General features: G+C 41.9%; 8 protein-coding genes across 21 annotated transcripts; 4 read left to right on the top strand and 4 right to left on the bottom strand.

Annotated features, from left to right (window-relative positions):
• Positions 1-2,873: 2,873 nt before the first annotated feature.
• On the bottom strand, positions 2,874-43,767 carry TRIM67 (tripartite motif containing 67). 3 transcript variants are annotated; one of them, XM_075748646.1, is made up of 10 exons: positions 42,535-43,767; positions 35,774-35,869; positions 31,754-31,876; positions 30,322-30,432; positions 27,980-28,133; positions 21,003-21,148; positions 17,925-18,063; positions 16,560-16,863; positions 10,350-10,512; positions 2,874-8,851 (listed from the first exon to the last, which is right to left on the bottom strand). In XM_075748646.1, exons 1-10 carry the CDS (start codon positions 43,444-43,446, stop codon positions 8,786-8,788), a joined length of 2,214 nt encoding a protein of 737 aa, XP_075604761.1. In that variant the 5' UTR covers positions 43,447-43,767; the 3' UTR covers positions 2,874-8,785. The 3 variants fall into 3 exon arrangements, with proteins under 3 accessions (XP_075604761.1, XP_075604760.1, XP_075604759.1); XM_075748645.1 differs by having other exon boundaries at positions 21,003-21,160; XM_075748644.1 differs by having other exon boundaries at positions 21,003-21,160; positions 27,974-28,133.
• Positions 43,768-70,005: 26,238 nt separating this feature from the next.
• On the top strand, positions 70,006-76,403 carry FAM89A (family with sequence similarity 89 member A). Its single transcript, XM_075748647.1, has 2 exons — positions 70,006-70,341; positions 74,371-76,403. The coding sequence occupies exons 1-2, from the start codon at positions 70,090-70,092 to the stop codon at positions 74,527-74,529; spliced, it is 411 nt and encodes a 136-aa protein (XP_075604762.1). The 5' UTR covers positions 70,006-70,089; the 3' UTR covers positions 74,530-76,403.
• Positions 76,404-86,382: 9,979 nt separating this feature from the next.
• Positions 86,383-103,970, bottom strand: ARV1 (ARV1 fatty acid homeostasis modulator). Its single transcript, XM_075748665.1, is given in 6 exon segments — positions 86,383-90,774; positions 91,254-91,478; positions 92,707-92,860; positions 94,749-94,868; positions 103,616-103,925; positions 103,927-103,970. Coding segments are annotated over 6 exon segments (960 nt in total). The 3' UTR covers positions 86,383-90,667.
• Positions 103,944-146,530, top strand: TTC13 (tetratricopeptide repeat domain 13). 5 transcript variants are annotated; one of them, XM_075748660.1, is made up of 23 exons: positions 103,944-104,188; positions 107,714-107,808; positions 110,679-110,754; positions 113,582-113,652; positions 115,830-115,895; positions 117,263-117,355; positions 118,573-118,689; positions 119,510-119,620; positions 122,647-122,729; positions 125,444-125,585; positions 126,947-127,121; positions 127,643-127,799; positions 128,923-129,053; positions 129,390-129,522; positions 130,011-130,103; positions 134,274-134,357; positions 135,835-135,919; positions 138,212-138,321; positions 139,714-139,849; positions 140,583-140,662; positions 141,818-141,896; positions 143,765-143,844; positions 146,351-146,530. In XM_075748660.1, the coding sequence occupies exons 1-23, from the start codon at positions 103,963-103,965 to the stop codon at positions 146,472-146,474; spliced, it is 2,547 nt and encodes an 848-aa protein (XP_075604775.1). In that variant the 5' UTR covers positions 103,944-103,962; the 3' UTR covers positions 146,475-146,530. The 5 variants fall into 5 exon arrangements, with proteins under 5 accessions (XP_075604775.1, XP_075604776.1, XP_075604779.1 ...); XM_075748661.1 differs by having other exon boundaries at positions 138,215-138,321; XM_075748664.1 differs by lacking the exon at positions 119,510-119,620.
• A 6,138-nt stretch (positions 146,531-152,668) lies between these two features.
• C3H1orf198 (chromosome 3 C1orf198 homolog) lies at positions 152,669-176,080 on the top strand. 2 transcript variants are annotated; one of them, XM_075748648.1, is made up of 4 exons: positions 152,669-153,146; positions 161,053-161,103; positions 171,144-171,695; positions 173,617-176,080. In XM_075748648.1, the coding sequence occupies exons 1-4, from the start codon at positions 152,799-152,801 to the stop codon at positions 173,671-173,673; spliced, it is 1,008 nt and encodes a 335-aa protein (XP_075604763.1). In that variant the 5' UTR covers positions 152,669-152,798; the 3' UTR covers positions 173,674-176,080. The 2 variants fall into 2 exon arrangements, with proteins under 2 accessions (XP_075604763.1, XP_075604764.1); XM_075748649.1 differs by lacking the exon at positions 161,053-161,103.
• Positions 176,081-191,752: 15,672 nt separating this feature from the next.
• On the bottom strand, positions 191,753-221,230 carry CAPN9 (calpain 9). 3 transcript variants are annotated; one of them, XM_010298761.2, is made up of 21 exons: positions 221,091-221,230; positions 220,773-220,998; positions 216,049-216,118; positions 215,476-215,594; positions 214,734-214,867; positions 213,967-214,135; positions 212,308-212,391; positions 211,967-212,052; positions 210,079-210,156; positions 205,577-205,737; positions 204,724-204,881; positions 203,896-204,104; positions 203,182-203,218; positions 201,605-201,685; positions 201,039-201,096; positions 200,416-200,480; positions 197,988-198,056; positions 196,517-196,595; positions 195,725-195,841; positions 194,660-194,718; positions 191,753-193,823 (listed from the first exon to the last, which is right to left on the bottom strand). In XM_010298761.2, the coding sequence occupies exons 2-21, from the start codon at positions 220,983-220,985 to the stop codon at positions 193,797-193,799; spliced, it is 2,073 nt and encodes a 690-aa protein (XP_010297063.2). In that variant the 5' UTR covers positions 220,986-220,998; positions 221,091-221,230; the 3' UTR covers positions 191,753-193,796. The 3 variants fall into 3 exon arrangements, with proteins under 3 accessions (XP_010297063.2, XP_075604766.1, XP_075604767.1); XM_075748651.1 differs by having other exon boundaries at positions 220,773-221,001; XM_075748652.1 differs by lacking the exons at positions 213,967-214,135; positions 214,734-214,867 and having other exon boundaries at positions 220,773-221,001.
• Positions 221,231-232,037: 10,807 nt separating this feature from the next.
• AGT (angiotensinogen) lies at positions 232,038-246,742 on the top strand. Of its 4 annotated transcripts, none has more exons than XM_075748655.1 (5): positions 232,038-232,120; positions 237,702-238,521; positions 243,327-243,591; positions 244,073-244,217; positions 245,054-246,742. In XM_075748655.1, exons 2-5 carry the CDS (start codon positions 237,729-237,731, stop codon positions 245,243-245,245), a joined length of 1,395 nt encoding a protein of 464 aa, XP_075604770.1. In that variant the 5' UTR covers positions 232,038-232,120; positions 237,702-237,728; the 3' UTR covers positions 245,246-246,742. The 4 variants fall into 4 exon arrangements, with proteins under 4 accessions (XP_075604770.1, XP_075604771.1, XP_075604773.1 ...); XM_075748656.1 differs by having other exon boundaries at positions 237,705-238,521; XM_075748658.1 differs by lacking the exon at positions 232,038-232,120 and adding an exon at positions 235,254-235,357.
• A 3,512-nt stretch (positions 246,743-250,254) lies between these two features.
• COG2 (component of oligomeric golgi complex 2) lies at positions 250,255-283,101 on the bottom strand. Of its 2 annotated transcripts, none has more exons than XM_075748653.1 (18): positions 282,902-283,101; positions 281,912-282,073; positions 281,061-281,126; positions 280,071-280,151; positions 279,302-279,405; positions 277,905-278,013; positions 275,939-276,118; positions 273,262-273,386; positions 271,829-271,955; positions 267,095-267,234; positions 263,293-263,354; positions 261,891-262,042; positions 260,252-260,452; positions 259,421-259,493; positions 258,131-258,273; positions 255,724-255,863; positions 252,320-252,500; positions 250,255-250,686 (listed from the first exon to the last, which is right to left on the bottom strand). In XM_075748653.1, the coding sequence occupies exons 1-18, from the start codon at positions 282,971-282,973 to the stop codon at positions 250,585-250,587; spliced, it is 2,220 nt and encodes a 739-aa protein (XP_075604768.1). In that variant the 5' UTR covers positions 282,974-283,101; the 3' UTR covers positions 250,255-250,584. The 2 variants fall into 2 exon arrangements, with proteins under 2 accessions (XP_075604768.1, XP_075604769.1); XM_075748654.1 differs by having other exon boundaries at positions 273,262-273,398; positions 282,902-283,098.
• Between the last annotated feature and the right edge of the window lie 5,257 nt (positions 283,102-288,358).

Genomic DNA, 288,358 nt, shown 5'->3' on the forward strand with positions numbered 1-288,358 from the left:
AAACAACAAACCTCATAACACTTGAGACCTGTGCCAAATGAGGCATAAGACACCCAACAGCTACTGGTTGTTCATGGTTAAGTTGTGTTTGTTTTGATCAGTGTTCCCATGCCCTCTATGAAATCTTTATCAAAACTGAAGTTTTAGTGCTATTTGGATTTCAGCAGGTTGGTGTTTCTGAAAGAAGTTTTGTCCTTGGTAGTTAATTTTTTATTTTTTTTTAAGTTTGTGTTTCCATTAGAAACAGCAATTGTTAGCAAATTTCCAAAATGCCATCTCTGTTCTACCTCAAGCTAAAGGAACTTGAATATTTTAGGAGGAGGCAAAAGAAAGGTTAACTGTTAAACAACAGAGGAAAAAGTTCATGCCATGGTGCTTATACGTAAGGTCATCTGGAGCTTGTTTGAGCAGCTCTGGCAGTGAAGCAGATGTATACGAGAAGGAAAATAGCTTTTACTGGAGTAACTTCTTTTAGGTGTATTGGTGACATTCAGCGTAGCCCTGCGGGCTGGGGAAGCCCGCTTCCTGGCTGCCACCTGGGAGCCTGAAGGAGGGGACCCTGCGCGAGCGGTGAGGTCTGAGTCGGCTCACAGCTAGCACAAGGACAGCAGCATTGGGGGCTGCCCCCTTATCCCCCCCAAGATAAGTACATGCTCTGGGGTAGGGACAGCCACACCGCAGAAAGGGATGCTTTCTCACGCACTCCCTCCCCCATGCCTTCCACCTTATTTTCAGGTCCTGGAGAAGTGCCCTGTCAGCTCAGGGAGGACTAGGAGAGAGCCTCGGAGGAGGGAAACGAAAGGGAGTGGAAGGGAGCCATGTGGGAAGAGTTGGGTTGCTAAATACTGTTATCACATTTCATAATTGCGTAATTTGATTTCTTCTTATTCAGTATTGGTTGCAGATTCAAACCGGAGTTAACAATCCTATCTGGTTACCAAATACATAGACTTAGAGAAATGTCAAATCATGGTTGCATGTGAAGGTGTGATCACTAAGCAGGATTGAATACAGAGCGTCAAGACTTGTTGGGACAGCAGATGGGCTTTGGATGTTGTGGGATAACCTGTACTTTTTAATTCCTGGTTAATCCTTGAGCTTGGTTTTTCAGTGCTTGCTTCCAGATAAAGTTTTGTTCAGCTGGCTTTGGGTATAATGTGTTGTGGGAGTTTATGTCGTCAATCAGCTTTGGTAATTTAAAAGGTTCATTTTCTACCTCCACAGCTCCCAAAACCTATTAAGGAGTGAAACTTGGTCAGAATGGAGTGTCTAACTTTTGCAGTCCTGGTCTCAAGCTTGTAAGCTCTGTTAAAGAAAAAGTTGAAAAAAATTCAGTTCCTAAAAAGTTGAAAACTAAAATGCCAAGCTGACAATGGAACATGAAAGCTTGGGGAAAAACACTAAAATAAAAGCTTATTCAAAATTTTGTATTTTCTCACTTGTTTAACATTGGTGTGTATGCATTATGAAAGGTTTCTGTTATATGGTGATAGGTTGCTTTTTTATAACAAATCCCCAAGGTGATTTGAGCTGGCCATGCTATATCCTTGCAGGATGCCGTTCTCAGTTAAACGTGGTACCTTCGGTCCTATTTTGTTACTAGATGAATTAACAAATGTGGTAACAACCAACCGACATTTGGCAAGCAAAACTGTTGTGAACCTGTTACGCACCTAGTGTTTCTGTGGAGGGGTGTGTTATTAATTAACAGAGTACATAAGTGTATGTTCAGGCAGCAAGCTGTGATGCTTTTGGAGCATGTGCTCATATACAAAAGCCGGTGTTCACTGAATAACTGATTGATTATGGGCAAGGGAGAGCAGGGACCATCTTATTTTGCCCTCTACCTGCAGTCAAATAGAGGAACGAGGGATAAAGCAAGAATGCAAGGATTTCTCCCCATCTGTACTCTTTCGCATGCCTTTTCCTGTGACTGTTAGCTTTACTTCCATTTCCCCATGTGCTAAAACATTGTGATTATCCTTCCTCCCAGTCAAACCCTTTGCAGTGAAGGAGCTGGCCTCAAGTTCTTGTCTCTTGCAGGAGAAAAAAAAAGAAAAAGGCCATGACGGACAATGTCTCCACACTCTTGTCTGTACTTCTGATTGTTTTCGCCGGCTGTCTGTTTCTTACCCCGGCACTGCTGTTCATGCGTCGCCATGGTTTATTCTGCTTTATTAACAGGCATTTAGGAAGGTCACATAGCTTCGATGAGTGCCTTCCTGCCGGGGCTGAGTGTGCTGCCTCTGTAGCGTTGCTTGGTCCCTCACAAGGCATCTGCTTGATAGAGGCGTGCCACTCTGAGATGGGATGTCATCTTAAAGCATCTCACAAAGTTTTGTCTTTCCTGCCCGGGCAAGCTTACTGGACAAGTCTGACTTACGCTTACCTGAAGGTCTCTCCAGTGGGATCCTACTGGTGTCAGTTATTTCCAGGCTCTGCTTATGCCAGTGTAAAAACCTTCTGGAGATTGTGAAATCACCCCAAGTGTCTAAGGGGGGTTGGAGCTAAGTCACACATCCCCAGGTACTCTATAACCAACGTAAGCCAGAGCTAACGGAGTGGTGCTGAGAAAGAGAGGTCTTTTGTGCCACTGAATCCAGGGTATGTCTGAAGTTGAGGCAGGGATGGTTGCTCTGAGGTAGGACTCTTGGCTTTCTCCAGCTACCGCATTATTCTTGACTGTGGTAACAAAGCAGGTATCAACAGTTCGAGTCAGGCATGCACCCTGTGCAAGTGCCTCATCTACATTATGACATAATATTTTTTTATAATAATTTGTAATAATAAATAGGGTGCTGATGCTGAATTTGTTGGCAATGTTTTAAGAATTTATTTAGAAACTGTAAAACAGCATAAACTCATATGTCAGGTTTTCCAAAAGGGTAATAGTAGTAATAATAATAATTATACACAAAGTTTTAGTCGGACCAAAAGACAAAAAGCAGTTTGTTTCCAATTCAAAAAATACAAACATTTGCTACAGGTACAAAATTATAAAAAGTTTGTATTTTCCTCTTGATCTGGTGACAGACACATACAGCAGAGATGTATATTTCACCAGCTCCAAATTCATATTAGCTATGGGAAATGGCAATAAAGAAAAAAATGTCCTGGTTAAGAAGAAAACACAAAAACAGCTTCTCATCTTTCATTTAACCAGAAGTGAACACTGTTATCTTATTCCTTTGCACTTTTTGGGTTGCCAACATTTAAATTAATGTTATTCATGCTTCATATAACAATCAGAAATAACAGCAGGTTTACCTCATGCATTTATTTTTAATATTCATCACATAATGTCTTCTTATCATGCTACCTAGAAAGGTTAGTGTTTTTATTGACAACATTTAAGGGAGGTGGAGGATGAAGGAATGCAGTTGGGATCCAGGAAAATTTCTATCTACTGCTTCACAAGAAAATGTTAGAAACCCAATTAGCATAAAAAATAATTTTTTAATTAATTCTGCTTGGATCTGTTTGCAATAACAAATGTAACAAAAGGTCGCTTAACAGAAGGGGAAAATGCTGCCGAGTGCCTCTGTCAAGTAAAACGCACGTCTATCTCCTGTATTGTGCAAAGATGCAGGAGCCCCACACATCTCGTCTCTGTGGCTTGCATATGGGCTTCTGCGTGTAAGAAGACCAAGTGCGTCTTATTTGTGATGGATTTGTGCTTCAGGCTGCCACTCCAGATGGTTCTCTGTGTGTGCAGCGTTCACTAGTGCTGGGCAGAGGAACTGTCAAAAATGTTGTCAGTAAAAACTAGAAGCAGCTCACTTTTTTTTTTTAATAGATTATTTAGGGAAAAAAAAGACTCTCCATCTTTGTTTGGTAATTTTCAGTGACAAGTGCCCTTTACAATGTGGTTGATTTGTTACCATAACCTGTTGAAGGACCTGAAGCCGTAATCTCCCTTCCAAAGTTGATCTAGCCAAGATGCTTGGGGTTTTCATGTTATCTTGCCTGGTTCAAAGTTGAATTCTTGACTTTGCTTTTTAAGCAGAATGCTGCAAAGCTGGTAAAGCCTGAGATTAGGTCTAACAACTCTCCTTCCTCATCTTTCTGTTTGTGAGCTAAGGATGTACTAGATGGCACCAGAAAGCTGCTGCTACCAGGTTGTTGGTACTTTGCATCCCTTCTCACAGGAGCGGGTAATCTGAATTGTGGTTGGCAGTCGCACACAGGGTTTTCATATGGTGGTAGTGGCAGCTTAGCCTTGATCTCATCTCTCCTTCACCTTGTTTAAGAAATATTCTTATGTAAGAAAGAAAGAAAAAAAATCTGCATCTCACATTTCTTCTTGCTCTAGAACAACTCGGAAACTAGAGTATTGGGTGCTCTCTGCCATCTTTACTAACTACACTTTGAGGAAAAAAACAAAAAAACAAATAAAAATAAACCCTTACACAGCACTGCGACAGAGCTCTATCACCAGCCAAGAACAAACTACAGTAATACACTATCATGGTGTTATTTACAACACAATTTAACATTATTCATATATTAAATTACATTTAATACTTTTCCTCTTAAACTCTGATATATGTGAACTCATGCTTTTTTGTGTGTGTTTTATTTACTTTGTTCAGTCCAATATATTTTCCTCCATGCGTCTTAACTGTATAGACAAGCATGGGAGGTTACAATGCTGTTTGCCTGTCTTTTCTATGTTTTTAGAAGCCAAATTGCTTTCCAAATGCATGATACGTCACAGTATGCTACTATCCTCACTGACACTTATTTTGTAGTTGATACCTTTCCACAGCAGAAGTAGTAAGGGATTGTCAACTAGATCTGTGCTCATATTGATACTAAGTCTTAGTAAGAGGTCTTCTTGTGAGCTCTTTTTGAGCTGATGAGAGGAAAGAAGGGAGTGGAAACTGTGTAGTATTGCACGCCTCGGGAAGTCTGACAGTGCTCCTGATGGCACGCTGCTTCTGTTTGGTCCCACTAAGTTTAACAGGGAAATTTGGAGAGAAAAGAGCCAGGAAGAAGGTTCACAAAGGATAAGGTTTGGGTTCAAGAGTCCTTCTTTGCTCTGCAGGACAAAGTTTGCCTGCTGTATTTATTTAGCAGCTGTGCAGCAGATGTTTCAAATTAGCATATGCAGAAGTCGAGCTTTGTTATGCTTATTAGAGGAGGGCTTGGGTTTGGGTTTTTTCCCCAAACATTAAGTCAATTTATAGCTACCTTGTGCGGACTCTGCACCATACTGGATGAGATTAATCCCAGTGCAAAAGGCTCTGCTCTCCTGCTTCCAAGGAACGGCCTGGCCTCGAGGAGCAGCAGAGTCCCGTGAAAGGCACCTCTGTGCAGGTCCGGGTGCCGGAGGAGCTTGGAGTCCCAGAGAGCTGCACCAATACCCCAAGGAATGAAAAGGAAGCAAGAGACATCCAAAGTGGTCCCCTTGGGTATTTATGCTGCTCCTCAGCTCCCTGGGTTCTCCCTGGGCAGTCAGCAACACAGTTTCTGTGAGGATTAAACTACTAAAGGCTGGCTCCTTCCAAAAGAAGGGATTTGGAGGAAGCAAAAACTTGCATAGGAGATGCTGTAGATGAAGAACATGGGAACTGCTGGGTTTATAATGAGATGGACCTCGGGCGAGTTACCTGCAGAGAAATAAACTACCTCCAGCCCCAAGCAGAGAGGTGGAAGTGCCCCACTTCTCCCCACCTGATGCTGTTCTGCAAAAGGAAAGTTCTGCTCTGCCTACATTCAGGTGGGTACTGCTGTCTGGATGCTCTGCATAAATATTCATGTATGGAATAATTAGTTTCCTAGCATAATTCTAACTACTTAAGCATTATTTCTGTTAATCAAACTACCACACTCTAGTGGGGTAATTTGGTTTATTGCTATGGTCCATGCCAAGTCCAAGTCCTTGAACTTGTACACAACTAACATATACACCCACTTGGTTTTGGTTTAGACCTAGGCTAAATTAGTCTTACTAATGCAGGATACCTACTTCTAACTGTAGTCCTTTAATTTGTTTGCATTTCTGCTAGGTTATTAGGAGACTGTAATGGTAGCTAGTCTGTATCCTACTTTTATGAATGTTAGAGGATAACAACAAGCTTCTCTACAGCTCTGAAACATGTTGCTACCTACTGTCCGTATTTCCATTAGAAATTAGTAACTTGTATCGCTCAATGCCTTCTCCCCAAGGTATAACACACCGAGAACCCATACCAAAGCAACTATGAAAACCAAAGCAACTATGAAAACCAAAACCGAGTACCACAAACCATTCAGAATTAATTTTAAACATCTGGCAATGGTTGAAGATTGGAAAGATGTAAATTCATTTGAGTTTCCTTCACAGAAGTTGGGAGTAAAGACAAAGGTTCAGTCCCAAAACAAGCAACGCCCTTTTGTTTTTAATAGGAAAAGTGAAATTGGAGTGCCTTCTGTATTAAAATTACCACAGGATGTTGCCCAATATAAAAAACTATGTGCAACTTATGTACAGTATTCCCATACGCTGCTCTGACAGGCAATACTCAAAGCCAATGCTATGATTACAACTGTTAGGTTCGTAGAACACAACTTTACAACGAGCACACTCAAGGGGAAATTTGGGGTCTGGTAGCATTCTAGCTGAGGTAGGTTAAAACAGACCCACTAATTAGAAAATCCTGCACGAGTTCATATGGCATTAAACATAATGAAAAACTATAACACAGTTGGTCTCTGCTATTCTTTAAGAAATCAAAATGAGCATAGCACAGTTATTCCAATGTCTACAAGTTTACTAATACAATCCATTCCAGACTTTGCAGAAAGTACCGTTGTTTTCCCACTTAAAAGTTTATGTTATTTTTTCCCGTCAAGGTGCACGACTGTTCTGCAGGAGAGGTGGGCTACAGGATGCTTGGCTGGTTACGGGCAGCGTGATGGCAGACTGCTTTTTGTCTGTGCAGTAGCCCGGGACTGTTTCGTTCTGGGCTGCCTCCCGCTCCCCACAACGGCTGCAAGGTGGGATGAGCCCAGGGAGGATCCCGGCCGGTCTGTCACAGGGAAGCCCTGCTATCACTCAGCACTACCTGAGCGATGTGCTCTGGGCAGAGACCAGAAGTGGACCTGCACCAGGATGCTCGGGGGCCGGCAGGCTGCCCGAAGGCAGGCCTGGGCTGTTTGTCCTGTGGCTGTGGTTTAATGCAAGGCAGTAAGCTGGATTTTGGTTAGAGTATTTGTTTTTAGGTTTAATAATTACATGTCGGGTAACAATACGCGCGTGCGTATACGTATGCTTGGAGAGGAAAATGTGTATAAGCAGCAGGATGCAAAAAAAGGAAACGGTACGTGGGCGGGATGTAAGAGTTTATGCTTTTCTTGTTTGATAGCACTGCACTTGCATAGGATTAGAGTGACAGAGTCCAAGATGTGACGGGCTCACACAGTCTGCTGCATCTTGTTCTTACGCATCGCTGCTATACACACACACACACTTGCATACGTTAGCTGGGTTCAGAGGAAAAGCAGCGCACACACGAATCAATGTGTTTTCTGATAACAGCACGCAGGTGACAGCGCCATGGCTGGGGGAAGCCCCCCGTCAGTCAGGCTCCAGTTGTCATGGACAGGACCTGATACGGCTGCTTGTTTTCATGGGAGGTGCAAGACACAGATAAGTCTCACAAAAGATTTATGTCCCAATCCAGAAAAATTCTTAGGGACAGATTTCACATGAATGCTATGTGAATCTCTCTCGCTCGAGTGTTTCATTAGGATCAAGACATTAGTTAGCTCATACTAACCTAATAATAGAAAATTAAGGCTTCTGATCTCAAAGTTACATTGGAACTTCAGCTGCCCAGGACTTATCAGGATCAAGGCTGGAAAGCAGCATTTCTCTACATGGGACACTTTGCATGTGCCATATTTAAATAAATCTCTTATCAATTCCATTCAAAGGGATCTCCCCTGCACTGTTTTTCAAGAGTTGTGCTGATAATTGCAATCATATCTGTATGTGATGACCTCCACAATCACACCTAAATAAGAAACACTAAAATGTAGCAAGGATATTTTTCTCTCTTCTTTTCATATCTGAGTTCTGTATTTATCATGGTGCTAGCTAAAATGAACACAATTATTGCATGGCAGTGTTTGGAAACCAATCCAATTCTCATTGAAGATAACAAGGTAAGTTCTGCCACTGAATTCTAGGGGAATGTTATCCCATAGCTTACCACAGTGTAGAGCCAGAAGGAATAATTAATGGTCGTTTGAGCCCCTAAATGTAATGGCCAACCAGGAATATTTTAACTGAACACACAGCCTCCACTTCAGCTGTCAAAACATATGCTGTCTCGATTTAAGGACTTCAGGTGGCAAAGGAATCCGGTTCACCTTCTGGTGAATTGGTCCAACAGCTGTTGTTCCCCAGTCTTAGTCTCACCCATTTTTTTCCTGCATCCCTAATTTCCTTTAAGCACACATCCAGCCATGAGAGAGAGAAAATACACTCATCTAACTTTTGCTTTATAAATATACGTGTGTGCGTGCGTGCACGTGTGTGTACAGACTTATGCAATGCGGTGTAGATATGTTCGGGTACCCATCTGCAATCGAGTGCCAGTTCAGTGGGTATGCCTGCTATGGCTGTTAAATTAAAAGTGGAGGGGTGTAGCTGTAACCAGTGAGTTACTCGGTGAGCAACACGCTGTACAATGCCTTAAGTCAGGGAAGAGAATGTTTTTTTACTGACTTACTGAGAAGTGCCAAATCACACCGAGAAAGCTTACAGAATCCAGCACAGGGGCAGGCAAGGGCTTCCTTAGTTGTTGGGCAACTTGGGCTGTTTCACACATTGTGGCACCTCCAGTCCCGTGTGGAGGGTCACCTGCACAAAGAAGAAACAACATGGAGTCAAAACTGGGACATCCTCAGCAGAAAGCATTCATGAAGGCCAAGAGCAAGTAAATGGTAGGGGAAGGGCCATGGGACTTCAGGTCCAGGTTTAAGTCATCAAGAATATTAATGGAGATGACACTGAGCCCTGGAAATGAACAGGTGTCCTTCCCCCTTCCCTCCTGAATATCTTGGGGTCTAGAAACCAGGTGTCCACATCTCTTCCCAAATCCACCCACCAGCTGTAGGTGTCCAACAGTGCTGCTTGCCAGATGCAAGGTGGATGGCACCTTTGTGTGAGAGACGCCACGTAGTTCAGGAAAGGGATCACACAGTGGAGTCCATGTAATAAATACAAGAAAATCTTTTTGTCTTTGCTGTTCTGGCGGGACAGAGCACAGGACATTTTAGTGCTCCTTCTATAACCTGACATTTCTACAAGGTCAGAGTCCCCGCACAGAGGTACTAGGGCACCATTCAACAGCAAACACAAGCTTAAACTCAGAGTTTCTCCCTGCCCCCTTGTTGGCAATGGGGCAAAATGTTGGCCTTAAGAAATGTAAGCTGGGTACTTAAAGGATATAGGTAGCTAAAACTGAAGGTAGGTTGTGAGTGAAAACCTGTGTTGAATATAGCACTGAGGTGCCGAGAGAAGTGCCTGTGTCTTCCACATTGGTGCATCAAAGACAATAAAGCTATGAAACCCTCTTGAAAGGTTTGGATGCCACCAGTAACTAATGTTAAGTGTTCATGTACTAATAAGGCCTTGTGAGATTTCTGGTTTCAGTTTGGGTGTTTTAAATGATGAATGTTCCATCCTGGCTGCATTGGTCCTGCCTGACTTAAGCTGACCTCCTTCAGTCCTCAGGCTCCTGGGTGTTTCCATAGGTTCTCCCTTACACTACATCCTGTTTCTAGCCATATGCAGTGGTCTTGAAGTAAAAATGCATTATATTTAAAAAGAGTTCCTCCAAGAGGAGATCCTCTTGAGAACAGAGAGCCATCTCCAAAATTCAGAAAGAGCAGGAATGATGTACTGACTGGGTCTTCTCTGTTGCACTAATTCTCTCACCTATCTTGTCTTTGCTCTACTTAGCACTGTGCTGCTCACATTTCTGTCTCTTGCCAATGTAAATAATATCCAAACGTAAGATCTAAGAGGAGTTATGATACTCATGTTTTTCAGTCAAACTGGCAGAGGAAGCCTTAGCACTGCTGTTTTCCATGTGGAGCGTTGCAGCAAAGTGTAGGAATTAGTGTGTGCAGGTACTTGTACTTGCTTTTACAGCATTACCATAAAGGCAAAGCAGAAGGTCAAATGCAGTTTTCCAAAAAGTGTTAGTAGCCTAGGTGTCAGTCTGAGAAGGAAAGAGCCCCTATCCAGACTGGCTATCTAGAGATGACGTTGGCAGCCCCAGCAGCCATGGTCGGTAGCACACGTTCTCCTTTAGATGAGCAGGGTAAGTGGGACTGAACTGCAGAAGACTTACCTGGACATTTCGATTGAGGCTCAAGGCAGGCATGAAGACACCCTCGATATTTTCAAATGCTGGAGGCCCTTGCTGCTGCCCATTTATGTAAAAGGTCAGGTTGTGCTTGTTCAGATCCAGGAGAACACCAACGGTGGCACCTTTAGAAACTCCTCCTTCAGTCCTAAGGTACAAAGGGACCACACTGTTGGTGAAGGCAGAGCGCTACACTGCCGCTGCTCTCTCTAGGGCAAGGCAGTCTTACTAAGGAAAGGGAGAATGGAGCAGCACAGTGAAATGATTATCCTGCGGCATTTGGCAATGACTGATCCACATCTTTATCTGAAGCATATATACCACGTTCATTGGAGCTTGATGGGGGGATCCTAAAGAGAAATTAGATCCATCTCTCCTCCAGTTGCAATCCAGGAGCTGAAAACAGGGTCCAGAGCTAACAGGTCCCCTCAGCTGACAAGAGATGGGGAGGTGAGCAGGTCAGGTCAGTACTGAGTGTGCGGGACCGGAGTGCTGGAGACACGGCTCCTCAGAGCATCCCTGCTATAGTGAAGCGATGCACAGCGGGGAATGAAAAAGCAGAAACCTGGTCTCCTAGGCATTAATTTCTAAATATTATGCCTGCTAACAGCTTGAGACTCAGACTTCCAGTTCAAGTACTCACCTTGGCATCCCCTAAGGGGACCCAGCATTCCAGAGATCAGGGAGCCAGCAGAGGCACAACAGATACTGCTTTTGGGGAGGAAGAGAAGGTGGGGCTGGTTAGGGTCAAGAGTAGCTCCCTGACTTACAAGGTGCTCAGCTATAGGACTGGGAGCTGTTTCAAGTGTGCAGGCACGGTTATTAATACCGGCGATAATTGGTTGTGTCAGGAGCAGCTGCTGAGAGCTACTGTGGTATCAGAGCTTGCCAGGACAGCCTCAGCCAGCCATTACATGCTTGAGTGATTTGACATTAATGCACTTTGATTTGGAGGTTAGTCAAATACAGTATTACTTTAAAGAGCGCGGAGCAAAAAAAACCCTACTAGATATGCAGATTGGCCACAGGCACTGCTACTCTGCTAATATCATGGGGGATCTGCAATGGATTTACAGCCTGACACAATTTGTTCAGGCTAAATCAGGTTTCAAATAATTTGCAGTAGGAAAGGAAGCAGCTGTCTTTTGTCCCACGCACTCCCCTCGGGCACACAACATTCACAAGATTAATGCAATTTTAACATAAAATTTATCACAATAGGTAAGCAAAACATCAAAAAAGGTGGGGGGAGGGATCAAAATATGGTTAGAAAGAATATAGTCCAGGGTAAGAAATTTTCATTTTGTCCACTAGGTGTCAGAAACTGATTTCTTTAGACTAAATGTGGCACAAGGCATTTCCTCTGAAGGTAGAGGGAGATTTATCCGTGGCATAATAGTATAGAATACTATTCCGACTTCTCCATTTAAAGCTCTTCATACAATAACAGTATAGCTGAGAATCACGAACCGGGCTCACAGATGTGTTACATTTCAAACTATACAGTTCTGAGGTTCCTTTTACCCGGCTTCTGGTCGTATAAGCATTGCTAGGTTTCTCTTTGAGCTCTTCTCCAAAGCCATAAAGTAAATTCTTTTCCAACAATAGTTAAGATACTTACTTATCCTCTGTATCTCAGTATCTAGACTGTTTTTATTAAAATCACTCAATGATAAAACTCATGATGACATTGTGGGAAGCTACAGTACTCTGATCTAGAGCTAGTTACAGATAGATTACATTACTTTTTCTCTGTTTAGGACCAGCTTTGATTGCAGGGCACCACATTTTATATCCTGCGGCATTTTAAAATAGATTTTATGACATCCTTTTAAATGACATTGATTCTCGTGGGGAAACAGAAACAGCAACTTTGCCTTTTTGAGATTATTCTGCTCTTCCCTATATGATAAGCTAATTTGCTTCTTGTGGGCTAATTAGCTGTGTGCTGCACAGTGACATTGAGTGACTCCTCCGCAGCCCCCGGGGACAGCCCCGCTGCAGAGGAGGTGGATGGTGCCTGCAGAGCCCAGCCGAGGCGGGTGCAGGACCCGGCAAGGCCCCTCCAGGAGCCACGGGGGCACGGGGGCAGAGCAGAGGGATGGGGACTCTCTCCCCTCCTCGCTGCCACAAGTCTTGCAGGACTTCAGCAGGTAGATTGCCCCGTTCCTCCGCTGCCACCTCCTCAGAGCGAGCAACCAGCTCCAGCAGGACAAAGCCAGGGCAAGGGCAAGCGGCGGACATTGGCTGTGCTGCGACCACAGAGGCTGGACTTCTTCTGAGGCCAAACAGCTGCTCTTCCCCAGCATCCCATGATTTCCTTGGGAACAGTACGTTGAGGACTCCAGTGCTTTTTGGATTACTGTCATGGTCACTTCCTTTAGGAGAACTGGGAGAGTCAAAGTTTCATGAGCAAACTAATGCAAGGCATTTCCTCACTCTTCTGTAGATCATTTAGACAGCACTACAGCACATTTTTTCTAATAAAAGCCTTAGTTGCAATAAAAGAAGCCAGCTGGCTCAAGAGACTCAAACTGATGTTGCTCTCTCCTGGTACACTTCTGTGGCAGCATGTGAAAAAGATGCTGCTTTACTGTAATGCATTTTTTAAACTACTTAATGAGAGTTATACCATAGACCCCTAGTAATCTGCAGGCCATGTAAAAGGAAAATACAACTGTTTGTTACAATACTTCTTCAATAAATACTTAACATTCATTAAATGATAATCCAGTTTTGAAGACATGCACTACTCTTACATTATTTCAAGTAAATCCCACTTCTCACACTTCTTTTCTCACAGTCCTGCACATTTTTAATGATGTGCAATGATAAGTCCTGAGTGTGTAAGTGCTGTGCAGAAGCCTGGAAGGTCTGAGTACAGATAGGGAAATCTGGCTACCATGAAAAACGCCATTGCCTGTGGCAGTGGAGGCTGCTATTCTAAGACGCTTTCAACAGGAGCTTGGACAATGTGCAGGATAAGACTGCATGGATTGGCTTGAGGAATTAGGAATAGTAATAAGTTTAACTATTATTGGAAAATAAAGTTTAACAATTTATGAACACTTTAATAAACTGAAGAATTAGTTTAACTTACCATTATCAGTATTTTAATCATGAGCTTCACAGTAACTTTACCATGTCTGTTGTCAAGGACAGTATTTTTCAGTCAATTAAAACATTTTTGTGTGATGAAAACCTGGTCTTGTGATCTCTGAAGTCAGTGAGGGGACTCTCCTGATCACAGGGGGATTTAAGACTACATTCCAAACTCTCTGGATTTTGACTTCCCGCTGTCTTTCAATATAAAACATGTCGGTGCGATTTCCGTCTTTCTTTACACAACCATGGAGCGGCTGGAGTATCACCTATAGCATCAGGTACTCCTGCTCTCGGGAACTTTGCCAAGGAACGCATCTATTGCAATGAATGTCAGAACCTCTTAGCAAAGGACATACAACACCTCTGGTGTGAACTGATTATTTCCAGGAACAACGAGGCTGAAAGGTACCTCACAAAGCTATATCCCTGCCCTAAAGTATTTTCTTAACTAGTTTGCTCAACCTAATCTCAAAGGTGCTCTCTGTTTTTGATAGCATTAGCCTCTTCTGTTCATGCATCTTCTTCCAGTATTACAGAAGTCTTGATAGTTTTTAAGGATGTAGACAGGTCCAATTTTGTGTGCTGTGAGTGAAAGGAACAGGAAAGTACTCTAAATGTGACAGGTCCCATGAATGGGTCTTTCAAGCTCCACCTCAGCTTACCCTTGAAGCTAGTAATTTATTTATTGCCCTAATTTAATCTCATGAAGATTAGGAAGCATGAAATGATTACCAAGATGTAACCTCCATCACAATAACATCCAAGAGGCTAGAAGCTGACAATAAATTTCCTTTGGACTGTGATACTGTGCTGTCGTGCACTTGTCTCCAGTGGGGAAAAACAACTAGGCAACAATAACTGTTTCCACAAGACTATTACAGCTAATGAGTTACAAAACTGACCTACTTGACTTTCATAGTCAAAAATATACTGCCTAGACCTAATTTCATTGAAGCGCATGTGATTTCATAAGACTCCGTGCCCTTTGCGAGCGTACTTCCCTTGAACAGATATTCCATGGCTCTATCCATGCCTTGGATGTGCCTGCAAAGCCTTTGTGTTTTACCTAGTAAATACTGGGTAACTATCATCAACAGAAAGCACTTTGTTCTCCTGTTTAAGCAGAATGATTGGAAATCCAAAGTGATTCCATTGTTTGTGCTTCTCAGTAGAAAAATCTTTCGCTTAGCTCGTGTGTTGCTTGCCAGGAGGAGCGTCCCGAGGACCAAATCCATAAAATAGGTTTCTGGGACAGTAGTACGCAGAACAGTTGCCAGCTTTTTTCCAGAAAACATAAGCTGTTTCACAGACCATTAAAATGAATACAGCTTAACATTACTTCTGCCCTAAATCGAATCGAGATGTTAAAGGGACAGAGCACCTTTTGATGTATTTTATTATACTGATGTTATTTTACTCTAAGGTCTTTGGACCCATGGAAAATATTCCAGTTGACTTCAGATAGCTTTTGATCCAGCAACAAGGTTCTTCCACCTGTCTGTAATGAACTGCAAAATCAAACTATGCTTCAAATAAAATTTCCCAGCAATTGCAGTATACTTAGTTAAAATACAAGTATGCTTTAGAGTATAAATGACTATTCAACAGGAGACTTTACAACCAGCTTTAGGATACAGTGAATGTTGGCATGAACTTATCTCTTTAAGGAGAGAATATCTGCATTTGAGCATTTTAAAAATCACTGCAAGCCTTTCTTTTAATCATTTGGTATAACAGAAACAACACCTGAGCTAGTGAGTGTGGAAGACCTGCTGGGACAGTCAGTAGAAAACTAAATCAAAATTGATTCCCGCTCTGCCACAGACCTGCTACATATCCTTGGCCGGTCACTTTATTCGTACATCTATCTCCCATTGTGACAGAGTAGGAATACATTTTCCAAAATAAGCAAGGGTGACCAAGCACTGGAACAGGCTGCCCAAGGAGGCTGTGGAATCTCCTTCTCTGGAGATATTCAAAACCCGCCTGGACGCAATCCTGTGCAACCTGCTCTAGGTGATCCTGCCTTAGCAGGTCCCTTCCAACCCTTACCCTTCTGTGATTCTGTGAAGGGACTTAGCATCCTGAATCACACTCTTCAGTGGAGATCTTCTCAAGGGTCTCAGTTCCGGTAATCCTCAGCTGACCCTCAGCTAGGGCTGACCCTCTCATGGGACAGAGAGAGAGAGAGCACTGCACTTCTGCTCTGGTAATACCTCAGGGACCTTCAAGTGGAGCTGACCATGTCTACTCTAGACAGTCCAGCATCACGTCAAAAAGAAACACAGCCAGCACTAAGCAGAGGTAACTATCGTGAAGGCTGAAAGCCATGCAACCGTGTCAGCACAACACTGGATCTGTGCTGATACACGTTGTCTCTGTGTGATCCATCCCTGGAGGCAGCTTCAGTTAGAAGATGTCTCCCCACCGCTCTGTTTCATAGAGTACATAGAGCCTCTAAGTGGTGGGAGAAAGAGGGGTTTGGTGACAATGGCTAGGGGCATCCTGAAATCCTCCTTTGTGCAAGGTGGTTGTACTGGTTGAGACACTTTGCAAAGCTCAGTTGGATGGAAGCTGTCACTTAACAGTCGCTTGTATCCAAATCACCCCAGGTGTGACCTACAGCATTACCTTCAGTCAGCTTTCAGGACTGGCAACAAACACCTGCCTTTTGGACAGGTGATCACCAGTGCTTTGCCTAATTGTTGTGCAACCCTGCAGCCAAGATTTCTCCTGAGGAAGAAAATCAATCACCTTTCTCCTTACGCTCCTCCAGCAATGAGAGAGAAATCCTGCATCCCCGTGCGCTGTGCTCCTGTCTGCTGACGTCGTGGGTGGGACATGCAATAATGGGCTTAAATCACAGCAGGGGGGATTTAGGCTAGATCTCAGGAAAAAACTGCTAACAGTGAGGATAACAAACACCAACAGATTGCTACGGTGCAATTGCTGTCACCAGTGATTTTTAAGAAGGAATAAAATAACTACAATTACAGGGAGATGGATTAGATGGATGGCTGAATCTCCTTCCTCTGATGCAAAGCAGAAAAAAAACATCAGCAATGAGAAAAGCACACAGGTGGCGCTTACCGATTGGTGTGAGAATTGCAATGCATGAACCAGCTCCGGTTGTTGTCAACGTACATGGCCCATGCCTTGTCGTCCTTGCCTAGCATCATGTCCTTGATGACGTTAATCCTGGCAATGCCAAAGGCTGGATCCGGGTGGTTGTCATACCGGTCCACATGCAGTTCCCAGTAATGCACGCCCTTGGAGAAGGCTGCTGTACCAAGAACAACCCGGTCATCGTAACTGTTGCAGGTGGCAGTCTGGTTGTCATTCGACAGGACTATGTCTCTGTGAGCTGAGGAGGGGTCGAAGGTGAACCACGCCACTGTGGAAGGGGAAAGAAAAGGCAGGATTATGGCAGAACGGGCCGTGTTCAAGTGTCATCTGCTTTACTTCAGTTAGGAGAATGAGATTCTGCCTTCCTAAAGACCCCACTGTGCTTTCAGGTAATAAAGAAAGACAATCTTTCCTTGTTACTGTAGGCAGCTACACAAGATTGCTTTGAGCCGGTGCCCTGCTGTTTTTCAGCTCAGAAGTGCCTTATATTATCTGTGCTTGTTCCTTTGAACACAAGCTGCTAAGGGCAGAGACTTTCTGTTCTCACACAGTGACAAGAAAGTCATTGAGGAGACAAAGGCTTCCCATGATATGGAAGCTGCTCACATAGGTGAATAGGTTCAGGATGGTCTTTAATGGAAATGGAGTTCCACTGTGTCCGTGCTGGTTAGGACTGACTTCACTAGTTTATCAAAGGAGGGGAAAAAAAGAAAAGAAAAAAACAAAACAAAACAAAACAGAAAAAGCTCTTAAAGTATAAATATTTTATACTGCCCTATTTTGGCAACACAGCATAAAAGTGGAAGGGATAATAGCATGCACTTCTCAATTCATTACAATATCATTAACAAAGATGAACTTCTTCTAATGCCTGTATGGATGTCAAGTATAATTACAGAGCAACAAGCATGAATTCCCATCTCTGTATTATCAAACCTTGCTGTGAAATTGAAGCAGTAGTGAAGAAAAAGGCAAATTCCAAAGATATATGAAGAAGTGGAGACAGAGTGGCACAAAAATATGCAGTGTGTTGCATAACTGCTTCTGTATGCTAAAGCAAATAAGAATCTGTTAGACCCCAATCTTCTACAGCCAAATGAAATTGCATTATTTAAAACCTGAAGTGTTACTGATAATGGAAAATCCCCAAAAGCGCTAGGAGGACAGCTCAGTCCCTGTGCACGCTCAGTTCCTGGCCTCTCCACTCAGATGATCCCAAATCTCCATGCTGGTAAGTGCCAAAGATATGAGTGGGTATAAAGGGATGAAAGCGTCCTGCCACCAAGACCTGCAGTTTTTCACTTGGAAACTGGCAAAAATGCAACTCACCATCCGATGTCTGTAAAATAACTGTCTTGCTGTAAGGACCAACTCCTGATGAATTGAAAGCTTTGACTCTTGCATTATAGGTACTGTTGAAATGAAGGCCGTCGATGGTGCAGAGAGTCTCCTTGCCAACATATACTTCCTAAACATTCAAAAAAAAGAGAGGTAAAGAGGGACATAGTTCAACTATTTCTCTGTGCCTTTGATCACATGTTAAGACTTCTAAATATAAACCACAAGTGAATTGTTTCCCAAGATGTAGAAGTTATGCTGTTATAACACAGACAGCCACAGCAGTGGAGACATCAAGGATGATTAGCAGTGGAGACACTAAGGTGAAGATGAAGTTGGAGGGTACAGCAATAGAGGGCAACACAGAAAGTTCTTAATTTTTATCCTCTTTTCCCAAATATCTACTCCAAAACACTATTTTGGACAGTAGTCCAGTGTCTGACCTACCATGGCCATGCTTATATTTATGTAGGACCAAAGAAGGGGAGCATGGAAGAATAAAAAAAAAAAACCCAAGTAAGCAGTTTTATTCTGTTGGAAAGGTGGTCTCACATCTGCATTAAAATACAACTTTGAAACCTGCAGACACAGAGCCAGAAGAAATTGATCTCCTAAAGATTAGGATCACATGCCTCACATGATGAAACAGCAACTAGACAAAAGAGACATCATAAAAGTCTGCAAAGATTTATTAAACAGCAAGCACTTGTGTAATGTGAAATATTTCAAGAGGAAAAACACCTAGGCAGACTAATGAAGAGGATCAGTCATATTCTACAGTCTATGATGAACTGGAAGAAGTCTAGAAACCTCATGTTTTTTGGAAAACTGAACAAAGCAACAGAAAATGACAGAAAATGAAAAAATCCTGTCTTGGTAGTGGGTTGAAAACCACAATTCCTTTCACCTCCAATTTCTCTGATTCGGTGAAATCCATAGATTTTTGGTAGCAAAGGTCCTAAAGACCTTAAGGCTGCGACTAAGCAGACCACTCAGGCCCCAGTTCAGTTAAGACACTTAAGTATATGCCTAAGAGTAGTCCTGTTGATTAAGGCTCTTTGATATGAAGCTGAAGTGAATTAAGTATGTGATGAATAAGAAAGGGATTACTTAAGTTTACAGCAGGCCACATGTTTGTCCACTTTGCTACCATGGTGGCTGCTACAAATAATAAAATCTGTTGGGTCCTGAGCTAGCTGATGATCTTTCATGAAGAGAAAGAAGAGTTTTAATAGAATATCTTAATCTATCTCCATGTTATAACATATGCTGTCTGTGCAAAAAGTTGTATTTGTAGGACAACTCTCACATTATCTAATCCATTTCATATTTTCACCACTGTTCACTGCTTGTGTTTATTCAGATTGATACTCTCTGCTATGATGGGAGACAAAAACCATTCTTTAAATCCACCCATGGAATACTGATAAAATGCAATCAGTGTTATTGCTTTCAGATATATAATCCTTCATGAAAAGGGTCAGCAAACTCTTATTGAAATGGCACTGCTGAGAAGCCTGCAGTTTATCTTTCAAAGGCTAAAACTGAGGGTGTTTCTACCACAGCAAGCAAAGTGTTCCCCTGAGAAGCTGTCACCCTAGATTTTTAAGGATTGAGATGTTTTCTATCTTTTTCAATCCAAAATCTTGATGTGGCAGCGCTGGCAGTCCTAAAACCTTTGCCAGTTACAAAACCCCCCACACAAATGGGCTTAGATGTGCACCAGCCTGAAATCTTGTTTATTCACCAATATTTATTTAGATGTGAATAGCACTTGAAAGGGTTTATCCAAGACACTGGAATTTATAACACCTTGCTCCTAACTCTTCATTCATTATGCACTGGTAACACTCTTACCTACTAGTATTAACTACATTGGCAGCTCCCAGCAGCCGTTCACAAAGGTACCTTTTCACACGTTCAGTAGTGGAGACCAGCCTCTTCTAACCCATGTGAAAAGATACTTGGGCCAAGGAACTGAGGAGACCTTCCAGAAACACAGTGCCCTCTTGAAAATGCCCTGCCAATATCGCTGTCTCTTATAATGAGGGGTGTCCAAATCAGATGCCTTTGCTGGCTATGGGTGTAGCTGTTTGGCACAGGGAAGCAGTTCCTTAGGTGGACGTGTGCCAGGCTGTTTTAAGCTTGAGAAACTTCCAGGTTTCCAGTGAGAAGCCAGTTTGAAGCTCCCAAAGAAATGCCATTGCATGTTTTTGGCAAAATTTCCCATTTGTGAAGAGAGCAGCTGTACGCCACAATGATCTCCAGATGCTTTCAAGGCTCCTGACCCTAGCGAATGCACTGGGCCAGCCTGGTCCTGGAGCAACAGGAGCATGAAGCCTGTCTGAGGATAAAGCTCCACAGCTTCCAGCAGGACTTAGCTGGCAGAAAGCTGATTCAATTAATTCTGTAGTTTGTTTATCAGGACGTGGTGAGAAGGGACAGGAGCCTATAAGTACCCTTCACCCGCAAGCAGGAGCAAGCAGTTGTGGCATCACCCCGAGCGTCTGGAAGGACAGCACTCGGGATGCCTTCCCATACTTACCAACCTCATCGCAGCCTATCTGCAGAAAGCTTCCACCAGTCTGGTCTTATCCACTCCCAGATAAAAGATTTAGATACCCTGTATTTTTATGCAGGATCCCATTTTTACTCAGAAAACCAGGAAAAATTCAGTTGCATTTCCGGACCAAGAATCTCAGCTGTTGAAATGGGGTGCTATGGACAGACGAGAGTAGGGGCTTCAAAGAAGTCTCGGTTTTGTGGAATGAACCACTTTCGGCTCCTGTAGGCTAGTATGAGATTTTCTGCTCTGCTCTGACAACTCCAGGGGACCTCCAGGCCTTCTTCGCCAGAGCCTTGAGGACAACCTCAACCAAACTTCCTACCCAAGTTGGGGGTCCTTCCAATAAGCAGCATCTGCACTGCTTTCTACATCTGCACGACAGGAGCAGGGATGTATCCGTATCTTCCCTATGCCCTCTCCTCACTCTCGGACAGACACAAACCCATATCCTGAGGAAACTCACATACAAAGAAACACAAATAAATGCTGAATGAAATTCTCACTCGGAATTGGCCACCATCTCCATCATCAAGTTCCAAGATATAACCCTCCACTGGGTTGTGGCTCAAAGGTGGCATCCTCCAGGCCAATGTCACGCTGTTGTTTCTGGTGCAACACTTCTCCAGCTGCAGCAATGGGACGGGTGGCACTGTAACAGAAACTGGGTACAGATTAGTGTAACTCTGCCCTACCCTGCTAGTCTGCGCCGCAAGCAACCTTGACGACCGCTCACCTCCCTCCATTCCCTTCCTTGAAACAAAAGGCGGTAAAAATGATGTAATAATATGTTGTTACTCAACTAGACAAATCATTTGGCTGAAATATACAAACAGAAACATATCTGGACATGCTTCTGGTGCCTCATAAGAACTACCTCTGGGACCGCAGCATGGTGGCAAGGTAGAGCCTGAACTCCATCAACAGCAGGAAAACAATTCTTCATAATATTATTTTTTTTTAAATCTAATCTAACACCCCTCCCTCCCTTTTTTCATCAAAAGCACTGTGGATATGTTGTCTTTTTGGCAGCCATACTTAAAAGAAACCATTGAAGGAAATTGTTCCATTTGCAAATGTTATCTAAATCCCTTGGTTCAGATAGCAAAAGGAACTTCTGCACCACGGGAAACTGCTTGTGGCTCTGTCCTCTCAGAAATTACAGGTGCAAAGTTATCTACCAACATGCCTTTTTAGTGACTTGCTCAGGAGAAACACCAAGAGACTGTTGACCAGACCAGCATCTTAAAAACAAAAATAAACAGAACAAAACATTCAGCCATGCCTCTTTGGGAAAGAGGCCTCCACCACAACTTCTCTGCTAAACACAACTAAACTCTTACCTTTCACCCTTTGCTGGAAATTATAAAGTGAAAATTTGGTCTTCTGGAGAGATCTGTCACATATCTTATGCTCCACTGAAATGGCACAGGTTAAGTGGGATGTGAGCGATGCATAGACCCTGCCTGGTGTTCTGCCCAAGGCTGAATTTCACCATTCAGGATCATTTCTGCAGAGCTCAACCGTGTCTTACAAGGAGCTGAGTTCTCTGAGCGTTCATTGACTTAGCTCTGAACAATGTCAGTTTGCTCTTCTTTTATCTGCTCCGCTTTGAGCCTCTAGTTTATTTTCCTCCCTCTGTCTGCGTGAGAGCTAAGCCCTTGAGCTGTTCCTTTCATCCTATTTTACCTCTCCAGATAAAAGAGGACTGTTCACGTTTTGTGTATCAAGCAGTCTGTGGGAAAGTGGACGCTACTGTGTGACGGGGCTAAGGCTTTACCCCTATTTTGGAAGTGTCACGAAAGTCAACGTCACACTTGTGATAAACAGTGCAGAAGCCACCATGGCTTTCCGCTGGCATTATCCATCACCACAGTGAACACGGATGGTTGGTAGCCCAGAAGAATGACTGTGGTCTGAAACAAAAGAGCTTTATAAATTAGCTCTTGAAAGTTTTTCTGTGAAAAGAGAAAAAAAAAGCCTTGTTCCTATTCCTTGATATTTAAGGATGATTCAAAGGGTGTCATAAATAAAAACCTGCTTGTTTTTTCACATGGAAAGTTCAGAATTTTCTCTAGGAGACATTGTGTCTGGAGAAGGAACAGAAATGTGACATTACAAGAGTAAAAAACCTGAAAATGAGGACTTCAGAGGTAACAGGATTTTTTAAGTGAACAATTTTAAGTTTGGGGTTTTGTTTGTGTTTGTTGGCCTGTGTATTTCCAGGGTTGATGGGCCTGGGAGACGACAGGGCTGTATCAGCCATCCGCACTCCTACCACTTCAGCTAACCGTTTGACCCTCTCAGGAGGCGTTCGCTGGGTCCTCCCCACTTCTGAGACTCCCTCTGGCAAAACTGGATGACAACCTAATTCCTGACGTTCATAAAGTGCAAAATAAACAATACCCCCTCACCTCTGAATAAACCATTAACCTCTCCAATCCCCTGCAAAAACGTCCTAGGAACACTGATGGGAGGGTTTCAGGGACTGTTGACATTATGCACAACGCTGGAAAAAAAAGAGCAGAATTTTTGGAGGAAGCTAAGTGTGTTACGAGTGTTTCCCTTTTAATTATGGAAACAAGAATGCCATCTAGGATTAGACTATGTTTTCATATGGTAAAGTGCTGCTGTTCCCATTTCCCAGGGGCAGTGTGAATTCTGGCCATACATGTGAGAAGAATGGGGAAGTGCCTGGGCTTCTTTACTGTTTCACTGGACATCTAGGTTTTTGTGAGAAATCCTTACCAGCCTCCTACTCCCTCTGGGACAGCCTGTGACCTGAACTGCACAACCTACAGTAGCTGAAGGAGAGGTCAGAAGCTCCCACCGAGCTGTGCAGCTTTGCTGGATGTCACTCGCTGCGCCTGCCCTCCTCCCTCCTCCCCTGGATGCGGATGGGCAGACATTTGCCTTGATCTCAGATTCCCTCTGGGAGGAGAAAAGGTGAACACTTGTTGTAAAATCAGAGGAAAGTGAGAAACAAGTTGAATAATCGGGACACTGGGATATACTTCATATAGTGAAGAGCAATGGGACAGGACTAAGAAAAGAAAAATATAGGCTAACTTAAAAAAAAAGAAAAATAGAAGACTCAGATGTTAAATTACAGTGCTGTCCCACTTCTTGTGCAACTTAGAGTCCTCTAGAGAGTTTTTGAAGGAAAAGATTAAAAATATAAAGGGAGAAATGATACTGCATTGTCACAGGAAGACCTATTAATGAACCTGAATGATGTCCTGCTATTTTAAAAGTGCTTCATGCAGGTCACACTCAGCTAAAAAAATGTGATACTGATGTCTCATGTCAACTCAGCAGTTTCAAAACCACATTGCTCAATGGATCTCACAGCTGATCTCCTCTCAGGGTAAAGTAGGGCTGCTCCAGGATGTTGTCTGTTATTTGCCCTCTTGACAAGCAAATTGTGCAATGATGCCCTTCACCTTCCCAGATTAATTTTTAAAGGACTAAATGCAGTGAAAGAACAGGGCCCTCAGAAACATGAAAGCTTTGACCTCCTCCAAAACTGTAGCACAGCCCTGTAATAGCCTGAGTCACTGCTGTAGCAAGCGCCCTACAAACAGCGTTGTCGAGAGAGGAGAGACCTGGGTCCATGACGCAGAGCAAACAGAACCAGGGATAAAGCCTATGATGAAACTCTTTCATTATCAGGGCTGTGCAGCTCACGGCTGGAGAAGCAGAGAAGATTTGCAGCAGGAGATATGTGTAGGGTATCTTCATGGACTGGTTTGCAGAAGAGGGAAGGAGTCACTCCTGACAAGGAGAAGGGGCATATGAGTGAGTATTCGGAGATGGTACAGAAAAGTAGAGAGCAGCGATATTTTTTCCTATTTTGTACCTAGTCTCCATTTTACAACAAACCAAGATTGCATGGCAGTTCTGGCTGTTTGAACAAACCAAACCTGGAACACATATCTGCCTGTGCCCATAGCTTGAACTGAAGCAATGTGACGTACATATTGTGCCAGTCATCAAAGAGGACAGGAATTTTGTGCCAAGGCACTTAGAAAAAGTCACAGAGAGAAGAAAACGTGAACAGAGGAAAGGGATCTGGGAAAGCTCAAAATGCCAGCAACTACTAGAGCTGTGCACGTGTCTCAGCAGGCCAGCTAGCCTGGGGAGTGGGGACTCTTGCCAAAGGGCTGTCAGTGAGACCCTTTGGTCCACGTGACTGCTTAAGCATTACTTATGCACCTATCATATTTCTGCACATTTAATTTGTTACCGAATTGCTTTTTCTTTCTGTAAAAAGAAAAAAACCCACCCCCAATCTTTATTTACTGATATTAGCTTTAGATATGGGCTTATACAGAGTCCACCAGTAAGGTACATGAACAAGTCATGAAAGCAAATGTAATGTGATTTGTTCTCATTTTCCTTCTTCTTTGTCTAACACAGTGAATCAATGTTTACTTACAAGCAAGCTTTCACTCTAAATGACCCATGCAAGCTCACTGAGGTTGAATGAGGCCAGAGTTTGAAAAAAAAAAAAATTAGAAATTCAGTCATGCACTAAACATCGATAACAATAGCACAGACCTTACGTTGCAAAGCTTTTGGAATGAAACAACTTGCTGGAAAAGCCACGCTGGCCCTATGCTTCTAGGTTTCCCCAAAACTCCCTTTACAGATCATCTCTGACGTCTTTAATGCATCTATTCATCAGTATAGTTAATTAGTAATGTTCCCCTCAACACCAACATTTGGCAAAGGTTGATGACCTGTCGGTGCACTAGGGTAGGTAGGACTGGAGAAAGGAGCAGGTGTGAAGAGACGCCTAGATTTTTCTTCGTGAAACTGGAGGCTCAGAAATATACAAGTCCTGATGGTGATAAATAGCAAAATATCACCCTGCAACACCAGCATCTCCTCACAGTCAGCAAAGTGATGTTCCCAGTAAGTCTGGGTGCTCGCTGCTGAATTACTGAGTTGCTTACTCAGTGTTACCTATTCTGGGAAAATAACAGAAGAATGGCGAGGAGGACTGTAAACACGCCCAAGTGACTTGCAGCTGGGATGTAGAAAACCACATATATCGTACTAATCATTGTTTGGTCTTGTGTGCTTGACAAGTAGAACATCTGTGTTTAGATAACACAGGCCTGGGATAGACTCAGAGGCACCCTATCAAACGTGCCTGAGATTCCTGCCCTGCTGTGGGAAGTTCAAAACACGGTGGCAAGTTACACCTGCGTGAATCTCTGATATACAGGTGAAAACAGCAGGTTTGGCGAGCTTCTAGCAAGGACCGAGCTCTGCGGTGCCTGCGTTCCTGATTGTGTGCCTCTGCCCGGGCACTGCTTCGGAGACCCCCCAGTTTGTGAGATAATGAAAATAAATTTACTCTTTGCATCTAATCCATGGTTCTGTGGTTGTGTGGGGTCACACACCTATATTTCTAGATGCAAGACCACTGTGCATGACAAGATAATGCAGAGCTGGTTGAGGACACAAAGGTGAATTTCAGAAAAAGAAATGCCAAAGTGTCAGGCTGAGCAGCTCAAATGCAAATAGATTTGGTGTCATAAACTGAAAAATATAAATACACCTCTATATACTAAACAAACCTCCACATCTACGAACATTAGCTCGGGACCAGTCGGTGGCTTGTACTGCTTGGACACAGAGAGGTGTGAGGAGCAATAACGCAGTCCCTTACGAAGGAATGGTGGCCAGGGTAAATGGCATTTCCACCATTCTTTGCATGGCATGTACATGGTCACGCCAGGTGTGCTGACCAACCTGATGGGACATGCAGCAGGTAGTCCCTGATCAAGGCCAAAACAGCTCACAGAAAAGCCCTTCCTGAGGGGTATCTGCTACGGTGCCTCTGGGGAGCAAAGCCCAAGGGTGTTCATAAGCTCTGCACAGCTTTGGGCAGCAGCAGCCCTGACCTCTTCTTTGCACCTCAGACCGTGTTTAACTCAGTACCATAGCTTCGCTGCAATCATACAATAAATGAGAGCATCAGCAGACAACACTATCTTCCATAAAGCTCCAGTGAATCTGGCTCAATTAAAGTCTCTAAGTCTTCAAGCTTTAAGCCAGATGAATGCCCAAAAGCCAAATACCTAAGCTGCTCTCACCCCAAGTGACCTGGGGTTAATTAGCAATCTAAGTGGATAGTTTAACTAAATTCTTCATATCTTTGGATATAAGGACAGTAATGGTAGATTAGTATTAAATATATTTAACAATAAGTATGGCTAGCATTAAATATAAATTGATTTAAACAGACAAGTGCAGACAGTATTTGGGGAAGTTTTACCAGTGATACTCTTTCTCTCTTGACTCTGCTTTCCTGGCTGTTAACATTTCAAAGGAGCAGTTCACAGGTGTTTTTTGAGGAACTTTAATGTAGCCCATTTATGCCAAGACGCAAACCATTCTTGGTGAACAGACTTTGGCCTTTAACTGCTTATCCACTAAATTATTTTGCTAAATTATCCACCCTAATTATTTAATCTTGGGTCTCTTGGGTTCAGAATTAGGCCCAGAAAGAACAGATAAACTGAACAGAAATCTTTATGCTTGCTTGGAGTTAAAAAAAAGCACATTCGGCATCACGACACGATTATCCTTAACTCATTCATTGACTTCTGGCAGCCTCTACCCTGTCACCCACGTGTATAATTAAGGCTTGAATCACCACTGAGGGAAGCTAATGGCACCATTCCCAGGGACCACAATGGCCTTCAAATCTAGCCAGTCTGTGGATCTATCTAATTCTGATGCAGTTCTCATCCTGCACCATATAAACCAAGCTCATTACAAGCACATGATGTTAACCTATTTTTTGCCAATGGAATTTCTGTTCATCAGCTTCCTCTTTTAAATAATTTTTAAGCTCCTTTCCCTTTAGTGAAAGGGAATGATCCTTTTCCCAGGATCATTCAGATACCTGGAATCAAGGAAGGGTATAGCCATGGAGCTCCTTTCCCCTCGTGAACCTCTGCTTCACAATTTTATTTTAAGCTGGGCGCTGTTTGTAGCATAGTCCAGACAGAAGTCAAAGGGGTTTTTTTTTCCCTATTCAAGCCTATGTGTGTGTGGAGGAATATTTATTTACTACTTCAGCTGTTCCTGACAAGCTAGGGGTAATTGGTATTTTGAATGAACCATGTTAAATCTGGGGATGCTGTAAAATGGCATAAAGTCTCATGCAGCTAATGTCTTTTTAATCTTCAAAGCTGACAGATAGCCCTACTCTGAAGAATTTATCTATTCAAATCTTCAACTGCACCTGATATCTCTGTTTGAGCTTGTTCAGGTCCCCGCACGTGAGGTGAGCACACCTTTCTAGGAAACACCCAGTAACCTGAATTTCCTTGAAGACCTTTAAAACTCCCCAGCAATTTCAAGTCATTCCTCTTTCCTCCCTCCATGTCCCCCTTCTTCCCAGCACTGTTTCAACACATGCACAAAAATCAGAAAAAAGAAAATCACGAAAGCTCACCCCTACATTTCATCTGAATAAAATCCAGCTGGTGAATCGACTGCAGTAAAGGTTCGCTATCCAGAGTCAAGTCAAACTCAGCAGACACTTTTGGCTCCAAGGCTCCTTTGACCCACTGTTCCTGAGATACCTGAACGCGCTTGATTAAAGCATCCGAAATCTGAAAGAGAGTATTAGGGCTTATAATGAAACATCAGATGCACACATTAGAAGTGACAGAATGCCTGTGAGATACAGCACAATGAAAGCAGGAATACGACAGCACAACGGCTGAGACAGGATCTGGTCATTTTAGGGTGAGTTCCATTTATGTGGCAGCCTTTCATCTCGTCTTTTCAAAACAAGTCTTATTGTAGGGTAGGAAAGTAAAAATTGCATTTATAAAGCCTGTTAAGATTATGTTACGTATCATGTCTCTGAATGCCACATATACTTCTGCACTCTGTTCTCTGGTCTGCACAGTCTAGTTTTGCTCTCCTCTTCAAAAAGCAGTTGCACAGAGAGAGACTTAAATGTTAGAGGGTCTCTCCATTGAGCAGAGATGATTCAGTGGATGAAAGCTGAAAGGAATAAAAAAAAACAAATGGGAAGAAGGGTGTATATTTCTCACAGTGATGGTGATAAGTTGTCAGATTTTCAAAGAATATGACGGATTTTCTATCATTACATCAAAAGTGAATTTCATTTTTAAAGCTTTGCTCTGGTTCAGCCCACAGACAATTAGGCCAAAAGTCAGACTAAGATGACCGCAACGGACCCTTCTGGAAGTGAAATCCTGGCTCTGCAAAATCAATGAACTCAACTGTCCTTGAGTTCAGCAAAGCTGCCATTTGGATATCTGGAGTCTCTCCCAGTGAGCTCCCTGTAAGTCACAGGGAGCAGAATTTTCTTCTGGATAGGTCAGAGTGAGTTTTTCTTTATTGAAGGAATTCAGATACCCTTCCTCATTACACTTACTGGAGGACACTTCTGTCCAAGCCCCGGCATCAACGGCTCCTAATCTGTCTGGGCAATGAGTGGAGGAGCATCTTACAGCCTTCCTACAACCTTGCAGTCACTTGCTGGGATGCTGGATCCCTTGGCTGTGTTTCAATATCCTGGCTGCCCAAGTAGTTGCTCTAAGTAATGCAGTGCCTCAGCGTTTGCTGGTTGCCTTGAAAGCATCATTAGATAAACCAGGAAAAGGTAAAAACGAGTGTTTTTTTTAAAAAAGGTGACTGCAAAGAATGAAGCCGCAAAGGTTACAGGAAAAACAAGCTGAAATGAAAACGAAGCGTGTATCTAGCTAGCACGTAGATAAGACCTAAAGGTTTCATTTGTCCAGCAGTATTCAACTGACAGTCTGCTAAAATCTGTGTAGTCTTGAGATTAATACACACCACACATTTCCCACTCTTGCTTGAGACCAGACGTGACAGTAACAATCAATCTGGAGTGCTAATAGGTTTAAGTTGGCTAATTCTCATCCTGTTTTTTAGGGATGCTGTGACAGCCCCCTGACACTCATGCATCCATGTGTGCAGCGTGCCCTGTTCAGCTGACAGCCACGTGCAGATCATTTTGTCTGATGTGCCTTTCTTCTTAGGCAATTAATAAGGCAACAGAACTAATAGGGCAAAATAAAAGAATTACTAAAAATAATATAATTAATTAGGCAAAATAATTAATTGGATAATAAACCAGTTATGTTTTATCATCTCATCAACATTTTCACTGCTTGCACCTAAGAAACAATATCCTGCAAATTAAGGCAATTTTTGCTAGGCCAAATTTTGCAAAGAGGGGGTACCTGGATCCTCCAGCTACAAGACAGGTCTCGTAGCTCTGTGAGGTGCAACAACCCCAGTGAAGCAAAGCTACCCGCAAGCCCATAAGGCTGGATTTCCTCACAGGGGAGATGTGGAGAGAACTCTTTCACATGGGAAAGAGTAAAGCAAAGGGGAGAAGCAAAGCGGAGAAGTACTACTCTGCTGGGTCATAGACCAGGGAGCTCTGTGAGGCCCTGTGCTGGATTTCCCAGGTGAGAATAAAACAGGAGGTTAGTATTAGCTGCACAGCATCTCTCTTTTGGCCCAGAAGGAAGGGCTGGCAAGAGGGAAAACGTCAGCAGTCAGGAAGTGGTGTGACCGCTTACTCCGCACCTCGGTCAGAGTGCAGCTGTTCGAAGGCATCCCTTCGCTGGGACACTCGTGCAATCACCAGGCTGTCTGAGCTTTTCGACAGGACTAACAGGAGTTAAGGTGAACCTGCCTCGGGGGTGGAAGAGGCTAATTAGCAAAGCAGTCCATTTTTAGATTTAGCTTTAAATTGTATTCATTTTTCCACCAGAACATTGGAAAGGAAAATACCTGTAAAAACCCAGAGGGATCATTTTCTTTGATAACTTCTAGGCAGTACTCCATAAGCCCCGTTGACTGGCGTAGCTTCAGTGTACAGTGATTTATCTGGTCCCAAACAACCTGGAAAACAAGCATCAGTACAGTTCTGATGACTGCCTCAGCTTACAGTGAACTGTATAAGATTATTGCAGAAGAGACGACGAATGGAAGAGTGTGTTAAAGCTATGCTTAATTTAGCTGCCATATGGCCATTGCCATATCTCCATCAGCTACACTCACTTGCTCTGTATTGTAAATACCGATAATTAGCTTGGCAAAATGTTGTGCGCAGGGAATCTCAATTTTTCAGAGCAGATTAATTGCTCAAAGATCAGGCTTGCTGAGGGCAGAAAAAGCACAGAACGTGTTTCTGCATTTGCAGTATTCACATTTACAATCACACTTCCATTAAAATCTGAGCTTTTAAAAAATCCTTGACTTAAAAGGCAAATATTATAGAGGAAAACTGCAGGAGTAATTTCTTGCAGATTATACTCTACCATTCTCTTCACAATTCACCATTGATCCTGGTCTGCTTAAGAACACTTTGCTAAGATTAAGAAATAAAAAAGCTGCATCTCATTTCTCCAGAATTTGGACATATTCTGCTGCCACACGGCTGTACACTAGGCCTAATAGCACTGTGTTCGATAGCACAACTCCTGAGGTACAACAGCCTAACAGGAATAAACTGCAGGATTAGCTGTGCTGTTAGTAGTATGCCCTAAGTGCTGATTCTTGTTAAGTATAGGGAGGTTTAAATGCTGATCTCAGGTAGATTTTATTTGTTGTTTGCCATGTTAGATTTTTCACTTTGATTTTTCCTTCTGTCTTAGATACTATTAATGTTACGGGCACTATAATACCTCAAAATCACATATGCAGTTCAACGTTTCAAGAAATAGTCTATTATTTAAACATTTCTTGACTGCCACTTTGCTCAACCATTTATGGCTTTCTTCTCCCTCCGCCCTGTTTACTACATTTCTTTAATATCTTTTGAGTAAGCACATGGATCTCTGGAAGCGTCTTGCCTTAATTTCAAAGGTTTCAAGAGACACCAAAATCCCAAAATCTTACTTGGGCAAAATGGCTTTCTTGCATTTGGAAGGTTCAAGAATCCAAACCACACACAGGTTTCACTGACAAGCACCTCTCAAAAGACAGCCCAAAACCATCAGATAAATAAAGACTGATGGCCTGAGTTAACCAATTGCTGAAGTATATGCCTCATGTTAAGCGTATAAGCACAGTTCCATCAAACTGCTGAACTGGAATGTGCTGAAGGACTTTAGGAATTTGTCACTAAGAATTTTCACGGTGCAAAGGGCTGGGGACTTGCAAAATGCACAGTAACACCAGGTATCAACAGCCGTGCTCAGCTGATGAGAGTTGTGCTCACCTTCAGCTTGTGCTCACGTTCTTTGGTCACCTTTGTGAGCAGTTTTGCCTTTTGTCGCGTTAACGCATCAACCAAGGCATCGCACTGAGCGACAAGACAGGCTTCATAATCCAACCCGTTCTCCTAGAAGAAGGTGAGAGTCATACTCATCAAAGAAAGCATATCGTACATCTTAAGCTATTGTTCATTCTTACCTGGGTTTCCATTCAGAAAAGATTTCCTTTCAAGACTTCGGCATCTCTGTTGCCTTTCTGATTTCATTATAGCTGTACTGGTAATGGCTGCATGCTATAAAATGAAACAGTAAGGTGCTACGCTACAAAATGGGCTTATTTGAAACCCTGATTTACTGGCATTTTCTGGACAACAGATGGAGTACAACATAATGTAAAATCTAAACTTAACAAACATAGTGCATAGATGTACATAAGACAATTCTGTCCCCCCTCTCCCTTTTAATTATCTCACTTTAACAACTTTGAAATCACTGGCTCTACACCATGACAATTAGAAGAGAATTATTGACCAGAAACTGGTCTACAGGCTTATTACAAGGAAATTACTCAAAGCCCTGAGATTTTATGTATTGCACCAAGTACTTCTTTAAAAATAGCTAGTGCTTGGCAGTGGAGACATGCATTTGATTTGCTTTAAACAAATGATAGTTTTTTTATTCACATTGTGGTAAAAGTCTCTGCTACGCAGAGGCCAGCATCTGAGGTATAAAACACCTGTCCCCACTGAGCCTTGTGCAGGGTGTGGGTATCGTAAACCCCTGTCTTATCAATGGGGAACAAACCGTGCTACCACAGAATCCCACTGCAGCCATAGAAATCTGAGGAGATGGTACTACAGGGTCCTGAGCTGCCCCTCCTCCTGGGGATGGCTTTCTCTGGCCGTGGAACTGATGCTGTAGCACTCATTCAGAGGGAGGCTCTCCCTCGCTTCCTCTGCTCGTGAGACTAAAAGGAGAAAGTGTTCAAGCTCCTCTTTTCAGGAGATGTTCAGTTGTCCCAGCAGCTTTCCTCCCAAATACTCAAATAAGAAAAAAAAGCAGCAGCATTAAATGTGAGAAGATTTTAAACATGCGCTGAAGGAGAATTATCTCTATGGAAAGCCATCACACGCCCCTAACTCATCGCTATCTCTTAGCTCTTCTGCTTATGCTTTTCTCTTCTGTTCATTGCTTTGTCTTCATTCTTTTGCGAGCAAAATTTTCAGCACTGTATTCCCTTCTCCCACTGTGATCCATGCATCCTGTTCTCCAGCCGAGGGATGCAGGATCACTCTTCCCTGAGAGGCCCCCGCCGCAGTCCTAGACCTGCCAGCAAGACGGGTGGGGGGAGAGACACCAGACGGCCCAGTTACGGCTCACAGGCTTGTCTTAGACTCTTCCTGTTTGCATCTCTCCCTCCTCGGCTTATATCACACCCAACTCCCTCTTAAGCCCATTTCCATCCAGCTACTCTTGAAGTGCTGGTTTGTGTACAGAGCCTGAATCAGTCGATGGCTGTAGTGCATCATTTCTCTCCTCATTTTCTGTTCACACATCAGACGGGGTGTTTGGCGATATGCCTCTTTCAAGTGAGAAAGGATGAAATTGTTACAGCAGATGGGATAATGACAGCAACAAGGAGGAGCAAGGAAGCAACAGGGGCAATGAGGAACAGGCAGTTTCTGAAAAGAAGAGACCAAGAGATTTAAAAGTGACCTCAGAAAGGAGAAGGGAAGGAAACAAGAGATCTGCAAAGCAGGGAAAAGAAAAGTAGATTATGAATTTGCAAACTGCCTCAGGCAAGGTAAAAGCACAGCTCCTGGTAGCTCTGGCAAACTCAGAGAGGAGATAAATAGTGCAGATGGCTGTCTGGTCTGCTGTGCATTGAAACAGGATAATAAAATGTACATATTGCTCACTCCTTTGTGTAAACAACATACATTTTAAAGACATTTTTTCTGGGGGGTAAATGTCTGTATGTGTGTGGCAACCATCATAAGACTTCTACTAGACATAACCTGCTCTGAGATACATGGTCCTGGGTATAAATCTATGCACAAAGGTTCCATCTATTCCCCCCCAAATAACAGTCCAAAAACTGGTTTTTTGGTCCAGATGCCAAAAGACACAGATCAGCTCAAGACACATCTAAACCCTTTCCCCTCAAATAGCGTGGCCGTACCAAACCTGCCTACCAGGAGTATTCCCTGGTATGTGCTATCATCAAATGCTGCTCAAGCATCACCTTGGAAGAGTGCAATTTGTCGTGGGAGAAAACCATGCCAGGCAGCTCACTAAGGGTTAAAGTATGTGGGTGATCCTCTCGGAGCTGTGCCCCAGCCTTGTTTTACTTAGGAATACATATGCAGCTGATTAGTCCTGCTGTTTTGGTTTGCTGAAATTTGATGTCCTCACTCAGACTCATGCTGGAGACTGGCTTAACATGTAAGGGTCAGATTCAGCTTTGCACCCAGATGTGCCTAAATGTTAGAGGGTGATTGCTGGAAACGATTTCCTATTCTGAGTTCTCCTCTAGCATTTTAAGCAATGAGCAGCTTCAAAGAAATGGCTTGGTCTTTTGATCTAATTGTAGCAGCTCCCTTATGCAGAGTGATTTGGCAGTGATTTTATTGAAACATGCTAAAGCATTTTACAGCTTAGTCATAAATAGTTGTAATAGGCTACCTTTAGGTTTCAGGAGGGAAAAATACATTTTTAATAGATCTAGGTGACTCAAGAAAAGATTGGTGATAGACTACTGGTTCGGATGAGTTATTCCATCCTAAAATAACTGTTCATACCTACAGGAAGAACTGCTCTTTAGAGGTGCCTGTCCTTCTCCTTCGACAATGAAAGAAGCCTAAATGACTAGGTTAGATGAGCTACATAACTTTTAAATAGGTAAAGTCAGCTGAGAGAAACCTCCCACTGTGTCTAAAACATGGCATGTGACAGGTGCCAGTCAGTGGCTTCACACTGGTTTCTTTCAGTTGGGTGTGCTTTTTTTCACCAGTTTTCCAGTCTTGGTTTGTTCCCTTCTCCACACAGCCGCAGAAGACTCTGAGGGTGGGTAGCTACACTGCCCTGTGGCAACCTGAGAGCTTGGGCAGCATTTGGGGTACAGATTCATCATCTGGAGAGTTAAGTGGAATTTTAAGGATTAAATTCTAAACCAAATACAGATTTTTGAACTTCTGCTGTGGCTTTCTGTTAGTAACAGGAACAGGACTTGCTTGTTGATGAAAGATGAGCAAGCAGCAGAGCAGATGATGTATATCCCGTAGAAACCCCACTGCCACAGAGCAGTGCTGCTGCGGATAACAAGTGTCCCCTCCTGGGTGCTGTGAAGCACATTTCCAGCCACACTCTATAGGATGAGAAGGACCTTAAGAATAATCTGACCTCCAGCACTGACGAGTCTAAATTTGGTTGAAAACAGGACTTGTTACGTTTGAGGTTTGTGCCCTCAATTACTGCACTCACCATGAGCCCTTTTCTGACTATTAAAGCTGGGCAATTATAGGCATGAAAGTATCTTCTGCTTCAATAAACGACCACATTGATTTTGTAGAGTTCATTTCTTCTTTTTTTTTTTTTTTACTTCCTGCAAATACTCTAACAAACAGGTTGACTGGATTCTGTCCAGAAATGAGTACATTTTTAGAAAATGTAAGACGAAAAACAAGTACTAAATTCTGAATGTGTTAAAATGCCCAATTCAAGCAATTGCAGACAGGAAGGAGACCAGAAGCATGACCGATGGATTCAATCAAATACTAATCAACACAGCTCAGATGTCCAGCATTGAGTATCAGCTTCTTGCAATAAACAGCAAACAGTCTAGAAGCTAAGAGGGGCTTGCAGGCATTATTTGATGAATAATTGTGCCTAGCAAATCCATTCAAGAAAGGTTAGATGATTCCAGGAAAGATGAGAATAGCATAGGAGACAAAGTCATCAAATAAATTATTCACTCAGTTCTATTGATTACTGTATTATCAAAACAGCTAATATTCTACAGTTACCTGGATCTGCTGCAATAAATTTTTCAGCTGAACCAGAAATTCTTTAGCTTCCTTTGCTTTATCTGAAACACCATTTAAAGCCTGAGACAGCTGTGCCTGCAAGAAAAAAAAAGGGGGGGGAAAGGAAAAATTAGAGATAAAATGCAAATGTGTTTCTTACTAATCCTTGGTTTTGATGATTAATAATGTGCTAAAAGGCTTACTTGCTGTTGCATGTATTCTTACATGCACGGAGTGTTTGTACTAGAAAAGAATAGTTAAGATTTTAATTGTAATAAGATTTAATAAAGGTGAAATATGCATGTGGGGGCAGTCATGTATTGTGTCTGCACATTCCACTTTATTGCAGTGACTTGGTAAGTCAAAATACCTTTTTATAAGACAGCTACCCACATATATAGGGAAATAATAGTCTTACACTTACACAGTAGCATCTGTCATGCTGAAAAATCCCCAACTGCTTTCCAAAGTGGCACTTTTTTTTTCATCAAAGCCTGAATTCTTTTTAAATGTGGTAGATCCTACCAAACCTGAGATAGATACACTAGGATAAATCTGCATTTTCAGACTTCATAGTAACGTCCCTTTGGGGCTCCAGTTTCCCATGCTACAATCCAACAAAAGGGTGAGTATTTCTGGGAAAGCTGGAAAAACCCCTTCCTTTAACTTTTGACTGGTGAGACATAAGGAATATGTCTTTTGTAAGTATACACTGAAGACTTAACTTCCCCTTCCCTCATCTGGCACCTGAGATCTCTAAATTGAACCACAGGCTTTTCGATGGAGTTCCAGGATGGGAAGGAAATGGCGGTTCTGCCCCTGAGAGACCCAGAACCACCATGGTCTGACCGGAGCAGCCCCGCTGCAGGTTCCCCAGAAGCCCAACCGGGATCACAGAAACCATGTTGCTCTGCTTGTCGGCCCATGGCAAGCCCGGATTCAGAGTTACTTCTTCATGCAAACATAATGCACAGAGACCAGATTGGTCCCAGCATGAGTGTCCTGCAGGTTGGACACTCTCTTCGTGGGTCTACCCCTCAAATGGACTTGGCAACTACCAGATTACTGATGCCTAGTTAATTATCCTTGCCAAATGGATACGACAACTGACATCAGGAAATGGAAGATGAAGTATCTTTGCTAACATCAGGCTTTCAGAAGGTTGCTGTCTCTTGTTTCCTTAGGACTAGAGTATGCCTTGAGACAGAGCCTTGTATGTAGGAAGGCACAAAGGTTATCAGCCTCCAAGAGCAGTCCTAATTGAAATTCAGTAAGTCACCACTCATTCTCTGCTTCCCTCTTGCTCCTGGAGGGAAGTAAATTACTCCATCCCTGAAAAGGGCACAGCTCACTTCCTCAGGCTGCCAAAGTTTGGAGCTTACCTCCCGCCTGAATGCTTCCTACTCATCCTCCCCTCGCGCTCGCTCATTCGCACAGGAGAGGGAAGAGCAAACCCTGGCAGCTCCCCGTGGGCACCTCACAGCCCAGCTCGGAGGCAGGCAGCCTTACGCAGGCAGAGGCACCTGCCTGACCCCGCGCGGCTCTGCGGCAAGCGGGTACAAACCCGGACTGGAAGCTGGGACCGAATTACAGAGCAATCCCACTGTGTTTTCCTCATCTTCACTCAAACTCTTCCCTTTTAGCCCAGCTGCAGGTATTACATTAGCGCTAAATTTGAAAATAAAACATGCTTTACTACAAGTCATTTGTAAAAAATGTAACGGGAAGACACGTTACTGTGTATGTTTTGCAGTATTTGAATATTTAATATTCTCTTACACAAACTCCTGTCACTGCACAAAAATTTTAAGCAATGATGTTTGAAATGAACAGTACTTGAGGTCACAGAACCAAACTCTAAGTCCTTGAAGGATCCCTATTTTCTCCCAGATCAGACCATCAGGATTTCACGGGCTGATCATGGTTGCCAGAGTTTAAAGCCCACCCTATTTAGATTGCACTTTGCGCTCCATCCACAAGGCGCATTTGAGCCTTTGGTTTGCCAAGCTGGCACGGGACAAGGTGGAAGTGGCATACGACCAAGTGGCTGGCGAGGAAGGGCGAAACAGGTGGTGTAAGCATGGTAAGCTCTGCCATTGACTGGCCCAAGCAAATTGTCCCAGGGAGGCAAGGGCTCCTTTCTTTCAAATCAAAACCAATGTTTGGTCCTGACAAAAGTAAAACTTCCACTTTTCCAACATCTGCCCTAGCTTCCAAATCATCTCAAAGTGCATTTCACCAGATAGGAAGAGCCGAAAGCTCTATGTGGGCATCACAGCAGCCATTGAAAACTGAATCACTGCAGACAAAATGTAACCAGCATATGTACGATGGCAATTAGCACAATCATGCCCAACTCCCGGCACGCTCCCATTGCAAAGAGCTGCAATAGAAACTCAACAATGTCATTGTTCAAAGGGCTCATAAGCAAATTGCCACGTTCATTAAAACCTGTGGTTGCATTAATGCAACTGCAGCGTGAAGCTGAGGAGACCAGATCTCCATTTGTGAAACCCGCTTAGAGATAATAGCCTTGTTTTTCCAAGCATTTGTAAAAGCTATCTTACAAAGCAGCGGAATTTAGTCATGCACTTCCCATTAAAATCAAATGGAGCTACATGACTAAGCCCTCAGTAAACCAGTCAAGCCATAAAAAATGCCCTGTACACTCAGAGCAATCTTTCGTGCTGCAGAAATATTTACTGGAAGCCAAACTGAAACGTTACAAGTTCCATTGACTGCGACAATTAATAACTCCTGACAAACGGTATTCTACCCGGCATTATCGTTACGTTCTGGTTTTGGCTGGGATAGAGTTAATTTTCTTCATCGTAGCTGGTATGGGGCTGTGGTTTGGATTTGTACTGAAATCCGTGTTGAGAACACAGGGATGGTTTCATTACCGCTGAGCAGTGCTTACACAGAGCCAAGGCCTTTTCTGCCTCTCACCCCACCCCACCAGCGAGCAGGCTGGGGGTGCACAAGGAGTTGGGAGGGGACACAGCTGGGACAGCTGACCCCAACTGACCAAAGGGATATCCCATACCATATGATGTCATGCTCAGCACATAAAGCTGGGGGAAGAGGAAGCAAGGGAGGCGACATTCGGAGTGATGGCGTTTGTCTTCCCAACTAACCGTTAACGCGTGATGGAGCCCTGCTTTCCTGGGGATGGCTGAACCCCTGCCTGCCCATGGGAAGTGGAGAATGAATTCCACATTTTGCTTTGCTCGCGTGCGTGGCTTTTACTTTACCTGTTAAACTGTCTTTATCTCAACCCACAAGTTTTCTCACTTTCACCCTTCCAGTTGCCTCCCCCGTCCAACCGTGGGGGGCAATGAGCAAGCGGCTGCATGGGGCTTAGTTGCCGGTTGGGGTTAAACCATGGCACTTGAATACCTAATCTTGCAACCAAAAATGTGGATGCTGGAGATGGATACCAAGTTTCTATGTCTATCAAATACATGAACAGACAGATAATGAGGGTGAGTAATTAAACCCAGATGGGCATGGAAGAGCGATGCTTCCTTTGATTTTGGAAAATGAACCAGATAATGCCAACATCCTTTTTCAACCAAACAGTTCATGCTCATTTAATTTGTTTTCCCTCCATCTCTCTTTAGCAGCAGATTAACTATTGATTAGATAAGCTTACCCTGGTGCTGAATTCTGAAACAGCCCTCGTGTTTTTGGGAACACAAGTCTTTAGACTGGCAAATAAAAGCAGGCGTTCAGGCTCTGATACTTGCCTTTGACCGCCTGCCTGCTTGCCTGTCACAGGCCTATCCAGCTGTGGGGTTTTTTCCAGCGTTTTGGTGCATATATATATATATATAAAACCATGCAGAATGGCAGAGCTGAAATGTGTCCACCATTCTTCCTCATGTTAGTAGGTCAAAAAGCCTAGCAACTCAAATCTGACAACAGTGTCACTGTTCTTGTTACAAAGACCTAAAAGGACTTCACTTTGGCAGTAGACTTACACAGTTTTACTTCATGAACTGTTGGTCTTGCTGCAGAGTTCATATGAGTGATTATAATAAAGTCCAGTTAAGTCAGTGGATTTACACTGATTTATGTCATTGGGCCCCTGTTTTTATTGCACACAATTTTTAATTTCTCTGAAGAAGTTACGTACAGCAGTGTAAAGGGGAAACCCGCATTGTGAACAGGGGCCAATCAGCCTTGTACAGCTTTCGTGCCAGCAGCACAGCTGAGGGTAAATGCACATTTTATCACACGGTCTACAGCACTGTACAGACAAGGTTACACACTCTATTTACCACAAAATCACTATATAAGGCCCAGACAAAGGAGCAGTCAAACAGGTTGAACAAAACTACATGATACAGAAGTGGAATGGGAGCGGAATCTGAAGCTGAAGGCAGACTGCACTTCTGGAAAAGCAGTTCTAGAAGTCAGCAGAAAAACTGATTCAAATTTGGTGGTGTGGGATGAAACTGTGCGAGGTGGGGAAATGGCTGTGGCAGCCCTTCTTAGGTGAAAAATACCAGCCAGTGGTCTTAGAAGGAGATAAGCAGGTGCTTATCAGCTGATGATGAACAACTGTCAGTTTGTCAAATTTACTGGGCTAAGAAAGCTTATCGACAAGCCCTTCCACCTGCCTCTTCCAGCTACGCCTGGAGCATCTGGAGAGAACATATAGAACTTGAATTAGATTTGGCATACCAATCAATGTAAGTAATTTATGGTTTGGCCAAAGTAAGTACAGGTAATAAACGTGTAGAAATTGCCGTATCTGAGAACTATTTCTAAGCAGAAGTATCTAATTCCAAAACAATTTATCTAAATGAATGTGAGCTGATGATTTAGGCTGTCTGGCTATATGGTTCCATTATATTTATTTTCTGCCAAGCGCATGGTTCTGGGAAAAATATTATTCACAAGAGCACAATTTTAGAGTCCACAAATTAGTTAATTTTGAGTATTTTTTTTCTTTCACTAGAAGTTTCACATTGATTGAGTCTGTAAATCAAGAGAAAAATCACATTTTGTGATACCTCACTCCCAGAAAAAAATGCAGTAAAAATACAAGCCAACAGGGCGCTGTTCTTTCTTTTGACAATATTGGACAGTAGGAAAGAAAATTTACTGACTGTGCACTTTGATTACACCAGAGTTTATCACATGGTTCAAAAGGCATCAAACAGTTTTAACTCAAGGTAGACCATAATACAGCACAAGCTGGTCTCTCACACTCCAAAACAGCAGCCACACTTGCACAGTGAACTCAGACCCTGCTCCTTAAAATAATTCTGCTCAGAAGTGGATCCTGGAACGCTCCTCTGCACAAACATCAGTCACATTAGGCTAAGCCCCTGACAGAGAGCATCCAAACTAAAACACGTATTGAAGAAGTGTGTCTTTCTCAGATGGAGAAACTATGCAGATCCCCCCAAGTGGCATCTCTTTTTAATCTTAAAATCGAAAGCCAATTTTTTTTTTCCTTGCCAAATGTCTTATCCTGGCTTGTGCTTAGCCACTCCACGGCTGAGGGATGATGAGCCCTCTCCTTCAGCGTCTGAAAGGATCTCTCTGTGCTTCCTTTACTGCTAACTGTAGCAGCGAGTGAGAAGAAGGGAATCCTGCAGCCAGCAGAGCTAGCCGAGTGCTCTTTGCACAGCTTTGGGGGGAAGTCCTTTCCCCCACTACAGCGGGAAGCTCCACGGGACTGCTCTCAGCACTCAGGTATTGAAGTCCCTCTGGACATTCATATGTTTTAACTAATATTTTTCCCAGAGTCCACTGTTCTTAGCAAGAATGAGCTAACTTCATACACTTTTGCAACTTTGAAGGTCATGTCTTGCTCTTTATTCAGATGGTTGTAAAGTCTTATTTTTAACAAGGAGAGCATGGCCAAGTGACACAGCAGCTCTACTAGAAACCAGCAAACTGCCTGCGCTGCAAAGCAGCTGGCTCTCTGGCTCCAAAGTCTTCCCATGGGGGCTCCAGGGAGGGGTAAGGAGCATCGCTTGCAAGGAAGCATGAATCAGACTGTGACATTACGTGAATCAGAAAAAGCTCTACTTGTCCCCAGACCCCATCCATCCTACACTTCCTTACTCATTTTTGTGTCATAAAGGTCCCTACAGCCATTCCTTCTGGCCTCTTTGGGAACTGAGTGGGAGGGGATGCCTCTTGGAGGCCCAGGAGAGACAACACAATGTCCCATGACCCTCCCTATCACACTTTCTTGTCTAAAACATTTGGGTGGCTCCGGGCCACTCTCTCTCATTGGTACCATGGCAGGGAGGAAGGTGTGGCAGGAAATGGTTGTGGCAGCTGCCACTGAGCCCCAGGTGAAAGGGAGGTGATGAAAGGAAGGAATGACCATCCTGCCTACTCCTGCTCCTCACAGGTGGCTGCCACCACCTGCAAGAGGACGGGATGGCCAAAGACCCTGTGAAAAGCAAACAAGTTAGCGAGACAGACTTGCTAATCTCGGGTGTCTCTGGGGGCCTGGTTTAGCCTGAGATTTGCTGGCTGAGAGAAGGGGAGGCCAATACGGGAGGGAGTTGGTGGATGTTCTAACCCTGAGCAGAGGCTGTGGAGTCGCTGGGGCAGTCAGGAAGGACCGCAGACCTAAAAGCACCATGCCAAGGGGAAAAAAGCCTGGGAGGATGGTGGATGTGAAGTGTCCTGATGTCCCACAAACTCAACCCGATGTCAGGGCACTGGGATGAACAAATCCCAGAGCCGAGCACTGCCTCAGCTCCTCCTGGCCGGCTGACAGGACTCACCTTGTGCTGCTTCCACATGGCGCCCAGGGCCTTCACGTCGTGCTTGCCGTGCTTGCCCTCCTCCAGGCACTGGTAGCAGACGGGGCTGCGGCAGCTCACGCAGTACATGCTGTAGTTCTCCAGGTCGTGCTCGGCGCACGTCGGCAGCTTGCGGCCGCCGCCCGCCCCCTTCCCGCCGCCGTCGCCGCCGCCGGCGGGGGCGCCCGGGGGTCCGGGCGGCGGCACCAGGCGGTGCTTGGCGAAGGGCCCGCGGGCCGGGTGGCAGCGGAGCTGGCAGGCGGCGCAGTACAGCACCTCGCACTGCTCGCACAGCACGGCGGCCGGTTCGGGCGGGCTGCGGTCGCAGAGCTGGCACTTGGCGGCGGCGGCGGCGCGGCCCTGCTGGTAGCGCTGCACGATGGCCTCCAGCAGCCGGTTCCGCTGGAAGCCGCGGAGGCCGCGCTGGTCCAGGGAGGCGCTCCGGTGGCACTGCGGGCAGGTGAGGGAGGAGCTGGTGGGGCCGGCGCCCCGCGGAGCCGCCGCCGCCGCCGCCGCTCCCGGGGGCGCCGGCACCAGCGGCAGCACCCGCACGCCGTTGGGGGACTTCAGGCTGGGGGTGTAGGAGCCGTAGCCGCTGTCGGTCTCGCTGTGCAGGCTCAGCTTGTCCGCGTGGTCCCCGCCGCCGCCCGCCGCGCACTCCGAGTCCAGGCAGGCGGCGGAGCCCGCGGCCGCTCCCGGTCCCGGCGCGGCGGTGGCGGCGGCGGGCGGCGCGGTGCCCCGCGGGTGCAGCAGGGGCGGCAGGTGCTGCTCGCTCTCCGGGGTCTGCACGGCGATGGTGCGGGCGCAGGGCAGGCAGACATTGTGCGAGCAGGGCAGGATGATGGGCTCCCGGAAGAGCGAGCCGCACACCGGGCACTTCAGCTCCTCTTCCATGGCCGCGGCGCGGCTTTGTGTGCGGGGCGCGGGCGGACTCAGGCGGGCGGCGCGGGGTCGCCGCCGCCGGCTCCCCCCATCCCCCGCGGCGCCCTTCGCCGCCTACCTCGCCTCCGGGTGCCGGGGCGAGGCCGGGCGGGCTCCGGTCCCCGCTCCCGCGCCGGGCGGTTCAGCACCCGCCGGGGATAGACAGCTCCGCGCCGCGGGGCCGGGGCCGGGGCCGGGGCCGGGGCCGGGGCCGGAGGAGCCGCCCGGCGGCTGGCGGCTGCTTGGGGCGAGGGAAAGGCTCACTCGAGGCCGTGGCTCGGGCAGGGAGCGCGGCGGGGCTGTTTTAACGTTGGTGGCATAGAGTAATAATATATGGGGAAGGGAGGCGGGGGAAGGAGGGAGGGCAGGAGTAGGAAGGGGCGGGAGGAGCCCTTTCCAGCAAATAAGTGATCGCTCTCTCCACGGCTGGGAACGGCGAAAACATTTTTTAAAGGATCTCTATACAGCGATGTCTTTATATGTTTAAATAAAGCCATTGTTTGCGTAGCGGATTGAACGCAGGCGGGCTTTCGTTATCCTTAGTAGCCCTCTCTCCCCTCCCGAGGAAAGGAGGAAGGAGAACGCTTTCCAGCAAACTAAGAGCATGTTTCTCCTTCGTAGGGATCTCACCATGCTGGAGCACAACCCAGATGCACAAAATGTCAGGCACGGTTAGAGGGAAGAATGAAAAAGGGGTTAAAAGGGAAGCACGAACCCCGGTTACAAATGCTGCGGCTGGAAGGGACAGAAGAGTGTAGCGAGCAGGGAGACGTGCCGCATCGCCCAAGCTCGTAGCCGCGTAACCCCAACAGGAATTTGCTGTGAAGATAAATCAGGGATGACAGCTGAGAGTTTATGAACTGAAAATAACTATCCTTAGAAGAAAGAAACCAGCAGTGGGAAATCCCCCATCTGTTTTGTTTACTCTACATATGCTTAGCGTGGATGTAGCAGTGGTTTATTTTGATAGTGAAGAGATTATACATAAGAGTGATTTCACTGCTTTTTTTTTTTTTTAATTCGTCTATCTTGTTTAAAAGCCACTTCTCTCCTAACTTCAGCTCCTTAAGCAGATCCTAATTTTTTGTTTGTTTTAAAATGTGAGTAGGTTGTTTCAGAGCAGCTATTTAAAAAATGCAGAACTAACTGGTGTCAAATGAAAAAAAAGAAAAGAGAGAACATATTAAATGCATCACCCCTCATCACAATGTTTCTTAGTACATGATGAGCATTTTGTAACTCTGGGTAGGAAAGGATTTTCTAGTTTCAGGCTTTGCTTTTGCCAGATTATTAAAACTGTTGATGCATAGAAAAGGAGGAATGGGGACAGAGAGTAGGAATATATTAAAGCTTCCAGTTTTTTCAGTCTTTCTTCTCTGCAGTTTTCCTCCTTGTATCTTGCCTACCTGCTCTTGTGACAAGCTGAGGAGAAAAGAAGTCCCGAGGGGTTTAAAGCTTTGTAGTTCCCCAGTTCAGGGTGGAAAGGAGCAGGTTTGTCCTCTGGCACATCAAAGAAACAGCCCTGACCCACATAAACCTGCCTGTTTTCTGGCTAGATATCTTTTTTCTTTTATGTGACCTCTGTACTGAGATTCAGAGTTAGTTTATAGACTGTGTGTTTGGGCTACCTCCAGCCAGAAACCTCAGCAGTGCAAGAACTGTTCTGAAACACCATTGATTTCACAGCTACCTTATGCTACTACTTTGCAAGAAAAAGCTGTGGGTGAAATGCTGTTACCTTCATAGTCTCTGTTCTCTGCTCTACCATCTGTCAGCAGCGGGAGCGGAGGGATGCTAAGATGCCTTGCAGACTTACAGGTGAATCCAAGTCACAGATTGCAAGTCTATGTTGGAAGCCATAATCCTAAAGGTAATTAGGAAGGCACGGTAGCTTTTTCCTGGACTTTTGCTTTCCTTCTTTATCTGTCCTGTTTGTAAGGTGCCGGTGATCATAACATGTATAATGGTAGCATCAGGTCTGAGACATCTGAGCAAAACTGGACATTCCAGACAGGAAGTGCTGGAAATGTAAAGGTATGAACACCAAACCCGACCAGGTCCCCTTTATAGCTGCTTTTTAGCTGGGGCTTACAACTTCCACAGTTCTAATACACTGAATTTTACATCTCCATTTTGAATGCTACTCTAGAGTTTATGTAAAATCCTAGAATTGTTTGCGCTTGATTACAGAGGGAAATGACAAGAAAGAAACCATCTCTGAAGTACAACCGCTCTTTTTCAAACTGAACTTTACTTCTCTCCACAAACCTGATCTGGCCTGAGAGCATATTGCCATAATAGATGACATTTGAAACGGAGATGAAAAAGTGGTCTGGTCTTCTCTGTACTGTGATGTGACTTTTACTTCATTCAGGGTCTTTTTTCACCAACTTTCAAAGTTTTTCTGAAATGTTTATGCCCAGGAGAGCTACAGCTTTGAGAGCAGGGAGAACTGCATGGTCCAGTGTGCCTCTTTAACTATCCTACCGATCCCAGCAGAGCTCTCGTTTCCAAGGAATTGTAGAGTTTAAATGCAGAAACCTTCATGCCCATGGCACTAGAGACTGCTGGTGGAACTAGCACCTGCTGTAACACTACTCAATGCTCTGATGGGTTTAGGTTGCAGAGCACAGATTTTCCTCCTTATGATAAATATTTATCTATATATAGAGAGATATATAGCACTGCTGCTGATGGAGGTAAACAGTCAAAACACCGCTGTCATCCTTACTGCTCCAGAAGCCATAACAGAACCTGATCTAAGCATTGAAAAAAGCCACTGAGCTTGAGCAGACTGACTTTGGACACCCTTACTCTTTCTGAGGAACAGATCACACCGAGTCAATTCCACTAATTTTAATGGAGCTATTCATAAAGCACTGTTCAGTCTAAGCCTGATAGAATCGGGCCTTTACTATGTTTTGGAGTTGAGCCAGGTTTATAATGGAGATGATCCCTATGATTTTTCCGCTTTTTATGTTCAAATGAGTCTTTAATCTGTTAGAGCTGTAACGGTGTATGGATAACCTAGAAACCCTATTCTGGCAGTCCTGGCTTTGATCTTTATTTTAGTACTTTAGTATTACTAGTATCATCCCCTTAAACTATTTAGCCTCAGTAAGAACTTATTAGCAGCTTTTATATCCCCCCTGCCAGGAAAAAAAAGCTAATGAAGTTTATTTATAAATTTATATAAAAAAAAGATAAGGCAGGTTGCGGTACAACCCCTGAGTAAGGAGGGAGATTTGATTCATCTTTTTGCCTCTCGTTTTATTGCTTATGCCTTCTCCTTCTGTTTGTTGGTTTTGGTTGGGGTTTTTTGGTTGTTGTTTTCCCATTCCTTTTCAGGTACCTTTTTATATTTTAAATTGCCCTCACGCATTAACCCCTTTCCAATTAATTTTCCCTCTGTCTTTTCTCATTTTTTTCCTTCAATAGCTGTCCACCAAGGTCACTTCACTTTCTTCAGTTTTCTTCTTTTACCACTGCTGTTTCTCCACGGGGAACTTTTTGATTCCAGTATTCCAGCATGACTGCTGCTAACAGGCATCACTCCAAGCACGCATCCTCTCATTTGAAGGGTAACTGAGGAACAAAAAGGATCTTTTCCCCACAGGTGCTTACTCCATTACAAAAAGGAGGATAGAGAGAGAGTTCACAAGAGCAGAGAAAACAAAGTGCACTAGGGCTAAATGCCAGCAGCTTGCATGGCAGTGGAAGGCGAAGGGTCTCGCTGCCTCATTATAAATGCACAGTGCTCAGTTATCAGCGGAGGATGCCCTCAGTAACCACTGCAGACAACACAGCTGCAGCTGCTGGTCACCTCTGAAGTTTTGGGCTGGGGTACTAACCAGTGGCGGTGTGTTTTGGTAGACACCCCACCCACTCACCTTGGTGTTGCTCTTACACATAACAAACACCACACCACACTGTAATCTCTCCTCTCTGCTTGTTCTTCACCGCGTTCTTTACCCAGACTCTTCTTCCCAACATTACCAGCTCCAGCTGATGCCGGTGTTGCATGTTCTGTTTGGGGGGTGATGTGGCAAAGAGGCATGGGAGGGTAGGCTTCCACCGTGGCTTAGAGGAAAAGCTGATGTACACGGTCTGTGGGGCAGGGCAGCTTTGGAAATGGTAGTTATGTGCTACCCCTTTGCCTTCTTTCCGTGGTTTTGTAGATTTGCATTAGGTACTTTATGTAGGTGTAACAGTTTTGAAATCGTTTTGGTTCTGGGTTTTTTGAGCATGCATTCAAGTAGCTATTATGTTATTTAGGGTTTTCAAATGTTTGCACATTGATCTGTTCATGAAAGGAATGCAGGCAGAGCTTGGCAGGAGCCCAGAAGGGTGCCACAGAAGCATGGCTGCTGATAAAAAGCTTATCTGTTGGCTAGCAGAAGACTGTATCTGTAATAGAAATGCAGCTACATATTGAATTTTCTCTGTCAGAGGAGTAAATCTGCCATAAAAAATATAATCCACAACAGAGGACAATGCTATACAATGGAATTTTATTCAGGCTGTCTGCTGAGTTTGTGCTTGTTATGATGGTTAAATGGCAAAAAATGATGCTTGATCCTAAACATTGCTTGACAAATACTCACACTTTTAAATCTATTTCAGCAATCTATGAACGAAGTTCTATACAGAGGAAAATACTGCTTTAAACATATATGCCAACAAAAAGTGGTAGGTTGGCAGGGACAAATTTCAGTAAAAGGTCGGTTTCAACAATTCTTCACAAATTTGTATTGAAAAGAAAGCACAAAAGGCACTAACCTACAATCACGGCTCTTGAAAAATAAGATCTCAAGTTTCTGCGATGTTGTAAAAATACCTCAGCCTGCAAGCCTCTGGAATTACTCCAGGGACATCTTGGCTTTACTGCTGTGCGATGAGCCCTCTCTGTTGCTGTTCCTGCAGTGGAGTGAGATCCTTTCCTTCACAAGCATCCTCAGAAGGGTGCGAGGAGGATGTGAGAGGCGAGAGGATGAGAGCGCTGGACCCTGAGCAGCTGCGTGTAAAAGAGAGAAGGAAATTGTGCCCTGCTTTGGACCCGTTTCAGAACACCACTGACGATGGGATCGTGGTCAGCATCTTCACAATACGATTATTATAGAGAGCACTTGTCGTGTTTGCTGCCCCTTTTTTAAGGAAGTGTGTAAACTTCTTACAGAGCTGATTTGGTTTCAGTGGTATTATGGCAGAGACTGGGTTATGGCTCCCCATTTTGTTCCCCATGCCCACTTGAGGAGAGGGTCATAGGAAGCTGTGATGATGATGACGGACTTGCAATCTGTCTCAACCCTCTGCATCCTGCCATGGTTCCCTGCTCTCCCCAGCAGTCCCCATGCTCATCCCACTCATGCCTGTAAAGGGAAAGAAGCTTATTTTGCTTTTAAAGAAACTAGTCAAGGATTATACAAAATGCAAACCTGTCCCAATATTCTCTTTTGGCAGGAAGACTGGAAGAAGGTAGGAAAAAGTAATGGCATCCTAAGTGTTGGGGGGAGGGAGGGAAGATAGAAGAGGGACAAACCCCCAACAAAAACAAAGGAAGAGCAAGTAATCTTAAAATTGAAGTGCCAGCATTTCTCAAGAGCACTGAACAAGCTGAAAGAAAAAAGCTGCAAAAGAAGCTAGGCTGGGCTAAGTATTTGTACATACAGTTGTAAAGTGGAGGTAAATTGCCACCATGTGGCAATCTCTCCACATGTAAAGAAAATACGTATGTAAAGGGAGCAGTGGGTTTTTTGTCCCTGAAAGGGCAGGCAGTATTCTGTGAACTGGGCTAAAGAGCTGATACATTTTAAGTCACTGAGAAAGGTCTTTTATCTAGAAGGGAGGCCAAAATAGCTTTTCTACAGCTTTACTATACATAAGAAAAGATAAAAAGGTTGTTGTTATTTAGCAAAAGACAACTAGTGCAGAGATTTCCCCGAGCCATAAAGGATCTATAAATACCCTAAGAGATAGGCTTAGCTTTTCTATTCTGCAAGTAGCTGAAGATCAGAACCTCCAATAAGGTCTCCAAAAACTGTACCCCAAACATGTATTTGAAACACCAGGAGACCTGTGAAACCTGCCTCGGCTGTAGCTACGGGGACAAAATTTACATGGAGTTCTAGTGGGTTTGACCAAAACCTCCTCTATTTATTGCAATGTCATCCAGGAGCATTGAAAATCAGGAGGAGACTTGGAAGCTGCATGGAGAAAAAAGGGGCAGGAGCTGAGAAAGCAGGATCACTGCAGAGAAACATAGGAGATGATGACTGCGAGTGAGGCCCAGATTGACGGGCTGCAGAAATGGGGACTGCCTTGGGCTTCCCCTTTTCTTCTTAGCTTGGTTTCTGTTAAGTAAACGAGAACTCCTACCAGAGAATCAAGACAGGAGAGGCCTCTTAGGAGCACAGGGACTCGTGCCCTGCCGGTTGGCGATTAGATGAGCACTGTAATCTGGCATAAATCTGTGCCACTGCTGTAAAAGGAGGTCCTTTCTGCCACCACCCCTAGCCACCCATTCTCATCACCTCTCCTACGCTCACGGTAGCTTTCACACAAGGAATAATCCAGCCCAGAACGGTTCTTTTTCAGCATTAGCACTTTGATTCAGAGATGCCGGTGCCTGCACAAGGACAGGAGTGGGGAGGGGTGGCTCCTTGCAGCACCACTGAGAATTCGTACCAGATCCAAACAGCGACGTCCGTGGCCTGAGACATCAGCATCAATCAAGTGGGGAGGCAAGTCCGCAAGATGCCAAGCTTTGTATACCTTTTTTCATCAACTCACCACCTCACTTTTAGCTGAGTTTTATGTGTCCCTCTCTTTCAGCAGCTGCCCAGTAGGAGGAGGGAAATGGAAGTCAGCCAAATCAATCGTACTCGCACCAGCAATGTGTTTTATTGCTTCATTTAGCATTACATTTTCTGATTTAAAACAACTTGTTTCTGCCTTTGCCCTTTCTTTCCCTTTGCTATGTTCTCCTTTCATCTATTACAGTATCTTTTAATATACTTAAATAAGTACAGATATTCTGCTTCCCTCTTCCTTATGCTGCTTTCCCGCGCTACTCTTCACTTCATTCTTCCCTTGTTGCAAAGAAACTCCCTTTCCCCTTCACCCTCCCCTCCTGACACCATCTCAGCCTTTCTGCCCTTCTCCCACCACTCGTCTCACAGACACCTCCACCTGCCAGTACTCCCCTTGCTCCCCACCTCACGCCGATCCCAGCCCCAGGTGCACCTTTGTCCCCGCCACAAACAAGAGGGAATCGACCTGGAGCACATGATTCCTGCACAAAGAGGTGGAGTTATCCCGTCAGTCCTCTGTACTGGCTATGGCAAGAAACCCTCATTCAAGAGAAGGAAGATTTGCCTACCTGTCCCTCAGGCACTAAAGGATCGCCCTTTTTCTGCCTTCACTGCTGGGGAGGGAGCAGCCAGCGATGGGGTACGATGCTGACCATGAGGTTTTTTTCGCATTGCTGTGATACAAGAGGTAGAGGATCCTCCCTGGGGACAACTCCTCACATAAGAGGTTTTATTTGTCAGTGTGCGTTGCCTAATGCCAGTCCCCAAACAGAAGCACAGCAGAGAGGTTTGCGTGAAGAAAGCAGCATCACCCGACTCCTGTGCACCTCCAGCAATGTAGGTCATCGAGGGACGTAGGAAGCTGTCACCGTTTAGCCTACTGGGAAGTACTGACCTAGAAGAAATGCAAGGCCGTCTCTGGTCCAGAGTCAGAAGGTACAAAGACAACTATGAATCCTACAGATGCACCAGGCAGTCTGATTCATCAAATTCTTATTTACGTCAATTTTGCACCATTGTAACCACTGATTGCAATAGCTTGAGCTGCTTTTTCACCATGGCGTGTGCATAACGTGAAGTATGCACAGAATCAAGTATATACACTGGCTAGTTCCTCTTTATGCTACTGCTATTGTCCTGTAGGAATGGCTAATCCACTTTCAGGCCTCCTATTCATTCCTTGATCTCCATCATTTCCTAGTACACACCAAGTTGGAAAACAGAATTCCATAAATCCCGCTTCTCCAGAAAAAACCCCAACCATTTACCAATCACCAATCTGGTTTCAGCTTTCTTCTTATACTTGCTTTGATACCCACAAAGATAAATGAAATGGCAGTATTTGTGAAATACCCAATCTACTGCATGCGTATTTAAAACTGAATCTGTCAGCACATTACCCCAGCTGCAGAGAGATTAGTCAGAATCTCCCTCCTCAACTTTTCCCTCCTAAGTCTCTTGCTGGGCTCTTGCCTATGAGTTGATTCCACTTTTAATTTTATGTTTCCATCAATAGCGGAGAAGTAAAACAGCTGAAGAGGATAGATAAGGGACTTAGCCCACTACAACCACCATCCAACTCCAAATTGGATTGACTGGCTGAGTGCCCCCAAATCCTCCATGGATATGCAATTTAATAGAAAGAAAAAACTCCCCACACAAAGAAAAATATGCAGAAAATAATAAAGCCACTTTACAAAACATAACAGTTTCACCAAAGTGTGTATGATTACAGCCTTAATTCAAACAAAATGTAACATACATACTCTTATGTTACCCAAGGAAAAAAGAACCCCAGCTGATTATTTAATTTGTCCTTCTGCTAAATGATTTAATTTTTGGCAATCTGTTACCCAAGGAAGAACATAAAAAAAGGCCATATCATATCAGCCTAATGAGGAAGCTGGTCCACCTTGTCTTTGACAACAGCCAGTAATGGGTACTGAGGGAAGACTACAAAAGAGGAGTGCAACAAACAGATGGGGAAAAAAAATGCTAAGGAGAATTTGAGGAAGAGGAAAAATAGGTTAAGGCAGATGGAGGATCTAAAATAATTCCCTTAGTTTTGTAGATGGCTGTATATGCACCATATCGGTGCCTGCGAGGCTTTACTCCCATGGATGAGCGCACATGGATTTTAGAGAGGCAGCTCCGAGCAGGAGCGGTGCTTGCAGGGAGCAGTGCTCCTGGCTGTGCATGAGTGCTCCCTCACCTGACGGCAGCAATGGAGATCAGCTCTGCTGCCTGCAGAGGCAGAGCAGCGGGGATCTGGCCAACCATTCATTTCTAAAATATTTTCCTTTTAACTTGAGATATTGCTCCTAAGATTCAACCAGTTCTAACTGCAAGCAGAAATCCTGTATCTTCAAAGTATGTGTTGGCATCTTCTGCAATGGTTCAGTCAACGGGAAGATTAAGATTGTAACAGTCCTACTAAACTCCTTTGTCCCAAACCAGGCAGATCTCTGCCCTAGCAGTATGCTGTGCTCTCCTCATATCTCCTCCTCACTAGGCTTCTCTTAAATTATTCCATTTGGCTTCACAACTTACCTCCCCTTGATCTCCTAATAGGATGGTGACCCCCTGATCCCTTTCCAGGAGTTCTGCCTGCAACCTAACCTTTCCAGACTGCCAAATGTCCATTTGCTCCTCATTTCCGTCCTGCTTTGCCACCGGTGCCATCAGTTCCCATCTACATCTCGAGCTTTCCTTTCTCTTTCATTATTTTTCTGCTATGAAAACTCAGTTTAGCCTACTCACTGCTGAACCACCACAGTAGTTGCTGAGTAACAGGAAATCAGTGGAACATTACAATGTTTGCAGTGGCTCATTTAGCAGCACTACAAATGTTTTGCATGAGGATAGTGTGGTGATTTCTATTTGCTCCTAATAATTGGAATATCTCCAATTTGAATGCTGCTGTGGGGGTTTTTGGGTTGTGGGTTTGTTTTTGGGGTTTTTTTTTCTGATTTGGTAAAACTGAGTCTCCATTCGTGATCTGCACGCAGCGCGGGTCCGCAAGCAAGAGGTGGAGGGTGGGATTCATTTCACCCTCAGAGCATGGCTCATCCCACTGCGGGACAGGAGCCTCTTGTGCTGCCCCAGGCAGCTGGCGAGGTTGGAGCTGACACCCACCCTTCAGGTGGGTCCAGCTGGATGAGGGAAATGCTGTCTCAGAGACTTTGCTTGCTAAAGTGGCAGCAGCACCCCTGGCTAGGGGCTGGAGAGGTACTGCAGACGCGAACACCAGAGGAGATGGGAGCATCGTTCTTTTGGCAAAATACCAGTTAGTACAACGAATTCCCACTCACTGTCCTGCCTGCTTCTGGGCATCAGGTTATTTCTGGCCTTGCTGACAGTCGTTTCTGTTCATACGATGACTGTGGGTAGCAATGCTAGCTCTGACATTCAGACTTAATTGACCCTCATCCCTCAAGGACACGGAGCAGAAGAAAGGCTACGCTATAAATACACTGAAATAGGCCACGCATCCTTGTCTGGAGAGCCCTTCATCTGTCCCGTCATCGTCTTGCCTGGGGGTTCAATGAGACTGTAGGTTCTCCGCGGTGCCTGTCGCAGGCACGCGGCCAGGAGCAGCCGCAGGGCTGTACAGCCTTCCTCCCGCCCAGGGAGCGGGTCCTGCCCCGGCCCCATCGAGGGCACCCCTCCCCTCTGTCACCTCTCGCGTACTGCAGGACATTCCCCTGGTCTTCCTTTTCTTCTCAGAAATTGTTACTAATCCCGGGTGGCTCACTTTGTGGCTTCTTGGGTAGGGCGATGTGTTCAACTGTTTCTTCAGCTGAAGCCATAATTATCAATATTTCAATCTAAGGTGCAACTACCACTGACAAACACCCCCCGTTCAGGCAAAAAACAGGACATTCTAAGCTAAAACTTGGGTGATACGCAGGTTGGCCTGTATTATCACCCACGTGTAGTGACATCATCAGTGAAGTCATTATTTGGGACAACAGAGGTCTCAAAATAGCAGAAGAATTTTTTTTCATGCATGTAGACCTGTTCTATGTGAGTATATATACATAAGACATACCTGTTGATCAGCTCTGAGTAATTTCAGCCTGCTTTTCTGTAGCTCCATCACAACCCAGAGAAGGTGGGTGGGAATCAGGGGTGAATGAGGTCTGCAGGATTTCTGGATGAGGCTGCTGAGGTGACACCAGTGAGACCAGAAGGGCTCTTGTCTTTCATTTGCTTCTTCCCCTTTAATATTTAAAATTTCAAATATTTTTACTGAGCCATTTGTCAGTCCTCTGCTAATAATTACAACAATAATCATGAGATCACTGTAAGTATTAAGTTGAGGTTTTGTGATGTTCTAAGACACTCAGCTGAATGGTATTTATTATATAATAAGAAATTCAAACTATTTTTCCTGTGCTTTTTTTTTTTTTAATTTTACATCTCTATTTAAACAGTAAAGATAGTATGCCTTGAATCTGGAATATAAAAAAACACCTGCCTTCACATTCCAACAATACAAATACAGCATGACAAACTATATACATAAATATACACCCCACACACACCTTCTTCAGCCTGCACAGCTGTTAATAAATATGTATTTTACATTTAGCCAGTAACTGCCATTCAAGGTTTCTTTCCAGATGCTCAGGGACAAGTTAAACATCACTTTGATTTTGTAATGCATTCCCTGTATCAGAAGCTAGCAAAAGGAGCTCCTTTGATAGCAAAAGAGACAGCCAGTGGTGATTAAAACAAGTGAGCGTCCTGGGGAAGTGTTTGAAGCGAACCGCAGACCCTGATCAAAGCACAGGTAATGTAAGCAACACAACACAAGGCGAGTAAGGAGAAATCCTGTCTTTTATTAGACCGGGACACACTATTGGAGGAAACGGTCAACTTTTGATGCACAGGCCTTTCTTCGGGTCTATCATTTGGTCTAATAAAAAGTGGTGTGTCTCCCTACCTATGTTGCTTCTCTTGTGTTTGCAGACCACTGCTGCTACGGCAGAACTAAGTCTTGCTGACAGATATGATTGATGCCACACTGTTTAAACAGTTTAGGGGAATAATTCAGCTCTTAATTATTCCAGTATAGAAATGCAGCTCCCAAGGAGAATTTATGTGAATTATTGAAAGAGACTTCTGTCAGAGGAAGAAGAAACAAGCAGTTGAAAGACGTGCTTGTCAAAGCCCAACACTTCTGTTATAGCAATGGCAAAAAACTGTTCTCAACGTGGTGAAGGTTACCGTAGAGCGAAGCTGTCGGAAGTTTGTCTCTCACAATCACGCTCTGGCTTTATGCAACTTTATTCGAGTGACTTCAGATATTTATTTGTTTCTTAATCTGTAGCTACGCACTCCTCTGCCCTACCTGACTGTCTGGTTGCCTGCCAAACTGAGACAAAAAAAGCCCTGCTGCCGCTGTCTCCCAAGAGCTGTATGACTGACAAGAAGCACACCTGAGAGCAAGCGGAGAGCTGAGAGGAGCCCTCTCCAGCTCACGTTTGCAAAGGGTTCACTGCTTCTCCGCTCTTCCTCGTCTCTCAGCAGCAGCTTCCTCCACCCTGAGGACTTGTGACCTCTGCGGGGAAGGAGGCTGCGCTGATGCTAAGAGCCTGAGCCACATGTGGTACTGCAGAGAGAAAACGGTGGGACAGGGAGGGAGAAGGGAAAAGTGATTAACTGGGATGAGAACTTCTGCAAAGGCAGCACTTGACAGAGAGATGGGCAACAACTTGGAGAAGAAAGAGCCTTGAGTTCGTGTTTGGGCTATATAAGGACATAAAACAGACTTGGGTATTGGAATTGATTTATCCTGAACATCACTTGCCTTGGAGACTTGTGGGAAGGGACTGAAGTGGTGGGAGGCAACTACAAGTCCTGGGAGGGGAGTGTGGCTCTTTTGTGAGAAGCTTGTTTGCAACAGCTTCCCCTTCACTGGGGTGTGCATGAGGTTCCTCCAGGGGAAGGAGTAAGACAAGGATGAGAGGGACAAAACATTAAGTCAAGCCTTTTTTTTCTTTTTTGTGATACTAAAGTGAATCCTTTAGTGAAGCATTTTGATTGAAGGTAATGCTGACACATGCTCCACTTGTAGATCTGCCAGTTTGCTTCCAAACCGTCTGCGATCGGAGGAACATTTTCACCAGCCAGCTCCGCTGCCAAACAGGCAGGCAAGCAGGAGTGAGGCAGGGTGGCTGACCAATTTCCAAATGTCAAGGTTTGCCTTTAACTCTCTCTCTCTCCCCAGTTTTACAGAGCCAGGTTGCCCGTTTGTGACAGCAGCGCCTTGGGCAAGAGGACTAGTATTGCTCTCGGGACGCTGGCTGCCGATGCTGCATGCTGCTCCTGAAGTCTCATCGCACAGTAATCCCTGAGGAACATGTCTTCATCTCTTTCTTCAGGGGCTGTTTTTTTCTCAGTCTGTGTACTATTGTGTGAGAAGCTGCTGCAAAGAAGTCCTGCACAAATGTCACCTGCACTATCCTTGTCAGCGAAGAGCTGAGCTCTTGTTACAGATCCCAGCTTTGTACCAGCACGTACCTGTTTGTTTATTCCTCTTACAGACAGATACGGTACATTGTGTACAAGACTCTCCAGAGAGCATGTATATACTTTAACAATAACACATTGCCAAACGTATTCCCTCTCAGATACAGAAGAAGGGACAGTATTTCCTGAAATAAACACATCCCCCATCTACCCAATCCTTCCATATTCCTGCAGACAAAGACCTGGGGAAAGTGACGAATCATAACCTTTCCCTGAAGGCCACTCCACAGTCCTTGCCTGACTGGGACGTGGCACAGCGGAGGTCTTCGCTGGGAACATTGCATAGCCGTGGCACATTAGACCTTTGGCACATGGCTTGTAAACCCCCAACAGCTCTTAAGGAAAGAATTGACTCTGTAGCAGTCAAAAATCAAATCTTGAGGAATATTCAGAAGTAAACAAGAAACTCCTCCAACTGCTGAGAATCAGGGTGTCAGAAACATCCATCAGTTGCTGCCCTTCCGATTGATCAGACTGCAAACCATCGGGTGGTTCTGAAGCTGTATTCTGTTGGGGCCACAGCTTCTGTGGAAACTCTTGGGGTGATGCAAAATAGGGTAACCCCATCCTTAAGTCACATATATATGGGTAACCGTGGAAAAGCTACACGCAAAGATGCAGAGAGATGTGAATGGAAAAATAAGAGCTCTTCACTATGTACATTAACAGAAATTTGAGAAGAAAGGGGAGAATCAGAGCCCCCTCTCCGCGGCATGCATTTCAGCATAGCCATTCTTGTTTTCCTCTTTCCTCCCTTCTTTTGGCTTCTCCTTTACATCTTGCTGACCATTTTAATAACTGTTTTAAGGGTGCTATTTTCTCAGCACTGTCTCCAGCAAACTCTTTTTTCCCTTTGCCACATCTTTCTTGTTATTTCTTTCTTTATTGTCTCACTGGTTACACACCTCACCCTGCTGCAGGGGCGACATCCCCCAAACGCACACTTCAAATTTGCTTATTCCTCTCCATTATCTTTGCTCCAGCCAAAGCCCCAATGATCTTTGAACTCAGCTCCTTCTTCCCTGCAGAGGTCTTAACCTCACAAGAGGCACCACTTCTCTCTTTACCTTTTTCTTATTTCACTGCTTCTTTTTCAATGTCATTATCTCACTCTTCCACCACCAGCACAACAACCTCAAAGCTGCCCCTATATTTCTCATCATCCAACCTGTCCCGAGACTCTCCTCATTGAATTTCCCATAAGGATCCCTGCAAGGATCACAAGACCCATAGAAACCCCTGTCAAAGTGATGAAATATGCATCAGCTCTACCTGCACTGATAGCGACAGCCCTTTCGAGCCTCCCGTGTCAATCATGAACTCTGCTGTTCACGTGGTATCCTGCAAAGACGATAAACTAAGCATGGACTCCCGCAGAGAAAATAAAAGCCGGAAGGGCTCCCCTGGTGCTTCACATTACACTGAAGCTTCAGAAAGGTCGGGATAAATATATTCAACCCTTGCAAGACAAGGAAGAACTGCAAAATGTTGCAGAATGACTCATTTAGAGGAGTCTCAGAAATGTGAAGGAAATACACAGCACTGGCTTAAGGCACAAGTGTGCTAAAGAGCAGTGGCATAAAACTTAGGAAATTTCATAGGAAAAAAAGGAGACAGGGAGGAGTTAGAGCCTGGAAATTCAAAGTTAAGTTAACCCAACTGTTGCATATATAGGCAATCAGGACCAAGCTGGCTTCAAAAGGCTTAAATCTGTCTCGGCACCTTGCCGTCCCAGGCTAACAGTCCATGTCTGATCCTAGACTAGAAAATATTTGACACCCTAAACCCTCTGTAGCTTTATTAGTTCTTTGGCCCATATTGCCATCATCCTAAACTAGGTCTAGCATAATTTAAGTTACAGAGGACACACATAAGGGAATATCCTTGCACACAGGGCTGTAGTCTTTTTGAAAATCATAAAAGCTTAAAGTAGTTAGCAATTTCCCAACCACTGACATCAATAAATTATATGAGGAAAGTGGGCTGGAAAGGAACTGAATCTTCAGGTGAAGTACAAGAAGAAAAAGAGGGCAGGCAATGCTGCTGTCTTTTCAGAGCAAAGACAGGAGAATAGTCTGTGATCTTCTCATAGCCCTTTGGACAGGTTCTTAGGTACAGCCAATGGCGCGCTATGGGGCAAGGGTGCTAAACAGATTTGAGCTTTTCCTCCTTTTAGCGCGAGGCAGCCTGAACAAGCAGCACCTCCAGCCAGGTCATGGACGTGTCCCTCCCTCACTGAGCTGACCTGGGACTTTAAAACCCATGACACCACCACTGACATTCATGTATGCAATTCGTTTAGCAAATTCTGCAGGTGAAGTTTTTGCTCAAAACCAACGGAGTATGTTTCAACTGTCTTTTAAAATGTAGCTTGTTACTCCATCGCAACAGTCAACTTTAACTTGATTTTTCCATTGTTTGTATAGAACCATTTGCTTCTACACCAGAGATGCCAGTTAAATGCAAATTTATGCCAGTATGACTTTAATAACTTCAGTGGAGTTGAACTAAGTGATGTGTTTAGCCTCTCTTGGTAGTATTCCCTTTGTTCTGTTTTTGATAAATTAACCAGTTGTGGTCATGGGTTTTTAACAAACTGACAAGGTCTAATTTCTTCTTACAGCTGTGGGCTCCCTACCTGATAAGCATAAAACAAGACTTACTAATACCACTATTTTTAGTCATCATTTGACCTATGTTGTTCTTGTTTATATTTCACTGGAGGGTTTATTTTTTTATTTATCTATTATTTTATTTTTTGCCTAACTACCAATAGGAATACAGCAATGTATGATGATGGAGAAAAATTACCATATGAGCAACGTTTAAAAGTATGTAGTTGTACAGTTCTGTAAACTGGGAGGAGAGGAAGAGCCAGAGGGACATAATCCTTTGTTCAGGCTAGGCTGCTTCTGTCATCCGAGAGGACAAAATTAAGACAGTAGGGCATTGCCAGGCCGCGCTTCCACTGTCATCTGAAAAGTGCCCAAGGGGAGTTGCGCTTTGCTAGCTGAAGCCATTTTCCTTCCCATCTGCTCAAGCTGATTTAGAGAAGTGCATTATGCAACCTAACTGCTCTGCTGTAGCCCTGCTATGTTGAGGTTCACATGGATGTGGCAGCGCGCATAGCACCTCTAGGAGAAATTTTGAGGAAAAGGAGTGATTAGATCAAACCAGGCTTTTTGGTCTGCAATGGTAAAGGTATTGCTATATGGCTATCAAAAAAAAAAAAAGGGGAAGGGGAGCGGGGGGGAAGAGAAGAAAATACCTGAGGAAAGCTGAAGATTACAACAGAGAAAGGCTGAAGTATGCTCAATTGTATCAGCAACTAGGAATAATAGCATGAATACCAATCAGGACAAGACACATTACCTGCACATATTGGGGGTTTGGCAGCGAAACAGTGATGTTATCATACACCAACAATCCAGGGCATGGTCACCTGCAGTCCTTCAGATCGTCCATATCACTGCCACTGTGGGAAGTAGCATTTGCAAATGTTTCACACATGCTAAGTGCTTGCCCTCAGCTAAAAAAAAAAATAAAAAGAAAAATTTTAGTGGCTATTTGTGAAATGTGATAAAACATTCCTATTAATATTCAATTTAATGAAATCCTTCTTCAAATGCCCTACATTTTCTCTTATAAAACTATCTTTGCACAGGCTAGTGTCACAAATGATACCTTCTTTCCTGATCCTTGTTTATGTGACTATTACGCACCTCCCAGCTCTATTTGGTAAATCAGCATTGCTCTAAGGACCTAGATCCTCTAGGGAAGAGGGTGACAGCAAGTTTGTTCATCAGCTCTTCTCTGAAACATTCAACGTTCAGACACCACAGGCATCCAGTCGCTTTTTAAGGGCAGGGAGAAGTGGTTGGTCACAATGATCTGTGTGACCAACCATTTCCTGCTCAATCTACCTTTGTTTCTTCCGGAGGTGAACAAGAAACCCCAAAGCCCCTCACTGCACTGATTCAGCAGGGCTGTATGAACCTATGCCAGCCTGTTATGTCACAGGTTTGCCCTGGTCCCACAAAGCCCACTTTCCCCAAGAACATTCTGAGTTGCAGTTCAGGAAGGTGTGGACTTGCAGGATGAAATGCCAAAGAGGCCATCCCACCCTTGACCATACAGCTGCATCTGCTGCTGGCTTCAAAAATCCCTCCTTTGCATTGATTTGGCTCTACACTGTGCTGTGCTTAAGTATCATGAACAGCTGTAAGAGTCATCGCTGCTGCAATGCATCGCTGCATTTGACAACCAGGCTGCTGCCTCCACTAAAACCTGACATAAGCTCGTCTTTGAGGTTGAGTATCACTTACTCAATGAGCAGGACATGCACAGGTCTTTGACACGGAGCTTATTTCAGTCCTAGGACCTAACCCAATTCCCTCTACAGCTGAAGTCAGAGGACAGACTGTCACTGACTTCCAGGAGATTTGGATCAGGCTATGCAGGGCTCGTCTTAGGAATGCCAGAGGTCTCCTGAACATATTAGGAAGCATCTTCCTACAAAAATCTTGGAAACTATCTATCTTCAATTGCATGCTTCTTGCAGTTTTAACTTTGTTTAAGCTTTGTTGATATTTCATTAGATGAATGAGAATTAATTCATTTTCAGAATCAAGTCTAGAACAGAGACAGCAAAGTATTTCACCTCTGAAATGATAGAAAAAAAATCACAGTATTTAGAAGTTATTACTTGTTTATCTTCTGATCTGTGACAGTTCACCAAAGTGATATAAAATTATCCTCTTACCTCTCTCTGCCTCAAAGCAATATCAGAGCAAAGAATGACTTGGCGAGAATAAAGTTGGTAAATATAAATGGCTCCATCAAAAGAGCGACTGCCAGGGGATGCAAGTAACCTGTTTTCAGAGCACTGGCAGAACTATGTCAATTCTATTCTAAAAACTTTCATAATCTTTGAAACATAAAGGAGCCGGTTCTTGTTATTTTTTGATCAAAGTTGAAAATTGACAAGAATTGTGAGGTATCTTAAAGTTATTTCAGGTCACTGGTATTCCAAAAAGTTCTGAAAAAACATAATTAATTAAAAAGCCATTGTACTCCAAAAAGTGGTCATGCAAAAATGGTAAGTGGAACTCAAAGCCTGTATACCTTGCACTCCAAATCTTCTTTCTCACACTGTAGGGGTTTGTGGCCTTGTATAACTACACTGGTTTTACCCTGCCACAGTTTTTGAAAAAGAAGGTGATAGAAGAAGGTTCCTTTTGCCTGTCAGACCTGTAAACTCAAGAGTTGCAAAAGATCTCCACCACTTTTGTCTCAGCACTCTTTAGACATGCAAGTGGAAATCAGGTTATTGATGGGCCTTAAAAATGACTGTTAGGATGTATTTTTTTGCTATTACCTACTTTTCTACATCAGTACAAAGTTGCTAGTTACTGACGCACTAAGCATACAGAAATGAAGAAACGGGAGTCTATGAAACAATGAGCTTGTACAACGTCACGTTATCAACAGTTCATTTTCATGGTAAGTGTTGGATTTGTTAGCAATTGTATTTCTGATGGCTCCTGTTCAGGCAGTCTCTGTAGGCTCCCATCTTGGCCAATTCAGCAAAGACAAAGAATCCTTTAGTTTGCATTTGCCCATGCAGAATGGCTCTTATTTTTCCAGACTTACCAAAAATACTTCAGAAACCCCTGTTCTTCCCTTCTAACTTGTTTGTATACCTGTTTGTTCCTGTCAGTGACTGATTAGGGCTGCAGTGATCGGCTTGATCTGATCTCATTTCCAGCACAGATGTTTAGTTTTCGCAGCTTCCCTTCTTTGCGGATATTTGTTATCGCATTTCCCCCTGGAGGGGTTTTAGTCTTTTGTTTTGTTTTGCTTTAGTTTTTTGTTTCCTTTTGCAACCTTAACACATACTGCAGATTGCTTTTGCGTTTAGGCTCTGTCTGTGCGATGCTCCAGAAGGCACCGAGTCGAAAAATGGCAAAGAAATGCCCGGGTTATCGTATGGTTTGATCCTGCCACCTGTGTGAGTGTCTCCGATGGCAGGACAGGTGCCTAAGGTGTGCGCAGGAACCGCTCTCCAGCACAATTCTCACCCAGCAGCGATGGCTGTTGGCGTTACAGCTCTTCCCCAAGTGCTCCGCCAAGGAAGAACAACTCAGAAAAGCTGGAGGGACCTCAGGGAGGGAAGATGAACTGAGCCTTTGGATCCCCCAGTGCTCTGGGCGTGTTTCTCTCAGTCTAGGCTTCTGTCTGGGAAAACGATGTCTGGCTGCAATAAAATGAGAAGGGTGATTGTGTTGTGAAGCACACAAGAGCTGTGCACGTGATGGGAGGGAGCATCCCCCCTCCCTCTTGGCAGGCACGCGGGTAGGAGGCAGAGAAGGAACCACGCAGTTTGCAGGGCCTGAGAGGGGCATTTCTACTAGAAAAGGAGGGAAAGAGGGTGGTGGTTAAATTGTTTTTGTGCTATTTGAAATGTGAACTGCTTTGATAGTATTTCTCTGACAGGTTCATGTCAGGTAAAAATCTGGTATCATAAGTACTTATGCCAAGAAGTTATTTTCAAGTGTTACATTTGCTGCATGGAATATATTTTACTTTTAAATCCTAACAGTATTTTAAAGTTATTCTTTTGCCTATACCATTATAGAAGTTGATTGCCCATGCTAAATAAGGCTCAGCCTTGTTGCTGTTTGGGTGCCACATACTACAATGCTGCAAGAAGCCATGATCATAGTTCAGCTAGCAGAACATCTGCCTCTGAGTCAGTAATTACCGAATGCCCCTGCATTGAATTTAGGGGTCACTGGGCTGCTGAATGTGCTGTTCTTGTATGAAATATGAAACAAAAATTCTAATCACTTGTTGGCCATTAAATAACTGATGACAGCTTTCATCAGAGACTCACAATAGCTTTGCTCCTCTAACTGAGCCAGGTAATTACATTCTCTCTACCTAAATGAACTTTCAATTACAGAGAGTACTTTTCTCCTCTAAACTGTTTAGAAATAATGCTATGCGCTGTTAAATTATTGCCCTTGTCCCACCTCAGAGGCGGCTCAATTTTAGCAGAAGACAAAGAGATCCAGGTGCATACAAGGATGCCCGATGATTGCTCCACACAAGCTTTGGCTCAGCTTCGATTTGGCTTCCGGATGCTGTGCGCTCTCTGGCATCGCTGCTGCCTCATCCGCCCTGTGCACTGCAGCTGCTGGAAGGAAGAGGCCTTACTGAAATCTGCTCATCACTCTCCCCTTCTGAGAGCTCCCACAGGAGCGCAGGCTGTTTGCCCCACCGCCAGGGAGCACTCCGGCACAGGCGGAGGGCAGTATGGGATAATGGCATTTGGCCCAGCTGAACTGAAGGGTGTGAATTTTTTTTTTTTTTTTTTTTTTAATCTTTATGGCTTCAGTTTTGTATTTGATTATCCAGCAATTCAATTCAGGCAATGACTTGCATTGTGGGAGAGGAAGGTCATTTTTCAAGAAGAGAGGTACATCCAAATATAAAATTATGCCCCCCTCCCCAGCAGCCATTATAGCCATTCATAGCTGAAGAGAAGTCTTTATCTCCTGAGCACTGTAATCTACATCTATCTTGTGGAAATACATTATCTAACAGATTTCCATGTTCAGTCTGGAAAAAAAATCTCATATATACATTTATGAAGGGAGAACACGGAAGAAGTAAGAAATATGATCTCTTTATTAACATTAGTTGAACATAACAGGATATAGAAACTTCCATGTTTGCTTACAACTGACCATTTTAAAGAGAAATAATTCTTTTTTAAAAAACGATTGACTACTACTCCTCACTCAGATATCAAACTGCTGGAGAACGTACAATATTCTGCACTCTGCAAGCACAAATCCTTCTTACTACTTCCGCACACCCGCAGCCATCCCTGTTCAGCAGTGCTTGCTTTCTGCCGTGCAGTTTTGCCTGCAGATTTAGAACTCCCATCATTTTTACCTCAGATGACCTCAGCCCAGCTTAGACAGCATCCTCCAGATTTGACCCCGATGCAGATCTCACTAAAGGAAAGGGTCTGCTCAGTGTCACTAGGATAATAGGACAAATACCCTTAAAGCCTGTAGCTCTGATCCCCCGGCTATCTGCCTTCAGTAATCAGATTCTGGAAAGCTGTTACTGTAAGTCAGGTCGGTACCGTTAAGCGTAAGCAGCGCAGTGTTGTAAGGCTAACAAACTCAACTAACGCAGAGCAGCAGCAACAAATGCCCCCACAAGCCGTCTTTTTGAAGAGCCAAACGCTTATCAGAACAGTATTGAACTCAGAGGAAAGGGGGGGAAAATATCAAAAGGCCCTTTGAAGTCCTTTTCTTTTGTATTTTTGACACAGTAAAAGGAGACGAAGGGAAGACGTTCAGAGCCACTAAGAGCTGTGGGCATGAGGCTAGTTTATTACATAATTATCTCACAAAACTCTGCTGGGTTCTTTCATGCCTATGAATTTTCACATAATACTGAAATGATTAACTCCTACAACCTACCAGTGTCATTTAATTTTGGTGGATTTGCTTTTACCAGCTGATCTGAAATACTAAAATGGCTTGCTTTGTTAATTACAACAGAAATCCTGAAGACAAGGACATTGCAGGAATGTGAATTTGGTGTGGTCTAAACAGCAACTCTTTTTTTCTGCTAGAGTTCACATAATGGGGATGAATCTATGAGACTGGAGAGGTAGGAAAAAAAGACTGATACTGCTACATCTAATTTAATAAAGTGAGAGGACAGAGCGAGGAGATTTTAAAACCAATGTTGCAAAGCACCGAGTGATGTAGTGTGGAAAAGATTTATGGTTTGATCTAAGGTTAAACAGAGACGTGAACAAGCCAGATTTTGGCATCATCAGGAAAATAAATGGTTGGTTACCTTAACTGTAAGTCCCATCAACTTTACTATCAGATCAAGTCCTTATTTCTCTTGAGCATGATCCTTCCTCTAATCCTGAACCAGAATTTCTGATATGAAAGCATAGACTTGGATTATTTTTCTCCCCTTCACAACACAAACCAGCAGCACTTGGTAACTGATTGCAATGTAAAAAACCAACCAACCAACCAAAAAAACCCCAACCACCAAAAATGAGCAAGAGAGAGGAATTAGAGCCCTCGTCATTGCAGAAATCTAAGTGCCTTTTTGCCACATGCACATGCTCTTTGGATTTCCCTACTGCTTCTCACTGCTTTATGCTGGGCATAAATTAGTTCGAAAATCCATTATCATCCTCACTGTGAAAAGGAGAGAGGCAACAGAGCTCTGCTTTGAGTAGCTGCCACTTGCAAACAAAAGGGGAAAAAAAATAACCCTACATGCAGGTTATTGCTGGCTGGAAGATGCCTTCAGTGGCGAAACTGTTCCTTACACACACTTACAGACCTCCACATACCAGTCCCTACCTGTAACCTCTCTGATTCCCACTGCCTTCTGAATCTGTTGTCCTTGCTCTGCCCCGTCCTAATCAGAGAGCGCATGCGTGGCAGCTGAAGCAAGAGGGACAAAAAGCAAAAGGCCAGGATTGGAACTAAGGCATCGAGACTGCAGCTAAGGGACCTTGGTTTGGAACAGGGTCCATGCAAGGACAGGAACTGGTGCAAAACCAGCAACGAGGGCAAGAGGAACAAGTTGGGAGAGCAAGTGGAACGCACAAGGGTTTATAACCCAAGAACGCATTTCATCAAGAACTTCAAACTGAAGCTTGGATCCCCAAATCTCCATATTTCTGTTTTTTAGCAGTTAGTTCTGAAGCCCGCAGACAACGACTGAGATGTCCTTCTTGGGTATCTATGTGGTAGCAGACCCATAAAAAATATAACAGCCCACTATTGCTCCTGTTTATTCAGGTAGCTTAAATAGGAGAGAGCTCTGCCGAGGAGTGTCAAAAATAGAACTCGACCATTTTTATTTAAAACAACTTTTTGATGAAAAACGTTGCCTAAGAATTGAATTATCTTTGGCTTGAAAAACTGATTTCTGTTTGGATATGCCAATATGTGTTGTGTATCAGGTGCCAATTATGCCCAGCATTGTCTAAATTCTCCTTAGGCAAAGGACGGAATCCCACGTCATTCCCAGAGCATCACAGAACAGCGTGATCCTTATCACAGAACGGAGTGATTCCTGCACATCAGTGATGAAAACCATAGGCCTCGTGAGAAACGGAGTATGTTCAGAGTATGTTTTGCACATCACTGCAAAATCTAGAGTCTTACTTTAAATCTCTAATGAAGGCAGCTTTGAGCAAAGGTGCTGCTCCGTGCAGGGTAGCTTGAAGCAGAGGCATGCATCTTTCTGCCAGCTCTGTCGGGGGGAAAATTATCCCTAAGAATCACAAACTAATTCACTTTGAATTAGTCGATGTTTTTACCATGACTTCAACGCCCTGTGTCCTGGTTTCCAGTGTGGATAACAATAACTTCTATCACAGGGATGTCATAAGAAAGAATTCATAGAATCAATCATAGAATGGTTTGGGTTGGAAGGGACCTCAAAGATCATCTAGTTCCAACCCCCCTGCCATGGGCAGGGACACCCCCCCCCATACCAGGTTGCCCAATTCATTAACATTTGTAGATAAGTCAGTTATTAGAGTGGAAAGCATCATAGAAAAGGCTGTAGGAAACAGTCTTAATTTATCAATTTAACATACGCTGTAATGCAGAGACATCACCACATTTGGAAAGAGGAATATTAGTAAATGATGTACAAATGCCACACAGGCATCCTGTGTCCTCTTAATGAATGAGGAAAGGAAAAAAAATCATCCATGAATATACAAATATAAATTAAAAATATATCATAATTCATTTGTGTAATGAAATGGTATGGGACATCTCTCTTCTGGCACTTCCTAACTCTTTATGACATAAACTACATATATTTTTAATGTGGGTTTTTTTAGGTAACATCCTTAACAAAGGATGGTTAAGACAAGTAACACATTTCTGTAGTTCAAATCTAGGAACAAAGACCGAGAGGTTTATACAGCTAATGAAAGCTTACACCGTAACCAAAAGACGTAACTGCAAAAGACTCCAGCTTCCCTTATCACCATGTTATAACTAGGTCAGACTAAATAAAGCAGTAGATTTAGATTTTAAAGGACAGTTATGAATGTAATATGAATGAAGGCTAGATAAGGTTGCCAACTGACAGAAGAGTCACTGAGAACCCAAAAAGTAAATTTTTTGATTTTTCAGCTGACAAAGTTGAGCAGTAAGCCAGCATAAAGATTTTTGCAATAGTAACGATATGGTAACGAGGTGCCTAAAGGACCCAAGTGTGAAGAAAATGCACTTAGAATCTAATGAGATCAGGCAAGCTGAGAAAATAATTAAGATAAGCTGGTCTAGATAAAATGAGAATATTCACCAGCTTTTCCAAAGAGCTGTCATCTGGAAAAAAAGGGGGAGAGTGGTGGAAGGAGAACAAATAAATGTATTTGCTAATAAGCAGGAAGATAATACAGTGCCCACATCCTTAGCAAACCAAATCAATATTTTTGCTGTCAGGCACTATTGGCCTGGAAGGACGAGGGGGTTTTTGATGCTTTTAATCTACAATAGAGATGAGGTTTAATGCCTTTAGTTTCATAAAAGCTATCAGCAATAATTTATTTTTCACAATCAATCTGGGCAGAAGTGGCATCATGACAAACGGGAAAAAAATTATTCTTGACTCCTAAGTACAAAGCATTAAAAAGCAGATCAGGTCATCTGAAAAAAATCATTCCCTAAAGTAGCATGCAACCATAACTAAAGATTGGCAAAAGCTTCCTCCACTATAAGCAGGTTTAAAACAATTGTCACAAAGTATGATGAAATTTAAACCATGAAAAAGCCATGCAAGTCTGGGAAAAATCCTGAAAATAATGTAGAGGCTTAACTCAAAATGCCATATCTGGTCATTTATTGAAGAGAAAACCCCACAAACAAAGCAGGGTTGTGGCAATAGGACTACACCTTTGAAAAACCTGGTTTTGCAATGGCAGCATGTTCCAATTCTATACCCTGCTCCAGTTTGGATTTTTTAGCCTCCAGCTCTGCATTGCCGTAGAAATATGGAAAAAGCCCCAGGATCTTTCTGTCAGACTTGGTGAGCAACAGAAGCCATAAGAGTTAATGTGGGGTATATACATAATACAAGAATGTGTCTGCTACATTTAAAGTCAACAAGCTTTCTAGTGTTTAACTTGTCTCAGTTTTTCAAATATCCGCTTGCCCTGACATCTGGTATGCCTCAAAGATGCAGGGTCAGATTAATGATCCCAAATTGGCATAATTTATTCAAGAGACTCCAGAGATACAAACACCTCAAGGAAAAAAGGGGGGGGGGGGGGAAAGGTGGAGAAACAGCACACGGAGTTGGCACACTGAGGTTGTATTCCCGTGATACTGGAATTGTGGACGTGGGCAGTTTCAGGGGTTCTGGTGCTGCATCCCCCCTGGCCAAAGCCACCCTGCCCTGCAGCGTGGCACCCTTCCCACTACCCTCTCACAAAAGCGTGTGGGTAATGCTGTAAGCCAGAGCAATAACCCTGGAATAAAACCAGAGAGCTATTTCTCTTTCAGATTGAAAGATTTAATTCACAAAGCAGATACACGGAAGTTTATCTCCAGGTGTTGCAACTAAACAAAGGCTTTTTGATAAAAAGCTGGACTGTAAGGATGTGGAGGGGGACGGCACCTTGGTGTTATCAGGTGACTGAATAAACACCACCGCCACAGAAGAACTGGCTACCCTCCGCTTGTAGCATGTAATCAGCTTTCACTGCATTTCAGCCCCCCCATCCCGGCACCCCCGAACAGAGCCCGGAGGCTCAGCCCCGTCCCTGCAGCGGCCTCCCGCCTCTCCCAGCCCCTGGGCAGGCGGCTGCCGCGGGGGTGTTTCTGCGGGGCACAGGCCCGCCGGCCCCGGCCGTAGCCCCGAGGCTGAGGCGGGAGACCAGCCGGCAGGCAGCCGGGCCTTGCCCCAGGGGACGCGGGTCACCGCGCCGCACCTCGTCTCCGACAAAGCCGCCCTGGTGCCGAGCGGCGGCCAGGCCCGCCCCCAGCGCGTCCCGCACCCCCGGGACACCTGCGGCCCGTCCTCCTCGCCGCCGAGGGGCCCCTGCCTGCCTGACTCCGCCAGCCCCCGCCCCGCCCGCCGGGCCTCTCCCTCCCGCCCCGGCCCGTAGGCGGGGCGGGCTCCGGGCGGCGCTTCCCGCAGCGGGGCCAAGGCGGTTCTTTCCGTCGGTCGCTGCTGCCGCTGCCGCAGCATGAGCGGGCCGGGGCTGCTGGGGCCCGGTGGCGGTGCGGGGCTGCCGCCGCTGCCTAAGAGCCTGAGCGGGCTGCTGAACTCCTCCTCCTCCGGCGGCGGCGGCCAGGGCGGGCGCTGGCGGGACCTGGAGCGGCTCTACGCGCAGAAGTCCCGCATCCAGGACGAGCTGAGCGGCGGCGGCCGGGGCTCGCCGCGGCCGCCGAAACCTCCCAACCTGGACGCGGCGCTGGCCCTGCTCCGCAAGGAGATGGTGAGCGGGGCGGGGAGGGCCGGGCCTCGGCGGGGCGGCAGACGTGGCGAGCGGCGGCGGGGGGCGCTGCCGCCGCCCAACGGCCTCCCCGGGGCCGGAAGGGCGCCCGGAGCCCGGCGGCAGCGGCGGAGCGGGCGACCCGAGCCGGCTGCGGCCCGTCGAGCCCACTCGGAGCGGGGCGGGCGGGCCCGGCCCGGCGCAGCTCTCCGTAACCCAGCCCGGCTGCTGCGGGGAGCAGGTACCGTGAAACGCGCCGGTAACGGCATGGAGGGAGAGACGGGACCCCCCGGCTCCACCAGCCTGCGGCTGTAATGGTGGGGCTCCTCCGTCTGAGGCTTGAGAGCCGCTCAAGGAGCGCCTCGCTCAGTGGTATCCATTTGAACCTGACACCCATTTTAAAAGGCTGTCGTTTAACAACAAAAAAAAAAAAAAAAAGTATCGGCACTGATTCATTCCGTTCAAGTGAAGTGCAATTAAGCATAGGGCTTTTTTCAGGTCTTTGTTTGGACTCTGTAGCACGGCGTTATTAGTGAAATTCCTCCGGGCGACCTGGTGCACTTCTTGATTAAACACTGATTTGGGTGTTGGTGCTTTGCTGGTGCCAGCTGCAGCTGTAATGACTAATAATAACCTGAGCATTGTGCCCTTAGTGTTCTGAAATATATAAAATATGATATTGCTGAAAACCTGCCTGGTTTAAGGCTGGTTTTCTTATGGTAACAAGGTGTTTGAGCACAAGTTACTCTCTTGAAAGATCTTTCTGTGGATTTAGAAAGAAAATGTAGCGTGCTGAAATCTTAGTCTGCCACCAATGTTTCAACAAGTAGCTCAAATACAGTTTGAGATATTCGTAGAACTGTGTGTTAAGAGTTGCCAGTTAGCCACTCGCGCTTCCTGGGCTTCGATGCAATCGACCCTAGGGGCTTTTTCTGCAACGATCTAAGGGGAAGCAAGGATATGATCATAGTTGTCTTAATCCTTCCCAAAGAAGCAAAGATAACTTGTTATAAAAGTCTAATCTATTTTTCCTAATGGAAAATCAAATGAGATGCTTGTTAAAGTCATTTGACAACTAGACTTCCCCTTTGATACTGTTATCCTTAATGATAATTTGATAAAACACTTCTGAAGAAAAAGTACTTCACCTCTGAACACATCAAAGACTGTCAAGCAACAATCTCCTGGTTCCAGGTGTACTTTTTTGTGGCCCTTACAAATTAGAGAGACTCTTGTGTACTCTAATAGGCTGTATTAGGCTGCCTTTCATCAAGTAGATAATAGCACTTTATATTGAACGCTCTTTCTTGCAGCAAAGATAGCATTTCTATTCTATTAAAGCAAGTAACGAGCTTGTGTTAAATTTTCAGTAGTGAATGGGGAAGAAGTACATAGCAGCATCTCTTCCTGCATGATCAAGCAAGGTACTATGTATATAAGCTTTTAAAGATGAGAAAGTGATGGATTTAGATGCTTCAGAGGGGGAGGGATGAAAGGAGAGGTCACTTCAGAACTGTCATCTTGAGGAAAAGAGTCAATTGCATGGGACTGTGCATTATAGGTTGTCTTGTAGTTGCTATGATAAAACTATAGAGTCACATGCAGATTGGCTGGGATTAAAAACTTTATGCTTGTGCTAGCAGGCTTGGACGCTTCTTCAGGCTTTCGCTACCTCGGGGATCATACTTGAAAGTTGTGAAGGGCTAGAGGCTGCGTTTTTCTAAATAGACTTACTGTTCTTGATTGATTGATGCTAGTGACAGCTACAGAAAAATAAGATGCTAAGCATAACTCTCTGGTGTTAAGACCTCCTAAGTTAATTCTGCTGAGCAATTTCTATCTTGGAGATTGTGCTTGGTGTAGAACTGATCTTCACAGAAAGCACTGAAGTGTTTTACAGAGCTAAAATGGGAGAGCTGCTGGTGAAAATGCTCCCGCTTTCCTCAGGAGACAAAGAACTGGTTGTCTGTCTCCAGGTTGAGCTTTCTGGCTCAACTCACTCCTAATCATTCTTTGAACAGTTCTTCACTGCAGTCTTGTCCTTCAAACATTTAGCTCTGATGCAAGTCTGCCTGGTGGGTCTCATGTTTGCATGTCATAGCATTAAGTCCAGCTTCACAGCATCCTTATTACTTGAGGCGAGCAGTTTGTTTTGGGGCAAGCCAAACTTCATCGACTGTCACCTCCAAAGGCTGATGTTCAGACTTTATTCTTGGGCAGGTAAACAGTCATTAGCTTAACAAGTCTGAAGAAATGACTTCAGCAGAGCTAGATGGAGGGGTCGGGATATGGTACAAATACCTCCCTTTTATTTTCCCTCCTGCAGTCTTGTTTGGTTGGTTGGGTTTTTTTATACAATTTTTTGCAGAAGAAGATTTGCACAAGTGCTCTTTCCTCTGACAGAATAGAGAGCAAGGAAGAGTAGCATACGCTTCCTGCGGAGTGCATGCTTAAACGAGGAGAGAGAAAGGTGTTGCGTTCATTACAGGGGAAAATAGACATGGGTAAGAAAAGCAGCATTGATCTGAGGTGGTGGAAAGGCTTGTCCATAACCTCCTGGCAGCTAGCGCAGCGTTACGCATTTTGTTCTGTGTCTTGTCCTAAAGTCCATGTGTTAGTTCTGATGGGACATCACGTCTTGGCTTCGTGACCTCACCAAGTAATTTGTGTTGGTCCTGAAAGTTGCTGTATCCTATTTTTCTGAGTGGGAACGGCATTGTGGTGTGTGATACTTTTTTTTTTTTTTTTTCCCCCCCCTCCTTCCACCTTTAGAGAAAGGATCTGGTAGGATAGTTCAGCAATGCCAAAGGAAGATCTTCATACTAGCATCTCGTGGTTTTTTTGTGTGCTGAGCGTATCTGTCCTTAGAATTTAGACATGTAAGGAGAGATTTTTGAGGTAAGATTCTCATTCTAGGTAAAATGTAGCCTGGTGTTCAGGCTGCAGTAAAGGCTACTAACATTATTTTTATTCTTTTTTTTTTTTCTTTGAACATGAGTTTCAGCAAAAACTTTCATTTCATGAAACTGAGGCTCACTAGGAACAGCCTGTCAGCTTAACGCTTATTTGAAAATTTAGGCAGAAATGGCTGCTTCTTGAAAATGTTAAATTGGGTGGTGGTTTTAAATTACTGCAAGACAAAATTTAGATTTAATTTGATCTGACTTGGATAGGTGACAATATCAAATGAACTCTCCATTTTGTTGCCAGAGAGGGAAACTGCTTTGAGTTAAATGACTGGCTTTATTTTGCTTTGTGGTGCAACATACTGGTTTTGTACCTGACCTAAAGATGCAGGCTACAAGGTAACATTCCTCCAAATCTTCAACTAGCTCTGGAACTAATATTTTAGAAGTTTGGGGACCAAAATATTAGGCACTTAGTTATAAATCAAGCCTATGCTTGAGTAGCACTTGAAAATGTGCTTCCTTCTCTCTCTCCTGCTTTAGTTTTGCTGCCTTCAAGTAGCTGTATTGTGCTAAGCCTACCTAGCCTTGTCAGATGCCTATATATGTCGATACAGAAAAGAAAATTACAGTAGAAAATACTTAGCCAGGAAGTGGAAAACCAGCTAGAGCTCCATTTGCAATTTTTAATCCAGGCCATTTTAAACAAAACCAGAGAGCCTATGATACTATGTGAGAGAGATGTGTGAAAGACACACAGTGTTACTGGAAAAGTATGTCTCTTGCATAATGAGGAATATAGAGTTTATGCATTTATCTGTAATGCTTCAGATAGGAGTGAACTGCTTATTGGAAGTTAAGCAGGGCATGTAATACAAAATCTTAAAGAACACTTTGCTCATGTTCCGCCATATCCCATCACATTGTCCCTTGTTCTTTTTTCCAGTTTATCCCATAGGGAGTGTCACCGTAGAAAATCAGTTATACTTCCATATTTCGTAACTGTTCAAGGTAGAAAGAAGCTTGATCCTCTTGTTTAGCAGCGTAAGATATATAGCATTATACTGCCAGTAAAATCACAATTGTAATGCTGTTTGTTTATTTGTTTGAATTCTTCCCCCCTCAGGTTGGCCTTCGGCAGCTAGATATGTCATTACTGTGTCAGTTGTACTCCCTGTATGAATCGATTCAAGAATATAAAGGTGCCTGCCAAGCTGACTCTAATGCAGACTGCTCGTACGCTTTGGAAAATGGGTTTTTTGATGAAGAGGAGGAATACTTCTAGAAGCAGGAAGATTCACCTCCAGGCTGACTGAGGTTCTTTTGTCCTTCTCTCCCTGTAACACACCTCAGCAAGAGCGACTGGAATCTGTACGGATCCTTCTTCCTGAGGGGGAACGCCCAGCTACCCCAAGTTGTGTTAAATTCACTTATTTTAACAGGCTGTCAGTACAAGTTACTCATGCAAATACCACTTGAGGAAAGTGCTGTACTCTAACTTTTGAAGAGTCCTCAGACATGCTTGACAAGAGTTTTCAATTTAATTTGCAAGGTGGGTGTTTTCAACTTACAAACGTTGGTAGCTTATAACTGGAATTTTAATGATAGAAGACAGCAGTGACTTCCTGAGTTGTAATAACTTTGTAAGGGGGGAGGGAAGCCTCTGCTGCGGTGTAAATAGCTGTAGGTGATTTTTTTTTTTTTTGGTCAACGGTATGGAAAAATGCGTTTTGAACAGGCATCTGGATGCACGCACATCCTCAGCTCTACTAAGCTAGTTCTGCTCTTATCAGCTGCATCCAGTTTTATACTGGGTGGATTGTTTACACAGTTTAATTTTTTTTTTTCCTCCTTAAGCTAATTTTGATTTTTTCCTTGTTCCTAGCTTACAAGCTGTACACGTGATAGTGAGTGTTATCAGCAGTTTTTTTCTGTTGATCTAATTCACTTTCCTGATACTGCCACTTGGCATTAACTTTTATACTATTGTCTGGATTTCTCGCAACATAGCTCTTTGACCTGCTAAACTCTGTTCTGAAATGGTTTGCTTAGCTTTTACTGTACTACGTAGTAAAAGCACAGATTCAAACATAGTCTGTCTGCCACTATGTGGCTTGGAATAACATGAACTCTTGTGCAAGTGTTCTCAATCATATGAAGAATAAGGAAACCTCTCATATGACACAATGGGACAAATTGCAATATTTTATACTGGGTGAACTTTGTTTCTCTAAGGTAGACTACAGCTCTTTTTAAAAATGCAAAATAAGTATTTTGAGCACATACTTTGCATATGTTAAAACTTTTTATACTAACTTGTTCTTTGAAGTATAACTTATTTTGGTTTCAGAACTTACTAAAGCACTCGGTTAAGTTTTTATTATTTCATAGTGTGTACATGTAATGCTTAATCAGCTTGGAAAAGAGAGTTGCCAACTATCTGAGTCTTTACCCTTCTCTATTTTAAGTAAAATCAGCTCCCAATGCAATTTTCATTTCTTAACTTTAATTCTGAAGATTGCTGTAAAACACAGTGCCTGAATCTTGACACAAGCTAATAATTAAGGGCTTAAATCTCAAAGGGTTTTTTGCATGGTTCATGTCTGGCATGCATACAGTTTACAGAAAGAATTGGAGATCACATTCTGGGGTAGCTCCGCTCTTAGTTTTTAGCAAAGGCTAGGATGTTGCAGTGATAAAAGCCAAGAGACTTCCAGGGTGGAGTTTTTGCGCATTCCCTCTAAAACCGGCTTATTTTAGTGGAATTGAAAGGCCACAAGAGCAAAGACTGTACTGTAATTGTGTATGTGTGCAAGTTCTTAATCTAGTTTGTGGCAATGGCTGGATTTTTTTTTTTAAATGTTGATTCTGGTCTAATTACTTCACTCACCCAAAACTAAAATGAATGATAAGGCAAACACAGATAATCCAAATGGTTACATCTGTATTTAAAAAGTTGTGTGTGTACGTGTGTATATATGTATGAGTGTATATACACACAGATGTACGTACAACTTCCTGCTTTGACTTAAGAATGTATCAGCTTTGAATATAATTTGCTGTGCTTTTGGTATTTAGATGTGGCTTTTTCTAGTCTGTTGAAGTACTGCTATTTTCTTGCTCTTTCCCCCAAAATAAAAAGCATGATGTTTAGCATAACTTTTTAATGTTGTGTGTATTTTAATTTACCGTTTCAGTGAATCCAAACCCTCCCCCCTTCCCAATCTCCCCCTAAAAAACCTAGGACTAGTCATCACCCCGGGACGGAAGCAAGCAATTTTTAAATTACAGTGGAAAAGGTTCTACCTGCCAGTATTTGGAATGGGAATGGGAATTTCCTACTTCTATGTCTTAATTGGATTTTACTTAGTTTTGAATTCAACAGAGAAAATCCTGTCTCTACTAAAGATTTTGTTGTACAAATCCTTACATGGTGACAGTCATTAATAGTCCCACTGGTGAGAATGGACTTCAGCAAAATTCACAGTACTTTCTCTTATATAAATGAAACTTTAAAAGCAAAATGATTTACGTTTCTAATTTTAATGCAGCATGCTTCTGAGTTGGGTAATGTGGAATGTTTGGCTGGTATTCGCTGTACCAAGAGAAGCATAAAAGTCTCAAGGCATCACCTCACAACATCATCTGCACTGGAAAAAAGGATGGATTATTAGGACTTGCTAAGTTTTCAGCACCTTGTCCCTTTTAATAACACCTTGCATGGGAGAGAAGTTAAAATCTGTATTCCTAAGCAAATTCAAATGCTCTGAAGGCTGGCTAGCTAGACAAAGGTTTTAAAAAACAGTACGTTTGTTAAGTCAATAAGCAGTTGTTCCGGAGGTAGATTTCTGTGCCTGGTGTTTTCAGTTGTGAGCCGTATCACCTCACCGCGTTGTAACAGCGTGAAGTAGGGAAATTGCTTTGAAAGAGAGGTGCTTGGTGGGAAAGTATAGCTTAAATACCAAGTAATTGTTACATGCAGCTTCAAGTCACAGTTTGGTTGTGTGCGTGACAGAACAAGCTGTGTTACTACAAAAGCTTGTTAACCTTGGTCCAAACCACATACCAACAATCCCTTTCCCATTTTTATTCCGTAACCCCAATTTGAATTACACATAACCTTTTAAGGATACCTTTTAAGGGTATAACGAAAGAAACTCTTGAAAACTGCCCTACCCGGTGAATACTACACAACTTTCAGTCCCACACGGCGCAGCTGGCTTAGCCAGTACGGAGCGGGCACAGGAAAAGACAGGTTTACGAGGAAACAAGGACAGACAGGCTCCTGCTGCTCCGAGGTGGAAAACTGTGAGTACAGCGGTTCAGAAGGCAGTCTGCCATGAGTGACTCTTCACTGGCCTTCCTCCAAAGGGCCTACAAATGTGGTAAAGCGGTTAGAAATAAAGAATTATTAGGTCTGTGCTAGCTATATTTGAAGTTTGGTGTTGGGTTTGGTTTTTTTTTAACAACACAGCACCCTCATTTTATTGCTATGACAACTGCAGAGTCATAGTCATAATTACATTATAGTCTAGTCCCTTGGAAATGTTCTTAGTCTACAAAAAGTGAAGAGTCTGGAAGAAGCACTCCACCCTGGAGAGCACGGGTGTCAGAAAAGATGAGTGGCCGATGCCCTGGCAGCTATAACAGAGGAGTGTTTAGGTTCAGCTTCGGCTCCTGGTGAATTCACTGTCAGCCCCATTGATTTTAGTGGGGATGGGCTGCAAAGCAGGGATCTCTTTCCTGAAACCAGAACTGCTGCTTGGTCTCTTTTATTTTCAAGACTGGAAGAACTGTATGGTATCTGTACAAAGATACAAGAGGTATTCAAATACATACTACAAATGTTTTCAAAAGTACTTACTCTGTAATGCAGTGAAACACAGTAGGCGATCATTTGAATAACTCATAAAAAAGACAAGTGTTGCTTCAAATAAAGAGTTTTCCAATAAAGGTGGGATAAAATTACACTCTGTTTAGGGGTAGCTTGGACTTGGAGGCTCACTAAAGTTGAGTTTTTAATACAAAATTTAGTGCAGTCATGGAAATCGGAAGACTAGGAGAAAGATTATGCAAAAATTATTGTAATATTTGTCATTAATTTAGTTCCTAATCATACGTAATCAAATCATTTTGCATGACCTTCTAAAATAAGTTGCTTTTTTAAAAATTTACATTTTCTTGTAAATAATGCAAAGTTTTAAATGCACTGAAGAGTAGTAGAGCCCTCAGAATCTTTACAAAAATTGATCCACTTAGTGCCTATTTACAAACCTAAGGTTTTTGCCTCCTATTTAGGCTTTGTTTCCTTAGGAACTTGACTAGGCAATGACTCTGTCCATGATTTTCTGTCAGTCTCTTTACTATAAACAACATCTGATAGAAGTTGGAAAATTGTTCTGTTTTTACAAACCTTGTGAAAATGGGCAACTGGAGGAGGAGAGAGACTGCTGCTTCCACAGACAGCATCACAGGTAAAATTCACCTTTGGATTTCTGTTTGGCCACCCAAGAGCCAGAAAGCAAAAGCCAGGTGGTCACCTGGCAGCTCCGCAGCAGCCGGGGCAGGTGCCGCGTCTTCCACGGTGCTGGGTGCCAGCGGGTGGTGTGGGAAGGAGGTGAGAGCCTTCAGCACGTCTTACAGCGAGCGAGGATGAAAAGTGGGGATATGGCAAGGCGCTCAGGGAGGACCCCAGGTGTTGCCCTCGGGACCGAATGGGATGCTGGAAGGGGTGAGTGTTGTGGCAAGGGAGGTCACAGGTTTTGGAGGCTGGAGCTTCGCGCAGTTTGGAAGGAGATGCTGAGGTCCTGGGACACAAGTCATTTAAGATCCTGTGTTTCATTAGTTCTGCTGATAGCTTGGGGGTCTTTTTTCAACCTGTTTTAGAGTCTGGGTGTACACTACTTGTCATATATTTTTAACGTTACAGTCATTTGTTGCCGGTACACAGTTTTGCTTAACTGGAAAGAACACATTTTATTAGCCTTGCTGCCTCGCTAAAGCCATTCCTTTTGCTTGAGGAATTTGGTTGCTCTGAGGGCAATGGGGAACTAATTCGTACACTGTGGTGTTTAGCTGACGGCTGGGGGGGGCATGTGAAGCGGGATGAATCGGGTATGTGCCAAAGAGAACCCTACACACAGGTCTTTTCTTCTCCAACATACAGCTATGTGTCCTTCAGCCTCTTCCAAAGAATTTACTCCTGTTTTTGTGATGCCTGCCTGTAGAGGATACAGCTTACCACAGCAGTTTGAGGTTCATACTCCTTTTCATATACTATATGCATTTTCTCAGAAAACAACTCCTCAGACATACGTTTTCCCATCCATTTTTATCTTTGGTTTATTTGAAGCTACTGAATTTAACTCCAGACAACGCTGTGTGACCTAAGGAAATAACTCATCCATTTTCTTAGCAAGCTAGTTAAAAGCTCTCTTATTTGCAAAGTCATCTCATTGATTTTAACATTTTCAAAGCTCCCTAAACTACGTGCTAAAGCTTCCTAACTGGCCGTTCTATGATCCTGGTGACTCCAGCTAGCTTTGCAAAGATCTGGGGTCCGCTGCGAGGGCTTGCTCCCGCCGTGGCTCAGAGAACCTGGGGGATCCGTGCGGACGCCGTCTGTGCACAGTGACAAACGCCCGAGCTGAGGTGCTCTGGAAGATCGGAGGTGGCCCCACAGAACCCAGATGTGCTCCAGGGCAGATGTGATGGATTAAATCCTAGGTGAAGCTTGATTTGTGCCGGACTGGCGCCCGCAACTTTCAGGGCAATTACGCCTTGTAAGGAAGCAGTAGGATTAGCAAGGAGTTCTCCCTCCAGGTGACCAGCAGTGAATTTGGCTGTTCATTTTAAAATGACATAGTAATTTTGGAGGGGATGAATATTCACTGCAGAAGTTACCTTTTTTTGGCTCCCCTTCATTCTTTCTATTCAGGAAAATTCATTAGATGAATATGGAAACAACCAGCCCTGAGTTACGAAGCCCACATCTGATTTCAGAGGAATGTGCTTTTAGCAGTAGAATTTACATTTTTCAGATAAGGTTGGTATGCAATTTAATGAGACAAACCCATTTGCTATTGAAATACACAGGCTTGCGACTATTTCAACTCTGCACTGAATTTTTGCCACGGGTTTTAAATGCATTCATGCTAAGACATTATTGAGGTAATGTCTTTAAAAGAATGTAATCTTTGAGAATTCCTCAATTTAAAATGGGAGGAGAAATCCCATGCAAATAATGGATTATTAGAGTTTAAAAAAATGTGACTGTAGCAGACTGTTTAGAATTGCTAGTGCATAGTGAGTTCAATCCTCTGTCAAACCACTGCCTTAAATTCATGTTAGCAGAAGTAGTTCAATCCTCTTCGCAGTGCTAGCTACTCTCTTTCAGAAATCCCAAGCATTTCTTCCATGGGTCAGAAACGTCCCTGTGATTATCTGGCTAGACACATGAGTAAGAGTTTGAGAGCTCACTTTGGCTCAGGATGCCAGGCACTGTCACAAACAATAAAGTTGCCTGTCTGAGCCCTACCGGCTCGCTCTTAAACTCTTCTGGCTCGTCAAACAGCAGAACCTTTTAAATCATTTACAAAAAGGCAATGTAACAAGGTGGTTACTTCAGTTATAAAAGCACCTGAACAATATGGACAGTACATTTCCTTATTTTTCCTCTCAACTCAACCCTTTACAGTGTCCTCAGTTTAACTGAATCTGGAATTTAATAAAAACCTGTAGCACTAATTATTTGTATTGAAACAGCCTACAATTTTGTTAGGGTTGCTTAAGATACTGGAAAGTTCAAGCAGGGCATGCAGAGGCAAAATAACAAGGAGTGATGCAAAGTTTTGAACAGGTAAAGTACAAGCTTAAACAGGACTATATTTCTAACTTGTTCCATTACTATTAAATAACATCATAGGCTGTTCGTATCATGGAATAAAATTATTTTTTATATGCTACATTACACAAAAGGTAAACTATTGAAATATTAACGTAGTTGTTTGGTATAGGGGAAAAGACATTTTATCAGAATCAGCTGAAAGAAAAAGAGTGAAAATTAATTTCTCATAGCACTAGAATATTGAAGTCCTGTTACCATTTGGTTTTTATCCCATATGAACACAGCAGATCTATATTCTAAGAATCTCAATATTCCTTTGTTCTTCTGTTTAATATTGTACAAATCATACAGAATCTCGGCTTGTATCTTTGAATTAGCCTTGCTCTTTCTGACTGATACTTCATCATGTTGCTCACATTGGAGAAGCATTTCCTTAAATACATTTAATCATACAATATAACCTGTAAAGATAAATGGAACACATAGCATCTCTTCACTATATATTTTATACTTCTCTTTGTGTGCATTTTTAGAAGAGAAAAGACATTTATGAAAAAAGCTCTAGTGTATTTTGGGGGGTGTCATTGCACAGTCGTGCTTATGTTAAGGATTAAAATTTAATGATAAATGAGAGAGGTAGAAATTTGTGGTAATCTCTGCGAGGAAGAAGGAATTCTGTTTTATGCTTTTCTTTTATCCTGTCTTAGGTCCTTTCCTGTAGGATTTGCTTGAGGTCCAAGTTTTCATATGTAAATAGATTTGTCTTGTCTCCAGTGCTTTGTGTGGTTACACAATAGGACTTTTTTTCCCCTGCACTACTTATCACTCACCAGTCATTCAAAAAGTCCTTTCTGTTTCTCTTGCAAATGTAGGATTGTTCTACGCTTTCAATGTCACTTCTTCTCATAGAGAATAAAACTCTTTTCTGTGCCTTCAGATGCAGGTGTGTACGGACAGAACACGTCAATCAGTATTAGAGAAGCCAAGCATATCCCACCATTACTGCAGACATTAATTTGTAAGAGCGTCTGCTCAAAAGTGTGCCGACTATGGAAATTTACACTACAATTTCTTTTGCAAATTAGAAGGAAGTTTGTACAGATGTGTTTATTCTCCAAGAACAGAGATCTCAATTCACTATGCCAATTCTCTCATTCCATTCTGAATTAAATGCTTTAGTTCGTAGGCAGAGATCGTATTTTTGTTTCAACTTAACTGTGTGTAACCCAATGTGTAAGTCCTTACAAGAAGCCTGTAGTAGATTTGCAGAGGTACAGGCTGCCTTATTTATTTAAAAGCCCTAAGCACTTTGCGGTCCTACAGCTAAAGGAATCTGCCTGATGGATTTTCATGCTGCTGGCTTAGCAGGGGGTAGCAGAGAACTGGAAGCGTGCCACCTGCAGAATAGAAGTGGAGGACACAAACTTACTAGAATGTCAAGCCACCGTCTTCACCATGGATTCTTCAAGTAAAATCTTGCATTTTCAGAAAATCGTATTGCTTGAATAAACGGTCATAGCTGAAAAACAAATGGGCATCAAACTGCCGCTGCACACAGTGAGAGCTGACAGGTCTCCTCATGTAGGAAAGGCTTTGGTCTGAGAGCTTTGGCCTCTCAGAGCCAGGATCTCTGCCCGCCAGTGAGAACATCTGTCAAGAGTGCTCATCCAGGCTAACGGCTGGAGGAAGGACCAGATGACCTCCGAGTTCATTTCTAGCCCCATCTGATTCTGTGAAAACAAAACTGTTCCCATCAGGGGTGGCAGAAGCAGCTGCCAGCTCAGGACAAAGAGCTGAGCCCTCCGGGGCAGCTGCTGCGAGTTTAGAGGAGCCAGCGCTTTTTGGTCTAATGGCATGAAATCACAGACGGCACCTTCCAGCCTGCCATTAGAGTGAGGAAGGATCTGCACGCGAGGCCTTCCTGGTTTGCTGTCCTCTATCAGGACATGTTGTAGAGGATTAAAAACACCTCTCTCAACTTTCTATCTAAGTGCTCCTGCAGCTGAATTAGATTAGCATCACCACAATGGCATTTTTTTAAGTGAAAGCAGATGAGAAACAATGAGGGAAGGGAGACACGATCTGTACGTGTTTCTGATGCTGTTTTATCAGGGACATGACTTTTTTTTTTTTTTTTTTAACTGATACAATCTGTCCTATGCATAATAGTCAAACTATTGTGAGGATAAGGTGCCTTTCTCCCAGGTGGCCCTTCCTTTCAGTGTAGGACCTTTACATGATTAGAAGCTGCATAATTTCATACATAGTTAAGGCAGAAAATGCGCACGCTGTAAGAATAGGATTGACCTCCCCCCCCCCCCGCCATCTACACAGACACACGATGTAGATAAATTGCACAATTCGACTGAGCAGGAAAGTTTTTGGGGAAAAATCCACTTAAAATGAAAGAAGTGTAAAATAAAGTTTGTAAAGCTGCACGTTTTAATACAAACTAAGTCTTGTCACGTGGTTATGTAAAGAAATGTATGCCTACCATTGTGTAGCAAAGTTAATTTGCTTTTCCAAGGGAAAGGTTTTGAATAATCTGTCCAATTTTGCTGAAAATAATCTTCACTAATCAATCAGCACTGTTTTATTTTCATTTTGTTGTCTCCCAGGACGGAATGAGTAAGAGATGGATTGTGTTTTCCCCGCTGTGCAACCCACCTGCCATTTCCACGCTACTAAGTAGGAAAAATGTCCTCATAGGGAAACAGAGATTCCTGTTGTTGAAAAAAAAAAGATAAGCAGTATGGTCAGAGTGATACATTCATGTTTGCTCCCTATCCTGCAAAGTTCAAGCCATTTCTCCTGGTGCTGGTATGTGGCACTTTACTATGCAGTGGATGCACTCGATGGAGAATATTTTCTTCCTAGTTATTATGGCACTTCTGTTGGCTTTTGATTTCTGGTGATCAAAAGAACGCTGTAGTCCTATTGAGACAGAGATGCTATCTCTGCTGTAGCCAAGACATGATACATCAGTGGCTTTGAAGGTTAGAACCAAAGCTTTATGCTAGCAGTGAAGTGAGAGACCAAAGAAGGGATCAAAGTTTAGGAGTGATGCATGTGTGACGGCATCAGATGGGCTATAGCATGCATGGCAGGGAATCACTATAAAGGTAACAAACACCCACAGATGCTTACAGAGTGAATTAGCAGTTCTGAGAAGAGAATGCAAGGTGAGTAGAAGAGCTTCTGTGTTCTTGAGATTTTGTTTTCTTGTTTAAATTTGTGCAATGTTACTGGATTCATTTACTGAAAAGATACCAGTAATTTTTACACAAGACCTACCTGTGCTTTCTACCTCAAAGCCTCCAACTGTCAAATAAGATACCTTAGTTTTCCTTTCAGATAGCTGAAAGTAAGATCAGTTAATGTGCCAGCTCCCTCCCTTCCACACTTTTTTAATCTAATTTCAGATTTATTTTGGCACACAGCAGCTGCGGTAACTTAAAATTCACAATAATGGATTCATGATTTGCTGTATATACCCCTAAAAGTTTTCAGATATGTAAATTACAGAACTGTATGCCAGCAAGGGTCAAAATTAAAGCTTCCCTTAACATAACAAAGACGACTTCTTTAAACATGTCACCTTCAATATTCACATTCTCTAGCTCCTGGCATGTCTGTTTCAATATCTGACATTCATGGTGTTGACTGACTCCCAGCAACCTGCAGCTGAGAGGACTTAATGCTTTTCATCTTTTTAAACAGACATGACCAAATTAATCCTCCCTCAAAGCCTGTGATGGTGGAGGTACAATCATTTTATGGAGCCACGTATATGACTTGCTCAAGGTCACAGTGGTAGTCGGTGTTATAGCTAGGATTAGCATTCAGGTCCCCACCCCTCTGCTCAGATAACAATGGCAGGCACTTCTGTGCAGCTTATGGCCATCAGTTCTTTTGCCTAAAAATGTACTCAGAATTACAGTTAGAGATTATAAAACTATATGAGGGTCATCTGGATTTATTTCTGCAGCAGTCAGTACACGTACAAATTGTATGAGTTCACACACTTATGCTACTATGTAAAGGAATTTGAACCACATCATTTTTACCCAAGACGAACAAACAAACCAACCCCAAACAATATCTATTATCCTAAATGAGTAACAGTTAAAACATCATATCATTGGCAGTGTTTCCTAGCTGCTTTGTGGACCTGCCATTTGTTTATACAAGGCTCAAAAAAGAGCTTTACAAATTCAGGACAGCAGATCATGCTTAGAAAAAAGATTTTACAAAGCTCCTCATGTTCAGATCTTCTTTCTAGCCACCTCAGTAATATAGTAAGCATTACTGGAAAGACTAAGAAGGTCAGAACAGCATTATAAGAGGCAGGAGAGAAAACAGGAATCTCGTTATATACACTTTCCTGCAAATTCTAACTGCAGCAACCAGGGTTTCAAATTAATTCAGCAACAAAATCCCTATTGATTTTTAGCACTGGAAGAATGCATTCACTATGTCTTTTACCACATGGATTTTCTCTGAGCTCAGTGAGGCTACTCAGAATAATCCCAGCTTGCAGGACTGTTTATGTCTTAAACAAAGAGATGCTGTGCTAAAATAATTTGCATTTTATAGCTTTCATGGTGCATATCTTGAATTTGAATAGGGGAATCTAATTAGCGTATAATAATTTAAAAAAAAAAAAAAAAAAATAACTTGGCAATACTTGAGTCAGGCCCCCCAAACTCAGGCTTCGCCTGTCTCATGCTCCAGTACAAAAGAAAACAATTAATAAAATAGTTGGAATGCAGAAGCAGGATAAGAGAAGCCGTAAATTAGGGAATAGTCCTTGGGTATGAACTAGAAAAGACACAAAGTTTGAGGCAACCTGATAAAGGGAGGCCCAACATGCCAACAAGCCTGGGACCATCTGGGCAGGATGGATAACAAGGTTGCTGAGCTTGCAAAACGGGGATAATGAAGAAGAGGTCACCCAACTCTGTACACTGAAGAAGAGGAGAAAGAGGAAGATTTGAGGAGGACGACCCCTGACGACCACCTGAGAAAGAAACTGCGCAGGCGTATCAGGACATTAGCATATATTCAGGAGTTCCCGGAATAATAATGAATATGTATTAAATGTATCAGAAACCTAATGAATATGTAAACTCTTTTGTAATATAAATCACGAACAATTTGTTTCTTGTCGAGACGCACGTTCGTGGAAATATCCCGGTGCGACTCCCAGCGCTGCAATAAAGGATACCTGCTTAATAGTCACATTGGCTATTGAGTGAATTTTCTTTGATTCAAATTGACCTTGATACCAAGTCACCAAAACAAGCATTTTCTGACCTGTTTTTCATCACTAACTTCACTCTAACAAACATTCCTCCAAACTGAAAATGAATGTTAATTTTAAAAGCTTGAATTAGTGATTTTACAAAACAAAAATTAATCAAAGAACACATACTTTTATGTTCCTTCCAGTTTTGGAAACAATAGTGCTTTGCTTTTTAACTCCAGATGGCACTGTGGTCCTTAACACTACCCAATTGGGGGCGAGCTGATGCAAAAGCATGCGAGCTCCTGAAAAACAATGGCTTTCTTGTTTCATGAGAAATCAGCTGCAAATAGTTTTTCAGTGCAGATGTTCCATTTTACTTTCAGTTCGGTGTAGACTGGGCTAACAAATGGCAGTTTATATGCCTGAGATACGACTTGTGGAAGACAGGACTCGCTTGTCTGTACTTGTACGAGGTCACAAGGGTAGCAGCCCTTGCCTCCACCAGCAAAACCTAATGCAACACACACTAATGCAGAATAAAGGGAGAAGCTTTACTGCTGTACAGCTCTTCCTATTCACAGCAATTAATTCTATCTCTGTACAATTGGTAATTCTGCTTACAAAAGTGTATTTTCAAGGATGGAGTGCAAACCACTGAAGTAATCAGGTCATTGGTAACTTTTCTAGGGAAACCCATAGACTTTACTGTTTGGAAGCCATCCTTTGCCATTTCATGTTATCTCTTAGATTATTACAAAAATGTATATAATATTCTTTCTTCATGTTCATCCTTTGAAAATTTAGGAGTAGGATGTTCGTATATTTGCTTAATCATATACTCATACTCATCTATGTTGCATCTTTTTTCTTACATACCAATTTTTCTTGAGATTCGATCCCCTTAGTTTTTATAGTCGTCTTAATTTTGTATAAGTCTGCCTGACACATACATTCTTTTAACCCTTCCTAGCTTATACTCTAATTCTCCACTTTTGTATAGAGTAATGCCTAAACACTTCTTAGCTGACCTACAGACCCAGTTAAAGTTCCCAGCTCCCACTGCGCAATCACTAAACAGTTGCTCAACCCAAGTCAGAATAACATCTGTTTCTTCTGAATAACTGTTTCTTCTGTGCATTTCATCCAACAGAATTCTGGAATTTGCTCAATAGGCCCACGAATTTCCCAAAGGCCATGATATCCCTTTTAATTCCAAGCAAAACTCACGTGGGTTCATTTGCAGGCTGTTAGATTTTTGACCCAAGTAAATCCCTTCCCATAAACTAATGAAGCAACTGAAGACATATGGAAAGGGCAGGCTATTTGTCATACATCTTCCAGCACAGATGACTATTTCATTACAAAGAGTTTATGAAAGAAGAAGAGCTCAAAAGACAAAAAGGAATAAAAATGAGCAAGAGATGACTGTTTTAAACAGGCAGGACCTTAAAATAGGCTAGGTTCTCTCTGAAGTGCCATATGGAATCCTTTTCCAAAGGCATCAAAAATACAAACACACCTGCCCACACACACACAGGGCATCCTCAAGTTCCCCCTAGATTTTATGAAATATTAGGGTATTTGCCATGTTAGTTCTTGTAAAGGAGTAGCCACAAAATCACACAAGGCAGAATGTCCTACATTACTAGACAATAATGATGGCTCTGAAGACTGAAAAACCTGTACACCACCTGCTTTCGTTCCACAGCTCAGTAGCTCTTAATTTTTTTCTCCATCCTCAAAGTTGCATAAGGACAGTAGTGGCTCCTGATAGCATTACAGAGTGCGTAACTGATATGTTATTGGCATATGTGGCACAATAGATAAGTGTTTCATCTTTTGGAATGTGTTCATGTCCCTTCTAGGTCTTCTGAATAAAACTCAGAAACTGTCTTGAAATATATATATATATTTTTTAATTCAAAAAAACTGTTCCCAAACAAAACTTACATACATTGTATTTACAATTTTGTTGCTGACTACATAATATTTACAGTACATGTAATGAAAAATCTTTCCCTTGCATTAGTCACACTTAAATATGCTCCAATCAGCCTTTAGACTGAAACCAGTGCCAGGACAAGGGAAAAATTTCTGGAAAAAAATTAATCTTTTGTGTATAACCATGACACATAAGATTAATAATAATAATAATAATTTAAAAAATATCTAACTTAAGAGGAACAAACCAAAGCACTGTTGTTACATCATTAGAAAAACAAAATTGGCAGTAGAAAGAATGTACATTTCCTGAAGAGGGAGGGACATACAGAGTGGTGAGAAACTTTATCAGTGGCAATGCCAAGGTTGTAGTAAGATGAACAGAAAGCTGAGTAAAAGCCAGATGACAGCTATAATTACAAACAGGGTTTGGCTCAGCAGGCACCAGCATTTTCCTAGTGCGTATTCTTCTCTCATCCTCTCCGCTGCGGCACAACTTCATTCCCTCTTAAACTTAAGGCAGAAGGTGAAGGAGGAAAATGAAAGCAGGCCACACCAGCATCCCTGAAGCTTTTCAAAAAGATCTACTGCTTTTTCCCTTTGCACCTTCTCAACCTGCAGCCTCTGTTGCAACACTGCATGCTGGTGTAGGAGGAAGATGAGCACTACTCAAAGCATGTTTGGCAACATACTGTTTTTAAAAAAGCTTTTTGGGGGTGGAGTATCTCCCCAAATCTAATTATGTAAAGCAAATCATGTTCTAGGTACTGTGTTGGTAAAGCTGCTGCTCAGCCAGTGAGCAACTGCACACCTACACTCAATTGTCTGGCCACTGATTCACACCAGTAGGAAGTGGATCCCTCTTACACCTTCACAACTATGTGCTTGCTGGGGCAGTTGCAGTGTTAAACTGCCTCATGTACTTAAACGAGGTTGCAATTTGGGGGTTTTTTTGGCCTCCTCCAGCCATACCATTATACATGTTCAGTAAGATGTCAAATGTAACACAAATGGCAGGAGTGGTGTCTGCCTCTGACCTATTAAAACAGAATCAGCAACCATTTACTTTTCTGACCGAATAACTTATCCTGGCATGGGCAGTTGCATCTGACAAACACGTCTGATGTCTTCTGTGGTCATAATCTAGACTCTAAACCTGTTTGGAATTAACTTGAAGATGCTGAAAAACGTTATTTGATGCCATTTTGAAAAACACAGATAGGAGCCTGCATCTGAGGAAAACAAAGAATGGAAGTAGTACCAGTAGATAGTACAGACTTCCAGAACTGAGGCAGGAGAATTAAACATTGGATGGAACGTCAGGGAAACTGGTCTGCACAAAAGAAGTAGGTTCGTGTCCTAATTACTGTCTTGCAGAAACCGATTCTGCCAGGTCCTTTGTGGGCCATCTAGCCCTCTCTTTGCCTGCTGGGGAAAAAGGTGCAGAACTTCTATAAATGTTTCTTCACTAATTTAGGCCTAAACATGTTTGGGTTTGGAGGGGAGGGAGGGTTGTTTTTTGGTTTGTGTCTTTTTTGAACAAGTACTACTCTATTGCTGAGCAGACACATCCTTTACTTTTTGCTTCTACTAATCCTGCTGCCGGATGAGGGCTGGGTGCAGGGGATGTGGCTTAATATTAAATGCAGAAGCAGCAGTATCCCAACCAACCTTGTATGCTGGGGATCAGTGTTCTTTCACTCTCTTTTCAGCGTTCAGAACAAAGCAGCAGTGTTTATGAGATCACATAAAATTTCAAGCCAGTTAAAACTATAGTTCCTAGAAATTACTCTAGAACTAGATATTTTATTATTTTAGATTGTTACATAATAATTCCAGAGAACACAACTTAGTTTTCCCACTGTAGGTTTACTCTGCAATACTTGCCTTTTCTCTAATAATCTGTTTGCACATGTTCACTCCTCTCTTTGAAAATCTGCTTTTGCGGAAATATCAGTTTGGGCTTTTACATTTTTCTGCTGACTGTCTTCTTTCCTCTTAAGGGAACAATTCATCCTCCTCTTTCTGTCAAAATGCACTGATTGGTAGCAGTGCTGAACTTTTTTTAGTGTACCTTTTTTGTTACAGCCATACCCATGCAGCCAGATTTATACAGCTATTAGGATAGTGACATAATCATATTTTTATGGAAAAACAAACAAGCTGAGGCAGAGATTTTATGGCTCACTGCATTAAATAGCCAAACTTCTGAAGCTTCTCATTTTAACTCATCCTAAACCTGCCTGCACTCACCACCAATGCAAGTTATTGTTATCTATCACCTTCTTTATCACTGCAAAAATAGTGTCTTTGGAGCCTGCTGGCAGAGATCATTCTTAGAAAATGATCATCATATTGTTGGTATTTCTTCAGATATGGGCTGATGTTTCAAACATCCCATCCCATATTCTGGAACAAGCAGACAACACCATTTTCCAAAATTAATCCAAAGACGATGGCCAACCAAGGGAGCAATCGGTTCAAGTTCAACGTAACTGCAAAGGAAAACAGAACAAGTCTATCACCATTTCAGAAGATCACAGACACCATGTGAGAATTCATATTAATTTGTATGTACAAGAAATCACACAAATCTATTAAAGTCTGCATTTCAAAGCCATGCATAAATTCAACATGAAATTTTCATCTTGCGGATGCACAAAGAATTCTACTTTGCTTCAACGATCCACAATGAGTTGTCTCAAATTCTAACTGATGGATCTGATAGATATAATACAGCATATACAAAGAGATGATGGTGAGATAAGAGGTGCTTTTCTTTTTTTATTAAAGCAGTTTGTTTCATTCACTTTCTATTGAAGTCTAAATAACACAGTTTTCAGCTAGAGCTATTTCACTCACATATCTGATACCGATTAAAAATATAAACAGCAATAATGACTTCTATAACAGCTGCATTCTCTCACACACAGTCTATATAAATAATGTAGTAATAAAAAAAGCAAAAACATACCTCTAATTGCCTGAGAGTTTGATATCAAGACAAACACTTTTATAAACGCAAGGCACAAAGGCGTGTAGTCATGTTCCCAAATAACAGCTGGAATTAGCAAAAGCTTTCCGTAGCTGGACAACAGCAGCGCTTTGAGAAGTAAAATGAAGTCAGACTTTGTTTTCAGCATCTCAGGTCTCATCCACCATAAGGTAAGAAAAATGCCAAGCAAAAATGAAGTTTGTTCTAAGAGAAAACAAGAGAAGTTAGAGAGAACCAAGTGCCAAAATCAAGTCCTTTTTTTTGATGAATTTCAGCAAAATGATGTGTCCCAAATGTAACTGAGCCACTGCTATTTAAAAGACATAAGCAAACATGAACATGTCCTCCATCTCCTGTGTTCACTGATGACATTCAAAATAATTCTATCACAGAATTCTGTCTGTAGGATTGTCATACTCCTAATTTCGCATACCGTATAGCACAGGAAGTTTAGCATATGACCTTCCTTTACTTTTCCTTTTTAACAAAAGGAGAGGGATTTTTTCAACTGTCTGTTACCCTGTAAAACAAAATCAATACTTGTTTCTTTTCAAAAGGTCACCAGCGAAGAATCCTTTCCATCCGGCATGAGAAAGAACACTAAGGCGAAAATATCATTGAGCTATTAGACCTTTTTTGACACCGCATCCCTGTGTAACACTGGTATTAATGCAGATGTCAAAAAACTCTCACGACAACTGTAATAGATGAATTACTACTGAAAAATGAGTTCCAACATTGTTATTTACCTGCTATGGAAGCCTCCTTAGAGCAACACTAGACAATAAATGACTGAACTTAAATTCTGAATGTCTAAGGGAAATACTAGTTTTAGTCTGTAGGCTTGATTTAAACACTATCACCAGAAAAAATATGAGAATAAAAATATCAACCAAAATAAAACAAAAACCTTCCCCTGCCTTCAAATCCAGTCTTGCAGCACAGAAGTATTTACTCTTTAACAGTGATGACACTGTTCTGTATCTTTGTGTATTCATGTAAAAAAGCCCTACAAACTAGATACAGCTTTTCCTGATTATTGTTTACTTCTGTAAGGATGATCCTTACTGTTGCATCACCTTAACGAATAATAATCCTTGGAGTCAATATGAAATAGGGAATAAAGCTGAGCTCTACATTGGTCTTCAAAACTACGTAAATAGAGTCCAACAAAGGTTTCTGAATATTGCCACTTTTCAGTGTTTTGGTATCTAATGCTATCGTATCAGTCTGAACTGTAATCAGGATCGAAATATGCATTTGCATTAAATGCTGGCAAATGAGAAACTACGTGTATAATCAATTTACCATACTGGGTAGGACATGACATCCATTCTGTACTAATTTTTGCAATACAGGCTTTATGAAAGACTCATGAAGTTACTCAATGCTTAAAGAGTAAATAGTTACATGAACTAATCATCAATCTTACCTAAAGAAGCTATACCAAACATTCTATAAAAATCCCATTCCTTGGCATATCTGATTAAGTCATCAGGATCTGTATTTTGGCTTGAATCCTGTAGTTGCAACCACCTGAGATAAGCCTCACAGAGCAAACAAAATATGCCAAGCTTCCCATGAATCTGGTAAATGAAAGAAAAAAAAAAAGAAAGAATAAAGTATTAGTATTAAACTGGTATTTAAAATACATTTCTACATCTCCACACAAACAAGCTCTGTAGGTTTATTACTTTTGTTTAGTAATACAAGCAAATTACTTCTGTTGAGCCATTGGTTTAGCACATCATCCTTTTAACAGAAATTAACATGATATGCCAATTAGAGAAGGTAGAAAACCGTATGAACAGCTCCATACAGAAGAAAGCATGTAACTGTAGTTTATAAAGCCTGCTCTAAACTTTTTTTTTTTCAGCTGGGAAGGGTGTTTCAGTTAGGAATATAAAACCAAAATTGTTCCAGGGCTAGCACAATCATACTATCAAAAATTTTAGTTTCAGGGCAACTATTCCCTTTAGTGAACTGGTTTAAATAGCCTTGTTTCTGTTTTTCCCTGGGACAATCTCCATTAGAAGAAACCACTAGTGTAGTTATACCAAAAACATTTCTTACTTTAGGTAAGGGCGAAGAACCAAAAATAAATGGAATCATAGAATCATAGAATGGTTTGGGTTAGAAGGGACCTCAAAGACCACCTAGTTCCAACGCCCCTGCTGCAGGCAGGGACACCCTCCACTAGACCACGTTGCCCAAAGCCGCATCCAACCTGGTCTTAAACACTGCCAGGGATGGGGCCTCCACAACCTCTCTGGGCAACCTGTTCCAGTGCCTCACCACTCTAACAGTAAAGAATTTCTTTCTAACATCTGATCTAAATCGACCCTCCTTCAGCTTAAACCCATATGGAGCAATGTAACTAAACAAAAATTAAAAGTATCCTCTGAAGTGACTGCAAGAATGATGTCATGAGGGTCCATAGTTAGGATGTTTCCCCATTAAACAGTCTGTAAGCCAGAGTGTATGTGGGGTGAATTCTGACTTTGGGGTGAATTTCTGTGCGGGGATTCTACTTTTTCCATTAGAAACTAGTTGTGCCAATTGCACATGCATGCAGACGCTAAGCCAGTTTAAAAATTCAACTCAATTTATTTGAATAGACAAAATTTCAACAGATGGAATAGTTCTTCCAGAAGCCTCAGGGAAAACATTGTTACCAGTCTCCAGAAGCAGTGAATTAACTAAAAACCTTTAGTCAGATTCATGCCTGAAAGACGAGGTGAGTATATCTACCTACATTCCTTAACACCAGAGACTGGCCAAGAGGTATCAACATGAACACAGCACACACTTATGCTTTGATAGTTTGCTCTAGATTGGCTTCCCTCTCCTGGGAAATCAATACTTAAAGTAAAAATATGCAACTCTGTCAGAAAAGCTACTCCTCTATGCTCCAGCTGGGCCAGCACAACTAAGTTAAGTTGACTACGTAACTGCATCAACAACACTTCATGTAAAAGCCACTATCTTTTGCTATAGTTTTGAGGACATCGTTCATTACTCAGGAGGAAACTCGTGAGAAATTAGTGCAGTAGGTTTAATTGGCATAGTATTGTTAATATGGCATGCTATATTACTATAGCTCATTTCAAAAAGAACTGTTTCCAACAGAAATTTAAGTTGGAAATGAATTTCAAATTACATATTTCTCTTCCAATGAGTCCATTTAGGACTCTCTTTAACATGTAGAATGACTGCTGTATTTGCTGGTATTGTGGTATCGCTACTGGGGAGACAGTAACTTTCTTAGTAACAGCTGGAATTTGAGATTTCATGTGTTCTATTCATGATATTAGACCCTTAACCTGTTCGAGAACAAAACTGATTCAGCTTGATGGAACCTGTGGAAGGGCAGAAGAATAGCTCCTAAAATGTTACAACTATTGCAATCAATTTACCAAACCTAAATATATCTTTAGCCAAAAAAAGTCACAGGGTAGCGGCGTAGCAACTTACATTTATCTTTGTATTGAAAAGAATGTGCCTGTATGCTTGTGCTTTACATAAAATAGCATTAATCAAGATGATAACAGGATCATACTCAATGTATTTGTCCACAGGTTTCTGGCAGGATTTCTGAAAGTCACAAAATAACAAGAATTAGAACAAAGTAAAAAAAAAAAAAAAAAAAAGAAAAAGAAAGCAAGCATTTATGAAATATTCCTCTACGCTTAGCACAACCGCAGAAATCCAAAGTAGCTATTCAATTCTTATTAGTTTTTCCTTAATGTAATCTTCATTTTCAATAGGTTTTTAATCCATTCAGAAAAATTGCTTCCCCTCCTTGACACTACAGTTGACACAAGGATTTCCCTTACAGAACAGAAAGATACATTATCAATTTTTACAGGCTTCAAATTAACACAGATAATAAACTATGCAAGGATGTACTTAGTTATCATTTTGTGTCCTACAGATGCAAAAAACCCAAGCTGCCTTCCCAACACTGAAGAAACACACCAGTAGTTTGTTAAAGGTTACCTGATCATGGCCTGTCTACTTGGTATTTTGGGATTTTTGGAGGTAGTTTTTGGAAAGAAAATTAATTCCTTTTATCACTCCCTTCTTTTAAAAGACATACTTTATCCTCCTATCCTACCTTTTTCCTCCTTTCAAGGAAAAAAGTAAATGTTTTTTTCCTGTTGCATTGGTCTTCCATGCTGGTAAGTAGTCCGGACGTTGCAATTCATTTTCCATTATTGAACAAACACCAATATATTTAGAATACTGATAATGTAGTTTTCACACACAGATGCAGCCAAAGAGGCAGAAGTTGCTACTGAACGGTGGTAAGACACTAGACCATTACTCCTCCAACACATCTGCTGGTTCCCACTGTGCCTACTAGAGAGGTTATTTCACCCAGACCATTGAGAACTGCTTGTCATCAACCCCCTCCAGATTTATTGACTCACCTGCATGGTTGATCACCCTTTGACTTGAGTTAAATGAGAAGGGCTAACAAAAGGCTATTACACTAACTGTGAACAGGACGGTTAAACAAGTCTTACAAAAGGCCCATCCAGCAGACCTGAGGGGGAAATAACTTCTAGCAGAGAGCTGAGGAGCAGCAGCAGGAGATCACAGCAACCTTTCAGCTCAAACCAGTGCACGAGCAGAAGGGTGCTCGTCCACAGGTCAGTTTTCTCCTGCGGCCCATCCTCCACTTCAGCTACTTGTTTCTTCCAACCTGTCCTCAGCTAATCCCACTCCCCGGGGCCTTCACGTTAGCTGCCATGCTCAGAGTACAACAGTCATGGAAAGAATCTCTATTTCCATTTTAATGAGTGCACTGCCAGAAGAGAAATCTAGGCACACAGCTTTCTGAAATGGTGGAACAGTCAAAAATGCAGCATTAGACAGAACATACCTACAGACAAACTCCCAGGAAAGAACAAAAAGGGGTTTTTTTTTCAATTTTATAGGGATTCCTTGTGTCCAAAGTTAACTTTGCCTTGTTATTTAACAGATTTATTATGGGAGAATTTAAGAAGCAAAATTTCACTAGCAAACTGACTCAAAAATCCAATATCCATATCAAGAAATGCGTAACAAGTCAAACAAATGCGTAAGTTGAATAGAGTGTCTAAGGAATGTTCCTACCACTAATCAGTGTTTCTTGGTTCAGCTCAAGAAAAAAACCCAACAAACTCACTTGGATTAGAACAGAAAATACTGTGTATGACAGTACACAGTTAGAGGTAATGAATTCAAAAATTGACTCAATTAATCAACAGTTTGATAGGTCTAAAATTAAACTGAGACAGAAGAAAGGATGTAATTAACAGAAGACCCCAGCTACAGCATTTAATAGAGTGAAAAAGAAATTGTACCTATAATTAAAGGCAGTGTCTTGCTTCATTTCTTTCTACAGGGAAATCACGAACGTTATTTTTTTCAGCTGTACTACTAAAACATCTGACACTAACCTTAAATGCCTAGGAAGGAAACTTGTGACTAGCGCCCGACTTCAGCAAAATCAATGCTAGCAAGGGTTAATGCAGTTTAAATATACACAGATTTGACTGGATAGCTTCTCCCAGTTAAAGTGATGTAACCTCACGGACATTGCTAATCACTAACACTTTCAGAGAAGATCAGTATAAGCAGCTCAGCTATGGACAAATGCTTGTGGGCTTACTTTTAAGATGTAAGTTAGGCAATTTAGAGTGAACTACAATACTGATGCTCATGTCTCACTCCCCAGCGCAGCTCTGCACAGCTCTAGTCAGCAGTCTGTTCACCTTTTCTGACTGGAGAAGGCACATCTTTAACAAAAAGGAGCTTTTCCAGTCTTCTTTGGGCTTTCTTGAACTATCATTAACCAGTTCTAAAATGACAGAAAGAAGTAACTGGATTTCTCTATGGTTTTAACCAGTTTTTAATTTCTTCCTTAAATATGTAACTAACATCAGAAATAGGAAATAACTGGTATCTTTCCTTGAAAAAATAGACATTACTTTGATTAAAAGGTACTTTCAGATTCTGTTGCAGAAGAGAAAGCTTGACACCATAAATTCTATTTACGTGTCTTATTCTAAATTGGTAAATTTAAGGAACATGACAAATGTTTGATACTGACACACAGAAGTCCAACAGATATTGTAACAAATCCTAAAAAATATCAAAAAAAAATGATGTTGAATGTATTTCAATATTCTAATGAATTTTAATGGATATTAGCTTAGGAATTGTTTGACCAGACAAATATTTAGGAATATTTAACTATTATTTAGGAACAATCAGCAAAGGCAGCTTTAAGAAAAAAAAGAAATCTTCAAAAGCTAGTACGACTATGTTCTTCATAGTGTAGTGTATCAGATTCTTTCTGATCAAAGCAATCCAAAACAATTAAGGAAAGTAACATGTTTTAACATCTCAGTTGTATTACATAAGACAAAAGAAGTACTGAATTGTTAACTCTGACTACATGTTTATCAGCCTTTTATAAAACATTACGCAAAAGACATACCTCTTCTTTGTTCATCAAAGATACTCAACTCCGAACACAGTTCACAAACATATGCCAAATACAATACAGTGTGCAAATATGTGAGGAAATACCTACTGTCACTGAAGGGCAAAGTTCCTCAAGTATATGAGCATGACTTTTTAAGAGTGCTCTCTCCAACATTAAAACATAACTGAATTTTTAAGTGAAAGTATTTTGGGATAGGGGTGGTGGAAGGGAAAAATGTTCTTGAAGAGTAAGCCATAGGATACTACAGAAAATAAAAATATACATTGAATAACCTGGCTTCATCCTTAACTAAAAATAACATGAAAACCACACCAGGAATACATTTGCAAATCTCTGGATATTAGAAACACCAGTGAAACAGTCTCATTTTTGTATTCCTTTCTCCAGGGATTAGATTTTTGGCAAAATTAAACTACCATTTTTTGCTAGACTACATAATACAGCAAATTTAAACAACATTTACATAGCTTCAACCTGAACATAGGTTCATAGGGCAAACTAACACAGACCCATCATCTCGCGAGAGCGCCCTTAATCCCAGTTGCACCCTTAAACAATAAAATGTAATTAGCTGTACTGCTTTCGGGAATGCGTTCTTTATTAGGGATGTGGCTAAGTGTCATAATAAGCTGTAAAACCAAACAGCCCAGTTTCAGATGCATTCCATTTCAGAAAAAAATGAAATTAAAAATATTGTTTTGTAATTTCTCCTATATGATACATTTTCCAGTAGTGAGTTGGTCTGTAGAATGAGTTATGTAAGAAAAATAACATACTTTATTTTACAGGATGATCTTTGTACTCGACAGATTCTTTACCTTACCACATAAATGATTTGCATTCAAAGCATTTAAAGTCTCCCTGCCTTGCTGCAATAAAAAAGCTTTTCAATTATTTTTTAATTGCAGAAAAGCTAAATGAAGTGTGCACTGCTCAGGCAATTTGGCCTTCTTATTACAAAACACAAGGGGGATCCTGACTGAGCTCTACATATTTGCAATGAATAATTTCTTTCCCTTTGTTAGGGGGAACAATTAACATTTTTGAAACTTTATTTTTAAACACAACAAGATGTATGTAATTTAAAATGAAATTTTGAAAAATTGCAGGTTTTTCCTTCTATTTTGGAATAAGTCAAGCTTGCTAATTTCCTTTTATATTCATTGCACTTTTACTGCAGAATTTATTCCAGGTTAGCTGAATGTGTTTTTTTTTCCCCTACAGCATTAATGCTGTAGTTGGTACTGTTATCTGAACAGCGTTTTTTGTTACTGTTGTTAATGGTTGGTTCATAATCTATTCAGTGAAGATTCAATGTATTACTTACAGATCATTTAAGTTTTAAGGATCTCAAAGTAATTAACAAAAATCTCCTCTATAAAGAACCACCTAGGCTTACTTTCACCATTACTTCTGGTTCGGAATAGGGAAAACATCAGAACGTTCACAGCACAGGATGTTCACAGACCCATGAGTTGCAAAGCAACCACAAGAAGTCACCTTCGTTGGAGGCAATCCTAATACGCCTGCACACCCTCACACACACCCACACACACCCCCCCCGCCACTCCCAGTTATCATGTTGGAAAAAAACCCATATTGAACAGGTCTCCCTGAGGTGAATTTCCTCAGAAATTTATTATCTGTTTTTAAGTACCATTAAGTTCTTTCTAAGGAACAATAGTCCACCTGTCTCTTGTAATGGCATTTCCACAATAAAATACAGGCAGGATGAGAAAAAGGTTAATTCACTAAATGCAAATGTCAGGCAAGAAGGAATGTGCAATACCAGAGGTCTGGGCTAGGCTTCTGCTGAAACTGGCCTTGATTAAACAAAACAAATAAAAAAAAAGGTTACAGAACTTGAAGAATTTGTAGCAGTTAGCCACCTTGCAGAGGTCATAACAAAAGACATGACCTTTCCATCCTGAGTTTCATGTTACTGAGCAGACTTCCATGTTTAATAGAAGAAAGTTTCTTTAGCTTCTTCAGTATCCATTGCAAATTTATTTCCAGAGTGGATATTAATGGTTGTGAGTTCTTTAATGCTTGCTCACATTAAAATTACAATATGGACCTCAAACAAACTTTTAATTTTCTTAAGAGTAATAACAAATGCTGCAGGAACTAAACTGAAGCAACACCATGAATATTAGGCTGAATTTCCAAAATTGTACTCTAATACTATGGGCTGGAAACAGATGTTCCCTAATGGAAGCTTTTAGTATTTGCCTCTGGAAAAAATCCATTCTTCTCTTCAACAGATTAATAACAAAATACAAAATCATGGTATTTTGCTTAGGCATTCAAATTTAAATCTTCTGCCTGAAAATCAGGCCCAGACCAGGTTAAACACATCATAAAAACAAATGTAGGATTAGACAGAAGATGCTGTTGGGCGAACTTAGCTTCTTTAACCTCAAGATGATGTTTCGAAATTTGTTGAATGACAAGAAACATCCTGAGAATGGCAAAAACCTTTTGGATGTAGATTTATTAATTTATCAAGGATAACTTTAAACTAGCACAGGGCAAGTCTGTAGGTCAATATAAAATGGTGATGATCTTGGCAATGCTCTGCTTGTTCCTGATTTTCTGGGGCCAAAATAGGGAAAGAAAACCTTTATGTAACATATTATATGGAATAAATGTTGAGTTGTTTTGTTTGGTTTTTTTTTCCTTAATGTGTCAGTCAGTATTTTCATGTACCACTTGAAAATAGGAATGAAACAAAAGTATCCCCAAGCTTTTTAAACAAACAAAAAAAATTATCTAGACAATGTCCACTTTGAGTATCACTATACACTCTTTCTATGTACTTTTTCTCCCTTATGCTACAAAGGAGTTGCAGTACTTGATGCTCTAATTCCACAAAGACAGATGAAAACTCTTCTCAGGCTGAGTGGCCACACCTTCTAATATCACCTCAGACCTCAAATTTTTCTTAAACACTTTCAGCTTTTCATGAGTTTTGAGAGGCCTATACTCTAAGTTTTATAAATACCTAATATAAATTATGTTTCACACTGGTAAGTGGGATCTTTTTATTCTCTAAAGTGGAAAAAACTTCTAAGCTATCACATTTTCAGGTTAAGATGACAAATTCATCATAACACTGAAAGTTTGTGAAGGGTATTGAATCACATTCTGTACTTGACTATATTTGTTGTCAGTAGTGTGATGCTGACGAACTTTTCAGGTCTCTGGCCAGAGCACAGTATTGCCTGCATGGAGCAGAATGTCTGCAGAGGGTTAGTGCAGTGACAAAACTATTCTTCCAGATTAAAAGGAAAAAGTAAACCAAGAATTGCCCTGTTAGAAAGCATGAGCTCCTGGTAGCTTGAGAAGACAGCAGTGCTTTCCTGCAATACACAGATAGAGCAGAATTCAGATCAGTTCAACTGAAAGAATCTTTTGATCTTGGAAATCTTCTAACATTCTCATCTCCACTTTATAAACCATGAGCTAACATGTTTCTTATTAATGTGCTTCATATTGCCTGTTCCTCATGTGGACAGCTCCTACTCTCAGTAGTTCCTGGGTGGCTAGACATGAAGAGAAAGGGTTAGAGATGATATGACATGGCACCACATAAGAGCAACCAGGACTAAGACTGAAACTGAACCTTGATAAACCATAACATAGACAGAGGAAACAGACTGGTTAGGAGTAAGTGAAAAATGGTACAGATCTGGACCTGCATGAAGAAAGGTGGACAGAATTCCAACTTGCTAGGAAAATGTGTTTCTTCACTCTTTCTTTTACTCTGTTCTTTACTATTTTTGTAAGAGTTTGGCATTTGCGATGAACACAGCAACTGGGACTTAAGGCTTTGATTCCACATGGGATGTCACAGCTCCACAAGACCAGGATCATAAGTCTTCAAATGGTTAAATGCTAAGAGAAACAGGTGCCATCTATTGGCTCCCAGTTTGCCTTAGAGATTATCATAGCCAAATTAATAACCGTAATTGATGACCTGGGTTTACAAGATGTGCTAAATCTTATGTGATATAGCTGCAAGCTTAAGCTTTATGCTTGTCCTTTTGTATCCAACTTGTCCTTGATTTCAAAGATGAGTTTGAAGCTCCACATGAAAGGGCTCCAAAGAAAAACATTTACATTTTTATCATGTACCAATGACGAATTTTGACTATGTGATTTGACTATCAATGATTTCACGTAGTTCATCTTCACTACTGAACATGATACATTATACTAACACGAAAAAAGCAACTAAAATTAATTTTTCTTTGCAGTGTGCATGTCTAAAGCCAGCAGAAATCAATCTCTATTACTTTGTTGTCTTTTACCTAAGAAAATTGCTGGTATCTCCAGTTTTCAAAATATCTGCAGAGATTTTTGTGTACATTTTCAGCTGGTTTATGCTCTACAGCAACAACTCATTTTAACTGATTGCTGGGCTGAGAAAAGAGAAGGATGTGAATCAGCTCTTTCTACTACCATCAGTAATTTGTACGTATCTTGTTTTCATAGCCTGTTGTTGATAACAGAAGCGGAGATCTAACACGTATATCCTTCAGCTTGAGCTAACCACTCTTTCCGCAAACATAAATTAGCCACAGACCATTATGACCCGGTTGCCTACGATCTCTATTTTTGATCTAAGAATTGTTTGGATGACTCAAAGCTATAAAGTCATAAAGGAATTCAGCACAAGTTGTATACAATGCCTTCTGGTCGTATGTTACATTTTTAGCTTCATGGTTGGTAACTGAACCCACCTTCTAACAGCATTCTCAAAATGCCAAGGGCTACAAAACTCGGGGAAACAACCACAAAGGAAGTTTGAATGATATACAACTAATTCCTTAGAAAATATCCAACAATTGGTTTGAACACAAGGTTTTCCAATTTTATAAGGAGCAGACAGGATGTTGTGAAACACAATCACAGATAAAATCAAAGGCCTAGTCCAGATATATTTGTAGATCCCTGCATTCCAAAATTCCATTTTTTTTTTTTTCCCCACACTGAAATATAGGGTGCTAAGTGATCCAATTTTTTACACACTACAAAAAATATGTCAAAACTAACCAGTGGAGACAAGTCTACATAAACCCCATCAAAAATTGAAAACAGTAATTTAGAAACAGTTGAAAACGCTGCTTACAAAGGTAAATTTCTTTTTGGCGTGGCTGCAAAATCTCCAAGAAAACATAGAAGATGCTAAAAGAGAAGTTATTTTAAGACTGTGAAAACACTATGGGGAAAACCAAATTAACTCAGTGAGCGGCAGAGTGGGAAGGGAGAGCAGTAAACAGCCTCTAACACGCTGGCACCGTTTCGGAAAGCACAGCCACTGTAGCTGGGTCAGTAATGCACAAGTCCTTGCACGTACGTCGAATAACCACCAGACAAAACCCGACATTTAAGTCCAACTGTTTGCCCGCTTCACTGAAATCGTCTGACCCCGGAGCCGCGCTCGGATCCGCCTTTCAGGCAGTGAAAGGCACGGAGGGCAGCGACAGCCCTTCCGCAGCTCCCGGTACCGGCGCGCACAGGCCAGCCGGGACAGCGCTACCACGGCACCTGCCCCCGAGGAACCGGCAGCAATGGCGGCGGGAGGCACCGCAAACAGCAAGCCCGCACCCGGCCGGATCCGGGGAAAACGGCCAACCCACGGAGAAACGCGCCCCGGGGGCCAAGGCCCGAGCCCGGCAGCACGGGAAGCTTCCGCCGCGCGGGGAGCCTGGCCAGGCGGGAACGGCACCACGTGCCGCCGCCTGCTGACGTCGAAGCCTCCCGTTTACACCCTTCCCCGCCGCTACCGCTCCCCTCCGGCCTCCCTCGCCCACTGCCCGCCGCCGCCCCGACTCACGCAGATGGAGATACGCAGCACCCCGCGCTGGTAGTCCCTGTACAGCTCCGCTGCCTCCCTGTTGCACTCGATGCAGCGGTAGGCGCCGAGCGCCGCCATGGCACGCGAAAGCACGCCCCGGCCTGTCAGCGCTTCAAACTGCCTCGCTTCCGCGTTCGGGGGCAGAGCCTGGCCTGTCCCGCGCCGCGGCGCATTCCGGGAGTTGTAGTTTTCTGCTGCCGCCATAGGCCAGGCCGCGCCGGCGCGAAACTCCATGTCCCAGGGGTCAGCGCGGTGGCGCCCTCCTCCCTGTCCGTCCCGTGGGAGGGGCGGTGGGGCGCCCTCTGTCCCCGGCCGAGGGGGGAGCGATGCGCATGCGTTCTGAGAAGATGGCACCTGCCGTCGGCTCCGGGGCCGTGAGGGGGCTGTGGGTGCCGCTGGCTGTACTGGCTGTGGCCCGGGCCGTGCTGGCCTTGACCGAGCAGTATCCGGCCTTGTCCCTGCTGAAGCAGGAGCTGCACCGGCAGCGCCAGGGCCCGGCGGGGGGCTGCGCCTCGGCGGGGGAGTGGGGAGAGCAGTACTCGGCCGAGTGCGGTGAGTCGGGGGGGGGGGGGGGGGCGTTGCCATGGTGACCGCCCCCAGCGCCGGGGCGGGGGTGAGGGCGCCCTTACCCGGCGGTGCCGAGCCCATCGGCCCCGCGGAGCCCCGAGGCCGGGGGTGGTGGCGGGGGGCACCCACCGCTGCGCCCCCTCCCCTCGCCCCCGCGGAGGGAGCAGAAGAGGAAAGCGCGGCCGGGCCTCGGCTCGTACTGAGGCGCCTCGGGTGGCCGAGGGGACAGCGGCCCGGGGCGGTGAGGGGTCCCGGCGGCGGGGGGACGGGCGGCTCGGCTGTACGCGTTGCTGCTGTTCAGCTGACTCATAGCGAGGCACCGTCTGTGTAAGCTGCACCCCCGAGTAGCCCCGCTGTGCCGTTGTGTAGTGCGGAGCAGAGGCTGCCGCTGTGGCACTGAGCAGAGGAAGAGCTCTCACCCCTCCGGCAGGTAAACCGTAGGGCCTGTGGTATCACCCAGGGGGATTCCTGTGGTCCCACTCTCCCACCTGCCAAGTCCAGCTGCTGGACTCTGCGTGGTTTTTAATCCCTGCACTCGGTAGTACACAGACATGTCAACCCCTTGTGCTCATATTATGGAGTTGAATACAGCTTGATTCAGCTACAGCTGCTTATATTTTGCTGGTGAACTGGATGCTTTTCTTTAGGAGCACCGAGTTCGGGTAGCAGATCTTCTGGTCTCTTTCATGTTAATTGATGGCATGTGGTACAGGCACAGTTAAAACTATGTTGTGGGCTTAAGTATTTGTTACATTAGGATCATGTCACTTAAGTAATCTGTTATGATCTTTGATTGTGAGCATAGGGTGAGTGTGCTGTACAAAAATGCCAGTCTGAATCGCGATGTGTATGGAATACAGATAAAATAATTTTATCAATTCAATGCAATAAAACTACTCAATTATTTATATGAGAAAAAACAATGATGTGTCATGGCTACTTAAATGTCTGCAGGGTTGTTTGGGTTTTTTTCCACCTTATTTTGTAAAGTCTGTGCTCATATCAACCATTGCTGAAGTCCCTAAGGACAATACACAGCTAGTGTAATCCACTCAAAATTACAAATTTTCTAGAAATAACTTGTTATGAGTTTCCCACAGCCACTTTTTTTTTTCCCTTCTGTATGTGTACTTTTGTCATCACAGCTTAAAGTTCTTTGGTTAGTTTTTATCTATATTATCTGTGTTAAGTATTTATTTTACATCAGCTGTTTTGGGTTTTTTTTAGGGTGGCTACGAGCCATAGTATGTAAACACTAAATCAGATGGTGAAAGTTATCTCAGGTGACCATTGCTCCAAATCATTCAAGCTTAAGCATAAAACCAAAAAGACTATACCTAGTGTTGAGATAAAATCTGTATACCATACTAAGTTAATAAATGGCAAACCATTTGATTACGTCTCTTCTGTTACTAAGACATGAATGTTTGACTCAGGATATTCCTTCAGAGGTGTGTTTGGAAGATTAGATTTTGATTTAATGGTGGATGTTGTTTTAAAGAGACCAGTGTAATTGGGATTGATACAAGGAATTCTGGTTAAATCATCAGGTACCTCAGGTACTTTGCATACACTGATAATAAGATAGCCATTACTTACAGAACAGCATACTCACCCTGAATTAGCAGCATACCAGTTCACTCCTTGCTATTTAAATCCTGTGGCTAAATAAATTGCCAGTTGAAAAATTCCTTGAAGCTCGTAGTCTTTGTTGTAGTACAACTTACCCAGAAGCTGAGAATCTTTTTATCTCAAATAGTTTCTCCTGTAGCCTGCTACAAGGTCCAGGATAATTTCTCTGGTTGGTGTTTCTCCTTTTTCATAAAGTTGTTAATGAGGCAGTGTGATACAAGTTTGACTGCATCTAACTTGCAGACAAAGACAGATCCATTCTTTTGTATGAGTAAAGCAGTTTGTCCCAAGAATTGCAAGATTTGAAGGGTCCTTTTCCCTCTATAGCTTGTAACAGATAGGTTGTTCTTATTCCCTGCCACCTTGTTAATACATTCCTTCACTAATTTCTTGCTGTTATGCAGAAAATTATTCTGGAGGTAGGCCGTGCCTGCACCTCTTTGGTTTGGTTTGTGAAGCAAAAATTGCTCAGTGAGTCCGGCTCTTCACTGTCACTGACTTAGGAGCACAAACACAGAACAACTAATGTGTTAATAATGCTGCCATAGCAGAGGAGGGTTTGGCCAGCATGAAGGGCAGTGTTGAAACCTCTTACTGCAATGCTTTTTCTGGAAACTATGAGTGGCGAGCCACTGTTCTTACGGGACTTTCTGACTTTAAACTTTGACCTTCTGCTTTTTACCACCCTTGCTTCTGGTGTAAAACTTCTCCCACCAGTTAGTGTTTATGGCTCAACTTAGTTCCAAGTTTCTATTTACAGGGAATGATTTTAGATGCTATTTTGACTTCTCTTTATAAGATGACTGTTTCTTTAGTGCTGTACTTGTGAGAAATGGGAAGTTAACTGACTGCAACCCGTATGTAATCAAAATATAATAGCACTGCCTGTAAAAGTAAATTAGAAACACACACTGCCCCCCCCCACCTTCAAACTTCGCATCAGGCTTATATTTACAAACATTAGGGGATGTCATAAAATTTGGTATTTGTGAGGTAAAATCAAAGAGATAATACTGTTTATTTGCTTTTTCTTGTTTACTCTTGAAATATTTCAAGTTAATAGAAGCTTTAAGATCTAAAGATTTAAAAGCTAACAATTCTGTTGGGATAGCAGTTAAAGCACCATATAGGTGAAGCAGTCAGGCAGGCTTTGTTGATTGTTACTTGTTTGTTTCCTTTGTTATCCTTTTTCTCTGCTATGCCAACAAGCTGTGTTTGACTTCTCATAGATTTCAATCATCTTACACTTTTGTAATGACCTTCTTAGTAATATACCTGTGATGACCTTTATGTATGTTCAGTCAATTAAAGTTTACTATTCTGTCTGCTTTTTACACTCTTTCTACCTCTGTTTCCCAGACTTCAAGCAACAGCTCTTTCACTACCTCTGTATGGTCCATTCCATTTATTTTCCTCTCAGGGAATGGAATGGTAATTTTGTCTTTAATTTTTTGGGCCAGAGAACAGAATCATAATGCCTAATGGGGACACATTTACCCCTAACTTTTCTTATTTACTTCCAGCTTCTTCCCTTTTTAGCCCTCTCCCTTTTTTTTTTTAAGCACCTTCTTTTTTTTCTTTTTTTTTCATGTATTTTTAGCCAAAAGCATAAGCAGAAGTAGTGATAAAACTAATTATATAAAAGCAATCATGTCAGCTATTGCTTCCCTGACTGTGTGGATGTAGTGCTGTGTGCAGAAGGTACTTCATAGAAGTTCTGCCCTGTGGAGTGCCCAGTGGGGAAGTGTTGTGGTTTAATCCTATCTCAGCTGAAACCAGGACAGGAAGCTGTTCAGATGAACATAAGGAAATGTGAGATGTGATAACAGAACATACATGTAACTCTGAGTTCCTAAAGGTATTTTCTCTTTCTTCCAGATTCATCATTTTTGCACTTCCATGAATCGGATTGTGACATAGGAGGGTCTTCATCTTGTGAATCTGTACTTTCTCTCAACACAGAAAAAATTCTGGTATGCTATCAAGAATATAATGTACAAAGCAATTTTTAATAATTGTTGAAGTAGCAGGTGACTTTAGCTAACGTAACCAGTTAGAATGAAATAAGTACAAATAGAATCTATCAATCAGTAGGCATAAGTCTGGTCCCCAGAAGGCTTAAGTATGAGTGAACTCAAGTTGCTCATGAAAGTATGATTTCGTAGTACTCCATCATGGGTTTTTAGAGCTGTCAGCAGTTTCGACAAATTGAAGCTGATGTTTCCACTGAAGGCTAACCTTTACCTGGATTAGTCTACCAATTTTTTATTTTTAGAGGTGCAAGGGCTATGGCTGAAAAAGGAAAAGGTGTGTGAGTTTTGACCCACATTAACTACCTGAGTATATGTACCACAAAATGCATGTAAGAGTAGGAGTGATAACTTGCAATCACTCCAGAAACAATGTTGTGCACAGATGATAGTTAGAGGCTTCAGACTATATTTCACTAAATGTAATACTGACATGGTATGTGGAAAATATTCTAACAAAAGAAGAGTATCTCTTGGTAGAGAGACTGCAAGAGGATTATTTCGGAATTTGTGTTTTCTTGCAACACTGCTCTTAACCTATTGGACTTGAACAAATGTGGACTGAAGATTATATCAGAACACAGGTTTGATGTTACTACTTCTGTAGAGTCACAGATATTGAAAATCTTCAAATAATTCCCATATGAATATAAAAATAAACCTTGGCAAATTTGTAGAAATTATTAGCTATGGGGAAGCATGGAAACAATATTCTAATTTGAAGCAACTTCCCAAAGGTGGCGTTTTGAAAGAAAACTACTCTTCTGCAAATCCACCAAGCCAATTATTTAACTGGAATATTCTCTTTAGACATTACTTCATCAGATATTGGTCAGATCTGTCTAGTCTGGTGGTACCAGCAATTCTAAGGCAGTGAAATGTATATTAGTTTGTTAGAAATTTCCCTGTTTAAAAAAAAAAGAATTGTTTTGAAGAGAGCAACAATTCAATCTATCAGGAGCTGGTGCAGTGATGAAAATTCCTCTCTCACTTCTTGAATACAGAGTGACTCACAATTTTTGCATGTAGAGCTGCAGGATGTCTAACCTATAACTGGATTCAGAATTTGTTGAGGAAGTATGAATACCCTTCCTCCCCCACCCCAAGAACCAAACACTATTCTGTTATTGTGTTATAACAAAACAGACAAGGTAGATGAGGGCAGGGGAAACTGTGTGGTGCTTCACTTGCTGAGTGTCACGTGCAGGTCTGTAATTTATAGGACATTAATGTAATGCCAGATTCTTTTGGTTGTAGCTTATTTTTCAATACCCAGTGTAGAATCTTGCTATATCTTCTCTTTTGTCTGCAGACAAAGAAGTGTAGGTCTTTTTTGTAAATCCACCAAGGAAGAGATTGTACTTTAGTAAAAATTATTTCTTTCTAATGTTAAGACAATTATAGAAGAGTAATGTTTTGCAGAGTTAAATACTGAACATTGCTTTCTGAAGTAGGTTTTATGGAAATTACCTGAAGGCCACTGATGATATAAAAAGGTTGTGTTTGGAGGTGTGTGATTTGTAAATGGTCTGCAATGTGGACTTAGTTTTCTGATTGGTGTACCTTTGAACCCTGCTCATCCTTGTGCTGTTTTTAAATGACTTTCTCCATGAGGACAAGAACTTTTCCATTCTGTTACTGTAGGTGCAGCAGTAGGTGGAATAATAATTCTCAGAACAATATGGCGTATGAGCTCTATTTCAGTAAAGACAAGGTTTGTAAAATCCGATTTGCTGATCGTTCATACCTCCAAAATACTCAAGTTTCTTCTCATTCCTAAGATTATTAGATGTAAAGGGTAGAAACTGTGCAATGTGATTTGGTCAGTTACTTTGACACCTTGTAGATTATTGAAATGTCTGTGTCATGGACACAAGTAACGAGGCTACTTTTGATTGAACAAGCCAAAACAAAGGTGGAAGGGAGGAGGACAAAGTGCAGTCCTCTCAGTAGAGAAAATGAGTTAAATATGTTCTCTGAAGTTTAAGGTGTTTAACTGTCTTCTTTGAAGTTAAAGATGTACGTATGTACTGTTTAGCTGAAGCAAAAGAGAACTGAGCAGTGAGAGAAGTTATTTTTTTCCCTTCTTGCTTCATATAAGTTTGGAAGGCCTACAAAATGAGTATTTTGTATTTTTCTGAAATAAACTGCTCTGATAGGCTTACAGCTGTCTGTGGAAAATACTTGTGAAAATGAACAGAGTATTTCTAAGGGGATGTCTTTGGCAGTAGTGGTTTCTGTAGGTGCATTATTTGGGGAACTGTAATCTTAGATGAGGCTGCAATTGGCTGAACAAAGTCTATGACTGATAGAAAGTTACTGTTAGAGGTACAGCCTTTTTACTTTAGTATGGCACTGTTAAGTTAAACTTGTCTTTATTGCTGGAGAGATATTCTTTTCGGTGTTTTACTCTTCTGTAGTACCCCCTTCCCTTTGCAGGAGACAAAGGAATAATTCATGGGGTAAAAGGTATGAACTTTTCTATGAAGTAGCATGTGTCTTAGACTTCCAAAACTTCATGTTAAGCAGATGTAATAAGAAACATCAGCCACTGGAAAAATGCTGACAACGTCCTTTCATCTGAAACGTTTGGTTAGCCTTATGTTAGGGAGGATAACAGCTACACCTAACTGAAGAGCCATTTTTATCCCTGTGGAAGACTAGGAATGAACTTGTTTTCAGTTACCTTAAAGCAATTACATTAGTCTTAACTTTTTGATTTAAGGCATTCTCTTAAGGATTTAAGACACGGGTTTTCTATTAAATTCTTTACTGTTGTTTGCTGAACACTTAAAAAACATGATGTTTTACAGAGTCAAGCGAAGTTGCTTGCAGAGCAAAAACGATTTCCATTTGCCACTGATAATGACAACACAAATGAAGAATTGGGTAAGATGCCTTATATATATAAGGTTTGTGCAGGTGAATTATGTGCTAATTATTAGCACTGAATGTTTTGAAACTAAACTGATGTTTCCTTAGTGATGCATTAATTTTAAAGTGATCCCAATAAGCCTGAAAATACAGTGAGGTTTCTCTGGTCATACAAAGAAACTATGAGTATCTCTTCCTAAAAATCTTTTCTGCTTTGCCTACTAGAATTCTTCACTGTGTCTGCTTAAGCAGGTGTTCAAAAAGCATTTTGACTAAATCCTGTTAAGCAGTCTCAGCTACTTTCCCGCTTCCCTTTTTGTGTCATTATTGATGACTAAAACTATTTGAACATCCAGAAAATGTTACCAATGGAATATGCTTTCTATCAAGCATAGATCTTGGATCTGTCTTGCCCTCTCCACACACTCTTGCCATCAGTGCTTATCGGCAGCAGGAAGGCTTTCTGAATTACATCCTTATACAGGCTGCTACTTGATGGGTTTTTTTCAAAGCACACTCAGTGCAGAAAATGGAGGCATTTCACATAGAGCAACAGGAAATACTTTCCTCAAAGGACTTGAGGAAGGAGTTACTTGTACTGCTTCTCCAAACTGGTATCCTTTGTAGGAAGCAGAGGTATTATGAGGCAGCAAAGAGATTGTTGAGGATGTATGCCAAGGAAGGTAGCAGACTGCCTTTTATATAAGAGCAAAGGGAGACTTTATTCATAAGTTGTCTTACGAAATTAAAACAATTGAGTAGTTTTGGTGACGTAATTTCTGCCTTCACAGATTTATCCAGGAAAATTTGGGGGCTTAATCTTTTTTCATATTCTTAGCATAGCTAACTATGTTCATAGAGTCCTGCAGGGGATACCGAACTTCCATCCAGCAGAAAATATTTGATGCTTTTAGAATCTGCTCTGTAGACTCGGAAGACTATGCCAGAATGTCCCTATCCTCATGTTTGACCTGTACGCTGGCAACTACCTACACACTTTATTTCAAGTATGTCCTGGTGTGAGAAGCCTGGGTCCTTCTTGTTCGTGTGTGTTGCTCTTTAACCGTTCTGAGGAAGTGTGAAATGTGCGGGGCATTCTGAAGCAATGTTGGTACCCAAATACTTGAGCTAATGGACCTTTGTTAACTCTTAGATTTTTCAGAATAAAGTACTTTTGTAGTATTTAATTAAAGATGGAAAGATTAATCTAGGATATTTAAAAAGAAGCTGATACTGTATCAGCTACTAGCTGTCAACCACTTGCCATGGTTTTACAAACATACTCTATGACCTCCTGCATTTTGCTAAGAGTCTTGGGTAAACAAAATAAACTCATTATCCACAAGACAATGAGCCTTCATTTTCTTGCTTCCTTCACTTTTTTCCTGAATACTGGCATGGTTGAGTTGATTTTATTTTACGTGCCAGCTGTTCTGTGTTCTGGGATTGGAACTGTAAAGATGATACTAAGAACTGCATAGTCTTGGAGGAGAATGATATGAGGAAAATTCAAGAGGTCTTTAACCTGTCCTTCACGCTGTCAATTTTCTTTCATTTTTTGGTAATGCTGTGTGCCTGTACCAGGTGAAGCTTTTTATGTATTGAGAGAAAAGCTTATATTGCATACAAATACTTCTTTCTGCTTAATAGGAATGCTCCAAGAATGAGGCGAGCTCAGGATTAAATACACTTCTTATTACTCTTTCATATAATTTTTTTTCCTCCTTTAATGAACAGTGCTTAGTGACACTACCAAAACAATGTGGCTCTGCCTACATGAAAGATAAGTGTCCATGTTCTATTAAAAATACCTTTGTTCTGACTGGCTTATTTGTCTCTTATTTGAGTAAATAATTAAGCTGATAGGCATCTCTTCCATTCTGTTTGCATGACTGCTCAAACTAATTAGAAATATGGGGAAAGGTGAATTCCCACTCCTAGTTCCACTGTCAGCCGTTCATGCAAACTACCTGGGGAAAAGTTGTACTTCAACATTCATAGCTCTGGTCTGCAAGATACTTGGGTTTTGTGGGCAGTGTAGACAGAGCTTAGTCCTGTGTGAGGTCAAAACATGCGAAATCAATCGTGAGATATTCAGCTGTCAGAACTGATCGTCAGTCATGCAAGCACAACTGCAGCTTTCCAGTCTTGTGACTTGACTGTATTTTTATATCTTGTGGGGATTACAGGAACATATTTCTAAAACAGTGGTCTGTTTCTTTTCCAAACACTTGGCTTCTACTCTGAAGTGGGGGGATATGCGAGAATTTGAAAGCTTTTCATAATTTTAACATGGGTAAAGATTCTGTAGTTCTTAATCTCATTTTTATAAATAATGGAATCACTTTTGTTGAGGTTTTTCTAGATAATTCAAATGAAAGAAAAACTTACTGTGAGCTAGTAAAGTTTAACAAAATATGTACAAACAAGTACAATCAGATGTTCTCTAAAGTAATTATAAAAAAAGTTACCCAGTGTTAGCCAAACTCACTTATAACTGCAAAGCTTCTAGGGCTACTAAGTGGGATCATGGTACCTATCCCGGTCCTAAGTACTTTAGGGCAAACATGGACACTTTCTTGAACAACTTGTAAAAAGGAGAGAAAAAATCCTAAACAAACCACAAAACAGCCCTGAGCACAGTATGAATTGAATAATTAATAAATGCTAGGTAATGGTTGAGGGAAGTCATTTCAGTGGCAGTTCAGAAATAATTTGACTACTTCAGTCTTCAGAGCAACATAGGAACTTATATTAAATACAACCAAATTGTAAAATGTATTAACAAGATATCAGATGGTTTTTTTTCCTGTTTTATTTACATTTGTAATTTTTTTGTTAGCAATTGCTTACGTGTTGATTGGCAACAGCTTGTATGATGAAGCCATACGACATTTTTCAACAATGCTGCAGGTGAGTTTTCTCTTTGGACTCCTAAAAAATCACTTTATAAAGTTATCCATTACAGCATATGGCTTTTATTAAAACAAAGATTCAGTTAAAGATTTTTAAATGACAGTAATTATTCTCTTATTTATTAATTTTTTCCATCCAAACTTAAGCGTGCTCTTAAAATCAGGTGATTCAATATCTTGGTTATTTGGTGAGTCTTTTTCTCATCTGTAGGAATAAACTTTTCATGGCATTTTGACCAAAAAGAAAAAAAAGCATCTTCAGAAACCTGACCTGTGCAAAATTGAACTTCTTTTAATTGCCCTCTTAATGTGTAGGCCGAGATATTTTAATGTGGATTTTTTTGGGTAACAGTTAGCAGGTTGCCAGTAACATTAGAAAAAAACCCTGACAGAAATCACTTATTGCTAGTGGCAAGTGCCGCATTGCTTTCACAATGATAAATAATTTTGTGTGCTGGGTTTATCCTTTTTCTTCAGCGGTAAGCATTTGATCAGTTTAATATATAAGTAAAATGTAACTAATACGTCAACATATTTTTATTTCTGACCAAGGTAGAGAATTTAGAATCTTCTTCTGTGAAGTAGAAGGTAGCCACTTTTAAAACAAAACCAACCCCAACAGTTTAAAAGCTTCAACTAAAGCTGATCTCAGAATGCTGTATTTTTATGGCTAAGAACCTGGGACTACTGGAAGCATGGAACTGCTTTTTGATCTAAACTGGTTGTAGTACACAAATGCAAGCTGAAAGTAAAAGTGTAAATAATAGCATGTGGGGTTTTAAACACAAATGTCATATGACTCGTAATTAAATTGAGTGAAATTGTGACAATTTAATGGAATTATTCCAGGGAATTTATCAGATTTATTTGTTTTACGTGTTTAGTGATCTCTGATTTGTTTTTAATGTGAGGAATTTTATTTTTTTTACCCTAATGAGAAATCCTGCTTCAAAAACCTCTGGACTTATATAATATTTCTTGCCTTCTCTTTATTAAGAAGGAAACTTAATATCAGTGAAGATAAGCAAGATACAGCAACTGTAGAAAGATATTGTGAGAAGTGTGTATATAATAGAGTATCTTTGCAACACACACATCTCGGTTGAAATGAGTATCATGCTTATTGCATATCTGAAAGGCTGCAAAGTGGCTATGATTGTTCGCTGTGACTTCTATAAGGCAATTTTAAATACATATAAAGTGAGTATTAAAACATTTAACACAACAAAACAGCCTTGCTCAGCTGCTGTATTAAAAGTAGGGAAGTTACCTGAAGTCAACATTGGCAAGTGTACACTTAGAATTAGCTCAAGACTGGCAAGCTGTGGTTTTGTCAATGGAAGAATTTGTTTCTTGGCAGTTGTCCCAGTTAAATGAGACCAGGCCTATGCCGCAAACTTTTGTAGCACAGCTGTGTTGGTTGCAGGTGTGAAGATGGCCTGATTCCTGACTGGTTTTCAGGGAAACTGACTGCATAGGCATTGATGTGCCAAGAAAACTGGTTTTGCTGTTGTAGTTCTTCAAATTTGGATGGGAAACCATGGCTGGTAAATAACATTGAACAAGAAGTGGATTCACTATGTCAGATGCATCCCCTTAAGTGCCTGAGTTGGAAAGCCGCAGACTTAAATCTAACCCAAGGAAGGTTTGTTTGAATTTTGCTGAACTATTTTGGCAGAATACCCCTAGTTTTCGTTGTTGCCTGAATACAAATTTCATCAGGATGTCACAATTTCCTGCTCCCTAATTTTAAATCTTAAATTTAAATTATGAACAAAACAAGCTTTGAATGGCTCAATTGTATTTGTTTATTATCACTTCAGTGACATTAGATAAAAGAAGTCAGGTTACAAGTAATGAAGTTTGGACCACAAACTATACTAATGTGTACATAGCCTCTGATAGGTGTTGACACTATAACTGCACTCTGTTTAGCTCTTTTTCTAGTCAAATACTCCAGAACAATTCCAGTAAATTGAATTCAAAGTTGTGAGCTTATGGAAGTATGGGCTGTAATATAATCAATCTTTGCCTAACAACTGTGATTTTCATTGCTTACTACTTAAAATCAGCAAGAATTAAATAGATATTGAAGAAAGACACCTTTTGGGGGGAAAAAAACCAAAACAGCACAAACCCACAACTGATTATTGTATTCATTTTTAATCTTAACAGGAAGAACCAGAGCTGGTTAGTGCAATTTATGGACGAGGGATAGCATATGGAAAAAAAGGACTACATGTGAGTAGATAATTATTTAAATTAATATCTGACTAAATTATTTGAATCCAAACTCTAAGAAGGCCTGTTAGAGGAGGAGCTAGACTGATAGAACTTGATAGGTACATCCCAAAGTCTTTGTGCTGTCCTACTATAATGATGTGTCCATCCCTTAGGTGCTGCATAACATAGAGGGATCTAGCGGATCATACTGCTCGAGCCATGGGTACATTTGCTTTGTGGGACTGTGGAAGTAAAGCACTGTGAAGCAAGGGTGCCAAAGGAGACTGTAGGCACATCTAATCTGTATTTGGAAATGAAAGTGTCTTTCATTGCAACTTGAAAACATCATCAACTCTTGCAATCCAGTAGGCTTTATATTGCTTCTTGATTGCCTATGCCTCTTAATAGGTATATAACCTTGAATTTGCTTAAAAAAAAAAAAAAAAAAAGCATTAAATTTCTTACAGTTACAGCTGACTGCACAGTTTCTTGAGCAAAAGTAAGTTTAAAAGTAGACTATGGTTCTTGTAGGTTGAGTTTGTGGCCTGTTGAATCATGGTTGAATGGTTGCTGGAATTCTATAAGAAAGAATAGTTTAATAACTCCTTGAAAGTTTCCTTTGTGCAGAATATTTAATTCTTTAATGGTGCTGACAGGAGCTTGAAGTCCCTAATATTTGCACGTTTTTAACACCAGCATGAGTTTGTTAGGTTAGATGTTGAGACAGCTTCACTTCAGAAAAGTTTCTGTGAGTGACACTTTCAAGACACAAAGATGATGTTAAGCACATGCAAAATTTCTTTGCCTTGAATAGGAGAAAGATCAGTGAAATCTCATATGGAATTTCCTATATAACCAGTTTGGATGTTTAGGTTTTTTCAATTAAGTTACTGCTTCCATACTACAATTTATTGAGAACAATATAAAAATTTACATAGGCAAGATGCTGATGGCATCCACCCATTCACCAATACTACCTGGATGAATTTACAAACAGTACTGCTTAAAACACTGGTGGGTGAGAGTATGTGTGTGTGGTGGAGTTCACGTGAGAGCTTGAGCCAGCTTTGCTGTCAGGAAAGGTACCTATGGAGGCATAAACCTAATGTTTATTCACAGACTTACATTAATAAATTATTAGAGGTACAGCATCATGATGATGTGTACAAGCAAAGTTTATTTTTCTTGTTTATAGCAGATAGGTGGGTTTTTTTCAGCTATTGGTAGAGTACTGCATCTTAATTATTAGTGAAGGTGTGAAGGGCTTTTAATGTAAACTGATACACTTTCAGAAACTTAGCCAATCTAGTTGTCCTTCAGTCTTCAGAGTATATTACTCTAAGTATGCACAGTTGTTTACCTTGTTTATTTTTTTTCCTTTTCAGGATATGAAAAATGCTGAACTTGCTCTGTTTGAGCTCAGTAGGGTGATTAGTCTAGAACCAGATCATCCTGAAGTATTTGAACAGCGAGCAGAAGTGAGCATTTCTTTCATTTCAGATTTTTGGAGAAGGCACAATTATACAGTGTTTTCACGTATTTCTTCACTAGTTTAATGACTAAAGCTCTTATCTGTGTTTTTCTGTGAACATTCCTCCTTTCTTTTAAAAAATATATAGTCTAATTATATCTCAGTGTAATTTGTGGAATGTTTATTTTTAAAGTGAAACATAGGGAGTTACTATAGCCAATAGAATAGCACATATTATGTTGCTATATATCTTGCAAGATACATAGCAGAATCATGTGTGTTTTGTTTGTTGTTTATTTAATATAATGACTTAAAATATCACTTGAAGCTTACTGTTTGCACTTAGTGTCACCTTAGTAAATTTATTGTTAGGACTAGTTGGTAAAATGCCAAACTTGTAAAGAATGAGTTTTTAATCAAATGCTTAGGGTTTATATTCATGCAGATATTTTTCGTTTTGAAAGTTGTGGCGTGTTTTGCCAATTAACATCCATTACAGAAAATGGATTTCAAGAAGCAGCTTTGTAGACAAATCAAAAGCATAAATATTTATTAAAGTCAGCATACAGTATAATGATAACTGCCATAATAGGAAACTGTAATTCGCAAGTTTCATGTTTTTAATGATTTGTTGATACATTTGTTAATAATATTGATCTAAAAACATGAAAGGCATTCAAATTATTGGAAAATAGACCATTTTCCATTGGGGGAATATTATTGCATTTTCAGTTGAATGTGTTGAAATAACTTGAAATAGAGTAGTTTTGCTTTGGCTGACTTGTTTTTATTTGGAATACTAGGTTCCTGCAAATGTTATTGGTGATGTTCATGTACACTGCTATATTTTTTTTTTTTGGGGGGGGGAAGAAAAATGCTTTTGGATTTTCCCTTTGATAGGGATTTAAAAGCAATAAGTACTGAAATTTATAGTAGAACGTAGACTCATAGGGTGGTTTGGGTTGGAAAGGACCTTAAAGACCATCTAGTTCCAACCCCCCTGCTATGGGCAGCGACACCCTCCACTAGCCCAGGTTGCCCGAAGCCCCATCCAGCCTGGCCTTGAACACTGCCAGAGAGGGAGCATCCACAACTTTCCAGCCTGTTCTAGCAAATACAGTTACTCTGTTGCAGCTGAACATGAAAAAGAATAATCTTCATATTTCTAAAACAAATTTATTTAGCCTGTTTGCTCTAAACTACGTTTTTGTTTTATACTCTTAGATATTGTCTCCACTAGGACGAATCAGTGAAGCATTATCTGATCTCACCAAAGCTATTCAGCTACAACCATCAGCACGGCTCTACAGGCACAGAGGTACCCTTTACTTCATATCTGAGGTTAGTGTTTTTTAGGGATCCTGTTTGATTTTTGGATGTGTGGATGCTGTTGATTATTTTTTTTGTTGTTGTTTGTGCCAGCTGTTACTTTTGTTCAAGAGCTACTTCCCTATTTAAATTAAAAAACAATATAACAACAAACCCCTGATTTCCTGTAGCTGACTTTTTGACAGTTCAGAGGTATTCTTCAAGTATTTCATCTGCATATCTGTTTAATGCAGAGAATCAGAGGTACATGTACCTTGCGTGTACATCTCAGATTGTTTTGTGTGTTTGAGGAGTAGGATATGCATAAAGAATTTGACGTGATTTATAATCTACAGCTGCATTTAAGCAGTATTGTCAAATGCCAGTCTAAAAAGGGAAACAGTTATGGCCAAAGCAGTAACTGCCCTATATACTTTAAAAAAACCCAACCACACAACAAGCCTACAAAAATGCTAACATCCTATTTTGCCATGTAATCTCTGTGTGTTGTTCTTATACTTTAATGTAAAACAAGTAACTTTATCTTCAAATATTGTGTGAATACTAAATAGCTGATTTCCCACTTAATTCTTCTGATTTCACTGTTTGTTTCCAGTTATTTTTCCACTTACTTTACTGTATTTTATATAGCACTTGCTGTAAAAGTTGGAATTGTGTTGTGCATTCCTTATTCTTTGATATTCTGACTGGCAGTTGACAATCATTGCTGCTTAGCCCTGAGACTGACGTCATATATTAAACAAAATTCTGTAGTTTACTTTCATGAAAATAAAAGTATGTCTTCCTCTTGATGTGGCATTTCCTCTGTTGTCTAAAATCTATTTTATCACAGGATTATGCAACAGCCCATGAAGATTTTCAGCATTCATTGGAACTGAACAAAAACCAGCCTATAGCTATGCTTTATAAAGGCTTAACCTTTTTTCACAGAGGACTTTTGAAGGTAAAGCTATGTTAAATAATGGTTCATGTAGAACAATACCCTCTCTTTGAAGTTACTTCTATAAAATAGTGGAAATGTCATAGGTGTTGATATATGTATTTTTCTCTCACATAAGGAAGACTTTTTAAGGCAAAAGAGTGCAAGCAAAATGAAAAGGTGCCATTGCTGATTGTAATACTTCATGGTATGACACGTAAATACTGCTGGTCTTGCTGGATCTTGGTAAATCAGTGATAACTGACATGTTTATGGAGTGCTTTGAAAGATGTTTGTACTTAGCACCTCTGCTCAGTATGGCCATAACAGTTATGGATATATTCAAAATTTCTTTCCATGAAATGGAGACTCCCTAGGTTTTGTTAAGGGGAAAGAGATGAAGAGGAAAATAATGTTAAATTCTTCCTCAAATGAGCTAGAAGGCAATCAAGGAAACTGCTGTTAGAGCCCTGCATCTGTGCATGTGTATTTCAGTTATATGTTAATTCTGAAATGCTTGTATCTAAATTGAGGGAACATAGTTGCTTCCTCAGATTCTAAAATCAGCAGGGAAGCAAGTTCTTCCCATGCATTTTAAATGTTTCACCATTTTCTGACTCAAAACTTCTGTGTTTTATGTGTAATTATATTGCACCTGTTTCTTGCTTGTTTACTTATTTAGAGATGTTGCTACAGTTTTTCTGAGGGCAGAGTGATTAGACAAGTTGTCTCAAATCCTCAGTTTGAAAAGTGAGGATGCAACTGTGTGATTTTCTAAATTCCAACAGAGTGGAAGCTTTTTTTTTTTTTTTAACCTCTGCTAACAGCTTGGGATTCATTAGGAGCTGTGTGAAGAAATCCTTACAGAACCTGGAGACAGCCCAGGACTCCTGAGTTTCAGCCCAGTATCTTTCATAGGCAAGCACTGCATGCTTGGTTGTGGTTTTTTTTTCCTTCTTTTTCTTTAGCAAACAGGCTGCTTCTCCATTTTCTTAGTACCCAAGCTGGTATTTTTTTTATACGCTCTCAGTGTATGTGGTGAGAACTTCAGGCCGTCATTGAACTTCCTGTCTGTGTGTTATTGCAGTCTAATGAGTTACTTGCAAATAATAGTTTGATTGAATTTCTGACTTTTGGTGTAGGCAGCAGAGAGTCTGAAAGTGATGGTGGAAATAAAACTGACAAGGATAAATAATATCTCAATTTGCAAAATGGAAGCAATGTTTTATTCTGATATGTAGATCAACACATTTCTGCACCACCACCTCCTTCCTCCCAATTTCTTTTCTCAAAGGAAGTATCTTCCCTCTCTAATATTCAAGTTCTAAGAGATTGTGACTGACTGGCTTTTCACTCCCAGGTATACCTTGGCTTCCAGTCAGGTTCATACTGCCCCTTAAAGGAAGACTATACACGTCATCTCTTTGGTTTTACTAGGCTTGCTGAAAACTGAGATTTGGGATGAGGGTGGGAGAGTCTTCATTTTTGAGTGAAAAGAAATTGTTGCTTCCAGATCATTCCTTTGGGGAATAATCTTCTTGGATTTAAAACTTATGTGGAGGACATGAGCCTATCAGTAATGGTAGGTGATTATCTTAGATTTTTTTTGTTCAATAGACATTTTTGTGCGTGTTGTAGTGCAGAATATATTTGATCGTTTTTCTGAATAAGAATCTCTAAATTGACTGAAGATACTAATGATTCTTTCCTTACAGCATTTAATTTCTTGCACTATAGACTTCCAGACACTTTTCAAGCATTCCTTTATAATATAAAGTAGTTGATTTTCCATCCTTAATTCTAAGTCTCAGTACTACATTTGCCAATTTATATAGCCAGTCCTGTTAAAAAAACTGAGTTCTTAATCAAACCCTTTGAAGAGGAAGATTTGCTTGAACATATGCATATAATTATTTTCAGCTATTTTATTTTTATTACATTGTATTCCTCACAGCAGCAGTACATGTGTGAAGTGTTGTGTGATGATCTTTTACTCTGTAATCCCTAAGAGAGTGTTTGCTAACTGCACATAGAATGCAATAAAAGAATGAAAGGCCGAGTAAAGATTTGAAGGAGTCTTTTGGACTGCAAAAATAAAGAAATGTCTTAGGAATGAAGGAGGAAGACTATAAGGAGAGACTACTTTGCCATAGGGACCAAACTGAGCTTTCAAAGCAACTCTGAAGGGATTTTGTCTCTGAATTCTACTAACATGCTAAAAAAAAATCACTCATTCTCATTGTCTTGGTTTTGGCTGAGATAGAGTTAATTTTCTTTCTAGTAGCTGGTATAGTGCTGTGTTGAATATAGGATGAGAATAATGTTGATAACACACTGCTGGTTTTAGTTGTTGGTAGGTAGTTATTGTGTCTATGCTAAGTCAAGGACTTTTCAGCTTCCAATGTCCTGCCAGGTGGACAAGAAGCTGGGAGAGCACAGCCAGGACATCTGGCCCAGGCTGTCCGAAGGAACATTCCCTAGCATGGACATCAGGCTCCATATAAAACTTAGGGAAGCAAGCCAGGAGGCATATTTGCTGCTTGGAAATAGGGCATTGGATGGTTTTGGGGGTTTTTTGTTTTGCTGGTTTTGTTTGGGGTTTTTTTTTTTTTTCTGTGGGTGGTGAGCAATGGCATTTGTGCATCACTTGTTTTATTGTCATCATCATGTTCCTCTGTTACCCTATTAAGCTGTCTTTATCTCAACCCATGAGGTCTCTTTTCCATTCTCCTCCCCATCCTACCGGGTGGGGGAGAAGTGAGCAAGCGGCTGCATGGTGCTTAGTTACCCACTAGGGTTAAACCATGAAGCTCATAGCATGTTAGACAAAGGAATTCTAGCTAAATCTGTCATTACTGTAAAGAATGTTGCAATATTTCATTTGTTATATGATGATTATTACTCTATAGATTGTAATAAATTCATGCCATGTTTGTTCCTCTCAAAGGTTTTGACAAATAACTGTAAATCCATGGCTATTAACTACTGAGGATGCTAAAATTGAACAAATGCTGTAAGTGACACATTTTTCTGTTGATGTCTTTCTGTAGGAAGCCATTGAATCGTTCAAAGAAGCTCTAAAGCAGAAAGCAGACTTCATAGATGCATATAAAAGTCTGGGACAAGCATACAGGTAATTGCATTCAGATACAGTTTTAAAGTCAGTTTTCTATCTGATTGTTCTTTAAAAGGCACTCTAAGTTTTACATGTTTGTTACAAAACTGTGCAGAATCATATGTGTGTTACATAGCTCCTACAGCCAGTATGGCTATGTTAGGATACGTTCAATATAAATAATTTCTAGGTTTGCTTTGTATTTTTAATTCAGTCTCCAGTAGCTCTTTGAGTTCCCCAGTCTCAAAGGTTAGATAAATGGCAGTTTTTAGTAAGATGTATTTTAGGTATGCTAACTGATTTTTAAATGATACAAATTTTTAATACAAACTGTTGATTAATATGCTCATTAGTTGCCATCTGATATTATTGTGCTACTTAAATTTATGAAAAACTTATTGCTTAGTATGTATCATTTTATAGAACTGCTAGATCCTGTATCAGTTAATCTCTTGCCAAAGATATTTACAGTTCTGAGAATTTAGCTAATTTCCTGTTTAGGGTATTTTTAATAAAGATACATAGTTTCTTACCTATTAATCAAGTAATTAAAAAAAGGCAATCTCTAGTAAGGTAACTAATCACTTTCTTCATTTTTTAAATTTACATTGAATATAAAATAATTTATGGTTGAATAAAATGTATCACTTTAGAGGTGGTTCACAGCTAATTACTAAGGGGAGAAGTACATATAGCTTGCATATAACAAGACAAGAACATAACATAGTCAGCAACTGAATATCTTTGCTCATTGTAGTTCTTTTCCCAACCTGCTGTGTCTTGTCAGCTTTTTATTTCCTGCTTTACATTTTTATTTTTGGAAAGCACTGAACTACAGCATAGATGCTACTGCAATATAAATGGCTTTTGTGTAGCAAGGGTTAAGTTGGGTAGGGTTGGTGTGCAAGCATGACGTGGTCATGTGCTCTTTTTCTTCAGGCTTTATGCTTCCTTCAGCATACAGAACATGCAATATTCACTGAAGGCAGTGTCAATTAGATATTTTTGTTGTTGTTGTTATTTTTCGCTCTGTGGACTTGTACTTTATTTACCAGAGTATCTAAATTCTGAACTCAATGTAGAATCATTAATTTCCTTATGAGTTTTTCTGTGGTAGTTGTTATTGTGGTTTGTAGGTACTTCTGAGGTGCTAAATAATAGTCAGGGATTTAGCCTAGAAGATGGGCAGTTGCCTTCTTACATTTCCATTGCTTTAACTTTTTTGTTTTGTATTTGGATGTGGGAATGCCTGTCTAGTTGATCAGCTATTCTACGCTGTGCCCAAGAAACCTTAATCTGCAGAAGTTTTATTTTGAAGGAGAGAAAAAAGCAAGCCTTGAAATGTCTCATTTTGCACTGCATTGCTGTTTTACAAAGCAACAGTCACTTAGCTGATTAGGAATACTCTGGTTTAAATTTGTTGCTTTTATTCCCTCTCACTGTCCCCTGCCTCCAGAAGTTCTCTGATTTGTCAGGAAATAATAGGGGAAGGAATGTCAAGAAACCTACCTTTTTTTTTTTTTAAGAAGAACTTAATGTACAAAGCATAATTACTGTTGACTCTTCTAAATGTTCAGCAGATAGAGGTGGCCAGAAGCTGAATATAGTACTGTTTAATAACTGAGGATACTGTAACTAGTGACCAACTATAAGTCTGAATTACTTTCCCATGAACATTCAAGTCTTAAACCAGGCAGAAATAATAATCTCATTTCTTCTGGGCACTGTCAGCTGTCAAATTCTTCTTTCTAAAATCTTGTGTTTTAAGTTCACATTTTCTTTCTTCTGCATCAAATAAGTTTCAAATACAATGCTTAAATACCTTTGCAAGAATTCTTTTTATAGTGGAAGTAGACAATTCTTAGTCTGATTTGTCCTTCTGTACAACATGAGTTAGAGCATTTTACTTATTAATTTGTGCTTCAAATCTAGTGACTTAGGTGTTTGTCCATTTATTTGAAACTAGAGCTGTGGTTAATCACTGTTCTGTCTAGAAAGTCTTTTTGGCAAACGTATTTAAAACTAGTAAATCTTGTTTGTTCTTTCTAGCATTTCTTTTGTTTGGATTAATTTCATTTAATTTAATGTGGAAAGAATTTCATGATCTTAAACTTAAAAAAATCAGTCTACTGGATAAAAAAAAACTGAAGAAGAATTAAGTTGTGTACTATTTCTATTTCAATTTTTTTTCATTTTTTTCATTAGTTTCTCCATGGCTATTTTTACTGAAAGCTGTCCTGTGTGTGGAATAATTCCAGTCAATAAGTTTTTAGTTACTTTCAGCTTTCAAACACCATATGCTTTCTTCTTATTCAGCGTTTCAGTAGTTAGTATATTTTAAAAAACATGTTTATATTTAGAAGTTAAAAAGGCCTGTCATAGATAGTGTTTTCCAAGAATGCTTTCTGTGGAAGTTTTGTTTATTTTAGTTTCTGAAGAAGTACCATAGGTATGTCTTTTTATGGTTTATGTCCACTGAAGATTTGTGGTCTTGTGGGGTTGTATTTCGGAGTACACATTTCTGGGAGTAAAAACCTCTGTGCAGCTGTTCTGTTATTACCACCGAAGAAGAGTTGCAAAATTACTGCTTTTGTTAAAGAAATTTTCCATTAGTACTGTGTTCTCCTTTAATGATATCCCCTTTGGATGCATTAAAACAACTTTTAACAAGTAATTTTGTTGTCACTCTTGCCTTCTATATTCTTCACTTTCCACTTTATGGAATCGCCTAGAGAACTTGGCAACTTTGCTGCTGCTACAGAGAGCTTCCAGAAGGCTTTGCTGCTAAATCAAAATCATGTTCAGACATTACAGCTCAAAGGAATGATGCTTTATCATCATGGTAGCTTAGATGAAGCACTACAGAATTTTAAGGTAAGCAGGCCCTAAATAAATACAAAATTGAAATATTTTAACAAGGACTAGTATTCAACAAGTGCAATAAAATGGACAAATGTCAAAGCTTTTCATTCTGAATGTGTATTTGAACTAAAATTATTTTTTTGTGAAGTCTGTCTTAAAAGATATATAAAACCTTACAGTTTTTAATCAAAAATGGAGTTTTGCTAAAACTAAGATACTTCATCCAACTTTTTTTTTATGATTTTCTAAAACCAAGCTCTGGTTGAAATTTTTTATGTTTTGGGGGAAGTTTTTTGTTTGTTTGGGGGTGGTTTTTGTTTTTGTTTTGTTTTTTAAACTGGTAATTGTGTTCTTGCTAATATTTTAGTTTGGGTTGAAACCCAAAGTTTTTTCCATGTCTGACAGAAGAAGGAAAATAGTTTTCTTTGTAATTTTAAGTATAGAAAGTTCCAATATTTATTTAATTTTTCTGAGGTATTTTCTTTGTTTTGAAAAACTCAGAATATGTTGTGATTGATTGAGCTTGTAAAAATGTGTGTGTTCCCATAGGTAAACAAAATCTTGCCTTTCTCCTTTGGCATTGAATAATGGCCTCATTTTGTAGACAGAACAATAAAGGCATATGTTAATCATATGTCCATATCCTTAAAACAAGGAATGAAATAAGATGTGGAAATGATTACATCCCTTTCTGAGTGCGTGTGTGCTTATCCCAAGGAGAACACTTCACGTGCATTGTTATGTATTCACCTTCTATAACGCAATTTGTAGATACTGGTTTAATTGAAAAGATATTTCAACTTTTAAGATGGCGATGCTCTTCTAAAGACATGTAATTGCTAGAAGAATTAGAGCATTAATTTTTGAATGATAAATAGGAAGTTGCTATGTGTTTAGCGTATAGTCAGTAGCTGACTAATGTAGTGTACTGATGCATGAACTAGTGAAGGTATGGATGGAAGAAATGGCATGGTATATATGTTGAACTAGCCAAAAATGACTTGTTACTAATATTGTCAGGATTATGTTTTGTCTAATTTCATTCAACTAACGTTGAAACTTCTGTAGTGCTAACATCATTAGAGCAAACATGATCTATTTTCATGACAATGAAAGTGTAATCAAGTGCATGTTTGCACTGGCAGTTCCTTTTTTTTTTTTTTTTCCCCTTTAATGAAGGTAAAAATGTTTTTTTTTTTTTCTTACGTTTGCTAGCAATTTAAGTGCTCAGCATCATTTGAAAGAAAATTGTAATGGAAGTGGATCTTAATAATCAGTAAATCTTTTCATGTGGTCTTCTGACCAAACAGTTTATTTGAAGATACTCATTCTCTCTCTTGATTTATGGGTGCTTTGTTCCTTTAATCTCCTAGAGATGTCTGCAGCTAGAGCCATACAATGAAGTATGCCAGTACATGAAAGGTCTCAGCTATGTTGCAATGGGACAGTTTTATGAAGGCATAAAAGCTCAGACTAAAGTTATGTTAAATGATCCACTACCAGGTCAGAAGGCCAGCCCAGAATATCTGAAAGTGAAATACCTCCGAGGTAAGTTGGAATTGTTTTTCTCTTTTTTAATTTTCTTAAATCCTTCAAGAACCTTCAAAAATGTAAGCATGCTTGTCGTTATGGCCATTTTAAAGAAACCATCATACGTTCTCATGAGCACTGTTAAGTATGTCTGATTAAAAAAAAAGTACACTGTTTCTTATTTGTTCATCCCTGGAAGTGTTCAAGGCCAGGTTGGATGAGGCTTTGGGCAACGTGGTCTAGTGGAGGGTGTCCCTGCCCGCAGCAGGGGGGTTGGAACTAGATGATCTTTGAGGTCCCTTCCAACCCAAACCATTCTGTGATTCTATACAGTTAAAAAGTAGGACCACAAATGAATTGAAATAGACCTATTTCTGTCTTGGAAATTAGCTAATACTTAAATTAAATTATCTAAGAATAATGACTTATTAAAGTCATGTTGGATAACTGACAAACATATAATCTGGGTTTTGTATTTATGTGATTTCATAAGTAGTCTGATTATGAAAATGGTATTTAATTTTATTTCTTTTCTCCAGAGTATTCTAGATACTTGCATGCGCATTTGGATACCCCTCTTACAGAGTATAATATTGATATAGATCTTCCTGGAAATTTCAAGGACCACTGGGCCAAAAATCTTCCTTTTCTTATAGAAAATTATGAAGAACAGCCAGGGTTACAGCCACATATAAAGTGAGTAGTGGTTTTTTTTTTTTTTTTCCAAGCCTACTCCAAATGGTTTTTTTCTGTTTGACTTCTTAAAGTGCTATTCCAAAACATTATAACAGCATAAATGCTTAATACTATATGAAAGTGGAATTCCACTGAGCATGTAAATCTTTTTCTAAATCATAGGGATTAGAGGTGGTTTAGCTCATAAGAGGAAGAATGAAACTTAGGATGATTTTCTTCACTTCTGTCTTCATATCATCAATAATACTCACATAATGTTGTTTCATATTCTATGGCATGACTGATTAACTATATTCTATTTCTTTTTTTCTTGCAATTAATGTTAAGGAGTTAAGTGTGAGATGCTCAGTGTAGTGTTATGTAGCACCCTTATTACAGTTTCTTGTTGTGTGTTAAGTTTTTATTGTTATACACGTAATTTCCTAGATACTTAATAATTTTTTTAAGGCAGCTGGGTTTCACTGGGAAAAAATATTCTCCGGAGTAATTTAGATAACCAGTATTTTAGGAGGAGGGTGATTTCAGTCAACAAAGCAGGGGAATTATTAGAACAGGCTTCAAAAATATATATCTAAAGGAAAGATAATAATTTCTCCTACTGTAAACTAGTTTTTAGATATATTTTCATTTATTGACTTTATCTATGTAAAAAAATGGCTGAGTTAAAATTTATGGCTTTTGTGTATATGGAATAGAATCCATCTTTTTAGCACAAGAAGCTTTTACAGAATTATGGGAGAAGTTAGGGAATAAGGCTTCCAGTTTCAATACATAGTCTTTTCTTAGTGTTAAAGTTCCTCAGGGTGAGTGTAACATTCAAGGATAATGTATTATCTGTGAACTTGATTTAGTATCACTTATTATGAGCAAGTCTGAAGGTAAAATACTGGTAGTGACAGTAATAAGATCTGCCATTGAATTCAGTAAGACCAGGATTTCATTTGAGGTACTGAGTGTAACTGCCGTGTAGTCTGTATGTTCAGTGGGCTTGAATGTTCTGTATACTGCTTTCAAGTATTTCTCACACAAATGGTATTGATTATCAGACAAACAAATCTGTGTTGTAACTTTCAGGACTTCTGTTGCCAAGTTATGTCTGATGCATGTTTTTCTCCTCTGTAAGAGATGTGTTATTTCAGAGTTTTGAAACCTATAAGCCTGAGGTGCAAGAACTCATATGTGTAGCTGATCATCTGGGTTCCATGATGCAGTATGAGACACCAGGATTTCTTCCAAATAAAAGAATACATAGAGGTACATTGAAAATGCTCTGTAAATTTGAGTGAGTGTGTGTGTGTGTGGGGGGGGAAATTAGTGTGGTGATAATTTAATGCTATACCTTTTGCTGTCTGCAAATTAGTTTTATGCTCTGTTCATTTAAAATCAGATTAAAAGTTTAAAATAATGATTATGTCAGCAGTTTTTTGACCTAATTGGGGACTAGAAATCATGATCTCCCAGATTTTATTGAAGGTGGCAATTCTTTTCCTGTAAACACCTAACTTTCCTATCTCTACAAAAACAAGTGTTTGGCTGTAATTGGTTTTCTGTTTGTGTTGTTTGTCCCTCTCTCCTCCTCCCCCCGCCCAGCAATGGGATTGGCCACTCTAGAAGTAATGCAAGCTGTGCAGCGGACTTGGGCAAACTCAAAGGTTCGGATGAATGGGAAAACCAGACTGATGCAGTGGAGAGATATGTTTGATATTGCTGTGAAGTGGCGAAGGTAATGATAAAAGAAGAGAGAGAATTATGTTGGTTGTAATAATGATTCATTAGTCAGTTAACTGAAGGGCTGGAGTCAGAGGAGAAAATGAACACTTGCTACTACTCTGTAACCAGAAAGTGTTCTGATAAAAGAGAAGGATGGTTTAGGTACAAGGAGCGTACTTTTGAAAGTACTCCATTTTTCTTCTTTTTTAAGAGGGAAAGAATTGGGAATAGCATTTTCTGGTTGAGGCAAAGCTGTGAAAGACCGTAGGATACATTGCACCGTAGGCTAACAAAGACTAACAGTTTAAACTCCAGCAACATAAAATGCTTATGAGTTCAGTTTTTTCTTACGAAAATTGTACATGTGTTTCAAGAAAAATTTCTTTATGATCTCTGAATTCTAACTTTTGCCTAAAATTATTCTGTGTATGAACAAAGCTCAATTAAAAATATTGCATGAAGAGAAATGTAGGCCGATGTTAATGTCCTTTGTCTTTGTAGGATAGCTGACCCTGACCAGCCTGTGCTTTGGTTGGACCAAATGCCTGCCCGAAGCCTTAGCAGAGGTTTCAATAATCACATTAACTTAATCAGGTATGAGAGCTTTACCAAACAGCGTTCCCACACACACACAAAGGGACTGCACTAAAACTTACCCACGGTTCATGAAACAGCACATTACAGTATTGAATGTATATGTGCTTATTATTTTGCTTTAATATTTATTTTATATTTTCTAATGGAATGTTTGGGGTTTGCGCACCTCAAATTTTCCGTCATGGCGTTTTCTCTTTTTCCTGAATTTCAATTGTACAACTGAGTTATAACAAGATCTAACTAGGACCCAGAAGATGCATATTTTTATGTGCTGTTTTTAATTCCCAAATTACCTTAAATGTAAAAATCAGATTAAATTCATCACAGTTGTAATTTTTGCAAATGCTGCTTCTCAAAGCAGTAATGAAACAATGCTGTTCTACTAGCTTTAATAGCAATTTGCAGTAGAGACGAAAAATGTAGTTGTTCTTGTTGTTTTCAAAACAGGCCAAAGTAAAGCAAAAAATAAGTAACTTTGTGAAAGGTAAAAGTTGCACTTTCAAACAAAGGTAAAATTTAAAAGATTCAACCGCTGTTGTACGTTCCATCTTCTCCCATGCTGCAAGACTGGGTATTGTAGTCATGACAGTGCTACCTCCCATGAACTGGTGGAAACGTGAGAGATTCAATGTGGCAACATCACTGTCAATCACAGGAGCAGAGTGTGTTTGTGTAAGTCAGTATGTAGCCAGGTTTCATCTTATTTTTCCCTCTCTACCATGAGAAGTATTGAATCTTTGATCTGTCCTTCTGCTTTTATATCTCTTTCTTTTTTGAGAAGATGTCTGCAAAAAAGGAGGCTAAGGGAAGCAAAGCCTTCTCAACAATTATTTCAGGCAGAGAAAAACAGTAATATTCTAATGTTCACATGCAGGGGCTAATGAGAATTTGTCCACACTCTTCCTTCCGATCTGTGGAATGGACCCTAGCGGCCTCCACTTTACTTTAGAGAGTGGTTACAATATAGTGTTAAACTCCAATGCAGATCAGTAGTTGCCTTGCAGGATGTATTGCTCCTTGAACAGTCTTACGCTCAGGCATCTGTCTGTCTTCCAGCCACGTGTTACGTTTGGGCTCCAAGCTCTGTCCATCTTTGCTGTTGCTGCATTTCTCTCTTATAACACATATGATGCAGCAGGAACCACAACCATCTGTATTTTGAGACAAAGATGCATTCCATACATAATCTGTTTTTTCCTGATTTTATTTTAAATAGGAGAGTAAAAGCGTAATTTCTAGGTGATCTGTGCTGGCAGAAGGACGCGTGTGTAACAACACTTGATTACCGTGCTGAAAATAACAGACGTTAATCTGGGGGAATTGCATCCCTGTACAGGATCTCTGTGTCAGCAACTCTGTTTTGCACTGGCCAAAGTACTGCACTTGTTTTCCTCTCATCAGAGAATGTGAGCAAAACTCATGACTTACTGTTCCAGCTGTTTTGGTGATTTCATAGAAATCTGAAATAAGCTTCATGAACATTCAGAATGGTAGGCTCAGCTTTGACTTTTGGGGATCTCATCAGCATTTAGTCATGCTTTTTTGATAGCTAGGCAGTGGTTCTCTGAAAACTATGGATTTGGCACTTTTTTTGGAAGGAACAATAGATTTGAAGCAGCCTAAATACCACTGTCTTAGGAGTTGATAATACTTTAGTACTGGATGGTGATTACATCCTTTCTGATTCTGGAAAGCTGTACTTGTTTGATCATTCTGCGTCCCAAGTGATAGCTGCTTTCACTGGTCAGCTTTCCATAGTGATTTGTTTCTGCTTTTGGATTCCCTCCTGATGATTTCACATGAGGTGAGGGATAAAAGAAAGTAATATATTAAGTGGTAATAGTGGGGTTTTTTTAATTTATTTTATTTTACTTTGAAACATGCTCTAGTCCATTATGATTCCTAAATGACAAATTACTCTCTATGTGGATCTGTATAATCCATTATCTCCTTCTTGCATTACTCAGCTCTAAACTGGCTGCTGATTGAAAATATTAATAGGCTACGTAGCTAACACCTTGTTGATAATTGAGATCACTTTATGATCTTTTGACTTTTTCAGGAAGACATACATTGCTTTATATTTGGCTTATGTTTTGAAATTTATTCTCGTAACTATATGACTAAAGCTGAATTCTTTCTGTAGCATGGCTACCTGAAGACCAGGTGTAATAGTAGATTATTTAGGCTGACAGATGGCAGCCTTCATGGCTATTAAATATACAAAGATATAAGCTCTTCAGTCAAATGAGAAGTGTAACAATAGTAGTTGGGTGTTCTTTTAGTATTCGTAACAGATCTAGTCACACTGAGCTCAAACTGTCTCTAGATTTTGTTTGGTCCAAGTAGTATACCAGGAGTTTCTGTGTGCACAAATATTTGGATTAGATAGCTGTTAACATAACCTTTTTCGTTACTCAGAATTCTTTGCATTTAAAGTCCATTATTGTTCAGTGATTCCTGTCAAATGTGTTGGTATGGAGGCACTAGCATTCAGTGACTGCTGAATTAATGTTTCTTTTCCAGAGTGGCAAAATGTTTGGAGTGTGTCAGAAAACAAAAATATTTTTGTTTATTTTGAGTAAATTTGGGGACCTTTCGTTAAAGGTGTATGAGAAACATCTGGTGCTTCACAATGTTTGATAGGCTTCCAGATCTTAGCATTCTCAAGATGCAAATATATTGGCTGTCACTACTTCTTCATGGATCTATAGACGAGTGTGACTTTGGCTTATCTCCTTTCTGGCTTAAATGATCAAAGCTACCAAGTTTCATTTGAAGTAGAGAAAATGTTTTTGAAAGCTTAATTTATTTTCATATGCAAAACAAGGATTTGGTATCAGCTAAACATTAATGATTATTAAAAAAATGAAGACATTTTCTGGAACACTGCTACTCTTGAATTCTTGATGGTAGTATTTATTAAACCAGGAGAAAGAGTGGGAATAAACACAAATCACTTCTGACCAGCCACCAAAAGTCTTTTTATGGTACTACTGCTTCTAGATGGCATTAGAGAATGATAGGTATGGTTTGGATGTATTTTCCAAGGTGCTACTAAAGGAAAATGTAATTCCTTACACTGACACGCTTCTGCCTGTTGTACAGATTTATTTTTTTTCATACAGATGGAAAATGATGGGACGTACAACAAGGGCAAATTATGAATATAGATTTGTCTTCATCCTTCCGCTTTCCCTACCTCCCTTTCCTATGTGCAGATATGTATATGTATTCTAATCTGTTCAGGTTTTTAAAGCCTGATTCTGCCATTATTCTGAGACTAGGCCTACAAAAGTGAGACTGTTGACATTAGAAAGGGACTTAAGCTGCTGAAAATCACTTAGAGTGGGGAAAAAAGCTAGGTGTACACACCTTCCTGTGATTGACAGTGGTTTCGCTTCCTCAGAGAGCGATAACGTTTGCTTTATAAAATCTTGTTTTGTAGACTGGGAGAAGAGGAAGGACTCCTACAAATGCAATAATGGTATGTAATTTTTCCTCTCAGAGTGGTTATAATCCTAGCAGGTTTCTACCAAGTTTTTAATGTATATTTTTTTCCTTAGTAGTGCAAGGGAAAAAACAAGACCTTTTTGATGTTTTTGTTTAACAGTTACTACTTGTAACTGTAAGGAGTCAAAGCAAAATTACTTCAATATAGAGGGACGTAGGTGAATAAAGAAAAATGTATGTGGCCTGTCAGAGCAGATCAGTAAATATATTGGCAAATACATAAACTGGAGAGTGTTGGTTCTCAAAGTAAATAAATGTGCAGATTGAGAATTCTCTCCTAGTTCTGCAAGATCTATGAGTGTAAGTAACTAAGAAAGATTATGACCTTGTACAAATTGATAATTATCACAGAGATAAGATTTACTGGACGTGGGCACACTGAAAATGGGGGAATATGCATGAAGCGTAGTTTATCAGAGAACAGCAACACTAATGATACGTGAGCTTTTGCAAGTTCACTATGGAAGCTATATTCAAAAAGGGGGATGAGCAATTTACCAATTCAGACAAACCTCTAGTTCATTCCTTAAATTTACAAAGCATCTATGAATAAAATTCTGTTCAAATATTAATGAGTGATATTTGAGTCTTAGCCCTGGAATGTTGGGTTTAAAAATAAGACTTTATAAAAACCTTTTTTCCTTTTCTTTGTAGGGGACAGGTCATTAACATGCGGTACCTGGAATATTTTGAGAAAATTCTTCATTTTATCAAAGATAGGATCCTTGTTTATCATGGGTAAATTACTGATTTTTTTTTTTCCCCCCTGCTTCAGTCCCCTGGTAACACTGATTTGAAACTTACACACTACTTATTTTGGAAAGTCTGAGGGATATTTTCTTAGTTTTAGTAAGCTCTGGTTTTCTTAGTATCTATGATTATCTTATTTCCTATTGGAAATGCAAAATCTTGTTCTTGCCTTGTAAAGAAACTTAAACTAATAAGAAAAAAAATTGTGAATTACAGTATAGCTAGAAATTAATAACAGTGTGGAATTTGTACCCACAGTTTTGACGTGAGTGGGGCTCAATTAATTCAAAAAATAAGATTTATTAAAGAAGTTAGATTTCCTCCTGGTAGAATAGAGTGCAGTTTATCTGAATATTGAGAAAAAAATTCTTAAATAGTAGGAGTGAGGAAAAAACAGAAAAGGAAGGTAATTTTAATTAAAACTGGTGTTTGACAAGTAGTTTTAAAAGAGCAGAGAATCTTTACTACCTGTTATGTAGATGGGTTGGTAGACTTTGTCCTGGAACAGAAGACAGTTGTAGAATCTTGAATGAAAGAATGTGACTAAAGGTAATCTGAAAATTTATGTTAGCATCTGTTTCAAACTTAGATCATTTTTTTTAATGAATAAAATCTCTTCCCCACTTGTGGCTTACTTGTGGCAACAGTGTTCTGATAATGTTAAAAATTAAGAAACTCTCTTAGCTTTAAACCCTCTAGGGTTATAAGGTTACAAGGCTTTGGCCTTGTAACTTTTATTAAATATTGAGTTCTGTTTTTCAATTGCATTATGCTACTTAAATATCAAAAATGAAAGTGCAGAAAATCCTTCTAAGAGTTGAAAACATTTAAGTGTTAGAAAACTTATGATAGTTACTGAAGACACGTAAGTTCTGTAGTAACTGGGAGGTCTTTCCTCTACTGGGAGAAAGTTTTTTCAGAGTGAGCCAGCAGCATTTGACCTTAAACCAGAGCAATTTGTGCTGTGATTTTTAAAATAATTCTGTTCTTTAAAATCTGAGTGTACAGAAATTAATAAATATTAGAGCACTAGTTCAATATGTTTCTTGATGGTCCAGCTGTGCCTACATCTGTAGTATATCTGTACATACCTTTGAGGCTACACAGATGAATATATTTTGAGAAGAATATTTCTAACACTAACTGTATTTTTCTTCCATCTTTCTTCATCAACAACCTGCTGCCCATGCACTCATGCAAACACTGTTTAATGCTTTAGAGTGGCCAATATCAAATGGGTAGAGGTTTGAAGCTGAAAAAAATAAGCTGAGCTGATATAGGAGGAAATTACTTTTTGAAGAATAGGAGAGCATGTGGCCAGGTATGAAGGAACTATTTTTCAGAAAAGAAATAATTAACTTTCAATAACTCATTCCACTATGGCTAATTAGGTTAAAGCTCGATGGATTGCCAGAAGTGCTACATGTGTTCAACCATTACGATTCCATATTTAATTTTTTTCCAGTGCTAATAATCCAAAAGGACTATTAGAGGTTCGAGAAGCTTTGGAAAAGGTACATAAAGTAGAAGATCTTCTTCCCATAATGAAGGTAAATTAAAGAAAAACTTCAAACTATGATAAAAATAATAAAATGTATTCCAGGAGATATACAGTTCCTCGGAATATAACCATTGTGTATAAGCCTAAAATGAGTAACTGGAAACACTAACTCAGGTTATTTCAAATCTGCGTATGTAGGGTATGACCTTCCCTTTGATATATGCAGACACGTGATGTGTGTTTGAAAGGCTTGGCCCAGCTGTGAGTTGGTAAAGAAATGACAGGAAAACAAAATGTTTAACGTAGTTCTTTTGAAGCCAGCCTTATCAACCTGGAGGGTTTGTTGTCAGGTCCCCCACGATGAGCTCACAGTATGCCTGTACAGTATGAAGGAAGAAACTGAAGATGTGTCTCTGAAAGATTAGGAACACGGAAGTTCTTTTTACCTTGGGTTCATTGGTGCAGGTCTGTATGTGGTGGGGCTGGCAGGGGGAAATGGGGAATAGTTGCCCTTAGTGACTGATAGCTAATCTGAAATGAAATACTGGTTTACGTGGTTTTGCTTTGGAAGAGTGTCAGTAAAGGAGTGGGGAAACCTGCAGGTTTTCTTCTTGCTGGTGGTGGCCTTCATAGAAAGGCTTTGGATATATGATGTATAAAATGATTTATACTCTTAAGTAGTAAGGCTAGAGTTGGGTTTAAGTAACAGGTCTTCCCCCACTCCACTCAAACCTCCCTGGTTTGAGGGAAACACTATTACAGAGTATTTCTTTTTAAAGGATTGGAAGGATTTTATTTAGAATAGAATAAAATTTAGGAAGAAATTGTTATTCTAGAGACAAACTCATTGCTTTCTTATCGGGTGTGTCCACATTGCAATTTCATATCTAAGCAAAGCTGATGGATTGCTGTAGAACAGAGCTCCCTGAAGATACATTCCTGCTTCTACTACTGATAGACTGGCTGGGTTTGTTCAAGGTAGTAGTGCTCACTCACTTGTGCACTACAGATATCTTTACAGAAGTTACATGGCTCAAGCACTACATATTTCTGTGTTGGGGGTTTTTTTTATATATGTTTTGCTAATATAAGTGTCTTCAAAGAACATACCATAATTTTGGAGGCCCTTTTTATATTGCTGTCTTGTTCTTGGCCTTGAAAGATGAAGCCAAGTGGATGCTAATTGAACCTAAACAAAAAGTTGTGATGAAGAGGTAGTAGATGTTGGGGTGGACAGACAATTAAGTGTTCCCTACTGACACACAAATGTGCAAACAGGGCCCTGTAGAGCACCTAATATGGCTACTGTTGAATTGTAGGCCAGAAAAAATGCTATTAGTGGAGTTAAAAATATAGGTTACTCCAAGAGGATGATGAAAGTATATCAGCAGAGTGGACTCTACATGACTTATTTCAAAATAAATGTCTTAACTGGCAGCAAATATTTTTCCTGGTTTTCATAACCTGTACATTTTGTTCTGGTTTGAATTTCCTGTATCCCATTCCAAATTGTATCAAAGTGGAATGCTGTTTCTCATGAGAGGCTTTTAGATTTGTTTCTTTAAAATAAATGCAGTGTCTTTAAACAAAACGTCCTGGATCACAAGTTCTATCTTAAAATAAATAATTGCCTGAGTAATTCATTCAACACTATTGCATAATAGTCATTAATAGTGCCTGTATAAAATGAATGTCTGCTAATATTGATGTAGTTTGGTTATTTGGGTAGCTGGGAAATGTTGTATGTCAAAAGCTGGGAGTTTGGCTTTACTTAAATACAGTTTTGCCTGGTTTATACAACTCTTTGGCTACAGTATTACACTTAGATAATGTAGCTTTGTAAAATTCTTAAACTTTGTGATTTTTTTTTTTCCTTCTGATGAGGATAAACATTGAAACTGTATCACAGTTAAAGGAATTGTTGCTGTGAGCTGTATTCTGGAATCCACACTTAGACTAATGCAGCTACTTCTTAGTGTAAACATAAAACAGGCTCTCAAATTCCTGCTTTTTGCATTTACATTGTTACACCAAAAGGTTACTATCAACATGCAACTTGGGGAGAAATCGGTACAACTTAAACTGCTTTGTACAGTAGCTTTTCATAAACAGTGCTGCTTTATATTTGCTATATAAAGTTGAATGTCAATATGCCTCATTCAGTATTTGTGATTTCTGTTCAGTAGGAAATAAAGGATAAATGAAATAATGTAGTTGACAGTAACTGTCTTGTTCCTTCAGTTTGTCCATTTTCATTTCTGCTCCATGTATTTTATGTGTTTCAAAACAATAGCTAGGCAATCTGTCTCTGTTCACTCTAATATTTTTTTTCTTTTGAAAGCAGTTTAACAGTAAAACAAGAGATGGGTTTACTGTGAACACAAAAGTCCCCAGCCTCAAGGATCAAGGGAAAGAATATGATGGGTTCACAATTACAATAACAGGAGATAAGTATGTTTGCTCTTTTCAGGGGTTCAGGTACATTAAGTAATGATGAAATACTAGCAATTCATCTTCTCAAATTCCAGCTCTACTTGCATAAAGTGGATTTTGTTTTTCACTAGTGGCATTTTTGTAAATAACTAAAAAATTTGTTCGAGGACTTCTGATTTCTGTTGTGTTCCCTAACAAAGAGGGAATATGGATAACATTGATGGAGTAGGCCCAGTTGAGATATGATTCTCTAGCATATAGCACAAAAATGAAGAGAGACTTTGTTATTCATCTTAGACTATAAAATGCCTAAAGGAGAAAAATTTCAAAAATCTCAGTCTTTATCCATAGCTAAATAGATTTCTTGTTGCGAGACCTTATTTGTTATAGTGATTGAAAAGTCCTGAATGGAGTGAAAATTTCTGTAATCTAAGAATGGAGGAGACTCTTTTCTATTTGGATTTTTGGCATTTTTTTATGTTTATTTTTGAGATGTTTGCAGATCTTCTATCTGCAAATACCGATTTAAATAGTACCAGAATATATGAGGATACATTCAGGAGGCTTTGGGCCACTCTTTGGGTGCGATAGTAGATTTCTCACTTTATGGCTCCTTGTTTTCCTGAAGAATGAGCATTAATCTGAAGCTCAGAAGCTCTGTCCTACTGCTAACTAAAAACTTTGGCTTATGGGATTTATAATTCTGTGCATTGGAATTTTTCCCAAAATTTGTGTGCTTCTGATGAGTGGCATGGAAGCCAAACTTCTTTTCTAAAATGTTAACTTATCTCTTGGTTTTTAATTCTATGTTCTAAATCATGTGCCTATATACAGTGAAATAGCAGTAAATATATGGCCTCATGGTTTTGGGGAAAACATTTTGGTGTCAGTGAAATGGTCTAACTTTGTTCTCCACAAACTTTGTTCTGTATCAGTCAGTTTGTTTTGATCCATAGTTTGTAACTATGCTTTTATACCAAAACATTTCCATTTTGATAGTTTAAAAGTTAACAAAACTAGACTTTACATTCTATACAAAAATCTCAAGCCCATGAAGATATTTTAAAAATTTCATATTTCTTATTTTTTATCTACGTTTTAAGAGAAACACTGATGCTTGTTAGGTATTCTTCAGTGGAAATACTTCATTTGTGATTAGACAGCAATCTTTGTCATCTTTCAGACAAACTTACAATGTGACAAAACATTTTTAATTCAGTGATGTTTTTATTTATTTTAACTAAAAGGAGAGCAATGCACATAATCTCCTGCTTAAGGAAAAATTATAGGAAGAAGGTTATGATGTGATATTTAACTGTAGTACATTTGTAACTTACCCTGAATATTAGATTATGCATCAAGTTCTGTTCAAAAAATTTCTTACTTTTTTTTTTTCCATCTACTTGATAGAGTGGGGAACATACTATTTTCGGTAGAAACTCAGACAACAGAAGAGAGAACACAGCTGTATCATGCAGAAATAGATGCACTATATAAGGATTTAACAGCTAAAGGAAAAATTCTAATTCTGTCTGCAGAGCTGGGGGTAAGGCTCTTTTAATGGAAATTATTAATTCCTTGATGAAATTCTATTGTGGTTTTATACCTTCTGTTTAACAGTCACTGTTCTAATAATTTTTGACAGAGATCTTAAGTAATAAAACCAACTGCTTGCTTAAACTCAATTATGACAAATACCATAAGAAGTTGCCATCATTCTATCTGTTACTTTAAAATTTGCTATGCTTTGCTGCCGTAATAGAGAGTGCCCAGACAAGGTCTCAATATCACAGTCTGTTCCTTTTTTCTTTTTTCCTTCTTTCCTCCCCACCTCCACTCCTTATTTTCTTTATTTTTCTCATGAGCCTGTGTTCACTGTTTCATCATCCTTATAAGCAGTACTTAGGATTCGGCTCATGGTGGCTACATGTAAGACGAGAAGTAGCACGAATTCTTGAGAAGCGCTAGAATTGTGTTTGTGTTGGTTTCTATTGCAATGAGAAGTTGACTGTATTTGAGCTTGTGCTTTCCATTTTTCATCCTTTAACACAATGTAGATGAACTGTGTTTCACCTAAATTTTATAAGTATAACAAAATAATTTGCTTAAACATCTGTTAATCAGACTTCAACTTCTCAGCTTGACATTTTTCACATTTGAAATGATTCTTTAAAAAAACAATCACAGTACTGTAAGACTTTACAATGTGTGTTCCTTTATATGGTATTACCTGACTATTAAACTATCTTTAATTCACTTTTTTTTTTCCTCTTGCTTAGGAAGTAGATGCTGTTTGCAACTTGATCCTATCATTAGTTTATTACTTCTATAATTTAATGCCACTTTCAAGAGGATCGAGGTTAGTGATTGTCTTTATCATGTCTGTTGTCTTGGATGCAAGCTGTAAAATGTCCATGTGTTGCAGTATCTTAATATTTTTTTTTAATATAAAAAGAGCTTAAGTTTTGGGTTGAGCAGTGTGTCCTGCAGAGTCTCACATTTTGTGCTGCTATAATGATGGGTACTGACTTATTACTGTTTTAAAAGCTAGTTTGTAATTGCTGATGGTAACTATTCATAGCTGCATGTATATTTAAAATGATGAGTAGTCTTTATAGACTTCAGCTCACAGATTGAGAAGTGTCATTTTTAAATTGTAATGCTTGGGTTCCTAATCTATGTTATGTTACACCACTGTAATTTCACTCAAACTTTACCGAAACGTGTATTTAAGATGAAATATATTTTGTGATAACTCTGTTTAATAAAATACACTAAAATATTTATTTTAGTAATTTCTTGCAACTGTTAGGGTCACCAAATGAAACTCTAGAATAAAGTCCCACATGTTGCAGATTTCTTCAAGTGAAATTTTAATTCAAACTTGGCTACATCTAAGACTATTATGAATGTCTGTTCCACAAAGCACTTAAGATCTTTAAGCTTATTAAACACAGTTCAGTAGAAAATAAAATTTTAAGAATCCTGAGACTTCATTTTTATAATCAGACTTTGACTTTATCTTACAGAATGTAAAAATTAACAGAAATTCTGTCTGATTTTCACAATAAAAAAATTAAGTTAAATGTAAAAAAATTAAGTAACTGAACAGCTTTACAGTGCCTCTAGCTGTGTTGCAGTAGAGTTTGTAAACTCTTCTGGGCTACAACTAAGTGTCCTGGGAACAGGAGTTTGCTTTGTTTTCAGCTCTGTGGAGACTTAAGAACTCGTAAGTCTAAAATTACAATTCTGGCTACATTAGAAACAGTGCTCTTCTTCAGTAGTTAAACTCCATAGGATCATAACTTCATTCCAGTGACATTGAAAAGTAACAGTGATTTCACTTTATTTTAGAAGTAAAAACAAGTACGAAACACTTTAAAGTAACTAGCACAGTAATTTTTACCAGCCTTCTATGAAACAGCACTATATTTTATTTGTTTTGTAGTCTAAAATAACATTATGGAAAGACTTTTACTATACTTATTTGTGGGTTTTGATTTTTTTTTTTAAGTGTGATAGCTTATTCAGTGATCATGGGAGCGCTAATGGCAAGTGGAAAAGAAGTATCAGGAAAAATCCCTAAAGGCAAGGCAAGTATCAAAATAGACTGGTTCAGTTATGATGGAGGAAGTAATACTTGTAAATGTGAGGAAGGAGCTGTAAGAATGAACAGAAGTTGCACACTTGTTTACTGGAAATGGATTAGCTGCATACTATGGTGTCTTGCAGCCTGAGTTTTGAAAATTTCATTACTGTTCTGACAACAGGTGAGAATTAGAGATAGTATGTGCAATAATTGTGGTTAGTCAAATTGTAGCAGTTTGTGTCCCACAATAATTACATATTTGTAACTGAAGCATCTCCTAGCGTGCTGAGCTGCTCTTTCCAGCTTTCTTTGAGGATGGTTCTGAGAATACTTGGGCAGAATTAGTGACTCTTCTGGCAAACAGCAAAAATTTTCTGTCTTTGCCCTCAATGTATTCCAGAGCATTTAGGGCTTGGTAAGCAGAAATGTATTTGCAACTTCTCTTGATTTCTCTTCCCTCTCTGTATTCTGCTTAATTTAAAATAAGTTCTAGTTTTTAAGTGACTACATTTGAATATTATACCATTTTGTTCAACAAAGGGTTTCCCTTTATTCAACTATTGGTCTGTTAGCTGTGTAACCTTTTCAGCATGAAAGGAGAGCACGTCTCTCTCTAACATATTGTCAAAAGAATCAGTAAAATTCCAGTGAGAATCAAAGTTGTACAATGAACTCCTAGTAGCTTTTAAGAGCAAACTTCACTTGCTTAGTAGCAAGAAAGCTTCCTTTTCAGTATGCCATTAAGCTGGTAACTTCATTGTTCTGTGGGAGTTCAAGCTAAGGTAAAAGACTTATGTGGGTTTTCTTATGCATCATCTTAGGACTTAATAGGGTAGTGCATTTTGCTTACTGATTGTATGCAAGCAAGAAGAGTTTCAGGATTACTAAAAAGCGGGATTTCTGACTTAGAGGAAGCTTTGAGGACACTTTAACATTTGAGGGGTTTTCCTGAAACAGAGTGCCTGAATTGGAAAAAAACAGTATTCTAGGAAAGTTTTCACCAGCTGGAAGAAATTGTTTTCCCCAGTTGAATGAAACTGGGAATTTTTTTATCTCCCCCCCCCCCCCCCCCCCCCCCGATTCCTTAGAAGGGTATTTCTGGTCCCAAGCTTATGACAGCATGCATTATCAGGCTGCTCTGAAGACAAAGATGTTCCGTAGTCAAGAATCCTGTTATTGCCTGGCAGGTCAGTCAGTAGCCACGACCAAGTGTAGCTTCCAGTGTTGGTTGTGGTGGGGTGCACAGACCCACAGAGTGTTTTAGTGCCTGGCCTGCATGCTGACTTCCAAACTGGTGATGAGGGACTGAGTAGTCTGGATGCCAGGAATACAGGTAGCATGCTCTCAGAACCCTTGAATTCAGCCAAAGTTCACTGAAGCACGAACATATCAGCCTAAATGTTTCATTACTACTGAACCAATGGTATTGACTGAACATTGTTTTGCTGAAAACTTATTTTCAGCTGTACGTAACAAGTTGCACAGAGTCCTTGGCAATATGTAGTCAAACTTGTCTGAAAACCCACCGTCAGAAGAAGTAATACAGAATGCCTGGAAAGTCCAATATAAATCTACCAATCGTGATACGATATTTTGCAGCATACACTATGTAGAAATGAGAAATATCCCCATTTTATTTGGACATTGTAATAAAGGGCTGAAGACAGTCAATATTTTCTGGCACTGACTCATTGGTATAAACATCTTGTTAAGAGATAAAAAAATAACTAACTAGATTTTGTCACAAAGGCAGGATGTGTTTTTAAAGTTGAATTTATACATTAAGAATATTTGAGGATTAACTTCTTGAAATTAGAGAACTTAAAACATCTCTAATTTCTTAAGATCTTGTCTATTTTCTTGCATTTTCAGCTGGTTGATTTTGAAGCAATGACAGCACCAGGGTCTGAAGCTTTTAGCAAAATAGCAAGGAGCTGGATGAACCTAAAAAGGTAAATCTTCTTGTTCAAATGGAGGGGGAAATAAAATATGAAAGACTTTATATGTAAAGTTTAAACCTATGCTAAAAGTGTTACTTAGAAATTATGAGTTTAGTAAATGATTCAGTGTATTTTTTAACACTGTTTAGGAATTGATCATCGAGTCCGACTGTTAACCTAGTACTGCCAAGTCCACCACTAAGCCATGTCCCTAAGCACCACATCTACATGTCTTTTTAAATACTTGCAGGGATGGTGACTCAACCAGTTCCTTGGGCAGCCTGTTCCAGTGCTTCGCAAACCTTTCAATGAAGAAATTTTTTCTAATATCCAATCTGAACCTCCCCTGGCGCTACTTGAAGCCCTTTCTTCTTGCCCTATCACTTGTTACTTGAAGCAACACCCACCTGGCTACAACCTCCTTTCAGGTAGTTGCAGAGAGTGATAAGGTCTCCCTTCAGCCTCCTTTTCTCCAGGCTGAACAACCCCAGTTCCCTCAGCTGCTCCCTGTAAGACTTGTTCTCTTGACTCTTCACCAGGTTCATTGTCCTTCTTTGGACATGCTACAGCACCTCGATGTCTTTCTTGTAGCGAGGGGCCCAAAACTGAACAGAGTACTCAAGGTGATGCCTCAACAGTACTGAATACAGGGGGATGATCACTTCCCTAGTCCTGCTGGCCACACTATTGCTGACGCAAGCCAGGATGCTGTTGGCCACCTGGGCACACTGCTGGCTCACATTCAGCTGGCTGTTGACCAACACCCCCAGGTCCTTTTCTGCCAGGCAGCTTTCCAGCCACTCTTCCCCAAGCCTGTAGTGTTGCATGGGGTTGTTGTGACCCAGGTGCAGGACCCGGCACTGAGACTTGTTGAATCTTATACAATTGGTCTCAGCCCATCGATCCAGCCTGTCCAGATCCCTCTGCAGAGCCTTTCCTCCCTCAAGCAGATCAACACTCCCGCACAAACTGGTGGCATCTGTAAACTGACTGAGGGTGCGCTCAGTCCTCTTGTCCAGGTCATTGATAAAGATATTAAAGAGAACAGGCCTCAGTTCTGAGCTCTGGGGAGCACCACTTGTGACCGGCCACCAACTGGATCTAACTCCATTCACTGCAACTCTTTGGGCCCGGACATTCAGCCAGTTTTTTACTCAGCATTTTTATCAACTCGTGCATTTTTTTAACATACATGAGTTGAAATGAGATTCAGACTGAGCATAATCTTTTCATCCTGAGACCCCCCTGAGAGGCTGTGCAGTCTCTATCCCTGGAAGTTTTCAAGGCCTGACGGGATAAAGCCCTGACACCCTGGTCTGACTTGGCAATTGACCTTGCTTTGAGCAGGATGTTGGATCACAGATCTCCTGAGGTTTGGTCCGACCTGAGATGCTCTGAGAGCCTGAGGAACTCTGCAGCTGCTGTTAGTGCTGAATGTCTTAGTGCTGAATGTCTCATACTGATTAGTGTTGTTTAACTTCATTCTCAGTGGTTCTCAGCCTGGTGAATTTCACTAGACTATAAAATCTCTTCCTAAATGAAGAAGGCTATTAAGAAGGCTCAAGGACATCTTAGTCAGACTCAGGCTAAAAATCTACATGTAAATGCAGTCAAATTCAGCATTTAAGGAGTGACATTTTTAAACTACAGTGTAGCAAGTTGTGGTTTTTATTAAAAGTAGTCTGCACAAATATTGTGACTTGGTTGTCTTGGAAATATAAAATATTTATGACTCCCACAATTTTTACTGTAAATCTCCCAATTTATGTACTCAACTTCTTTCTTAATCCTCTGTTCATGTCTCCTTTTTTCTTTTTTTTTTTCTTTTTTAAAGACATACCTTTCCCAAAGGAGAACTTCTGTCTTGGGAGCAAAGTCAGCTTAAGCCATTTCAACCCTACCTATGTGTTTCTGACCCTCTCAGTTGTACTGTTAAAATTTGTGGGAATCCATAGCAAACCAGATCAGGAAACTGATTTCTGTTAAAAATAACCTTCCCAAAACCAAAATTTATTTTTAACCGAGACTATTTCATAGCATAGTCCCACTGATAGTATTGCTGGCTCAAAGGAGAGGTGTATAATGGGCGAGAAATAAGCCAGAATGGAGAAAATGCTAAAGTTGGCTTTGCTTGATGGTGAGAAAAATATCTGTAGAACCACAGCCCAAATGATTTGAAGTGATAGTATAAAGGTAATTAACCTGTGTGGCTAATTTATATGTGGTAGAAGAATAATAGCAGGTAAGGTAGAGTAAGGCTTGAAGACTTAAAGCAGTAAAATTTTGCTTTAACTTCTGCCACTTCTGAATGCCCTTTTGTGTAGTCATTATTTTCATCCTGTATAATGAGTGAGGAGACATGAGACGCAAGAGCTGGTTGTGGACAACAGATTCTTCACTTCAGGTCCCAAATTTGTTGGACAAGAGAAGAGAAGTATAAGCTAATGTGGTAACTTTCAGGTAACTCGTAAAACTCAGCAAAAGATAAATAACTTTATTTTTTTTCCTCCTCTTTCAGTATTTCACCTTCTTACAAGAGCCTACCATCAGTATCAGAGACTTTTCCAACCCTGCGAACGATGATTGAAGTACTAAATACAGACTCATCTCATTGTCTAAAAAAAACTATAGTAGTTGTATAATTTATATAAATAAAAGACCAAGAGGTACTGCTTCATAAATTATTTTGAAGGGGAAATTATGGTCAAAATGGTTTGGTTTGATTTTTTTTGTTAGAGTAAACTTACTTGACTAGTTTTCACTAGAATAAAAAAAAAATCTTTCCATGACCAATAATACTAACAAGGAAAAAAGTAGTAGAATAACTGATTTATTGTATTGAGACATACTCTAACAGGAAATACAGTTGTTCAGGGGCCAAACTGAAGAGCAATAAGAAACTTCCACCACAGTTATGCTGTAAACATACTGCAGGTAAAATTTATTTTTTTTAAAAAAAAAAAGGGGGCGGGGGTAATCTGCATTGGAAATACCACTATACTACTTCCCATTTGTTTTTTGGTTTGAGTTTGGTTTTTTTTTTCCAAAGCCTCTGCCTTCTGCATGGAAAACTTCATGAGCTGTACATGTGTGAGTAATTGGTAAATACACGGGGATTTCATGTAATGCAATCCAGTGGAGGAACAGATGTCAGCTTAAAAGAATGGGTTTCAGGAAAGCATCATTTGGAAACAAAAACACACACATGACATATTTGGAGTTAGGCTCTTGGTGAGTAAATGTCAGAAACGCAGCAACTGTACGTCACTCTCCCTTTCCAAGTACCCAGTGGTAGTGGTTGGCAGAAGGTACCAATGGATTGATGGTATATTGGGAGAGCTAGCTGGGGTTCCTGGGGTCGTGTTTGTTGGAAGGGCTCAGTGGCATTCTGGAAAGGCAGGGCTAATTCAGTTCAAATAACACGGGCAGTACCATGAACCAATTTCTGATTGTAATAGTGATGATATTTCTGGTGAGTCCTAACTGATTTATACTTATTTTAGCTTGAGCTCTGTGACTTTAAAGCTCTTTATCAGGTTAAGTGATTTCAGAAACAGCAAGCAGCGGTGGGGCAAATGTCTGGTTTCCTCAGTGGCTTTGATCAACTTTCTTTTTTTCCCTGCCTAAATATTCATTTCAGAAAACATAACAAAACTCTTCTGTTTTAGATATGGCTTTCAACTTGTTTAATACTGATGGTCTAAACTGTGATTCTGTTGCTATCACCTTTTATACAAATACTCTATTTTGCTTGATTCCAATTTTCCAGAGGCTAGGGCTTTCTTGGGCAATTGCAAAGATCTGTCCTAACCATGTAATATGACATAAGCTAAAGAATAAGTTATTTTCCAAGGCAGAGGGGAAACCATCCTGCATGCCCCAAGTGTACCAATAGCAGTGGTGTGGTTGCTGTTCTCTGGCTACAGTGCAGGGCAATCTCAATCCCCTCTTTAATGAAGAAAGAAATGCAGCAAGGCACCAAGAATGTTGATATAGGTGACCTACTTTAGTGGGACTGAAAACAAGGTTGATTTATTGATTTGAGAGTCTTTTCTTGATTATTGCACACAAGTATTTATCTGATTGAAAATGGACTCTGTGTGTGTGTCTAAGTTTGGGGGGGGGGGGCGCAACAGAATGCTACAAGCTAAGTTAGAAGCTGCTGTGAATATTGGCATCCATTATAAGAAAAACCCTGTTGATTTAGATTTCACTATTTCTTATCTTGATCACTGGCAGAACAGGACAGCTATGGGTAACTAGAGACCTGAGTGTTTACGTGTGTCATGGTTCAACCTCAGCTGGCAGCTGAGCCCCATGCAGCTGCTCACTTACTCCCTGCCGGTGGGATGGGGGATACAATCATAAGATTAAAAGTGAGAAAACTTGTGGGCTGAGATAAAGACAGTTTAATAGGTAAAGCAAAAGCCACACACACAAACAAAGCAAAACAAGGAATTCATTCACCGCTTCCCATGGGCAGGCAGGTGTTCAGCCATGTCCAGGAAAGCAGGGCTCCATCACACGTAATGGTTACTTGGGGAGACAAACACTGTAATTCCAAATGTCCCCCACTTCCTCCTTCTTCCCCCAGCTTTATATGCTGAGCATGACGTCATATGGTATGGGATATCCCTTTGGTCAGTTGGGGTCAGCTGTCCCAGCTGTGTCCCCTCCCAACTCCTTGTGCACCCCCAGCCTACTCGCTGGTGGGGTGAGGTGAGAGGCAGAAAAGGCCTTGGCTCTGTGTAAGCACTGCTCAGCGGTAATGAAACCATCCCTGTGTTATCAACACGGATTTCAGCACAAATCCAAACCACAGCCCAATGCCAGCTACTATGAAGAAAATTAACTCTCAGCCAAAACCAGCACAGCATGTATGGAGGAATTTCATAGAGATAGAAAATGAATCACAGAAAGTGGATGCATACTCTGTCTACATTAGCAAGCAGTGCATCCCACCCAGTATGAGTAGCACACTTCCTGCATTATATGCATGTCAGAGGTTTTACTTCTGTTGACCTGTCTACTTTATGAACAGGCTGCTCACTGCATTTGAAGTGCATGTTAGCAATGCATTTTCCAGTTCGGATGTTTTTTGGATGAAACAACATGTATCCTGAAACCTCTCTGCACTGTGAATCAAAATGTGGTAAGTAGAGAAAATGAGGAGACTCGCTTCAAAAGCGTGCTCCCAATTCAGATGAAACCAGTGGTGCGCATATACCCATGGGACTTTGTGAACTCTTATATTCTAAGATTGTATGTTGAAAATACAAGGGTAGGGAAAGAATGTGCTTTCCTTCCACTTAACGCCTTTTACCATCTATTGCTGAAACAACTGTTGCTGTCTGTGCAGTAGCTCCTCCTCCCTAATAACAAGCTCTATTACAGTATGAACTTCTTGCAATGCTAAGTTACGGTACTATTACCAGGCTTGTAAGCACAGCAGAAGTAATGTTGTGTGAAGGAGGGGAAGGAGTAGGCAGCAGATTTTTTTTGTTAGATGTTTTTAATCCTGATTCTGGTATGTAGAATAGCTCTAGAGAGTAGCTCTAGAATCTATTTCAAAATTTGGATGGACTGTACTGGAGCTACAGTGTTAACATGGTTAGATTTGATTACAAAATAGTGACCTAAGGGAAGAATGATTTAATGTGCATTATCTTGAACTGTAGAAATCAACATTTGTTTTGCAAATACCAAAAAGCAAATCATGTGCCTATGTCTGAGCTCGTTTTTCCTAAAGCCTATTTTTCTCTTCTGCTTGTTTGCAGGGGAAATTATTAAGTAACTTCAGGTACATATATCTGATCAAGGAATGTATAATAGACGAGTGCCTAAAATGCAAGGAAATCTAGAAAACTGAGGAAACACCTGTTTGGAATCCCAGTTGTTAGCCATTAGTGAGCATTAATGCACTCAAATGTCGCTAAGCATTTGGAAGGATAGCTATAATTTTGAGTAAGTAAAACTCATCAGAAAAAAAAAAAAAGCAGCAGAATTTCATATGCAGACCTAAGGTGCATCAACCAAACCGTAATAAAGGCAAATTTGACCATGTGTCTGGCTGGTTCTAATGAACATGCATTTTAAATTTTCTTGATCAGAATTCATGTAAAGGACAAAAGTAGGTATTTCTTTCCAAGTAAGGGTAAAGGAAGCTTGTGAGTTTTCATTGCAAGAATTGGGTTGCTGTCCAATTGTGACAAAGGTAGTTTCCTGCCGTTCTTTTGCTTGAGTACCTTCCCCTACCCCACTAGAAATAAGCACTATTTGTTTCTATGGTGTCTTCTATTTAAAGGTCTGTAAGTTTCAGAAACCTCTATTAGATGTCATTATGGAGGAAAGGAATTGTTATTTTCTGCCTACCTGATGGAGAAACGGGTACAGTGGCCAGGAAGAGATGCCTAACTCTATGCCTTGGTTGTATTCCAATAGTGTGATCTTTCCTTTAAGCCTGTAAGTTTTCTTATACCTTGTATTATTCATTGAGAAAGGGGAAATTTACATTGGCATTGACCAGACAGTCCTTGGAACAATAAAATAAGAGGTTTCTCATTTTAGGGATTAGACCAGAGGGAGTGGAGAAGGGGTGGGGGGTGGAAGAAGAAAAATCCCTGGACAAACAAACCATGTGCAGCTGTCCGGGTTTCCTCCTCCTTGTTTCTCTTACTCCCATGACTGACTTCATACTCATCTCCCTGCTGACAGACAAAAAGATGATATTAATGGGAGATCAGGGGAGGGTAGGTGTAACACGTATTACACCTCTATGACTGAGAGTGTGTGTGTGTATACGTGTTTCAAAGGCTTGCTACTCTAGGCGTGATACAGATGACTAAGAAAGAAAGCAAGCTCAAGTCAAATGCTCTCAAACAAGTTTAACAAACAAAACAGGATTATATAACTGGGCTGGTATGTGATGACTTGGAGAACTGTAATTACCTCCTAAGAACCAGATATGTGGAGAAATCTAATTATCATTTTCTGTCCTCTTCTGTGTCATCTTAGCTGGTCTAGCGATATCATTTGAACTCGTAAATGGGAACATTAATGTATTGCAGCCCCAACCATTTATCTATTAAGAATAATATCAAAGAAGGCAGAATGAGGAAAGAAAAAATAGGCTAAGCAATGAAAACCTATTAATCTGAACCTCAACATTTGTGCAACTTTGTAATATACTTCAAAGATAATAAAAATTTCCATGCAACTACCTAGAACAAAAGGCAAAATAGTTTTAGTCTCAGATAAAGACAGGTAAATATGTCAGAAGATTTTGTAAGCTCGTGGAAAGGAACTATGCTTTTGCCTCCAGGAGCAGGATACTTTGGGGGTCTTTTGGGAGTTTGGCAAAGCATTTGCTAAGGTACCACACGCAAGGTTAGGACTTGCTACGGGAAAAGAGAGTGTTCGTACAGTGAATGAGGAGCTATCTGAAAGGGAGCAACAAGGAGGTAGGCTGCCAGGCAAGCTAAGGTCAGTAGTGTAGTTTGCCAGTGAAATTTGCAGGTTATGGAAGATTTGGGTGTGTTAATAATAGCAAGTAGGGAGAACTTGATATTTGAAAGTAGCTGAAATTATTTTACTGAGTACAATTTCATCCCACGTATTTTGCAATTTCAAAAAACTGAGTTCCAAGTTTGGGTAACACAAGTTGCAACTAATACAATTTGTTACGATTGGGTGGCTGTGGAAAAGGCATGTAGAAACCCTCACATATGCCAGGAAAGATATTCTTAGTCAACATTTTTTTAAAGATGTTACACAGCACTGATGGGCTCTCCTCTGCAATAGTGGTGTATTGGGGAGTTCTGGTGGACAACTCTGGCCACCTGTGGTCAAAGATGACTTCAGGCACCACTAAGCGTGGAGAAGAGCCAATAGAATGAGTAGGGTGCTGGAGTGAAGACTGATTTAACACAGTATCTCCCTGTAAGTACATTAATCAGAAAAATAGAGAAAAGAGTTAAGGCTAATCAGAACCCTACCCTTGACACAAGCTGGTCATAACACTGGCAACTTGACACCAGAAAGTTGGAACCGTTTGGCAATGAAGCATTCTTTTCAGATGTTGGTGTTGTGCTGCAATTGCTCTTCACTAACTACTCTCCTACCTCATTGAACAGTTGGAAGAAAGCATTCTTCTTCTTGCAGCATACCTATAGGAAATCTATTTTACTGATATAGCTAATGCCTACTGCGTAACTTGTTACATTTGGGCTGCAACTTCTTAATTTTACCAAAATAATATAGAGGCTTTGGACTGACTTGTGCTGAACCTGTTGAGTTGGATGAAACAGCGCATCCCAGGCACGACGGCTCTTCTGCCAGGAGCTGTGGGACCTTCTATTGCATCAAGAAACAATTGGGAAGGGCAGGTTCTTGGCTCTGGTGCCGGTCTGCCAGCTGAGGCAAGTCGGTTTCCGGTGCTCCTGGCCCCGGCAGCGTGGGAATACTACTGCTTGCCTCCTCTGGCAAGGGGAGGGGAAGGGCTGGGGGGGACGAGCGCTACGAGCAGGGGTACAGAGGGCTGCGGGGCCTGGGCGGCCGTGGCCGCGGCCTGAGACTCGGCTCCGGCTCGGCACGCCTGAGGCTGGCTCCGACCCGCTCGGCCCCACGCCATCGCCGGTAACGACACCGAAGTAAGATCTGGAGGCGGCCTCCCTCCCTCGCCAGCTGCGAGGCAGAGGGAGAAAGGCAGCCTCTCCCCGCCCCGGAGCGCCGGGCGGCCGGCGCCGCGGGGGAGGCCGGCGGGGGCTGCCGCCGGCGCTGGGCGTGCGGGAGGCGGGGTGTGTGGGGCGGTGGCCGGCCTTTATAGGGAGCGAGGGGAGGCGGTGTTTGCAGGAGGGGAACGGAGCAGGGAAGGGAGGCGGAGGAGGCGGTTCCCATTCTTGTTCTCATTCCCGCCGTGCGAGTGCGGCCGGCTCGGTTCGTGCGGGGCTGGCGGCGGCGGAGTGGCCATGGCTTCCATGGCGGCGGCAATCGCCGCCTCCCGCACGGCGGTGATGAACGGCAACCGGCCGCTGGACGAGCGGGAGCGCAAGCGGTTCAGCTACTTCTCTTCGCTGAGCCCCATGGCGCGCAAGATCATGGCGGAGAAGGAGCGGATCCGCGAGCGCTACGGGCCTGAGTGGGAGCGGCTGCCGCCCCGTCAGCAGGACGAGATCATCGACAAGTGCCTGGTGGAGCCGCACGTCCAGGCCCGCTACGCCGCGCACCGCGGCGCCGCCCGGCCCGCCGCGCCGCCCGCATCCTACCCTAGCCTCCGCCTCAACACGGGCCAGAAGGTGGTGCACTTCGGCGACGAGGTACCGGCGGGGGCGCGGGGAACGGGGTCGCCGGCGGGGCCCGGGCGGGGGCCGTTGGCATTGCTTGGGCGCGGTGGCTCGGCTGCCGGGGGGGGGGGGCCGCCATGGCGGCGCCAGGGGGCGAGGGGCGCTCCCCGGCCCCGTCGCACGGGCGCGGTGGTCGTAGCCTTCCCCCCTTCACGGCTGCCTCTGCCCAAGAGTGTCGCCGCTGCCGAGCCGGCGCTCGGCTGTGAAGAGGAGCGGGTGTTTCCAGTCGTTGGCAACGGGGGGAGTTGCCCTGGAGATGAGATTTCTTTTCTCCCCCCTCTCCGTCCATGACTATGCGGGAGGGCGGGATGTTACACCGCGAGCGAGGGGGCTTGGTCAGACCGTAAAAGCGGGAAAGGCACCAAATCGGAGTTTGTCTGAGGTAAGCAGAAGTAACTCTGAAGTGGATTTTGCAAAACGGAGACTTGCAGAAGAGGCCGGTACCAGCTCCCCCCCCAAAAAAAACCGGGGCATGGCCGCGGCTAGCTCTGGAAATAATCCCGTGCTGAGAGCGGGCTGTAGGGGATGTTTATGCTGAATTAAATCTCTTCCTTTTTGTTTCTAATTTTAGACACAGTTAAAAATACAACACTGAAAACATTCCAGCTCTTGGTATTTTTGATACCTTAAAAAAATGCAGCCTGTTCTATGTCACATGCCAGGAAAAACAAGGGTGTGGAAGGATAGATGGCAAAAGGTACAGATTTTGAAGCTTCTGAGAGCTATCTATTTAATGGCAAAGCGTGGCAGCCGTTCTAGAAATCCATAGGTATAAGGGTACCTGGTCCGGAGCAGTGGGCCACGTTTACCGAATGTGATCCCTTGAAGAGGAAGCTCTCACAAGCTTGCAAAGACCTGATGGTGCTCTTCAGATACTGTCTCTCTCTTATTCTGCATATGAGATTTCCTTTCCTTTGTTTTCTTTTACATCTTGGCACGATTACAGAGCTAATATCTTTCACTATGTTCATGTAATATCTTAAAGTGACCTATTGTTAATTAACTTCTGTGGCTTCTACCAGAAACCAAATAATCTGCTTCTGCACTTCTAATTGTCAATCCAATTTAAAGAGAACAGTGCCGCTTTTAGCCTCCTCACCAATATCCCTTGCAATGGGATTTGTAAGAAGCGTTTGAAGCACTTCAATACTTGGCATCGTGGTTCTCAACCAGCTTTGTGCTGGAAGACTGCTGCTTGTGTTTCACCTGTCAGGAAGGTGTGACCATGTGCGTTGTATCTAGAGTTAGAGAACATATGGTCAAGCTTGGTTTTGTTTAGTCTCTGATACCAGAAATTCTGGGTAAATATTTGCTAGTAATAGATTATAACTCCTGGTGAAAAAGAAATACGGAAGGATGCAAGACAAGCACATTCAGTGCAAGCAGTCTTTGAAAGGAAGCCTAAATCTGAAGTTAGTTGCAAAAGGTTTTAGGTTAATGACTGTGGAAAGTAAATACGTTCAGCTTTCCCTATCTCAGGTGGCTCTGCTGTGCTTTCTGCTTTGAATTACGTGGATCCAGAAGCGTAGCAAGCATGTTGTAGGTTGTTGTGCTGCCCAGTATGGAAATAATAATTTCCTGCTTAACAAACAGCTAGAGAGCCCATCTGAAATTTGGCAAGTTTTCTTTCCCCTCTTCTCCTGAAATACAGCTATGGTACAAATAATGTTGTTGTTAGCGTTTGTGTAGCCATTAACCAAAGAAAGCATGGTTCATCAAAACACTTGATGCAAAGTGTTTAATTTTGGAATCATCTGCCTCAACTGACTTCCTCCTTGACTTCCAAACTGAAGTTAATATAAATGGTATTTCTGAAGAAAAGAGATTCCACTTGTTTTGGCGTCTTCCATTTCTATTTTAATTGTTCCAACTGTACTATTGAGCTTTGGAGCTTTTCCTGGCTCCTCATCTGATAGCTTCCTCTCCCCTTGCTCCCTTGCTGGCATTCGACCCGATTCTTGGACATTTGCCCTGGCTCACTAATTGTTCCTCCTTGTCCTGCTGTTACAGAGCCACTGCGGCCGGTCTCTTGCCATTTTGGTTCAACTTTTCAGACTTGCAAATGCTTTGCCTACAGAGCTTTTATTATCTTGCTGTCTTCTGGTCTGACATCTTACTGAGCTGTGCTACTGCCATCTTTGTAAGGTGTAACTGCTGCATATACCATGGTCACCGAGCCCTTGCTCAGGGCAGTTAGATTGGTCCTGGCTGCTGTCTCTGTCTCCTGGTGTGTGGTATCCTATGGCAAGGAAAGGGAGAGTAGCCTGCATACCTCAGAATCACTTGTTGATGCTGCAGCCCTTTCACTGTGAGTGGTTTGGTCTGATGATGTTCTTGCTGACACCTGCTCCAAAAGCTTCATGTTTCCAGCCACAGCTCATCTTCCCTGTTAACTGATGTTGAAATCTGTAGTGATATACCTGTGCTTGCTTAAGCATGGAAAGTTGATCTCTTTCACCTCTTGTTCTTCAGAGGACTTCAGAGAAAGCAAAACAAGGATGAAAGCTGAAGATACTGATTTACCTGTCCAGGACTTTCACCATTTCAGTCCCACTTTCATGCATGTGACCGCTTTGATGAGGTGGTCCAGAGGATGTATGTATCTCTGGACAATTGGTTCCGTCTTTCTTGCCCCACTGTTTCCCATATATCTCTTCTAACATCAAACTCACCTCCTGAACTTGTAGCCCAGGACTCTAAGTTCTCAAAGCATAAGCATCTCTTATTGAACGGGTGTTTTGAAAATGTATGTTGGCTGTGTGGGAAGGCTGTGACAGAAAATGAATGTGCGGTAACAGGACCGTGACATCCTGTAGCCATGATCCAGCCATTTCGCAGTGCTAGGGCACTGCGGCACCATGTGTGACTCTTAGCAAATGCCTGGAGTCATCTGAGTGCCACGGCTCGTCTTCCGTTATCTCACCCTCATTGCAGCATTGCCAGTCACAGAGTTAATAACTGAAGCTATACATGCACTGTGGATGCAGTTCCTGAAGGGGATCAGTGCTGGGATACCAGAGCTGACTTTTAATTTGCCATCTTGCTAGGAAAGAACTGAAGGTATTTTAAAAAGTGTCAAAAAGCTTGATGAAAGGAGTGGAAGTGTGGGAATTGGGCTCTGATTCCCCAAACAGCATTTCTTTCCCAAGCACAGAGTTGGGTTGGGTGGCACCCAGTTCACTTGGCATCTGCCTGTGTGCACCACACTGTCATGGTGAGGATGCATGCAACTGCTAACACCAGCTATTATGTGTCCACCGTTGGCCACACAGTGTCAAGCCTTCCTAGTTGAAACAGACCTCAGAATACACCAGCTCAATAACCTTGATGCGGTTGCAGGCCTTGGTATTTTCTTACACCTCCTCCTAGTGAACCCCAGTATCTCTTGCCTCTCTATCTTGTTCTGTTTTCTAGAGTCATGCATATATTTTCATCTCTTCCTGGCTAATAGGGTCATTTAAAAACCCCATGAAAGAAGTGTTGTCTTGTTTGCTGAAGATTGACTTGATCGCACATGGGCCTAGCACCGGGAGACTATTTTTTTCTTTCACCATCACTACCTGTGTCTAGACAGCCTAAGCCTTCTGGCTGAGGGCTTTTGGAGGCTGCAGCCTTCAAGCAGAGCTTCCTCTTTCCCAACAAGCCTCCAATTGCTGGCATTTCTCCATTTATGTCTAATGCTTGTAGTGTTAGAAAATAGTGTTAGCTGATCAGAGGAGAATCTGGAAATAGAACCCGGGATGAGGGGAATAGGTGGAAAAACTGCAGTGTGTGAGAGGCTACTGCCCTTTGACCACAGTAGAGGTCAGCTTGTGTTAAGTATCTGATTTGATGTTAGTTGATGCCACTGGATCCTCCCTGCTTAGTTCAGTGGAAGGTAGTTTAGATACTCAGTTTACAACAAGTTCTCAGTCTTCTTTCTTAATACTGTCCCTCTCTATCCACAAATGTGTGACATACCATGGATTTAAGGTCTGATTTTTCTTTAAGTTTTTTTGGTTTGGTTTGGTTTTTTTTAAGGAATATTGAATATTTGAGTGGTACTCAGCAGCTCAAAGAATTGGACTTGAAATAACTAAACTTTTCATTGAAGAAAATGCCATGTGCTTTAGGAAGTAGTAAACATTTTATGTGGAGGACAGACAGGTAAGAGAGTTCAGTTAGTTTCATTCGTCATCTCTTAATAGGGAAGCTTGACTTAACTACCTGAAAGCAGATATGGTATTTGTTTTGCTTAGCCTTAAGAACTTTGGCACCAAGCCAAAGGATCAACCCTTTTATCTCCTACTTAAAAATGCTTTAAAGCAGCAAATATTCAATATAAAAATAACTTCTGTGTTGGGCCTCTTAAAGATTTGTGCTTTTTTAAAAAAAACCAAAACTGCAGGGCAGCTTTTGAGTGCAGTTAAACCCCAATAAGCAGCAAGCCCTGTTGTGATAACACTTCTAAGATGCATTTGTTGGTGGGTTTGTGACTGCTTCGTTACTGAGCAGTGCAGTGTCAGATATGCTGGCGTGTTTCTGCCAGTCTCTTCCATTTTGAAATTCAGATGCTGTTTTGCAACAAGCTGCCTACGTATAGCAAATGTAGTTTGTGATTTTATTTTTTTTAATTTATTCTGCAGCTGGTTATTGAAGTCAAGTATATGACCGGATTTTTGCCTCTCTTTCTCTCTCTTTTCTGTTTCTATGAAATACGTTGCATGAGGCTCAGTTTCTTACAAATAGGTTCTTTAACGCTGGTGAACAAAAGTTTAATTATTTGCCTTCTTTCTGGAAGAAGGCTTTGTTGTGTGCTGAAAACAAAAGCTGATCAGATATGGATCTCTTCCAGTCTGTGTTGTTAATAAATAGCCTTGAAGCCCTTTTCTGTAGAATTTCCACTCCTCATTTACTTTTGTAAATATTAAAATAGTTGATGCTTTTCCTCTCATTTTCTTCAAGCGTGTAGGAACTTGTTTATTCTATAGAAAGCAAAGTTATTTCTCAGATTTTGTTGGCGATAAACGTGAATCGGGCACATCAGACAGGAAACTGTTGAACTGTATTGTTCTGCTTCTCACTTGGTCCTCTCCACGTCCTCTGTGTGAGGACAAGAGATGGAGGCCACAAACTTCCTTTCCTTCTCTGACAGTAAACAGAACCTGAGAACTGTCTCCTTCATCCTAGCTTCAAGTACACTTCAAATAACCACAGATGTCAACATCTTGAAGCTTTGTATCCTCAAACCATGTCTTATCCTATTTTATCCTTTGCTAGATCCCATGGAAGATCTCTTGAACGTGGGCAAAGCTCCTCAGAGTTACTGGCTTTGAGGTGTGCTGGGCTGTGCAACCTGAGATACAATGAGCCATCTTTTTAAGAAGAAAAAACTATGGTCCTTTTCTTTCAGGGAACTTCTTTTGTCTAACAAGTGTCTACTACTTCCATCTTTTGAAATAATCTATGAAAGTCTTAGATTTTGTCTCTGACAAAAACTTTTTAACAACCAGTTTCAAAATACCGTTAATTCATTTTGGGTCTGCTTAAGCTGAAGGTTGAGGTTACGAGTTAAGGTGCCAACAAGTGCACTGGTGGTTGAGAAGACATCAGATTCTATGAAGCGGGAAGGTGACTTGCTGTGTCCTGTAGGGAATGACATATCCTAGTGCACGAGAACCTCATACATTCACTCTCCCTTCCCTGTGCTGCTCTTCTATCCCTCTGCAGGCAGCCTTTTGTCAGCAGGGATTGCTCGCAGCGGTGGTGTCATCTCTGAGTTGAGGATGTGCAGGGAGCGTTGGGTGAAGAGGTGTCCCTCCCAGTGCTGTCTGCACTTGCTTCAAATACAGGGAAATAAAGAACTGGCTGTCTCAGATCCAAGTCGAGGATGGTCTTGGCTCGCTCCCAAATTTAAAACTGGTCCACGGCTGGTTTGCATGTCCTGTAAACGGCAAGAAGTCAGAGCTTCCTTTAAACTCCTTAGATAAAACCCACTGACAGCTATGCCTACGTGTCTGGAGCTTTAAGGTGCTGTGAGAGCGTGTAGGAGTTTTATGCTCTTTGCTGGACTTCATTTCTGTCCTTTACTGCTGTAGTTGAAGTCAAGTACTGATTTGTCCAGATCCTATGTGAACAGAAAGGTTCTGTTCAGCCCAGTGGCAGGGCTCTCCCATGGTCCCTCCTGGACCATGATTCCTGTCATATGTGCTGTCATATGGCTTGCACATATGACCATGATTCCTGTCATATGGCGCTTCAGCAATGAAACGCCAATTCCACCAGTTTCAGAGGCAAAGGATACAGTCCTAAAATGATTTTGAAATAATTTGACACTCACCTGCTGCAAGGCATGCTGCCTAAGTGATGTAGCATTCTTACGTGGTCAGCAGCACTCTGCAGTGCAAATACTGATGGAAGTCAGAACAGATACTAGAAAGCAGGCTTTTACTCCCTTTGTTTTCCTTAAATGTTAATAAATATGAGTATCCATTTCCTGGAATGAGAGAACCTAGGCAAAAATTTCCTGTACAAAATTTCCTTTTTGGCCAGAATGTGTGGTCCAGCAGAGCCCAGGCCTTTCCTTTTAGATGGTCTCTATCAGCCCAGCTCTTTTGAAGAGCGTGAGATCACCCTCATATATACCACAAATACTTTGCTGCTAGAAACTCTGTGTTTCACAGATGTGTAATCGTTGGAGAGTGACATGTTTTCATGCTTAGGAGATGGTTTCAGACACTTCTAATTGTGATTTCATAGGACTTGGCCAGCAAAATCTGCCTAGGATAGAAATAAGAGATGGCAGATCAGGGGAATGCTATCAGATGTCTGAGAAATGTATTTCTGTAAAGGCAGAGGTCAGAAATAAGAAAAAAAGGGCAGTCACGGTAAGATGTGGGGTTCCTGTGTTAGCTTAAAACATGGTCTAGTTCTGTTATTCTTTGAACAGCAGGAGTGTGAAACAAGCACTCCAGGTCTTGTCCCGTCCTCTCCTTCCCTGCGCGTGGTTCCTCCTGGCCTTTCTCCTTCCATCCACTCTTCAGACTCCTGTTCCTGCCTTGAAGTACTGGGGTGGCCAAGCGGTCTCATCCACGACTAGGAATAGAAATGAGATCATTTTGTTGTAAGCTTTGAACAACATTTATTTAGTTAGTTAGTTAGTTATTACCCCTTCATTTTTTTGATGTGGGTTGCATGTCTTTCTGGAGGGCATGCTGTGTTTGAAGAGATTATTTAAATTTTTCAAATTGAGATTATTTTCAGAAAAATAGCTTCTTAAAAGAAGCTATTTCAGCTTGGAATTTTACTCTGGACATCATGTGGTTCTTTCAACAGCACCGAATGCTTACTTCAGACTGATCGTCATTGAAGTGGCATAATGATGTGTCTCGTCATGGCTGGATCCAGCTGTGGCTTGACCTGATGGATGCGTAGCTGTTTCGCTGCCCCATGACTGCCTGGTTGCACACGTGCCCTTGGGTCTGCGGAGAGGAGGAAATGGGACTTTACTTCCCTAAGGCCCTTGCTCCTCTTATTATTTCTGTCCCTGTGTGTTGCTAGTGGCTACCGAAGAAAATCCCTAGTAGGAAACTGGAAATATATGTTTTAAAGTTGTTTGTAGAGAAACCATTTCAAGAAGTTTAGACCAGGTTAAACCTTCATATATTTGGTAGGTTAAATTGCTGTACTAATTGATAATGCTCCTCTCGGAGAGCTTGCTTTCAGTCAGTCTTAAACTGTAATCAGTGCCATCTCTAAGTAGCACTCTCGCTTTTCAGCTAGTTCTGTGGTAGTGGTTGTTATGCTTCCAGCAGTGCGACGTAATGTCATCTGCGTATGATGCTCCTGAGCAGGTAAAGCTGCTCTTCTGATTTTTAGTCATTCTTGAATTTTATTTCAGGACATAACTTGGCAAGATGAACACTCGGCTCCATTCTCCTGGGAAACAAAGGTAAATATGCAGCAGTTTTATTTTTAAAGTTGGTTTGTTGTTTTATACTGTTTCTTGTGCATTTATATTATCTTCATTTTGAGACTTGATAGACTAACGTCACCTTTATTCTATGAGAGCTGTGTAAAATGACCATCCTGCAAATGAATCGGGACTGGTGTGCTTTGATTTACATCAACAGAAACACAAAGTGTGCTTGGTGAACTAATGTTCTGGCCTCAAATGCAGATGTAAAACTGATTCATTCCAAATTACCTGATTTTTCATAGTAAACTTTCTGAACAACTTTACATGTTTAGTGAGACCAGTGTCTCGGGTATTGTATAACCATAAGTGCATTTTACTTTTGAAGTCAGGAGTAAAATAGTTGGGGAATGGGTTGAGAAAAATAAAGGTATCTAATAACTTCATTGGATTTTTTCTTAAAGCCTATCTTGTGCTTCATCTTTTTGTTATATACTAGAGTGTAATGGAACTTGTTAACCTGGGGCTATGCTAGAAGCATTGTGTTATTTCTTCTGCAAAAGGCAACTCTTTCAAAAACAATATGTTTTTCTGTGGTAGGTTGGTTTTTGTTGGTTTGGGTTTTTTTTTGTTTGTTTTACTGTACCTCTGGTGTTTTGTTAAAGTATTATTTATGATGGGATTTTCATAAGGCTAACACAGAGCCAGAGTTCCCCATCTTTCTGAACCTGTAGTGTGGGGAAACATAGTTGTACCATGTTTCTGGTGGGAAATGAAGTTTAATTCTTCTTGTTGAAGAAAATATGGGAGAAAAACCCCAAACTCACTGTCTTTCTCAGCTGGGTATAGTGGGCATGTTAATTTAATCACAGATTTGACTTTGTGTTTTCTGGCTTTATCTGCCAGAGAAAGCTGCTCCCCCCTCTGTTTCTTCAATTTTTTGCCCTTGAACTATGCAGATAATCATGTATGAGCTTATGAATATAATCTTAGTCTAATGCAGAGTAATTATTTGGAAATGCCAGTGAATACTGAAATAATCCAATCCACCCAACCTTGGACTACTTGTCAGCCTTCCCTGCTCAAGGTCACTGCCTCTAGCTAGCACCCCATCTGTGCTTTGCAGATGCTGATTAACCTGTAACTTGATGTGGCTCCTGGGTCCCTGCACCCTACAGTGCTGCAGTTTCAGAGAAAGCATTGCCAGTTTTCACTTGCCTTGAAACTCCCTTATAAGCTGTGATGATTCAGGAGCCAGGGGAGGATTTCCTAGAGGGGAAGCCAGGTAGCTCAGGCAAGCCCTCCTGTCTTTCAAGACCCTTAGAAGAAGAAGCCACTGGTGTTTAGTATAATACTAAAGAGGTGCTTAGTGTGGCTGTACTTGGGTAAAGCTGTCAAGAAAAGAATAGTAGTGAGAAGAGTATGGACCTCATTGACAGTAAGGTGAAATAAATCATATGTTGGAAGCAGCGGTGTTGTCTCTCCCCTACTTTTTGGTGGCAAACCTAAAACTTAGTCTTGGGAACATGGCAGCTATAATAGCATTTCTAAGCTTTGTCTTGGTAGGATTTTTTTTTTTTAAGTTCTGAATACTTGAACTTCCAGGAGATAGTGCTTCCTGTAATGCACTGATCTGTGATGACATGCATCTGCACTCACATGGATTTTCTCTTTAACTGATAATTGTCTTTTCTTTTAAATGCTTGTATATCTAGTGAAGTGTTTTTCAACCCAACCTGTGGCTTATCTCTTGCTGATTAAGATTATTTTTACTGTCCTCCTGGTGTCTCAAAATGAAGGACCACAACGGATAGATGCTCTAGTTTCATGCTTTTCTGTAATGAACGAAGGAGTGCAGAATGACGTGGAAACACTCGTGACTGCTGAAGAAAAGTTAGGTGGGGAGGAGGTTGCTTTAGAAATAATTGTCTCAGCTAATCAAGCTGTGCTTCCCTCTTCCCCCCTCCCTCTTTGCTGACCAGAGATAAAAGCTGTGCCTCAGCTGTAGATTGAAAAGTTTCATGACCTTTTCCTTTAGCAAAACTGTAGAGAATCCATTTTGTCTGGCTTTATTGGTGGTGTGGTTTAACCCGACCAGCTAAAATGACCACACTGCTCTTCACTCACTCCTCCCCTCACAGTGGGATGAGGGAAGGAATTGGGGAGGGGGACTAAAACTTGTGGGTTGAGATAAAGACAATTTAATAGGATAGAAAAAGATAATAATAATGATAAAAGAATATATAAAACAAGCAAGGCACAGCACAACTGCTCACCACCTGAAGCTGATGCTCAGCTAGTTCCCAAGCTGCCCCACCTCCTGGCCTACCCCCAAGTTATATATGGAGCATGATGTCCTATGGTATGGAATATCCCTTTGGTCAGTTTGGGTCAGCTGTCCTGGCTGTGTCCCCTCCCAACCTTCTCATTGTCAGGGCAGTATGAGAAGCTGAAAAGTCCTTGACTGCTTGGCAACAACTAAACCCATCAGTATATCCATGTTATTCTCATCCGAAATCCAAAACACAGCACTGTACCAGCTGATAGGAAGACAATTAATCCTGCCGAAACCAGGACAGGGGTGTGGGTTGGTTGGTTTGTGTGGGTTCCTTCTTTTGGTTTTTCCCCAGTGCCCCATATTGTGCCAGTCTTTCAGCCAAATCCTTCAACTGCTGAGTCTTCTAGTTCTAAAGGTGGAGATCTTGCTTTGTGCCTACTCTTTGATCTCTTCCCTAACCACTATTTTAATAAGATAAGATTGGAAGGGAGTTTCTCCATGAAGTACCCTTGCCCAATCGCTCCAGCATGGGGAAACAGTGAAGAAACCTGAATGAGCTGTTCAATAAGGTTGACATGTTGTAATGCACGTTCGGTGTCTTGTGAGCGAGATCTGTCCCTGCTGTTATTTCAGGCTGTCAGGCTCTTTCCATTCCCTGAGCTCTACCCCATGATGGGTTATTCTTTCCATAATATTCTTTTCCCTGATCTCCCTTTCATGCAGAGATTTTGTTTTGGTTTGGTTTTTTGCACGTTATTTCCATGATGATGAAATTCCTTTGTTCTTTTGCAGCTTTGCATGAATGTGCTCTGGCTTACCCAAGGAAGGGAACGTGGCATTCGCTTTCTGCTTTTGCAGAGAAGGAGAAAGCAGAGATGCAAATCAGTAAAACCAATAGGCTTGATTTTTTTAAATTTTTTTTTAAACATTGAGACTGTGAGAAAATAAAGCAGCAAAATCAATATTTGTCTGTAACTTCAGGAAAACTGAGAGGGTAGTAAGAAGAGTAGAGAAGAGGGGAGGGCATGGTTTTTTCAAGTTGGAGCCTCTCTCAGCTGTTTCAGTGACATCAATGGTGATTCCAGTTGTTTAGGTATAGACAAATTTTTCTCACAGTAGCTAGTGCAATGGATTCCCTAATTCCATGGCTGTCAAACTTACCCAGAGAACAGTGTGCTGAATTGGTGTCATTTGGGGCAGAACATCGTTGAAGGGCTTGATAACTTCCCTTCTGTCAAAAGTAGACTTCTGTGTTCTCATTTTAAGCACAAATGTGAGATACAGCTTAAGTCATTTGTATCACAGCAAACACTTGCATGACTGTTTCCACCATTTGTAGCTGTTTGATGTGTATTTAAAGTTCTTGTCTTTGTTTTTAAACCCTAAGACAAGGCAAACACAGCAGAAAGACAATGTAAATTGCTGAGTTAGCTCTTAGCATTTAAAATACTAATATTTTTAGTAGAAAACTGTAGCACATCTCAGAAGGAAAACTACTTTGGAAGCAACAAGTTCTCACGGCACTGCAAATAAGCTGACATTTTAAAACAAGAGATTGAATTGGAGGGAGTGATTTGGTTCATGGGTGGAGCCCTCATAAGCATAACACGTCTTTGAAATGTAAGTTACATTTTTAACTGGAGCTAAAGCCAGGTTTATGAATTTAGGGCATTCTATTTATGGCTTCAGGTTTAAGTGAGATGAAAGCTGACATTTTGGCTGAGTTTAGCCTTTGAGGTTTCTTGGTTTGTTTGAAGTAAAAATTCAGTGAAACTCAGCACGGACTCCAAGATATAAATGGAAAACAAGAATCATGCCTAGGTTTGGAAATAAAATTTCTCTGCAACTATTCCTGAATTCAGAACTTTCTGGGTTTGGTGTGGTTTTGTTTGTTTTTTTTAAATTAATTTAGTAGTGGGCAGAAAATGTAATTTCAGTCTGCCACCCCAGCTAACACATTGAATACACAGAGCAGCATGGGAGTAAGTTGGAATCTATTTCTAATTCATGCTGTTAACTAAAGTTTTATTCCAAATGCTTAAACTTGACACATGGACATCTAAAAATTTGTTGGTCTTGATACAGGTCGAATAGTTGTGAAGGTGGCTTTAGATAGTCCTTTCTGTACTTTTTTTCTTTTTAACTCCTGGCTTTTTCCTCCTTCAGCTCTCTTCTACTTTCAGCAGGCCCTCAGATATTTGTTGAAAAGAGAAGCCTTCAAGGTGTGTTTAAAAACAAACTAACAAACAAACAAAAAAAGGCAAAAAGAAAAAGTGTCAAGTTTCAATCCCCTCAATAATCCGGTTGCTGCCTCCCTGTCTGAATTCCCCTAATTACATTGCTACAGAAGTGATCTAATCCCAGCAATGATTTACAAAGAAAAAAATTATGTTGCACTTATAAAAAATGTGGTTTGCAAAATGTATTTCCTTTATCTAAAACTAAAAGTCTTCAATATCCTTCTTTGCACAAGTCCTAGTTGTTTCTGTGTTGTTTTTTTTTTTTTAAATAGGAAAAAAGTGACAGAAAATAATTTTTTCCCCTCCTTCCTTAGCAGCCTGACATTAGAATTTTTTGTTACAAACTATACTTCGGTGTGATTATTTTTATCAAGCTGGCATAAATGGCAATGCTTCCTCAGAAGGAAAGAAGAGTGATGCCTGAGGTTTGGGTTTTTCCCTTCACTTTTTGATCTAGGCTACAGATGTTTAAACACAGTGCTGTAGACTACTGTTGCCTATTAGTTCTTGAGGGGGGAAAAAAAAAAAACCCAACTTGCGGCAATAGTAGCTGTGTTCAAGGTTTATTTTAATCTGCATGGCCAGGTGTTCTCGGCTAAGGATTCAATTACTTGCATTAATCTTTAGACAGCTGGTTTTGAGCATAAAATCATGCACATACCAGGTAGTGTCTGTATGAGTTTGCTCCGGCTAACCACTGACAGTGGTAGACTAGAATGCTGTCTGTATCACCAAAGAGTAGGCCATGAAATTTCCTCCAAAGCTCTATGCTGTGTATCTTTGGCATTGTCTTTCTGTATGGACTAAAATTATGTAGATTGTTTTTTGAGTGCTTTGCTCTATTTTTGCCCTTGTGATTGGTCTTTGCTGACCTAAAGTTTTCTTTCTGACTCTGAAAAGATCCTGAAAGCACCCACAGTGTGCACAGGAAACAAAGCAAAACCAGCAACTACTTTGGGTCCCATATTTATTTTGGTTTTGTCCATTCAGCAAAGCAAAGTCATCTTCTAAATCATTTTAAACTTGGCTTTTTTACTGCTGCATATATCAGACTGTGCTTAAAATAAGTTGCTTTTGACAGTGTTTCTGCAGTCTTTGTCTCAACAATTTGGATTTTTCAGGCTGCCAAGCAAAACAATTTGTTTTGGCTGTGTTTGCTTGACTGTTTAGTAAAATACTACACATTCCTGATGAGTGAATAAGATGCTTAAAAAAAAAAAAGAGCTCCTGGGTTCTTTGTGGTCATCTTGTTTTCAGTGTAGACTTAGGAACTGAGACCTGATTTTATATGGTATTACTGAGTCATTACATTCTTAGTGTGTGGTGCCTCTCTTTTAGAATACATTGTTTCCCATGAGTATTTACAGCCAGTAGTATGATTTAGTGGATTGTCCCTGCCTTGAGACTAATTTAGGTGTAAATTGTTTAATCCAATAAATAAAATTCCAATATACCTTAATATGGTCTTTTTAATGAAAAATGGACATGCAACCTCCTAAAAACTACAATTTTGAATACTACTAATATTTATTAGACAGAAAGATGACCTAAGACCTAGGCATCCTTTATTTTAACCCTGAAGTGGTTTGGGACCAGAGGGATAAGACTGAAAAGAACGCAGACTTCTAGGTTTGTTCTGCCTCAAAATACTACTTTGTGCATGCTTTCACATGCACACTCTCCCCCCCCCCCCTCTTAAATGCATTGAGAATGGCTTGTTCTTGCAATATCTTGAAAACACTACTGCTGTTATTAGCTTTTATTTGAATTCTGATAAATTCTAGAAATTGCAGTTGGGACTGTACTAGTCAGTGTGTAAAGTCTCAGGACTTTCTGGGCTGAACAGTTACCAGAAATATAATTTGGACAAATGGTAGGAAAAAGAAAGTATTTTTGTTTTATTCCTTAGATGGGGAATTCAAGTACAGAAACTGCAGCTCATTCATAGTCATACAAAATCTAGGAAAGCAGCTAGGGACTGAAACCCAAACTGTGCCTAAATGACAATTCACTTTTGACCACCACATCTTAGCAAAACGTTCAGTGTGTGCTTCCCCAAGGCGGCAGCTGGTGGAGTGCCACCAGTGCAGCTCTGCTGCTAAACGCTTTCCTCAGCCCGAGCAAAGCGAACATGCGGTACAGCCCTGTACGGACTAGCTGCTGCCATCAGTTTGATTGGGGCAGGGGGAGATGCGCATCAAGATACATTCCCATGACTGGCATGCCTAAAGGCATGTTTGGTTTGGGGTAACGGTGTTTTAAACGCCGTTTCCTTCCCTCTCCTGCTGACCCAATCAATTGCCAATTTGCAATCTGATGTAAGAAATTGAGAGCCGAACACTAATTAAACTCATATTTCTAACGTCTGTCCACTCATTAGAACATACAGTAGTACTTAGATATCAGCATGGGGTGTTTCGCACGTGGGTCTCCTCCATCTCTACGTGAAATTACCTCCTGCTGCTCTAGTTTGGGGGCCAATTTTGTGATGTGAAAGATATTGCATGTTAATAATTTTCTTTCATCAGCTGCATTTCTTAGGGGTTCAGACATCTTAAGTAACCTTGAAAGTCAAATAGAAACATTATATGCTCCTAGGAAAATAGAATAACTTGACAGGTCCACAGAAGTTCTCAGCTTCTCGACCTACATGCTAGAAGCAGAATTACACATCTGACCTCTCAGGGCTGTATTTACATCATGCTGAGACGTGGTGCTTTCAGAACCTGTCGGGGTAGTCTTATTTTCTTCACCTTCCTTGGGGGAGAAAGCAAACTCCAGAAGAAGTATTTTCATACACATTATTCCATGTCAGGTTATGAACTGTTTGATCTCCAAAGCATACCATGACACAGATATGCAATCTTAAATGTCAGGTGATCCTGTCTTCTGAAATGGAAAAGTATACCCCACAGCCTCCATTCTAAAAGGACAAAGAGGAGCATTCTCTGCAGAACACACATCCACGAGCGGGTTGGAAAAGGTACAAACTGCCTGACGTTGTGCCACAGTGCCACGCTCTTCCCTACACTAGAAGTAGTCTGCCACTTCCAAACCAGACCTCTGAGCTGGTGTTTGGTCCCATACGAAAGATCGTTAAACCTGACCACAGGCAGTGGCTTTTGCTCCACAGCATAAGAACTTTCCAGGAGGGCTGGCTTTGCTTGTCTATCTTGTTGCCGTTGAAAGGGAAAGGCGTCTTGTTGGTTTTCCTTTTTCTAATTTTTGTTCTAACAGACTCCTGCTTCCCTTCCATCAGTGGTTTTCCTGGATTTTGTTTCCAATGCTATTCTGGTGGATCTGGGGCTGCAAGGGCCCCTCTGGGCACTGACCTTCCCTCTCTCTTGGGCTGTGGGGTGAAGGAATCATTTCACTGAAACCAGCTGCTGCTGTGGTGGCCTTTAGCTACTGTCATCTCTAGTCTGAGCCCTGGGACAGGCTGCTCAGAAGAAGGAAGACTGTTGAAGGATAGAAAGTAGCACTGTTTTAATTCCTACATGACAATGCACTTTAGTCTTCCAAGGTGGAATTTTTTTATTTTTGTTTTCCCCTTGGATATTGGGGAAGTGCAGGTCTATTTTATGTTGTGGGTTTTTTAAGCTGGGATTTTATCAGTTCTGAAGTCTTAAAGCATCTTAACATCAGGGTGGTAAATCTCTATTCGGTAATATTGCCAAATGAGCTTAGGGAAATAAATCCCTATATTTTAATATAGGGAATGGCAGTCACTGTAAATAATCCTCAACAGCATTGCATCCATGGCTTGTTTATGCAGAATTTAAGGAAAAATCTCCTGTTTTTAACTTTACATCATGACTTCTGTTTTATAAAAAAAATAAAATGGGAGCACTGAGGTTTTCCTCTTAGTTTTTTGCGGGCAGGGTGGGGTGTTGAGCTGTTTGGTAGGGGTTGCATGTATCCTTGCACTCACCTTATTCTACCTGAGCTATAATTACTTACAGCTTGTTTATGTTCTGCATCTTTTGATAACACAGTATATTCTTAAAGAAAACACGCAGCTTGGTGCTTCCTTGCCTACAACTTTGGAAAAATACCGAATGTATCTAATTCTTTAGAAAGTTCAGCTCTTATTCCATGAATCAAATTATGTGTAGTCAGCTGCTGACTGTTTTTTTAAAAAAAAAAAAAGTTTTATAAATAATCAGTTGCTTAGTTAGCATTTGCACTTTGATGAGAAGTTTCTGAATATTAAATACTATGTGTGTGAGACCTGCTAGATCTAGACTCCCTTTGAACTTAACATGCACACTAATGTAGGACTCAAGATCAAACACTTCTAGTGAAAATGGTATGCAACTAGGACTTGTTTCAGACTCAGGCCCATAGGTGCTATTGTGATTTTATTCAGGAAAGGCCAAGTAGTGAAGTAGAAAGCGGAAAACATCACAAATCTGTAATGGTCTTCAAAAGTATCTATTAACTGCTTGCAGCAAAAGCTAGTATTTGAAATGTCGTCTGATTTTTTTCAAAACTAATCAGGTCCATAGTGACAACAGCATAGCTTTAACAGTAAATGCATTGTCCTGGATCTGGCAGGGATAGAGTTAATTTTACAAGGAGCTAGGATCAGGCCCATAGTGACAACAGCATAGCTTTAACAGTAAATGCATTTTTAATTTTTTTTTTTTTGCGTTGTTTGCTCCATTTTGCAAACAAAAGTCTAGACATTAGGTTGTTCTTTTCTGTGTGCTCCTAAATACAGTAATGCTTGTGTGTTCCTCAGCTTGAAATAAGATTTAACTTTTTATTAGCATAGAGTGTCCAGCTAGTTGACAATCAAGATACCACCACTTCAGTTAAGTAAAATGAACATTTGGAAGTACTGTTCGCTTTTGGGTGGCTTTTGCAAGATGTGTATCATGCTTGAACTGTGGTCACCTGCTTCCTTGACCCACTGTTAACCTCTCAGAAATGAGTACAGCTATCTGTACTGCGAGTAAAAACAAACCAAGGCTCCGGAATAAGTGAAGAACTGGTCCTGCTGGAGTTGTTTCTCTTCCTTCAGAGGGGCATTAGAATTGTAAAACCCACTTATCTACATATAGCCATTACATGTAATCCTTTATCTTGGAAGTAGATGGAGTTGTAACATGTTGCCAACTATTTCAAACACTATAATGGAAGATTGCCTTTTAAACTACACTGTAAAGTTTTTTTGCTTTATATTTTCACGTAAAACATCTATGGCTTTCAAAATGCATCCACAACTGTTCTAATGTTTTAGTGCTGTGCATGCTGTGCACTGCTATCTTGGATGGCAAGGAGTAACTCGAATGCAGTTGCTTTCTCTGACTCCTTTGCACCAGGTCTAGGACTCACATTTGCTTGCAGTTCAGACTTTAAAAAATTATTATTTTTATGTGGCTACAAAGATAAGACATTTACGGATGAAATAAGTTAGCTTTGCTGTGGTATCTACTGTCTGGGAGTTGCTTAGCCGTGGGCAAAAGTGTTATCTATGTGCATCAAGATCAGAAGTTCAAAACTATGTCTTTGTGAAGGGCTTTGAAATACTGTTTTTCTTTAACCCTGAACAGAGTCAGATGGAGTTCAGCGTTGCATCTCTGTCCATACAAGAACAAGGCGGTGCCCAGCTGCAAAACGAACAGAGGCAGCCTGTTAAAGCAGCACCTGGTGTCCAAGTCCCTAAATCTTCTCAGGCCAGTAAGACCGCTGGCTCTGATGGGTTGATAGCATCCAGGAAGGAAGAGGAGTCCTCTTTCTGGAAGATAAACGCAGAGCGCTCAAAGTTTGAAGGAGACAAGTCTGAGTTCCAGTCCCTGACCCCTAGCCAGATCAAGTCCATGGAGAAAGGAGAGAAACCCCTTCCCTCTTTTTACAGACAAGAGTCTGCTCCAAAGGAGATGGCAAAAGCTGAGAAGCCCAGCATAACTAAACCAGAGAAGTCTGTCACCCCCAGCCTACCTTCTGTATCTCTTGAATGGGAGAAACCTCGACCCACTCAACTCCCTGCTAGTTCTCTAGATGACTTCTTTCTTCCTGACCCACCACAGGACCTGGCTTCTTCTAGGACAAACAAGGAAGATTCTGATGGTACCTTACTTACAGATCCACAAATGCCTGGACAAGTAAGGACTGCTATATACACTGTCCTTAGATTTAAAAACTGTATAGCACATTGAAATCTGACAAGTGTGCTCGGGAAGATAAGGGATTCCATAAAGCATTAAGCCATAGCTAAGCTTGCTGGATTTTTATCCTGCAAATTTAAATAAGTCTATTTAATCAACATGTTAATGGCTATTGTTTATTTCAGTCAGGTATTTTTTAATGTGGTAAAGTGCATAGGATAAACACATCATTTAAATATAATACCAAAAATGCTGATATGGCTGATACTGGCTATCTAACAGTTTGGGGTAGAGAGCTTGCTATATCAAGAAAAATAGTTGTGTTGTTTTGGTTTGGTTTTTTTTTTTCTTGAAACAGCAAAATGCTTAATGAAAAAAAAGTAGTTTTTGACTTGAAGCTAGAGTCTAGGATACTTGATTGGTACGCACAGCATAGCAGTGAATGGTGAACTACTAGTTTCTCAGCTGTTTTAAGCGGTAGCCCAACAGCCACTTCCCAGTGCTCTGTCCCAGGCAGCTGCACTGCTTTCAAATGTGTTTTCTCTTAAAGTCCAAAATGGAAATGGAATGAGCTTCCAGAATTAGCCTTCTCAATGTTTTTTTAAATAAAAAAACCCAAACAACCCAACAACAAAAAAATAACCTTAAGCAGCTCAATAGCCAATTGAAGATATTTTTAAAACCCAGATGCTGATCTGTGAGAAAAGAAAGGGAATAACAGGATATGACATGGTGAGGGAAAGAAAAGGAAGAGATTTGAAGCCTGAAAACTGTGAAGTAGAGGAGTGGCTCTTCAAACAGAGCTGTGCAGTTCTGCTTGGAATCTGTAGCATCGCTCTGGCATAAGCCTGACATATTACTGTACACCTTAAGTATGTCGCATAGCTTTTTCTCTACCATATTTTCCCAACAGCAATTGTTTAAATTCCGAACAAGATGATGTAAGGCCAAAAAGATGCAGGATGAGGTAAATACTTGCAGGAGAAGTAAGTGGCAGCACTTAGGAGAGAACAATACTTAAGCCACTTCAGTATTTGGAGCACTATGTTTAGTTATTTTTTTTCTGAAGCTAAGACATAAAGCTGCTTGAGCTGTTTTGCTACAAATTGTGACCACAGTAGACCTTTAATTTTAGTTAAAGGCTTTATCATGTTTTCCTACAAATTAATGGTTTGTTACAGTTTTAATTCCTTTGTGAATGTTTTCTAGCTAACTGAAATAGTTTGAGAAGCCTGTTTTTTCTCCCTCTGGAGAAACAATCCTCCCATGTCAAAATGTCAACAGAGTAGCAGAGAAGACAGTATGATAGAATTTTCTTTGTTTCCTCTTTTCTGACTTATCTTTCCTGTTCTGGGGAAGAGAGCCATGGTCTAGGAAGAGAATCTAGAGACTCAGCTGTGTCCCTTGAATAGTCTTCCTGACCACTAAAATAATTTTCAACATCATGGCTAGAAGTGCAGCACTGCAGGAGTGAGCACGTTCTTGATAGCCTAGTAAATAGCTTGTCAACAAAGTTTAAACTATGTAGTCTTCTGGAAACAACTGGCTGTCATTGCAACAGGCAATCCATTGAATTAGTGATGCTTACATTCTGGGTTTGTTTCATTCTCTGCAATTCCCACTCTGGTCTAAAAATTTATGAATTTTTTTTCATGAGGAAAAACCCCCACATTTTGCCTGCAGACCACTACAAGAATTTTATCTGGAATTGTCTTTTTGGTCATTGTGACTATTTTTCCACATCTAGCATTTTCTGGTGTATGTTCTTAGGTATCCTAGAGCAAGGTGAAGAACTTGAAATATTGGCAGAAAATATTTTAAACTTTCTTTTGTAGATAAACAGCAAGTACTGAGTTTGTAATACCGTAATTAACAACCACATCTTATTTATCTTTTTTTTTTTTTTTTTTCCTTGCAGACTAGTACAAGCAATGTTATCTTGAAGACTGGCTTTGATTTTCTAGACAACTGGTAAAAGATACTTCAAAATAGATCAAACCAATTTTGGGGAAGGAGCGGAACATCTTTCTCCTTGTATGTTAATTTACTAGCGTTTGTGTCTTTTTCTAGAAGTAACTTTGAAACTCTTAAATGTTGCCTTTGTATAAACTTTTGTAATACCATATGCGTTTTTGTTTTTTAAACAGTGATAGAAATGTGGTTTCATTTGGATATTTTTTTAATATCTGTTACAATTTTCAGTAGCTACTGTATTGAGAAGATGGGAGAAGTTACCATACACGTTAAAAAAAAACAAACCAGAGAGTCTTCATATCCTAGAAATGGAACCTACAGGACCAGATTGCTGTTTTCAATTGAAAGCTTGCTAGCATGGCTTGTAAGAAATAATGTTGCACATGCAATGGTTCCAAATATAAGCAAATAATTCCATACTTCAGATAACTAGCAAAAACAGTATGAAAAATAAGCATACAGAAGAATTGCATTGATTTCTATATTTCATTTAGTTTGAAAGCAACTTTTGTACCATTTATTTGAAAACACTTTTCTTTTGAAGAGGGCAAAGGCATTGCCAAAATGATGGATCCAAAGAAGCACTGTGTTCGTACCCTACAAATCTGCTAAAATAACATAAGAGTGTTAGAAAAGTGACCTGGGGCAATGGCAGGCGTTTCTGGTCTTCGGCTTAAAGACTTGGGGGTGGGAATGGGACACCACCTAATGAATGGGAGAAACTGTCTTCAGGGAACACAGGCCTAATGATTTCACTGCCTCCTTACTAGAGCATAACTCTTCGTAATAGTAGTGCTGGAAGTACAGCACTGGGAATTGCTGGAGTGTGGATTACCTTTGTGTCTGGAAACCACTATGTTTATGGGAGGTTGTAGCAGTATGAGGCTTCTTTGTTCTTTAAGCAGCTTATCGTCTCAAGGACTCATCAACTTTGGTGCTTTTTCCTCCTTGTGGGTACATTCTGTTCAGCGTTCAACATCTGGGTTACAGTTGTTCCCGAGGTGCAGAGATGCATCTCAAGGTGGCCCTCAGCAGACTTGCTTCCAGTTCTGCTTTCAAATGATCTTTCTTTGGTGTTTAAAATGTAGAGAACAAGACTAGCTGTCGTTTGAATCTGTCGTCTCTGAAATGCAGCATGATTTACACACTGACTCTCACTGTGTTTACCTCACCTTGAAGCCTTAATTCCCCCTACGCACAGTCAGTGACTGGTCTGCTCCAATGCCAAAGGTTTGACCTTTCCCTTTACCTCACCAATAGTCCCAGAGCATTTGTTTGGGGTAGAAGGCAAAACACAGGGCTCTAATGGGTCCCAGCCAAGGCTATAAGAAGGTCACCGTCTCCTAGACCATAATTGTGCTAGGCTTCTCATGGATTAGCACTTGACATTTGGTTCAATGCCAGGGGCAGTTGAATGTGCAGAATTGGATGCTGCAGGATTTTCTCCTGGCTGTTACAGGAAGAGTTTGAGATGTCCTGGAAGAATTCTTCCCTCTAATTGGTGTGCTGCTCGCTCTGAACAAGCAGAGGATGCTGACAGAGCACTAAAACTTACTTGTTGATTAAGGAAAATGCTGTAAGCTGCCCCCTGAAGAAAATAGAACCACCAAGCCCAAACCCTCCAGTTTTTCTAATGTTTTCTTAAAAGTTTTCTTAGCTAATGAGGAAGATTGCCACAGAGTATGGCACGGCATAGCCTTATTTGTAGACTTCTGAAAGCATCTTTACATCCTTTCTGAGATGTACAAACTCCTGTAATTCATGGGTATTGTCTCTGCATTCAGCAGTTCAGAAAATCCTTGCTGTTTCTACCAGCCTGGGCTTCACTTTTTTTTTTTTTTTTCCCTTCCTTAGCTCACCTTTTTTAGCATTTGCTACAAGCATCCAGCATCAATATAGCTTAGAACAACTTCAGCACAAATTCTTTAGGTGTATAATTAGTACTGACTTGCACCTTCTTTTCAAAGCTGGCAAATGTTAACCCTGGGTTTTACACTTCCCAGTGAATCTAATTTTCTGTACATTCAGCTGCTGAAAAGTTTTAGACCCATCATAAAGATGCGCATTCTAATCTTAACTTTGATGTGGGGAGATCTGAAAGCAAAGTCTCCTACTGTTGAGGAGTGCTATTTTAAACCTCTGCTAAATACATTAAAGCTTCTTAGGGAAGAACCTGGGCTGCCTGTCTCTTCCGTCGGCCGACTCGACCCTAATACACATTGGGACCAGCTGGTAGAACATGCTGCAGAACTTTTTACTTATCCTGGTAGGTTTTTCCTGTGCTTTGACAAGAGTTGATGCTCCTTCTTTCTTTAATATGTTTTTATTAAACATTCTTACAAAAAAAATAATTGTACTTGGTCACATTTTATATTAACAATGTTTTAATAAAGTCACTTTAAATAGAACATGCAAGGCTTTTGTGCTGCTTTCTGTATTGTCCTTTATCCTCTGCTTTCCTCAGTGCCATTGGAGTTGTTGAACATTGCATCTTGAATCTGCCTGAGAGGCAGCCAAGAATGATCTGGTCTAGAATTTAGAAACTGAGTTTTTCAGATCAGAAAAAAACTTGATACACTACTGCTGTTTTTCAAGCTTTTAAGTGAGGCTGTTTGGGGAAGTATCTTTGCTTTATCATTTTATCTGACAGCTGGGGACAGGATAAGATTTAGGACTTTTTATAAAGACTAAAATCTATTTGTACTTCACTGTAATAGAGTTAAATCTAACATGCACCAGTATCTTCAGGTAGTCCAAAGCAGTATCTGGATCAATATTGGAGGAGCAATTTGAAAACTGTATGTCGCGGTTGAACCCCAGCCGGCAGCCAAACACCACGCAGCTGCTTGCTCACTTCCCCCAGCCGGGCTGGGGGAGAGAATCGGAAGGGTAAGAGTACAAAAACTCGTGGGTTGAGATAAAAGAGAGTTTAATAGGTAAAGCAAAAGCCACACACGCAAGCAAAGCAAACCAAGGGCTTCATTCACGACTTCCCATCGGCAGGCTCACTGTACTTGGTGCAATGGCCAGAACTGACAATGACAATTTTCCAGGCAGTTTTCCTGTGAGCTGGTGGTTATGTACAGGCTTTGTCACAGAAAGGAAGATGCTAGCAGAGGCCTCTGGGTAGTCTCACTCTCAGCCTTTTATGCAGCAAGTTCTCAGAATGTAAAAGAATCAAACGGGCGGCTACAAGGATAGTTTTACTTCTGCGTGCCCACATCCACTTCTTCCAGAAATGTATTTTGAAAAACAACTCAATTGGGTTAATGCTTGAGTTGAATTTCTACCAACAACTAAAAAGACATTTGAAAAAGAATTTGGTTTGGAGAGACTTGACAGCCAGTTAAGAGGTGGTGTTCCAATTGTACTTAGGATCTGGCCTACACGTAGTTTGCTTCAGTCTTGTTTAAGCTCTGTCTTAACTTTTAAAAGTCCTCTCTAATAAAAGCAAATCCACAGCATCTAGGTGCTGTCTCAGCACGTGGAGTCAGCAGGTCTCATGCCTGAGTGAAGACTTGTAAAGGCAGAGTAGAAAACACGCTGCCGAAGGATAGCGATCAATTTATTCATCGGTAACTTCAGTCACAGTTGCTGAGGATCAGACAGCGCAGGTTATTGAGCTCACGGCTGTGGGTGCTAGAGCAGCACCCAGCGGGCCAGAGTCCTGATGGTGGCTCAGCCACAGCATCCCCCAAAGACCTTGCAAGTCACATCCCCAAGATGCAAACTCAACTTTGTAGGCATTACTCACAGACAGGCCCCCGGGCTTTGCTGTCCAAGTTTGCCTGTGACCCACTTGAATCAGTATCTTCTTGTTACTGTGAGGACGAACCCGTAATTTGGCTGTCCTACGTTTATGAGTTAATGGGTTAACGCCAGTGAAAGCCTTTACAGAGCAGGTAAGCCAGGCACACCCAATTCTTCTCAACGGGACACTCTCTACATTTCTATTGAAAATCTCTGTTATTGTCCCATTTTCAAAGGGGGCTTTACACCTCAACACGTAATACAACCAAGTAGTTCACAATGAAGATCTACATCTTCACCTGACCTCCCACCACCTGGGGAGCTCTGACAACACCCTCTAGAGTCAATGAATGTGAGCTGGGAGATGATCACAAGATTTGTTTGCTTCCCTAATCCAGCAGTTCCCCAGTGGTACTGAACTGCACCCAAAGGATGCTGGGCTGAGACCAAGTTTATTCCATCCTAGTGGAGCAGAGAAAGAAATCTCACGATTAGCTCATCCCTTCAACAGACCCTCTGTCCTCTCAGATCCTCTTCCCAGGGGCATTGTTACTTCCTGTTCTCCTCCCTGCTGTTCAAGGTGAAGATGCCAAGGGACAGGCCACGGCTCATCCTCCTCCTCACCAGCAGCCTGATTTGCTTGCCAGGACAAGTTCACGTGTTCAGCACAGTAAAGGTGCCTTCTCTTAGGGCAGCTGCCGGGGTGGGCAGCTGCCTGTTAGCCCTGGGCCAGGCTTGGCTGAAGCCTGGCAGCTGTGTCTCTACTCACCTTCAGCCCAACGTGTAACTTGTAAGGCTTACCGTTCTTCTGTAAGCATCACTGTGGATTTTACTCTGAATGTCTTCTGGGGCAAAAGATTCCATCAGGCAACCAGTAAATCACAGCGTTTATCAGCTTGCTGCAAAACTTGGACCTCATACAGGACCAAGTCACAAGGCTAAATGCCCTTGGCAGGTCAGGATTTTACTGGGATGCCAACAAGTCAAAAAATATGTAGCTGCCCTGAAAATAGCTTACTGCAGTTTTCCTGTAATGCTTGTCTCCAAAATGAACAAGGGAATGAAAAGGATAAAAAAAAAGGTAGAGGAGGGAAAGAGTCTTCTGTGGTTTTTCGATGGTTCAACGACTTCAGTGACCAAGCAGAGGTTTACACAAGGATCTGACCCCAGCCTCAGCTTCCCTTCTTACCAAAAGTGGCAAGAGTGCCAGCGACCCTGAAGTTCAGCTGGCCATTTTTCTCCTGGGCTTCTTCTCTGAAGTCCACTCACCAGAGTGAAGGCAGCCTTTGAAAATTTCCCACTCGTAACTAGATATGAAGTATGTTACAAGGATTGTTTTTGTTGCTGTAAAATGCCAGCTGCTATGAAAAGATGCAGCGGCCTGCAGCATCGCAATGGAGATGGGAGAAGAAAGAAAGGTGACGGAAGATGGAACAAAGTTCAAATGGGAGGAGAAGATTCACCGCGTGGTTCCTCTCCACCCTGACATTTCCCAGCTACGTGAGCTGAAGCACTGGCTCCGGTTAGCTTGGTGGCAAAATTTATTTAGACTTGTAGGAAGCCCTGACTTTATTACAGCTGTTTGTTATTAAAGGGTTGACTGAACATCCTGCTCTCCTTGCCACATTTTTCAGAGCGTACATCTGCCAAGAAGGAAACTTCTGGTGTGCGCCTATAAGCTTATGTTTAAGAAACCCTGCTCTGTACCGAACCCTTTGGCTTTCACCCCGGTTTGGCTGCAGCTCGGTTCCTCTGGAGCACAGAATACTGCACACGCTTGTGCCCAGTAATTACAGCTTTTTTTTCACTTCTCCATCCTGGAGAAACCGAGCTGCTGCTGGAGATTCGGGGCCCCTGGGAGCTCCCACCAGGCCGGCAGCAGCGCAGGCAGCGACCGGCAGCTGTGGAGGGACTGAGCTGCCGGTAGCTGCTGCCCAGGGCTGCGCCGCTGCCTCTAAGTCCTTCGGCAAATCCCATGACCTGCAGTCTGAGACACACTGAGCTGGCTCCAGAAACTGAGTCTGGCCAAAGTCACAGCAAAAGTACCAATAGATGAGGGTTTCTTGGCCTGCTGCCCTGCCAACACAGGAGTACGGCTTATTGCTTGTCCTCTGTTTTGTCCTCTCTGACTCTCATCTCACTGAGAGAATGGTCTTGCTGTCACTAACGTCATGCAGTGTCATCTTAGCAAGAAGATATAAAGTTGCAAGGCATTTTAATAACATAGCTATGTGTCGGATTCTTGCTTTCACTGAGGCACACCTGGTGTATTAAATTTCATGCAGATCTTGGCTGCATTTTCTCCAGAAACCACCAAAAGCAGTTGAGGAAGGGGGAAAAAAAAATCCCAGATCAAACCATTTTGAGTGCCCAGTCTTTAGTCAAGTTGTACCACCAGCCTTGACCCAAGCTTTAGTTTGATGCCTTAATTGTGGTATCAACTCAACTGACTGTGTGGAAATCCTGCAACAGCCCCAGGGAAGCTCCTCGTCACTAAGATTTCACCAATAATGTTACAGGAGCACAGACGACTAAGAACAAGCTTAGCAAAGAGTGATGTACGTTCCTGTATGGTCTTTCCGCCAGCTGGTTCAAAACCTGCGCTGGCTGGGAGCAAGCCAAGCTTGCTTATGACTTACATGAATCAACTTCTGCCCTGTAGCCCTGTGTGGTGCCTCATCACTGACATATCCAGCACCTCTATGCTAGGAGTGATGTTTGCTCCCCCTGTTCCCAGCACAGCAGGAAGTTGCCCAAGCACCAAACCAGGTCCCTCAGGCCTACAGCCATGCTCCAGTGGGTCAGACCTCCCCCTGCCCAGGCAGTCACCGGTTACTTCTAGCAGATAGCTGTCCGTTCTGGGTTATCTGGGATCTCCAGGGCTCTAGGTGCGCTTTGGTGTTGAGGCATGGAGCAGGAACCGGGAGCTGGCAAGGTGGGCACTGGCTCACCCGCCTCCAGCCCAGCCTGCCCCAGCACTGGGCTTGCCCTTTTAAAGGAAGGTTTCCCCTCCCGGGCTGCTGCCTCGCTCCCCAGCAGCATGGTTTGTTATTGCAGGAGCAGCTTAGCAAAAGGCCCTGCGCCAGGACGGGATGCTTTCCCGGCGAGGCATTTAGCTGTCAGTAGCATGCAAGCCAGGCACCAGAGCCCGTCTGCAGCCCGCCAGTGTGATCCTTGTGACCCTCAGAGAGAAGCATTTCATCTTCAACTGTTATCTGCTCCCCAATTTTCTGCTTCCCTGCCAAAGCCCCCACCCCCACAGCAAGCGCCTCGGTGGCCAGGCCACAGGAAGGCTTCCCCAGTTACAGCGAATTCTCCTAAAACACTGAGTTTAAAACTCCCTGTGCAAAGTTCTCACGCATGCCTGGAAAATCAGGCACAGAAGCATTTGCAAAGCATGACCGTTATGAGACCACTGGATTTTTGCGGGCATTCTTTCAATATGTTATTTTTGTCCTTCTCAACATCTTTCTGTCCGCCCTAAGGGGTGCAGAGCCCCAAGATGTGCAGAGCCAGCCCTCAGTCCCTTTGCTGGCATCAGCCCAGAGGTGGGCATCAGGGACCACAAGGTCACCAGCCTCCCACTGCCCTTGCCTCACACCAGAGATCACTCCAGCACCACTCCCTGAAGTCAAATGACTTTCACAAGTGTAGAGCCAGAAGACTAGATGGAAAAACTGGATCGTGATGGTAATGCCCTGGTAAGGGAAGTTACATGGTGACAAACAACAGAATCAGGGGTGGCTTCTGAATCTGGACTCACAGGTTTTACCCAACAGTCAGTGACTGCAGTTACAGAGGACTTCAACTGACATGAAAAAAATCCAAATCCTGACTCCTTTCAACTGCACAGATTCAGTTAAAAATCCATAAAAGCGATAGCGCCGAGTCCTTCTTAGTTCATTTGCGCTAAGTCCCCCAGGGTATTACTTTTGCTAGAAATGCCATTAGCATTTACTGTTAAGTTCACTGGGAGGCACTTCTGGTTTTAATTATATAGCCCTTACAATGCTTCCTCTGGCACTCTCTTAGTATGGAAAAAATGAGCATAGGATGTAGACAGATAAAAAAGCTATTAATTCCAGGACTAATGATGCCAGATCAGTATAGTTACAAACAGATTTGTCTCCGTAACCCAGCTCAAACAGCTGGCTTTCAGTGTTCGGATAGGAATGTACCAAATATGACAAAAATGTCTTTATCTGGGCAAGCTAATTTTAGACACCATTTTTGGTCAGGCAGTAGAAATACTTAGGGAAGAAATGATTAAACTTCCAATTAAAATAATGTTTTTGTAGGATGCATTGCACCCAGCATTTCGGAAGCGATCTCCTCACTCCATCCATCACAGGGAGTCTCTGGAGCGGCTGCTCAGCCGTGCTGCCACACACGTCCAGCAGTGCCCATCCATCCTGTTCCTTCTGCAGCTTCTCCCTGCCTTTGTACCACCAGCAGCCCGCAGACCACGAAGGACCAGAGCTCTGGTTCTCTGGGTACTCGTAGGACACACAGCCCAGCCTGATCAGCACCCAACCAAAACACACGGGCTCTAGGGGAGCCACATTTGCCAGTGGCTCCCACAAGGCTGGGAGAGGTGATTGCCAGCACCTGCGGTATCTCAGCCTCCAGGCCAGCACCATCCCCACCCCACATCCTCACCCACCCTGGAGAAACAAGGGTCAGGCACTGTGACCAGTGGGGGAGCAAACCAGGTTCCTGCCCCACGAAAGGGGAAAATCCAGCATTTCAGAGCATCCCACTGCCTCAAGATGGGGCTGAGGTATTTCACAGTTTAAATTAAGAAAAGCAAGGTAGAAGCTCCAGCACCCTCCTGGCACGCAGGCGATGCGGCTCAATTCCTTGCTCTGCTCAGGCAGCTGAGCTGCCTGTGCAGGGCTGAGCGGCTGCAAACCAGCTGCGGTGGGGGCAGCGACCCTCCTGAGGTGGGGGAGAACCAGATCCGAGCCGCCGGATTGACTCGAGAAGAGCGGGCAAGTGCGTTCACCACACATAGCATTGTAAACAGAGTAATCATAACCCGATTAAAGAGAGAGGAAAAGCATGTGGCACGTAAGTTGTTACTGGAGAGGTGCACTGGAAGACTTTTAACTGATCCAGAGCTCTGCTGCTGAAAAATTCATAGGCTTCAAGTCATTTCTGCCGCTTTTAAAATCGCTTTTGAGTTCAACAGCCTCAGCGCTCGCAACCAGCTACCTGCAAAATGTGCTCAGTTCAAAAGCCCTAACCTACCGCTGATCCATTTTTGTGTACCACGTTTTCTTCCCATGCCCAGTCACTGCAGGAGACAGCAGGACTCTGAATCGGTGGTGGCTGTGGGGAAGGGGCGTTCATGGTCCTGAAGGACACCAAATGTCAACAGGATGTAAACAAACATATACATATATTTTTAAATTCAAGAAATCGGGGCTTAGAAATGCTCACTCTTGATAACAGCAATGGAAACACTGAAAATCTGCCAGCGTTTCCCCTTTCAGCAAAACTCTGAGGGTCGGCGCCAGCTCCATCTGTCACGTTGTTTCCAGAGCAGACTGCGGCACAGCCCGGCGCTTTGCTGTCCCTTTTGGCAGCAGGGCTGGGCTTCCACCCTGAAGCACCTCCTCCTGCTCCGGTGCCGAAGGGGTGAGCTGGGATGGGAGATGCGGACAGCCAAGCTGCAGCGATCGGGGCATTGCTGCGGGATAGCTCCGCTCAAATCTTTGCCTGCAAACTTCGTGTGACCTCAGATCAGTCGCTGCACCTCGAGATGCCCTTGCAGGTTGCCCTGCGGGGATGCTGGTCATCTGTGTGTAGAGCTCATATGAACCTAAGGACAGCAACGCTGACATTTGTTGTCATCTTTTGAGGACCAGCTAGATAAAGACCATGGAGGGGCCTGTGAATTAGTTTTTATATATGAAATAGAAAATAAAAATAGAAATAGAATATGAAAACTTCCTGGCAAAAGCAGTCGCCAATAACCATGGTAAAGACCATGTGCTCATGCCTCTCATGGCCCATCTCAGCCTCAGTGAGCCTAGTGACAGCCGTGTTTCCCTTCCCAAATTACTCGCAGCCCACAGTTCTTTGCTGTGAAGAGCCAAAGAGGATGCCCCTTTCTCAGTTGACTGTATGAGCTGTTGCCCAATGAATGAAGTTGCAAATTTTGTTATTGCAGGACATCGTTTTGTTCCAGGGTTGAAGTTATTCCAAAGAGCTTTTCTGCACTGAAATCCTTCAGATATTCTCTTGATAATGGAAAGTACATCGAGACTCCTGTTCTGAGACTTCCAGTGAAAGCAGGAGCCTCTCATCCTGGTATCAAATGGCAACATTCACCTCAGGCTGAATGCCAACATGGAGCTCAAAGCATCATTTTAACCTCCTGAAAAGCTCCAAAAAACATCAGCTGAAGTCACTTGGAAGCATCCTCATGGTGGGAAGTGCAAGAAATAGACCTTTGTAAGTCACTTGAGATGGTGGCGAAAACGTCTTTGTGGACATTAGCCGAAGACATGGGCCAGCGGTGGAGTAAATGTCCCCACACTTTGATAGATTTCATGCTGGGGCCTGCACAGGGACGCTGTCATGTTACAAAATTGTGGCTGGCCAGTTTACCACCAGCAACCCAAAAGCATTTCCCACACTGAGATGTCCTGCAGAGGTGGCACCCACTGGTATGCAATAAAAGCGTTTGCTGGAGCAAGTCATTCTCAGTACAGTTTATGGAGAAACTTAAATTCAAAATACACTAGTGAACAAAAAAGGCCTTCTCAGTTGCCAAACGCCTGAAAAGGAGCGTTCTATAGCCCATGGGTGTTTCAGGACACTCACACATAGTGGGAACAGGAGGGATGGGGGACAGGACACATCCCGGCTGTGCGTGCGTAGTGCCCCTTTCTGGGGCAGGGCTTCCCAGCTCTCAGCAAGGGCGGTAACAGGGACCCTCTCTCCCGGATATTTCTCTGCGCCATGTTTCTGGCAGGTGGGTGCTGCCCCAAAATCCTGCGCTGGGAAAGGAGCGGCTTATTGTGCCTCCGCGGGAAGGCAGACTCGGCATTTCACCCGCGCTTGTGCTGACGGCTGGCAGAAAGACAGGCAGCAACTCCGAAACGCCACAGTGTGCACCCAGGGACAGCCTTGGAGCCGCTTTTAGACCCACTTTCTACTCATGGATCCATAGCTTTTCGTTTATTTTTAATCTCTTTTGCAAACACAGCTAAATATCTGTGTATGCCCAGAGATGGCACAAGGCCTCTCCACTGATGATGTCCCACTTGAAGGCCAGTTCTGAGGCTCTCCGGGTGATCTGCAGGGCAGACCCCCTTGGGTAAGGGGGGGCACCGCCGGGCTCCAGGAGTCACCCCACTGCCCAGCATCTCTCCCCGGTGTGACAGCCGGCAGGGCCAGATGGAGCAGAGGAGGGCACCGTGTGCTGCCAGTGCCAAAACATAGCTGGCACATCTAATTTTAGCCTCAGGAGCACTGAAAGCCCTCCTGAGTTGCAACATACCTCGATAAATCATCTAAATTGATGCTGCTTGGCCTAAAGCTGACTTTCAGACGGGAAAGGCTAAGTGCTGACTTTTAAACATAATTTTGACTGAAGCTGAAGGTGTCTGCCTTCAGCATACAGTTACCCAGGGTGTCCAAGGCTTGCAGGGACTGGGAATTAAGAGAGACCCCAAGAAGAGGCAAAAATGCCTGGGATATTTTTGTTTTGCTGTCTAATGCAAATCTGACTGAGAATAAATCTACGTGTGCAATGTATATGCAGGATGAAAAATAGAAGCAGGGAAATAAGCAGCAAATACCTGCAGGGTGCAGAGCATCCTTCAGGTCTAGGGATGGACACCAGGGACAGCTGGTTCCTTGTTTAAAGAAGACCAACCACATCATTGTAGATGCTTCGCCAATCTACACAGCAAACGGACCTACTGGAAAAAAAAAAAAAAAAAGGCATTTTGCTGGGAGTTCTGTGTTCGCTATTGCCTGCTTGGCAATTGTCTGTGCAGAGCAGGCTTGGGGCTTTGGTACCCTTTCCCAGTTAATTGTGAAACTGGATAATCTATGCACGGCGAATCGAAAGTTGGCTGTCAGAACCTTTAGGGGACCAACTGCCTCACTACTGGGGGTTGTTACTGAAACCTTGTACACAAGCTGTCCTACATGTATATAAAATACTTGTATATACAGAAAAAAAATCGTTATTTACATAACATATTTTATATAAATTATATCCACCTAACTTAACACATATACTAATATGTCTCTGAGGCAGTGGTTTTCCATGTCTCCCTCCCTTGTTTGTGCATCTGAGAGATGCCCAAGAGCAGAGAGACTATGGGCAGAAAAGGAATACCGCCTAGTTAAATAATGCAGCATTACAAAACTAATGTTAGGTCTTCAGAGGTCTTCAGACAACTGATTCCCTCTCTTGTGGTAGTTTGGTGTTGATGTTTTTCAAGAGCTGGTTGTTAGCGATCAGGGAAACTACTAAATTAACAACTCTGCAGACTTAATTGTCCGAACACTTTCAATCATTAATTAGGGAAGGAAATCCCTGCCTGTAAACAAAGTCAGCATAGGGTTATTTCATGTCAGGAGCAGTAACAACACATCAAAGCATTCACAAGCTATGAGGTAGGGGCCACTAAAATTATCAACAGGCTTTAGACTTCAAAAATAATAAATTGGGGTTGATCTTTATTTGCATTCTGGTTTCTGAAGCTTTAAGGCTTGCTCAAATACCATTTTCTAGATATTCTCTGCAATCATAAAAGCTGAAACTAAAAAAGCTGGCAATTCTCACTTTCTCAGAGGCTTCTGGAGAAGATGAGATCCTGTGGCACTGACAATGCAACCACAAAGGCTGCCAGCATGGAAGGCGCCTTTCTAATGCAGATTGAAAATCTGAACAGCAGTGAAGTGATTTCCACCCCGCATGAGGCACAGAACATCTTTTCAGCGATCCCGAATCACAGGCCGTGCCTTTCTGCCATAACCTGGCAGAGGGACCTTGTCTGGTGCCTCCTGGGCCGTCTTAGGTCCCAGGTGTTGCATGGTAACAGCACCTTGCTGGAGACATTTGCTTTGGTCTACGGAGGAAAACAAGGACAGGGTGATGTTTGGCCTTACGCAGGCATATTGTCCCTGTGCCTTGGGCATTGTGGGTACATCCCCGCACCATCCACAGCAGAGAGGTCCAGCCTCTGCCTACCCAGCCCCTCACACCATCCTCATCTGGGCGTTTGGGGTGCAACGTGGCTGCATCCCAGCAGCAAAGCCACTCTGTGCGTGCAGCTCTTCAAGTGGACTTTGACACCATGAGAGGTTTTTTTAACTCCCAAATAGGCATCTGGTTTTAGGCAACGCAGAAGTTAGATGGCTGCCTTCTAGGATATGCCTGGAAGAGCATGATATCAGCTTGAATGCGAAATTTATACACAATTGGGAAAGTTTCTTTCCAATACCATCCATAGGTGTTTGACTAAGGTTAAATGGTTTTACCGGAGGTCTTTACTTCATAAGCTAAAATAATGAAGACATTCTATCTCCCATCCCTAGAAACTGCATGCAGATGGCCTCCTTTTCCCAGAAGGACTTGCCCCATCCACTGTTCCTCATCGTCGGTGGGCTCTGTGGGACCCTCAGCCTCCCTGACAAACAGGTCTCTTCTCCTCAGGCCCTTTGGGGTGAGGACGGAACCTTTGCTTCTGGTTCCCAAGGCTTAAACCGGTGATCATTGTGGTGGTTTATGACTCGCACGCTTTCATCGCACGGGCGGAAGGGAGCAGCACGTTTGCTCCCTAGTGGGCTAGGCAAACTGGATCACCACCCAGTTAAGCCAGACTTGCAGTGAAATGTTTGTGGGCCGCAGTGCAAGCTGCTGAGGGAGCCATCGCTCCCTGCTCCTTGCAGGCTCATCTCGTCACGTTCAACCCAGCGCTCATTCTCCTCATGCTGAGCACGTCTTTCCCCTAGGGTTATGCAAACTGCACTGTGACTCTTTTTCAGCCAGCCAGCCAGCCGTGCACCTGGTTTTGATCAAAATTTTTCTACTGTAGCTCTTGTTGGCTCAGAAAAGTGCTTTGACAAGCTTGACATTTCCTGCCTCGGGAAGGAGTAACTCTCTAAAGGAGCGCCATGGGTTCTGTTGGAGAGGTATTACCCATGAGGTGCAGAGAAAGCTGGACTTCTTAAAAGGACCAGACACTGAAACAGCCCTTGTGGTGGCAGTACTATAGATGTCCCAGAGCTCCTGGCTCCAGCGTAGGACACCGCTTGGGTCACTGCCATTGTAGCACCTTCATAAAGACACTTCTCAATCTCTGTTTCTTCTGCTCAAATGTTTGCCTACCCCAGTTCAAGAAAATGTAGCATATATGACATCCTTGTAAGGAATAAAGTCAGACACTCTTCAGCTGAGCGTGGTGGGGCAGAAAGCTGATCTGGGGCTGCAGCTGATTGCGACTCATCCACTCCCCCTTCCCCAGTGACATGAAACAGGAGAAATATTTATGCATGCTTTCACACTGGAAAAGAAATCTGTGAGGATGGCAATTTCCGTACAATGGTCCCTTGAGTTTTGTCTCCACTCTCCTTGACCTGTGTCCTCTTAAAACCTTCAGTAAGCTATTTATCAGGTAAATACGTAAACCAGCCACCATCATATCAACATATGGTGACAGTGACTGAGAGCTACCCTATTAATTGCTGACCCCATTTCTATTTCAGTCACTTGGTGAGTCCTCTAGGAAATGAACGGGATCAGTCAAGATAAATCCATTCTCTGTGGCACCAGATAATCCTTTTTCAAGCTGGAGCAGATGCTGAGATGCCCATCCTGGCAGCCTGCTGCTGGATGACCAAGGGGGTTGTTGTGGAACGTGGCTCCATCCCTGAAGACTTGTCTTGGTGTCCCCTTGTGCAATAAATGGTTTTGCTACGCAGTAGTGTGTCCTAAGATGCCCTGCTGAAGTATGGCACATCCCACTCTTGCACGCTGCACAGAAAGATGCACCTTTTAAAATTCCCAGAAGGCTGACAGCCTTTGATTTGAGTATTAAATTGATGCAGAAAGGATGAGTGTCTAACAACTCGAGGAAACTGCAGAAAGGTAAATGTTATTTGAATTGCTCAAGGGTTTTGAGCCCAGATCTCCTGTTTCTGCTCTAACCACTGGGATATGAGACACAGTGGTGTCGTGGTAGGGGTCTTCTCTGTTCCCTGTGCTGGAGCTACTCGGCTTTGCACTGATGCAAAGTAGTCCTCTGAGAGGTCAAGGATGGTGGAGGGACTGTGTAAGTAAGTATTTAAAAGTATGATTTGCTGGTCCTGCTAGTCAGACAAGGAGAACACTTGCCATAAAACACTTAACCATTGAGAGGAGCAGAAACTGCATCCTAGCAGGGGTGCCCTGAGCGCTGGGTTGGAAAGTTGGACACGGCTTTGCCCTCTGGCCCCAGCAGTGCTCAATGCTGCCCTGCACAGCCACAGCCACACCTTGGGGGGGCTGGAAGAGCCAGGTCTGTGCCCTCAGCCTCATGCAGGCTGGCATGGGCTGCCACCCCCTTGAGCAAAGACAGCTCAGCGGGGACCCTGGCTGCCAGAGCCCCTTCCCAAACCCTTGCAGATGCAATCACCCTCGCTCAGTCCCAGGACAGCCCCCGGCACAGCCCCATGAAATCCTTCGCGCCTGAGCGAGGAGGGGAGAGGAAGACACGGGGTCAGAAGCAGGGAGTGCCCTCTCCGAGCACCACGGCCCTTTTCCCTCAGGGCAGTTTGTTTTCACTGTATTTGTGTCCCTGGGACCCAGCTGCTTAGCAACTGGATAAAATTGTCACAAAATGCTGGCAGTGCCCTCCTTACCAGGGCAGGGCTGGGCTGTGTCCCTGGGGGAGCCGTCTGTCGGGCGAGGTGGCCACACGGCGCTCATGGGGGGACCCCCATCCCTGTCTCCGCGGCTGGGCTGTCCCAAAGGTGCAAGGGAAGGTGGCCCCCACGCATGGCAAACGCTGTAGGCAGCTCCCCGGGTGGCACCGCGGGGGCAGATGAAACATGGACACTCTTAATCACGATGCCTTGTTGGCTCTGAGTGGATAAATGCTTTTTCCTCTCTGAAAGACCAGGAAAAAATCCCCACATTTGGAGTATTCTCATGACGTACCTGAAAATGAAAATATACGCACCATTCCTGACTGCGTATTTGGGGGAGATGGGGATGACTACATCATCTTACTTTGGTTCAGGGCATTTTAAATAAAAACAAGGTAAAAATGGCGATGAAGAGTTATGGCTATATATTCTTTGGGCCAGAAGAAGAAGAAGAGGCATGTGACTAGTGCCTGCTGCTGTCCTTGCCCTGTTTGACCCCTCTGCCTCTGCGGATAATACTCAAAGAAGTACCCAGGCTACTCAGGAGGCCAAACGCTGCTCTGCGGAGCTCACTGCCCTTCAAGGGCCACACAAAGGGCAAGCGACGAAAATTAATTAGAGGCTTTAGGAGAGCAGTTTATAACACACTTGCCCTTATAAGTGGTTGACGTGCAAAAGATAGTTGTTGGCAATTGCTGACAGCTTGTGTGTTTACCTCAATCAGCAAGTATTTGTAATTCATTTTAAAAATGTTGAAGTTCCAGCCTTACTGGGAACATTATAAACTGCCCTCAGCACTCTGATGTGCTTCCAAAACATACACTGCCACGAGTCAAAAAGCACAAAGCAAACATTTCAGGGAAGAGGTGGGGGAAAAGTGGGGTGATGATGCAGTTGAAATGAAAACGATTTAGATAACTCGGTATCTTATCACAAATATTTAATTTTCATGACTGGAAGCAACCGCAACTGTTATAAATGGGGTGAACCGCCACATCACTGCTAGCATCTCTTCTGCCTGACGCCACAGCACCACAATATGGAGGCTTTGCCAGCAGTGGGATGGCTAGACTTCACTTTTTTAATTCTTCCCCCCCCCCCCCCCCAAATGCCTCATACCCGCCCCGTGCTGACACATGAGTTTGTAGGCCCCCGAAAAACCTAATGGGGATTAAAATAGGCCTGTGAAAAAAATATGATTTTCTGAAGCAAGTATTGCTGCCGAAGACTCAGCATTGCTGAGCCGCTCCCAGGGAGCTTTTCATAGAAGCATGGAATGCTTCTGCCCATGCTTGTGCCCACAATGTTTATTGACAGTTTCTGTCTCTGTTTGCATGGAGAAATGGCAGAATGCAATTTAACTATTTTTTCACTCTCTTTATGTTTTAATGCCAGTTCTTCATGGTAGTTTTCACTAACTATATCGCTTCTGGCCTCAGCAACAGGTTGGGCAGGAAACCTTCTTCAGGACAGGAAAATGCCGTTGCCAAACGTACCATCAGGGTGGTTATGGTGGTGGAGGTGGCTGAGCTCGGGACAAATTACAAATGAATCCCCTCTCAAAAGGTTTACACATTGAGTTGATGTTGTTCCTTTAAACTCAGACACGTGCCATGTGTCTGACCATTGCCCAACATCTTGGGGAACTGAGACTGCTGAGAGGGCGCAGGGGAGCAGAGGAGAGACAACCAGCACCAGGGTAGCAGCCAGCCCCCGCTAACATCTGGCCTGAGGCTTTAGCAGCAGATTTCAGAGATTTTTGGTTCTGTCAGGGAGTGGGAGAGCATGCTCAGATTGCAACCCTGTAGCTAAGTGATTTTTAGTTTTTTCCAGTGGTATAATTATGAAAAATGCCTCTCATGTTCCCCATTAATGTTGCTATTAGCAGACAGGCAGGGCTCCCAGCACGAGCTGTTCTTGCTAACAAGGTCTATGTGTACCACATTAGGGAATGTACCACTCACACGGCTTTCAGAGCACCATAAGGGATTTGCCATAGCTCCTGTAATGGTACAGGGCCAAACTTTACTACATCTCCTATCAGAGAAGGCAGCGAGGTCTGGATTTAAATTCAAGATCCATGATTAAAAGAAAAGAAGACCAGCAAACCCAAACCCCTGCTTCTGGGCACTGCTCAAACGCCAGGTGGGTGCAGTGCTGAGAAGGACTATCATATTCGAATGGAGCTGTGAAGTCAAACATCTCTCATTTGCCCACTCAGTCACTCATGGGAGCACTCTAATAGCAGACTGACCACCCCCCCACCTCCCCCTTAGCAGGGACTATATAATCCTCCATCTTCACATGCACTGAAAATGGTCTAGCACATAGGACAAGGGGGAGCAGTTGCGGTCCTTCACCTTGATTTTAGCAAGGTGTTCAGCACAGGCACCCATAATAGCCTTATAGCCCAAGTGGTGAGATAGGGACTGTGCTGCAACAGACAGTTGTATGCACAGGTTTTCTTGTGCTTAATTCCCCTTACGTGCACCTCTGCTGTGGCTGTGGGTGTTGTGTAAACCCCAAGGTAGGACGAGGACTTGGGTCTCTGCAGCATGCTGGCTGGCCAGGACAAAGGCTTGATTTGTAAAGGACTCAGACGCTAGCTCTCAAATTCCTTGTGACACAGTCAGCAGGCAACTGCTCCGAGAGGGCAGAAAACACTTCAGGGTGTTTTTTTAAATGTTAGAATTTTCTTGTAAAAGCAGACGAGATTTTTACCTGTGCCCCATTGCTCCCATCCCACTATGTACCACTCTCTTATATCAATCCTGATTCCTCCAAGACATTACCAGCTCCGGGCAGAGGAACAGAAAGCTACACTGGTGATGCCAGGCATTGAGACATCTCTTCTGCATTGCTTGTGAACATTGCTACAGAAAGGAAATATATTACAACAAATTTGTATCCACCTCCAAGCTCACACAATGAACTAATTAGGGATCTGTGATTTTTTTTGTTTAAGTATGTGGCCAAATGTTTATAGGATGGTCTAGATTTTAATCCAAACTTTCAGAAATTTAGACAGCTGCCCCCAGTGCTGTCAAAAGGGCACACATCTGAAAATCAGTACACTTAATGGGGCTGAGTACCTCGGTTAATCAAATGCTGCAACCATTAGCTTTTGCTCAGCTTCCAGTTAGCTCCAGAGCATTTTCTGCATAGTTACAAGATTATAATTGTTAGAAAAAAAGAAAGTGGGTATTTTAAACATCATCATCATCCCTGTGTTTTTTCATCATTTGAACTTCACCTTTACTGCAACTTGATATTCCTTCCAGAATTGCTCATTAGGTCTAAATCTAGAGAAAACAAAACCCTGGCTGTGTCAGTGATCCTGGACAGTAGGGAATGCAAGGCTATTCTAGGGCCATCTGTTTCGCTGCAAGAATGGTTTTAGAAAACAAATCCAGACAGTTGATTCATTATAAAATAGACATAAATTATGAAGATAATCATGGAAACAAATCCTATGAAGACTTCTTAAGTCCCTGGCTGCTATTACTGTTGTTTTTTAAGTCAGCACTGGCTACCCACGTCACAGATGCAAAATAGCAATAGCTGCAGAAATAGGGCCTTACCAATGGTTACACTGAATTCATCTAAAATTATTATAGTTGCTCTTCTGGAGCACGGTTGGTGTGGGACACAGTCTCAGACTGCCTGGGGGAAAATGGAGCTCACTGTCTCGGAGACCATGTGTCTCTCTGAAGATGAAGGCAAGTTGTGTGCAACTCTGCAGAGATTGGCTTGTGAGACATGCTTTGGCCACAGAGCAAAGTGTGTAGCAGAGAAACTTTGTTGGTAGCAGAGGAAGGACTAAGGGAAGGTGAGATGCAACAATTATTCTCTAAATTAAATCTTTGATGAATGTTAGACCTCAGCTTAAGCATCCTTCTAAGGAAGCCTGGACCAGGGACCTCTGCCATAAATATTCAAGGATGGATTTTCATCCATACATTCCCTAGTCTTCCTTTGTTCGTAGTCTACCAGACTGCAATTCATGTGGCTATGGCAAGAGACTTGTATGTAGCTGCGCAGCATGCCTGTGAATAAATTCCAAATGGAACAAAGTTTTATTCAACCTTATATTTTCAAAAGCACCTTACAGTAATCTGTAGCCAAGCAGCAATAAAGACTTTTGATCACTGTAGTCTGTGCTGTGCTGACACTAAATACAACTCTATTTCATAAAAGCCTGTGGTCACTCAGGAAAATCAGTTTCAGTCTGCTTGAGGTATGTGTGTCCCATCCAAATGCCTCTCACAGTATCAAATCCAGACACTAACAAATCCTTACCAAAAATAAAAACCAAAATGTGATCTGACTGTTGAACTCATCAACACAACAGGGCTGGAGACCAGAAAGAGTGGGCAGCATGTGTGTTCCTCCACACAAAAGCTCCTGGTGAAGTTTGCATGCGAAGGAGACCTCAGTTGTTGGGGCAGAAGTCTCAGCAGCAATGTTGCAAGAAACTCCCGGCATCCAAGTCAGACTTCTTCAGATATTCATTGCCAGGTTGATGAACTAATATCGGAAGAAAGAGCAACTTTACAATAAATGATTTCAGGCCTTTCTCCCCTCACCCCCCGGCTTTCCCCAAATGAAAGAGAGATGTTCAAAAGCAGTGCCTTGCTCTGAATTGACGTCACGCAGGGAAGAGGACCTTTGCTCGCAAGGCTTTTATGTCCTGTCACTAAGGAGAGGAGAGCCAGCTTTTACTTCTGTGTTTGGAGGGAAGGCAGCAGAGCTCTCCAAGCACTAGATGCTGATAACAGCAGTGATTTTGTTTGCATCCCAGCAGTCCATACAGGCTGTCATGTTTGTTGTGCCAGGGACTTCATTGTGCCTTGCCCCAGGAAGCTTTGGGTTAGTGTAAAATGAGAGACAACCCACACATGCAACAGGGAGACAGAGAGCCCGAGGAAATAAGATGACTGTGCTGAGCAGTGTGAGAAGCAGATAATGGACACACACAGGAGAGGCTGATGTGAACTCTGGGGGGGATTCAGGGAGAGTGAAAGACCCCCCCCATCCCACTCTGCTGCTTCCCCTTTCCCCAGTCAAGACCTGGAACCTGAGGAAGTAAAAAGCAAAGAATCTAGAAAGCGGGATGGGAAATTGTCAGTATGCCACAGGACAAGGAAGGAAGGAAATAGCATGGAAGAGATGTAATCACTGCAATCAGTGTGTGCGCTGTAAAATCCCAGCCCTGCTGAAATCTATGGCGGATGCCCCCTGCACTCTCATGGACATGGATGTCACCTGAAATATCATGCAGAAATACTCCGCTTCTTAAGAGAGGACAAAGCTCCTAGAGAAGCCCCATCATTTTTTCAGTGTTTATGATGCTGTGCTCATACCTCGCCTATATTCAGGTTAATGAAGTCCTTGTTTTTCACACTCAGTGCTTGGAATACGCCTGAAATGAAAAACAGGACACAGGCACTATAAATACACCTCATTTGTATTCCTACATGAGCTCCCCATACCACAGGGACGGGTGGCCATACCGAGGAGAGGGAGGGCCTGGCACAAAGGCAGATTGTTTAGGATTGCTTGGTGGTGATAGCTGCTCTGACAAAATGAAGTTCTTGCAAGAGGAAAAGTCTCGCTGACTTAAGGCCTTTGTGCAAGTCTCACTTCAGGACTTGACTGGAAGTGGGTGTCCTGGATGTGCTAAACAGCTGGGTTTGGATGATACTCCAAAATGAAGCCAAGGAATTTGCATTTCTTGATATATCTTATTTAACTTTTCTCTCTCAGTACTTTAATACTTCTGTTGCCACAGATAGAACGCGAAGGATATCACCCCAGAAAGATGATTTGGCATAGAGTAGGTTGAGTTTAATTCAAATTTGGAGCAACACTAATGATCACTTCAGCATTGATCCAGCCATTCTACCTCTCTACTGCTTTTGCTCTGGAATGAGAGAGACCCTGCGCATGAATGAACTGAGACCTAGGGTGCCTTGATGTGCGGGGAACTATATCTTCAACCAAATGTGGACAAGGTAGGTGAAAGATACAGGAGATACCTGCCCAAGCACATGCCAATTATCTCTTTGCATGATGCACAAGCAATACTTGAATTTTGAACTTCTGTGATCCCAAATTAACCTCGTGGGTGAGCCACGAGAAAGGCTATAACACGGACTTTGCCAGCATTCTTCACATGCCTTCTGTGTTGCTGCAGAGTTTATGAAGCAGGGTCTATTCACATGGGGAAATTTTCCATTAGTAGCAGAACGTTTTTCACTTTAGAGGAGAAAAGCCACCCTGAAAGCAAATGCTAAGCACAGCTCCTTTCTGTTAGCCATTCAATGTACACACTTGATCTCAGATATTGTGTAATATGCTTGACGACAGCCAAAAGTGGAACATTTTTTTTCAAAGGGGGAGAAATTCCAGAGGAAGAAGATACTCACGACTTGCATTCTCTAAGCGAATTAAGCAGTTCAGAAAATCATCGAATTCAATCTGGAACTGTTCATCAGAGTATCGGAGGACAATCAGTTGCAGCAAGTAGTTGTTGAGTTGGTATCCTTCCCAAAGACACATGCACAAAGGAAAAGTGAGCAAACTCATAGGCCAGGGAGGAATCTGCAAACCTCTAACTAATCTTGAAAACCAATTAATGGGAGGATACTCTGTGGCACCCATCCATCCAGAAAGCAATCTGACCGCAAAGTTCTTTAAGCTTGCAATGAATAACAAACTCTAAACAAGAAATTTTGCAGTCACTGCAGTTTCTAGTCCATACACTTTTGAACATATGAGGGACCATTCTGCCTCCTTGAAATTTGGAGAGATTTCCACAAAACTAGGTGCTTTAATAAAAATAATTTGTGATGAAATACAAATGCACTGACTGCTCTTTGTAACAAACAGCTTACTCACTGTTCTTCCAGCCCTTCAGTGGAGATGGACTCTGAAGTGGTTTGTTTCAGGGTCTAACCCTGCACATGTGCAGCCCTGTTGAGTTTAACAGTGCTCAACAAAAATGTAAAGCTTGCTCTGACTGACTGCCCTGCAGGGTTGGGGATACCTGGGGCAAAATTAGTCCACTCAGTGTCCCCTCTAGGTGCCCAGGTTCTCTCTGGGGTTTAGTCCTCCTCCCTGGTGAGGGCCACCCAGCCTGCGTAATTGGTTGCAGCCCTCTTCACCCACACCCAATCTGACTGACAGGTTTCCCAGCTAAAATACCGTGCTTGCCTTACCTGCAGCTTTAAGAGCACTGCGGAGCTCATAGGAGGACATGGAGCCAGATTTATCAAAGTCAAATTGAAGAAAGATATTCTATTTACGAAAGGAGGACATGGCAAGTTCAGTGTTTGCATATGAAAGGGAGCACAACTCTGGCATTGAAAGGCAAGGTGTTTATCTCTAACTGCGCAGCATAAGCATTTAAGAAAGCTGACAAGACTTTGGTCTAGATCCAGTCTGATTTTATAACTGAGGAGCAAATCTGGGTCCCAGTTCTCTTTGTCATATGAATACGTTGTTGTGAAACTTAAGCAATTACTGCCAAACCCAAGCATTCAAAAATAATGAGTTGCTCTTCATAAAAAATTCCATGATTTTTTAAAAAGTGATTTTATCTGGGAAGGATGTATTGTTATTTGTCTTTTAACTGAAGCATTCTCCTAATGTCTTTTCATGTTTTCCTCTAAAATTCTGAGGACTAGAGACAAATTGTTTAACATGAAGTTAAGATTGTCACTAACTCATTTGCTTCTAGGTATAAAAGATCTAAACAGCTGTATTCATGGTACAACCAAGAGAACTGGTACAAATGGTTTTAATTTTGACCTAAATATTATAAAATTATTAAGATGGAGTTAAATTCCATCTTTTTAATGGGATGACAAACACGACTCTCCCTTGGAATATGAGTTATTTAGAGCTGTGGTCACATGCAGCTTAAAATTTTCCAGCAAATATACACGCAAATCTTTCTACAGGATACAAGGATTTCTCAGACCCCCTTGTTAAAAAACAACGCGTCCTTTGTTAAAAGAGATGTGGCATTAGTACCCAGAAAAAGTGTTTGCCATTTCTGATGGACTAGACAAGAAGCAGAGCACTGCATATTTTGAATGCTTGGATGAAGCATGAATTCAGAAAAAACCCTATTAATGCCCATGGGGAAGCAATTATGATGTCTTTATTTGAATAGTCTGATTCTGCAAGCCTGCTTATTCTTACTGCCATATACAGTGGCAGGGAAATGCGTTTAAAATTAGACTCAACACTTTCCCAGACTTCAGCACAGTTGACTCTTGAGAGATCAATAATGGAAATGCAGTGACTTAGGATATGATTGTTTCCTACTAGTCATGAATCAGCACTTTCTTCTTCTGTACAAAAGCAATAATGGAAACTCCTTACATTTCAATTTGATTGGCTTCCTTATTAGTGCCCGTTGCATTCTTTGTCCCAAACATAGTTGATTTGCTTACAAAAATCTCTGTAATTTCCAGAAAACCATTATGGTTTAGCATCATGGAAAGCTAAGAATGTCTTTGACCATCCAAAACAAGTCCCCATACTTTTAAAACATTTGTTTTCAGTTAAAATTTGTGGTTTGCAAACACTCCTGTCTCCATTTTTGTCTGCGCATACATAATAAACTATGCAGGAAATAGCTAATGAAATGGAGAAACAAATACAACGAGTAATGCCACCTACTATCCATTTCTTCATTTTTTCCCAGAAAACTTTGAACTCTTTAAATTCCAGTTTCCCGTTGCCACTGGTCTGGTAATCTGAATTAAGGAAAAGGATTTGTTACATGAAGGTCCAAATTCTCTCTGAATTTACCTGCGCTGTTCCTTTAAGCAGAAAATGTGTTGCCTGGAAAGCCTATGGTGCCGCTGAAACCAATATTGGAATTTCTCATGAGGTGCAGCTCGAGCAGTTACAGTCATGGCTGTGGCTGTGATATTTGGGGAACATTATGTGATATAAAACCACAGCTGAGCAATGCAGACTTCACAGAAGAAAGACAGATTGTTCTAAGGCAAGAACAGCTTTGGATGTAAATGGGATATAAATGATTCAGAGAATTAAATTACCTGATTAAAACAAATTGCTACTGTATTCGAAGGAGTTGGTCAACCTACCCGCTATTTAGTACTTTTATCTAGAGACCAGGCTCTGTTGCAATGGCTCAACCAAAAATTAATGGGAGTTGTGGGGTGAGGCTGGCAAAATCTGGTCCTTATGGTCTGGAAAAAAGATCTGTGTAGGAGTGATCAGATCTGCCTGGCCTTCCCTCTGCCTGAAGTATGAGAGTCTTAATACTTAGTTTAGGGAGTTACTGATGTTGCCCAAGCACAGCTCACTTGCAGGGTGGGGCACTTGCTCCAAAATCCTGAATAAGGAATGGGCCCGTTCCCTTTCCATCCATCCATTCCCCTTCCCCTTTCCATCTTACTTGTCAGGAGAAAGCCCTTGCTCAGATGGACACTAAGTCAGTGAGCATTCACAAAGGTCAAAATGTGCCAAGCAGGATCTAGGTAATGCCTGCTGTTATTTAAGCACCTACACTGGTGACATTATTGAAGGCACCCAGAGATCCCAAGGACGTTATCACTCCTGCAAAAAGTTTATCTTTTTACTCAGCCAGGTTCTTCCTGGGGTCGTGTAGAACTTTGCCCTCCATGCCCCAGGGAATTTAGTGGCATATGACATGGAGGGGACTCTGCCAGCGTTGACTCGGGTTTGCATTCATGTCATTTTGCTCCTCCGTTGTGCTCCAAATACCATGTCCAGAGTGGGATGGTTGTGTCTGTGTTCCTTGTGCTTCCAAAGCAGATGAAGAGATGTCTCCCCATTTATTCAAAACTATGCAGAGATTTGCTTGGAAGCATTGCAAATCATGGAAACTATTTAGTTATATCCTAAATAGTAAACCTAGGACTGCTGCCATGCTCCTGGGTCAAGTGCAGACCCTGGCTCTGTCCCAATACCATGTAAGGATGAGATGTGAACATGGACCAGCTCCTTACTAAAGTTTTGTTTTCAAGGGAGGAAATTTAGGACTGGTCCCCTGTTTCTCATTGCATATGCATGGTGACTGATCTGCACTGAATTTTAACATTATGGACATATCTTTAACAGGATGAAGTTTTGTCTGTTTTGGTTTTCTGTTAGAAATGTTTGAGAGGATGTTACCTCTGTCATGGACTGGAGCAACAAAAGCAAAAGATGAGAACTTCTCAGCTGATCAAGCAAGATATAAACCAATTGTTAGATACTTGCCTTGTCAGGACTGTATCTGTTTTGTCTCACGTGTAACAAAATTGTCTATCGGGAAAGCATACCGCAAAAACCAGCTCTGCCTGAGGAGAAGCCATGCTAAGCAAACTCAGCAGGCACCAGAACGTTGCAAAGCACAAATCTGGTGGGGAAGTACCAGGGCTGTGATTCATCTCACCTAATATCTGAGCAGACATTTAGCATCCCTCACAGTTAGGCGCACCCAGAACAAGCATAATTACACCATCCGTTTCACTATCTACAAAGGAAGTCTAGAAAGCTAACTTAGATGTAGACACCTACACCACAAATGCCTAAATTTGGACAGGCAACTCTCGCCCACATGTCTGCTTCCTGGAGTTGCAGGATCTAGCTGAAAGACCAGATTTTCCAGTTTTTAATCTGGTTGTCAAAAGCCCCACTGCTTTGATATCAGTAATTTTCAACACTCTGCTTAATTTCTGACCCATAACTTGCATGCACAATGCTGTCTGGTGACTTTAACCCTGCAGACAGCAGACTTTTCTCGAGGTATCTCTTCTAGGCCTTTGTCAAATAAACCACAGCTTAAAAAATGCAGTTCTATACAGAAGTAATTTGAGATTTACTTTTACAAGTGCTCAGCATTAAAGAACATCCATTTAAGTCTGCAGTAGAAAATGGTCTGTCTTGAAGCTCCTAACTAAATTTCTAAAATAAAAATAAAGATAAAACTTTCACTTTTTTTTTTTTTAAATTTGGGTAGTGTTCTGCCATGACATTACCACATCCATCTCTGATATCCATGACAGGTAATGCTACAGACAATTATAATCAGTATTCATTTAGTCTCACAAGCACTTCTTTGAAAGGATACATCCATAAGAGAAATGATATTTCGGCATGAAATGAGACTTAAGTTCTTGAATTTGATGTTATTTGCTGGAAAAGAACAATAATTAGAAAGAAGTCATTGGGAAAATCTGCCTTTTACAAACTGAAAATAGAAAATAGGATTTCATAAGCAGAGATGGCTGGGTTTTAGTCCTTACTGTGGGAGGACCTGTGCATTGGAAAACGAAGACTACAGAGAAGTCACAGTCCAGAGAAGGTATTTACTGAAGATATGACAGGAAATACTGTCCTTGTTTCATAAATCAAGAGATGAGGTTCAGAGTGACAGGTTTTCCGTTGTACAAAGGGCCTGTAGCAGGGTCACAAATCAGGTCTTACAAGTCCCAGCCCAGTGCCCATCTCTCCACAGCAGAGCAGTAGTGCAATGGAGAGTTGGCCTCTCTGAGCTGACATGGATCATGCTGGAGGCAGGGCAAGCTTGCGGTTAGATCATGGACCAGATGTTTCCCTGGCTGTGCCTCAGCTGGTTGGAGGACAGCAGGCAGGAGTTAAACACAGCCTTTATTTTTCCATCTGTAAGTGAATTTAATGGCAGCTTTTATAAAGTTCTTTACAGTCCTTAACTTAGAGGTTATCAGCACTTACTTTTTTTTAATACAGCATTCAGAACATATTCAAGTTCTTCTGCAGCTATCTCCATGTCCTAAAGTAAAAAAAAAAACCAACAGAAGTGCAGCATCTGTTACTTGAATGTTTCTGTAATCAGACATACCAAAACCCTCAGAAAACATAAACAACGCCCATCTGTACTTTATTGCAACTCAGGAAAAGAGAACCATGCAAAGCCCAGAAAAGGCTAAAAACTAAAGGGCTGGCAAAATACCGGAATGCTGCTGTGCAGAAAGATGTCTGAAGGAGATCTCAAGCAGGAACCATTGATTAAAAGAAAAGCAAACTGCAGCTGGACACTGGACCAGGTAGGCTCCCTCAGAGCTTGAGTTTTAGCTTTGGTCCTCCTGCTTGCTCACCAGGGACTGCACCTTTCCCCATCTAGACATAAGGCATGGTGACATCTGGTGCCCAAACAACACACTACAGCCCAACATACTCCCAAAATACCTAATTTTTGTTTCACCTGGCCCTGCATGGGAGCAGAAGTGTCCCCCACTTTTTCTACATCTTGCTATGACCCACAAGGGTTTTGCACTCACCTTTCCTGAAATCTGCTCAAACAGTGCCCGGAACTGCTTTTCTTCTTCAGTTTCTTGTGGGCTTGGGGTTGGGTTTGGAGGCTGCAACATCAACCACACAAGTCTTTATAAGAATTGTAAAACACAATATTTCTCCTGCACACAGCCCCTCTGTGCATCAGGGGACCACAGTACATCTTCAAATAAGGGTACACATGCTCCTGAACATTGCTAGACCTGAGGCCTCCCAACCATCTAGCTGCCCGAGGGGAGTCTCAGCCCCTCATTTCCTTCGCCTGTTGAGTGATTGTGTAGTGTGCCATTACTTTAGCTATCTCAAAACCAAGAGCACCCATCATGGAAGAAACCTCTCCTCTCATCCCACCCGTGCACCACTCTGCTTCCGTAGTCCTTGAACCACAGCTCTCCTGAGCTCTTCCCTCTTGAGAGCAGCAGCCAGAGGTGGCTGCACTTTGGAACATTACGCAGAGCCATCCTGAGCCTGGGAGCACTTTCAGCCAGCTGCCGGCTGGGTGCCTCAGGGTAGGCGCAGGGCTGTAGAGTCCAGGCTTCAGCCTGCGCTGATGAGCAGAGACATGCAATAGTGTTGAGACACTGCTGTAGTTGGGGTGAACAGAGAGCAGTTCTTGTGCCAAAAAAATGGGGGAAAAGAAGGCAACAGCACAGCACAGAAAGCAAAAAATCGTGCTTTGTTTTCTCTACCCACAGAAGATACAACATGGGTGCTGTTTAGTGTAATGTCACCAGAGTGGCCCTGGTGACACTGCTTGGCCGCTTACACTTTTTTTTGACCTTATGGATGTTCCTCACTTCCTTCTGCTCAAGTTTGGATGCAGTCCCTTAATGATTCTGGGAAAGGCGAACAACTATACTTTGCTACTGAACATGGCCCTGAGAGCTCAGAAATGGAGACACACTTGTTAGCTGGTCCCTGGGGGGAAGTTTTACTAAAGAGGGACACATGAGATCTTGGCTTAGCTTGTTTCCATGGGAAGGCACAATCAACGGCTTATTTGCAAGAATATGCTTAAACAGGAGCTGACTCAAACTCAGCTGCAATTAGTGCTCAGCAGGCAGACCAGGCCATTCAGAAACAAGAAGAATTTAATCATTTCAGTAGGCACATGAGTGTATCAAGCACTCCCTCCCAAGCCCTGCGGATATTGATAAGTAAAATAAAAACATTTGCATGCAAAATTAATGTAGGTCTGTGGACATTCTGTTACCTCTTATTTTCTCATAATAAAGAGAATTTTAAGAGATGTGAATGGCCACATGCTTCCCCGGTGCTAACGGGTGTGCTTTCAGCACACCCATGGTGTCCGATACCCGCCTCCAGTGCTGGCTGATGCCAACCACCTTGAAGCGGATGCAGAAGCGTAACAATTATGATTTTGACTGTTACAGCTCTTTTACCATATTCAGCAGAACTGACTGTTTCAGTCACATACACAAAGCTGGCAATTGTGTAACATTCCTGTGAAATGAACGTGGTTTAGCCGAAGACAGTAAAGGGAATGTGTGCTGGCTTCTGCTGAGCTATTCTCTTGCTATTTTAACTCTGCAGACTTACTTACCTCAGGGAGATCAATGGCAACGTTTTCATCTAGATCCCTGGAGAAAACAAAACCTTATTCGGTAACTGAAGACATTCAACATCTACTTGGGGTGGAAGCTTGCTCATTACATTTTCCAGAGGTGAATGATAAAGCGGCATTTTTTACTGAACAGGTTAAGTATAGGTAAAATTCACCAGACAATCGGATTTTTGCACTGTTTAAATTTTGGTATAAGCTCTTGGACTTTAAGCAGGACTCAGGGAGGGCACAGCTGTGCATGCTGTCTGCTAAAGAATTTATCTCATTCTTTACTCATTGTGCACACACTTTTTCCTCAATACCTATATTACTTTTTAATTGCCTATATATTTTTAATTACCTATCGTAGGGGGTTTTTTTAATATAAAATTGTCATTTGGAGAAACTTTGTGAGGAAACAAACACTGTTGCATTCACAGATTCCCAAACAGTACCAGGCAGCTAGCAACTCTTCCTTGCAAGCTTCCAGTGGATTCACCATGGCAAGCCTTATTTCCCCACCTCCTAAACTCCTCTCAAAAAAAAAAGTCAGGTTTAGCAAAAATGGGCAAATGCAAAAAAACCCACATTGCGAGTTTCCCATGACAGAGCTCTGCTGTAGGGGTGGGTGCCCAGCAGCCAGACTCTCCTGAGCAGCTACCAGCCCCACACATGGGCGAGCACCAGAGGGCCCAGGGCTCGCTGCTGACTTACTCAGTGATGGCTTTCTTCTCGGAGAAAATCCTCAGGCAGAAATCTGCCTCCTGGTGCGGCTCAAACGTGGTCGGAACAAGAATGTAATCACCTGGCGGCAGCTTGAATCGGTTAGATACTTCCCTTAAATTAATGTAGGTTTTGCTCCTGGCCTTGGAGGGGTGGTACCTGAAGAAATCTTTGCCCAAGTGTCCATCTCTGCCGGGGCTCTAAGGGGAGAAATGAAGGCAGTGCTGCACTGGCTGTGGTGTGCAGGGGGCCCCCATCCCAGTCACAGAGCCAAACTCTGCCTGGCACAAGCCTCTCCCCCAGCTGTGATCCCACCTCTCATCCTTTCACCCAGGTGCTTGCAGCAACCTAGCTCCCACCTTATGGCAAGGTCCTTTCCCACCTGGAAGGCAGTCTAAGAGGACTTTGGGACATTGCCTTCCTGCTTAAACATTCCCTGCCATTAAACATCACCATCCCAGGTAGAGTGTCACAGTGCAGTGACAACAGATTTGCCAATGCCAGCCTCACTCAGGGACAGGCACCCCTGTGTGTGATGAGCTCCAAGAGGCTCAAAAGAAGCAACATCCCCTCTTCTGGAGCCAGGCAGGGGACGACAGAGTCATGGGGCCAAGGAGTCTATCCTGGGACTCTTAAATCCTCCTCTGAAAGGACTCCAACCCAACCGAGTCAAAATTCCCTGTGTGTCTTCATGTAACAGAGAAGATTATTTTAAGAGCAAGGGCCCTAAAAATACATGATGACTGGCAGGGGTACAAACCCAGAGAAAGATGCTAATACTGATAATGTGGCTACTGCACTGTAAAAGCAATAGAGTACCTCATAAATAGAGTAGCCGATGGTTAGCATTTCAGCGCCAAGCTTCTTGAGTTTACGACGATCCTTTTGCATCAGCGCTGCTATGAATGTGCAGTCATCTTGTCCATCGTCTTTCTCTGTCAAATGTAGCTTGATTTGTGGATTTGTCCAGAAAGTCTCTGCCAATGTAAAGAATACCAGAGAGTTTCTTCCCTAGAATAATAATACCCTCACCACTACTATTAAAAAAAAAAAAAAAAGACATAAAGGACAATTAAGCTGAGGCTTTGCTCAAATTTAGTTTTTCCATTAGCTGTCACGCTTCTTTCCACTGAGCTCTGCAGAAAATAAGCCAAATCCCAAAGTCTTTCATGGAACTAGGTGTAGAAAAGATTTTAGACCTGATATTTTATTAAGTTACCATGATTTAAATAAAGTTGTCAGATGGAATTCTGTTAAAAGCACATAGCTACAATGATCCCATAGTGGTGGTGCCAGTCTGGAGTAACATAGTTCAGATCCATGATGCTACTTCAGAGCCATATAAACCTGCTGGCTGAGCTGGACTTTTGTCTCATATTACACTTACTGCTGCAGTTTGACTTATTTGGAGCTAGTCCTGCTCATGCAAATGCAAATGAGAGGCAAATCAGATCCAACAAACTTGAGAGCAAAGAAAACAGCTCTTTTACTGCAAAGTCTCAAGTGGGACCATATGAACATTTGTCCCTTTGGCTGGTTCCTGCTAGCTGAGACTCAGCTGGCCTGCCCTGCACCCACAGTTCTGTCTATGGGGTAACGGGAGAGCTGGCTGAGGGTGGGTAAGGGTGGGAAGCAGTGCCTGCTTCTCATTTTCAAAGCAGTATCTATTTACCTAGAAAATTTCTACATCCTCCTGCGGTGGATCCCCGGACCCAGCTCCCTTGGTGGATGGTCACCTCCCACTTGTGGGCAGTGCTGTCTTCCAGGGCATCTGGAGTCAGGTTGCAGATCTCAACTTTATCAAAATGCACTTTGAAGTCTTCAAATTTCATCCTGAGTGAAAGACATGGGAAGGAACAGGCAGACATTTACTTCAGTGAAGGATGCCCAGCAGAAGTCACAGGTCCAGATGACCAGCTCATGTGGATCTCAATAGTTTCAGTGACCATGGAGGTATGCCAATGTACACCAGGGGAGAAGCTAGCTCCCACTCACTGTGGTGTAAAACACAAGCAACTTTATTTTCTGGATCTGATCCTGACATCTCTTACACCTTTCTTTCTGCAGTATAGCTCTGTTGATTTTATTTCACCAACACCATCCTGGCCCTAATTGCTGCGTCTATATTGCTGAAGAGCCAACCAAAGGATGGCAGGCATTTATGCAGGAGCTACACATCAGCTGTGTGTTCAATGCCAGCCACATGACAGCACTACAAGGGTTTCATGGTGATGGATTAGCCAAGCCATGGTAAGATCGCCCTGTCCGCGCTGCAGTTGAAGTCACATTTGGGCCTCTGCTAAGGTGCCTAGGCTCAAGCTGCTCACCCTCCTCTCCTTTATGGGTGCTGGGGACCTTGTCGTACCAAAAACATACACCAAACACGAGACAAAAAACATGTTTGGACTTGAGTAATGGCTCCAGCCTGCCCTTGAAGATGGTATAGACACTGCTGCCTGCTACTGTGCCATGTAGATTGCACTGCATATATTTTACACCCAAGGTGGACACGTATACATGGCCATGGGAAGGAGGAAGCAAATGCCACAACATGGATGTTTTTGAGCTGCTACGCTGGGCTCGTTAAAACTAGCCTGCTCAGCATGCCAAGAAGCAGATAAGTCACGTGATTTTATCTAGCAAGTAAAAGGGCAAAAAGATACCAACAGTCCTGCTGGCCAAGGAGCCTGGTTTTCAGGACTGAGCAAATAGCCACGAGAAGGGGCAGCCAGAGCCAGGCACCACTGGGCATGGTGTGCAGCCCTGGGCAAAAGGAACATAGCAGGGAAGCTGTCTAAGAGACAGCAGCTGGCATGGTGGGTGCTGCAAGGACAGGAGGCCCATATGCTCTAAGACTGAGGGTACCCTTGTTAGGCTGAACTTCCCTCTGTAAAAAGAAGGCATGTATTAGGCCGTTCTGAGGGCAATTTAGTATCCAGATGTGTCTTCTGCTCTGAATTGTTAACTATAAGAGCCCCTCATGCTCCATGGACCATAGAAATAATGTACAGAAATTGATCTCCTTCCTAACATGAACTTCTGTAACTACCCTTTTCCTTCAGTTGCTGATGCCTAACAACAAAATGGAATAGCAAGGCAGCAAAACCTCTCCAAGACTGCATATTTATCTCTGGTAATGGCAGACAGGACCCAGCTAGCCCTCAGTGTAGCTCACCAAACACAGCTAGCTCCACTTTAATTCTCCCTAAGAAACAGATATCTGTGGTGGTATTAATTTACACTTGCTATGGGACATTTTACAACTTATTTTTAGTGTGGGAAGAAACATCAGGATTTGCTTTCCTGAGGTATGTCCTCTTTCTTGTCAGCTATTTCCATGTATTGCTGGCCCTAAACACTGCTAATTCTCACTTTGATGCTCGGTACACTAGAACATGGGCAGCACAGCAAAATCTGTCTCTAAGTGGCTCAGTTTCCTGACCACACTATGCAATTTTGGATGCAAAGCAGATGAAGGATTTGCACTTTATAGATCAGATTTGGCTCCTAAGAGGTAAAACTCCTGTTCTGACTTCCCTAGGGCCGTTCTGGATTTGTACTGGTGGAGGGAAGAGAAGACTCTGACCCTCTGATTTTAGGAGGGAAGGGACTAGAATGAGTGAGAAGATGATTTCTCAGCCAACAGCAGGATGCCTTCTTCGCATCTAGTAGAAGCATCTGGACAAGATTGATCTGAACTGCTAATATGTAGCTAAAATATCTTTGGGGTGGTTAATGAAGTCAGCAGGCCCTCAGCATGTTATCATGAAGATTTTCTTCAGTCCTCAAAAATCCAAAGAACAAAAGGGACAAAAGGTCTTATCAGACCATGTTTCCTACGTTGGCTGCATTATCACATGTAGTCCTCTACAGCTGTGCTGGTTTTTTGCATTGACTGAAGACACTCTGATGATATGACACTTACCTTGCTTTAAATGTTCCATAGTTTTTGATCTAATTTCCCTCCTGCACTACCCTTCTTCCTAGGCTTCCTGTTCCACCTAGGATGAAATCTAACACAATACATGAGAATAAACAGGTCTATTTCTCTTCCTCTTCTCTTTCATTTAACAGAAATGAGCCTGTGTAGGAGAAATGACCATTGCTTTGTGTGCAGTCGGCACATGACATAAGCTGGATCCAAAACCTGCAGCACAGTTACAGAAGTTGTCCATGAGCAGGTTTCCTGGGCTCCCTTTCAGCTTCTAGACACATTAAGAAATGATGTACAAAGAACTCTCTGACTGTAAAACTTACTATTTCTATTTCAGTAGAAACTGGTTGTGGTCAACTAGGAGAAGAGCCCCATTGCACCTTACGTTATTTGCTAAGTTCAAAGATAATGCATGTAATGGAAAACATGTTTTGAACTCTTGAGGACCTAATTAATTTGCTACTCACTATTTCTAGCAGCAGATTTCAAAGCACCTCATAAAGATTACCCCAGCTTTCCAGGGAGGCAAGCCAAGTCACGACCAGGAGTGATAAATAGACCAGCTGAAAATCCTCAGCTGCAGAAGCGGGAATATAGGTCATTTGCCATGTCCTCAGCTAAACTGCATCAGCAAGAACCACAGTAGGAGCAAACTGAAAGCTGGAGAGAACCACCTATGTTCATCTCTTTCCTCATTTGACCATTTTAATGTCTTTAGGGATACATCACATTATTGCTTATGCAAAGTTTGTATGTGAAGCCTGATGGGGAAACCATCAAGATGTGGCTTAGAGGGGTCAAAGAGGCAAATGCTCCTTAGAGACATACACAGAAGTCAAAAGGCATTAGGAAAAATAAGTCTGATGGACTGGGTGGAGGGTTTAGCTGGTATCAAACTTGCCTGACTGGTTTTGGAAGCATTTCTTATCTTCTGCATGTGATTTTTGTCCACTTAACCCCTTTGTCAGAAATTTCAGTCTCAATGGCTTTTGCTTCCGCTCTGAATGGCTGAGATGCTGGATGAGGAAGGCCAACATTTGTCTGAGTATGCTCAGCCTCATTAATTTTTATTGGCCTTCCAAGGACTTACTTAACTACCAGCTTAGCTCTGTTGGACAGATGACTTTTTCATTAATTTCATTGCTCATTTGATGCCTACTTGCACACTTGTACCTCCATTACACAGTCAGGCTTTAAGTCACGCCCTGTGTTGAGAGACTTCCTGGAGCTACTTGGGTTCCAGGTAAAGTCTTAACCTCCTTTTCATTCACCCCATAAGCTCTAGCTGTAGCCAGGTCAAAAACAGAGGAAAAAAACCACCACAAAAGCATTTTTGAAAAAACTGGAAATGCTCTACTGCATTTGCGATGTCAATAGCAAAATAACACAAAATATCCTATATAAAAACATTTAAGTAATGTATCAGCCACTGTATCTACTTCCCTCCAGAGCTATCAAAGTTTGGGATAAATCATTTTATGTGACTTAACATGCTGCCTTGTCAATCTCAAATCACTTTTCGGGCCTAAAGTTGAACTTTGGATTAATTTGCAGGAAAAATCTGGAATAGCCCCGCTGCATACCTCTCTAGATTTACCTCTATGTAAAAGAGATGAGCAACCGGCCCTACAAAATGTGACCAGACACGTTGTCAGTAGTGCACAGCACAGTTGATACAGGGGGAGATCATGTGCAAGTCAGCCATCTGCTCTGTCTGAGATTGTGAATTTGGCATGAAGAACACTTCACACTTCTAAAGCAATTTCCACCACTTTTTTTTTCATCTTTTCTTAAAATTTTCCATCATTTCACACATATCTTGGTGTTCCTTTACTTTCTGTAACAAGTAGTATTGCTTCTCTGGACTCCTCTTCCAGTGTATGCCTAGCATCAACCCTGCAGGCATTTCATATGTGATGCAGTGCAATACAATGCTCCCTTCTGCAGAGCCTGTCTTTGTTCATGGGAAGGATTTAAAGGGTGTTACATTCATGGGAGACACACAGTATTTGAAATATGTCAATGCCATTAACTAAACTGACTTTTGAAATGCTTTTTGTTATAAAAATAGACATGGGCAGACATGAAACACACAGAAAACTAAGCGAGCATTCTACTTGCCCTCTCCTAGACAGAGACTGAGCATTTCCTCACACAGAGGCTTCTTCCTTATTGCTTGTTTTGGCCACTTGTGCCTTGATTTCTGACTAGAGCCACACACTTAAAAAGCTGTGGCTTACCAGAACTCTCCATCATCCAGTGCTGCCTGTGATAGGCGTCTCTGCTCCGATGGGCTGACTGAACGCCACTCCAGAGAGCTGCAAGAAAACAAACCCAAGCTTTACTACGGGTACGTGGCAATTAATTTTCCCTGGCTCAGAACAACTGGCTGGACACAGCAGCAGGCTGTTCTTCTCCAAGAAGTGTTTTATTTGCGTGGCTCACACAAACACAGACGCATTTAAGAGGTTTCCCAAATCCTGCTGTCACTCATGGTCACAGAAACCCAGCTAATGTAGCTGGAAGCAGGACGAGGCCAAAGATCCCAAAGCTGCTCCAGGACGGTCCTGCATGAGTTATTGCCTACACTCAGAGTTTGGGACTGCTGTCAGGTGTTGGGATTGGGTATAATAAGGCTATTGGCAAGATTTTTGGTAAGTCACATCCCTCCTTAAATCTGTTTTCCATCTGTAGCACCATCTCGTCATGTTTGTCAGTAATTTAGGGCCAGATGTTTCCTCAAAATTGAGTCAATGGAAACTGAATAGACTCCTTCCCCCGTACAGAGATATTTGCTGGAGTAACTGGGGTTCCAGGTAAAGTCTTTGCTTCCTTTTCATTCACCCCTACAACTCCAGCAGTAGCAGGTCAAAACCAAACAAAAACCTGCTAAAACTTTTTGGAAAAATTAGAAATGCCCCACTACATTTCCAATCTGACATAATAAACAGGGAGTAGCAGGCACCTTGTGTTGAGACTTTTAGGTCCAGCAACCACTGTGACATGTTAATATAGATTCCTGTATTGACCTGCGAGCCCCTCTGCATCTTGAGTTCCAGAAAACCTCCCAAGTGCAGAATCAGAGCTCTGCTTTGCAGAGATGGGTTTTTCAATAAACAGAATGAATTGCCAGATGCCTGTCCTGATCTTAAACTCTTTGGGTTTTTTGAGATTTAATCACTCATTACATATGCCTATTATCTACATTTTTCTTTTTCAAGATAACAAAGGATCAGAGCTGATGTGGAAATACTTCATTTATTTCTGAGTCATGTTAAGGACAGGAACCTTCAAAATAGTCCTACAGATGACTATGTGTCTCAGCAATTTTAAAGGGCCAGGCAGGTTATGGCTCCTCTCCTCTACATCTGTGCGAATAAAAAAAACTTAGTAGAAGAAAGTGAAACAAAAATGAAGCCATGCATATGTGCAAAAATACATTGAAAAGTGTATGTTAGAGGGGGGGTGTAGTGTTGCTTTTTACTATATATTTTTTTCTTTTGTATTATTTCTACTTTGTTTACCACTGGTAGTACAACCAGACTGGTTTTCAGACCAATCCTGTTGTGGGTTTGGGTCCTACTACAACTTTGGTGGGTACCACATGGAGAGGGTCTCATTTAATGGTCATGTATAACCTGTAAGGTTCCTGCCTGTTCCTGACATGTTTAGAAACCCAGAACAGTGAATGAAACTAGAGGCTCATAAGCTACTTAGAAGGGGTAATAGAGTATCAGTTTCCAGCTTATCTGCAGCAGGACAAAGTCTGGATGCTGTGTCACAAGTGCTACATCAACAGGCTTGTAAAAAATAAAAAATCACTCCAAATGTACAATTTTTTTTCAATCATCAGGAGTGTCTTAAAATTAACTGATCCCATTTATAGTAATGCATGATTTTGGCTAATGCTAAATTTTAGGGACTAAACAACCTTGACAGTGTCCCCATAATTGAGCAGCTTTGAAAATACTGAGGGTGCCATGTTAGTATGGCAGTAATACTATTACACACGTGCATACTCTTGATTTAATTTTCTGCGGAATAGCTGGGGCTGCAGAAAGCTAGCAGTGGAGCAGCAGCTGGGATTTGGCCTATGCAAGGCCAGAGTGTAGGGGACAGCGTACGCACTTGTCACTCCACGGGCCGTTCCACTCAACCTGTCCCCAGGGGTTCCGTATCCTTGTGAGCTGCACTTGCCGGCCCCTATAGCTCACCTGGGGAAGAAGAAGGAAATAAAGAAAATACCAAGTCTCAGTAGCGAGGGAACAGGACTTCTTCAGTGTGCAGAGGCTGGGCAAGCTGGTGTAACAGCTGGGCAAAAGGTGCAGACTGCTACAGGAGATGTGGGAGGGAAAGATGGACGGGAATTTGGATAACCCCCCCAGATAACTCCCCTGTCACCTGAGGTCAGGGGAATACTCCTTTATCTTTTCCCCAGGTCTCTCCTTGCCCCATATTTCTGAACGTACCTCATCAATGCCAGTCACGGAGTAAGCATGGCCCTTTATAAGGCCAAAGGGGGTTTTGGCTTCTGACTCGGCAGCACTGCTGGTCTGAAATACAGGAAAAAAATGTGAGGCTCTCTTTGGAGTGAGATCACAAGTGGTGCCACCTGGTCCCTTCCATGCATCAGGTGGGAGGTCAGTGGCTAACCAGTACTATGAACAGGAAACTTGTCTGTCAGCTCGATGCAGACAGTGATGATGCAATGGTGCCCTTTAAGGAAAGGATTTTTTTTTTTTTTTTGTATTGTTCACTCAGAGGGAAAATAAGGTGGTTCCAGGCTGAAATACATTCTCTGCCCCTGAGATTTTGTATCAACATAACCTACATTTCCGGGATCTCAATCCTAACTCCCATTCAAATGTAGTTTGTGTCAGCTAAGGGATGGCAAAAGGTGCTCTCAGACTGAAATCAGGTGTTGATATGGTCTCATTTCTTGTAAAAAGACATTGACGGAGCAGTGATGGGTCCCATCAGCCAGCTGAGTATCACACTCTCTCTAGTTCAATAAATATTTAATTAGTCTTTGCAAGTAGCAAAGCTTCATCAGGAGAGAAACGGAAACTCAAATCAGAAAACACTGAACCCCAAAGTTGAAGGCGCAATCTTGAGTAAAAGAGAGAGCTTGTGGAAAAGCCCTACTTTCAGTCAGGCAGGCAATGGGTTTGAGACAACAGGTCTCCCTCAGCCCAGCCAAATGTTCAACAATGAGGCTTTGGGGCAGAGGGCACCTGAAAGCCTCTCTCCTTCTCCCCCAGCCTGGGCACTTCCTTTGCTTTTGTTACAAGTGCCCAAAAGGGAAATGAAATATTTTGTGCTTGGTGGAATTTTTCATTTGCTCTGAAATCTTTTTCTCCAGCTGCTCATTCTGGTTGAGAAACCTGGCACACTTTTGTTTCCAAACTGCCTTTTCCGCTGAGCACAGTCAGCAAGGAACAGCAACAGGGCTTTCACTCTTGCTGTTGTGCAGCTCAGGCATTTTTCACCAGAAAGCTAAGGACACATGGATGGCTCCTTTTAGCCTGGGTCAGACACACTGGCAGAGCAGTGTAAGTAACCTATGCAGGTGCCACCCACCAGCAACCTTTTCTTTGGGAAAGCTGGAGGTTTTAGTCTCTGAAGGGATAAACCTGACATACCCTAAGCCCCAGCCCCTGTTTACAAACACACACACTGATCCGGAAAATTGTCTTGAGTCCCCCAGGTCCCCATAGGTGTTGTTACAGAATTCAGGGCTGAACACACACCCCTCCCCCTCCTCCCAGTTTTGTAATCTCTGGAACCAGTAAGTCCTCAAAAAGCTATGGCCAGCTTTAACATTAGGTGACCAAATACGTCAGGAAATAAACTTCACTCTCACTGAGTGCTCATACTCATGTCATTATTGCCTTAAAAGCAGTGGCCATCACCTGCTGAAAAGTGATTAATCTTTTTCTTTTCTTTTAAACAACTGTACTAAGGACTACATTAATATTACATATCTATCAGTTCATAGCTATTATTTGCAGAGATAAGTGCATATCCATCTATTTGTCATTAATTTAACCAGTATTTAAAAAGTAGGGTTTTCTAATGAAGAAACCACAAAACTAAATTGAGAAATTCAGACCCCATTTCTTACTTACATCAATAGAGCAGCCCACCATTGAGCATCTTTTCAGAGCTTTCTCTAGGATTTCATAGAAATTGTCAGGAGCCTTTTTAACCTCATACATTTCTCCTACACCCCCAGTGAAATCCTCCATGGCTTCTATAGTACTGCCTCCTTTCAGAGCCTCGTAGCTGCCGTTCAGCCTGGAAAACACACACTGATCATGAGACATGCTTTCAAAATTCTGAAGATGCCCATATTTGAGAGCTTTCTCACATGGGTGTAAAATTGCAGCAGTGGCACTGAAGTCAAAAGTTGTACTCCAGAATGTACCCAGGATATAGAGGAGAGTATTGGGATCATTCTGTTTTCCCTGTTCATTGCATTTTTAATTCACTCATTTCTCCACATCCTTAAAGCCTGGGGCTTTTCTTTCTTTAGTGCCAGTTGGCAGGTTGGCAAGGACTGAATACCACTGCTTGTCAGTGGCTCGCTACCTGCCAAATCAGTTAAAAATGTAGAGTTAGCCAGAACCATCAATTGAGGTCTCAGAAGAGACACAAGTGGCAGGATTCAGGCAACTTTATTGCTATCAGCTAGGGTTGTATCTAATGATGTACTGGAAGATGGACCAGCTCACATGCAATAGGCATAATGTCTTTAGATCAGGGCAGCAGCAAATGCAAAAAACCCCCCAAAATACTAGACAGAAGCTGTTCACTTGGGTTGTGAATAATATATGTACAAATTGTGAATAATGTATGTACAAATAGCGAATTATGTATGCGCAGCGTGACTTACTTGGCATAGGCTTTCTCTAGTAAGGCACTCCAAAATTCATTGTGTTCAGCTGAGTGCAGGAAAACCAACCGGCCTTTGAAGGTGGGTAATCGGTCATCAATCACAACATCCACCCACTCATTGTGCTGCCAAAACTATTTAGAAAGGAGGGGCATGAGTTTGCTGACAGCATGTCATTTCATGCGTGTAGGACTCTGGTGTCCCAGTGCTTCTAATTGTAAGTTAGTGACAGTCACAGGCTTGATTAGAAGTCATATGTAAATCATTCATTCCCACTATACCATGCTAGCCTGCTCTGAAGGAAGGGTAATCTATCTTAAGAAAAGACTAAGACTGAAAGCGTAGAGCTGTACTGGAGCTCCTTGTCTGGATAACGTCACTCATGTAGCTACACAAGTGGTCACCACATGATTCAAGACACCAAAGACACACACATATTACAGATCCCAGTCCAACTCCTTTAAGGCCTTATATTCTAAGTGGGGTTTGTGCACCCAGGAAAATGTGAAATGATTTCTAAAGCCGTATCTCTTCACAGAACAGCAGTGGCTATGTGAGTGCCTGTGGGAGGCTGATATAACCCTCTAGCTTGTTCCTCAATACAACACTGTAAGCTCAGCAATCCCTGTTTTTCTCAATGTCTCCTCTGCAATAACCGGCAACCCCGCTGCAAAATAAACCATGACATGTAATGACCAAATGCTCAGAAATGTCTTCATGCTGTGCCAGATGTTCATCTTACCTGGAAGTGAAATATTCCAGCATAATCTGGTCCAAAATTTTGATCCAGTGGCACCACTCTTGATAATGTTTTTTCATTCAGTGTGAGAGAAGCTATGGCTGCTAATAGCCAGCAGTCACCTGTGAATTGAGAAGGGGGGAAAAAAGCTTCATTTTCTTCCCTTCAAGAGGAGACGGAGGTGGTGCAGGGACCAGAGGAGTTGTTACAGCAGTTAGCTGCCACCCCTCTTGAAATCCGTCCGTGTGTCCCCAGGAAGCGTGTCCCTGCCTGGCCGGGGCAGACTGTGCTGCAGTTTGGGGGTGCTGGTGAACAAAAGTCTCCCCTGAGCTCACAGTACTCTCGCGTGGGGATCCTGCCCTGACCTTGAATCCCACTGCACCAGGATGGTCCCTGGCACGGATGGGAGGGTGCTACCAAAGAGGTGGCTGTGGGCAATGTGAGCATGGGCAGTACCTCCGGCTTCACTGCTCCCACCAGTTCAGGAGAGACAACATGCCCTCATGTGAGAGGATATTCCTGCTGCTCCTCACAGGGTGTAGGCAGGAATACATCCACCCAGGGGGAATCACTCACCAAGATCCCCTTGGCAAATGTCAGTTCTTGTGGCTCCTCCAATGGTAAACTTGGGGTCTTTGACAATGTCCTGAGAGAGTGGGAGACACAGAAATGACTTAGAACATGCCAAGAAAATATCATCACCACTCTGAGCCCAAATGTGCAGCACAGTGTGTGCCATATCAACTATATTATCCTGCAGCAGTGTAGCCACCACAAAAAACTAGGTGGGGAATCTTTGCTAATTAATTCAAATGTAGAGCAATTAAAGGATCAACTCTCCTAATTTTTTTAATAATTAGTTGGCTGCTAATGAAAGGCTGGCATTCTTTATTTGTCTGTAGGCAATTGTTAAAAAATGATAGCACATCCTGGTCCAGAATCTCAATGTTAGGATACAATCCTGGCTAAAGTTTTTTTTTATTGTTTGGGTTTTTTTTCCCCAATGGCTGGAAAAACTAAAATTGGCAATTTACCTTTAAATCCACTATTAAGCCCTTTTTTTATCTGCAGGTAGTACCTGGAACATACAGTGTCTGACAACCATGAGACCATTTCCTCCTCAAATAAGCAAACAATGAAGGTTAGACTCCAGCCTTGTTTGTTTTACCAAGTCGGCTGTTAGGAGGAGCTAACGCTCCCCACCCTGTCTGCTCAGAGGTCAGAGCGACTGATGCTCATGGTGGTATTAAAGCATTCATTTGACTGTTTTAGTTCAATTACTAGTACCACAGCTAGATAGAAAAATTACAGTCATAAACCAATAAATGTCGCAGGAATTCCCCTCTTTTCTCCCCTTTCCCATGAACTGTAAGTTGAATTTAATTGATTGAACTGAATAGAAAAGGGAGGAAGAGGGTATCTAATATATTACTTGAGGAATATGTTAATCAGTCTGCCCTGATATCTTATTGCATGAAGCAGGCTCTAAGTAAGCAGCAGAACCTTGCAAAAAAAAAAAACCCAAAAACATGAAAGAGAGGGAAAACCAGAAGAACACATTAAGTCATTTAATGCGTGCATTTGCCTAGAAGGAAACTGCGTTGCTTTTGGTTCATATCACTGCATTTTGTGAGGCCATCAGGGTAGGATATTGATAGTTTTGTTCAGCTTCCTGCGCTTTTTGCTGAAGCATCTGCTGCTGGCCACCGCTGGAGCCAGGACATGGCCCCCAGTGAACCAGCACGGCTCCTGCGATGCTCACCCTCCGGAGACAATATTCAGGAGAAAGCTGGTTTGTGTATTTTTTGTTTGCCTTTGCTGGGGAGGAGGTGGTGGCCAGGTTAGCCTCAGCCACAGGTGTCCCTGGGAGGAGGGACCGCAGCACGTCGTGTCCCCAGTGTGTGGAGTAAAGGGAAATCAAACAGCTGCTCCTCCTTACCTGGCCCGCCTGCTTGTTAAATACACTCAGTCTTGTGGGGACTGGACGTGAACAATAAAACCCACAGATTATTGACTTTAGACATTAAAATAGCAACAGCTGATGAAGTAGCTGTTCTTTAATAACACGTCTTGTTTTAGCATTATTGGTCCTGGGGAACATAATTCTCGTGGCAAGAACTGTATTTAGCTGTTACCAAGAAACTCCATGTGTTAGCAAGGGACAAGATAAAAACTCTTTCCACTGACATGGGTCTGAACATTAGATTCATGGCTCATTACTTATTGCACAGCTCTACAACTGACATACGGAAAAATATTTTCAATCTTCTACGTCTAAAGCCAACGAAAATAATAAAAAGAAAATCAATAAAAAGGAATTGAAAGGATTTTGACTGGACCTGTGCCACGTTCTCTGCTACATGAAAGAAAACCACACCCCCATTTTTTGAGTGGATGGTGCAACAATAATGTTAATTTTAAAGGGATTTTCAGACTGGATGATATAATAATATGTATCAAGTCTTTCAGCATGTTAAAGGACAAAACCTAGAGCTGGGTCTTGCATTCACACACAGCATACCGTAATTCATTCTGTATGTATCCTGCACAAGGATATTGCCTAGAACAGGGACGTGCAATCCTCAGAGAGGTGAAACAAGGCGACCCATGACTCTCCTGATGCTACATCAAAGCTGTGTTTCTTTAGACTCAAAAGAAAACAAATTGCATCCCCTGCGCCTCTGTCTCACATTGGTAGAGGAGGTACATGGAGACCTAAGGCTGAGGGTGAGGCTGTTTAGTGGCCTTATTTCTGTGATTACATTTCTCTGCCTGGTTCCAGCACAGCGTACCTGGCATACCAGTTGCCAGTGGCTGTTCATATTAGGAGAATTTCCTTCTTACTTCCTCCTATAGACCACAGACTGATTTGGCATTGGTAAAAGGCATTTGTCTTTCTTTTTTTTAAAAAAAATTCTTCAACTTATATGTCTAACTTTCCCAGACACTGAGCTGTTGAATTCATTCCAGCAGTTGAATTTAGATATAAATTAAGAAGGGAAGGGAAGGGAAAGGGAAAGGGAAAAGGGGAAATACAATAAGAAAAGCGTCTTCTGTTCTTCAGATTATTCTAAAATTTTGATAAGGTACAGTTTCAAAGGTTTTATTTCTAATGAAAAGGGATTGCTAAACAAAATCACTAAATATCTTTCTGAATCTTAGAGCACTTAAGATTTATGTAGAAAGTGAGATATTCATCTGGTGCAGATCCATGTAGCTCACTGATTGCAGTGGGACATTCACAGATTAGGGCTAGCTGAGGGTCTTGTTCACGTTGTGTACAAATGTGTATACATGCAGGTATATGCATGAAAAAATTATGAGAAACCCTTCTTTACTCTCATTACTGAAGATTAAGCTCTAACAGGGTGTAAATGTGAAGACTACCATTATTTGGTCCTGCAATTACCTGCACGTATTGTGCTACACTTCATCCAAGCTACTGTAAAATACTGGTAGGAGAGGCAATAAAACCAGTCACCATGAAAAGCAGTTTGAACACAGATACCCTACAGAGAGGCCATGCTCTTGTGCTCACCCTCTCTGGCACCACAGCTTCGCCAGCTGAGCTGTGGCAACCAACCTGGCACATGCTCCAGGTCTATATCCCTCTTGCAAAGTAAAAAGTGTTAACTCGAAATGGTGTTACAGTGCCTCTATTTTGATGTTGTTCCTGATGGCTAATAGAGATTTAGTTGATTTAGCTTAAATGCTGAGGAGCCAGAGAAGAGCATAACTAAAACCTTGTCCTTACACATCCTCTCAGCCTCCCCTGAGCTTTATTTCTCACTGTACAGCTCACAAAAGTTCACCTTTTTTGCATGGTGGGAATTGGAGCGTAAAGGCAGATCCCGTTTCAGGTAACTTACTCGTCCTGGAAATGTTTCCAGTTCAGTGTACAAAGTTCCTGAAGAAGGGAGCGACAACTACAACACACGGACCACTCTCCACTGTCCCTGGGTACCACACACAAGGACACATAAGCTCTCAACTGCTCCTGGTCACATTTTACAGCAAAGTTTAACTCTTATGAAGCCCCAAATGGGAAAAAGATGAACTAGCACCTAATGGCTGGCCAAAGGAAAACCATTCTTTCTGATTTAGTGTTGCAGGTACTTGCATTTTTGATGCTCCACTGCACTTCAGAGTCACCATACCAAAAACATCTCAGCCTCACAGCCCCATCCTGTGCTGGGGGGCAGCCCCACAGCCTACTTGGCTTTTGGGGTGCAGGTAGGCAAGGCAGGCAGCAGTGCCTGCAGGGGCTGCACTTACCATGTGTAGGGCAATCCTATTTTTTCATAGCTAAACCTTGTCCAGGAGTTATAGCTTTAATTCTTGCTCTGTAGTGGCATTATGTTAACAGATGCTGAGGCATTTGAATGCCTGTCACTGTGAATTAAGCTAAAATGTAAACCTTTCTTTAAGCTTATTTTGTTCTTTTTTTCCTTTGGTATCAGTGTCACCAAAGGAAAGTTTTCCACTAAGGGAGAAGCTGTCAGAGTATGAAGAAAAACAGAATAAACGTCAGTCATTAGCAAAGAAATGAAACGTAGCCACAAATTTTCTGTGACTATTGATTACCAAGTTAGGTGGGGAGAAGGAACCTGGAGTGATGTTGGGTTTGTGATCTGAGAGCGTGTGACTAGTGAAGCTTCAGGCTTTTGCTGCATTATTAATGATTGTTAGGCAAGATGCATTAAGAGATACTCATCAAGCGCATGGCTACTGCTGAATGGCTCAGTAACCATGGCATGTATTCATAATCTTTCAGTGTTTCATGATGGAAGCGAGCAAGTAAGTATAAGAGTCTCATACTCTAAAAGTTAAAAGGTTTGAACTTTTAAAGTTTAATCATCTTAATTATGAATTTCCTACATTAACAACACTTGATTTTTTATGTAGTTAGAACATCATCATAATGTGTTTTACCCTTAATTCCTTGCACATCCTCTTATTTTCATCCTAACATTGCTTTTGTTTGGCAATAACGTAAGAAAGAAGGCTGATTACAAGTTGTTTATGCATGTACATAAATACACATGCATGAAGTGTGGCTATACAATGAGCTACACCTAAAAATTAAGTGAAGCCTTCCAGCACTCTTGTCCCACAGCTTGAGTTCTTTGTGGATGACATCCCGACCCCATGCCACTGGCCCTGAGGTGGGAAGGGTTTCCCCCTGCAGTTCGACTCCACATCTCCCTGAACATGCCACGCATTTGGTGCAATCCCCAAGCACAGTGGTGTCTGACTTTTGGCAGGATGGAAAAAGAGAACGCAATGGCATACTCACTCACCCTGGGCCTTTTCCAGATGAAGGGAATAGGTGGCTTTTCACTGAAGAAGAGAGAGGAGTTGCAGGCGGGGAAGTCGGGGTCCTCAAAGAGGACCCCCTTGTGCAGGCACTCCTGCTTCAGCTCCTCGTAGCCCTTCCCTGAGCCGTGGGCGGCACGAGCAGCCCCAGGCAGCGCATGCGGCCTCGGCTTCGAGTCCTGGTACAGGTAGGGCATGGCTCCCTCCCACCTGCTGGAGAGAGACCCCAGGGAGCCAAGGCTTAGCAGGCAGTGGGGTAGGAGGGAAGAGCGGGAGAAAAACAGAAGAGAAAGCAAAAATACCTCTAGTGCCTTGCAAAAGAGAAGGGGGAGGAAAGGAGTGTGCTGCGGGGGAGCCGGTGGTGTCCTCCAGCCCTCCTCTGTTGTGCCTCCTTGAACTGCAGGGCGAGACTGACCTCCCAGCTGCTCCAAACGGTGGCAGAGGCAAACACCCTGAAAGCAAACAGGGAAAGAAAGAGGCTGGCCATGGCCACACTGGGAGTGGGAGCGGCCAGGAGGTGCCCTGTCCTCCCCCGGGGTAGAGCGGCTGTGCCCGCCTGGTGGGGAAGGGCGTGTGCGGGGCCTGGTGCCACTCCCCAGCGGGCACGGGCCGGGCGGGAGGTTGCTGCTAGGATGGAGATGACTTCAAGGTACGCAGCACCCAGCCAGAGCCCTCGCGTCATGCGGTGGCAGTGAGCCCCAGAGAGAAACCAGAGCCATACGGTGGGTTATAACCAGTGTTTCTCACAGGTGGGAGAGCAGCCCGGCGTGGCCGGTAGCAGGGCCGTCTCAGCAGGCAGGTGTTGCCCCTGTCAGATGATGTGCAGGAGGGACAGCAGTGGCAAGAGGTGGCCATGGCCAGGGCTGCTCTGTCAGTGGAGGTCCAGCCATGGGGCAAGGGCTGGGGGTGTGCAGGAGGGCTGGCCCCAGGTTTGGGGTGGTGGTAGCTGGTGGGGAGGGCTCAGAGCAGGATGTGTACCGAGCAGCAGGGAAAACTCAGGCAAAGTGTCAGAAAATGTTACCCTGAGGAGGGATTTTAATGGACCACGCATTGAAGGAGTTCTCTTTGCACTGTAACACGGGATTTTAAAACCAAATACATACATACTTGCCACTGATTTCCAGGTTTTGTGACCTTGTTCATCTGACACTGTGCTTTTGCTACCCAGCTTTTACGTACAACATCCTATCTCACATTGGACGGTAAAACACTGTGCTGGAGACAATGCTAGTCAATGCGCTGTGGATGCTCTGAAGAAATAACAGCAAGGCTCAGAGCCAGACAGGTACGGATATTCCACCCTGTTTGGAAAGGCAAGAGATGCCACCATCTTGGAACAAATTGCAGTTCCTGTAATACAAAACACAGCCCTGAGTACAAACAGCGCTCAGCCTCCCTTTGCTTTAATTGGCCCTTTGGTGGACCAGTCGAGGTTGCTGCCAGGAGATGATTTATGGAGAGCAATTAGGTGAAACAGAATTAGTTCCTTTCTCTTCTGCTATTTTTCACAGCGGTGCTGTGAAGAAAGCTTTCTTTTTCAGAGCATATATTCCCATGTTTATTCCCCATAATTGCATCCATTGTTGATGTCTGCTGGCTCCCCACTGAGACCAAGTTCCCATTGTCCAAATTTATGGATGCTGTCCAAACGTGTGAGAAGAGGCAGGCCTGGTGCTCCAAATGTGGCCATCATTTGTTTGAAATTTAGGTCTGCAGAAGAGAGTCCAAGCTACTCACCTCAGCTTTTTCCACAGTCAGTACAGAAGATCAGCACCTCCAGAAAGTGATTCATCATGTTCTCATTCATAAGACTGCTCTGGAGATGATTGTGTCTTTCATTTGCCTGTAGACAGACCCTCATGGACTAGCTTAGGGCAAATGCCCAGCTATTAAGTGTGTACAGTCGAGTGAGACGGTTGCCAGCCAAGGAGCTAAGGCATGCAAAGCACACTTAAGTGCCAACACAAGCCCAGGGATGTGAAGTACCCAATGTCCCACATTCAGCAAGTGGCAAAACCAGGAATGCACTTTATCCACAACACCTCTCTGTGGGCCAAGGTGTGTCCTCACACACTAGACTAACGTGCTGACTGGGGAAGAAGATGTTCAGCATCCTGGACACGTGGCCTCCGCACCTGCCGTGGCCCAAGGGGAGTGGCCATATATCGCTTCAGGGAATTTCAGTTTTTCAGAGTTCAGTTGCATACAGAAATGTGTTGGCTGAGCTCTATGGGTGCTTCCTGCTGTAGGGGAATTCATGCAGTTTCTCTCCTTTGTGAACACTCTGGTGTGTAAAAAGGGATGTTTTCACGCTGCAGCCTTTCTCCCAGTGGGCAGGGACAGCCTATCCCTCTCCTCACCCTGCTGCTTCATGTCATGACACTGCAGGGAAACTTCACGTCTCTGAGATCTCAGCCTTGGTGTCAAACACGGCTGAAAGAGCCCAGGAGAGATGATGCCTGGGGAGGGAAGGTGGAAAAAAGAGGAATGAGCAGAAAATGCTAATAAAATGTCTCAGTTCTCATTAAAATACAACACTTTGCCAGTCACATGTTAAGAATCAGGGCTCATCCCTGATGCTCTCTGGTCTGGAAGGACAGAAACACAGACACATATGTATTACCTACCTACCTACCCCGCTCAAGTGTTTTACAAGGAAAGGGACTTCAACCAGTTTTGCTCTTTACCGTGAAATCCCCTTTTGAAAGCAGTGAGAAGTGCGTTTTCAGGCCTAAGACATCTCCTGTAATTGCTGCCACCTGGTGCTGTTTGTGGATACTCAGAGACCATTATAGGTGGGAGGAAAGTGAAACACAGGTCTTGTGATACTCCATTGTGGACAGGCACCAACAACATGTTGCTACGAGCTCAGGAGAGTAGGAGGCAGGATTTGAACCACTGACCTAGAACGGCTTTGCTCCTTAGACATGCTCTCAAGATTTTAACACTCTGAACGGCAGGTGAACACAGACGCTAAGAGGCTGTGACACTAGGCCATGTTCATTTTCATTTGGCACGCTGATGCAATAGACATACTGTGACATTAAAGCAATACAAGACAGCCCCAAGTAATAAAGTCCTCCTTCCACGATTACAGTCTCAGGAACATCAGGTTTCCAGCCCACTGGCCCTCTCCCAGCAGGGGCAATAGGGCAGGTCTGTCCTTGGTCTGCGAAGTGATTGCCTGCCAGAGTGTGAAGGCGCTGCCAGCTGAGAGATAGATGTCAGATTGAATGCAATTAATTCCCAGCAGGCCACCTCTGGAAACCATTAGGTTCCTGCAGTCTGCAGAGATCTCTTTTTCGAGCCACATCACCAGGCAAGATTTCAAGGTGCCAGTGTAGCAGCACAAGCGATGCACAAGCTGGCAATGTATATTAAAACTGAACACCATTTTCTTCCAGGCACCATCATTAAATGCCTGTTCCTGAAACGCCAGGAGTTTTATCTGTTACCTTCAGCCATGGCTCCAAAGCATGCAGAGAGTGTGAACACCGCAATTGCAGCTGCCTGCAGGCATTGCCCTCCTGCCTAGACACATTGCTCATCCCATGACATCCACAGAGGGGTCCAGGTGGGTGTTGCACAGAAGAAGTGGTGGCTCTGGCAGAGGGTGAGCATCCTCTGCCAAGAGCGGAGCCTCAGGCACAGTTATGGTGGATAAGAACAGGAGCAGAGTAATTTCTATCGTTTATTTTTCTATCATCAATGCTATCGGGTCAGACTTCCTTGGATCTTCTCATTTTCATCAAGAAGGCAGAAAGTCTGATTTGGTTTTCTGTGGTTTTAACTGTGTTTTATCTAAGGGAGGCTCTTATTCTCTCTCTCTAGCTATAACTCACAGAGTAGAAGGTGACATAAAGGGAACCCAAAAGGCCTGATGTAGGAAACTACGATTTCCACTTCTCCTTGGCCTCCTGCTTAGCATCATGCTACAGCTCTGACTTTCAGTTCCCACCGTTCAGCATCTGGCATGTGCTCTTCTGAGTCACCCTGAAGTAATTCCTTCCCCATCAACATCAGGTGGACCCTGGTCATTCAGGATTTAGAGTTGGTTATTCAAATGACAGCAACGTGATTAAGTCTTTCATAACCCTGTTGTCATTAAACCTCATGCTCTGTCATCAGTTTAATGTTGGAGGGTTTATACATAGTCTTTGAGCTGACTGAGCCCACGTTCTTCAGTGCTTGCTGCCTGCTGGATAAGCCCCTTCAGTATCATCTGACCTTCTCTAAGGGACTGTTTTAGGCTAGATGATTTCATTTTGTGCTTTTTCTCCAGGGGTTTGAGACACATGACTGGTTTTGTCTTGGTTCCTTTATAGCTCTCCTTTATATATGCAAAGATTTAAGGGTGGATGTTATTATGTGGACCGAGGTACCATCTGTGAAGCTCAGCAGCTCTCCGTCCTTCCTTCCTCCTCTGAATTTGTATGAAGTTATATAAAACATCTTTGTTCTGTCTCTGAGATGAATCTCATTTCACACTGCTTGGCACCCTCTGAACCTCGCATTGATTTGAATCCAAATGCCACAGCCACGGTCACATGAAACCATGCTGCTGCTTATACTTTCCATTACTTTGGCTCAATACAGAGCATGGACTTTTGCCTGGTGGCTTGCAGCCTGGCAGGGTTTGCACATGCTCCTGCACACGTCTTTGCTAACTGGGGACATGTTATATTGCTCTAATAACAGCTGAGACCAGATGAAACTGAGCCCAGCCTGGGGCTGGTTTTTTTAAGGACTTCTCCTGCAGCTTGCAGCAATAAGGTGACACACGCTTTCTCTGGCATTTCTAGGGGTCACTACAGAGGGGCTGGAGCATCCTTCTCTCCCTCATTTCCAGAGGCAGAAGTGAGGTGGAGGGAGAGGAGGTGAGAAAGGTCACGCAGGACTTTAGGGGTGGTGCAGGGACTGCAAGCCAGGCCTGAGGACTGGACTGCCCTACAAAATGTCGTGGGCAGCCTAGTGAAAAATGCTGGAGAGCAATGAGAAAAAGTACTGGAAATCAAGGGGAGGGGTTTAAGAAGTGCCCTTTGAAAATCCTGCCCTGAGCTGATTAAAGAAAAAAAATATCTTGGAGGAATTGCAGGATATCAAAATCTCATTCAAAGTAGGATCCTAAAATTACAGCAGATGTGCATTGTCATTTTGCAGAGTGGTGAGAGGCTAGAAGCCACAGCCTGGCTGCTTTCACTATACTGTGTAATAGCAAAAGTTCCTTTTCCTAAAGGGGTGGCAACCCCAAATGTGATCTTAGGACTAATGCTCACACCACCTGCAGCTTTGCCATCACTGCCATGCCTGGCTATGAAATGCTGATGGAGGCCAGACATGCTGCAGGGCCGAGGGGAGGTGGGTGCTGAGCTGTCACCCTGAGTCAGGGTGGCCCCCCGGAGCAGCTCCCCCACCATAGCCCACCTTGGCTGGGTTACCCCGACGCTTACAACACCCCAGGGCCAGAAGGCGGCTCTGCTCCGCCTGTCCCCTTTCTGCCCAGCATCACCAGACGGGCTTCCCCTCTGCACACCCAGAAAGAAATATGAAACATGTCTTCTTGTGTGCTTTGGTAAATAATGACATTATCTGTGCTGGCAGCAGAAATATTATCATTAGAAAGCCATTTAAGCGCTTTACCCAGACAAACAGGCATGGCTTTCTGAGCTGTTGTTTCAGGCTTTTGTCAGAGCTAAGCATAACAGTGCTGCATTAATTCATTACTTTGGAGGAGGGGCAGGTTTACTAACAAAAGAGGGCTTTTAAGATTATTTTTACTTTTTTTCTTTAGACTGTGAAACACCAAGGGGCAGTGTGGGGCAGGAGCCAAGCTGCAGCATGTCTTCAAACCCCCTGAGTCAGAGGTAATCCCTACAGGAGCTCAACTTTTCCTGGGAGAATAGCTGTAAAAGCACCCACTGATCTTTTTTGGGGGGGCTTATGATTTTCAGAGGATTTCGTCAGTGTGTGTCTCAGCATCCTGATCGGGAGGCAATCGTAATTCTTTTCTCACTGGGAATATCCTGGGCTGAATTTACTGTTCCTCAGCTTTATCCCTTAAGCAGTAAGCCAAAATGTTATTTCATGTTTTTACAATTAACATTGAAAAGGTGGAAAAATAAAGCAAAGTAAAAATAAAATGAATCCAAAACTGCAGCAAACATTTAAGCCTTCACTTAAAAATCATCCAGTAAAAACAAAAGAACAGGAAATTCTGATCTGCAAAAAGACTGATTTTTGCCACTTATTGAAACCCCAGAAACTTCAATTACAAGCTCTTTCATTTTTCCTGTAAAAAAAAGCACCACTGGGTATAAATTTAACTTTTCCCTCCTCTTGCTTTCAGAATTATTGGTTTAACAAAGTGCAGTAAGGTAATAACATTTCCAAATGTTATTGGCACTGCAGCCGTGGCGGCGGGCGCCCAGCACAGCCCCTGCCAAGCTGGAAGCAGCGATGCGGAGGCGCTCCGCACGGAGGCAGCTTCGGCTAAGGAGAGAGGGATCTGTCACGATCCCTGCTGTTCTACAACCATCTGGATTAGCGCCTGTCTTCACCCTGTTCACCTTCTTTTCCAAACTTTAGACCTGTGAATAGTTCCACATCGGTGCTGATGTGGGAAGTCAGTTCCCACTTCCGCGCGGCATGGCTGGAGCTGGTCCTGGGGGAGGTGATGGGTCTGCACCACAGCCCCAGGGAGAGAGACCTTGCAAAGGGGCTGGAAACCTGGGCAGCCTTAACATAATGCTGCCTGGCTCAGTCTCTCTCTGCTTTCTACTGTTCAGTCTTTCTACCAGGATCTGAAATTGGGAGGGAGTCCAATGTGGGCAACAATTTTGCTGTGGTCAGTTGTGCACTCCTCAAATTAAAGCGAATCTGAAAGCCACATGCTTATCTCAGGTCACACATGGGTCTGTCCTTTTTTATACTATAGATTATATTTGGAGCAGTGAAAATTGCTGCTGCTGGCCCAAGAGAGTTGCAGTTTTGCCCCTGTAGCTGGCTGGCTGTGTGGGAGCTGCCTTTCAGTGGCTACAACTCTGGAAAATAGCAGAGTCCCTTAACCCCAAGTGGGGAAGAAGCCAGTCTGTTTCTCATTAATGAACTGCATAAACTGTACATGATTAAAACCACTCCTTCACTGAGCCAGGAGACTGTCACAGATAGTCTTCTCAGGGGAACATGGAATAACAACCAAAATAGTGGAGTCCTGCTGCTTGCAACTATTTGCCCACCCAGGGCAAGAAGCTGCAGGCAGAGGAGTGGGAGGAGGGGTGGAGGTGGCTTGAGGGAGGCTGGGGAGAAGACAAAGTGGAACCTGAGTTTGCGCAGGGAATAGGGGTATCCCAGCTTCCAAAGGTCTTTCTATGGGTCTGTTTTGAATTTCCAGGCTAGGAGACAACAACTGTCGTGCATTGTGCCCTGGGGACAATTGGCTTGGGACCAAAAAGTGCAATGAGAGTTTCAAAATCCCAGTAGTACCAGCAAGGATTAGCCTCCCAAGGTCTCACTTAGAGGATCCCCAGGGAGTAAATCTTCACTGAACTTTATGAAGCAACCTTGCAATACTGAGGGGAGCAGCATGTTTGGTGGTGAAGCCTTTTGGAGCTGAATATTGTGGCATCTCCCAGACAATGGTCACCTGGCTGCTTCCCTTGCTCATTTTTGGGAACAGCTTGAAGACTTCAGTGGCTGACCCAGCTGAGAAATGTGGGGACAGTGCAAAATCCCTCCCTCACACAAAGGCATCCGGCAGGAGAGTTTCATGAAAAGTGGATCAATTCTGATAACAAAGCTGGCCCCAGCTCTTTGAGGCAGGCATCTTGCTGTGCAGGCACAGCTGTCCTGCTCCTCTGCCTTGAAGCTCTCATCTGAGGGATGAAGATGCGGCGTGATCAAATAGGTAACACACTGGACTGGGAGTCAAGAAACCTGGATGCTTGTCCTTGAGATGTTACTAACCTGCTGTGTGACTGAAGGTGGATCATGTGCCAGCTTACCCTCTTTGGACAGGCTCCCTGTGTCCTGGCTGCTTTGGTCCAGGATTGTCTCTTGCTCCTCACAGGCACAGCACCTGCTACAGGGAAGGACCCAAAATCAATTACAGATTGACGATATAACTGTTAGACTGCAAAGTATTTTGAGATCTGCGGGGTAGGAGGTTCCCTTTGCCCACACACGTAGTGGGCACGCAGTCATGCCTGTGTGTGCATGTGCAGGCTATGCATAGACCATCCTTAAAATGCTGCTAAAAACTGCATACTCCACCGGGAGATGAAAAAAATAGGGTTACAAAAATTTGAAGCAATCTCTACACTCAGGGGCTACAAACAGAAGCCATAACAAACCAAATGTAATTATAATCTGGAACAACATGTGCTATTGTTAATATAAGCTCATTTGGGTATTAAATCGTTAGAAGAGCTCCACAGATAGGGGATCATCAGTGCACAGACCTCCTTCAAAGGGACCATTCCTTGAGAAGCAGAAAGAAATGCGGAGATGGTGATGGTCCCTCCTCCATCACGGAGTGTTTGCAGCACCACCAGGGCAGTGGCTGCCGGGGCAGGCGGGACAGCCAGGGCACCTCTCCTCCTGCAAGGAGGGAGGGCTGTGCCACACGTGCCATTTTGGGGAGGCCCCAGCTACCTGAGTCAGCTCTCTGGCTGCTCACTTACCATGTGCATTTTGGCATTATCCAGGCTAGCATGTGGCATCCTAAAAGCACAGGAGTGGCACATGTGGTCCTTGGAGTTCGTAGCAGCTGCGTTACCAATTTTTCCGTTGCTCCTTGCTGTGAAACCCGCAGCAGGAGCAGGATAATCTCTCTCTTTCATCATCTGTACTTTGAATGCTATTATTGAAAAGCATTTTTGCAATCCTCTTTACACAAAAAATTGGGCAAGCTGAGTACATCCCCCCATGCTCACCAGCTGCTTTCACAGAAAAGTGGTTCCAGCCAACAAGGGCAGAGGTCAGGTGTACAAAAAAAACATGGGAAAAATCACACGCAAACCTATTCCTTATCAAAGTTTTATTAAAACAGTTAAAAAAAAATTACATTGTACAGCCTTTCCCCACCAGAGATAGCAAAAATAAACAAATAAAATCAGGCCCATGGCAGCTTGCCACAGTTCTCACAGAATGGGAGGAAAATCGGTTTACTAACGTATAGAAACCTGACTGCCCTGTCGCTGTACCCCTTCTTCCCTATTTGTTTACTCTGGAAAAAGTCACCGAGTACTTTGTGTGCAGCTGGAGTAGGAACAGAGGCCAAAGATCCAGCAGGAGACAGAGACACATTTCAGACCCCAGTTCAGTAACTCTGCCCCTGGTTAGTACACATATCCTGATTAAGAGAGAAAAAAGTCCTGAAAAGTGGCTAATATTAAGAGCCTACCCACAGTTTTCAAAATTTGTTCATATTTTCCAGGGCTTATGTTGATTTTGAAGAGATAGCAGCAGGTTCCTAACTGTGCACAGCCCAGCAACGCTGGGCATGAAGGTCAGGTTTGCTGGGTGTGATGTTTCACTGGCATGGCTCTACTGAAAGAGTATTTCCAAGCTGTGCTGCAAAATGACCTAGCATAATCTGGCCTCAGCTCAGACATCTCTATTTCCATCACAAGTAGAGACAAGCCTTTAGGGAGGAGTGCGAGAGCTGTTATATGGATCAAACTAAAATTTATGGCAGACCCTATCTGGGGATTTCCTAGTTGCAATTGCACCTGGGCCATCATATTCTGCAGCCTCTGATGGCCATGCCTTCTGTGGCCTCATTTAATCTCATTTTGTGCCAGTTAAGACTTGTGGTATCTGCAGCATCCTACGGTGGTGGGGTATATGCGAAAGGCCCCTTCCTTTCATTTACACTTGCTGCCTGATGATTTTACTGGGAACCCACTAATTCTGGCATCGCGACAAAACAGTGACAGGACTTTCCGTTCATCTTCATCATTTTATGTTTATACTCCCCATAGCAGTGGTTGCTCTTCCAAACCGAAGCATCTTTGTCTCTGTAGGCACTTGGCTGCTCCACAAATTTTTTTCTGGATGTCTCGCAAATGGTGGTCCTTTCACCTTCATGACTGCTCGCCACACCTAGAGCAACCACTGCACCAGCCGATGAAGCAATATTCCCTGTCTTCCTTTTGTCGGATCCTCCCACATGGGCATCCTCTTTTTCCTTTCCTTCCTGTCCTTTTCCCAGTGCCTGTTTGCCCTATCTGTTGGTTGCCTTGCCCAGACCCTACGCTATCTTCCCTTACCAAAGCAGAAGAGAGAGGGAATATTATAAATGTTGATGGGGTGTAGAGGTTTACAGTTACCAACGTTAACCCATAGGTTGTACAAATGAATGTTTTGTGGCCTAATTCTCACTCAAGGTACTTTCAATCTTAAAAAAAGAAATGCTCAAATTTAGTAATGAATGACCATATACATGCTATTATGTCTGAGTTAGACATATATTAATTCATAATCTATGAAGGTCAGACATGCCAACTCAACCTAGGAAGAGCCCATGTGAAGGTCTGTGGTCCGAGGCTCTGAGCAGAGTAATTTATTATCCCTCCTCCATGACTCCCACCATAACCTCACAGGACACAAGAACATCATCACAGGAGTGCATCTGGCCCCTCGGAGTTCAGATCTTAAAGAAAAATTTGAGAAGGCTGGAAAACAAACTGAACAAAACAGAATAAAATATTTACTATTGTCTCTGCAAAAAGTGCTGAATTTTATACAGTCTTTCCCAGAACGATCTGGATCAATGAAAACACTTTTCGACAGTATGGAGACGTGATGTTCTTCAGCGAAAGAATAGCCACCTGGCTGATCAATCGAAATTCTAGCTTGGACAGAATAATTTTCCCATTTAAGACCGAATTACTCGCTGCCAGCTGTCAGGTTAGTGTTCCTCTGCCACGGTTAAAATTTCCGAAGCCTATTTGACAGTATTTACATAAAGTAGCGCTAGCAGCACCACCACTGAAACACTTTCATGGGGCAGAGGAGTGCTTCCCTGTTAGCACTTTTCAATAGAGATCTCAGTAGAGCAAAGCAGATGAGGAGTGGGGCTGCGAGGGAAACCATAACCATAGCACCAGTGTTTTTCCACCCCTCTTTGCGCCCTCTCAGCAGCAACCATGAATAACAAGCAGGAAAAACAGAGGCAGGTTTTGAAGAGAAATGAGGACAGCGGGGGGGAGGAGGGAGGGCCTCACTTATGCAAGAGCGAGTATAAAAGGGGGAGCTGAATCTGCCCCCAGAATCGGGAAGAGTGGGGCAAAAGGAGAGCACGAACCTCTTCGCTGAAGAGCAGGTTTGAGAGGTCTGTGTTTCTTTCTACCTTTACTGCGGCTGTTGCAGGGTGAGATTTGTTAGGAAACATGCGTGGGCCCTGGGCTTGCTTTGCACAGGGGATGCCTTTAGGAACAGCCTTGCTTTCACCTTCTTCAGTTCCTAGTTGCTGGAATGCTTTTCACCCAAGTTTAGCCCCATGCAGGTTTTCAGGCACAGCTCTCTTTGGGGAGCCAAATCCTCGGACACTGGAGCCGAAGGGCAGGATAGAGACTCTTTTCTTTCCAAAGTCAAAGCTCTATCTTTCAGCACATGCTCATTCCTAAAACCATGGCAACCCAACAAAAAAAAATCCCGGCAAAAAGGTCCATGTGTAGTAATTGAAGTAATGGTTGTGCACTCTCGCTTAAAAATGGCTGAGAAGTAAAACAGAAGACTAACTGTAATTAAGCCCTACTAGGATAAAATATGTTCCAGGTGTAGCAGTTCTGTTCTTCATAATCTGAAAGCTTGTCCTTTAGCAGAAACTGTAAGACTATAAAAGACAAGATCTAAGAAGTGCACTAGTGCTTGATGCATCTTAATGGGGGAATATTAATTGAGTAAGCATAAGTGACCGACAAATTAGGGGAAGTTTGTGTCTGAGCTTTGTAGTAGGGCGTGAACGTAAGCTGAAATCAAAGGTTCTCCCTTATTACATAGGCCAGCCAAATTCCCAGTGGTCTGAAGCAGGAGGAACACCGTGGTGAAAGCAGGTCATTGAACGTTTTCTGGTGAAATTTTTTTTTCTGTAGAAATCTGGGTATTTTAATTCGATTACTTTATTGATTGAGTTGGGAAAAAAAAAAAGAAAAAAAAAAGACTCCTGCACTTCCCAGAGACATTGACAATTTTTTGTTGGCAGAAAAAAAAAGAACTGAGTGCATGAAGGCTAAAAGAGCCCCAAAGTTGGACTTGGCTGAAAACCTTGAGAACTTTCAACTAAAACCTCAATTTCCTTTATGTGGCAGAGCCACCAGAGCACCACACAGAAGTTAGTGTTCAGCTGCCTCCTGCTCCCCCTCTTCTGCGGAGCAGCATCCCCTGCAGCCAGGGATGCCTGCCTTGGTGCTGGTGCCCATAGCCAAAGGAGACCACCAGGAGCTGCAGCATGACTTGGTCATGGACTGCAGGGGGGCTGGAAGCAGGAGACACCCAAACAGCAATGCTCACTGGGTGCTAGAGCAGAGTTTCTGAATCATGCATAAAAGTATAATGATTTAAGGAAAAAAAATACAGTGGCTGTGGGTTATGTGATTTCCCCTACCAGCATTTATTGTCGACAGTAAACACGTAAGTCTGGCAGCTGTTGTATGTGTCATTAGCATCACCTGTAGCTTATTAGCCAAAGTCAATAATTCTTGTTAATAAGGATACTTTTCAGAGTTTTACAGAACAGAAGGTGCCCTTCACTGAAACAACCTTGATTTCTGTGTCTTTGATACTGAGAATATCAGGCTGGGTTTGCTTTTTCCCTGTGTTCAGGCTTTGCATAGGAGGACGTAGCAGACTAGCTATAGCTCACAGGCACGGTATGGTCTGGCCACTTGTGCACACCACTGGTGCCAAGTGCCTCGCGCCGGCCCAAGTGGGTGGCGGTGCGGGAGACAGATTTGGGCTGTGCTGTCACATGTCCCACCCACACCTCCACCGGCCTCCAAGGGACCAGCTTTCTCACCCAGCCTGCCTGTGGGAAGGACTCTCCGGGGGAGAGGGGAAAGAAGGGGGGTTGCAACCCAAAACCTAGCTTGTTCTCTTTGGCATTTAGCTGAATAAAATGCATTTTTAATGGAGAAACTACTTCTCCTGTTGCCTGGATCTGTGGCCGGGCTGCATGCATTTTAGAGCCCTCTTGAGATGGTACAAATGCTCAGGAGCTGTTGTGTTGCCAGATGCTTCCTCAACTGAGATACTCAGGCAGCAAGAGGAGAAAACACCTTAAATATTTCAAGCTGTTTGTTTAAGCCTTGTGTACATGATAGCGTGCCACATGCACTCAGAGCTGTTTTCAGATCTCATTAGAACTAAGGTAATCAGATTGTTTAAATGAAAAGCAGGGCTGCAGAGACAGAAAATTGCCATCCCTTCAGCATTAGTCACCTGGCATACAGTGCTTGGGCTGGCAGGACTCGGCTGTCCCTGTCTCCACCTTCAACTCCATCAGCTCCAACTGCCCAGGTGCACTGAAAACATCCCTCTCTCTCTGCTCTCTCCTTGAAGCCCACACGTAACTGGGCACCGCAGTACAAACCACGCCTGACTGGCCCTCTGAAATCAGGGCATGGATGTTAAATCAGCCCTACTCCCATTAGAGACTTGGGATTTTAGTTACGCACTATAACAGGGGCACTGAACAGGACCCAGGCTAAGCCAACTGCATCATCCCCGGTTTGATTCACTGTTTATTTCCTTAAAGAGGAAGAAGGGGCATGCCAAACTGGAGGACCATTTCAAAAGCAGCAGAAAGATCTCTGAATCCCCTCTTTTTGCCAAATAGGACTTGGGAAGCTGAGACTGGGAGGGATGATGCGTCGGTGATATGGCTCTGGCAAACTAATCCATCTAGCTTTCATCCTTTCCTTTTCAACACATTTTGTTTTGAAGAGGAGAAAGAACAAACTTTTGATCTTCTGGATAGGTCAAGAGGGAAAGAAAGGGTAAAACTTGAGAGTTTAATAATTTTACTCTGCAGTAGTGTACATGTCCTACCTACAAGCTGCAAGGGAGAGATTAAAGGTAATTTATCTGAGAAGAAAAAACCCTGGTCCAACTGTACAACAAATACAGGCACAAAGAAATCTGCATTTCTTTGAGTCTGGCACAAAATGAGCTGTGTTATTTTCAGCTCCTATAAGCCGTTCTGCATAGTAAAACACCCGTGTCTGTCTTAGTAAATGTGTAACTGCAGGCTGTGCAGATGTGCTGGGCCTGGTTAAAGGTTGTGTATCCATCCCTAGAACTTTCTATGCAGAACTTTCTATGTGTTAAGCTGTGCTCAGGTTTCATCGGGTCCTGTCTAGTCTGAGATAACTTTTTTCAGCCCCCCAGCCTGTGATGTAAAGTAGCTTTGCGCAATGCCACTGCAGACGTGTAGAAAGGGCCCTCCCATGGGAAGGGCGTAAGTCCACCAGCAATCACGCCACATCACTCCAGGGGGAAGGGGTGTTGCGAGGAGCCTGCCCGAGGGGGGACGGCGTCGGAGGGGCCGCACGCACCAGGACAGAGGCGAGTAAGCACACTTACCGGATTTACTTTGAACGCCAATTTTTCAACTCATGTTTTCTTGCTTTTCTGAAAGGCTCTGGGCTGACTTCTTTAGGGAAACAAACCACGCTGGCTTTCCACAGATGGGGCTTAGTGTAAGTGCTGGTAGCGAGAACTGCCCCTCTTGTTTCTGCTCAAGAGAGAAGAATTGACACAATGGTCTGGCAGCCATAGAGAAATAACCACTGGGCACCAGCAGTGCCTAATGGCACAGCCTGACCGGGTGGCACTGAGTCATCCTCATCACTGCTACAGGAAGGATGAAGAAATGCTTCAAAATAATTGTATGATGGAGAGAACAGGGTGGGAAGGGCAGTGCCTCTAATTTGTGCCTTTTTGGTTTGTTTTCCTGAGATGTCCCAATCTGGAAAATGCAGACAGTAGACTAGAAACGCACAGTGGCTGGGCTAACTGTGAAGTTGGGAAGACACCTCCCAAGAAAATTTTTTAACCGATCACAAGGAGTGAGGAAGCCGTGCAATGCTGCATGTCACCTCCTGCCAGCGGGGTTGGGGAGCAAAGACATGTCAGGGAGCAGAGAGACCGGCAGCACCGACTGCCATTGCCTACACGTTAATTTAGAGGATGGGGAGGGTGGGAGATTTAGTGAGGAAGAGCAATCCTTGGATGAAGGCACAGGGCTGGACGTCCTCCCTGCATGTCTCTGGGGAAGCAAACGGTTTCAGGCCTGACCCGCAGGCATCCACTAAGAAGATGCTCAGACATCCCAAGGAACCATCACAACAACAGAAACTCCATTTGGAAACCAAGCTGTTAGACAGGAGCCTACAGCCTGGGAATGTAGATGTACACGTTAGCAGGCATATGTACTTAGCAAGGTTTGCCTGATTACCAAGCATCTGCGCATCACAGTTTTTTTATTTGCAAGAGAGTGGTGATACTGCAAACCAGAGTATTATTAGGCATGAAACACTTGAGGATCTCTCAGTGATGTAAATATGGTTATATATCATAAACCAGGCTGGGAAGATGACAGGACTTGAACAGCTGGATTTAAATCCCGACACTTCCACTCTGTGTAAATTAAAGTGTTGGTGAGACAGACATTGCGCTGTGTCCTCTTTGGGCTGCCAGAATTATAAGATCTGACAGGCTGGCACAACTCAAAAAATGTTGGAGAAAGAAGGCGGAGAGCAGAGCTTGGTTACTGGCAAGGCTGTTAGTATTTTGCCCATCCAATGAGCTCTTCAGAGCTTGGAAAGGGCAAAAGAGGGTGAACAGAGCTACAATAAACAAGAAATGACTAGTAGAATAAAAATACAGCTCAGCATAATAGCGTTTTGGCCAATGATGAGTGTTATAGATGCATAATTTCCAATGCATTTAGATTTCAAATACACAGATTCAAAGTCATACACTAGAAATCCAGGGAAGGTACAGTAGAGCTATCAGTTATAAAAAAATAGGATATAGGAAAAGTGAGAATTATAAAAATGCAAAATTTGTCAGTGTGTTTGCACACATATGTATGTATGTGTGTGTGTATATGTGCCCATGACTTTCTCATTCCCAATATGCACCAGATCCTTTGTCCCAAAACAGGAGTGACATCCACATCCAGTAAAATTCTCTACTTCTTGTCAGGAAAATCAAGAGCAGCAGGTGACCTTTTACCGCAGTAGAGTAAAACCCAGTTTACTCCTTCTAACTCTGTGTTCAGATAAAGGAGGTGCTGTGAAAATGGTTTCAGCGTTAGCACATTTGTATAAGGAAGCCTTGAGTGTGTTTGCCTAGAAGCTACACTGAATGTTTGCACTGGGCTATGAAAACACAAAATGCTCTGCTAGTGCCAAGTATTATGCTGACTAGACATACAAAGTGGGATCATTCAGTGGTTGGACCTTAAAAGACCTGGTTTCCAAACCCACTTCCCGCATAACAGCAGGCAAATCGCTTAGTCTGTCCATGTGTCAGCAAGATTTAGTTTGTAGAGATAGCTCTGAACAGATCCCAGGAGCAATATACTTGCATTATTATAATGTTTTGCCAGAACTAGCACACTCTAGTTTGCAAGCCTAACTAGTCAGCAAGCATAGCTATATTGCTTCCCATCCTAAATTGTTAGGATACTGCAGCTGGTAATGGAGCCAAATCTATGCTTGGAATTTCCCCACCTGCCGCCATTGAAACTGGTGGCCATCTCACCCCAAGGTTGGTCAGACCAACCAGCACTAAATACTGAAATTCCTGCCTTCACAACTCCACAGCAGTAGCACCTCACCCTGCGGGTAAGAGCAACTGTATTTACAACAGGCAGATCATTCTTTCCTCCTCACTTTTTCTTTCAGCAGACACTGTGGAAGCAATTTTTCGACATGAACCTGGCTGCAGATCTTTTCTGTTTGTTGGTATGCCTCACCGCAGTGACTTCGGACCGGGTCTATGTCCACCCTTTCAATTTGTTTTCTTTCAACAAAAGTACCTGTGAGGAGCTGGAAAGCCTGGGCCAGGGGGGAAAGAAAACTTTTGTCCCTGTCTCAATCGAGTCTCAAACCACACCTGCCTATGAAGATGACCTGAATGACAAGGACAAGCTGGAAGCCCCGAGCCTGAGTGGCCGGGGGAGGCAGAAACTGAGCTACCTGAAGGACTTTGTGTACATCCTGGGTGTGCGGTTTTACAGCGAGCTGCGGGAAGCGCGGCAGGGCCAAAACGTGCTCCTGTCCCCAACCAGTCTTTACGGCTCTTTGGTGTCTTTCTACCTGGGCGCCTCAAACCAGACGGCTGCTGATTTGCAGGGTTTGCTGGGATTTGTTCCCCCCTCTGGAAACCCTGACTGCACCTCCAGGGTGGACGGACACAAAGTCCTTTCCAGCCTGAGGACGATCGAAAGCCTCATCAAGAGCAGGGACGAGGAGCTGCTCTTTTCCAAGACACTCTGCTTGTTCTCTGCCCGCGGCGTACCTCTATCCCAACTGTTTGTGCAGGACTTGCTCCACTCCACTGATGCTCTCTATGTCCGAGCTGTTGACTTTACAAACCCAAGTGAGGCAGCGAAGCAAATAAATGCCTTTGTGGAGGCCAAAAGCGAGGGCCAAAGCAAGTGCTTACTGACAGACATCGATCCATCCGCCGACCTGCTGTTTGTCGTGGACGTCCGCTTGGCAGGTACGAGGCAGCAGTGCTTGTTTTGGGGGCAGGCTGGGTGGATGACGGGCAGTGGCCCTGCTCCTGGGAAGGAAGCAAGGCCATGCCTGGCAGGTGGTGAGAGCAAGGGGCTCGCATGGAAGGCTGGAGCACTGCTCCATGTACAGCACCGCACTGCCAGCTGGTGTGCTGGGGGGTCCTGCCAGCAAGGGCAATGGGGAGGAAGTGGAGGGAGATGGCCTCCAAGAAATTTTCCAGGAAGCTAAGGATTAGGACAGGTGTGGAGAGGTGAATAAGAGAGGATTGCGCAGCATTTCTGACTGCAAAGGAACTAAAAGTCATGAGGGGCCTCCAGCAAAAACAGTCAGGAAATAGGTATAAAGTGAGCCAAAAAAATACTTTTCCCCAGAAACCTTTATTTCCACAGGAGAAGAGGCCAGAGGTACAGATTCCAGAAAGGCTATAAAAGATAATGGACATGGCTCCTCTAGTGGCTCTTAAACACAGAAGCCTGGAGGCAGCTTCTGGTTCAGGAAGCAACCAAACAAGCTACGAGTTATTGAAGCTGGGAGTGTATACAAAATTAAAAGAATTAAGGCAATCCCTTAATTACCTAGGGTTGTTTCATGCTGCTGTCCCAGAAATCCCCCCGTACCACAACTGGGCCTCGTCTTCTGAGTGTAGTTGCTTTTTCAATGGCCTCACGACTGAAGGCAACCGGAGATCGTGTGCTATGGGTCAGCTTGCCTACCAGTGACTTCAGAACACCTGCAGTGAGCCATAAGTTTCTAAACAGGCCTCTACTGCTAAAGGTGGAGCTTTGGTGCTCATGAAACGCTTTTGTGCCTTCATCTTCCCACCTGTAAAGTGGATATCAGGTTTTCTTTTCCTTTCATGGGTGCTGTCATTAACTGATCCCAACTCCTTACGGAGCTGTGAGCATCAGCAGTGTAAGGTCTAGCATAGAGAGAACACCGCAAAAATAATTCTTGCGTTACAGACTTGGGCATGGTCACGCGAGCAGAGTTTTCCTTTAGCAGAGTAATTTTTTCCTCTTCTTCCATATTGGAAACTTGGTATTTTATTAGCTTAGGACCCTTAGCATGTGCTCAAGGGTCTGAGTCACTGGGTCGGCTCGGCTACCTCCTCTCTCTCAGAAGGGTGCACTTGAGATGTTGCAGTATCCCCATGTGGGGTGCAGAAAATTGGCTCAACAACAATTGAATTAGATAAGCAACTCTTTTCTATTAAACACATGTAATGTGCTGCAGGATTTTCTTTGTCATTTGGTTACGGAGGGACAGCCATGGCAGTCAATGCTGTCATGTTCAATATCTGTCCCTATCGCTGCAGAAAGGAAAATGTACTTTATTTTGTTCTGAAACACATTATATGTGTTCCTGAGATGCTATCAACAGCCATAGGATTGCTAAAATGACATAATTCCATACAAAACAAAGGCTAAATGTTCCGATGGTCTCAACTGTTGTTCTCTTGCACATAGTTGTTTTCACATTTGTCGACTCGCTGCTGAGCAGGGGCTGCGATTTAGAATCCAGTGCAGAACATCAGGTGCAAATGGTAGTGATAGACCTCTGATTTTTTTTTAAGTTGCAAAATAATTACAAACTAGTGAATGAAAATAGCACAGTGGGACTGCATGATATTAAGTGCCCTTACTTTCTCCCATTTACATTCTCTTTTGAAAAGACAACCCAGAACAACTTCAGTTTTAACTAGACATTTGGTAGGATGCTTTTTGCTATATTTTTTTGTATACAGTAAAAAGTCATAGCTTTCCACAGAAAGTCATCCTCTCGTTAAGCTTGTCAGGCTGGCATAAAGCCTGTATTACAGAACATGGAGATCATCACCCGAAGCAGAGAGGTCCAATGTTTCTCTCCTGTACTCCCAAGTCAATACTGCAGAGTACTCTTGTACTCTCTCAGGCTACACCTTTGCTCTGTGATTGACAGCCTTTTTCACTTCAATGATATTCCATATATTGTAGACACAGGTTTCTTCCCTACTCTGATATGGTTGCCAAAAGGTTCCCCAGCCCCACAGCTCCTGTGTCCTGATACAAGAGGTCTCACTGTAAGAAGTGAGACCACATTTCTTCCAGTGTATCAGCTATCACCTTCTATAGAAGGGATGTTCATCTTCTTCAGTTCTCCTCATCGTACATCCAGGAGTTTAAGGCAAAAAGCAGGGGTTTTTTAGTAAATAGGTCAGCCCCATGTCTTAAAAAATGCTGTAACAACAAATGACTAACAAATAGTCACATTAAGATTACTAACATATTTTAGAGCACTTTCAGGGGAGTACACACCTAGCTACACGTTTGAGGGCACAGATGTCCAGACCCTCACCTAGCAAAAGGCCACAAGGAGATGTTTCAAACACAGGGTGCTGATTTGTTGTGATTCATGACAAACTGTTCTATGACGGTATGATTCATGACTGGCACAATATTAATGGACTTAGTCTCAAAGTCAATAACAGAGCTTTGAGATCTTGCAGTATCTTAGAATCATAGAACAGTTCGGGTTGGAAGGGGCCTTTAAAGACCATCTAGTTCCAACCACCCTGCCATGGGCAGGGACACTCTCCACTAGACCAGGTTGCCCAAAGCCTCATCCAACCTGGCCTTGAACAATTCCAGGGAGGGGGCATCCACAGCTGCTCTGGGCAACCTGTGCCAGTGCCTCACTGCCCTCACAGGGAAGAATTTCTTCCTAACATCTAATCTAAATCGACCCTCCTTCAACTTAAAGCCATTACCCCTTGTCCTGTCACTCCATGGCCTTGTAAACAGTCCCTCACTATCTTTCCTGTAGGCCCCTTCAGGTACAGGAAGGCTGCTAGAAGGTCTCCCTGGAGCCTTCTCTTCTCCAGGCTGAACAATCCCAACTCTCTCAGTCTGTCCTCATAGGAAAGGTGCTCCAGCCCTCTCATCATCTTCATGGCCCTTCTCTGGACTCACTCCAACAGCTCTATGTCCTTCTTATGTTGGGGACCCCAGAGCTGGACGCAGTACTCCAGGTGGGGTCTCATGAGAGCGGAGTAGAGGGGCAGGATCACCTCCTTTGACCTGCTGGTCATGCTTCTTTTGATGCAGCCCAGGACACGGTTGGCTTTCTGGGCTACAAGTGCATGTTGCCGGGTCATGTTGAGCTTCTCATCCACCGGCACTCCCAAGTCCTTCTCCTCAGGGCTGTTTTCAATCCATTCCTCGCCCAGCCTATAGTCGTGCTTGGGATTGCGCCGACCCACGTGCAGGACCTTGCACTCGGCCTTGTTGAACTTCATGCAGTTCACACGGGCCCACCTCTCAAGCCTGTCAAGATCCTTCAGGATGGCATCCCTTCTCTCCAGCATGTCAACCACACCACACAGCATGGTGTCGTCGGCAAACTTGCTGAGAGTGCACTCAATCCCACTGTCCATGTCGCCAACAAAGATGTTAAACAGTGTTAAATAGTCCCAAGACTATTTAAAACTAGTTACTATCCTGCCTTGATATATTTAGCTATCTGAATGCTCAATTCTTTTTTCCTTTTATTTAACTGCTACAGTCTTGACTTTTAGTATCTTGTGAGAATAAATTCTGCAGGTTATACGGACCCTGTGAAAGTGGCTCCTTTCTGCTTTTGGCTTCCATCCCTTGTCTTATAAAGTAAGGGGAAAAAAAAGTGAAGAACTCTGCTTCCTTATTCTTTCTCTTGCTTACACCTTCCACATCTCCTACCTGCCGCTTCTTTTTGGTGAAGTTATAGGAGATGAAAGTGCCTAAATACTCTTTTAATGCAAGGTCATTTAAGAGACAACTGTTCCTATACAAAACCTCTTACTGCATATTAAATATGTTAGGGCCCAGCATTTATCTGGATTTATTGGAGAAAGACTAGTTAACAGTACACCTAGACCAGCTCCTATTTGATATTAATTACTTTAATGCAAGGAGGTCCTTTCTTTACCACAACATATGCATTTTGCTAATTGTTTTCCTAATTCCATCAAACAGCAATTTCAAGGTTTCTGATCTTTGCCCTTCTCGCTGATGGCAGTAGTTTCTTTAATGCCAACAGGATTATCTGCCTAACTGGCAGCAGCACTGATGTATGGCAGTGAGCAGTAACATGTTGAAATGCAAAGCTGCACAGAAGCAGCGGGAGGTGAGAGCAAGGCTTCCCAAACTTGTGAACTGGGTAAGAAATTTGTATTAAGATTTAGCAAGTGTTCAGGTATGTCCTTTTTAACCTCCTCAGCTCAATCAACACTTTGGTGTTATACTTACTACCTTCCCCATTGCTTTGGTTTGTAAGATGGCCAAGGGTGAGACCTCAGCCAGAGCTTGCTCTGCCTTTCCTCTCCTGAGCCCACCGGGCTGCCTGAGAGCGCTCCAGCAGCAGGGACAGGTCCTGATGGACATGCTCCCAAATGTGCCATCACCACCAGTCCAGAGATGGAGAGGAAATCCAAGCCGACCCTCCACACAGGCCTGCGAGCCAACTGGGAGCCACGTGGCAGCTTCGGAGGAAGCAGGCACCAAGCAAGCAGAAATACCGTGCCCAGGAAAGGCTGCAGCTTTGGTCATGGTCCCTGTGCTGTGAGTTTGCACCAGCCTCTGCCTAATGTTACCAGAAGGCATATTAAAGGCAGGATACATACGTTTACAGTAGCTAAACATGATTGTATACACACAGCCCTTGTCTAATGCACAGTGTCTTGTTTTTAAACAAACATATATACTGGCGAAGGGGCAGAGGGGAGGAGAGCAGAAAGAGAAGAATCAATTTCTTCTTTCTCAATCTGTTTTTCAGTGAACATTAAGCAAGCCTCACGCCTCAAAGAGCCTCAGGAGTTCTGGGTGGATTCACACACAAAGGTCTTGGTGCCTATGTTGTCAGTCACGGGGACTTTAAAGTACAAAACTGATGCCAGTGGGACTTTTTCTGTGATGGAAGTGCCCATCAGCAAGACCGCGCTGCTGGTGCTGCTGCAGCCCATCAATGGCAGCGACCTGGAGCGCGTGGAGACCGAGCTGCCTCTGCAGTCCTCGGCCTGGCTTCAGCAGCTGTCCCCAAGGTAGGGATCAGGCACGCCTGCCCTCCCGTAGGGATGAATGAAACAGGGTGCGCCGTGCGGGCCTGCCGCTGCCTGCTCGCTGACCGGGGTCACGTCCTGCCAGGGGGGGCTTAACACCAAGCACGGAGAGAAACACACGCAAATCCCTGGGACCTCACCCCGAGGGAGCCTGACTGTGGTGGGATTGGCTTTCGATTTGCGGGTTTTTCAGGGAAATCAGCAAGTCCCTTCCCATAGCTGACAATGCAGGACCCACATAGTGGGATCATTTGGGACTTAACGGCATACCCTGGGGCAGATTTTGGGAGACTTCCCACTTGGAAGCAGTAACACACCACCAGTCAGCCGTCGGTAGCTGGCTGTCCCCATGCCCAGCACCACCTCTAGAGGCTGTTTTCACATGCCCGTTCCCCAGGACTGCCCTAACACCACGCTTTCATACCAGAGAGCACACGCTCACTCACCTCTCTCTTTCCTGCAGAGAAATTAAATTAACGCTGCCAGAGTTAACAATAGAAGGCAGCTCCGATCTACAGGAGCTTCTTGCAGATATGGAGCTGCCTGCACTGCTGGGGAAGGGGGCAGATCTCAGCAAAATAAGCGACGCCAGTCTAAGAATTGGAAAGGTACAGTATACATGACTAGCATTTAAAAAAAAGTCTCCTGCTCAGTTTCAGCCTCCTGTACAAATTGACCTAGAACAAACCAGTCAGAGCCATGTGAGACACATGCTAGTAAGGAACCTTCCAGATGACTGAGTGATAGTGAATACTTTTTAGATTAACTCATCAGCAGGAACAGGTTTGCTTTAAACTATTCAGAGTTCATCACTGCAGCAAACCTAACATGCAACACAGAGATGAAGTTTAAGGTCTGAGCATGCTAGGTACTCTGGCATTCATTACCACCTTCAACTCAAACACCTCCAGGCACTGCAGCTGGAGCGAGTAGTAAAGGCTGCAGCTACTGGGCTGTTGAGGATAATCCTCCATCACTTTGGGGCTACTCCCAGAAATGGCAAACACAGAGGTGCGTGCAGCACATGACCTTACCTAAAGACAGGCTCCAGTGTTCCAGTCCCAAGGGGATGAAGGGAGAGCTTGAAGGAGAGGGCTGTCTTTCATAAAAAGGCGGCAAATTATGCTCCAGAAGTATAATTTGAGTGCCTTTACTTTTATTTAATTTTCTTTTTAGAAGGTGTCCTACCTTGGAAGTTCTGTCAGGGGCTTCAAGGATACCAGGATTTCATACAGCCCAAGCATACGAGCAGTTGTAGAGCTTTTTCACATGTTACGGAACAAGTACTCCAAGGTCTTTTTTAAATATCCATGGAGTCTATGCTGTGCTGCTTACAGCCGATATTATTGATTACTTCATGTGCTAGAATGCACTTAAGCATCTCTTCATCTCTTCACTCTCATGCTCTGATGACTCTGGATTTACTCTCATATCTGCCTTACAGGTAGTAAACAAAGCCTTTTTCAAACTGACCAGTGATGGAACAGATCAGCCGGAAGACCCCACAGCACAGAAGGAAGATTTGGCATTCCTGAAAGTAACACTGAACAAACCGTTCCTTTTAGCTGTTTTTGAAGAGAAGTCAAGGGCAATGCTTTTCCTTGGCAGAGTAACAAACCCACTGCATGGGGTTTAAATGCAAGCACAGGGGATGGGGAGGGAGGGGAACGATGCACATTTCCCATCACCTTTTTCTTACTCATCAGCTATTTTTATGACCTTGTGGAGTGCTCTACTTAGCTTTTGAGATGAAGCAGGTAGTGTTTTAAATACAGCCTTTTGAAAGCTAAAACATGGCAACATTTCATCCTTGTTCATCTATTTCATGTGAGGTGACTCAAACTCATTCTCCAGCTTCTCTTTTTTCCTTAGTCTCACTTTGTCTCCCCTCTGCCCCTAGCTCTCTTTTTTGGTGCAGTGGGGACAAAGTAGTGGCCAGCAAGGCATGGACTTAAAAAATAGTTTTATAAGCACAAGCAGCATTTCCTATAGAAAGGTATAGAAAAGGACCTTTTCATTCCTTGGGAGGTCACTTCTTAATTTTTAGTTTGGTCAGTTTTGCAAAAGACACCCCCTTTTAGGTTACAGTGAAAGTTTTACAGCTATCCACAGAGATTTCTAGCTTCATCAGCAATATTTTCCTTTAAAAGGCTGCCAGCAGCACAGGCAGGCTTTGCTTGTCCCACTGAGACAAGATTTTTTGCCTTGGAAGCAAAAACACATTTGAAGGAAGTTTTTTCTTTCTGCAGCCCAGATGGATATACTAATTTCTTAACTCTATGGAAAAGCTAAAAATAGGGTTTGGTAGCACTAATGAACTGTGATGGATAAATTCTCATAGCCTGACAGAATTTTTTTTTTGTTTTTTAGAAAAAAGTAATAAAATAGGCCTACTTTTCCAATACAATTCCATTCCTTGGATTACTTTCTAACCTGAGAGGCATTTATTACAGCCTTATGGTGAAAAAGAACATTACTGGTTAGAGCCTCGATTTGTAACCTTTAACATATCCAAATCATGTTCTTAAAAGACAGTATTAGTGGCAATATTCTATATTAATGGTGGATGTGCTGCTCAACATGAATAGTTTCAGTGGTCCAACCCAACTCTTAGCAGAGTTGTTAAAGATTGGAAACATTAAACAGCAACAGATTATTAGATGACTCTTGAATGAGGAAGTGAGATCATGGTACTAAGGAAAACCTCAGTGGAACAAAGATTTCCACCTCACACCTCTAGATTTGTGTTCAGCACTGATGGCATTCAGACCGTAACCACAGACCTCTTTGGGCTACAATGCCAGACGTATCCTACAGAGCACGGCAGCTTATTGTCATCCACAGTGGCCCAAATATCTAATCCAAACCCACTAAGGCCAGCGGCTCGCTATCGGTGATGTAGATCCACAGCAGATCCTTCTAGCTTAATGGAAGAAACTAATGAATAACACCACACACTCTTGAGAACACTTGGATTTCGAGTGCTACGATATACCATCCATGTATTTATCTGATTATACTGTATGCCTTCCAGATGCTCTAACATCTGAATACTGTACACTTGTATTATATACAGAAGGAATTAACTATAAATATGCACAGATGGAAAGACGCAAATAAAATCACTTCCAAGTTGCTTTGCCACAGTTCAGTTGGGTTTATGTCCATAACTAAATCCCTTGTTCTGGCTTCTGAAATTTGTTCCAAGTCAGGTTTATGTTTTGTAAGACAGTAAGTTGCAATTATCATTCAATACAGCCAACGTAGAGCTGTAAGCATGAAAGAGGCAGCTTCCAAGTGTTCACGCCAATTTAAAAGTTATCTCATTTACTGAAAGTCAGAAGGTAGCATCAGCCACAAATAAAATTTCAGACTCAAAAAGATTTCATTTCTGCGATGAAGATGGACAATAATGAAAGGGAGTCCCTGGCCCTGCTGCCACACAAAAAAAACCCCAAACAACAAACAAACCACCACCACCCTCAAAACCAAACACTTCTCTGAAAAAGAAACTTTGTGGGGGTAAGCACCTCTCCACTAACACCCTGAAGAAGAAAAGGAAAGAAGAAAGGGCTGAGATAGGGAACTACTGGCCGGAGCAAGGACAAGGAAGAGAGGTGCTGGAGCAAGTGCTACAATACCAGAAAGATAAGCTAAGCTATCTGTACATGTAGCCATTCTCCTAGAGATTCAAATGATTAAAAAAAAATATTCTATCTCTCTGCTTCCCCAGGAATATATACTCTTGAGACTAGTTTCTAACATCGACTTTACATCTAAAATTCTTATGGCATTTGATACTCTTCACTCTCTGCCAGCGGTCTCCTCCAGTTCTACCAAACTCCTGCGCCAGGGACGCAGCAGGGCACCTGCCAAGCACCCCAGGAGCCGTTCACACCCGAGCTCTCAGCTGCAGCCTACAGCTCATCCACAGTCTAGTGAGTGAGGCACCTGAAATCATGCCTTAACAAACAGGAGATTTGGACAAAGAAAAGGACAGGCTTTTAAGCTTCATCAAAACAACATAGTTTATCCTGGAGCATAGCTGACAATTATGCTGATAAGCTAAAAAAATTAGGCAGTTTACTTCCTCATCCCTCCCTATTCAAGCACAAAAATATGACTGCTGATGAAAAATTAAAGTAAATATCCCTCAATATTGAGTGGTCCAGCCAAATCTACATATTGCTAGCTATCATTAGGTGATGAGGTTAAAATAGTCCGGCTTATTTCTGGTAAAACCCACAAGCTTGAGAATCCAGTTACCATTTTAGAGGAAAAAACATTTCACCACTCTTTCCCTCCTTAATGCTATTATACAAAACCTCTTCCAGCTAAATTCCTTCCAGACTTAGAAAAGCATAGTAAGTTTTCTGGAAGTCCTAGAAGGGAAGAAGAAAAAGGCACAAAATCTGCATTACTGTCATTAAGCGAAAGGCACTTCTGCATTAAAAAATAATAATTAAAAAAAAAATCTGAGGAATAGAAGAAAAAGGATTAGTAGCAGAAGATATTGCTATCAGAACACACTTAGGCAGTAGATCCTCTCCTCCAGACTGATCCACAGTATTTGAAAATGTTAAAATTAATTTTGCCAATGACAAAGCCAATTCACACCTTCCTTTCAACAGGGGAAGCACACAAACTTTTAACTAATGTCATATTCCACTGAAAGAAAATTAAATGCTATTCAAGGGAACAAAAATAAAAGATGGGGAGCTGACATAAAACCAGTGATATAGATGTTTACAGCAATCACAGGGCCACTCAATAATTTTTATTTGCTATACAATGTTATTTCCTGCCCTGAAATTAAAACTGGTCTTCAATGGAAAATAGTTCAGGCTGTATACTCAGCAAGTTGACGATGACAAGTAGGAAGTGGTGCGAAGATGGGGCAAATCGCATGCAACAGAAGGGCAAGTAACCTTTTTATGTCTTTTTTTAGTTTGGTACACAGATTGCATCCTTTTCCCTGATTTTGGAGGATAAAAACAAAGCTTTCTACCTTCAGTCACTAGCATGCACAGAATCTGCAACTTTTGTGACAGCCGTCATAGAAATTTAGATTTATAGAGATACATACCTTTCAGAATAAGAAGTTACACAATGCATTTACAATACTACAATCTCAGTCTCAGGCTACAATTTACACATTCATTTTATTAGAAAACCTTGTTGGAAACAACAGTAGCCAGTGTTAGCAAGATGTCTCTACTCCTGACTCTTCATAAATGAAGAGATGCTGGGACACCGAGCGTTCTAGATTCATCAATTAGAAGCTTGGAAAAATAAAATACAGACAGCAGACTTCTTGTTCATAAGAAGAGTTATGTTCACTCAGCAGCGTGTACCTAAGCCCTTGGCTGGCCAAAGATCTCCACATCATCGAACGAGACAAACCAAATGTATCTGACACCTGGCAAGTTGGTTCATTTCGTTCTTCAATAAATTTGGATGTTCTCTCAACTGTCTGTTGCCATGAACAGAGAGATACTAAGCAAACTAGAAGAGCCAAATTCTGCTCTCCATTACTCAGACTGAATCCAAGAACCACCAACATAATTATAAGCAATAATTTCCCCATTGCCCTCCTTCATAAAATTAATGCTAGAAAAGTCATAATAATCACCTATCCTAATTGCTTCAAAAGCACAGTGATCACATAGTTGTGTCTTCCCAACTAAAATACAGTCAATTCTCCAGCACTGAGGAATAAAAATTTCAATACTGTCAAAGGTTTGCTCCTTACAATTTCAATGCTATGTAACAGCCACATCCTGCAAAGTCTGTATCTCTAAGTACTTGGAAGACTTGCATCATCTTTGGCTCCCCCATGAAGACCCAAGCTCTCTAAATGCCCTAGGAAGAAGTGGGTCTTTTTAATTAATAAACATGAACTTGTTTATTCCAGTGTTAAATTTTTACAGCATTAAAAAAACCCACCAAAACCCTTCCATCACTCACACAAGGCATTCTCTCATTTGAAAGCTTCAAATTCACCTCCTACTATCCCCAGACTGTGTTACCTGTCCCTCACATTTAAAAAAAAAAAAAAAAAAAAAAGCGTCAATAGGCAAGTCACTAAGTTCAACACAGGTCTTTGTTAATCCTTCTACCACTTAAAACCCTGGTAACACTTTTAAATTTCCTGCTATATAAAGATGCACCTTGTACTGAAGTAGCTATATGTATTTAGGCAAAATACTCTCCTGAATTCTAACAGGCAACATAACACAAATCAGAATTATGCCAAATCTGAATAAATTCTAGCTTAGTGAATTAAGTTCTAGTGTGAAGAAAAACTGGTAGCCTGAATGTAACAGCCAGTAAGTTAGATACTGATGCTAGAAATGATTTTTGAAATTTAAAGTACTTTAAGAGCATTCTTGATGCAGCACTTCTCACCAATAAGATCCATGAAAAAACCAAATCATTAAAATGAAAACATTCACAACCCAAACAAGAGCTAACCATAGCCCGTGATGAGGGAAAGCAGGTAAGTGCAAAGCAATAACAAGGAATAGCAGCTTCTTATTCCTGTGAGCACTCTCTTTATTCCAGAGAAGCTGGAGCAAGGTCCATTTGAAAGCTTTTGACAGCAATCAATGAATACATTTAATTCAAAAACATGGGACATCAAAAGTTAGGAAGACAATTTATTACATATTATTTTCATCATATAAGTTCATTCTTCTACACAATAAGATGTACAACAAAAATAAAAAACATTTTCTTCCACTTTTATTGTATAGTAGAAAGTTTAGAACTTTTGATTGCTTTCCATATAATGGAAAACTACGGTAAATTCTCGGTCTTTTGATGAAACAAGCCTATATTGACAGAAGATGCACTGATTTGTTGCTCGAGATACATTAGGAAGCACTTCATTGCTACTTATTTGGTAAAATAAGAGTTAAAATCTCTTTCTTTTAGGGACATTGTTTATCTTCAATCACATGCTTTCAAAAATATCTAGGAATGTTCTGCTGTAGCCTGATCCTTGGCAGTTAGAACCAGCTCTGTAAGGGCTGAAAAGCTTTTTATGCTGCTTGTTTCCAGTCCCATCTTTCGTATCTAAAAAGAGAAGAAACATTAATTTTCTTTAAAACATCAAAAGCTCACTAATTACTCTACTTAAAACATTTAGCAAAGCATATGTTTTGTCCTGCATCGATGTATGGCAAAAAATCCACAACTGCATATAGTGCACATTATAAAAAAAAAAAGTATCCAATTAACTGGAAAGATTTAACTGAGCAGTGTCTTGCAGGAAAATATTTAACCATCTTCTAGGCAACTTGTAACTAAAGCCAGTTGGAAGTTTTCCAATGAAACAGTCAGAAAGAGAAACTTGGCTGTAAGTTTGTTTTTAATGCATTGATTTCAATGGATTATTATTTTTTTTCCCCAAACTCCAAGTGAGGTTTCTGGGCAAAACTTTAAAAGATAAACATGAATACACCCAAGAACAGCCAACAGCGTGAGGATGAAAGCATTTCAATTGGCTGCAAGAGCCTATGGTTCTAGCCTTGAACTTCCTGGGGGATGAAAACAACTCTACAAATAGAGAGGTTGCTACGAGTCATTTTGTAGCCAGGAAATCTATTGCTCTGACAATTAGAAAAATACAGCCATGAAAAAACTAAGAGTGCACTGAAAAAGAAAAATCTGGATCTAAATAAAACCATAATGAAAGGATTCTGAAAAGGTGTTTGCTGCTGGAACTCTTCGTAATGCTCATATGTACCAAACCAGCTCCTAAATGACTATGAATAATCTATGTCAGTTCAGCTTCCATTCACATTGCAGTGATGTTAGTGCACATAATAGGAATAAAAGAACAAAAGCCCAACCCCAGCCAAAAACTGCCAAACAACAGTTCTTGTTAGTAAGATTTCCATGCTTCCACGCAAATCTTTTTCCTTTGTGATAAGTCTCAGATACGAGAACAGCATCTGCTCACACACGGGCAGACTTTATCTACCTGTTACAATGCATCAGCAGCATCTGCTCATAAACAAGACTGATGACAACTGCTTGGCAACTAATGATACAGACTGGCACTTGGAAGTTTGTTTATTTCTATATATAATTCTCAGAAATAAATGAGTACAAAACAGTATGCTTATACAATTTGATGTAGCTACTGCACACATTTCCTGGAATATATTCTTCTTTTATTTGTTTTGTTATTTAAGGTTTCATATTTGGCACTGAAAGGAACTTATAGTTACACAGCATAACAAATAAGGCTAACATCTTCAAAGCTCTTGGGAATAGACCCTTGACTATGCAGTAAGTCAAGGCTGGAAATACCCAGAGAAGGCAAACAAAAGCAGGGCCATAAAGATGTTTCCATCAGAGCTAAGGAAGGTCCCCTGACCTCTGATCCCTCCACACAGTGTTTCTTCTTTGTGCTTCTGCGCACTAAGCAGTACTTGAATTTTGAATAGTAAGAAATACAAGCTTTGCATTTGTATAAGAACACGTAAGAAAGCATTGCTCAAGCGTATCTACGATCACCAAGGTCTTGAGTCGCCTCCATTATACAGGCATGACAAAACAAAGCAAAAACCCCCAAAAAACAAAACCACAACAACGAAGCTTTCCAGACCAAAAAACTAAGTCAAGCTTCCGTTTCCTCCTCTATCTCACTTCATTCCAAACCCAGTAATAATAGTAAACAAACTTTTTTCTCATAACTTACTTGTTCTCCAAAATACTCAACATCTAGGGCCAGCTGCAGTCGGATTTTGTTATCATCACTCATGCCCCCATTCGTACCAACAGGGTTTGAAGTTGCAGTTTTTCTGGCTTGCTTCAATCTTTTTAGGCTCTCTTCCATTTTCTTAACAGAACTTAGCACATCAGATACAGTTTCATAATACCTAAATTATGAAGATAAGTGAGAAAGAAAAACATTACACTTTTAACAGGAAAGCCTACTTCATATGCATCAGTACATCACTGGCCCTGAGAAAAATGCTGAACAATGCTGGGAGGAATGGTCTTCCTTGCAAGGAAGTTACTTATGTTTCCATCATTATCAATTAACTGGTATTTCCATCACTTGTTCTAATGGTCAATGTGAAGATTGCCATTCAGTGTTGAAGCCTCCTTCTCATCACAACATTTTTGAACTGCTCGAGATGTCTGAACTCAATAGAGACCAAGGAATGCAATTGCTCAATTTCAGTCTGAATCAGACTCTATTTACAATCAATAGAGTGCTAAGAAAATTCCTTTTACAAACAAGGTCAAGAGTAACAGCCTGAAAGACCAAAAAATACAGTTTTGGACAAGTTCTAAAAGTGTGTGTGTATGAGAGCACACAAGCGCACACCAGTCAGAAATGCCTATTTCTAAAATGAAGAAACTGATCTACACAGGACTCTCAGGAAGCTGGCAGAAGTCAGAAGAACGCTAATGCCAAATTAGAAGTGGTACAGATGAAATGAAACATCACTTCCCACATACTGGGATCTACATTAAAGAAAGCATAGACTCAAACAAGGTAAACAAATCAACTAGTCCACAAAATTTCAAAAAGCCTTATGGACCGAAATCCCACGCCTGAATGGGAAGAGCACAATATCATACAAATTAACTAATAAATGCCCAGGACAGTGAATTGTTAAGAATAGCTAAGAGAAGAAGGTAGAGCAACAATGGGAAATTAGAGGATCCATAAGAGAAGTGAGGAGATTGAGCTATGTTCTATAATTTGCTAAAAACTGTAACTTTCAAAGAGCTTCTCTATGACAGTGATTAAACTGCTACTGTAAAAATTAAGAAAGTTGAAAGAATCTTCCCAATGCTTAAACAGGGAGGGAACAGAAAGCAGGCAAGCTTTTTTAAGGGATAATTAGATAGGAATGGCTAAAGAAAAAAGTGCTTTCCAGTACCATGAAAACTGTTTCAAGACACCATTCTACAAAAAGTAAAAGCATACCAATAAAAGTCAACAACGCTCTCTTTTCCTGTCTTGGTATTTCCTAGTCCCGCTCATTTATGAAGATTTCCTACTTCTGCTGTACTTCGAAGTTCTTCTGCCATTAAAGAAGTTTAGTCTTCTGTGATTTTTAACCAGTTAATGCTCTTTTCTGGTTTTTCACATTTGGATGCAGGAAGGTATTATCACAGCAGGAAATGAAATTAATTACTTGCATCTGCATTCTCAGTGAAGAAACTACAATATTCCTCCATTTAAGAAATTAAGTTACTTTGTCTCTTCTCTTGTTCAGTGAAGATAAGACATCTTAAAACAAACTGATAAAAATCATAGCAACAAATCATGAAAACAGAATTCAACAGAAAATTCTAAGGAATTAACAAATGAACCTGCAAATCTTACCCATGCTTAATCACTACCACTGTGTTTAACCTAGCACTTAAGTTGGTTTTGGTAATGCTGACACAGAAAGCAAGAAACTGCTTTTTGGGGGGGGGAAAGCTCTGGCTGGATACAACGAACAACACAAGAGCTAGCTACTTCAGATTTACTGAAGCTTCTTTAAAAACAAGGCTTATTAAAGACAGAGAGGTAGACAGACAGACAAGAATTCACTCTAAGATATTTTAGCTTACAAGCACGTGACTTGACATTCCAGAAATCTTTGGAGTCCTTTGGCAATATTACTTAAACATAACTGCTGTGGGTTAAGAGTAAACTTCTTGTTATGGATTAATAACTGGTTAAAAGAAGAGATGTCAAGCTTGAAAAAGCAGGTTTTGTGCAAAATGGAAGTGACCAGGGGAATCCACACCAATCTATGCTTAGCCCTATCCAAAATACGTAAGAGTAATTTTAAGAACAGTTGGTGAATATTTGAGTGTCAAAATTGTCTTATAATTTTAAGTTTATTCTGAATAACCAAAAAAGTGAGTGCAAGGTGCTGCAGATGCATTGGGCATTAATAAGTACCTGACAGGGCCCGAAGTGGAGCAGCAGGGAGGGATAGCTTGGTGAAGGGCAGGACTCACATTCTGACTGCAATTTAAAGCCTCAGTATTATGTGGCTAATTCTCAGAAAACATTAATCCAAAGATCAGCAGCAGTCAACAGGCAAGACAATATGCTAAGAATTATTAGGAAAACCATGTAAGGACAGACAGAAATCACAGCATCACTCTTTAACCTGCATGGACTCTTCTGATCATACCATCTATGACCAGAAAGGACAAAGAAAACCAGCAAACAACAACTATAAAGATGGGAAGAGGAAACAAACATCACAATAAGATAAGGGCACTCTTTAGTCTGAAGCACAATTACAGAGATAGAAAAAATTACAGCTGGCACAAGGAATAAATTGTCCACAATGCAAGATGTAGGGGTATCCAGTGAAACTATATGGCAGAACTTCCAAACAAAAGCAAGTATTGCTTTCTCATGTTACACAGTTTAACTAGTTGAACTCACAGAATGCAACATCCCACAACAGTATCAGTTTAAAATACCGCTAGACAAACAGATGGAAACAAAATCCATTAAGGAACTCATACAGATGGATATTCGTGCCCAAGAAGTCCTCAGGATGCTAACTAGGAAACAGAAGATGTAAAGAAAGCATTGCTTTATGACTGCCTTATTAAGCTCTTGGTTGAGTTAGCTCTTCAAGAGCTAAAAAATCCAAAGGTGGTTGTTTTTGTTTTAAAAAAAAAAAAACAAAACATTAAAAAGTTGGATAATCATTACATATATTAAAAAAAGTCAAAGGAAAATAGACCTCAAGTTACCTGAAAATTTGACCATAGTTCACTGAAAATAACATGAGGTTAAGGTCTTACCTCAATTCTGAGACAAAATGCAAGTTTTTAGTTCACTGTTGCATTATTAGAGCTAAACTATTTTTCAAATGCCCTGTCCACAATGCCACAGTTTGCAGAGATCTGAGAAGTCAGGTGTCTGGATTCCCTGCTCTGCTTTTCATCTGCTGAATACGCAACACCAGAGTAAATCTAAAGAAACATACCCTGACAAAAGAGTGGTACATTTTTGTTTTCTTTATAGTGGCATTAATTCATAGTGTTTTGTTTTTTTCCTGTGGCCATTCAATGGACACTGGAGTTTTTAACTAATGCAAAGAACTTTCTTTATGGTTTTCTTACTTTTGTGTGCTTTCAGAGAGGGCACCTTCCAGCCATTGATGAATCATGGACTGCTTCAATATATCTTTGTATTCATTCTGCAGTCGGTAAAAGGGCTTAAGAGCACTGTCAACATAAGGTGAAGCTTTAGTTGGCACCTCCTGGTAGATGACAGAGAAACAAGGTGGGGAAAAAGAACCAGTAGTTTACTTACTGAAAGTATCAACACTGAACTCCAGCACATATACAAAATGCTAACCCTGCACCTAAGCCAAGAGATACGTACTCCATTCACAACAAATCAATAAAGAGGTCATCATACATAGGAAGGACACCATCTCAAAATCATTCGGTAGTGTTATACAATGTGATATAATATAGAACAAGGTTCAAAATGACCAAAGCTTTTCGAGAGATACACGTGCCAGCCAGCCACTCCTCTTACCAGGGCATGATCCCTGAATGCACTTCCTGCTCACACTGATTTTAGAGAAAGCTGAGCAGACTCCACATCCACAAAAGACTATTAGCTCTCTGTTACAATACCTACTATTTCATACAATTCTTCACTAAACTGAAGACATTTTTCCTTCTGTTCTTATACCATCATGCTCTCTCAGTATATTTTCCAGAAGACTGCTTTTGGGATAACTAATATCCCCTCACTACCATCTTCTCAGCTAGTTTTGGTTCCAGAATGCTTCATCTCTCCAGGGATGATCCAAACATAGCTTGGGTGAACCTCATGCACTGCAAAGCAACAGAACATATCCAGGGTACACAAAATCTCTGACACCTGAAGTACCTCATTAACCTCTTAGAGTTCCAAATCTTAGAACTTGGCCAAGCAAGAGAGTCTTGGCACATGTGACTCCTGCAAAGACTATCCTCATGCCCAATTCTGAATTCTGCTGAAAAATCAAAGTATTAAAACATAGTAAAAATAAAGTTGCCAGAACTTAATGTGACTATAATAGTGTACTTTCTCTACCCAAGTCGTCTCTCCACATAAAGCCAGTTAGACTGATAGCCAAGAGAGCAATGCAGTCACACTCATGGAGTACAGAGCTCAAGCTAGCAACTCAACTGACTTGGAAGGTGGCTTGGTCCTATGTCTTTCTTTTGGCACAGTTAGCCCACCATCTGCTTAATCATCCCATGGACAACTGAGAGATGATGGTGGTCCTCCAAATCACTATACAGAGCTTGCTTTCAGATAACTGAGCAGAGTAGGGTTGTTGGTTTTTTCACCCTCCTTTGACTTACATACTTTGTTCTATTCTTTCCTTAACTTTAAGTAAAAACATTCTCTATTACAGAACAGAGATGAATTTATTAGCCTTGAGGCTGTTTCTTCTTTTTAAATACAATTTCTGATTAAGTACGTCCTTAAAACTAAGATAGTGAGAAACTCCAGTAATAAATTGAAGTAATAAACTACTCCCTTGGGAACAACTTCTCTTCCAGCTTACCCTAAATGTCCACCACCCAAAGAAAATGAAATATACTTGAAAGAAGTAGACTTAACAGCTCTAATTTTTTCCATTTACTTATTGAAAAAAGTACAGCATTGCTGGTGGCAGTGCACTCTCTTTGTGATAGCCAAGAAAGTGCTTTTGATTTTGGTGAGTCAAGGCAACCCTCCCCCACAAACAAGCAGGAAGAGAGAGCAAAGGGAGAGGGGAGAATGGAAAAGACCTGTGGCCTTGCCCATTTCAGCCTGCCTTCTGTGTTCAAATTAGGCAAGGATGCAGTAGTCTGTGGTTTCTGTCACTCGAATTTGTCTCTATTGCTGGACTGATACCAAGCTAACTACCAACATGAGTGTGCAGACAGACTGGCAAAGGCAAGTCACAGTAGTAGAACAAGCCAAGATCAGACAATTGGTTTTGGTGCTGTATTTCACCATTACTTTTTATTAGTTTCTCAACAAATTACTCTTTTTAGCCATTCTCATCTTGTTCCTTCTGTGCAAGATGCTTCTTTAATCAAATCCAAGCAGCTAGCTCACTGGGAAGAAGTTTCTTGACAGAGCAGACAGAAGTGTCATTCTCCCAAAAGAAGCCCACCACTCAGCAGCACTGCATCTTATGGTATGTGCTATGACATGAGGGAAAACACATTTATTCTCATTAACCCTTTCTCTTTTGCACATCAACAGTTCTACTCCTTTCTCTTCCTTCTATCTCAGGCTTGTGCTCTGATCATTGTTACTCTACCTAAAATTTTGAAAATATCCTCCCCGCCCCCGCTCCTTTGCAATGAGGTAAACTGTAAAAGACTAAATTATCCCAAGGTATTTAATAGGGCTCTTGGCTGTCAAGCAGATATGGACAGGCCTAAAGAACTTGTAAATGTAGTGCCTGATTAACATTCCCAGCATAGACCTATCGGAGATTTATTTTTTTCACCTGCAGCCAGCACTGACCTTATTGGTTCTCCTATATAATCTTGGAACTTCCAGTGCACTCTTCAAGTAAGTGAAGGAGGACTCACTGAGATCCTGAATAATCCTGTTAGTCAAGGTAGGCATGCAGGCTGATAAAGAATTCTTTGAGTCTTCCAAGGCTCCTATTGAAGTAAAAATGCTAAAGTTTAAACTGAGCTACCCTGCCCAATCACAACACAAATTATGTGAAACCCCCATCATCCCAGTCTCAGTCACTACCCTAGATGCTGCTGGTGTCAAATACAGGATACTTAGTAAGCAAATACACACCAGCCCTTTATAAAACATCACCAATAACATCAACCATTCCTCAGCCAGAAAAACAGAGGGAAGGAAAGAAAAAAAGGGGAAAAGTAACATTCTCCAGGTTCACATTTTTTTCAGTATTTACAATGTAGCAAGGGGCTTGAATCAAAAGGCTCCAACCTACCAAGGAGACTGGTTGTAAAATTCTTTCTCACAGTACCTTAATTCCCTATGGAGCGACTGGAACGCGCTCAACTCAAAGTTGTGACTGACAACAGACCACCTACTGAGTGGGGGATGTGCACAAGCTCCTACCTCTCTTATCGACTTGGACATCTACCAATAATCCTGATTTAGAGACTTAAGTGGAATTCACAGTGCAGAACTAGTGGCTATACTTGAAGACAGGGACTAGTTCACTCACCCAGCTAGATGCACTCAATTAAAATCAGACTCCATGTTTCACATAAAGAATGATCAGATAAAAAACCAACCAACCAAACAAAAAAAACACCACAGAAAAAGAGGCTAAAATACTTAATTGCTTCTGTCCTCTAAAGTTAAGGTATTTAACTATGAAACTCTGATAACTCTCCTCCTTACATGATTCATCAGGCCAGAGAAAAAAAAATCTTTTTAGAAAAATATTTTGGTTTCAACTGGATAATGGAAAGCCTCTCCTTACTTCTTCCCCATTTGCTTTACACGTAGGAGTTTAAAGACATGATACGTATCTTCTAGACTAAGGTCCCCCACTTCCTGAATCCTAACAACCACAAAACCCAAAGCACTTCAGACACACTCAATTGTAATCCAACAGTTTCTAGACTCAACATGTCTATTCGCGATAGTTTCTATTTAACCATTTAAACCTAAAGCAAGCTTCATTAAGTAATAAAAACATTATTATTTTCAAATTTGTCATTGTAAATAAAGAAACTGTGTAAAAGCTGATTTTGTTTGGTTGGCAGAGGGGATTTGGGAGAAAGGAGAAAGAGACTGAATTCAGCCTCTCAGCTTTACCTGCAATGCAAGATACATTCTTGAAGCCAATCGTTTCAAGTTTTGGTTTAATCATTTCTAAGATGTCAGGAATCTGAAGAAACAAACCCAAAAGAGATACAGTCATGCTATAAACATTTGAAGCACTGGAGACTTACAGAATGTAGGAAAAGTAATTAAAAGACATTAAATCTTTTTCTATATTTTTACTGCATTTATGGGAAACCAATACTAGAAAAATACAATATTCACGAGAATTAAGGCCTATGCACTAAATCCCCTACCTTACTATTGTCCTTTGAAGAAATAATTTAGAATTAACAAAGTGTTATCAACTCAGATGCAACTTACAACTTCACAAATTACAGAAATTTCAGCCTTATTGACCAAAACCACACAGAAGTTATCCCTATTGGAACAAAATTAATACCATACATCACTTTTCAAGATTCTGGACCATTAGTAAAGTATAATCATGATAAAACTTTTTTCAACCTCAAAGACTAAAACCAGTGAACATTTAAAAGATAACATAATATTAAAGCTGAATATTGCACCACACTCCAAGCTGCACAAATATATTATTTTAGGGGTTAAGTCCAGCAGCTACTGATAAAAGGGTTTAAATAGCTTAAGTGGTTTCTCCATAATCTGCCATTCCAAATAACTAAAGAGTAGATCATTTATTTCAGGTGATATTTTCTCTATCAGACTAGTCCAGTTTTAACATTTAAGATCAAAAAGTAGCTTTATGGTACATTACTTTAAACAATTTAATGTCCTTAACAAGATGCCAAACTATACTGGCACATAGATCAATGAAGACTCTTTTGTAAAGTCGCAAGTACAAACCTGATCCTGGAGTTTGTCCACATCTGCAGCAACATATACCAACTGAGTACTAGATATAGAAGGCAACGTCTGACTTTCTGGAGAAGACCCGTTCCCTTGGTCCTCACTAGGGTTGAGGCTTACAGAAGATTCCTTTCTACCAGCTGGCACAGATTTTTTGCTTTCTTTTGGATTCTCACTGGAAATGGGCCTTAGAGAAACCTGAAACATCAAACTGAGATGTGAACCCTAGCAACAGTGAAGGCAGTTAAAGCTGGACAAACAGGAACAGTATATAAAGGATTTTGAAGTTCTCAGCATTAGAATGCCACACTTACAAGAGATATTAGCATTCCTAAATTATGTTAAAAAAAGATAATTTGAAAACAGGTTTTGGTGCACTAAGGAGTTGGATGATTTGTCACTATAGTAGAGGGCAGTCCAGTCCTACAGCAATTTTCACCTGTGTGGTGTTCAAATGAACTACTGCACTGGAGGAATGTGCAAGACCAAAAATTTGATTATTATCATTGCAGAAACACAGTTTATTTTCATATGTTGGAATACAAAAATCATAACCACTCACTGCTGTCAAACAACCCCTTTCTGCCACCTCAAGCCCTCTGCTGTCAGGCACGTGCTTCACTCAACTACTCTGTTTTAACTCTGGTACTTATCAGTACTTTTCATGAGCCAACTTAGCTCAGAGAATGGAGCCATTCAGTCTTAAGATAAAAGGGGATCTTAATGCTGTCTTAGCTACCTAAGGGGCATGTATAGAGAAGATGGAATCAGACTTTTCCTTGAGGTACAGTGACAGAGTAAGAGGCAATGGACATGGACTGTAGCAAGGGAAATTCTAATCAAATATGAGGAAAAAAGCAGTCAGTCATTGGGCCATGTTTCCCAGAGAGGCGTGAAATTGCCACCTTTGGATATACTCAAAATTCAACTTGCAAAGGCTCTGTACACCTTATCTAAGCGGGCCCTGTTTTGAGCAGGAATTGGGACCAGATGACCTCCAGAAGTCCCTTTAAATCCCAATTATTTTATCATGCTGTCTTTCTATGACACAAGAAACGGGGAAATTATATGTCTGACAGCAGGGAGTAGAAGAGTAAAGCACAACCTCTCCTTCTCAGAAGCAGGGAATCATTCATGTGGAGTCTGCTGCCCATGAAACTTCCAGTTTTACAGTCTCAACACTGAGCAACTGATCCGGATTAACTTACCTGGTTTTCTTTTTTGGGGGTGGGTTAATTTGGGGGGTTTTGGGAGTTTTTTGCAGGGTTAGTTTTCACCTGGCTCAGTTTCACAACCTTGTTCACTGTATCAACAAGTAAACACACAAACAGAACAAAACCAAAAGCTTGTGTGGTTACTTCTTTTAGTGGCAGAGGGAGCCTTAAGCATACGTGGAAGTACAGCCTTGGCAACCAGCAGACAGTAATACCGCAGCACCACTGATTTTTGTGGTTAATATATTTTGCAGTGATACTTTTTATAAAACAAACTCATGAACTGGTTGAAAGTGTTCTTGTTAAATAATGTTAAGTTCAGGAAAAAAGTGCTTAAAAAAAGGTTACATACTGTGTTTCAAAAGGTCTCTTACTGATGGACGTTCCCAATCACCAAAGCCATAAGCATGCTCTTCTCTTACCTCACCAATGAACACAGAGTAGCGTGCCAAAATTTGCAGACTAAGTTTCCACAGACGGTGTGCTAATAATGGTAAAAACATTTGATCTGACCAGCACTTCAGAAGACTCATCCAGACCATGTGAGTGGCCAAAAGGCAGTATGAGCTGCCAGCTAGAAACAATCAGACAACAAAGGTCAAGTTCCTAAGCACATTTTTAAAAGATGTTACATCAGTGTAACTACATTACTTGAGATCTAAAAAAAATTAAAAAAAAAAAAAAAAAAAGAAAAGACAAGTCTTCCAAAGAGACACAATCATAAAGATAGCAAAGAGGATTTATTAAGCACTGTCTGAAACAAATCCTTAAAATATTAGCTCCTCATTGCTTCAGATTTCTAATTCCACTATGTCTTGCGGTAGCTGTGCGGGCAAAAGCAACAACAGAACTTGCCTGCACAAAGGTAGGAATAGCTTGGCCAAATAAGCCACTTCAGGAGATAACATTTCCAGGATCACTGCTGGCTGTCTGATGAAGAAGTTCTATTAGACATGCTTGCCAGCCACAACAGTAATACTCCCTTAGCACTAAACTACTGCTCCTGTCACAGTTGTATGTGAGATATCTGCTAGAAATATTTGTTTAAAACACAGCAGGAATATCGATATTTAAACCAAATACTTTTGAAGCAGTTCATGCACTAACATTTTATAGCATACAATTAGAGAGCTAAGGAATCCGTCTGCAAGTTCCAGGCAAATGCCTTGAAGTGGTAGGATTTATGCATTTTGTCTCTGTAAGAGTTGTTTTCTCCTTGGTCTCTTCAGAGCACATGTGTATATATTTGCACACACAGCTGCCTTTGTCACAAGTATTTTACTCTGTTAACTGAATTAAGTTTTTCTGATTACAACATACTTATGAATATACCAGGTTTTCCCTTCTACTCTAATCCTTCCTGTGCATACCTCCTCATCTGCTCATAAATTACTGTACGTTTTTGGAGCAGACATCAACACTATAAACCATAGCAAGCCTAAATGCTGGCAACAGAGCCAATTTTGCCCTACAACAATTAAGAAAAATATGTCCCAATAACGGCATAGCCTTTTAGTTGTCACTTAGCAGATGCCAAATGCCAGTTTAGTTCCTTCTTGCACTGAGGGAATAGTTCCACAAATATGTTAATGGCTGCTGCCAAGAGGAGTGTTTTTAGTAAGCAAAGTGATCACTGAACAGTACTCTCATATTGCCTTCTCTATAAAAATGTATTCTACTGTTTAATCATTCATCAGAAAACAGAAAGCTCATGTGAACCCATGGGATGCACGTTACTAAATACTCAATAAACACACAGCAACCACTGCTACTTATACCACTGATACCACAATAAAGAAATTAATTTTTGCAATAAAAGTTTACCTGGTGCTTCCTCTAGTGTGTCTGAAAGTGCTTCTTCTAAAGCCCCTGCTATTTCTCTGAATCTGAGACACAGAAAGGTTTTGAACATTACAATTCAACAATTGCTTAAATTGATGCCTAAACATTTTTCAATGTCTATTTCAATAGTATTTCAATCTGCTATCAATGCACATGCACAGATATTAAACATGGGGTTATTTTTGCCCAATATAAATCAGGATATAAACCAGACTAACATTCAAACACTTGAAAGAAAACCTTTGACATTTTACAGGCAGATAGTAAGGTTATACTTTGGGTCATTATTAAAGTCACGGTTGCAAACCTTATCAAAACGATAGCTCACAGAGTGTCAACTTGTCAGCTCTTTTGAACGTGAAATTTTTTTGTTTTGTTACTGTTTTTAAAATAAAAAGTGAACACATCGTCTCATACTAGCTTTAGCTGACCTTCAGATTATCATGTGACACTGGAGGCTTCAGCCTTCTACATGTTTGTAAATGAACAGTGGCACAAGGTTCTGCAAACAATTCTGTACCTGATAAAAATCAATAGTTCCTCACAGGATGCCTTGATCCCTTTTTTAAAAAACTCACCCTTCAAAAAAACCCCAAACAAACAAACAACCCCACTCCCTCAATTTTTTAGGTATAACAGCACAGATAATATTAAAACCTCTAATACTTTTCCATATTTAAAACATATTGGATAAACACGGCATTTTCCTCATCTAAAAATTATCAAGCAAGTGCTATAGAAAATTCTTCTTTAACTAAGTTTTCCCTCTAAATGCTGAAACAAAGCTATTGTTTTATGCTCCCCTATATACAGTTTCATTGTCACTGGTTTCCCCTTTCTGGTTTTTATGTGCATCACAGTAACTCTGTAAGGCTTTCTATCAAATTTACTGGTGACAAACCTGTAGGGTTCCTAACAGGTCTTAACTGTCATTTCTAGATCAGAACAGGGCCCTACCTAGCTTTTTTTGTTCAAACTAATAGACCAGATGCATGTTTAGCAACTAAACATATTTTAGAAATATTTGTGAAATGGCTTCAAACCCTTACTCCTGCCTATGCACCACTTCCACCAACAGAGCAGTGTCTAAGTCTTATGGTGAAAAGGATTAGCGAATCAAATCAGATTTTTAACAAGGACATTTTTCCTGCACGTTTCTTACATAGGAAAAAAATTTCCCCAACGTGGGGTTCACTATAGTTCCAATAGCAAGGGAAAGAGTTACTGGGGCTGTTTGTGCCAGCACCGCTACAGAAGAAACGCCTGTATAGCCATCTGTTCTTCAAAGGATCGTTTGTAAAGGCTTAACCGAGGGCTGATTGTTCTGGGTAATTCCTGTAACTGAAAAAAACCCAAAACACCCAGCGGTCTTAACTATAAAAGCCATAGTGTGAAATAATACCTCAGTAAAAATCCTGTATGACTTAAAGATATGAACATAAAAAAAAAGGCTTCCCTGATATATATAATGAATAAATTGCATTATTTTCACAGTTGTACACTAAAGAATTCATGGGCACTTCCAAAAGTTATCAAATTATTTCAATATATAGGAATGGTATCATGAAAGATGAACGAGATGCTGTTATCCAATCATTTATCAAAATAGTGCATTATTTAGATTTACAGTAATTTGGATTAAAGGGAAATTATTTTTAAGAAGTTTTTTTTAAATCAGTCAGAGCTCATAATACCTAATGGGAAAGAACATTTTTGACCAGAAAGAATACGCTGAAGCTCCATTTCAATTTTACGAGCAAGAGTATCAAAGCTTGCTCAAGCAGACACTTATTAGAAAAGTTGCACTTTCAAACAAAAGAGGCAGATTCACAGACTTATTAACGATAGTTTGTTAAAAGGTTTGTAACGGCTACAGTTCCACAGACACTTTTAGTCTGTGCACTGAGCACTGCTACTATAGTGAGTAGTCTTGCCCTCTCCCTTGGGCCAGCATGAGTATTTGTACAGTTAAGTGGTTTGGAGAAACTGATTGGAGTTGAGAGTCAGCCTTTTTTTTTTTTGCCCAGGGTAACAGATCCTCGTATCGGTTCACTACACAGCTGCAGGAACAGTTGTGCAAGCAAAAAAGCCAAACCAGGATGTCAGAAGCTAGGGCTATCATTTTATAAAATGCAGGGACTCTGCTCCAAAACACTAAGACCCTGCTCCCAGCCCCATGCTCCTTTCACTTATATTAGCTCCAGCATTCCTAAGATTCCTGGATGGAATTTTTCAGCAGCAATGTAGATTTATCCTGGATTAAAGAAACTATAAATGTGGCTATGTTTGTACTGTTATTGCCAGTTATAGAATCATGCAATAAAAAAGGTCACTAAAGTGATTCAGGGTAAAGACAGACATCAATTGCTCTCCCCTCTGTTTTTGGAAATTCTAGCCCTTTGTTTGTTTGGTTTTGCGTTTTTCCCCCCCTAGAGATTCTCAGAAGGTTTTGGACCAAGGAAGATCACACATAGCACACTTAGGTCATAGCAGACTTCATCAACAGTTCTCTTTCATGTCTGGAGGCTTGCTATATAATCATAGAATGGTTAGGGTTGGAAGGGACCTCAAAGATCATCTAGTTCCAAGCCCCCTGCTGCAGGCAGGGACACCCTCCACTAGACCACATTGCCCAAAGCCCCATCCAACCTGGCCTTGAACACTTCCGGGGATGGGGCATCCACAACCTCTTTGGGCAACCTGTTCCAGTACCTCACCACTTGAACAGTAAAGAATTTCTTTCTAACATCTAATCCAAATCGACCCTCCTTCAGCTTGAACCTATTACCCCTTGTCCTGTCACTACACTTCCTCATAAACAGTCCCTCTCCATCCTTCCTGTAGGTCCCCTTCAGGTCCTGGTAAGCCGCAATTAGATCTCCCCAGAGCTGCCTTTTCTCCAGGCTGAACAATCCCAACTCTCTCAGCCCGTTCGCACAGCAGAGGTGCTCCAGCCCTCTGATCAGCTTCATGGCCCTCCTCTTGACTCGCTCCAACAGCTCAATGTCTCTCCTGTACAGCCCTTAAGTCAGATGTGCAGACTACACTTTCTAAAAATATGGGTTTACATTCTGCTTTGTTCCTTTCATTAAAATTCCAGCATTACAAGAACTTAAACAGGGCTTTCTTGGGGGTCTCTGTGTCTTCTAGCTGCAATATCTGTAAAAGGTAATACTACAGGTATATCAAACCTGCTGGAAAAGTAAGCTAAAACTTATTACTTAGCTCCTCAGGAAAAGGGAATAGTAGGGCAACCTGTGGGAAGGCAATGCTACAAGACCCAGCACTTTACAGAATATATCCTGTGAGAGAAAACAGACGTCAGAAACACAGCTAGATCTGGAAAAGCTGCAAGTTGTCAAGTCCTTTAATTCTGTATTTCTAAGAAGAACGACTTCTTCCCTCATAGTAAGTATTCCTCTGGATTTACACAAGTAGCACCCTTCAACATAGAGTTTAGTTCCGGGGACACTGAAGAAAAAGAATTTGAAACAGATTTCAAGACTTATCTAAATCTGTCCCTGAAAGTCTTGAGTAGTATATCAAATTCAGTGTAACACCACCACAGTACATATTGAAGAGTACTTGGCTGTGATTTTGCTAAATTGTTTAAAAATATAGAAAACAGTTACTTGACTTAGTAATAAAATTCTTAGCTTGACTTCTACTATGACTTGTTGACAAGTGACACTCTGAACAATGAGGAGATCTGACCCCACGCCAGATCATCTTGCTGTGACTGAACTCTACTTTTGAAAAAGTGAAAAAAATAATACATACTAACCTTATTTGAAAATATACTGGTAAATTCCATTTGTTGTTAAAGCTGTGGTAGGAGGGATGAGATCTTAACCGTTTCACACTGGCCTGGGAGCCACATTGTCGTTCAAATTTCCGTACAAAATCCATACTAGCAATGTACTTCTGCAGAAGAGAATGAGCATTCTGATCATGTGCAGGGTCCCAGCAAACAAGGAAGGCCACCAGCCATTCAGCAGAACTCCTAGATCACACTACAGTTAAGCTCAAGGTTCAGTATGGGCTGACACTGCCCCCATCACCTCATCGTACAAAGCTAAAATCCTGGAGTGCAATGAAACCAAACCCAATGAACTAGCTGGTGTTATTCTATGGTAAGAAAAGCCAGTGCAAGACACTTCTAAAAAGCATAAAATTGTCCAAATACCCTGAACAAACAGAACTGAACAGAGAGATGTATCAGTATTTCTGAGCTGAATCACTGGGGTGGAAGAACAGCACTGCACAGTAGTAAGAACAGTCACTTGCAGGAGATGAAGGGATACAACAACAAATAGAAATAATCAGGAAAAAACCCAGAAGTACACATAATCAAACACACGTGAGAATGAAATAATGGTATTTTTCCTGTTATACAGGACCTGTATTGTAGGAATTTCTAGAACTGTTTCCCTAAACACATGCTTTGCAAACACCAAATATTTGCAGAACAACTTTAAACAATTTCAGATAAACTATCCAGTTGTATACTTTTAATAAGATGTTTATAAACAGTATTAAGTCAGTTGCAAGCAAAGAAAATTTACATTAATCCTCAAATGCACTTTGGGCTTACTCTCAACAGTAACTTATTAACACCCTGAAAATAAATGAAGTAATAAATTAAATCAGAGAATCATAGAATACAAGGTTGAAAGGGACCTCAAGGACCATCTGGTCCAACCTTTCTTGGCAAAAGCTCTATCTAGACAAAAGCACAGACAAGATGGCCCAGTACACTGTCCAGCTGAATGTTAAAAGTGTCCAGTGTTGGGGAATCCACTACTTCCCTGGGGAGATTATTCTGATGGCTGATTGTTGTAATTGTGAAAAATTCTCCTCTTGTGTCCAATAGGAATCTCCCTAGGAGTAACTTGCACCCGTGACCCCTCATCTTTTCCATGTGACTCCCTGTAAAAAGGGAGTCTCCATCTTCTTTGCAGCCACTCTAAGTACTGGAACATGGTGATGAGGACTCCCCTAAGCCTTCTTAAGGCTGAACAAAACCAATTCTCTCAGCCTTTCCCCCATATGGCAGGCTTCCCAGTCATTTGATCATCCTGGTGGCCCTCCTCTGGACCCTCTCCAGCCTGTCCACATCTTTTTTTGTACAGCGGGGACCAAAATTGCACACAGTATTCCAGGTGTGGCCTGACAAACGCTGAATAGAGTGGGATAATGACTTATCTCTGCTGGTGATGCCATTGTTGATGCAACCCAGCTTTGCCACTGCAGCACATTGTTCACTCATACTGAGCTTGCTGTCCACCAGGACCCCCACGTCCCTTTCTACAGAGCTGATCTCCAGCCAGGTGGATCACAGTCTGTGCTGCACTCCTGGATTATGTTTTCCCTAGTGCAAGACCTTACACTTGTCCTTGTTGAGCTTTGTGTAAATCATACACAAAGCAGAATGTCAAACACTTGAGCAAACACCAGAAGCAAAATAGTTCATAAAAGTATTATTTCACACAAAACAGACCATGCTAACAGAACACAAAAGTTATGTAAATCAATGTAAAGTCAAAATACAGCTACATTTAAAAATCTGTCTCTCTGCAATGAAAAACGGTTGGGCTTATGTGCAGGATTCTTCTATTAAAAAAAAAAAGGAATCCATAAAAGCTACCATACATGCTCATTAAGCCACAGCTGAATTAATAAAATAAGTCTGACTGAATCTCTCAGTGTGTCTGACTTCATTGCTGTAAGAGCAGCAGCAGGGCTCTAGCAGCAAGGCTTTTACCACAAACCAGAGCCCTACATGAGTGATGTGATTCTGCCTGCACTTACTGTTTGCCTGCAGTAAAACATTCTCAGAAGAAGCCCCTGAGCTGCTGCTTACAGGTTCTGCTCTCAGAAACTCCCCTGTGACTACAGGATGCGCACTGATGCAAGCATGCTTTTGTGTTGTGTATCTTAGCAAGTTCATAACTTTCTGTTAGAAGTATAATTACAGCCTATTTTTCTTGTGACATGGCAGTTTCAGTGTGTCAAGATGGTATTCTGGAAATTGCACACAAGAGCTTTCAGGTAAAGTACTTTTCTCCCAGCATGGGTGTATCTATAGCACAATGGAATTGTAAAACCTATGGGAGTTAAATCCAGAATGAATGACAGATTAGTGCTCTTTCAGGCCTCCTTTCTTAGATAAGAAACCCAGTACTGTAAAAAGGCAAACAAGCCAGTAATGCTCTGCTACCTTAAGCATTATTCAGAGATACAAAGCAAACACTATGAAAAGACCTATCACTTCCAAAATAGAAGACAACTCAAGAGACATTTAGGTAGTTATCAATAACATTATATCCAAGAGAGGGAACTAACTGCAACATTGGTTCCGATTTCAGCTTCTAGGATTGGATTGTTGCCTCCACAAATTTATTTAAGAGAAGCTAAAATGGGAAACAAAGTGGAACAATTTTCAAACAGAGGAATCTGAACTTAACAGTCTCAAATGAATGTTTAGGGTTGAAAAGTATTCTTTTCAAACACCTGTAAATCTACAAATCTGACTCAGAAATAAGAGCACAACAAACTGAAACAATTTAAAAAACCCCCAACCTCTGCAAAAATAAATAATTATCTTAACATACATGTTTAACACTGCCAGTCTGATTTTTTTACAGGATTTTAAAAAATATTTTTCCATCCCCCCCACATATAAAAACCTCCTGACAGATAATAATGCATATTCCAACTTTTCAGCATTAAACCTATACATACATATGCAAACAAACCTGGAGAAAAAGACTTTTCTGCATTTCTATCAACCTAGAAAACAGAGCTAGAAGATTACTATCTAAAATCAGTGTTGCATTACTTGGATTATCAGCAGTGCAGAAACAATTTTAAAGTGTCCCCCCCCCCTAATTCAGAGCTATTCCTATTAGTCTTTAGATAGACATAATAGCATTTTTACACTTGGCATTTCAACTTCTTATTGATTTTTAGATAAAATGATTTAGACTGAGTCACACAGTCAGAAGTCTGGCAAGTTCTTTAGACTTACTACATGATTTACTTGAAAGTCATGGGGGTGTTGGGTTTTTATGGTTTTGTTTTTGTAAATAAACACAATTGTAATATTGGTCAATATTGGCTTAATATAAGATGACAGACCTTTAAAAGTAATTAATTTAAAATAGTAAGCCCAGCTCTTCCGACAAAAAAATACATTCTTGTGTAAACCAAGTAGCACAGATTACAAAAAGCCCAGCACGGGTCACAATTTGCTGTATGTAGAGCATTAGGTGAAAGCTTGAAGAGTGACTGAAATGGTATGGGAAACTGAGAAGTATTCTCACAGGGGAGGGGGAACACCCTATAGCGTCATTTGCATGGCATTACCACAACTTTCCTCAACATCCATTTCATTTGCTTCTTATTCAGAGTCAGCTCTGCAAACATTCACTATCATGCCTGCCTGCCTTCAATTACTCAATGTTTCTGTATGAAAGAGATCTTAAATTCCAAGAAAAATATAAGTATTTAGTAAAAGCAGTTTTACACGAACACAAGAAGAATCATTTGCCTTATGAAACTCCACCAGAAATCCAACATTTCCTTAAGTCATTTGTCCTGATATGCCTCCTATGCCTTCCTTCAAACAATTTATCACTGCCTGCCATCTCCATTTTGAAAAGGTTTCACACTAATTGTAAGTCAAGCTGCAAGGAAAAAAAAATCCAAATATTTCAGCAATCATGGTTAAATACAGACAGGACATGCAGAAAAGCAGAAATCTATTTTTTACTTGTGACATACTAGTAAAGTACTGCCAGAGCCAATCTTCATACTAGACCAAGAAATCTCTTTCAATATTAGTGAAAGATGACCTTTTAAAGGCAGAGCAGCACTGCCAATGATGAAAATATAAGTGTGACAAGTACTTAAATTAATTTTATAAATGTAAGCTTGCTTGCGATACCAGACAAAATATTTCTTTTATATTCTAAAACTTATCACGCTGCCTCCAAATATTCTTGGCTCTTTTAGTTGACTTGTGATTCTCCTCACAACATAATCTGCAGTACTGAAAAAGAGCAAAAGCTAGAACAAGCAAATGAAACAAAGAATTTTTTTTTAATCTTCCCATAGTACAAGGCAAGTTGTAACCCAGGTAATTAATTAACATTAGAGCCCTTCCTATACAGAAGTCCCAGTCTTGGGTAAACATTGGAGCCATCCACTCCTGCCTTCATTTATGTTGCAATTCCACAACTAAGAAAGAACATCTACTCCTAAAACAAATACTAAACCCAAATTCACATTACTAAATGGCTTCCAATAACTTCTGTATGACCTTTCCTGACAAACTTGAGGAGAGAATTAATTACTATGAAAATGAAATCAAGTTATTTGAGATAATTTCCTCTTCTGAGCCATGCAACAACATCAATTTACACAAAAGCAGCAGGGGAAAAGCTAGAGAACATGACTCATTCAATTCTTTTGTGTGTCAAAGGAAACACAAATGGAAGGAAAAAAAAATTATTACCTCATGAAACACATCTGGGTTTCCAGGGTTAAAGAGTGATGGCAATTTCTCTTCTAAACCATGTACTATTGCTGGCCACACTGAATTCACTAAGAAATCATATCCAGGAACAATATCTGCTTTTTCACTGAAATAAAATTGCAATTATTCCATAGTTATGTTTTACCACCAGGCTTCTATTTGGAGGTAGGGATAACTAAAAAGACATGCACTGCATTACACAAAATGCAATTAAGTTTTTTTATGTAGGTATGCTTATTCCCTTAAACTATTCTTCCTTCCAGATTTCATACCTGATCCCACAGTCCTATCAAATGCAAGGTATTTTTTTATAAATCTCAAAGTGTTTTAAAATTTTATTAGTTATATATTTTGCAAGTTTGTTCTGGAAAATGAGTACATTTCAGCTGAGAACACCTATTCCTGCTTGTATATTTCAAGCTTTAACAGCTCCAAACTTCAAAGAGGTACCAAGTAGGAGTAATGTTACTAATGCAATGGAAAGAAGCAGAATTTTTTCATAATTGTTCCAAGCTGTATTTATACATGATATTGTGCTTGGAAGCAAAAGATTAAAAGCTACCTTGATTATGAAGATTTATAAATCAAGAGCAGGAAAGATACAAGCATTTAATTCCAGTTCAGTACACCACAGTACAAAGTAGAAACATTCCATTATTAAGAAGAAAGATTAAAACTTACTGAGGGATTAAAAGAATTGAAACATTAGTAAAACTTAGGAGTCATAAAAAGCTCAGCAATGGATTACTAATTAGAAAAGTAATTCTGCAGTCCCTAGGGGCTACATCCATAGTTCTGCTAATTACAGCAGTCTACTATATTAACCAGCCTGCAAACAGATGAATAAATGGATACAATTCAGTAGACCTGAATTATTTACACTTCAAAACTGGCAATTTAATTGCATAAGGAATTAAGCACTTTTGGAGAAGACAGTGGAAGCACACAAATCAATCCAACCTGTAGTTCCAGCACATGCAATAAATCAGTCAAATCTCTGAGGATCATCCCCACTTTTCTGATGTACACTAACCCCCCAATAACTTTTGAACTTATATTTTTAATAGCTTTATTACAGCCTTCTCCTTGGATGAAGTGTACAGTCATGTTTCATTGATTCAAAAAAATCAAGATATCTGACACATTGTATTATGAACAATACTCAATTCTGCTACTGAAATACAGGATTCTCCTTCACTCCTTGAAGATCTGGGCCAAAGCACCAAGAAAGTTTGATCACTGTTTTGTTTTGAAAAACATAGACGTGAGAGAGAAATCAAACCTGACTATGAATCTTCAGGAAAGGGCAGGTAAGACGTTTGTGCATGGAAGCTAATTATGCAAAACATTTCAAATGTCTACGATACTTGCTCTAACTTTAGTGTAACTGAAAGAAATCCCAAGATACTTACCTTGAAATAGCTCCCCCGGTTACTTCACGCAAGAGACGGCAGTGATGAGGAACAAACTCCAATAGTTTGTTGTACATAGCCTGAAGGCCATTAGGATGAGATTGAACGTACTGTTCCACAATCACCTGCCAAGAAGACTTCAATGTTAAATATCGGAAAAGTAAATATGAAATACTGTAACGCAAGACTCGCAGTCTACTCACTCAAAACTCCTAATACTATAACCCCAAACATTGGGATAGTCAGTATATTACTTTTTTAGATTATAGCTTCCAAGTATAACTTGCCAGCTTGAATTATTACTTCTTTTAATGCAGTACTCTGACTGGCAAGACTGGCCTCAAGAATGGGAACGAGCTCCTTTCTTTTGAATGTTAGCTACTGTCTCTGGCTCCCCACCCACTGCACACATCACTGTCCCCTTGAAGCAGTCTGTGAAGTCAAATGGGTGACTGGAAAAACTAATCAAACCTCAGAATAAAGTCAAAACTTTCTTCTAAATTTAGAGCTTGTTGGTCCAATCCCAAATGCAGGTAAGCCAATAGCCAAGAACCTTCTGTGACAGTGCTAAGTCTTTAACACAGCTAGCAAAGTGGTTTGTCAGGGCAGTACCTCATATCCAGTGAAAAGGGATGATCTCTGCCATAAAGACAAGGCAGACAGTAGTTGGACAATTCAGCAAAGAACAATAGCTTATATTTCTTGGTATTTAACACCTGTCTGAACACTTTTGCCTTTTGCTACATCAACAAGCGGAATGGTGCAGAAGTGGGGAAAGAACGGATATTGAGAAAAATGAGAGGGGAAGGCTCCACACTGCAGCAGTTGCTATGGCATTAGCAAGCACCCAAAGGAAGTCTGTCCGTAAAGAGAAAGGCCACCACTCTTCAACTCCCTCTCCCATTCAAAAGCCCTGGGCTGGCTTTGCTTTATAAATGTGTATGTATACAAAGTAAAACCAGAATAATTTAAGTGTTTCCTTTCCAACAGCAGAAAAGAAACATCCTACTGACAATGATGTACAGCTCAGGTGTTATCAGATGTACTATTCTTTCACAGGGAAGAAAAAGGTAACAGTTCCATCTCTTGGCTGCTGAAAACATTACTGAGTGAACAAGGTAATTTATTTTCCCTATCTTGATTTAGAAAAACAACTCCTTCAGCAAAAGTTATACAGATTAACTCTTTGCTTGCCTTGGTTGGCAAGACTGTGGCAAACAGCCACTAAATGGAAAAAAGAAGCAAATACCTTAAGGTCACATCTGCATTTATGTTCAGAAAGGCACATCAGTGTAAGAAAAAGCAACTGTATTATTGCCTACAGAGACACATTCAATACTTTTAGAAACAATGTTCACATTACTTATAATATAGAGTTAACACTTTTGTTAAGAGCTATAAAAGCAGTCTCATTTTTTTGTAAAATGCCAGTAGAGAACAAACTGGTTTAAATACCGTGAAAGCCGAAAAGAGTATCTCACATCATAACATGTCTCTCACGGTTTACTGACCAAAGAGAATGTTATTAAATATCTCAATTTAAAGACTAACGGCAGTAAAAGAAAATCTTGACAGCAAAGGGAAAGATACATCCATAGTGTAACTTGGGACTCAAAGCCACTGAAGTGCTATGTATTACAGAAGCAACTATGAGGGGAAGATCTATGCTGCCTTCTAGTAACATGCACAAATTCAAGCAAGTGTATATTTGCAATTGCCAAGGCAGCTCTTGTACTTTACGGTTTTTCCTCCCCACAAGAGCAGGAAAACTAATACTGCTGAAAGATTCATAATGTGAGGTTTAGGACAACAACTTTGTAGCCGTGGTGCTGACCCAGTTTAACAACTTCTTTAACGACCGTGAATTTAATGCATTTATGAAATACTCTCACAATCTAGTGAAAGCCAGGGAAGCTTCCTACAACAGGGCAGTCAGCACTAGTAATTGTATTGCAAAAGGGCACTGATTCAGATCCCAGTAGGGAACAAATATCCTCTGAAATTCTATGGAATTGTTACCTGACCTGGACATAATTCCCAACACACACCGATGAAAAAGGTCAAAAGAGGTCTTGGCATTATAGCAACATCACTTTGGCACATTCATTAAAACCGTAACAAATCAAGTTATTTCAAACTCAGCAGACTATCAAATATCTTAAAATGTGTTTTTATATTTTCACTTGAAGCTTGGAACTAGGGTTACCATAATATAATTGTAGGCTCTAAAATGTGTTTAGTAGCAACTGCAGGTGTGCTGATACACAACAACAAATAGAGCACAACTGATTGACTATTTTTGCTGCATTTGTCTGCTACTGAGGCAGCCATGAAGAAATGCCTGCTCCAACTCCCACAGATGCACCCTGGTCCAGAAAAAAATTGATTTTACTCCAGTCATACACATTTTTGGATTCCTCACCCCAAGAAAAACGTAGGTGAGAAAAAGAGTCCCAATTGGATATAACCTGAAATTGGTGACAGGAGGATAGAGAATTCCTCCATCCTTTTTCCTTAAATAGCAACAACAAACAAATTAACATTGTGTTGAGGCTTAGTTCTCCTGCTCTCTCCACAAAGGCATTTTGAAGCTGCTAAAGAAAGCTGGATATTAACAGGAAAAATAAGCATGTTTGCAAATCAATTCATTTTCTTAGGATTCCTGATTTGATCTTACCTCATCTATATAAGGTTTTACAAGCACTTGACCAACTAATGCTTCTGCATCTCGTGTTTTGTCAATTGTTGCATAAGTGCGAAGACAGTGACGTATTATGTCAACATTTGAAGTTTGAAGACCTTCCAAGAGCAGCCCTTCCAGAGACTGCTGCAACATAGCTGTTATTCCAGCTATACGCTATGAAGAGAAACAAAATATAGTTATAAAAAAACAAAAGCAAAGCCTTGCTCTCACTGCTGAAGAATATTCTTCCAGAAATACCTAATTCAGCTTTCCATTTTCATTTGAAATGTGCCAAGTTTTGATAACTGTCAGCATTAACTTAACATTAACACAAGCCTAATGGGTTACTGATGCTATTTAACATAGTATTTATTACAGTAAGATTAAAACGAAATTATTTTCCTCTATACATTGTGCTCTGTACATTATGCTGTAGCTTTTTCTAAGGTCTGCTTTATCCTGAAGAAATAGGTCAATAATTGTTCCTTGTTCAACTGAACCACTATATGTGATAATATACAAAATTTTCACAATAAGTCACCAGGGATAAAAAATGTGGTGTTTACCCCTCACTGTCAAAAACTAAAATGGTAGTGTGTTGCCAGCACTATTTGTCAAATTACTGCAAAACAAAAGACATTAAGTCACACTGGCAAAAAAAAAAAAAAAAAACCAAACCAAAAAAACCCAAGACATGCCATTAGACTCCTTCTGGCTTCTGCCAACAGCTGCTTCAGTCAACATATATTTTCCCATTCACTACTGATTTTTCCTCATCTCCTGCAATATCTTTTCCACTAGATCAAACTCATTGCTACACTACTTGTGGATATACTCCTGACCCAAGATGGTCCCTTACAACTCTATTTGAAGCAAGTTCAGCAATACACATTAATTTAGTCACCGCTGAACTACCAATTTAATGAGTCAATTTTTTTTTCTGCCTTTTGCATGCTATATTGTGTCCACTCATCCTGAAATGATTCTTTGAATAGCCACAGAACTTGTTCTGAACATGCAAAGCCTGTAACCCAATTGCTGACTAGTCACAAAAACTATGATCCGATTGCCCTTAGCAACAACAGATACAGGACAGAAGCCCCAGAAAGCATCGTTAAAGAAGCCACACGATAGAGTAACAAGGGTCCTCCCACCATAAATACCACCCTGTTACTATCCATGTTTGATAACTCAGTGGCCAGAACAGTCTTGTAAACTGCCCATGAATCGACATGGTACCATGGAAGTCTTGGGCTGAAACATGTTTATGTTGCCAACAGACATCCATAGTGAAAAGCTGGAACTATGAACTACCTCGATAGCTCGAAAGCCATCAAGAATGTCAGCTCCATGCTAATCAGCTTAAAGCATTACCCTGTTTCCATATTCCCATTATTCATACAATCTACCTTTAAGCACCAGTCTTCATTTGTTGCCTCTCTTCAATGAATCAACAGGGGAAAAAAAACCCCCGACAATTCATCTTTTACAACAAATAGTTATTACAAACAGAATATTAGGGAGATTAGCCTACCAGCCTGAACAGCCAGTTAGGCAACAAATTTCAGCAAAAGACAAAGTTGAATACATTCAAGGCAGCCACTCTGTAGGCACATTCCATTTATATTCTGGTCTGTACGCTGCAGCTAACAAAACCAACATAAATCTCTAGAATGAGGCCTCAATATCAGCAAGCAAACAAACTGCAAGATACATTAGGCTGACAAAAATGTCTGTCATACTTCCTACCCTTATTCTAAGTAATTTATCCTAAAGAAGTTCACAAAGCATAAACCCTCAGAAGCAGCAATACTTCTATTCAGCTGATAAAAATGACCTCTTGAAACTCATTTTCCCCCATAAAATCCATAAAACTCAGTGGAAACAGGCATTTGTCTTCCAATTATATTGGTTTTGCTTGATCCTACAAACATTAAGCTGCCTATTGTGCAACACTTACCGGTCTCACTTTGTCCAAAAGGGGCATTCCTTTGCTTTGTACTGCATGAAATTGTAGTTGATTGAATTCTGTGGCAATTCTCTCTAAAACCTGTCCAGTTAAAAGCGGGCTAGAAGATACATGAAACAAACTAAGAATACAGTTTGATCCTTTCAAATCAACTCACCTTCACCTGCAGCAGATAGTAATGCTCTCCCCCAATTTTTGTGGTTTAATCTAAATATTTGGAATTCTGATAGGTACTACTACAGTTATTGCAATCACGCGATAGTAATCTGGAACAGATAACATGATTTGAGGTGTTTTGGAGCTACCAAGATATGAAGTGGGTGAAGCAGAAGCTGAGGGGAACATAAGAAGCTGCCTCAGCAGTATGAAGCACTCTTTTCTATATGGTAGTGCTGCTTATCATCTCATGAAAAGGGAGCCTTACAGCTCATACTGCAGTAAGTGTTCTTTACTACCGAGATTTGTTTCTTATTTCCCTTTTCTGTCATGTGGTAAAACTAATGACGGCTATCTCTACAGAAACAGTTTTACCCTTCTCAGGTCTACATAGTCAAGTTTTCAGTCACTCAACTACAATCTTGCTTCGAAACATGATTCTGCAAAGTGCCTCACCCTGACTGAAAACATTTGCATATGCTTTGCCCCTCTAGGTATCAACCTATTTCTCTGTCTACCTCCCCCAACTCATTACCATGTGATCCAGCACACTAAAGAGACAGTCTCATGTTCAAACAGGTTCATGAAATGGTCTTTTTCTTCCAGTGTAATTTGCACTTGCACCCCAGTCAATTATTTTAAGCACATAGCTGGTACATCAGTTCCAAAACTGGCTGAAAGACATTTTCCACCTCTCAGCAAAGGCAGAGGGAGGAGACACTTTCCATGAAGTTATTAAAAACCAAAACCTGTGAGGCTGACTGGAATTTGTTACAAATTTTCCTTCTACCAGAAGTACTACATGTGTGGCTTGCCTGCCTCAGACTATTCTCGCAGCAATCCTTTCAGTTTTATGTATGCAGGGAAAACAAGAACAGCAATTTCCCATTTTACTTCCAAATGATATTGAAATAAACTGTACTTTAGAGTATTTCAGACATGACAGAATTAGTGACTTCAGAGAAAAAAATAAAATATATTATTGCATGCAAACTTCAAAAAGCACACATTTACTGACAACACTACAAGTAATTCAGAACTTTGAAGGCTGTTACTGTAAATGACTAAAGTTTGCAGAAGACTAAACCTGAGAAAATACTAAAATAAGAGGTGCTTATTCCATCAGAGTTACATTTCTAAAGACAGATCCTAATGTTTGTAAATTGATCTACACCAACACCAAGTTAGTCCCATCAATTACAAACAAAATCAAACATTTACATATTTTTTACCTGTTTCCCTCTAATGACGACAATTCTTTAGTGCCTTGGGAATGTAGAATCTTCTCAATTTTCTCAACAGACTGAATAACGTGAATAAGTCTCAGGACACACATCTGTAATTAAAAGAAAGATTTTTCACGTCTGACCCCAATCTCAATTTACATTGCCTAACAACCCTGAAGATATTTTGGATGGGGTTTTTTTTGTTTTTTGGGTGGGTTTTTTTTGGGGGGGGGGGAGTGGGGTGCTGTTGTTTGGGGTTTTTTTGCTGATGTTCAGTTCTCTTGCTCCATCTTAATGCTTGAGTCATGTCTCAGTCGAAGTATTGCTCATGTAAGTCCATAAAACCCCACAATGTTTGTCAGAGATGTAGAACAGCTGTTCTTATCCCTGATTTTTACCAAGTTAAGCACAAAGACAAATGTTAGTTCCTCCCCCCTCATACAGAAATTAAACTGCTGTATTTCAATTACATTCATAATAAGCAAGTTTATATACTACTACAAGCAGAAACATGAGTAACTGTAATTAAAAAGAGTCAACCAAAACATAAATTTTGGCAAATATAGTAAAATAAAGATTTATGATCAACTAGACACTGTAAAAAATGAAGCCTGTCAATCAAAACTTCAATCATTATTTTTACAAGTGCAAAATCCTGCACAGTGTGCATCTAGACAGCCTAAAACTTTTAAAATTTCATTTTCTCTGGGTTAATGGCAAAATAAAAAATTGCCCTAACAAGGATCTTTCCAAGGTAATCATTTGTCTGTTGTACCTTTTTTCTTCTAATATCTTCCTGTTTAGTCATTCGGTCATCTACTGCTTGAATTCCTTCACTGACACATGACTTAAGACTCTGTGAGAGAGAAGGTCAGTATGAAAAGTTGGCTTTCTGCTTAAGGTTTAAAAAACCTTAACTCAAAAAATCTAAACTTAAAACAGGAGACAGATTAGTAAGAATAAAGGACAAATAAAAGCTACAGTACATCAACTGCCCTAAGTGAAAAAAACCCCAGAAATAAGACTAAATAACTGAAAGTATAACCTACTCCTAAAGTACTGCCACCACAGGTATCATTATTTCAACCAGAAGCATTCTTTTAGTACCTTACAGAGAACAAACCACCTTTCACCCAGAAATAACCAATAAAACCAATATGATTTTATGTCTCAAAATGGAAGTTATAAATCAGATTTAAGTAGCATTTTTCACATAATAAATATTTCTCTGTGCTAACTGTGATCCTATTTTCTGTTTTAGAAATCAAGGCACATATTTTGAAGGCACATTTATGCAGCAAACATTACTTTGAACCAGCTGCCAAAATGAACAAAAATTGCCCTTCCTTAAATACCAAGTCACTGTAAGAGTCAGAATAAGACCAACCTTCAAGAGGGTGATCTTTTATCAGCACAAAAGTCCCTAGTGGGACTGTTTTACATCTGATTTATTTACCACCATCTTTTAGTTACTCTAATGCTAAAAAAGTTCAATATTGCATGATATACTTGTCTTTCAAGAGTCCATTCATTCATCACACTTAAGAAACCTTTTATCTCTTTGTTAAAAGGCACTACAGAAAATGTAAATTTACTACTACTATAACTGCTTGAAAACACACCTCTCCTCCTACTACTCTAAGAAGTCAGTTTTCAAAGAGAAGTTTTTTATAACAATACTAACATGAATAAAAGACATTCTATATATCATATGAAAGTGAGCTGAATTTTACCAAGCAGCATATAATGATTGTTTTGAGCATACCATAACTTCTTCCCTTAACTGTCCCAAGGGTACCGAAAGCTGATTAAGGGCCTTGTCCATGCCAACCTAAAGAAATTAGCACAAAAACATGTATGACTTTGTTGATAAGGTCATATGTGAGCTACTGACAAAGCCAATCATTTTACAGAGACTAAAAGAGAACTGAGAAATGACACCTCCCTTTAGAGTCTCCAGTTTCAAGTACAATGCAAAAATATGTTACCCCAAGTACAGGAATAAAGATATCAGACCGCTTGTCGCACAAAGCCAAAACTGAAAGAAAACTTCAACCTATGGAAATTTTTCTTCAAACGATAACGTTAAATCTTGGTCTTCGCACTTATATAATTTGAATCTGGATGAACTGGAGTAAAAGAACAGGATACACAGTGGATAAGACATTTTAATATTAAAATGATTAAAATTCTCAGTCAAGTGTGTTGGGGTTTTTTACGATATATTGACTGTATAGTAAATTTAAGGATTCCTAAAAGAATTCGTCAGAATGGTCTTATTTTATCTTTGCTATTCAATTGTAATGATCTATTTCCTTCAATTTTACAACTACTAGCAGTTTCAAAGAAAAGTTTGCCTTGAGTTTAACTTCCTAATGATTTTTTTTAAGACAAAAAGCATCTAAAACATTTATTGTGGGCCAACAGTAATTCTGCACAATACCTATATTCTACATTTAAGGTCTTTCAGTTTCTCTCAGTGCAAGGAGTCACAGTTTAAGATGTCTTAAATCTAACAATGCTAAAATAAAAGCCACATACTTTTCATAAGAAAAATAAAAATCACACTAAAACATGTTAAGTCTGAACTACATAGTACAACTTAATAATACTTACTAGATTCGTTGAGAGATTAACAAAATCTGCATAGTCCTTATTTATGAGTTCTACCATGGCAGTTTTAAGGAGTTTGTAATAGAGCTCCAGATCCTCTCTGAGCTCTTCCAACTGCACACGTTTCCTGCAGTCTGACACAAAGTGATCAACATCAAAATCCGGCTGAAAATGAAACAGGAAAGGGAGAAGGATCTAAGTAAAAAGTTCAAACCAGGACACACCCCACACCCAAAATATACTATTCTATATGTCAGTGAGCTGGCCAAACTACAGCACTGGGGGGCAAAAAATGCTACTTAATAGAGTAGTTTTCAAGGTTCCAAAGTCCTGGCCTTTTAACCTCAAAAGCACGTGATACTGTGGGTCAGAATACCGAAAAGACTAGCTCTCCAAAATACAGGGCTGCATATTCCCTGCATACACTTCAAAAAAACCCCAACCAAACAGAAGCCAAAACGCAGTATTAAGAACTACTTTAAGCTCCCCAAGCAATGAGGCCCAAATGCTGGTTATCGGTCTATCTGCAACTCGGCTCCAAAGCACGCAGAGTGTGATTTGGGGGAAGTATGACTCGGGTCTGCCCTGGGAGGTGAGCTGCCGCACCCGGCCCCGGCCCGGGACACAGACACTCGGATCACCCGGTCGCAAAGCTGCCGGCTCTCTCCTGGGGCAGGCCTCCCGCCCCGCTCCGCCGCCCAGGCTCCCCTACAGTCTCGCCAGACCGAGAAGCAAAGCCCGCTCGGATACAACCGCGGAGGTGCAAGCCGCACCGGGCTTTGCCAACGGCCCGGATCCCTTTTTCAGTGACACACTCAGCGCTTCTCCGGGGGCCTCACCCCAAAGAAAAAGCCGTGGCGGAGCTAAAAGATCCCGACCAAGGCTCCAGACCCCTCTCACCCTCCCAAGGAATCCGCCACCTCCCTCCTCAGGAGGCCCCCCGGGCCCACAGCGCTCTTCCGCAGCCTGCCTGTCTCGGCGGCCCCCACTCACCTTCATGAACTCGTCCTTGTCAAAGCAGAGGTTCTCGGGACCCCGTGGCAGGTTCATCTTCTTCGCCTCCATGACCGGCCCCGACCCGCCAGGCCCAACGCGGCGGCAGGATCCGCCGCTGCCACAGCAACGCCTCCTCCGCCAGCACGGCACGGGCAGGCACCAGCGGGGCGGGGCGGGCCGCAGCCTGCGCCAAGAGAGGCACAGCGGCCGCCCGCCGCCGCGGCAGCGCCCACTGGAGGGCTCCGAGCGGCCATGCAGGCGGCAAAGGGCGGATGGGGGAATCAGCAGGGATTTCAAAATGGCGGGGCGGGGCGGCGGGGGAGGGGGGTGTGTGCCGACGGGTCGGGCACGGGCCTTTGAAGGTGGCCTACCCAGCCTGCTTGGAGGAAGTTTTCTGGTTCCTGTCGCTTGGTGAAGTTAGGGGAGTTGGGCTGTGCTGCTGGAGTAGGTGTCTGGTGGCCCACGCCAGGCCCCCAGCATGTAAAACTGACCTGATCACATAAAGCTGTGGGGGCCTATGGCACGTGCCATGGAGACCCAGGGCTGTGGAGGTGGGAAGAGGCTCCGGTATGGTGCAGCTGCCTGGCCCTAAGCAGGGTCACCCAGAGCCAGCAGCCCAGGGCCACATCCCCTCCGGGTTTGGGTATTGTTAAGGGTGGAGGCCTTGCAGCCTCTCTGGATAAGCTGTGCCAGGGTCTGACCACTCTTAGCAGCCAAAAAAATGCTTTTCCTTATGTTTAAATTTATTGCAGTTTGTGCCTGCATGGTCCTGAGTAACAGGAATTGAGTCAGTGTATAATTTAACTCTTCCATCCTGTTTCTCAGCAGACTCTTCTGTTATAGTCTTGTTTCCTTCAAAATCTTTTGTTCAAGGTCACTTATGGCTTAATGAAGACAAATTTAGCTCTAAAAAGCCTCCTTGTTGTCACTTGTGTTTCTGTTTGCTGCCTCAGGATGAAAGACTGCAAACAATCTTGTTCCTTGTTTTAGGGATCTAATTTTGTCTCAGTGAGCTCACATGAGGAGCGAGACCAGCACCGTACCGAACAGTTGTAAGGGTGCATCTGCTGTAGCTCTGCTGGTTGCTCTGTGGGCAAGGGTGGAGAAGACTCTCCGGGCCTGATGGATGTAGGTTCTGCGTTGCTGCAGCAACAATTCACACCAGTGATTCACAGCTGGCACGTGAGTTCATTAGGAGCTCCCAGAGTTATTAGAAGTACAAAGAGCTGAATTCAGTGATGACTGTAGTGGGCACGTGCAGCCGCTGGCTGCCTCCTTGCATGCTAATTGCCCCTGCTTGCTTTCACCCTGTCCCTTTGGAAAGCTCTTCAAGGCTGACATATTTCACAGTGTCCAACCCTCTCAGAGATCTCAAATGTTGTCGGGCATGGTTTATAGCTGTCATGTGTTGTCAGCTGGAGAGCAGAAAAGATACACCCACCACATAAATCCACACTGGCACTTTTTTTCAATAGCTATGACAACATGTATCAGATCAAAAGGTTTTCTTATGTTGTGATATTTAAATGTCTACATTCTGGTATGGAAGCAAAGGCACATTACTGCTCAGCTATCTTTTTAATTTAATGAGCTGGATGCTTGAAATTAAAATTCTAACGAGTTTTTAGTAACTCCTTAACAAAGGAGTTACACCTACTTTTTTAAGGTCTTGTGTATTAGCTAAGGCAAATCTTGCTCTAAAAAGACCTGTTGTTGCCATTTATGTTTTTGTTTACAAAGCTCTAATTACAAAGTTCTTTGAGGAAATAAGAAGTATGCTTCCACTTGAATTTGTTTATTGATGAGCTCTTTACACTTCGTGTTTATTGATGAGCTCTTTACACTTTTCATGTTTATTGATGTCATTGTAAATTAAATATAAAGTTTGTGGAATTTAATAATTTGCCAATGGAAACTACAATATAGCAATTTCAGTGAGTTAATAGTAAAACCAGAATTAGGACTTATGTGTTATTTCCACACGCTGTCCCTGAACAGCGATCTTCACCTGGGGCAGTGGTGCACAAGGTAAAGTTTCTCCAAGACGGAAGAGACTAGCAAAGCAATGAAGGAATTAGCCATTCCAGAGTCACACAAAGTTCTCTTTACTTCCATTGTTTTTGTGCTAGTGTTACTTAGTTCATTTCTGCTACAAGCCCCTTCATCCCTTTCCTTTCCTGACTCTCGTCACTGCCATTCCAAGATTTCCAGGCTTAGAAAACACAGTTTTGAATTCTTTTTCCCATCATCCTTTCCCAACCACAAAGCCATTAATAATTTCTTGTGAAAACTGTAATCACTTTTTTATCTGCAGTTTTTGGATAACATATCATTAATGGACCCATTAGATGAATGAAGAGAGAGCATCTAAAGTCTGTCTCAGTACTATTGCTATTATCTGAATAGGGATGATGTAGGTGCCAGAGAGTAGAAGGGCTACTTTTAGCTCTTGTGTGGGTGCTGAATTTTAAAGATTCCAGCATCTCTTCTTATTCTCAAATAAAGAACATTTCAAGGGTTGCGTAATGATATGACAAATGATATTTAGTATAATTGTATCATCATTTTCCTGAAGGCTGCCAATGGCTAATCCGCTATCTTGGAAATACTTCCATTCCAGTATATATCAGTTAAATTGGGAAGGAAAGCAGCTAGGTTTACCTCCCACCACATTCTTAAGAGTTCTCTCTGGTTTTATTATTTTAAAAAGCTGAAGGCATTGCATTACAATTTATGATAAAGGAGAAAAGCGTGACAGTGTGCCACGTGCAGGGACAGAGATACTGCAATTAATTTGTGGTAGACACTCCAGGTACCAAGAATCTTCAGGAAATGTAGATAGTATTAGACAAACTAATGTGCCAGTGCTGATTAATTATTTTTAATATCTTGCCTTTCTCAAATGGTATCTTTATCAATGTATCAGTTGGCTGTGTGGCAAAATTGGAGAAGAAAAGTTCTGTGTTAGCTGCTTTCAGGAGATGTTAAAAACAATGAACACCAATTAATAAATAGAAGTTCAAGGCAGAAAAGGGTATTTTCCTAATATTGACATCTTACTGAGTGCCTTTATTTTGTTTTCTTTTGGGAATGGAATTGCTTACATGAATAAAGGTAGAAGAGTTTATGTCCCTGATTGCAGTCCTGAACACAAAAGTCAGTGAGTGAATGCTGCTGATTTCTGTGTTAACTGTCAGTCACCACAACATGTGCCTAACTCCAAAGGTGTAAATAATCCTACTGCAGCCAGTGAGGCTGCAGTCATGCTTAAAAAAGGTATAGAAGAAGTTAACAAATTCCTCAAGTGCTGGGTTTTCACTGGTACAACCTCCTCAGGGACGTGGTGGAGTCCTCATCGCTGGAGGTTTTCAAGATGCAATTGGACAGGGTGCTGGATAATCTCATCTGGGCTCCCTTTCCCATGAACGGTTGGGCCAGATGATCTTTGGAGGTCCCCTCCAACCTGGGATCTTCTATAATTCTATGATATGTGCTATAAGATCTATAGTGAATGTATGTAAAATGTAGGACTGCAGTATGAAAATAGACCAGCTTAAAACATGTTTTGCACATATATCATGTTAAAATATTGCAGAATTGACCCCTTTCCCTGATGTGTTAAGAACAGAGTAATACTTTACATCAAAGATATGTTAAGTACAGAGAGATGAGGAGGGAGGGAGGCAGGAGGGAAGGCAGGGAAGGAGGAAGCTTCAGCTCTCTCATGCTTGAGTTGCCATGCCCAAACAAATCACAGCATAACGGAGCTACTTAACTTACGACATCCTACCTCAGTACCCCAAATAATAATTAAAAAAGACTGTGGGTTTCCACCTTTTCCTCCTCCTGACATACTCACAATGACAAGAAGGAAAGCCCTCAAAATGGGACTTAATTATTTTGAGTCCATCTGAAAATTTATTCTCAGTTGTTGACTTCTCAGCTGGCTAGTTGTAGTTCAGTGATATCTCATGCAGCACACAAGTAGCAAAACTGAAATTGAGATAACTGCCTATGTCTGATTCAGCAGACTCTTACCCAAAATTCAGGGACTATCAACTTATTTCCATCAGGAAAGGAAACAGATGGTAGAGTTGTTTGTTTCTTTGGTAACATTCATATTACAACAAGCTACAAAATCTTACCTTCTTTAAGACAAGAAAATCAGAATAACAGCACAGTGTATTTGTTTGGAGATCCAAAAGCACCTGTTAAGCTTTTCATCAGAATTACAGTATTCCTGAGGAGGGCCATGAAAATGATCCGAGGGCTGGAGCACCTCTCCTATGAAGCCAGGCTGAGAGAGTTGGGGTTGCTCAGCCTGGAGAAGAGAAGGCTCCGGGGAGACCTTACAGCAGCCTTCCAGTACCTGAAGGGGCCTACAGGAAAGCTGGAGAGGGACTGTTTACAAGGACATGGAGTGACAGGACATGGCTTTAAGCTGAAGGAGGGTTGATTTAGATTAGATATCAGGAAGAAATTCTTCCCTGTGAGGGTGGTGAGGCACTGGCACAGGTTCCCCAGAGAAGCTGTGGCTGCCCCTTCCCTGGCAGTGTTCAAAGCCAGGTTGGATGGGGCTTTGGGCAACCTGGTCTAGTGGAGGGTGTTCCTGCCCATGGCAGGGGGTTGGACTAGATGGTCTTTAAAGGCCCCTTCTGACCCAAACTATTCTGTAGTTCTGTGGTTCTATGATGCTAAGACTGTCTAGAAGATCACTGCTATTGCTTTTCTTTCATTCTGATTTGTTTTTTCAGCTTGTCTCACTCTGTCAGGCACATAACTCCCTGGAAGACTACCTAGTGAAACTATTATGTGTATGTGTTTTATATTTCTCAGTGGTTTCACGTTTGTTTTGCATTGTGATCTGTATTTCTGTTTTGTTTAGAGATGACATGGTTTCAGCCACTTGGTTTCTTAAGGGACCTCTATAGTTTCTTACAGTTATATCGCAAAGGAAAGGTAACAGTTGCAAGTTCAATGAGGTTTAATCAAACCCACAATAAGAATGTGTTGTGGAAGACCCAGGAAACAATTTTTTCACCTTTCTCCTTTTTCTAGAGGTGGAAGAAGTTTAGGTGTCCCTTGACAACAGGGGTTATGCATTTTTAGCATTTGCATTGATAGCCACTGGATGTCACTAATGGTTCAGAGAAACATAGAAATCTGTGCACTTTTTCCAGGCGGTAAAAAAGCGACTTAAAGAGCACAAAGTTTGGAGGAGAAACATTTCTATGTGAAATGGGAGCAAATTGTATCAGTGCGCATAGATCTGGTTGGGATCACCCAGTTGTGTTGAACTCGATGACTTCTTAGGTAGCAAACAGATCTTCTGTTATAAAACTCTGGGGAACAAAGCCTGCACAGGTTTCTTGCACAGTTCAGTTAAGAGGCATGAGCACAACCAAGCTGGAAGAGAAACTCAGCATGGGAAAATGTGTCAGTTGTGGTATATGT

The sequence above is a fragment of the Balearica regulorum genome, chromosome 3 (assembly GCF_011004875.1).
Source record: "Balearica regulorum gibbericeps isolate bBalReg1 chromosome 3, bBalReg1.pri, whole genome shotgun sequence".
NCBI classification, from domain to species: domain Eukaryota; kingdom Metazoa; phylum Chordata; class Aves; order Gruiformes; family Gruidae; genus Balearica; species Balearica regulorum.

Coding starts and splice junctions, on each gene's coding strand:
- CAPN9 (XM_010298761.2), bottom strand. CDS start 220,985: ATGCCCTACCTGTACCAGGACTCGAAGCCGAGGCCGCATGCGCTGCCT. Junction 212,392..213,966: donor TGGTGGGCTGCTCTATTGAT/GTAAGTAAGAAA, acceptor CCTGTATTTCAG/ACCAGCAGTGCTGCCGAGTC. Junction 193,824..194,659: donor TTAACCTGAATATAGGCGAG/GTATGAGCACAG, acceptor TTCCGATATTAG/TTCATCAACCTGGCAATGAA.
- TRIM67 (XM_075748644.1), bottom strand. CDS start 43,446: ATGGAAGAGGAGCTGAAGTGCCCGGTGTGCGGCTCGCTCTTCCGGGAG. Junction 28,134..30,321: donor ATCCCTCTGGGTTTTTACAG/GTATTTTCCTTT, acceptor ACTCTCTTTCAG/ATTTCGGATGCTTTAATCAA. Junction 10,513..16,559: donor TGCAATTCTCACACCAATCG/GTAAGCGCCACC, acceptor TTTGTACCTTAG/GACTGAAGGAGGAGTTTCTA.
- COG2 (XM_075748654.1), bottom strand. CDS start 282,973: ATGGAGGCGAAGAAGATGAACCTGCCACGGGGTCCCGAGAACCTCTGC. Junction 258,274..259,420: donor GAATGTATCTTGCATTGCAG/GTAAAGCTGAGA, acceptor TTACTTCAATAG/GAGCCTTGGAAGACTCAAAG. Junction 255,864..258,130: donor TATATAGGAGAACCAATAAG/GTCAGTGCTGGC, acceptor GTCATCTACCAG/GAGGTGCCAACTAAAGCTTC.
- AGT (XM_075748655.1), top strand. CDS start 237,729: ATGAACCTGGCTGCAGATCTTTTCTGTTTGTTGGTATGCCTCACCGCA. Junction 238,522..243,326: donor CGTGGACGTCCGCTTGGCAG/GTACGAGGCAGC, acceptor TCTGTTTTTCAG/TGAACATTAAGCAAGCCTCA. Junction 244,218..245,053: donor CCAGTCTAAGAATTGGAAAG/GTACAGTATACA, acceptor TCTGCCTTACAG/GTAGTAAACAAAGCCTTTTT.
- TTC13 (XM_075748660.1), top strand. CDS start 103,963: ATGCGCATGCGTTCTGAGAAGATGGCACCTGCCGTCGGCTCCGGGGCC. Junction 122,730..125,443: donor AGTCTGGGACAAGCATACAG/GTAATTGCATTC, acceptor GGAATCGCCTAG/AGAACTTGGCAACTTTGCTG. Junction 143,845..146,350: donor AGCTGGATGAACCTAAAAAG/GTAAATCTTCTT, acceptor CTCCTCTTTCAG/TATTTCACCTTCTTACAAGA.
- FAM89A (XM_075748647.1), top strand. CDS start 70,090: ATGAGCGGGCCGGGGCTGCTGGGGCCCGGTGGCGGTGCGGGGCTGCCG. Junction 70,342..74,370: donor CCCTGCTCCGCAAGGAGATG/GTGAGCGGGGCG, acceptor TTCCCCCCTCAG/GTTGGCCTTCGGCAGCTAGA.
- C3H1orf198 (XM_075748648.1), top strand. CDS start 152,799: ATGGCTTCCATGGCGGCGGCAATCGCCGCCTCCCGCACGGCGGTGATG. Junction 153,147..161,052: donor TGGTGCACTTCGGCGACGAG/GTACCGGCGGGG, acceptor ATTTTATTTCAG/GACATAACTTGGCAAGATGA. Junction 171,696..173,616: donor ATCCACAAATGCCTGGACAA/GTAAGGACTGCT, acceptor TTTTCCTTGCAG/ACTAGTACAAGCAATGTTAT.